General features: G+C 37.0%; 3 protein-coding genes and 1 long non-coding RNA gene across 7 annotated transcripts; 2 read left to right on the forward strand and 2 right to left on the reverse strand.

Moving 5' to 3' along the window:
- The first annotated feature begins 32,559 nt into the window (after window positions 1-32,559).
- Window positions 32,560-35,301, forward strand: LOC135086649 (uncharacterized). Of its 2 annotated transcripts, none has more exons than XR_010260558.1 (4): window positions 32,560-33,192; window positions 33,391-33,605; window positions 33,783-34,010; window positions 34,770-35,301. It is a non-coding gene; the product is annotated as an uncharacterized LOC135086649 (long non-coding RNA). The 2 variants fall into 2 exon arrangements; XR_010260557.1 differs by having other exon boundaries at window positions 32,560-32,843.
- Window positions 35,302-65,651: 30,350 nt separating this feature from the next.
- On the reverse strand, window positions 65,652-80,008 carry LOC135086976 (mitogen-activated protein kinase kinase kinase 13-like). Its single transcript, XM_063981830.1, has 7 exons — window positions 79,395-80,008; window positions 74,552-74,728; window positions 74,204-74,405; window positions 73,565-73,903; window positions 73,267-73,401; window positions 71,632-71,799; window positions 65,652-70,982 (listed from the first exon to the last, which is right to left on the reverse strand). The coding sequence occupies exons 1-7, from the start codon at window positions 79,660-79,662 to the stop codon at window positions 70,604-70,606; spliced, it is 1,668 nt and encodes a 555-aa protein (XP_063837900.1). The 5' UTR covers window positions 79,663-80,008; the 3' UTR covers window positions 65,652-70,603.
- A 1,104-nt stretch (window positions 80,009-81,112) lies between these two features.
- On the forward strand, window positions 81,113-84,960 carry LOC135086967 (peroxisomal membrane protein PEX16). Its single transcript, XM_063981814.1, has one exon. The coding sequence runs from the start codon at window positions 81,301-81,303 to the stop codon at window positions 82,288-82,290; it is 990 nt and encodes a 329-aa protein (XP_063837884.1). The 5' UTR covers window positions 81,113-81,300; the 3' UTR covers window positions 82,291-84,960.
- A 4,978-nt stretch (window positions 84,961-89,938) lies between these two features.
- On the reverse strand, window positions 89,939-216,600 carry LOC135086964 (ADP-ribosylation factor GTPase-activating protein 1). Of its 3 annotated transcripts, XM_063981811.1 has the most exons (9): window positions 216,422-216,600; window positions 216,180-216,347; window positions 209,934-210,047; window positions 199,560-199,714; window positions 199,220-199,294; window positions 179,967-180,087; window positions 103,114-103,236; window positions 92,532-92,665; window positions 89,939-90,127 (listed from the first exon to the last, which is right to left on the reverse strand). In XM_063981811.1, the coding sequence occupies exons 1-9, from the start codon at window positions 216,479-216,481 to the stop codon at window positions 89,965-89,967; spliced, it is 1,113 nt and encodes a 370-aa protein (XP_063837881.1). In that variant the 5' UTR covers window positions 216,482-216,600; the 3' UTR covers window positions 89,939-89,964. The 3 variants fall into 3 exon arrangements, with proteins under 3 accessions (XP_063837881.1, XP_063837883.1, XP_063837882.1); XM_063981813.1 differs by lacking the exon at window positions 199,220-199,294; XM_063981812.1 differs by lacking the exon at window positions 199,220-199,294 and having other exon boundaries at window positions 89,940-90,127; window positions 179,967-180,090.
- Between the last annotated feature and the right edge of the window lie 6,239 nt (window positions 216,601-222,839).

Raw genomic sequence — 222,839 nt, forward strand, 5'->3', positions numbered from 1 at the left:
AACAAGTAGTAATTAGGTACGTTTCATACAGCTAGTTACACAGTTGCGTTTTATGAAGGCAAGGTTTAATAAGAGTTGCATTGTGCATATTAATAGATTTTCGCAAAAACTTTGGTAGGCAATATCATTTTGTATTTTGACCTGCCACGAGTGACATTCAAACGATACAAAACCTTTTAATTTTCCATTCATTTAAACGTAGACTCCATGGTCGACGTGTAAAAAACAACGTGAGAACAGTTTTACGCATTCGTTTAAAAATAAGACATTCTTGTTTAAAAATAAAAATCTCATAACGCAATGATGTCATCTCGAATACTGATACAATAATATACTTATTTACGTTTGGTAATCTTACCTAACGGTTTAAAAATTTGTTAAGTAACCAGTATTTAACTTTGTTCTATTAAAATCTTAGGCTTGGTTGCACCATCTTACTTTAACTTTAACAAACGTGAAAAATCTGTCAAACTCCATACAAAAAGCACCGGTTTATCGTCGTAGTCACTGTCAAAGTAAGATGGTGCAACCCACCCTTAGTAAGAATAGGAGTTATTCTGTTAAAGTCATCCATAATCTATTACTCTTAGGCTAAAGAACTCCCTAAAGATTAACTTTCTTTCTTTACGTGTGCGATAGCTAATGTACGCTCAGCCTTACAAATCAGCAATTCCACTCAAACCGCAGTTGTGATTTGATATCGTATCTGATTATAACATGGTGTTCAATTATCGCTGACCGCAGAATGCCAACCCAACAGAACCTAACTACGGCACCCAACGCTTTGAGCTGCAATTAAGAACTAATGAAGTGTTTATTAGGAACCATTGTCGGGGCAGTTACGTGATTAGGGTATGTCAAAGGCCGCATGTCTGGGGAATTGACTGTCAACAACACATTTAGGTACCTAACTTTGACCGTAACTTTAACGATAACCGGTGTTTTTGGATGGAGTTTGACAGATTTTTGACATTCTTTAAAGTCAAAGTAAGATGATGCAACCCAGCCTTAAGGACGTAGCACATTTATCAATACGGAAACGGATCGTAACCGTATCAACTCGAGGCGGTCAGTATCTTTGTATAAAACTCCATACTGCAACGCACACTTATCCGCACCGTAACGTAAACGCCTCGCCTCGCGTTGACAGCTTGCGAAAGGCGAAACGATAAGTGATCTCACTCAAATATACAAGATATCGAAAAACTAACCAGTTTTTAGTTTCAATGACCACTGATCCTGAAAATGCTTCACTAGTTTTTTCAAACGGTATCAATGATAGGTTACAGAATAAACTAAAAAAAGTCCGATTGTTTCTTAGAGATGGAGACAAAGCGACCTCATTTATATTACTCATAACTTTTCTTAAGAAACCATTAAGTAAGTAATCTGATTAATTTTATAGCCTTCACCAAAAGAGCTTTTTCTCTTTCATCTTTATGTAATCAGAAAACTACAAAGTGTCCACCAAATTGCTTTTAAATACGAGGAATTATATCTACATTCATGAAAAGAAATTAAGAACGTCTAATTGGTATTTAATATTTCTGTAAAAAAATTAAGGTGTACAAAAGATGATGGAAAAAAATCCAATTAGGTAGATATTATGAATCATTTTATCTCCAAGTAAATGTCGCAACTTGTTGATAGGTATTATTAGTCATAATTTTCCATTCATAGCTGTGTAGGATGTGGAGCATTTATTAAAAAAAGGGCTTCACATTTAGAAACAAGTTTTAAAACCAATATTTCATCAATTACTAGTTAATACCTAAACATGATTTTTACATTTTTAGCGTTAATTTATAAAACAGCTACCTAAACATTTCTTAAGGTTAAAAGTTTCAGTTACAAAGCTTTTATATCACCGCTATAAGACCCCTGTAAGACTTATAGCTAAAATGCAAGTGCAGTCGCACACAGGTAACTTTAAGGCGCTTAGGGAGGCGGCCATGCTGCCAAAGTATTCTCTTTGTTTCCTATAATGAAAAGGAATAATTAAGCTTCTTCAGATAATAAGCGAGCCGTTAACGAAATAATTAGTTATAAGTACCTACCATTCAGAGGCTATTTTTACATTTTAATCCCTTAGAAAACAACAATATTATTGGAATCCAAAAATATGGAGGCTGTGTTAGAAAAACTTATTAAATAATTCGCTAGCATTAAAGATAAAATACGACGGTAAACATTCGAAGTCACTTCATTTAAATTGCCAGTTTCAAAACAATATAGCATTGTTGAATTAATTAAAACAGGGTTTAACGCTATACATACGCGAATAGGTAACCTGTTTAAATTAATTCAATTATGCAACGCGAAAGTTTAAAATAAAATATTGCATTGATTGGATCGCTTTATTAGGTCAAGTCAATATTTGCTATCCGGTAAATAATCTGCTCGAAGTTTGGAGCCTCTGATACTTTAGTACCTACCTACTAAAAATTTCCGTTTATGCAACATTTTTTCATATCAATTACATCACTTATGCAATTTTTGTAACTAAACCGAGTATGAGGATTTTTTTTATAGTAATTAGTAAGAGTTTGGTTTTACTTTAAAATGAAGTTCAAAGTTATCATTTCATTTGTTTAGTCAAGGAGAACCCAACCAAGGAGAGAATTTCCCAGAAAAATTACACCATTTGCATATGACGTTATTGTACCGTAATGTGCGAGAAAGCCTAAAGTCTTCCTCAATAAATGAGCTAATACAAAAGATTTTTTCAAATCGGACCAGTTTTATTTCCTGAGATTAGCGCGTTCAAACAAACACTGCAGCTTTATAATATCAAGATAAATCCACCGTAACAACTCCCACGATGCGAATACGATGATTTGCCTGCAGGTGACAGATCATTCAGGCGCGTGAACTAACGATGCATCGTATTTTAATGAAGTCTTGTTAGCATATCCTTGCGAGAAGGGTTGCCAGGTCCAAAAACACATGAGCCGGACTCTTGTGCTTCATTTGGCCGGACATCTTACCCTAAAAGCCGGACATAAAATAAAAGCCGGGGGGGGTGCAATTAGTGAGCTCACGAGTGAGTACTATCATCATCGGTTTTGTCCAAGGTCCTGATGCGTGCGCTTCATATTATTCTGTGGCTCGACTTTCGCCTGGCGCGGCAGTCTAAACGGCCGTGTGGCCGGACACGCAATCAAAAAGCCTGACTATGTCCGGCTTTATCCGGACGCCTGGCAACCCTGCTGAGCGAGTTACGATTGAATACCAGCTTGTTAGAGTTAGACTCGGTTTAGACTGTCTAACGAGTAAGGTTTGTTTGGCAGAACAAACAACTGGATTTTGCATGGAAAATATGAGTTTATTTGGCTAGTATTGGAGGGTACCCAAATTTTTCCCTTGTGGTACAAATGTGATAAAAGCACAACTTAGGCCCGGTTTTTTTATTTTTAGTTACAATAACTAATTGTTAAATTTTGCTACTAATGGTAACAAATAGTTAAAAAATGTACTAAAAGTTAAGCTAACCATTGTTCGAAAAAACATTTTTTCTGATATTTAACCACTTGTCATTTGACATCTGTCAAATTTGACCATCGGTTATTTTAACTAGGTACGAATCAAAAAACCGGACCTTAGTGCAGCATTTTGACTATTTTCTTACACTCTCACGTATAGCACAATCTAGTCCCAAACTAAAAAAAACTTGTGTAATTTACGAAGACGAAATATCAAATAAACACTTTTTATTAGTTTGGTATATCACATTTCAATAAACTACCAGGCAAAGGGTTAAATCATTTCATAGGCTCTGACAGCATTCGCTTGCGTCATGCCTGTCATTCCCGCTGAAAATCCAACGTGAAAAGCTCGGCAGGTTTTCAGAACTAGATTTGTAAATTCATTTATCATGACAGAAAATCTGGTTTTGAAATTGTTACCTAGGCTGTCTGGTTTTGAAATTGTTATCCGGAAAAATGAATTAACAATAACATTGGAAATGTATTTGAAAAAAGCACGACATTAGGTTATTCTTGCTTGTTTTATGATGGCGTTCTCTAAACGAGATTTACGTTCAATGGTGGACTGCTGAAATGATGATGAAATGAAAGTAATCAAATTTTATTAATACTTATAGACTCTACAAACGTGATGAAAGGTTCTCCCACCATATTATGAGTATATAGGTTGCATTAAAATGAAATAGATACAAATTACTAAATGGAACACCCTTTAACTCACTCCTAATAAGTTTGTCCCAATATTTTAGAAGCTTCTCTCTGGAGTTGTAAACTAAGTAAAAAAGTAAGTAATATTATCCTCTTTTCAATATTAAATATTACCCACATAGACGAGTAAGCACCACAAATAAAAACAAACAGAGCTACAAACTAGAGCAGTGCATGTGTAGATTTTCATCGCATCCTTTAATTAACGACTTTCAGCGCTTAAAGCTCAGTTCTGTGCAATTAGAGCTTTCGACGGAGAAGCCTTTGATACGAGTTCTATGAATTCGCGGAAAGTTTCAGTCAGATAGGGATGTTAGTTTTATTTACTGGAGACCAATACTAATCTGAGTTTGAAATGACTCATTTGGGGATCATACACTCGGCGTCAAATAAATCGCACCTCCCGCGACAAGCACTTTCAAAAGTATACAAAGAGGACACGTGAGAATAATAGTGATGAAAGATGAATAATTGACGAAGAAATGGTATCTCACCTGAATATAATAATGATAGATTTTAATTTAACTAGCGGTATATTAGGTACCGCGTGGTGGAATATGGCCTAGTTTACATCACAGTTGGACTTACATAGGAATTTATACAGGGTGAAATGAAATTTAAATCGTTGGCATAACCAAACATGGTTGGCACTGCCAAACCCAGGGTAATATACCATAAATACCATACTATAAACCAAAGTAAAATTTCCGTACTTTATCCAGAAATATGTAAACAAAATGTAGCTATCCCCAGGAAGAGGCAAGGCGGGCGGCCTCGCTCCAAGGGCGGGCGGCCTTCGCTCGGCTGAGGACGCGCCCTTGACTGCTTAGGGCTGTACACACACTGTTAACTATCCATTTCCGTTTCTCTCTCTCGCTCTCATCAAATGGTGATTCTTTGCGATAGAACGAGACGACATGACAGGCAATGGATAGTTAACACTGTTGCCGATGGTACCTACCTAGAATTTTAATTCAATGGATTTCTAGAAATTATTTTAGAGACCGTTTTTGATTGCCCGCAAAATGATTATCGTTAAAAGGCTTTATCTAAACTGGGACTTTGAATACTTGTATTACCTACATTATTTTATTATACTACGGCAAGGATGGACTAGAATGAGATGATATGCTATCTAGTTATCTAGCTCCACCCCATAGATTTTTTATTGCACTGGGAATCGTACTAGTTCGCGAATTCAATTGACTGACATTTAGTTAATTTAACATATTAAAATCAATTAGATTTTCAGAGCTAACATAAAGGTGTTAACGGTGTGTTAACTTAAAACTGGTGGTTAATGTATAAACCACCCTTTTCTAAACTTTAATCTTGATTATGCGGTTTAATAGTATGTGCCAGCCCTAGCCCCGTTTATCCCGAGGAAATGCAGCCGGAAATAACGAGTTATGTTGTTAGAGGTACGATGTTTATTTACCTTTGGTTAATCGCTAAAGTTTATTAAATTGAAATACAAATAATATTATAACTCCTATGTTTTGACGAATCCTTCAATACTACAGCTTATAAGTGCAACGATATAGTATAATACATAAGTTTAGTTTAATAAAATAAAATACATTATTTATTGATACAAGTGAATCGCAGAAGAAAGTAGTGAAAAGATATTTATTACTTAACTAGCTTTTGCCCGCGGCTTCACCCGCGTGAAATTTATTTTGTCACAGATCGTCAAAAATTATAGCCTATGTGTTATTCTGGGTTATAAACATTAAGACTGTAGTTTCATCAAAATCCGTTCAGTAGTTTTTGCGTGAAAGAGTAACAAACATGTTGACATCCAGACATCCATACAAACTTTTGCATTTATAATATTAGTAGGATAGTAGGTTGAATTCATATAGGTAAGTAAGTTGTACGTAAATTTTAAATCTGCTATCTATCCGTTCAATTAAGCTGTCTGACAAGCTTTTCTTATTACACGAATTCATTAGTAAATTGTTTGTTTACGGGACTATTCCCACCTCTCGTTCCCACCACTGCAACTCCTGTGTAGCCGGGATCTACAGCTTGACCGCCACAAAAACCCAACCAATGAAGGTCAAGTTTGTCCCGGGGGAAAGTTAAACTGTCATTGGACCCGCAACGAAATTAATCAGTAGAACATAGGAGGAGTTCGAAATTAAGGTTAAATTGTTTGTTTAGCAAGATGAAGTGAGGGGTAAGGCGCGCACTTATACTACTCGATATTTTTAGAAGCAGCATACCGAAGTATAATAATTGGCCGCCAAGAATAGAATGTTCCAGATCCCGTCTGAACGAAAATAAAGGAAGTGAAAGAACATCTTCTGATCTTATTATAAACTTTAGCCTTATATTCTCTTTGAAGAGGAAATATCCCATAAACATTGCGGAAGTTTTGATGTCTATACGTTTATGACGTGGACTGTACTGTCACAGTAAAAGAAAATAGTAGGTAGATATAATTTAAATCTTTGTTTTTCGTCCAATGTTTTAACTCTATGCTAATAAACTATAAAAATCGATTGAAACAGAGATTGAATTGTTGCAGTACTTCACATTGAAATTAAAAGGTTTAGGTACTTATAGATCGTTTCATCCACGAAGACGCGCCCCACCATTCTTCTACTAATGTTTGAGTATTATCAGTATACGCTAACAGTATGCAAAAATGAGAGGAGTCGAAGTTACACAGTAGATTATCTGATTTGTTTCAAAGATTCATGTTGATAAGCTTATGGCTGTAAAGCTTTGTATTCTGTTTTCTATACGAATTTCAGGCGGTAGCACGAAGTTTTCTTACTTTTTCTCTTCTACTGTGATAATGTTTTATATTCTGTGACATGGGCCAGCCTGGCGACTCGGGCTGACTTTGTCAAAACTCGGAATTGAATTCTGAATGACTCTACGCTCACATATCGCAAGTAACACCACAGAATGTGCCGCTGTGTTTGAAAGTAATTTCAGAGTGATGCAGAGAAACTAGGGGCATGCAATTCCATTTCAGTTTATGTTAAGCCGGGACTCCAGCTTGTGTTTTGCTGTACACAATCCACAAAAACATCTCAACATTCAACAAATTTTCCTACGAAAAATGTTGAAAGTTCAGACGTTTTTGTTGATTATGTAGACTAAAACATGTGATGGCCGATAGTTGTGCCCGATTTTAATTTGTATGAAGAATCGGCCAAATCGAATCGGCGTAGTGTGCGCACTCCCATACTTACTTGACAATACTGATCAACTGCCCGACTAAACTATCGGCCGACGAAAAATCAACGGTGTGCGCCTACTCTTATACGTACCGCACTTACCGCAATAAATTATATTCTTCGATGCCTACTACGGATTCCATGAAAGAAAATGAGCATATCACAACCTTTAAGTGTTTATCTTAACAAACAATCGTGGGTTGGCTCGGATCATACTCCAACGCGCGGTCCCAAGACAGATTGGGAGTTAAGTGGTCAACTTTAATGTCAGATGTTATCAAATCGCTCTAGACTATGGGCTTATTAATATTACGTGGGTTTTATATTAGTCATAGAACACCTTTCATCATAAGATACTGAAAGAATTACACAATAATTGTAAGTGCACTACTTAAATGGAAACTATTACGAGGACCTCTTTTAATGATACATGTTCGCATGCATTGTAGTTACGCAGAGCGTAGAAACTGACATTACCTACCATCTAAAAATCACATGAGAAGTTTACTTGATTGAAAATTAAGTTAGCGCTTTTGAAATCTAATATGCAAAAGTTTTCAAAATTCATTTTTGTTAATTGGCTTCATTAGGTATATCATTTTGCTCTTATCGGTGGAGGACTTCTCAAACATCCTTTTACCACCTTCAATTCTGTCTCATCATCATCATCATCATTTCAGCCATAGGACGTCCACTGCTGAACATAGGCCTCCCCAATGACTTCCACATCACACGGTTGGTAGCGGCCTGCATCCAGCGCCTTCCTGCTACCTTTATCAGATCGTCGGAGCTAAAACCAATTCTGTCTACGTTTCGACATTTAGATTTATTTCATCATAGTACGTTTTATTTCAATCGCTGTTACGTTTTCTCAGAGCCTTTAACTTTGACTTCTACCTTCATTAAATTGCCTTCCAAACTGTATTTTAGATGGCAAATTTCTATTTTGATGACGAAATTGTAGAAAATTAATAAATAGCTGGCTCAAGTTCTTTTAGAAAAAAACGTTTTTCTTTGCATACCTGGCGTCCATTACATGGAATTATAAATGATATGAAACCTAAAATAAAATACAGTGTAACATTATAATAAAAACAATTGAGAACAAAATAAAAGAAGGAAACATTCTTAGTAAATACTGAGGTACTGCAGCTCTGTGCAGCCAAGATCTAAAGCTTCACCGCAAATAATAAATCCCAACTACTGAAGGCTAAGCTAAGACCGAGGTAAAGTTCAACTGGCAACGGATGCACCAGGAATTTAATCACGAGAAAATGGAGGAGAAGCTAAGGAAGAAGTGTTTGTTATACAGATATAGTTAATTATTATCCGAGCTTCATGAAGCAAAGTTTCGACGGTTCCAATACCACTACGGTTGTGTCGTTAAGTGACGATTCCAAAAAATTGTTCTATACTCAATCATTTAGACTAAATAGTAATCAGTATAAAGTTTTAAAAAACTTTACTTCTTCAAAAACTAAAACTAAAAACAAAAAAACTTTAAAAAAAAAGACCACATCTAAGATAATAAAAGCTTGTAAGTAACAAAACGGACGCTAACGTAGTCTTGTATACAGTCTTACGTTATGTTAACCTTTAATGACCGTCGTTTGTGTAACGTTTGCTACAAAACACGGCGTGTCGTGAAAGGTAACGCGGCGCCATACATCTCTCCCGTTCTTCCACCCTGTTGCACAAGTATACAGGGTGTTGCTTTATAACAACTTTTATTAAGACTAATTAAATTATCACTAAGTCCAGGTTACATTCGAACTTATATGGATAGGTAGTTCCTAAGTAATTATTAATTTGGTATTCCGAAAATGGGTAGTTGATATTATAGACATAATTTTTATGAACTGTATAATCACGATTCCTTTTTGGCTTACTTGTTGAAAACTTTACATTTTACTGTTAAATCAAAGGATTGTTAAGTACTTTTTTCTTTGATATTGGTAAACAAACATAATGGTGTCAAGCCACTTTTATTTTTTTAAATTTAGGTTTACTTTTAGTTTAGTAGTTTAAAGTTAATATTTAGTTGGATCAAAGACATTCTTTTACCTGTACAAAAAACAAAAAAGGTCAACTCACCAATAGATTTATTCACGACTAGCTTTCGCCCGCGGTTTCACCTGTCTGTTTAGTCTGTCACAGATCGTTATAAATTATAGCCTATATTTTATTCTGGGTTATAAACAATCCGTTCAGTAGTTTTTGCGTGAAAGAGTAACAAACATCCGACATCCAAACTTTCGCATTTATTATATTATATTAAGTAAGATTCCAACTTCAACCCCACTATATTGAAATAATCTTTTAACATAGTTAGAGAATCCATTTTATCCTACACACGGTATACTCTATCCCGTTTTAAACTTTTTAAGTAATCCTCAAATATCACCAAAGCGCCTCTTAACAGATTAACGACAGAATGTCAACAGATGCCTAATTAATTACATATACTTACTAAAACAAATACATCCAAAGACAAATTGTCTAAAATTACTAATTAAAAGGTCGCCGACCCTCCCCAAATAACCTGTACAGTCGGCGTTAGAAACTTATCGCTACTGATTTTTTTTTACTAGGTATTTTCTACTTTGTCTGAAAACTATACTATTAAATTATAAATGCGAAAGTAACTCTGTCTGTCTGTATATCTTGCTTTCACGCCTAAACCACTGAACCGATTTTGATGAAATTTGGCATAGAGATAGTTTGAGTCCCGAGAAAGGACATAGGATAGTTTTTATCCCGGTTTTTTAACAGGGACGTGCGCGACAAAGTTTTTCTGTGACAGACAAAATTCCACGCGCGCAAAGCCGCGGGCGGAAAGCTATTAAATAATAAAAAAATAATGAAACAAACTTACGATATTTCCGTAATAGTTATTTATTTACCTAGGCCTTAATATTAAGTGTTATTTTTACTACATTATTAAAATAGTACACTTAATAAACTATCGTGTTTAAAAAAATGATACATTATTTATGTAGGTAATGGACTGATAACTGAAATAATTGTATTAAATAATTGCGTTTGTGATAATTTAAAGAAAATAATAAAAATTGTTAATAGTTAGTAGATAGCAGCCCATTCGTGGAAATGACGCGCGTAGTACGTATTACATACCTACTTATAGCTTGATATTTACTTATGGGATGCAGAACTGCGCCTGCGCTGGTACCTAATTGCTTATTCATGGTTTTGACGTCAATGTTGACGGCAAAATAGAATTTCAGTATTTAATTGACACCATTGACAATAATTCTAATAAAGTATAAATCCACTCTTGTTCTATTGTAGTCTTATGCCCGTTTTCACCATAAATCCCTAATTTTGAAGTGAAAACGGGCACTAGACTCACCGTCACACCCGTGATTAATCTATTTATCTACCTATGTAGATTTAATTAATCACAGCATTTAATGTACATTGGCGCTAGAATTGAGTCTTGAGCATTTTTTCTATCAGGTATGTATGAGCTTTGATTTATCGCTCCGTTTTCGGGAGTGACTGTACCCCTGAAATTTCTCGAGGCGACATGTTTATAGGCGTTTGAAAGATGGCGCTCCGCAACAAAAGAATATCTGACTCCGATTTTAGCCTACAAATGCTGATAATGTTTCCACTTTGGGTTAAATAACACACTATCAATTATTACGCCATTTAAAGAGAGAAACGGAGTGAAAAATCTATCGAAGTGAATAAAAAAGTTTCGTAACTGCGCGATTGCAAAATTGTAAACAATTTAACGAGATAAGTTAGAGTTTTAACACTTCATAAGTCAGCAAGAGCGCATTTGTTAGCGTATTCTGTAGAACTAGAATCTTTTATAGCTACGAAGTTTATTTAACTGTCAATGTGAATTATATCAATGAGGCAAATAGGATTGTTTTATACAGAGTGTCCCAGAATGGGTGAATCAAACTGATAGGGGAGGTAGCTCTACTAATGTACTATCCCTAAAAATATGAAAAGAAAAATTGAGTTGGGAATTTTTTTTGAAATAATTTGCTCTAAACTCGAAATCTAGTCATTATTTTCAAAAGTTTGTTTACAGATAAACGAAGCGATCACGTATAATTAATATTAATAAGAAAAAAGTACAAATAAACTCCAAACGCAGCAAATATAGCCAGATACTTAGGCAAAGCTGATTTATTTTCACTTTTTCAAATATTTTTTTTTGTCTCCTTATGCGCTTTATTTTTTTTTTTCATATTTTTAGGGATAGTACATTAGTAGAGCTACCTCCCCTATCAGTTTGATTCACCCATTCTGGGACACCCTGTATAGGTTGATAATTCATATTCATATCATATGAAGTTAAACGCAGCGAAATGTCAGGTTATAACGTTTACCAAGAACAAGCATCGGTACCTGTACAGGTACCAAATAGACGGAGAGGCCCTTGGCAGAGTTGATGTTGTCCGCGATCTTGGAGTTATGTTCGACTCAACCCTGTCATTCAGAGCACATTATGACATCATGGTGAATAAGGCCAATAGAATGCTGGGATTTATATCTCGTACGGCCAAACCTTTCAAGAATAGGCAATCATGGATACTGTATGGCTCATTAGTTCGGAGTATCTTAGAATATTGCTCATCAATCTGTTCAGCGTCGATTCTTGAGAGGTCTGTGCTGTAGACTGGGACTTAGACGCAAGTTACCTAGTTATGAGGATAGACTTCGGGAGTTTGGAATGAGCAGTTTGGAAGACCGTCGGGATGTGGTAGATCTTTGCACCTTGCATAAAGTAGTGAATGGTGCACTCGACTCTTCACTGCTTCAAAAGATACTGTTTAGGGTTCCGAAACGTTCAGTGCGTCGACCTCAGCTGTTTCATGTACCACTCGCTACAAATAATGTCTCAGTAAATCACCCTATTTACAGAATGTGCAGGGCCTACAATAGTCTTGACGTTGACAAGGATATTCCAGCATACATTTCGGGTTTTTAAAAATAAATTAAGAAATGCTGATTAGATTGTTGGATTAGTTGTTGTTGTAGCTAACATTAGTTTTTGTTGTTTTATCTAAGCACTTAAGTTATTAGGCATAGTTGTGTGCAGTTGTAATTGGTCCATAGATTTGTAAGTGATTTGTAGCTGTATTTTTTTACTAAATAAGTAGTATTCTATGTACTGTAACTGTACCTATTAATAAATAAATAAATAAATAAATTATTTGTCACCGTGATTAAGAAGTCTCTTACGTCAGAAATTGTGAGTTCGAGTCTTCCCACTATAAGCTAGGTATCTTTAAAAACGAGTTACTCATATCTTACGAGTACAATCCTTCTGAACCATAGATAATAATTATGTCTCATATAAATATCGCATGCAATTAATTATCATTTGACTGAAAAAATGGTCATTTGACATTTACAATTATTGTCAACTAACAAAAAAATATAGTACCTATTACTACATATTTATTAACGTGAAGTAAGAATTATTATACACCGTGTTACTTTGCATTCTTGCCATATTCACAGAGATAAAAGTAGGTAACAATACCTATTATTTAAGATAAACAAGAGACTCCCATAAAGAAAGTACACTAAAATTTTAGTAAATTTAGTTTTTCAGTACAAATTGGAATAAACCAATTTTGTCTCGCACGTTCTACAGGTGCAAGTGGAATAAACCTAGTGGGCGTGGCCTAGTTCTTAATTTTATGGCTTTGGGTACCAGCCTTTTTATCCAGTCATAATAACTATTTTAAAATACTCTTCAGTTGATTTCAGATTTTCCTTTCTACTTTACTGGCTTAGGACCGTCAAAAATACGTAATAATTAATAGGGTTTCAATTAATTTACAACATTGTACCCTATTTTTACAAATTAATAAATTAAGTATGAAATGAAATCACCTTATTCCTAATTAATTATTTATTCATAAGTTCCTACTTACAAAGTTTAAGTACTGCGAAGCAAGTGTTCAAAGTGTCCTCCGTTCTGATGAAGGCACAGTCTAGCACGGCGAAGCGTAGGTTTTTCGCTTTAGTTTTCGCAACACATAAACGTTTTGTATCACAGTATCACTAAAACAATCCTTTCATGTAACGCGTTTACACTGTTTATCTCTTCTGCGCATACCAGTCGTTTCAAGTCACTTCAAAAATCCATTGGTGTCAGGTCCGAGGATCGTGGTGGCCAAGCTACTGGACCCCTCGTCCAATCCACTGTTCACCAAACGTATTATTCGCGCACTTGACGTCCTTATTGTGGGGGAGCACCATCCTGCTGGTAGTAGAGCATTTGGTGTAATGCTAAGGGTACGTCATCAAGCATTTCGTCTAAGACGTCTTGCAGACACTCCAAGCACCATTTTGATTAAATTATTCGTTGTTTGAATACACTTCACTCATTTTTGTATTATTTATAACGTGATTTGTGTTTGATGGATTTCTCAGTTTTTTACAAGTGTCAAAAAGACATTTTAAAGACAATAGATTGCAATAGATATTTAAAAATACAATAAAAAGTAAAAAAGTCTCCATCGCCATCGCCAACAAGTGATGTGCATGCGTTACGATAATTAGTGGTGTGTTTAACAGATTGTCGATAAAATAAAATTCTCAAGATAAAAAAAAAATTTTTCGGGCATTATTTTTTTACGGATTTGTGTTCAGTATCAGTAATATAGTAACCTCTGTAAATATGGCAAGAATGCAAAGTAACACCCTGTATTGATTTTTATTAAAATAAAGACTTGATTTACATAATAACTACACGTAGTACCTAATTGGCGTAATTTGTCTTGGTTTAGCATACGTAATTAGCTATTAGTTTACTTCAAAATAAATAGAAAATATAGTGTGCCTACACCTAATATTTCATTTAGTTTCCGCGATGAAAAAATGTGTAAGTGCGAGTAATAAACAACTCGTATTTTTTTTAGAAACCAATTACATACTAAAGTAATAATTATTACTGATTTGACGTTACACTTTGTGTCAATGTCACCTCTTTAGTACTTTCCTATCACCTCAATAGCGAAGTGTTACGCTGAAAACCTGTTTCAGGACATCATCAAAATCAAAATTATCTTTATTTGTATAGACTAATGAAATTAGTACTTACAAGTCGTCAAATGCTCTTAAGGAGCCTATACATGTCTCATTATTTTTTGCCCTACCATCTAAATAGTGATATCCGACTCAGCTGGTACTGCCTTACTGTGTAGATTGTGTGTGTGTACTTATTGTGTGTGTGTCAATATTATATTATTATATTGTGTGAAAAACGAAACAGCCTGTATATGGAATATTTAGAGCTACCATGATTTTAGAAGTAGTGAAGTGAAAAGTCTGTCAATTCGTATTACGATACCTTTTAATATAATACGCTTAGGTGTTTCTCGAGACATAGAGGTCACCCTTAAAACACCTTGTTTGTGATGTGCCTAATGGATGAAATTGGGAATGTCACCGCCAATCAATTGACGTACTTTTAAGAGCTCTCAAACCGGTGGATGTCAGATTTTGAAATCAAATGTCATTTTTCTATAAAGTTAATGGATTTTTTTTTTAGTTTTAAGAACTTGTCTTTAAATAAGCTTCTACACACGTCTCACATTAGAACGATAGCACAGCATTAAATAACAAAATAAATTATAAGTGTAGCTTTGCCGTGGAATGAGAAACATGCATCTATCCTCATTATGTTAGTACGGATTGGCCCATTAACACGTTGTTACGCGCGACTCTATTTTGTAGTGTCTCCGCAGTTAACAACTTAAAATATTTTCATAAACCTTCGTCTATTCCATGTATAAATCACTTTTTCCTCATTGTTCGTTTTGTAATTAACACGTTGGACGCCACGCGGCTCTATTGTGCCTAGTGCCTCGGCAGTTAACGTATAAAAATATTTTCTTGAACTTTCGTCAATTAGTTTATAAATAACTTTTTCCTCAATCTTTATTTAAACTGGGAAAATTGTTAATGCTTCTTAAACCCTACTTTTTCTACTGCTTACGTCAAAATGTGACTTGCGAGTGACATTTTAGCTAATTTTTATTCAGGTATAACAAAACAGCGAAACTTAAAAGTATGTACTTATTAAGATCAAAACAAATACGTAATAAGTACCTAGGCGCATGAATATCGGAATCTCGGAATCTCGTAATATCGGAATCTCGGAATACTAGATCCGATATTACAATTCCGATATTGAGCGACCCAATATCGTAATATCGGAATCAGATAAAGGTTTTAATTGAGATTTTAAACAAAGCGTTTAAACGCGCCACAACCTGTATCAAAGCCTAAAGTACATGATTGGCAACGACCAATGATTTTCTCACGTCTCTCACCATCACTTTTTGTCCCACTGCAAATATTTATGGTTAATTTTACTTGTTCTAAAACAATTTTAGCACTTGCCGTACTTGGTCTTAGCAATAAAAAACGACATTTCAACTCCCTTCCAAACATTAATCGGACTATGGCCCGTCAGTTCTGCATACCTACTATGTGCCCTGCCCATTGCCACTTCAGCTTGCTAGTCCGTCGGGCTATGTCAGCGACTTTAGTTCGTTAACGGAGCTTCTCATATCTGATTAGATCTCGTAAAGAAACACCAAGCACGGCCCTCTTCATAGCATGCTATGCAACCTTGAGAGCCCACGTTTCCGAGCCGTATATCATCACTGGTTACACACACAGATTGAAGACTTTCGTCTTTAAGCACTGAGGTATTTTGGACAAAAAGACGTTGAGAAAGCCGAGTAAGATTCGACGATTTACCGCTTTCTCGAAATTTCATCTACCTAGCTGAATCGTTTGTCCGAGGCAGACATACTTGTCAACAATCTCGAGAATCGAGCTCCCAACCGAAAATAGGTAGGGCATAAGCTTCGTTTTGTCCATGTTCTTCCGAAGGCCTACCTGTTGGGAGACTCAATTAAGGTTTTGGAGCATTGTGCCGAGGTCTTCCAGCGATTCCGCCCTAGTACGCAAAACTGACGGCTGATGGGGCAGCAAGGTTCTGGAGTGGAGGCCACGTACCGGAAAGCGCAGAGTAGGACTGCCATCAACAAGGTGGACCGACGATCTCAGGCCGCCACCAACCAACCATTGTTAAAATTATTGGGGGAGGCCTATGTTCAGCAGTGGACGTCCTGTAGCTGAAATGATGATGATGATGATGGCCCGTGGTTTTGTGAGTTGTACATCGATAGTAAAAAAGGAACAAATTACAAGCATATTCAAGTTTTTTTACCACTACCAAAAATTTTTGTAACATGTGACTTAAATGACTCTACAAATCGTTCCGCCAGTATTGGTTGAAGAAGTAAAAGTTCGTTTGATACCTGTTTTACAAAAACACTTTAATTCTTTGCTAGTCTATATTGGCCCATTATCAGTAACCAAATGCAATGGATACCCATAACATACAAAAATGGTTTTAAATACTTCAATTTTATAATTTTAAGAAGTGCTGTTTTGTACCAAATTAAAAATTTTGATTAAAATCGTTATTTTATTGTATAAAACCAAGAAATGTTACGAATATAACCAAATATTCAATTTATTATAACACAAACTCAATTCCGATATTAATATCGGAATTCCGATATTGAGATCTAATATCGGAAACCAATATCGGAATTGAAAACCTTCCGATATTACATGCCCTACTAGGCACTGTTAATTGTAAAAAATCTAATACGTTAAAATAACGGTATTGTTGTGGCCAATGAGCTGTTGTCATAGTGACATTGACGTACTTAATGTCAATGTCACACTAGGATCAAACGGGTAAATAGGGGGACGCGCGGTGACGACTCCGCGCGCTTGTGTGCTAAGTGATGAATTGTATCTCTAAATTATGGCAATATAATGAGAAAGTTAATTATCGAGTGTTTTATTTATGAGAATAGATCTACCGGCCTCTAATAGTACTTATTTAGTTTTTATTTTATTTTTATTAAACCTAGAAATATGTATAACCTCTAGCATGTTAACCTAATAAGTATTGAGTTCTTATCAAATAGTTTCATTATTTTCTAGATAACTTTAGATATTTTGCTTTTATGCAACTTTGCTAATTATGGAAATGACAATGGAATCCCGGGTTCGATTCCCGCACAAAAGACATCGAAAAACTGGTTATTGATCCTGAAAATGCTTCACAAGCTCTTTCAAACGGCATTAATATAGGTATTGTGTGGCTTTTCAAAATGTATGGAAGTTGGAAACATTAATTTTCGGATAAATCCAGTTTATTCTGTAACCTATTATTGGTACCATTTGATAGAGATCGTGAAGCACTTTCAGGATCAGTAACCAGTTTTTCGATATCTTGTATAGTTTAGAAATAATCGAGTGAGATCACTTATCGTTTCCACCCTGTATAAAATATGTCGACACAGAGCTGGGGATTAAGATAATAGTATTCATTTTATGGTTTCAATACCAAAGTTAATCAATAACTTACAATTTGGTCGGTCCAGAGGTCACGCGTTTGATTCTCGGTCAAACCATTTCTCAAACAAACCTCACTCGAATCTAAATAAGAAATAAACCGCCCGATCAGCATATTATTTTATTTTATTTATTTTATTTTATTTTTCTTTATTCAGAAAACCACAGCTCTTTATAATAATAATACAAACAGGTATTTTTGTTCTTACAGCCAATAATGGATTCTATATATTATTACAAACTCATTGTCTAGCTAGCTCGATGGTTGACTTGCAGATACACAACATTAATTCTGCCTCTAGTTGATAAGGACTTATAAGGTATGCAATAGAGATTAAATACGTAATAACTATACTGATACTGCCCAAAAAATCGTTATCTGGGACTTACTTAAAAGTTCTGTAAGCATCGTGTACACGTAAAGCAAAATTTAAAACTTAATAAATCAATATAAGAGCGTTTACTTACCTCAAAACTAGTAATGAGGCGAAAGAAACACAAACATCTACCAAAAAAAGCACGTTCCAGCAGTTTTTTGTAAGCATCGAAAGGCATTTTAAATTCTTAATCACCAATTAACGTGCATAGGCACAACAAACAAAGTATTAGAACCTTTTCGATATTTAAAAAGAAAAAAACTCTATTTTCAAATATTTAAATTTAAAAAGAACACCGAATAAGCTGAAAACAGCCGGCGTCCCCCACTGACCGCAGACTAGTGCAAAAAAAAAGAAATAAATCGTGATAAAACGACGAGCGGGAACATCGCGTCGCGATTTCAAACGACTGAAGTCATGTAAGCTATTCGACAGTCAATACGAGTATTTCTAGAATTGACTGGGACTAAGCAATCGGCCTAACATTTACTGCGACTCGCACCACTGTAGCCCGTAGCTAGATCGATAGCTTACATATAAAATGCATCAGGAAGGCTTGCAATAGACCTTTATTAAGCTATCGTTCATTAATTGCACTTGAGGGGTGGAACTTTCCTGTGTATTTGTAGTTAGCACAAAACATCCTTCGAACAAACTCCATACTAATATAGGCATGTACTTACATACCCTTTAAGGAAAAGCATTTGTTTGACTCGTTTAGTTAGATTTTTGCATTTTATTTGGTTTTTTATTGTGTTAACAATGTCAGTTAATACCTTTAGCAAATATGTGTAGGATCTGTGAAACATTTTTTTTCCACAGATGACATACTGACACACATACAGACACATCAAAGGTTCCCAAGGCGAGTTAAAATGTATCTTTAAGATGCGCGTACAAAAGAAAATCGATAGGTCTACATCTGCAAGGGGCTCCCTAATCTATTAAGCGTATCAGTAGGACGACGCAGTAGTGAAAGAATGAAAATTATCTGAAAATTGTTTACTTAAACCCAACTCTACAGTATCAATAATAAGCGTTACTCTCGCACGAGCCAATTCTGAATTAGTACTTTGCGTTGTCAAGTTGTTTACGACTGCTCAGTGATTGAATAAAAAGGTGCATTGCATCGACAAATCGGGGAGTTACATAATTTTGAATGTAGGTAGGTATACTAATATTATAAAGCTAAAGAGTGTGTTTGTTTGGTTCAACGCGCTAATCTCAGGAACTACTGGTCTGATTTGAAAAAACATTTTGTGTTGGATAGTCCATTTATCGAGGAAGGCTTTAGGCTATATGTACTCGTATGTCATCACCATAAAGAAAAATGTTGCAAATACTTACGGGAAATATTGTTCAAAATATTCTAGTAATAAATAAAGATAACCTTAACCTTGAAGGAAAATGTAAAAATGTCCTGAGTTGTACAGAACTGGAAAACTGACACAAATATAAAAAAATACTAACCACTTAAAAGCTTTGTCAAATAGTGGGTAATGTGCAGTGCGACGCTTCAAATTTCCAACCATTTAACAGCCCTGACACGACAGATCGCCTGACACGACCTTTTCAGTGAAAACTTTTGTTAAAATTATCTTACTAATATTATAAATGCGAAAGTTTGGATGTCTGGATGTTTGTTACTCTTTCACGCATCTGGGGGCACGGCAGTGCCCCCGCCAAGTCGAGCGCGAAGCAAACACTGCCGTACCATCCTTTACTCGAACCATTTCGCCGCATTTTCAGGCCCCTATTTGAGAACCTCTGGATAAGACCAGAACGCAGAAATTTTCGTCATCTAGTAAGCTATAATCACATACCTTAAATCCAAAATTTCAAGTCTGTAGGTCATTTAGTTCCGAAGTTAAGCGAAAGCAAAGTTTCGCATTTACGACACTCACTCACTCACTCACTGATGATCATCAAAATAGAACTAGTACTTCCCATTAACTCAGAGAGCTGAAATTTGGTACAGAGTTAGGGTTTAATGGCCACATAAAGGGAAAACTATAAAAACTAGGAAAAACGTAGATCTGGAGTAACCACATTCATAATCAATACTACTCCGACGTGGTATTCGCCTGTATCGCTCACCGCTAGATGGCGCTAGCACTAGCAAGCGGTGTCCAGATTTTTATTCTTTCTAGAGAAAGTCGTCGATTAAGTTGAATGTTGTGTAATTTGCATTTCGTTGATTTCGTTTATTATACTATAAGGTTCGCTTAGGTTATGTTATTTCAAAACAATTCTGATTCGTTGTCCATTTTAAAGGTCGTTGAGTTTATTTGTGTTTAATATCGTAAAAAAATGTCGATAAAACGACGACGTTAAATAACTTTGCCACGTTCTACAAAAAGAAGTGAAATCCCACCAAAAACATTCTGTAAAAAACTAGCCAAGTCTCGATGGAGCTGCTTGTTTATCTCTAAAAAGTAATGAAATCTAGACAAAGTCGTGCCAAGTCTATGGTTCCTTACTGCGATTTCTTTATTATTATAGTTAATGTTGTGTGACTTGGCCGTTGAACAATCTTTATTAAGATAATCATACATTATAAATAGCAGCGTTTTACCTGAAATAAAACGCATATTAAAATACTTACCTCACTGGAAGCTTTATATTGAGATAGCATTTCCGTTTCCTGTCGAATTTCTATGAATTTCCGTAGTCAATATCCGGTCCAGTGGCGACACCTGGTGGATGGGCGCTCACTTTTTGTTATCTTTGGTTGAGCGCGCCATAATTTCCTCATTGGCTCAATTTCACCAGGCAGGAATTAAAGTGAAAGCTTCCAGTGAGGTAAGTATTTTAATATGCGTTTTATTTCAGGTAAAACGCTGCTATTAAATTACTTGACCGTCACTGGAAGCTTTATATTGAGACCTGTTTGTTATCGCCTGGTGATCGCCACTGATTTATTACAACAATAAATAAATTGTGTACCTACGCCAATGTGACTATGATTAGGGTAAAATAATAACACAGCGTTTTTTAAAAAAGAAAACATTTTTTAATCAATGTCATAATATTTTGATACAATATAATTATAGTGTTTAAATAAATAAACCTTTTTACTCCACTAATTTGTTTTATTACCTTATTATTACGTATAATAAGTACATTTATATTAAATACTCTAATCGATAGGATCAAATAATCGAGTAATATTTTTTGTATTAATATTTTTAATTACCTCACGTTTATAAAACTGTTTAAAGGTATTAGCTGATCGCCAATTTCCACGGGTCAAAATTTCGTCAAGTGGGTGATTCTCTAACCAGCTTTTAGAAGCTACAGCAGACCGGACACTTCCTGGTGTAGCTGTAATTTCGGCTTCTTTGAACAGGGATTTTACCCAGCCTGCTATTATTGTGCGCGAGGCGGGTTTAGCCTGACCTCTCAGTGTAACAAAAAGATTGAATGTTTTGGCAGTATCACGTCTTTCGTGTAACAATGTTATAGTCTTATTTAACCAAAATACTGGATCAAGCCTACGATTATTTTTATTAGAAAGAAGTTTCCAACCTGATTGTCTATAATTAGTACAGTCGGTTTTCGATCCGAATAGAGGCCAGAAGGTGATACTTTCGTCAGATCTGATGCAATGGTTAGGATCAATTTGAAGTAAAGTCAAATCGTGTATGCGACGACCTGAGCAAAGCAGTAGCAATATTGCGGCATGACGCGATATTTGGAAAGTATTATTTTCATTCAAATTATAGATTTTTAAGAAATTGATTAATTCATCGACATTCCAAATTGGTGGTTTAGTACATTTTGGTTTGACAAGAGCAATAGACTTTAATATATGTTTCACAAGAACATGTGAGCTTAAATGACTCGACTTTTCAGCATCACATAATGTGGAAACTACAGATTTGTGCAAAAGAATAGTATTATAAGATAAATTATAAACCAAATATAAATCTGACAAAAATTGCGCCAACTGAGAACCTGTGGGATTTTTCGGGTCAATCTTTTTGTTTTTGGACCAATTAAGCCAACGTTTCCAAGCCACTTCGTAGGTTTTTAAAGTAGATTTACGCCACGAATTTCTTAGTAATAGTAATTGGTCGTTGTTCCATGTTTTTGTGGCCTCGCTCCACCCCCACATTTCCAAACTTCGAGGACGATGTTCTCGACTTGTGGTGGTGGGAGACCCGTTGTCGTGTCCACTAGATATTTCTGCAGGTGTTTCAGGGTTAGTGGTGGTGCAAGTGCTCTGGTTTTCAGGTCTGCGCGCCAGAAAACCTTCTCCCACCGTGGAACTACCATTAGAAATATTCCTGTCGACTGATTCAAGTGCATCAGGACTTTGGGGATCAGGAATGGAGGTGGAAATACCCAAGCCAGAGGGTAGTGCCATAGATTGCTGAAGGCGTCGTGAAACAGGGCTTGAGGGTCTTTCAGGTCTCGGGACACATAATTGTGGACTACATGAGCCGTGGCTGACGCGAACAGGTCTATCATTGGAATCCCCCATTTGGAAAACACTCTTTCCAAGCAACCTGGGAGAAGATGCCACTCCGGTGGTTGTCGGTGACGTGACAGATGGTCTGCATGGCTGTTGTATTTGCCTGGGATATGATGTATATCGAAGTGTACTTGGTGTTTGTCTAATAAATTCAAAATTTTGTACGTTATTTCTAATAGTGCCACTGATTTCGTCCCGCCTTCCCTCCGTAGATGGGCTACTGCTGTTCTGTTGTCGCATTGAATGAGGATCGACGTGCAACTTAGTGAATGAATTTGACTCTGAAGTGCATATAATATGGCCAGCATCTCTTTTTGATTGGAATGGAGTATTAGTTCCTCTTGAGACCAATTTCCTGACAGGGCCACATTGTTTATCTGTGCTCCCCAAGCTAGATTCGATGCATCTGTGGCCAAAAACGTCGTTGGTGGAGGGTAATGCAGCGGTGTTGACGAGTGACAATTCTGAATCCACCAGGTTAACTCGTGTAAGGTACTTTCTGGTAGTTGATACTTGATCGATGGAAGATCTGGTAATGAGTTCATGAACATTAGAAGTTGACGATAGTGGAGTCGACCCCTTGGAATTACAAAGCTTGCAAAATTTAGTAATCCTATTAGGCTTTGTAGTTCTTTTAGAGACACCTCTCTTTGAGAGAGAATCTGATTCGATTTTTTGATTATGTTGGTGGTCTTTGTCTCTGGCAAGGATTTTAGATTGTCCCAGGTTTGCCACACAATTCCTAGATAAGTTATATTCTGTTGGGGACAAAGTACAGATTTCTCGAAGTTTACTTGCCATCCCAGATTTTGTAATGTTTGTACCACAAGTTTTACATGAGTGCGTAATGTATTTGCATTTTGATGTACTATTAGGAAGTCGTCTAAATAAACTACAATTCTTATATTCCAGCGGTCTCTTAGTACTTGGGCAATCCAATTGGTCAAAATGGAAAAGGTTTTGGGAGCTGTGCTTAAGCCGAATGGGAGACACGTCATTTCTAACAATTCTTGGTTGTATATGATGCGTAGGAACCGCCTGTGAGCTTTGGCTATTTTCAGATGGAAGTAAGCTTGAGATAAATCGACTTTGCACATCCAGTCCCTTGGCTGAAGAAGATTTGGAATGCGGTACATGTTTATCAACCGGAATGGTTCGGTTATCACATATTGATTTAGAGCTTTGAGATTGAAAATTGGCCGAGCAGATCCGTCTGGTTTCGGTACAAGGAAGAGAGGAGAAACAAAACTTGGTGTGCGATGCACTACTTTTAAAATGCCCTGTGTTTTCATTTTGTTTATGATGTCCGACATTTCTACTGACACAGGTGTTTCGAATGGACTTTTCGTCATACTTGGATAAACAAGCGGAGGCTTTTGAAGGAATGGTATGCGATACCCTTGAATTAATTTCAGAATTATTTTTGGTGCTCCCATTTTTATCCAATGTAACTGGTATTTGACTAACTGACCTGCTCGGAATTGGTTCAAGTCATTGTTTATATTTCTTTTGATTTCCTCTTGATGTGGCATTATTCGAGCGTCCTCCTCGATAATTTCCACGATAGGGCCGCGAGCCTCGGTTGTGAAACGTATTTTTGTTAGTAACATTGTGGTGTTCACATGGTACATTAGATGTGTGACCTCTACAGGTACTTAAATGTTGATAGCCACCCCGCGAGGGTGGGTTATTGCAAGTGTTCATGTTTGAGGGTAAGCCGTGAGAAGGCATATCATGATACACGCATTGAGTTCCACGCGATGGAACTGTTGAACTTCGTGTGCCTTGCCCCCGCGAGGGGCGGCTACTGTTATTTTGATAAGATCTTGATTGTACAGACCCTTCAGCTTTAGGTGGCCAAAAAACTTTACGGACCCCACCAGCTTTATCGAGACACGCCGTGAAAGGCTCACAATCAAATATGTGGGTTTGTGATGGCGGTATTCTATTTAATGAAGCTTTTACAAACGGATCGCGAACTTGTTTTGTAATGCTTTCACGACGCATCTCGATACTTTCAGCTCTGTGTCCACAGACCAATTGCAAAAGATCTGATGAAGTTTTGTGAAATTCGCCCTTAAGGAATAGTTCTTCTACTTTATCACTCAAGTTGTTAAAATTAACTTCAGTATTTTTAGCCCAAAAAAGAAGGTTACGAATGCCCTCCTGTAATGATTGTTTTTGTTTTAGAATGCAATATGTGATTGCTGCATAGGACTTGTCAGCATTAGCAAGATATCGTAAATTATCATATGATTTTACCTCATCATTCGCCTCCAGGTCTACAAAGCCCGGGCTATGATTATATAATTTCTGAGTGTCAGCATACCTTACATCTGACCAATTAGGACTACCAAAGCGTTGAACATCGTTTAACATTTTTAAAAAGTCATCAGATGTCTTTGGAACTGAAGGCTCCTTTAACTTGGTTTCGATCTCAAAAGTAAAATCTAAATTTGGAATATCCTGAATAGGAGTCTGATTTTCAGTATAATTTTGTTCATAAAGTTCATTACTAACTCCAGAAATAATTGATATATTGTCGTGCTGATCATTATGACAGCGGGCATCGACATTTGAATCAAAAACATGTTTACGAAGTTCACTTATTTCCTGAACTAATTTATCAATTGTGCGGCTGGAATGCCGAGTGCGCTTACTTTTCTTGTGCCGGCGATGCCGCTTGCGTTTGCTGCCCACAGAGGACGAGCTGGAGGAGCTGTCACTGCTGTCGCTGCTTGACGAGCTGCTCCGGTTGCGGCTGCTCCGAACCCGTTTATGAGCTTCGCCACTTGGCCCAGCCACAGCTTGTGGCTCGGTAGACGGCACAGTAGTATGATCCATCACTCTACACAAATAATTTTGTATTACTATATTTGCTTAAAATTTTTCACATCTGTTTACATCTACCCACAAAAATAAAAATTATCAAAACTACGGAAGCATGTAATTAAAAGTTGATCGTTTATTTCACAGTATGTAGGTACTGTATAAATAGATCAAACCTCATTAATTTCACGAACGGCAAAAACCGTTAAAAATGTAGAAATAAAGATTTTTCACTTACTTGTAAGTGTTGCTGTTTGTGCACTTTTATAATTTTTATCACTTTTTCGATATAATTTTCACAACGACTGCGGGGACTGATCGTTGTTTTAAGCACAAGTTACTTCGACGGGAATCAAAACGCCAATGAGGAAATTATGGCGCGCTCAACCAAAGATAACAAAAAGTGAGCGCCCATCCACCAGGTGTCGCCACTGGACCGGATATTGACTACGGAAATTCATAGAAATTCGACAGGAAACGGAAATGCTATCTCAATATAAAGCTTCCAGTGACGGTCAAGTAATTTAATACGCAGCTTTACTGAACCCACAATTGACTGGTTATTGTTGAATCAACGTTTTCCAAGTGGCAATTTTCCATCGTCAATGGGTAGCGGTTCTGGCGACAGATTGGTGCAATGGTGTCGCGTCTTTCCAATCTATACATAGCCAGAACGCAAGGGTGTGAAACTAATCGAGTATAGTTTGGAATATACTTTTTTTACTAAGCTCCTCCAAACTATACACTGCCAGTACGCAAAATCCCGTGTATAGTTTGTAGTGACGTAGGTAAATGATCGTATTCCGTAATATACATAGCCAGTACGCATACGGACTGATCATGCGTGACGTAAAATGTTGGAATGAGTGCGCTATTACAATATGTGAGTATGTAGTTGTATTATTCGACATTTTGATTTATTGACCTCTCTTTCTATTACATGGTAATTAATATCCGCGTATCTTCTTTAAACACTGAATCATCTTTCGGCACGTGCCGTTATTTTGATAGAGGGTTTTTAGTTAAAAATGCCGAAAGGCATTAAGTCCGCCTTATGTACACTGTTTTATGTGCATACAAGTTTAAAATAAATATAAGTAGGTAGTAATAAAATAAAATAAATGTAAAAAATAAATGAACATAATAAATTTATTGTTTTATTAAAATTAGTAAAGGAAGCACGACAAATAGTGTGTTACACACACGTTTAAAAAATAATCTTCTCTTAACTCACTAGAAATAGACTATCTTAAAAAATGTGATAAGCATGTAAATTTTTTTTACTTCTGCTTCGTTCGCTACGCTACTCAGCCAGGGATGTCCTAAAGTAGATCCCGTCAAATTATCGATAAAGTGATGTATTTTAATTATTATGGTGCAGTAGCAAAATGAGCGAGGAATAAGAATTCAGAATGTAACGACAGACTTAAAAGATAAATTTTCCTAGTTCAATTTTTGTGTCTTATAAATTTATATTCAAATCATTTCCTATTACGTTGAACTTTTTTATGTTAAGTTTTTTATTAATAGCTTTTATTTAACTTTCACTATTCGTTTGTACGTATAAATGTAAATTTTCAAAACTTGCAAACGATTTTTCGACCATACGTAGATCCAGACAATTAAATTGCAGTAATAATTTCAGGCCTATTATTTAACATAATTTTAAAGGAAATGGAAAACTCTTTTAGACAGAGCTCAATACTTATCTAAAATAGCAAACAAAATAGTATTTGTAAAATATCGATACTCCTTTTATAAAGTGTATTACCCCAACATTCATTCTATCGCCGAGATCATTGAATTATGAACCTTAAGTCATTTGTAATAGATAATCAATTTAATCTATTAAATTTTTAGTGACATCTACTGTAGAGTAGCGGAATTATTACTTCGGAATTTGTAATTTGCCCAGTGATTTTCAACTATGGTCCTTATTACTTTGCATTAGATGTTGTATATACTGAATCATGTGTTTAGTGTCACCTAGTGATGAGTAGCAGTACAATAATGTAAGTAAAACAAGATTTTAGCTTTAAATCATATTGCCTTTTGATAAGGTTGGATTTCAATTGATTTGTGACATGCGCTCTTTCGAAAGGCCAGACCAGTGCAACGAATGACAGACAATAATCTAAGTGTTCTTCTCTGCTGTGGTTTCTGCATAATTAATTTTATAAAAAGTGGTAAATATAAGTGAAGCTCATCAATATGAGATGATGATTTTCAGGACTTAAGATAAAACATGAAAAATGATATACGTGCCTATAAAATTTGAGGGTTGCCCTCGATTTCCCTAGGATCCCATTATCAGACCCTGACTTGGTGACAATGGGACCACCTCAAGAGTATACCCTATAGAACAAAAAAAAATTTTTGAAAGTCGGTTCATAATTGACGGAGTTCTGCGGTAACGTACATACAGAAAAATCGAATTGAAAACCTTTTTTTTAAGTTGGTTAAAAACTACTTACAAGTGTTAAAAAAATAGTTTCATATTGATTCAGTAAAATAATAATGTGTTACATGAAATACATTTCACTTTAAATAGAATTCCATATTTTAGGTACTACATCAAAATCAAACTAAATTCATAATATTATTTATGTCAAGTGTAAGTAGTGTAGTATAGTTTGGATCGAAGCCGCAAGCGTCCACAATGCGAACTATACACAGCCAGTACGCAAAATTCGTGTATAGTTTGTAGGAACAGATTTACAAAGGAGCACTCCAAAATATACACGAGCAGTTTCCTATGGGTGCGTTCTGGCCATGTATAGAACGGAAAGACGCAATGGTGTCATGGAGCACCTGGTTTTGTCACCCTTCAACGGCCAAGTCACACAACATTAACTATAACAATAAAGAAATCGCAGTAAGGAACCATAGATTTGGCACGACTTTGTCTAGATTTCATTACTTTTTAGAGATAAACAAGCAGCTCCATCGAGACTTGGCTAGTTTTTTACAGAATGTTTTTGGTGGGTAAACATTACAGTGTTATTGTTTATAACCCAGAATAACATATAAGCTATAATTTATAACGATCTGTGACAAACCAAATTTCACGCAGGTGAAGCCGCGGGCAAAGGCTAGTATTTCCATAAAAAAATGCCGGGCAGACTGGAGTCAGCACATTCGTATGAGCATTTTATTTATTTTATTAATAGGTAGGTACATGAAACGATTAGTAGACAAATAGTGACTGAGTTTCTGGCATTGCTTTTTCTCAGCACTGGCCCATTTATTGTCCCGAAGCAGTGGTAGGGTTAACACTGGGACGTAAAAAAGTTATTTTTAAAAGCCTACTTGCAAAAGTTTTTAAGTATGGATCTAGCTAGACTCAGTAATAGATTAAGACCTGGTAAATGCTGAAATATTAAAAACTAATGGAGTACTTGAATCCGTTTTTTGACTTCATTAACTTCATTTTCACTAAACGAGCTTAGATAATATTGTAGCAGCCAAAATTAGATCCTAAATGGGCTACTTAAAACAACGTTCGCAACTAATAATATCTAAGTACTCTTTGCTTCCAACTAGGGGCTTAGCGCCAGGTACGAGTAAAGTCGTTTTCCAATATTGTTTTCGTTTCACAAATTATATAAAGCCTCTGGCAGCGAGACCGTGGGTGTGCGGCTCGATATGAACAAATCTGAAACGTAACGTTCTCGTGCTATGACGCTCTCACGCCAAGCTACTGTCACGCTACGCCACGCACACCACGATACTCTCACGCCACGCCACGCACACTCTACGACGCAATGACGCCACACTACACTCACACCACGCCACTCACACGTCACGTGACACGCAAGCCACGTTGCTCTCACGCCACGCTACTGTCACGCTACGCTACTCTCACACTACGCCACGCACGCCACGATACTCTCACGCCACGCCACGCGCACTCTACGACGCAATGACGCCACGCTACACTCACACCACGCCACTCACACGTCACGTGACTCGCAAGCCACGTTGCTCTCACGCCACGCTGCTCTCAGGACGCGCCACGCTCACTCTACGACGCGACGAAGCCACGTTACACTCACGCCATGCGCACCCACGCCACGTGACACGCAAGACACGCTGCTCTCATGCCACGCTGCTGCTCTCACGCCACGCTGCTCTCAGAACACGCCACGCACACTACGACGCACCGAAGCCACGTTACACTTACGCCACGCGCACCCACGCCACGTGACACGCAAGCCACGCTGCTCTCATGCCACGCTGCTGCTCTCACGCCACGCTGCTCTCAGGACACGCCACGCGCACTCTACGATGCAACGACGCCACGCTACACTCACGCCAAGCACACTCACGCCACGTGACACGCAAGGCACGCTGCTCTCATGCCACGCTGCTGCTCTCACGCCACGCTGCTCTCAGGACACGCCACGCGCACTCTACGACGCAACGACGCCACGCTACACTCACACCACGCCACTTGACACGCAAGCCAGTAGGGTAATTCAAGTGCAATCTGTCATTTCAATCTATTCTATTTGTCATTTAGCTTGTTTAATCTGTGCTGAATAAAGTGCACAATATTTAAGCAGGATATGGTTACACGCGGATTTTTAGAGAGTTAAATCTTTTGGCCAATAGAAAACGTCATAATAGTTATTATATGAACTGGGATTGGTCAATGACTTTTGAAATTAAAATCCGATGGCCTGAAAAAATCGGTTTTCCAACAAACGTCAGTTACGCGCAAGGAGGTTTAGCTATTTATCCATCGAAGTTAATAAGGGAGAAGACATAAGACTAATTTTATTATTTGCCTGCCGCGACCCGGTTTTTACGAACAATGACGATGACGAACGATGAACCAGTAACGAGGAGCACACTTAGCAATGCTTCCAGGTTGCGCCTCGGTATCAATTAAGTAACATTTTCCGTTAAGTTTACTTTATGGCCAACTAAAGGACTTTTGCCGTCTCCATGGACAAACTCGAAGTATGATAACTACAGTCATTGTCAAAATTTTGCACTGCCATTGCCGCTGGATACCATATATCGCTACTATATTCATAGATAATAGACTTTCAGTTAATCGTCAAAATTGACATTGTTTTTTAAATAACAACAAATGGTATGAATTTTTAAATGTGATATTTTTATAAAGGTAAGTCCCCAAAACAACATTTGATAGCCTATTTTCTTTCGTTGGCATCTAAGTTCCTGTTTTCTACATATATGTTACTACTACCTATTGGATAAGTAACTAAGAACTTTGTCGTTTATTCCATGTGAACAAAATCCCTAAAAGCCCATTTGTAATAATATTCTTACTAAACACTGCTGAAAAAGGACTAAACTTCTGAGCTATGAACGTATAATCCAGTAGCATTAAGTAGGTAGGTACGTATAGCGACGTTGGAACTTGATATAGAAGTTAGCTGTTTTATATTTTTTTTCACAGCAGAAATCTTTATCTTTGATCTTAATATCTGATCGTACGTATTGTCTTTTAAAATATTACATTTGCCTAAATAAAAATAACCGACCTGCTGCTTATGTAAATTATAATTATTTATAACCCTACTTACAATGCATAACAATCATAATTAGGTATTATAACCCTACTTAACAATGCATAACAATCATAAGATAGTTTGGCGTATAAGTAGGTAGGTAGGTACTATCTAGGCCGAAGGTGGAAGCGATCGACCCGGAAATATTCTCAACCATCTCAACTATCATAATATGTATTTAGAACAGTCCCTCCTTACCAATGATATTATAGATAATACCATTGCTCCTTACCATCAATGCTAGAGATGAGACGTATTTACTAGAACAGATCCACACACTAGGTATTTTACAGTACTAGGCGGCACCTATTCCATTTCTTAAAATACTTGATCCACCTAGTATTTTATAAATTACACGATTTCCGACCCTACCCCGAAAGTAATAGAGGTTATTATTGCGTAATCCGTAGTCGTGTATTACGCGCACCTAGTATTTCTCGCTAAGCTTATGTGCGAACGTAGAGATTCACTCCGTCTCTGTCTGACCAAACAAATTTGAGCGCGACGAAGCAAACGCACACAAACGTAGTCAAACCATATTCATGTGAATAAGAAAAATATATGTAAATATTTTTATGAAATTGATATCTTTTAAATACGCCAACTTTTAAGTTGACAGTCCAAAGCCTGTTGAAGTATGAAGGGAGGAATTATTATTCAATTTCAAATTGCATTATTCATACTACGGTTGTATCTTTTCAAAGAAAATTGTATTTTAAAGTCATATTACTTGGATTAGTCCGCACTAGTCGCGTCAAGTATGCTAAATTACTACGTACTAGGTGGAACAGGTATTTGGATCGAGTATTAATAAATACTTGGAATAGGTGCACCTAGTATCAAATTTACCTAGTATAACCCATCTCTAATCAATGCAATCGAGCAGACAAAGGACATTGATAAAAATCGCCCTAAGATTTTCAAAGACTTAGTATGTACCATAATTTTATGTATATTTTATTTATTTACTTGCAAGTGTCCAAACCTATCGGACAAGTTGCAGTTCGAAAAAATATTTTAAAAGTATTTAAACGAAATCAAAGTCACCGACATATTGACAGAGCAGAGACAGAGATGCGCTTTTTTAATTCGATTTAAGTAAATAATGGTATGATCGATTAGACTAGAGTCTAATCATTAGACCTTTAGACGGGCGCAGATCCGCCGCGCCCGCAGCGCTTCAGTGGATTATTGCATTTTATGTATATTTAATCACATTTATTTACCTACATTTACATATTTACTCTTTTCTTTAAGTGTAGACACTGTTTATGTATAAGTCCACTATTGCATGCCGTGGCAACCTATAATTAAGGCAGCACTTAGATTAAGTTAAATACGTTGTAAATATTGATTGTCTTCCAGTGTATGTCTTGTTGGTTGTCCTATTAAATAAATAAAATAAATATTTATAGCAACACAATGTTTAAAAATAAATTTTTTCAAAAACGATCAATTTAATCGATTATGTCTATTCTAAATGGACATCCCTATTTGTTAGTCAAATTGTCATTCACTCGCATCACCTTTCTCTCTCACTCACTCTTGCTGTGTTGCTGTCTTGCTTGATCCTTCTTTGTGATTCGTTTGTGTTTTAGCTTTTATTTTCGGAACTTTATTAACTACAAACTTGGCTATTCAAACGGACTCTGATTGATTGCAATAACGACATACTCAGCCTGGGATTTACTGTTTTTGTGTGGCTCGGCCAAGGCTCGGCTGGTGGTTCTATGGTGTTAGAAAATGAGCAACTTAATTATACACAACAATGGGCAGCACCTCGATCGGTAAGTACCTACATTTTGCTCTGCAATCTTATGAATAAGTACTAGCCTTGCCAAACTTCTGAATTGCCATTCTCATGGCGGGTTGTCTTGAAATGAATGTTCCGCTATTATCTGTGGTTCAACCCTGGACAGTGTGGACAGCCAGGCCCGATTCGATTGTAAGAAACTAGTCGATGGTACAGCGCAATGGAGGCATGAGCGAAACAACAATTATGTTGACAATCCAGCTGGTTTTGGTGTAAATCTAAGGAATTATTTACTTTGACACTATCTCCCTGCTCTCAATGAAAGCTTGTTTTGTTTTGTTTTTTGGAACTAAGACTACTAGATTATTATTTTTTGTAACTAAGTTTGTAACACGTCATAATTAATTATTATAACAACAATGCTTATTTACTAAAGCTGTTTAACCCTACCCTCTGACCCAAAATTCTACTAACAGCACATAATATTGAATTATCATTTTTTTTATGGTTTGCGGCTCAATTTATTCAACGCACAGGAGTATGTGTGGCATGGCATGCAATGAATCTATTTATTTTTACAGGTTACAGCTCATGATCTTATATGCACAACATGTTGGACCCAAGCCCAAGATACAACACAAATGCATCTACTTCAAATCTTAGCAGAAAATGTGTGCTTTGCAGTAGAACACTAGAGCCTAGAACACGTTCACATCAGCTCATGTCCCTGAGAACTAACACTCAACATCATATTAACATCAGGAACATAATTGTGGAACGACTAACTCCATTAGAGGTAATGCACGCTAAAGTCCTTATTTAATAAAATGTTATTGGCTATACAATCAGTCTAATTCTTGTAAAGTTATTGGTTTCTGTAAATTAATACTAAAATAAAATAATTTAAGTGCGGGACATTAAAAAACTGATAATTTTTTTAAACTTATTTCTAATTATTATTATTTTTAAACAGGTTACTGCAAATGACTACATCTGTGGGGCTTGTCACTCATTATTGCAAAGAGATACCACACCTACTTCACAAGACTCTCCAGATATGCCAATCGGTGCCCCGGTAGGTCACCAACAAGTTTGTGTTGGATGTGGTTGTTCATTATTGCGAACTTGAAGTCATTGTTTGGATACAGAGAATAATCAAGATATATTAAACATTGTTCGAAATTGGATTCAACCCAGAGAGGTAAGAGCCCTGCCAGTTTTATAATACATAAAAATAATTATGCCGGTTTATTATAATAATTAAAAAGGTTTTTTCCGAATCAGCCTTCCCATCCTTCAACTCCTTCCATTGCTTTCAATCTGCCACTACTCTCATCCATACAGGTTATACAGGGTGGAAACGATAAGTGATCTCACTCGATTATTTCTAAACTACACAAGATATCGAAAAACTGGTTACTCATCCTGAAAGTGCTTCACGAGCTCTTTCTAACGGTATCAGTAAATAGTTACAGAATTAACTGGATCTATCCGAAAATTCAATGTTTTCAGCCTCCATACTAAATGTATGCCAGCCACACAATATTAAAAGTGTTATAGATCACTTATCGTTTCCACCCTGTATAATACAAATAGACTTATATTATTAAAATATTGCAATATTATTACTTACATAATATTAAACATAATTTTTACTATTATAAAGCCAGTTAAAAATTCCCTGAGCCAAATAAACTCAGTAAAGTTTTATTTATACTTCCTGCATAACAACAGACTACTCTTTTAAACTACCACTATTCTCACTCTCAATCCTCGTTCCTCATTCATCCCTTTCGTTTCCTCCATAGACCAATCATTCCTCATCATTCAGCGTTCAAATCATAAATTATCTTTCATCACTCATCTTACTATTCCGTTACACACAAAAGTCGTTAATCCTATATAAATATTGCTCTTCTTATTGTTGAACTGTGAATCTGATGTTTTATTTTATTTTCAGATTCGTCCTTCAGATCTTCTTTGCCATAGATACTATCAGAGAGCACGAATTACTACAGTTGGTGCTTATTTAATGAAGCTGAGGACCGGTGATTCAGATGACAGAATAGCTACATTACTTGGCATTTCAAGGAGTACTCTTACAAAATATGTAATGAAAGCACGCAGTATGATGGAGGAACATTTCGTACCAGCACATTTAGGGTTACAACATATTAGTAGAGAGGAAGTAGCCCAAAGAAACCTTTATGTTCCAGTCTCTTTTCGGGAAGCCAGGAAACGATTTACCACAAAGAAAGGCTATTGTCATCATGGATGGTACATACATACATTTATGTGCAAAAAAGTAGCAATTATGCATACCAAAAAAAAACTTATTCCCTATACAAATATCGGAATCTCGTTAAACCATTTATGGTACTTTGTTGTGATGGCGACATCATTGATGTATTGGGCCCATATTTAATAGAAAATGTAGAACATGACCATTAATAAATAATAAGTACCTACATACGTATTTTCATTTATACCTACATAACTGCCTACTTACCCTTGGGTCGGAATAAAGATATTTTTGGATTTAAATGTAAGTAAAATATATTAACTTCTTTTTAAAAAATGTTTGGCTTTTCCGTAGGCATTCCTATTTTTCCAATACGCAAAGTTCTATTTGCTGCTATTCATACGGTTTGACAAAGGGGTTCTTTATCGATCTACGATTTAAAGTGTAATTAAGACGTCTCTCCTACATATCTATACCTACTTATAATAAATCTGTAGAGAGGTCAATTCTGTACATGAAATATAATTTTCAAAATAACTATCAGGGGGTGATACTGATGCCAAAAATGCAATCAGTAAAATTTTTGTCTGTCTGTCTGTCCGTCTGTATGTTCCTTATAGAAACAAAAACTACTCGACGGATTTTAACGAAACTTGGTACAATTATTCTTCATACTCCTGGGCAGGTTATAGTATACTTAGGAATTCTCACGGGAACAGGAATTAGCGGGAAAATCCTTTTGTATGAAAAATCTAAACCGCTTAAGTTAGACGCTTTAAATTTCGCACGTAGGTACTTTAGTAAACTAATTCCCACGGGAACGGGAATTCGCATTATTATACATATAATTCTTGACAATAAATAGTTTTATTAGCAACTAGCGGCCGCCCGCGACTTCGTACGCGTGGATCCCGTTTTACCCCCTTCATCTATCTTACGCGGTTTAGATTTTTTCGTTCAAATGTTTTTTCCCGTTCACGTGGGAATTTTGCAATATCCTGTTGTAACTAAGCTTTAAGTTTATTAAGATACCTACATGTCAAATTTCAAGCGTCTAACTAAAGCGGTTTAGATTTTTCATACAAAGGGATTTTCCCACGAATTCCAGTTCCCGTGGGAATTAGTTTACTAAAGTACCTACGTGCGAAATTTAAAGCGTCTAACTTAAGCGGTTTAGATTTTTCATACAAAAGGATTTTCCCGCTAATTCCTGTTCCCGTGGGAATTCCTAAGTATACTATAACCTGCCCAGGAGTATGAAGAATAATTGTACCAAGTTTCGTTAAAATCCGTCGAGTAGTTTTTGTTTCTATAAGGAACATACAGACAGACAGACAGACAAAAATTTTACTGATTGCATTTTTGGCATCAGTATCACCCCCTGATAGTTATTTTGAAAATATATTTCATGTACAGAGTTGACCTCTCTACAGATTTATTATAAGTACCTATAGAAGATAGAAAATGGAAATGTACTTCTGTTATGCTAATAACCTCAAAATCTGAAGCATTTTTCCTATTGTAACGAATCTCCCGCTTATCCGTGCTTTAAGTATCTACACTAATATTATAAAGAGGAAAACTTTGTTTGTTTGGTTGTAATGAATAGACTCAAAAACTATTGGACCGTTTTTATTAAATTCTTTCACCATTCGAAAGCTACATTATCCACGAGTAACAGGCTAAATTTTATTTTGGAAAATAATAGGGTTCCGTAAAATATGTAGGTACCTAATGTAGGCCACGCGCGCGAAGCCGCGAGCGAAAAGCTAGTGGAGTATAAGGTGACAATCGTTAAGTAATTTCACATATAAAAATCATTATTTCATTGCTTGGGGGTCTTGGGGCGAACGATGTATGGACGCAGAACAATATCCTTTATTTTCAAATTTAAGCAAAAAGCATTCTGTGGTTATAAAATACCTATGCTTATTTGCACCTAGTTTATCAATCACCATGTTAATTCCATGCTTTCTATCCAGTCGACTGCTCTAACGACAAGGGTGGGCAGTCGTTGAGATGACAGCGCGAAAATCGTCGGCATCCACTAATTATGACCCTTATGTACCACTATATTGACAAAGTTCTCCGTCTTCGTACGCGATATTGGAAATTTGGCATCTACCATCGGCTGATCTGACATTAGGCGTAGTCTGGCTTTGATATTCAATTTTCAACTGTATTACCTTGACAATCAGTTCAAAATTGATTACTAGAAAATTATTTGACAGACGATTTCTACTCTCGACAAATGCATTTGAATTAGCCCACAGGCTACTCTCACGCCTAACGTGCTTCAGTGGCTTAAAGGTCAATTTTTAATCAGACTATCTTTATAACGTCGGCATTTTTATAAAATCAATGAAAATTTCAATTAAATTCTTCTGGTATTACGAGTAATTGAAAATCTGCCTTTAGAAAAAACGATGCTAAAAGAAAAAGCAAAGAAGTAGCAAAAAAAGTAGCATATTTTAGCTAATTTAGACAGTGCCAGCCAGGCACATGCATGTTTCATAAACGCAAGTTGTCATAACTTCTGCGCGTAACTTAACGAATCGTCATCTGAAATTCACACTCTATGCTAACGGGATACGGTTCTTTTCTCGGTGCTGAATGACTTTTCTGCTCTGTTCTGTGTCGTATACATCAAATGAAGAATGTTCACTAATTTTGTTTTTTAGCTTTCTGTATTCTCTGTTAAAAATAAAAAATACACGTGAAAGAATTATTTCGATACGTCAATTAGTTTCCAAGATATTGAATTTTAAAAGTGCGGGCGACGGCCGGCCCGCCATTTTATGCGCGTGACGTCATATTACAACGACTGGCTCATATTTGTATGGGTGGAATCTTGCAAACTGAATTAAGACCCACTTCCAGGCAACCGATTAAGCTGAAATTTCGCAAACACATGTGATTTGGATGACCATGCAATATTATGATGACATGGAGCTGATCTGATGATGGAGCTGGAAGGTGGCCATAGGAACTCTATAATAAAACGACTTAAATGCATCGAGTTTGGGCTCGTTCGTTTTGTATTGATGAGTATTTTAATTCTATATAGTAATCGGGGTCTAATGATGGAGCTGGAAGGTAATTCGCAATAAAACGACACAATCGCATCAAGTTTGGGTTTGGTTCAATTTTAATTTCTGTGATGGGTCTGGGTATTAATATGTATAATAAGTTTGTATTTACAAAAAAAAAATATTTAAGTATGTTTATATCCGTTTTCTAGTGAGCGGACGCTGTGAATGTACGTCACACGGGGTCACGTGACCGTCGGCGGGACTCAATATTTAAGCGAACTTTGAATGCCTATAAAATCATAACTACTGGGTATTTTTGAATGAAATAAAAACTAATGTATTTGTAAATGTAAAAGCTTAACTGTAACATAGGTTTCAAGTGATTTTGCATACCTAGTAACATTCTCAATTGCCTTAATGACATTGTTAGCCTTCAAAGAACCAGGCGTGTAGGCATTGTTTCTTTCTCTTGTACAAACTCTGCGTCTCAATTTGCCTGGTTTATTATTGAAGGGTCGTTAGGGGGCGTCCATAAATTACGTGAGACAATTTTGGCCATTTTTCAACCCCCCCGCCCCCCTTGGTGAGATTTGGTGAGATTTTGCCTGACCCCCTCCCCCACCCCCCTAATCTCACGTGATATTTAATAAAATGCCTATTTTGCCATGTCTATGCTTCGAGTCTATTAGATTTATATGAAAAAATCAGTAACCCAGTGTCGTGCTACGCGCAGTGCAGGGTTCCGTAGCTTCCCGTCGCTTAGTAAGACAAGCAATTGCTTCAACCTAGGACCAGTTTTTTGATTCATAGTTAAAATACCTAATTGTTAAATATTGCTACTAATGATTAAATATTAATAAAATGTAAACTAATACAGCGGCTTCGCCCGCGTGAAATCTTGTCCGTCACAGAAAAACTTTATCGCGCACGTCCCTGTTTCAAAAACCGTGTAGTTAAAAAATGTACTAAAAGTCAAGTTAAACATTGTTATAAAAACATTTTTTCCTGTTATTTAACCACTTGTCATTTGACATCTGTCAAATTTGGCTATTGGTGACTTTAACTACGAATACATAATATTTTCATACGTATGTAATGTCATTTTTTAGGGTTCCGTAGTCTTGACAAGGAACCCTTATAGTTTCGATATGTCTATCTGTCTGTACGAGGTTTCGCTTGGAAACTATTGGCACTGGGGAGCTGTAATTTTGTGAAGGTATATATATCAATCACGCCGACAAAACGGTAAAATAAAATTTTGAAAAAAAAAAATTTTTCTATGGTAGCTCCCCTGCATGTAAAGTGGGGATGAATTTTTTCAAGAAAATCTATAACGGTTAAGATACATTACTTAGTTTAAGAGTAATAGTCATTTGACTCATGTATTATACAATTTCTTAACCAGTAAAAATTCCTTAGAAGAAAATATGAAAAGTGACTTTAGATGAAGTAGGTACCTACCTAATTGCTTGCTTCTGAAATATATTGTGGTAACGACAGACAACTACGGAACCCTACACTGCGCGTGGCACGACACGCACTTGGCTAATTTTTTACGCAATAGCGATGCCGATTACGTTTTTTTTTAATTTCGAATTTTCTTAATTTCGACATTTATTCTGCATCTTTAGTGTTCACAAATGCAGATGGAGGCATTTTAGTTTAATTTGATTAGACGGTTTAGAATAAATTGTCATTATCATCATAAAAAAAATCATTTTTTTTTACTTCAATAACCCAGTTTTCTGGAAATTTTACTCTATTTCTTGCGGGAAAAATTACGTGATATTTTCCGAGACCCCCCCTCTCCCCTACGTGAGATTTAGTGAGGTTTTCGTTGACCCCCTCCCCCCCCTAAAAGTCTCACGTAATTTATGGACGCCCCCTTACGCCGTTTGACGTCACGTTCTGAAACGTCATTCATAGTTTTTCAGTTTGGAAGTCAACGCATGCCATACCATTGCATTGTTATTAACCATTTTAAAGTACAGGCAGAGAAAAATAATTAGTACTCGTACCTACTGGTACAGGTTAAGAAAATCCTTATGAAAAAACCTAAACGGTTATTTAAATCACAAGAGTGCGTGGACTTTACCTGCCTAGCTGGCACTTATTATGTGTCATGTAATTTATAAATTACTATAGGTATTTACAAATTACACTAGCCTATTATGTTGTCCCGAAGTGGTGGCTTGTAGGGCAAGCTACGAGTATATTTGGGACGTGTTATACTCGTAAGTGCCCTGGAAAGGGCCTATGTATTGAATAAACATTTTTAGGGGTCCGTAGCCAAATGACAAAAAACGGAACCCTTATAGATTCTTCAGTCAGTCTGTCCGTCCGTCCGTATGTCACAGCCACTTTTTACCGAAACTATAAGAGCTATACTGTTGAAACTTGGTATATGTAGATGTATTCTGTGAACCCCATTAAGATGGTATAGAGGTAGGTATTGAATATCTACAAACAATGAAGAACTAACCTTACATAATGTTTACATGAGAATAATTTTATCAATACAAAATATTATGCAATTTAATTTCGGCCCGAGCTACATCTGGGCTGAGCCATAGAATAAAATATTGTATTTGGGCACAGATAGGTACGTCACGTTTTATTTACCCACATTAATTGTAAATAAACATGTTCTGTAAATAACGGTTATTAAATAAATTATCTATGTCATTAGAGACTCTCGTAACAAAATTCAATTACACCCTATTCATAAACAGTTATTTACACAAAATAATTACCAAACTCCAAGGGACTACGCAGTACTGCCGCACAATTTATAAACGCAGTAAGTAACACGTGAACAGTTTCGAGAAAAACGCGATCAAAGTTGAAATTTTATTTTGGGGTGTCTACAATTAGTTACGCAAATATTTGTAAAAAAAAATATATGGGCTTATAGAGCTAAACTCAAAGTTTATTTTGATATGAGGTTTTTGTATTTTAATTAATATTTTGTATTTAAAATTATTAAAAAACTGTTTATGTTATGGATTAACTAAGATTTCGTTCGATACTTACTACCCATGAATGCAGTATGATTGTTCCTTACTGCGTTTATCAGTAGTTTTCGTTACTTACGGTACATGTGTTAAATGATTGATTTAAATTTTAGTTCTTACAACGTAATATATGCGCCGTATCTTTACAACTTACTGCATTTATGAGTGGGAGTGTGAATCAAAATAATTTATCAAAACTTTAAATGCGCAGTAATAATACAATTATACTGCGCTTATCATAAGCCAATAACGCTTACATGTTGAACTTTCCCAAATGACCAAGGGGTAAATGAAACAAGTATTACAAAATAATTGCTGAGATCGCTTGTTATTCAATCAAAAATTAAGATTTGGCACCCACTTTTAGATCTTAAATATACCAATCTAATAAAATAAAGACTCGGTCGTTCGTTTCAGCCGAAAGACGTCTACTGCTGGACAACGGCCTCCCCCAAGGATTTCCACAAAGACCGGTCCTATGCCGCTCGCATACAGGCACCTGACGCGACCTTCACCAGATTATCGGTCCACCTAGTGTGAGGCTTGCCCAAGCTGCGTCTTCCAGCTCATGGTCGCCACTCAATAACTTTCCTGCCCCAGCGGCCATCAGACAACTCATAGTGTCTCCAATCTTCAGAGGAGTGGGTACAGCACGGCATTTGACATGATTTTTGTCTTGTCCATTAAAGACCCATTTGTTGAGAGGCTCTATTGAGGCAATCGAGGATTGAGCTTAGATCCTCCACGTTCTCAGCCATGACTACGATATCGTCCGCGAATCAAAGATAGGTGATGTACTCGCTGATGATATTTATGCCCAATCCGCTCCAGTCCAGAAGCTTGAAAACATCTTCCAGGGTGGTAGTGAACAGTTTTAGAAATATGACATCTCCCTGTCTGACCCCTCGCTGCAACTGGAGTCCTGATCCCGGAGACGGACTGACATTGTGGCCTATTCGTACAAGCCATTCAACGATTATATCTATAGTAAATTTGGCACCGTTGGAGAGACTGTAGTTTGAAGAGAGAAGTCTTTCTCATAGACCACAAATGCCAGACAAAGTTGCTGATTATTCTCCTCAGTTTTCTGCCATAGATAAGTATGTGGTCTGTCGTACTAAAGCCTTATCGGAAACCGATTTGTTCGGGAGGCTAGATGTCGCGTGAAACCATTCATGATGACTCTCAAAAACAGAATCAGAAGTGAGATGGGTATAAAATAAATTCTTCAACAAGGTTTTGCTGCCTTTTTTGAAGAAGAGTATCACCACACTTCTGTGCCATGTCGTAGGCGTTTTTCCCTCAAGGATGACGGAATCGAATAGCTTCTAAAGAGCCTTTAGTACCGGCGTTCCGCCTGATTTCAGAAGCTCAGCCGTGATTCCATCATCGCCCGGTGCCTTGTTGTTTTTCAGCTGTTTGAGAGCCATTCTAATCTCTTACAGACACGTCCGGGATATCTTCGGTATAGTGACGGGTCAATCTAGCTCTTGGGTCTTCGGCTAGATTTGTCATTTGGACAGGTTTTCAACTTCTTCCAATAACGTAAGAGTCAGCCACTGCGTTCATAACATGTTAACACCTAGGCAGCACTCTGACAATCCTTAGTATGTACGCAGTATAATTGTAATTACTGCATTAATATTAAGTACAAGTCATCTGTTTTTCCTATGGAAACATAATATCAGTGTGTGTTTAAGTGGAATTACTGCACATATACTATGTGCAAGGTGAACTTAACAATTGTAGAAACTTAATAAGAATGATGTAATTGGCACATACTGCACTATTACTGTGTAGCAAATTAAGTAAGCGCGAGTATTCACGTAATATTAAGTTATTATATGCTCTTACTGCTAACATAGTATGTGAAGAAACCTACAATCTGCTCTTTACTGCGTTTATGATAATATATATCTTCCGTTCTAAGATAGATAGAAAAAAACGGGTCTTTGATTCTTATAGATCGCGATGTCAGGATTCAGAATATTCAAAACAATCATAAATGCAGTAAGTGGTACTTACTGCGTTTATAAATTGTGCGGCAGAGTACCACTCAATAGATTAGATTACAACTACTTACCTACAAGGGGGTTTCCTCTATAAATATACTCAAAACAAAAAAATCGGTTTCATTACATTAAATGCATCTAGAGGAGCATCTACCCACCGACCTACATTCATCTGTGCACCGGTCGACATTGATTTACATAAACTTCCACCATCCTGTTTCCAGGTATTCTGTTGAACTAGGCGAGTCCCGGTTGCCTAGGTGAAACCTGGTCCCCCTCACCCTGGGAGTATTGATTTCTGTATATACCCTGCCTTTGATGCACCACCGTTACAAGCGCCATTTTAAAATCCCCGGGAAAGATTCGTAGCACTCGGAGCAGCCGTAGCAATAGTTCGTAGCTTTCGTAACGAATTCATGTTTCATGCTTTTCATTTTGCAATCCTCAGCTCCATTTTAATTGAATATGCTTTGTATGGTTTCATTGTAAATTGAAAGAACTGTTTTTTCGAATCTTTATTTCTATTGTTAGGATACTTGGCGAGGAAAATTTTGTATGGCTTTTTCGGAAAGTCGAGTTTTGCAATTTAATTAACAATGGGGTCCGTCTACGTTGTTGCGTGTGCTATTTTAGTGCTTTTGATAATATTAGATACCTAACCTACCTACAATGTGATTTGAACTTTGGCTAAGGACATAAGGGGGAAAGCATGGGTTGAAGATAACAAGAATGATGATAGGTACCTTATAATGATGATAAAATAAAAGTGTTTTTTGTATCTTATGTCGCTTTTCAAGACATTTTAATGAATAAATGAAATAGGAGGGCTTTGTATTTTAATTGCAATTAAAAATAACATGTCAGTGCTCTTATTATAAGAACTTACCTTTTTTTACCCAAAGTAAAAATGGTTGGAATCATTTAAAAAAATATATTACTTCAGAGAATATATTTTAACGAAATGCTAACCGTTATTGATCACTTCTAATGATGGTTATTGAAATTATTTCTAAGAATTATTATCAAAGTAGTTTCTTTTGTAAACACAAACAATCGCGTGGTATCGAAAGTGAATCTCACCCAGGCTGACAACAGCAAGCTGTAAGCCGGCAATCACGTGACCCACATAAAATAGGGCAACACTTGTTGAGCAGTTCAAGTTGAGTTGCCACCTGTAGCTGACTCCCAAACAATTTTATATCAACAAACATTAAAAACATACAATTTCGCGTTTTCGCACTCTATTGGATATCAGAACATTAATAGTGATTTAGATCTAATCTATCGATAAATGAACAAGTTGTAACAAAACCAATACCTAATAATATTTTATATTGCGCATGAGTCACTTTGTAAAACTATGCAGTAGCGTTTAGGGCATATTCTACACCTTTTCCAGTCGCATAGTCGGATCGGATCGGATAGGATTTGGGAAAACCGCGAATTTTGACAATGAAAAGTCAACACAACAAGCGCAATGGCAGAAAAAATGTTACTAAAAAGGATAACAGGATACACAGATCAAAGACGATACGGGAGCTTGTGGTAATGTTATTGTTTGTGACGTCACGGGGAAAAGGACGCCTCTCCGCGCAGGCCATGACCTACATAAAGTGAAAAGCGGTGAATCGAACGAAGGTCACGCTCATACGTGCTGTAAGTAGGTAACAGATAAAACGACGAACGTAAGCGTTATCCTAATTCCTATCCTTCTACCAGTAATTATGTAAAAACCTGTTTGCTTAAGTAACCAGAACTGGCTGTACATACATTCTATATTTTGATAGCTATATTTGAATATGACTTTTGTACTGTTTATTTATATCTGTCACTTCTCTTCTCTCTCTGAAAATACACGGTCTATCTCTCATCACTCTCTTCTTTTTCTTTAAATCTTAATTCTATCAGCACTCCGCACTTCTACTAGTGTTTCTAGTTCCTAGAGTTCCTAGAAATTATAAACGAGAAAACTTGTGAGAATGACGGATGTTTGTTACTCATTCAGGCAAAAATTATAGAACAGATTGGAATGACACAGTACAGTAGGTATTATTCATTACTCACCACTATTGCTAGCATGTAGACTATAATTAATAACGATATTGGGTCTGTGACAAACTAAGGCGGGCAAACCCGCGGGAAAAAGCTACTCAACAAAGAAAACTAAATCATAAATGACAAATTATGTAGGAAGCTTATGAATGATTTTCCAAAATAAGCTCAATAGCTCTAGGGATTACCTTCATCCTAAAGTTATTTACTCACAAAACAACTCAGTCTCTTCTAAAGGTAAGCAGGTTAATCGAAAATTCTCAGAAATACGAATATACTTAGTCAAATAAAAGCCAGACAGTCTTCAATCGACTTCATGTAAGAAAAGTCACATCACATTGTATGGTAGAAAGCACATGTGGTGACTGAGTTTGATGCGGCGCTTCTTCTCAGCACTTGCCAAATGTTTGTCTCGAAGCGCTGGTAGGGCAAAAAAAGAATGAGACATGTATAGGCTCTTTAAGAGCATTTGACGATTTGTAAGTACTAATTTAATTAGTCTAAACAAACAAAGATAATTTTGATTTTGATTTCATCAGGACCCTTACCATGAGTTTACATTTAGGTGTGCTCGCTAACGACTGCGTAAAAAATGACTTTAAATGCATGATTGATTGAACAGCGTGTTGGTTACTTTCAAGAACTAAAATGCCCATAGATTTTTTTAAGTACCCGCTAAAGATGGACGTGTCAAACATGAACATGACCGAAGAAACTGCAGATTCTGCCATACAGAAGAAGAAACGGCTATTCATGTTCTCTGCTCATGCGGCCCGCTTATGAGCAAAAGAAGTATCCATCTCGGGCGACACATCATGCACCCGGATGAGATAGCAGATTCACGCTCCAAAGAATCTGGAAAATAGACTCAACGGGACTAAGCAGTGAACTCTAAACACAAGGGCTGCCACGATAGAACAAACCTGGTCGAGCTGGCGCAAATGAAGGCCCAAAAAAAGGGCCTTGAATACACAATTTTGTTGCAATATAGAATCGATTACAACTACATACATTAGATGCATTGATGCGTTGACGTTTTCAATCGCATCAGAGAACCCTTTTAAGTTTGAAAAAGATTACGAATAAAGAGACTTTGTTAGCATTTCCCCTTCCTTGAAAAAGAAACATTGTTTTTAATTACTTTTTTAGTTCTGAAGGCACGCAACTTTCTTGTGCAAACTCAATCAACTCGAATTCATTTACAAAATAAATATCGAAAATGAAATTTTGAGGTCAGACACTTTAATTCTAAATATTGGTTACATCATACCCAACGAACAAAACAAAATTCCTAAAATAATTTTGTTCTAATCATCAGTCATAATATCATCATCCATCATCAGAAATAAGAATCTATAAATACACTCATTTCATTTTATAACTCATACATTTTTAACTCAGGAATAGGTATAGCCATACAAAAACAACATTGACGAAATGCAACCAGTTACATTAGCTCTACATAATAAAATTCTGTGTAGGTAGAACTCAGCATTCTTATCAGATCTCATAAATAGCAACTAATGAATGTATATCAAAGTGTATAAAAATATTATATCCAACACACAGCTTAAGATTCATAGCGTTTCTCGACTATCGACTGATCTCCGCAAAGGCGCATCACTAGTCCCGACAGCTGTTCGATGCTTGTATAAATTTTTACGATTTGTTTTGAAGACCCGGCACTTATTGTGAGCTGGACGTGGCGGGCGTGATAACAAATCATGTTAAAACAAATAGTCGGAATAGTTGGTCCAGTATTTTTCATCTGGACACAGTTGTTTTGGATCAACTTGTTGATTGCTCACGTTGTAAAACTTTATGCGTCTTGTGAACTAACATTTTATAAAATTAACTTTGTGTGCTATCTTTTTTTTATTTGTAGAGTGAAAATCAGATTTTAAAATACAAAATAGCGACAGTTCGCTTTAAAATGCAAAAGATTTTGTGAAACCAACTTATTCCGCCTCTGTGGTCTAGTGGTAATACCACCTGCTTCAGATGCAGAGGTCCCGGGTTAAATTCCCAGATTTTTCTGTTCGGTTTGGTTGGTGGTAGTGCTTGTTCTAAGTCCGCCTCGCTAGCTACCACCATCTTACCTAAGTCTGTCGCCATAAAAACAATGTTAACAGCATTGTTGTGTTCCGGCAGTTAGAGGTAAGATAGCCAGTTCCTCTATGGTTGAGGATTCCGGGTGAAGCTCGCTTCCACCTTCGGCCTGATCATCACTTACCGTCAGGTGAGATACAAGCCAAGAGCTTCCTCGTTGTGGATTAAAAAAATCCATTAATCCCGTGCATTGAGATATTAAAAAAAAACAACTTACTCACTCTGGGCATCAATGGTAAGAAAACAAGAGCGTTGTTACTAAGAACCATTTCGTCGCTTAGGTCCACGTGACAGACAGAGCAGACAGAGCGTTCCACTTCACCTATAGAAAGGTGAAGTGGAACGCTCTGTCTTCAGAAGTGACGATAGAAGTTCGCTCGCAAAATGTGCAACAAGTATCTCACGCACCTGAAAACCTGACCCGTCACCTTTGACGTCAATTGCATCGATCGAGTACATCGCAGGTAAAATCTAGGTCGTAACACTGTTCCATATAATTTTAGGTCACAGGGATATTGGATTTATTTCGAGCCCCCACTACGGACCTGACCTGTCCTGTCCTGGATACTGGCCGGTGCTGCGACCAAACCATCAATACGCGTGCGCTTGACATTTGAATGACCTAATTCTAGATTTCCATGAAGAGGTTCTGCATATAAACAAAAACAGAGAGGCCTAGTAATGAGCCCTGCAAAGTTCTTGGGTCGGGATGAGCTGATAAGCCTTGAGAAATTCTTAGTTGCACCACCTAACTTTAACGGTAACTATGACGATAACCGGTGCTTTTTGTATGGAGTTTAACAGATTTTTGACGTTTGTCAAAGTTAAAGTAAGATGGTGCAACTCACCCTTAGGAGTGGAACGGAGTAACTATTACAATCCTGACTTCACTTTTTGATTGTTTTGTTTACCATCCAGTATGTAAACAGCGTTAGTGCATGCAACTCATAGCCTTACACAGTGCTCACGTTGGACGTTAAAAGACCTCTTGAGATTTTTGATCGCTGTTAATCTTCAAGACATCATTATGCTTATGATAGAGTAACATTAATTGCCGGCCGTTTGACCTGGTGGTTCAGATACTGGGTTTTAAAACCAGTGGCCGTTGCGGCTGCGATTACCGCCGGGGGCATTATTATTATAATGAGTTTAAGCATTATCACCTGGAGCCAAAAATGTTTTAATAGTGATGAAATAATTATTCATTAAAATTATGTAAGTACCTTTATTATAGTCCGATACTGACCTAATTTTACAATTAACCGTTAAAATTAACTTGGGCTCCCAATAAAGAGTCTGACAGCTTTTAGCCGCGCTTCCTCAACTATAATACTGCTTATTTTGGGATAGGGCTGCCATCACTGTCACGTTTTGCCACTTGTGTAGGGTAGCATAAATTTTACAGCTTTTATTAATAAGACAGAACTATTGCGACATGCACTGCACAAAAGAATGCACTGCAATTTGTTATGACGTCAATTTGATTAATTTTCTTAGCCCCCCTTTAAAATGTTTTAAAAATCCAGATGGTAATGTCGTACGCAACAGGAGATTGTGAATAATTGACATCTTCCTTTTCATTAAAATGATAATAAGCACCCATGAGACCAAAACAATATTTGATTCTTATTTTTACCGCTAAGCCAAAGTAAATTTTTTTTTATTTGTCTTGACTAAAATAGTGCTTACAATGGTGTTAGAAGAAGACAAGCTATTTCAAGAAAGTCCGTCCGGACCGGACGCTTAAACTAGACCAGAACCGGGTTGACCCGGACGGGTGGCAGCCCTACAAGAGCATCTGCCCCTAAAATAGGACGGGAAACTTGCAGCGGATGGGCATAATGCAATTATAGATTTTTATAGTCAGGTCGGAAAGTTGCGGATGGTGTTATGTAATATGCGACGCGGGAACAAAGGATGACCTAATTGCGGTGCCCTGATAGCTAGCGGAACGCGTTAAATATACAAACATTCATCTTCATGGAAAAAGGAGAGATTCATTGATATGCAGATTTTTTTATCCACAGCGAGGAAGCTCTTGGCCTGCATCTCACCTGATGGTAAGTGATGATCAGGCCGAAGGTGGAAGCGAGCTTCTCGGAATACTTAACCACGGAGGAACTGGCTATCTTACCTCTAACTGTATACTGCAGTTTCCCAAAAAGGGATTGGTTGCTTAGTAAGAAGAAGAGGATTGGGCTATCTTTACAGCTTAGTAGAAAGCTGGAGAAATACGACTTAGGAATAGGATCCAAGAGAGGCATAGGTAAGCCTAACAGGGGACGAGAACAAACTTAGAAGGTGAGAAAAGGATGGTGATGATGATGGCAAAAATAGTGCGTGATCAAAACTAGTTCGAGGATTTAAAAAAGAAGTTATTTTTTTAAATGAACTTTTGAGTTTGTAGCATGAAACTGCGGTAGTAAGGAAACAATTCGTAACAAACCCAAGACGCATCAAATAAAAGGGCCGTAAAAGCACCAAAACGGTGAGGTCTTATATACTTGTAATAGGTGCTATTTTCCAAAAAAATATAGTCAGTACATGCATGTATATTTTATTAACTCGAACAGTTACAGACTCGAATAAATACGCATGTAATATGAATGTAATCGCTCGCCGTCTCACGCCAAGGGAGCAGCGCGGTGCATCGGTTAGGGTCTGCGATATTTATTTACCCACCTGCAGGCTGTGTTCGACCTACATACTGAAATAACCACCCCTTGAAAAATCGTTACTACATGAATAATCGAGAACTCGGGTCAAAGTTCGCACATGACACAATTCTATGTGGTCAGCCTATTCTTACAGTTGAATGCAATTTTCTATCCGTGTCAGCAGATTATCAATAAATAATGGCGATCAATGCCGCAATTTGTTTATTTATTCATTTATTATTTATATTAATATCCGGCTCGAAGGACCATACAATATTTTTATTCAAGATAGAATTGATGTTATGAAAAATTACATTTTGTTCATTTTACTTTCATGTGACACTATAAAAAAATATCTTTAAGTACGTATCAAATTCATATTATGAGTTATTGATTGACATCGAAGATGCCGATGACAGTCACCGATCGATTCGGTTTATCGTTTAAAAATAAGGCGTTATTGCACCAGACGCGCATTGGCGGCCGCGCGCTTTGCGCAAGATGGCGGCGCGCCAGCCGCACGCGCAACATACACGATAGGCGGTGACGTGGCTGTCGATCTAGTTTTTATCGAACTAGTACAGCTGTTGTTGTAAACACAAACAATGAACTCAGTTATTGTAAAATTTAGAAGAGGCCAAAGGAAAAGCTGATGCATTTTCTTAAAAGTTTCCTTTCAAGAAAAGCACTTACTTTTCCTTAGCTTGGCTGAATTAAAATCTGGTCTTAGGAGTGGCAGATGTGATTTTGGGGTGTTTTTTTAATAACTATAATTACAGTGGTACACGGGTATTTCTCATCGCCACGGTTCTCATCGTCACCTTCGTGGCGAATTTTATTTCTAACTTATTTCAACTTTTTGTAAACAAAAATTGTAGCGCTTGATGTGAAGATTGTATTCTCAGTAAATCAGTAAAATTGTGAGTCTCGTTTGGAAGATTTAACGTTTTCAATTTTTTGATGCCACGAAAGTGATTCTGTACTTCACAGCAATAATTTTTTTAAACTTTACTACTGTAAATGACTCTTATAAAACATATATTTTGTCTTATTTTCATAGATAAATAGCAATAACATAATATAAATAGGTACCTACTTAAATACAAGATAAAATTTTACCGATTAGGTCACCTACTAAGTTACAAGATTCTACGCAATTGGTTTTAAGGGTGACACTGGTGGCATTCTGAAATGCTAAAGAAGCAAAAAACGGATTATCAGTACCTAAATAAAAAGAACTCTAACTGATTTATCAGTCCCTCAACAAAAATATATTTTTTATTTAGGCCAGATGGCCTCAAATTTTTGTTGTACAACTTTTAACTCAAACTTCAGATTAAATTTATCTTACAAACAGATACACAGTCACATATACAGACATACATACAGTCATACAGACAGACAACAAAAATACGAGGCCCTTATTTATTTATTGATGTACTGATCTCTACTTTACCACGTATAATTTATTAGTTATTAAAATATTGTAAAAACATAAACACCAGTCACTATATTTTAAAATAAACCAAAGCAAGAAATCACTTTCGTGGCCTAAAATCACCTTCGTGTAGGGGAGAGTGGGGCAAGACGGGGTCCTTAACGTTTGATGGTAAATAAAATTGACCGTAGAGAGTTTTATTAATTTGTTTTATTCTTATAATCTTCTTCGATAATCAGTCTTCATTGTTCACGTGTAATTTGGCAGTCTAATCAACATAATAAAATTTAAAAAAACAAAAAGTAGAAATACACCCTTATCCCCATCATGCCCCACCCCTAGGGTAAGATGGGGTACCCCCGTGGGTAAGATGGGGTACCAATAAGAAGGCAAGATGGGGTATGGCAGCAAACGACTATTTACTTTTCACAATGTTCACAAGTGAACACGGTATCTGCATCTTCGTCATCTAAACCTGCACAGCTGCAGTAAACCCATTTGCCGCATGCTGAACAAGCAACCCAACCTTCATTTGAGTCCAAATATAGGCCTTTACAATACAAAAAAGGTGTATTTTCAGTATTGCTGTCACTATTCTCGTGTAATGATCTATTCTTAGCCCCTTTTTTCTTCTTTGTTACTCTTTTCTCCTTAGTTGGAGGTTTTTTTTGAGATTTTTAAGTTCCCTCAACTCTTTTTTTTCGCTGTATATCCTCTTCCGCTTCTTTCTTTTTCTTAATCGTTTTTTTTAATAATTTCTCACCATTCTAGAATAAAATAAATAGTAAAATTAGACATTTCTATGTCGCTTGCCTTCATAACCCATCTTGCCCCTTAACACCTACCCCATCATGCCCCCGTATGCCAAATAAAATTTAAAAAATAACTGAATAAAACCAGTACGCAGCAATGAGGAAAACAAGTTCTTACCTGTTAGTGTTGTTATTTTCACATTTGGTAACATTTAAAACAATTGCGAGGTGTTATTATTTACGGAAAATACACGCCCAGTATAATATAGAAAAATCACTAGCTATTTAGCAAAAAACAGTTTTTTCCAGAAAACAAATCAAAGGCGTAGTGTCGTTGTCCGCTCACTTCAATAACTGATTGCCGTAATGGTGGTGCGGCGTCAGGTGCTAAAACGATCTTGATTGGCTAATTCGTTCGCACTCAGGATCGGTCGCCCCATCTTGCCCCCCACCCCGTCTTACCCCACTCTCCCCTATAAAACACCACGAAGGTGATGCCACGAAGGTGACGAAAATTTTAGTTTTTTATGAATTATCCTTAAATTTGAATTTAACGGTTCAAGTCGAATACTACACAAATAAGTCTAACATGTTAAGTTTTCAATGGCAAAGTTTCAATTAAATTGTTTAAATTTTAGAAGTAGAAAATATTGTTCAAGCAAGCGACGGTATGTCTATGGACAATCACAAAAAGCTACGTATTTTTTTCGCGGAGCGACGATCGACCTATCTCACCTCCCCAATGGTCGAAGCGTGACTGACGTTAACCGAATAGAACACTGTGATTGGTTCCTGGTATTCGGTTTAACGGCAATCTTGTATTATTACTCAAAATTTTAGGTACCTAAAATCGTGTGACCAACGTATTTCGCTTTCTCAATTCAAAATAATTATAAGAAGTCATTTTTTTGACTATTGTGTGGAAAGTATATTTAATTACGATGATTTTAGTATATGCTACACACAAATTGAATGAAAATTGTGAATACAGTAACCAAATGTTTCATTGCAAGCGAAGGTGTGACACGATGAGAACGCGAAAAATGACCCCGTTTTTTATCGTTTCATGTGATTTTTTCGTATTATTTTTGCTTCTATTACGATAAAATTTATTTTGTATGTAGCTAAATAGATATTTTATCATCTGATTTCAAAGGTATTGTTCTAACTTATACCGTTTATGAACTATTATTGTGTGACCATCAAATTTGAGTGTAAATGAGAAGTACCCACACATAATACAGTGTGAGTCACGTTAAAGTGTACATATGAAAATAGATGAAACTAGACCTATTTTTATCGACAAAAAAGAGGTCAAAAATTTTTTGAGATTTTTTTTTAATTTTTTATAGAATTTTTTTTCTTCCAATTACTTATTGTAAATAAAACGTAATAACTTTTAAACTAAGCGGTATATCCTGATAAAATAAAAACAGTAATAATGCTAAATAACAGGCGATACTAAAAAAATACATAAAATACACAAAAAAGGCCAACAAATAATAAAAATGATACTTTTTGAAAAAAAACTGCTTTAAAATTCGTGTTTTTTTTGGTTATTTGATAAATTTCTCCAAAAAATGCCCCTATAACAGGTAGTTTTTATTACTTTGCATTATTCTCTATCGTATTATCTTTGTAAAACCAATAATCGCATGTCTCTATCCCTATCACAACATTTGCTATGATCGTTTGAACAAAGGCCTGCCACAACATTATTCTCCGCTACAGATAGAGACAATTTTAATTTTAACTAAAATGCTTATTTTACTTCGAAATCTTTTGTTTTTATTTGAAATCTAACTTGTCTTTATCAAAATAACAAATCTAGAGCCATTTTCAGTTTCGTTGTTAACGAAGCGTTGAATGGCGCGCCCGGAGAGGCTTAGTTCAAACGATCATTGCAAACGTTGTGATAGGGATAGAGACATGCGATTTTTGGTTTTACGAAGGTAATACGATAGAAAATAATACAAAGTAATAAAAACCACCGGTTATAGGGGCATTTTTTGGAGAAATTTATCAAATAACCAAAAAAACACGAATTTTAAAGCAGATTTTTTTCAAAAAGTATCATTTTTTATTATTTGTTGGCCTTTTTTTATGTATTTTATGTATTTTTTTAGTATTGCCTGTTATTTAGCATTATTACTGTTTTTATTTTATCAGGATATACCGCTTAGTTTAAAAGTTATTACGTTTTCCTTACAATAAGTAATTGGAAGAAAAAAAATTCTACAAAAAATAAAAAAAAAAATTCAAAAAAAATTTGACCTCTTTTTTGTCGATAAAAATCGGTCTAGTTTCATCTATTTTCATATGTACACTTTAACGTGACTCACACTGTATAATGTAGAGGTACATACGCTCTGGGTTAATCTCAATTCGTTACTTTTAACGCTTTCTCAACATGTTGGCTCGAACGACAGTGAATCTTGTCATCGACTGTTCCTCACATAGCGTCGCGTCGTAGGCGTATTAAGTATTCATCCTTAGAAAAATCTCAAGCCAAAAAAATCTAGATGAAAAGCTTGTAGCTAATTAGCTAGAAAGACCTAATTACATAAATCAAAGGCTATTTACTACCTATTTCCATGTGAGATGTCAGTTAGTCATATAATAATTGGAACGTAAACAAACGCTGCATCCAGAATTGTATTAAACTAAGCCTGTATTCGCTTCGCCGTATCACTGAGCCGTCTGGATAATCCTACCCCACCGGGTGCCGTGTGGATGAGAGGCTAGCTGTCACATATCATCAACCACCCAAGTTTCTAAACTACACTCAACATCAAATAAATCGCATCTCCCGCAACAAGCACTTTCAAACGTATGCATCCCCACTTCCCACCAATATTGGCACCATTTAAAAGCCTAGTTCTAAGCTTCATTTCATTAAAGGAAAGGTTTTTACCCCAAAAATGTGTCTTTAGAAGGATCCAGAGTCACTTCTTCAAAAAATAGGCTATTACGCTTGAGCCAACTTTTATGGCTGTAAAACTGTTAAGTTGGGATTAATCGGTATACATCTGTTAAAGAGGTCACGTGTGACCATTATTTGGTTTTATAACCATACAATTTGGTCTAATTGATCCCAGAGGTGAGCCCAAAGTGAGGTCTCTTTTCAAGTCACATTTATGGTATATGATAATCATTTATTTATAAATTAAATGTGTTTTTCTTTAAGGATATTTATTGGGCTTTCAAATAACACCAATATTGTTGGGGCACCATGATTGTGTCAGAAGAAAATCTTTAAAGTTCGAGTCGCGGAAGGTGCGGTTTATTTTATGTTGAGTGTAGAATCGATTTAAACACTAATTAACAGCCTGGCCTGGTACTTGGCATGGTACAGGCAGCGTCAAATAGTTTATGACATTGGGACCAAAAAGTTCATAAAACAACCATATTTCATTGTTATAACAAAGACGTGTTGCAAACTTATTAGCAACTAGCGGCCGCCTGCGACTTCGTACGCGTGGATCCCATTTTACCCCCTTAAGGGTGGAGTTTCGTAAAATCCTTTCTTAGCGGATGCCTTCGTCATAACATCTACCTGCATGCTAAATTTCAGCCCGATCCGTCCAGTGGTTTGGGCTGTGCGTTGATAGATTACTAATGTCAGTCAGTCAGTCACCTTTGAGTTATATGTATATTTAGATTTTGGATTCGGTCGTGGGATTGACTCTCACTGATAGCAAATGTCAGGAAAAATGGGTACGAGCTTTTAATATCTGCTCAAGATGAAATATTACCTATATGTTTATTACTTAGGTTCTATGAAATTAAGATACAGGTTTTGTACTCAAATTAGGGCGTATAGTCCAGTCAATAAAACATTATAGATGGAAAACTGTAGAACACAATTTCTGACTTCAGGACTTTATTTAGACTAGTTAGGAGGTGAACATAGCAAAAGTCCCCGCCCTTAGCCCTTGAGCCGGCGGGGAGAGGGGGGTTTAAAGGTGCCACTTTTCGGTTTTTCGCTTAATCCTCGGAAACTATGCGTCCTAGTGACATGACTACTTTGAACCAAAAAAAGCATATTCAATTTGCTACAGGTGAGATGGACAAGTTTTTCTATAAATTGTATAGTTTTCGCGGCATCTGCTCTAGAAGGTCTGTAATATTTGAAATTTTATTTTTGTCTTACATGTTCCCATCAGGAGAAAATCGACTAAATCAACATTGAGCAATCATTCTAGACATGCGGGAGCATGTTAAGCCGAGTTCCTGCGAGGGGACTACACCGTGCGTATATTTAGACGAATCACTTTGAGCCACTTTTGACTCCTCATCACTCAAAAACTACTGTGCATTAACACTTCAAATTTGGCTCATGTGTTGAGACTTGCAAGATATACATCAGTTTCAAATTTCATAAATATGCCTCAAACGGTTCTTTAGATATTGACGTCCAAAAATTTACATGTCTGACCTATAGACCAAATTCTAACCACTTCCAGATGACCTCGAAGGTTCAAATTTGGCATCCAGAAAGGTAGTTATGTCAGTTACAAAGGAACAAATAAAAAAACCAGTAAATTTTAACATTTCACATGTGATAATAGATTTTAGTGCTCTAAATATCGATTTTTGAACGTCAATACCTAAATAACCGTTTGAGGTATATTTATGAAATTTGAAGCTGATGTATATCTTGCAAGTCTCAATACATGAGCCAAATTTGAAGTGTTAATGCACAGTAGTTTTTGAATGATGAGGAGTCAAAAGTGGCTCTAATTGGTTCGTCTAAATATACGCACGGTGCAGTCCCCTCCATGGAACTAGGCTTTACATGCTCCCGCATGTCTATAGTGTTTGCTCAATGTTGATTTAGTCGATTTTCTCCTGAAAGGAACATGTAAGACAACAATAAAATTTCCAATTTTACAGACCTTCTAGAGCAGATGCCGCAAAAACTATACAAGATATAGAAAAACTTGACGGTCTCACCTGTAGCAAATTGAATAAGCTTTTTTTGGTTCATAGTAGTCATGTCACTAGGACGCATAGTTTCCGAGGATTAAGCGAAAAACCGAAAAGTGGTACCTTTAAACCCCCCTCTCCCCGCCGGCTCAAGGGCTAAGGGCGGGGACTTTTGCTATGTTCACCACCTAACTAGGCTAAATAAAGTCCCGAGGTCAGAAATGGTGTTCCACGGATTTCTCTCTACACCGTCGTTAAGGCATTCATTGACTGGACTAGTAGGAAAATGTAGGTTTAATAACTCTTAATTGTCATAGAATCAGTACAGAATAATTCAGAATCATAAATGTACTATGTGTGAGATACTAAAATAAACGTAAAATTAAAGCGCGAAAAATTCAATTATCCCTGCGAATGTCTGTCATAAGCAATACCTTTATTACCCACACCCCCCACACCCACAGCTTATTCGGCTATGATGTTGGAATATTATGTTTCCCAACAAAAATATTATTTTAGGAATTCATGTTAAGCTTTACCAAAGGTTAGGTCCTTCCTGGAAAATAAAGGTTTTTCATGCCCGTTTTCACCATCAGTCCCTAATTTTTTAAGTGACCACTATGAAAACAAAATTCCTAGAGTTACCATAGGGATCACTTAAAATTAGGGATTGGTGGTTAAAACGGGCATAAGAATCCTTAATAGGGTGACGTCACAATTCAGGTTTAGACCTACGATAGATGGTGATTCCATGTCTTCAAACAAGATATCTAGCCTACACTGTCCCAACACTCCCAACGCTTCCTCTCCACGCAGGGGATATCCAGTTATCTACTCCCCTTCCTGCAAAACCTGTTAGCTGCAGCTCTATATGTATCTGTTGCAGTCAAAACTCATTATCGGTCAAAACCACTTTTGACTGCAAAAATCAGTCAAAAGTGGTTTTGACTGATGCCCTTGGTCAATGTCACTTTTGACTGATTTTTCCAGTCAAACGTGGTTTTGACCAAGCGCGATAGTCAATATCACTTTTGAGTGCAGTCAGTGATCTTTTAAAGAAAAATTTGTTTGAGATAAGGTACAGTCAGCGTCAAAATTAAATAGTTCGTGACACCCAAAATGGTAAAAAAGTTGAGCACACAACCTTATTTCAATTGTAACAAAGACGTATTGCGAACTTTTTGGCTACTTTGGGGGTCACGCTCACGCATTATTCGACGCTGACTCTACTTTGGGTACTTATTTGAAATGCAGTTGTTTGTTCTTGAATCCTAAATAACTATTCGATATAAATAGTGACAGACGAAAGAAATCCGTTGCTCGAGTAATAAATAACGTTAATGGAACGTCAACAGGAGGCACTTCATGCCTCGTCAATATTGAATCTTTTTACACCACACATTTACTACGACATTTTCATCTCCGCTAGCGCCCTATAAAAGTACTTAAATTCACCTCGCTGCTATGCAGGGTTACCACCCCTACTGCAAAATCATGGACTTTTCAGTTTTACTGAAAATTGTCTTCGATAAAATTAAACCTAATATCTGGACTAAGTGTTTAATGTGAAAAACTATTCATAAGGATATTTTCAAGATATATTCGAACATAATGGTTATGTGGCACAAAATATTTATTCAAGTCATATAATATACATTATCTACGATTCCAAGTAGCCATAATATGCCATCGACTTGTGATAGTGTGTTAATAGTCGGTCTGGCTCGTTCTGAATTAAATGATGAAACCCTTTTAAACGCTCAGAATATCGGAGGACTATGGAGGAGCAATGCTAGTTATTCATGGGGATTCAAAAAGCCTAAATCAAACATTTTGCCTGGTCCATCAATGCTGGTGCATTGATGGACCAGGCAAAATGTGGATAGTCTATGCCTATTAGTTCATCTGTCCAGAAAAATCCAGTCATATGGCCACCCTTTCCCTCGGGAAGCGCGCTGCAACAATGTTTGACGAGCGGAAATCGACGGGAGTAAAGCCTTCAGCGATTGCTAGACCCAAGTATATAAAATCTAGGCTACAAATATGTACACTCGTATTGATATTTTCCACTGCAAATTGCAAAGGAAGTGGTCTTGTTAGGAGAAAAGGAATTGCCAGGATGCAATCCGGAAAATGCTCGTTTAAACATTACTGGGATAGAGTAAAGAGTCGCAGAAACTATTTCTAAAATGAAAATATTACTTTTTAATAAAGAGATTTTTCAAGTTGTTAAGTACCAACTAGTATAAGTACAATAGCTAAAGAGTAATAGGATTTTGATTAAAAATAGGTAAAATAGACACACGTTCAGCATCACACTAAACGAGGAATTTTGTTATTTATGTTTTCCAGCCTTTTTTTTTTTATTTAATGTGCAGACCGCGACCCATTAGGTCACTTGCTGAAAACAAGTGTCATCTGTCACGACTTAATGCTAAGTTGGGAGCCTTCTTGGTACACAAGTTTTTTACTTTTCTTTTAAAAATCTTATTGAGTATTTTAATGGAGTGAAAATATCTGCCAGCATAATTTAAGGCTATCTAAAGCTTCCAAGGCAAAAGTGAATAGGCATCATCTTATCAAGATCGTTCTACCTAGATTGCAAGCGCCCCTCGGAGTAGCATTGTTAACAATAGCAAGCTTGGCCCATGAATGAAAAGTAATACGAGTTAGTTCTCCTGAACCAATTTGATTGAAAATGGCATAATAAAGTTAAAGTTAACATAGCTATTAACGGTTACGACTTTCTGCGAGCTTTGCTTTCAGCTTTCAGGAGAAAGCTGTGGTTTAAGATATTATGTAGAAAGCCAGTTCATAAATAATACATTATATCATAATTCCCATTATTTTATTGCATAATTTATGAAATCTGGTGATAAAAGGCGATCAATCTTCGCCGTCGATTGATTTTGACAACATAATAATGATTGAATATTGTGTGTCTACCCGCAAAGAATTTGAATAGATTCCAAATTATCCGACTCTCTCTCTCTCTTATGATTAGTCCCTGAAAGAGTGAGGGAGGTGGAGAGAGCCGAATGAAAACGTATTAAACGTAAAAGTTGATTAAAGTTGTACTTAGGTACGCAGACACACTTTCGCGAACTTCGTGGAATTTTACCACCGTTTTCTTTAATTTTGTCAAGTAAATGATATTGTTTCAAGGTTAATAGAACATTAGTAACTTTTAAAGATGAGTGATGAGTAGCTACTCTGTTATTTATTTTGTAATTAAGTAGATATACCTTGATTGAAATTTTGCATTTAGTTAATCTTGATTAATTTTAGTACGGGTCTGTCTGTTTAACTTTCCTTGTAACTTGATGAGTTGCACCACCCCTTACTTTTTGTATGGAGTTTGACACATTTTTGACGTTTGTCAAAGTTAAAGTAAGATGGTGCAACTGGTGAAACTCAGTTTTAGGCTGAGTTGCACCATCTAACTTTGACCGTAACTTTAACGATAACCGGTGTTTTTTGTATGGAGTTTGGCAGATTTTCGACGTTTGTAAAAGCTAAAGTAAGATGGTGCAACTCCGCCTTAGCTTTCATTGGTTGACTTTCATTAGCTATACGAGTATACACAACTTTACCGCTTATGAAACTGTTTGGTTACAGCGATGGGTATGAAAATTAGGAATAGCGCCGTTCCTAGTATTGTGTGAATGATATTATCAACAACGTTGCAAATAATCTAAAACTGCTTTCTTTGGAGCTCATGCGCACACGCATTATTCAGTTAAAAATCTATGTTTCATATTCATTTTAACCATAAAACTGAGGGTAACTTTGTCAGTGGTAACGAAAGACCACCTAGTTACTGAGAACACAAAAGACATTTGCGAAGTAAGTACTTGCTACACAATGTGTCGGATACGTTAGGTTCGTACTTAGCTCATTGTTTCGTAACACGATAGATACTACTGGAGGTAGCAAAACAGGATCAACTTACACCACTGTGGGTTTAAAGCACAAGTACACCACAAGTAATGGATTTACTGGTTCAGTATTTTTAAATGTAAGGGATATGTACCTACCTACAATGCTAGCATATTAATTTAACAGCTTTATTCATCCGTTCTTCACTATCACTACATACCTACTATAAATCAAAGTCGCCTTACGCTGTCTGTCCATACTTACTTATGTATGATTTTGATACGATTTTTTTAATAGATAGAGTGATTAAAGAGGCAGGTTTAAATGTATACTTAGCACCCGTGTGAAGTCAATGAAAAGAAAAATAATAATGTTCATAGTTAACTGAAGTTATAATCATGTAGAGTAGCCAAACAAAAAAATATCTGCTGCTCTGTACAAAATATGGTGGTGGTCATCGTAAATTATTATCTTAGCTCAATTTTCTTGAGATCTCTAGTTACATTAATTACAATATTTAATTCTAGTTATAAGTTTATAATCATCGTAAATTCTAATTTAAAATACCCACTATCATTCGATTGTTTCAACACTATCGCACACGATCTCTCTCGCGTAAACAGTTGCTTGGTATTTGCCAACGAGTTTTTAGTGCGTTGTTTATGTCTTACCACTTAAAATATTGATGAATCAAAAACGTTATCTTTTGAAATACACATGAAAGATCAAGAATGTTCAGTCGTAATAGTCGTAAGCACTCAGACCTTGAGATAGAAGATGAATAGTTCGAAGAATACACCACATAGCTTTGGCGACCCATTTTATGAAAAATCTTCAAGGCCACTACGAGGCAAGATTATAAAAAACCCATGACTTACGCCGTGTTTATTTTCGCTGCGGACTGTGAGATTTATCATATTAAATGAATGGACTTGACTCGCTTTCGGCTGTTGGCAAAGGTTGGGCCTCGGACATTCGCGACCGCATTATCGAGGACTATAGTTAATTACAAATGATGATGACGTTATCACATCGATACCACCAACATGCTGACAACTGACGACACCGCCATCGGATCAAAATTTACCGATTCGCCTACCACATTTTCTAACTTGATAAACAAGCGCCACTACACTATTATGTAACTAAACTACACCACACTTCACTTCACTGACACTACGTACGGACAGGGGGTGATTCGTAGGACCCAGGGTACGCCGTGGTACTCCTGGGCGATTGCGATGGCCAGGTTTAGGTACCTGCTGTAGATGGATGAACTGGACCTAATGGGCCTGGAGGCGTCTCCTTTACAGCAGTTACTGCCCATCGCGGGAGCTCATCTCGTGAGTTCGCAGGCAGCGATAGCTAGGCGCGGACTGCGCCAGCGCTTGGTGTATTTCGGTCAGCTACAGTGGCGCCGCCTGTTTATGTGCCGGACCCGCTTTTGCAATGTTTCTGTCGTCGATTCGCGAAGATTAAAGAGATACTTCGAAGTTTTCAGTTTGACCGGTAAATAAATAATGCGACTATCGTATTCGTACACAATTTTTTCTATTGATTTTGTAAGCTCATAAATAAGAACCAAGAACTTAGTCTTGCTCTACACTTGATGTGATATGGTGAAATAAATATATACGCTATTAACTATTTGGAAAGTTATTGAGACCACATCGTTAAGAGATAATATTGAGTATACTAATAGAAAAATAAGTGGTTGTAATAATAATAAGTTATAGGATACTTAACTTTTTTTAAGTCTTGTTATTTGATGAAATTCAGCTCATCAACAACATTTAAAACCGACTGTTTTAAATCCTCAATTAACGCTTAGGAATCTTAGGATCTAATGATCAAATAAATATTATTTTCAATAACATTTATATTTTATAATTTCCCATGAAAGTTGAATGGGGAATCTTTAGAATCATTACTGTTGTTATGTAAGTAGAGAAATAGTTAAAACTGCTTAAATATAGCACACTTTCAGTAATAAGTAATCAACCAAACCAAACCACCCGCAAAGAAAATTGGAACTTCTTTCCTTCCTGAAAGGATCAATGAAAAGGAAGCGAATAGTACGACTGCTATCCACCAGATGTCACCACATAAGTAGTACCGTAGATCATCCATAGGTGTCGCTAGTAGTCCACAGATAGAGGGCGTTGCTCGTTTAGCAATGAGAAAACATTCTTGATAACCTCATATTTATTTTTGGTAAGTAAATGGTAAACGTGTCTGGCATCGTTATGAAGTAGACAAAAAATTAAAAAAGCAATTTATAAATCTCCAATGAAGAAATCTGAGACAGCCAAATGTTTTCATTCCTCCATAACAATGTAGATACATGTTGTTGCAGTTAATATTAATGATAAATGACCTAGATTCATGATGGTTCCGATTTCCAGATCTTCGTAATAAGGATGCAATATTACGACCCGATAATAAATTTGACTTTCACCCATTTGAATTTAGATAGAAAGATAATTTATGGTGTATGAACATTAGCAAACGTTCAGGAGATTCAACTCTTACTCTAAAACGTTAAAACAAAGTAGGTAAGTACACCAACATTCACGACGAAATGCTATTTATTTTTGATCACGTATAAGAATGTATTTAAATGCGTATACGAACAGGTGCAGTCGTGGAGGTGACTCAATTATTTCAACAAATCTCTATCATTTTCACTTTAGTTACATAAATGCAAACTTTCATGAATTATTTTGATGATTATCCTGAAATCTCACTCCACTAAGTTAGATATCAAGAAAAGCAAATACGTAGTAGGAAGATTACTGAAAAAAAAAACTGAAACGTAGGTACACATTGCCACGCACGATTCTTTCACATGTGCACAAATTACAACTATCACCGGGCGCCGTGACTTGATCGGTTATTTTTAAATAAGCTTGATTAATACACAAAAACCTAGTGATGAGCACATGTCACATCACTGGTCCCACATTTACGATAAACCAACCGTTTGCCGTGGCATGATTGAAGTCATAAAAAATTTAATTAAATAATTACATTTGAAACACATGCCGTGTGTCTCACTGTCTAATGCACGACCAAGCCGCTTCCTGGTTCTGTATTTATACATCGACATGTGAAAAACAAACAACGCTTGCCGGTGAAGCGCACGCGCACCCACTCCCTATCTACACCTTAACTCGTCACTCTACGGTTGAAATTGGTTCGCGAAAGTTTAAGCGTAATGGAAAAAGTGTGTCCGAAAAATCTCAACAGCTGGAGGAACAGAAATAGCACGTACCATTCGTAGTGGATGGGTGGTGTTCCGGCTGGTAGCGGGAAGGCGAGGGTCGCGGTGGTTCCGGGCGCCGCCCTGTGGGTCTGGAGGGCACCAGGGCGGAACACTGGCGGCTCCATAAGATAAGCTCGGTGCTACCGGGCCGCGCGCGGCTTGCCGTGTGCGTAGCCACCAGCGCGCCGATGCTGTTTCTATAAATACTACGGAAAAATGTAACGCGCGCAGCGAATTTTGACGCGCGCGATTTTCGCCAATTCCAACGGCTGGATTTTTGCGAACAGCTGATCTGGGCGGCCTTCGCGCGGCGCCTGCGCTGCGCCCTCGTGGAAGGAAGGGCGCCTTGTCTTTTTGCCAGGTTGTTGACAGCTCGTAAGATGCTACCGTATTTGCCAAGTTGCACGAAGAAAATCACACTCTTCACTAGATTCTGAGCAGTAATATTTTAAGTACTAGTGTCAAAAAACACATTCCTAACCCTTCTTCTTGCATAGTTGGATAGTAAAAAGTTGTTTTCAATTTAATTGGCACTCCAAAAGAAAGGTCACCTTTCCATATCTGTCAGAGAGAAGACTGGAGCAAAGTTATCACTAAAGATAAAATATTTCACTTCATTTCACACAAGTTACGAGGTTAGTGCCGTGGCTTACTGTAGTACCTACACTTTTATATTCTTCCCTCTGTTTATGACACAACTCCAAGTGCAATAAAACTACCAATAAACGGCATCGTTGAGCATTCTGTGGTTTTTAGCAGAGTATAAAATCAGTACCAGCAACGTGATTATTGACAGACTTATTAATTTCCTTCTACCCTCAATAATTACTATACAAGTACCGAATTAAAGTAATGTCTTCTATCAACTATAGAAAAAGTGAACTATCATAGATCTTGTATTTACGATGAACCTGTTTTTGAAGATTTATAATTAACTAGCGGCCGCACGCGACTTCGTACGCGTGGATCCCTTTTTACCCCCTTAGGGATGAAGTTTCGTAAAATCCGTTCTTCACTAAGAACGGATTTTACACCTACGTTCTAAAAGGAACCCCCAATGCAAAGTTTGAGACTCCTAGCACTTGTAGTTTCTGAGATGTCGTGATGAGTGAGTGATTCAGTCAGTCAATCAGTGACCTTTCGCTTTTATAGATATAGATAGATGGAATGGAAAATATAATATTAAATAGAATGAAGCTTGTGTAGGTGCTATCAGCTTAAAGCCGTTAAGTAGGTAATTACTATTTTCAATTTCTTACGAGTAAAGGTAGCCTTTCGAACTAAGCGTCACAGACGCAGCGTCTTTAGCTTTGGTCTTGTGCCACCAACGCCGCGTCACTAACTCGCTTCGAAAGGCTACCTTTAAGACCAAAGCTAAAGACGCTGCGTCTGTGACGCTTAGTTCGAAAGGCTGTGAAAAAGGAAAGTATGTGAGGTAATTTGAGTTATGAAAAAAATGCATATTTTGGAATAATCTTTATTGATTCACATACGCTACATGTAATATGAGCTAAACTTACATGCTACAAACCCAGGGTCGAGATCGTTTCGTCGACAATTCAAAACACATAACACCCTGTAAATTAATTTAAAGACCCCGGGTGCATCAAACAGAAGATGACTGAATCTTAGCTACAACAGAACGCCTTCAGTTAACACTGGCGGTTGAGTGCAATCACTCGGTCGAATGATTGATACATTGGTGTGCTTTAGAATCAGTCTTAAAACTTAGTACACAGGGCAGTACAAACAAAATGACAACCACGATTCGCAAAAACACTTGTTCGAAAAGCCAGTTCTGAAAACTCTGGTAACGAATCCGATATTTCCAAAAAAAACTATTTAAAATTAATGGCCAGAAAGAAAGGGAGAGAAATTTTTGATTTGAATTTTATTATCTTTTTGTGCCAACGTGGTGAATTGTTGTCATTCTGGCTGCGTATGCGCAGGTGATCTGTCACTCAAGTTAAGCACCTTACGCAGTTGCGATAAGTGCTATATTAAAGTGCCTGCGACTGTACACCAGCGTATTGATGATGTTTTTTATTTGCAATCTAGGGGACTTTTAGCTGGTGTATAGTATTTGCGCAAAGGTGAGATGACAACTCACACTGTCTTAACTTTCCCATAGATTAATGTTTTTTTTTTAAATAACACAAATGGTTTCAAAATTACACCAATGAACTGTAAGTTTTGGAATCGATTTTTGCATACGTGGATTCCACGCAGCTTTTTCAGAATGTTAAAATATGTTCTTTTGTTTCAGTCACAGATTTTTGTTGTCGTTTTCTTTTCTTTTTTTACGGCTGCTACATAAATTGTCTACATTATAATATCTTTGCGAATCGCAGATGGCTAACATGATATCTAAATGCTAGAATAATGACTTATTAAGTACTTATATCTAGTCCAAATTTTCATAAAACCACAATAGGTCACTAAATTGTACCTAGAGAGTAATTGAACGGTAACTCAAACTTTATCTCATAACATAACTTAGTTAAAATAACATGCGCTGAAGTATAAATACGACTTATATAAACAATATGAACGAATCAAAAATCCTATTGTGTTTTCATTGAAATGGACTTAACTTAATTTTAAACACCGATTTCTAAGGCTCAGCACGTCACGGTTTTTCATTTAGGACGAAAAAAAATAAATAGAACTTAAAGCCTTACTCCAAGGCAGTAAGGTCCAAAATGAAATTGGCAACGTGCTTGAGCGAGAGTTGAAGAATACCCGTCAAGATACACGCCGGGCTTAGAAAGAAACTCAGGTGAGATCGACCTTAACCTTTAACTATAGTCGTGAAAAAATAATCACACTCCCATGGACGTCGGGTCTCACAGACCCCTATCTAAAATTCTACATAATTTCATATCTGAACCAATTTGAATTTATCAAAGAGTTGATATATATCTAATAACTATTAATAAAGGATCTAGTAGTAAATTAATCAATTTTTAATCATTATTTAATTATTTTTTGGCAAATTTAAAAAACATAGACGTTTTTCAGTGTGAATTGTCTTAGCATCACATATAGGCTCCTTAATTACAGTCGATTAATAATAAATAAAACTAATATTTTTTTCCTTGCTAATTAATAACCGTGTAACATAAAAACATAAACAGAATTTCAGAAAGACATAAAATAAAAATTTTGACAAGGGTTAAACTTACAAAAATTATAAACAGTGGCCTAGAACACTAAAGACAAATTATCTCTACAGGCATGTGTCATTTTTCTTTGAGAGCTTTGATAGGCAAAATATACACCTATCAGAATCGGAATCGGCAGCAATGGTACCTTCTAAGACATCTAAACTCAAAAGAAGGATCGTCTACAAGTAAAACCTTACTTCTGGAATGTTACTTAGATAGTTGGGCTAATAATATAGCTGATGTACTCAGATACTTTCTACCATTATGTATTCTTAAACTAAAACAATTTACAACATATTATGATATACTATAAAAAAATTATAGTTGACAAGTCACATCCATACAAGTATGTTTGTATGGAAATTATAGTCATCGGGTCTCCCAGACCACGATAAAATTTTGGATGGTTATTACTCACGTAATAAGTGCCGGAAGACGCGATTTTATGCCTCCTCGGTCCTTACACAGTTAAAACTGAAGCTACTGAGATGGTCGAGAGCAGCACGTGGCGGGAAGATATTTAAACCGAGAAATTGAAAAGGGGGGTGGGCCTCTGAGACCCGACGTCCATAGTTAAAGGTTAAACTTAACTGACATAAAGTTCAGAATAGTATAATTTGGTGGTTATCATTACCAGTTGTATTCAACGTGAGTTTTCTTAACGGGTATATATAATTGTAGAAATAGTAAAGTCGCATCAAAAATACTTGACTTGTAGCAGTCTTGTAACAAACTTATGTTAATAAAACAAACAAAATATTTGGAACTTAAATATAAGAGTAAATGGGCTGGCCTTTGGCTTTATATAGTAAACGTAATAGACGTGAGTTAATTTATTTATTAAAAGGACGAATTTAATGTATTGTTAAATAATGACTATACAAAAAATGAGATCTTACTTTTTGGAACCGTCATCAAATCCATGCATTTCGTACACCTTTATTTGACATCTTTGGTAAAGAATATTAAAAAATAGTCAGGCTAAAGTCACATTATTTTATAAAATTTAAATGCATTTCGTGTTAAAGGCCAACGTTAGAAAAAATAAACCTTTTAGTTTAAACACAAACCATACGTTTTTAATTTTGATATCCGAAAAAATATTTTAAGCTGAACCGAATGGTTATTTTAAGTATATTACAATTTTCACAACTACAGATCCTACAAACGATTTCCAAATACACATTCCATGCATCTCTTTCACACATAATAGCGAATAATAGTGGGAGCGAGAGAGATGAATAGAGTCGAATAAATAGAAATCGTTTCGTGATGTAAGGCCTATCACATAAAAGCCTGACCTAATGATAGGCTTTTATGTACATATGCGTGCGTTAATTTTTAAGTGAAAAAATACTATTGCGCATAAACGCGCACGCATGCGTCCCTACGCCTCCCGCGTCTCTGCCCATCACTAACATATACTTTGCTTTGGCGTGTCAAACAGGCCGATTCAACCTACGTTAAAATAGTACTTTTCAAGCCTATTCAAAGTGGTACGCGCAGCAAAAAATATGTTACAAAAATATCAATATCAACTACTATCAAGTCACTTCTCTTCTCCAATATAATTCATATTTGCCAAAACCATAAATGCGTGCACGACGCACTTACCAATCGCCGAAACTGATCAAAAATCATACAATATAGCTAAGAAATAACGTGCAAAAGCACCAAAATATACTTTATAACAAAAAAAATATGAGATTACATTTTCAGGCAAAATAAACAAAATAAAATCACAACCTATACAAAAAAAATGTGCAGATCTAAAGAAAATTCGATCATTATAACCAAAACTAGAAAAGTTTTAGGCCAGCTAAAACTAAATTAATATAACAAGAGTACTTAATAAAATTGTAAAGCTGATTTCGATAACCATTTTTACAAATAATAAATTAAATCTTAACAAACGATACTATGCGCCATCTTAATTTAAAATGTCAGTTGAATAAATCCAACAGGCATGTTAGTTCGAGATCTAAAATTTGCATTAAAATAATATTATGCCATTGTAAATAAGTATTTTAGACTAGTTCTTTTTGACTAGATAACCTGTAGGTCATACAGATACAGATATAGCGCAAGTTCGTGGAGTAAACACATGATCGAAGAATAGGTAACACTTATCAAGGAAGTACAGTTGTTTAACGCCTATCCAGATTACAAGGTAATCAAAAAGGAATAAATCATAATGGGCTAATTCTTCACAATATAAAAAAAATATATTTCAAGAGTCCATATTCATGTTTAAAGCCAAGATATCACTGTTATTAATCTCAAAAGAAATAAATCAGAATTGCCCTGAAAAAGGATTTCTTTAAAATTTCCTAGGAAAGAAATAAATCCCAGATTTCCTTAGAAGTAGTGTATAAGGGCACGAAAAGGGTCAGTGCCTCGGAATGTAGAGCGCTCACCTAGGGAGCTGAGCAATATGTTATTGTATTGAAACATCTATAAAGGATTTGCAGTCTTTTCGAATCCGTGTGACGAAAAAGATCATAAATCTGTACGTTTGTCGTTACTCATAAAATAACAAGAATGATGCCCAAGCGCAGGCGAGAGATGTCAAAGAATATAGTGGAGTAACTCAGGTCTTCTTTAGGCACAAAAAGACTGCAAATGTGCATCGAAAGGATAACTTACAGTCCATCATGCTACAGTAAAACGACAGATACGCCGTATATAATCGACACATACACCAACTTTTTTTTGTATTTTTTTGTTTATTTTTAACGACTTTAAAAAGGTCCCTCTATTTATAGGGTTGCCACCTTTTTGAGCAAATAAATTAAGTACATACCGGTTTGGTATAAAAAGCTTTTTATGGATGAGAGAGCAATCAGGTACGAGGGTTCATTTTAAACAAAATACTTTCGTGAGGTACGTAAATACGTAAGGTAATAGCAGAAGACATAACATGGTGACAACCCTCAAATTGCATTAAAGCATGACCCCAATTGTTAAGTTAAAAATAACAACCCTATAAATCTTTGAATAATACGGGAGGGGGGCGTGAGCTTCCACATATCTGCAACGACACAAAAGTGACCGTAATCTCTCGGGCCACGTAGTGAGAAGTTGGAATTGACGTAGTCAATCTGCACGAAATCTAAGTCACACGTATCAATGATTACACAGCTATAATAATTATAATAATGTCATGCGACTTCCCTAAGGGATCATTAACTAAACTTAGTTGCACGCCCTCCTCACCTCCCTGTAATATCTCAAGCCGAAAGGACTTCAGACTTGAGCCACGTTGGACATGTAGTTGTCCAACTTCTGGAACTTCTCGACGAAGTCTACGTTACCATTTTTCTCAACCACCGTATCTTTGATGGTGGCCATGTTGTTGTTCTCGAAGCGGTCATCGCAGCAGTCGCAGCAGGTGCTCTCCTGTTCCTCCTTCAAGACGACGGAGATCGGCTGGTCTGGGTTGTTCTCGTCGAAGCTTAGCAGCACTTGGGCAGGGATGCCCTCAGACTTCTTCTTGCAGCAGCCGCCAGCGTTGGCCGGAGGGCCGTAAGCCTTCTTCAAGCCGTCGGATGAGGAAGACAGCTGACGCTGGAAGAACTTCTTGCGGAGGCCGCATCGGCAAGCCTTGTTTAGCGCTTGCTCACGTCTGGAACAATGGGACCGGTCAGTCGGGGCTTCGAAGACCTGGGCACTTGGGGAAGACTGACACAAAGGTACAAAACCAGTGACGATTTACATGTTGACAGCACAAAATTTATTGAAAGCAAAAATAACTTGAATTTTATTAGTGTGATTGTATTATTTGAGTTGGTAAGAAGGAATTCTTGACTTCAATTGTATATTTTTTTATTCTTCTTTTATTATTCCAGTTAAGAGCTTGATATTAATTTACAAAATCACACACGTGAATGCCACTTATTGTTGAAGCTATTTTGGAGCATCTTATGGTTTTGTCTCGGGACGCTAATTTTACACCATCTGGCGCCGCTAGTGTGAAGTCCGAAGTTTGCACTGGGTTTCGCGAGCACTGTCATTTGTTTTCACAAATGGGATTAAACAAGAACCCCCAGTTTATTTTAGAGACGCGTGTCTCGTCGCCATATATTGTAGTGTTTTATTTGGCGAAAGATTCTCGAGTCGTTAGGTACAAATTGGGCAACTTGACTTCAGAACAATTTACCTAATCAGAAACCAGCAATGTTTGCTGTTCAGCATTTCTATTTCACTGAAAAGGTAACACAAATAAATAATAAACACGAAATCTTTTTTTGTGCTTTCAGTTTGTGAATACTCACTCCAACAGAGCCTGCTCGCGCTGTTCCAGCTGAAGCCTCACGGAGCATACCTCCATGTAGAGCTCGTTGGCGCGCGACAGCTGGGCCTCGTACACCTCGCGAGCGCACTGCGCCTTGTTCAGCTCCTCGCGGCGTTGCATAGCGTCCGACAGCGAAGGCTGCTCCGTCCTAGAGCACCAGGGCACTTTGTAGACTGGACCAGCTCAGGTACACGCGTACACAGGGCTCTAACAGGGGCAGTGGCGCAACTACAGGGTGGCAGTGCTAGCAAAATGCCACGGGCCTTTGACCCGAGGGAGCCCTGTGCTCAAGTGTTGAACTCGTTAACTTTTATCAAACCCTAGTGGTTTCTCAATGCTATCTAAATGTAATTGTCCCAACGTAACTTTCTTGTTTACTTGTTAAATAAATGAAAAAAAGATATAGGCAGCAGAGCTCATTTTTCAAATTCAAAATGTGATGTAACTAAAATGCCTCATCAAAAGTTACGATTTCGAAGATTGTAGTTGATAGTACACACTCATGAGCTATGATATACCAGGCCCCCTCAATGAATTTGCCACGGGCCTCAGATGGTATAGTTACGCCACTGCCCCCCCCCCCCCCCCTTCAGGAAATCGCTCGGAAGGAGCTAAGTCAAACGATTAAAAAATCTGACTTCCCCCCACCTAGGGCAGAAGAAAGCGATTTCAATATTAGCACTAGCCCAAACGTATAGCTTTGGTTTTTTTTTTGTTTCAAATTAAGTTCGGGTATGAATGCTCTTGCGCATCACTAACATGCGCCCTTGACGGGATATCGCAGACATAATACCTAGGTTTGTATCTCAGTTAGCAAACCATTCAGACAACCAGTAGGTCAAGCGCGACAATTTCGAAACAATATTAAACTATATGTGGTGCGCAAACGCAAATACAAGTTTATTGACCGAAGACCATATCGAATCAAGATTTTGTCGTTTCCAGCCTGCGTATCTATCGCTTTCAGATTACACGATTATGGGGTATTGTATGTGATTTCAAACTATCACACTATAGGTAGGTACGTCACTTTGTCTTTATAAATCGCATGTTTCAAGTCACAAGTCTTTTGGGATCAATATTATTGCTTTTCATTCTATTTTTATCCAATTCCAGATAGCACGCATAATTAAATTAAACATGAAAACAATCAACAACAAAAACTAGAACAATCTTAAGCACTTTGTTTATAGAAAGAACGGCTAACGCGCATATGAAATGTGTAAATACTCGATAGCAAAATCAAGCTGTAGACAGGTTATAAGTATATGCATTTTTACTCGTTTTTCTGTTTTTTTACGTAATGTTGAGTAACATGTGGCAAGGTATTGAATGATAAGTAATGGAACTCTTTTCTTTTTAGTATTTTATTTAATTTAATATTTATTTGTGGTTCAAATATAAATTGGTGTCATATTTTTACTAGGCGTCTTTTTACCATAATAAGTTCGTTTAATATTTGTTGTTACTAGATCTCAACTTCTCTTAATCGCTTTTGGACTCAATATGAAATTTTAATTTTCAAGAACCAAATACCTTTTTGTGAAATTGATAACGTTCAACAAGTTGTTCATGTTTAATGGTGAAAAACACCTAAAAAAATCCCTATACTTACTTCACATAGAGTCTTTCCATAGCATCTTGCACTTCCTCCCGCCAGACTCCTTGGGTAGCCACAAAGTCATCTTCCAAGGCTATGAAGTCATTAGCCGCGATATCCAGGTGAGCGGCAATGATCTTAAACGGAGGCCTATGGACAACCACATATTGGATAAATACTGATATTCATTTATGTAGTCACAAAGTAATATTATTTTGAGCCACCACACTATAAATTATGTAAGAGCATAATCCGGCTTAAAGGACCATGAAGGTAGTTCAAAAAGTAGGTAGTAAACCAGTGTTGAGCCTACCTGTTCCTGGGCGTACGGTTCCAGCACTGATTCAGCAGCAACTGGAAACTCCCTGGGATGGTCGCGGGGACATGAAGGCGCACGGTATCGGTACCCACACCCCACATTATGGCATGAGTCTCTACGTTCTTGTAAGGGATTTCTTGGGTCAACAGTTCCCACAGCACCACGCCATAAGACCACACATCCACCCGCTCAGAGCAGGGCTCGTGGCGAATCACTTCGGGAGCCATCCAGGCCACAGTGCCGGTGAAGCTCATGATCGTGCTAACATCATTCCATTCGCGGGACGTCCCAAAGTCGGAAACCTTGAGCACCAGGTTATCAGCGACCAGAATGCTGCAAAAGTTTGCTTGTTTAGACTCTTACCCCCTTACTAATAAAAAGTTGCACAGTTGTTGATCACTGTTTTAAAATGACATTTCCATACTAAACGTCACTTTAAAACACTGATCAACGATCATATAAGTTTTATTAGTAAGGGGGTTTGTGTCGCCGCACCGAATGCGCATCAAAAAGAGCAATGTGAATAAGCCATTTTTATTTAAAACAAAATAAATAAAACAAAAAGGGGTAGAATGAATCAACACACAACTTTTTTATTATAATCAATAATTGAATTAGTCTTTTTTAACTTACTTAGGGCTTTTCAAGTCCCGATGAATGATCTTGTGAGTATGCAAGTAGGCCAAACCCAGCGCTATCTCCTTGGCCCACTTCAGAAGCTGCTTCGGAGCGAACTGGTTGGATCCATGGATGTAATCGTACAGCGGCCCATACTGACAGTACTCCATAATCACACCAAAATTAGGTGACTTGGTGCAGATGCCACGGAATTGAACTAAAAAATTTTTTTCTAATTAGTATGTAATTAAACATGCTTATCCTTTAAAATGTAAGCCAGTTACTTTATAATAGTTGTAGTTTTTAATATTTCTATTATACTGTTTGACATAGTGATAGGTAAATTAAATCAGAGTTAATTACCAATGTTGTCATGGTTCAATTTCCTCAGATGTTTTATGTTTGTCTCAGAGTGAGACTTCACTTTTTTGAAGGCGACGATTTCACCACGCAGTAGGCCTTTAAAGACGGTGCCTTGGGCCCCCGAGCCGACATAAGACATTTCTGTGATCTCCTCATATGGCACGACCCAGCTTTCATCTGTTGACAAAATTAATTATAAGATAGATCATTATCTAACATACCAATCAATTGTGTAACATAAGTAACTCGACATTAGCAGTAACAAAACAGAATTAATGTAGCAAGTGCAAGCTACACTAAAAAAAACTTTAGCTCGCACTGACAAAATTATTGATTTTATTTGTAGCCCCTCCATATTTGTGTATATTTCTACACTTCCAATATATTTTCTTAATGCCAAATTATTCCATAAATGTTTGCAGACCTATGATCCTAAAGAGACAATAATCAATGAATTATTTACAACTCAACACCCTCACTTCTTTCTTTCAGCCATCGGATATTGCAGCTGCCTCCTATCCTGTCTCCCATTGTCAATCAATCAATCAATCAATGAACCTTTCTTCTTCCCTCTTGCCATCTCATGTTTTCAGTATCTTCTATGTGATCACTGAGATCAGTGCTAAGGCCCAATGCTAGGCCCAAAAGATAAGGAGACATGACACAGACAAACAAGAGCCCCATAAGAGCTACCTTTTCTTTTTTATTATTTACTCTATTTTGACTATTTTTGACGTTCATAAGTGCCACTTGTGGTCTAAACTGAATAAATATTTTTGATTTTTTTTTATCAATCAATAAAGTACTCCATTCCCTTCCCTACTTTCCTGTTGCCCTACGCTCCTGTTAAATCCTCAAGATCAATCAATAAGTACTATTCCTATTCCTCCCTCTATTGATATCTCATGTTGAAACTACCCTTCTTTTTGATCATCGAAATCAATCAATAAATCAATGGAGTACTACATCTGTTCCCTCCCTCCTTTCTTTTTGCCATCTTTATGTTATGAAATACGCTCCTGTTAAATCCTCGAGATCAATCAACAGATCAATGAGTACTATTCCTATCCCTCCCCCCTATTGCCATCTCATGTTGAAACTACCCTTCTTTTTGATCCTCGAAATCAATCAATAAATCACTGGAGTACCTACTCCATCTGTTCCCTCCCTCCTTTCTTCTTGCGATCTTTTGTTACATCCTCAAGATCAATCATTAAATCAATGAGTACTATTCTTATCCCTCCCCCCTATTGCTATCTCATGTTGAAACTACCCTCCTTTTTGATCCTCTAAAACAATCAATAAATCAATGGAGTACTCCGTCCGTTCCCTCCCTCCTCCCTTCTTGTTATCTTTATGTTTTATCAATAGATTAATGAGTACTATTCCTATCCCTCCCCCCTATTGCTATGTCATGTTGAAACTACCCTTCTTTTTGATCTTCGAAATCAATTAATAAATCAATGGAGTACTCCGTCCGTTCCCTCCCTCCTCCCTTCTTGTTATCTTTATGTTTTATCAATAGATCAATGAGTACTATTCCTATCCCTCCCCTCTATTGCCATCTCATGTTAAAACTACCCTTCTTTTTGATCATCGAAATCAATCAATAAATTAATGGAGTACTGTGCCTATTCCCTCCCTCTTTTCTTCTTGCCATCTATGAGTACTATTCTTATCCCTCCCCCCTATTCGGTCGGCCGTTTGGTGTAGTGGTTCGAAACGGACTACTATTCCGGAGGTAGCGGGTTCGATTCCCGCACAGTACAAACATTTGTGTGCATGAACATATTTCTTTGTATTGGACTGGGTGTTTTCTATGTATAATAAGTATGTATTTACAAAAAAAAAAGTATTTAAGTATGTTTATATCCGTTGTCTAGTACCCATAGTACAAGCTTTGCTTAGTTTGGGACTAGAAGCGCAGTGTAAAATGTCTAAGGATATTTATTTATTTATTATTATTATTTATTATTGCTATCTCATGTTGAAACTACCCTTTTTTTTGATCCTCGAAATCAATTAATAATAATAATAATAATATAATAATATAAGCCTTTATTCAGACATACAGAGTTTAAAATTGATTGAGTTTAATATTATTCTAATTGACACTTGTCTGTGTGCCTTTTTTGGCAAAGGCCTCCTCCAACTGTTTCCACTCTCCTCTATCTCCTGCAACTGTTGCCCATCCACCTCCAGCTGTGGCCTTTATTTCATCTACCCATCTTCTTGGTGGCCTTCCCCGTTTTCGCTTAAAATGCCTTGTGAACCAGTTCATTGTAGATTTAGACCATTTCTCTTTTCCTCTAATTGTGTGTCCTGTCCATCTCCATTTCAACTTTCTGATAGTTACTGTTACATCTTTTGTTCTTGTACAATTCTTTATGGTGGTGGTTCTTACTCTATCGGAAAGTCTTTTCCCCATCATGCTTCGTTCCATTGCGTTTTGGCATGTTTCAAGTTTATGGATATGAGTTTTATTCAGCGCCCAGGTTTGGCAGCCATATGTAAGGACAGGCAGTACGCAAGTATCGAAAAGTTTTCGTTTGACAGTCATGCTCATTACAGGGTTTTTCATCACTTCTTTTAAACTCCAGTATTGTTTCCATGCATTACCTATTCGCCTGTTGATTTCCTTAGATGTAAGATCCATTGGCGAGATTGTTTGACCGAGATAGATGTATTCGTCTACATAATCAATTATGTTGTTGTTCACGTTGATAGGTTCCTGGTTCCCGTTTGTCATGGCCTTAGTTTTTTCTGTATTCATGATTAGTCCAACTTTACGACTCTCTGTATCCAAATCATTTAGCATAGTCTGTAACCCTGCCCCTGATTGCGAGATGATAATCAAATCATCTGCAAATCTCAAGTGCGACAGGTATTCACCATTGATATTCAGTCCACATTTCTCCCAATCTAATTTTTGGAACACCTCTTCCAGAACAGCAGTGAACAGTTTAGGTGATACTGGGTCGCCCTGACGTACACCTCTTTCTATTCTTATTTCCTTACCTTGCTTTTCTAGCTTGATTTTGGCTTTGCTGTTTTCATAAATGTGTTTAAGAATTCTGATATATTTACATTCTACACCTTGGTTTTTAAGTGCTTGCCAAATCGCTTCGTGTTCCAATGAATCAAAGGCTTTGCTGTAATCTACAAAGCAGCAGTAGAATGTTAAGTTAAATTCTCTGCCCTTTTCAAATAATTGCTTTACTACATAGATGTGGTCCAGTGTCGAGTATCCACTCCTGAATCCGGCCTGCTCTCTCGGTTGGTTGTCATCTAATGTTCGGGTTATTCTATTGAGAAGTATCTTGGCGAATACCTTGTAGATATTCGACATTAGACTGATAGGTCTGTAGTTGTTTATGTTGTTTTTGTCTCCTTTTTTGTGTAGTAGTGTTATGGTTGATGTTGACCATTGCTCGGGTATAGTCTCACTGTGTAGAACTTCGTTGAAAATGTCCGTAAGGGATGGTACAAGGTGTTCTATATTTGCTATGAGGAATTCATTATTGATACCGTCTGACCCGGGAGCTTTGTCTTTCTTTTGAGACATAATAGCTTTTTTCACCTCTGCGTTTAATATGTCTGGTACTTCTTCTCCCCCTGCTAGTGTGTTTGGTTTATTATAGTTTTTCTTTGAGTATAAGTCTTGGAAAAAAAATTAATAAATCGAAATCAATTAATAAATATTAAATCAATGGAGTACTCCGTCTCTCCTTCACTCCTGCCATTTTTTGTTTGAATTACACTATTGATTTTGCTGGACTGGATCTCGCATTAGCTTGCTCAGCATCAGGATAAATAAATCGCATTTGAAAAACACAGCTTTGGCCAAATGCCTTAATTATAAATATCTATAGCTGATTTCATCATCATTTCAGCCACTGTTGTCTACTGCTGAAGATGTGCCTCCCCCAATTTATATTATTACTAGCTTTTGCTCGCGGCTTCACCCGCGTGAAATTTAGTGCCACAGATTTGCATAAATTGCCTATATGTTAATCTGGGTTACAAATAATAATACTTTAAAGTTTCAACCAAATCTGTTCAGTAGTTTTTGCATGAAAGGGTAACAAACATCCACACAAACTTTCACCTTTATAATATTAGTAGGATAGTAGGATTAATTACCTGATTCAATTATATTCATATAATTCACCCAAAAGAATAGAAAATTTGTTTTAAGTCAAATCAGCTTGTTTTGAATTATTACAGTACAGTAAATTATTATTTTGATTGATGAAAATTTTAATTAATGGAATACTATTTTTGTTTCCATTTTTTGACTGAAATTTTTATTCATTATCATCATCATTTCAGCCATAGGACGTCCACTGCTGAACATAGGCCTCCCCCAATGCTTTCCATGTTGCCCTATTGGTAGACACCTGCATGATGTTTTCAGTCCAGATTTTTATATTAAACCAAAGCTTTTATTAAATGCTTGGCTTTCATGAATAATAAATCTAAGATTGCTGTGTGTAATGATTGTATTTCAGTCAGTATTGACCATAATTTTAATCAACATGTCCCTGGGAGGAATTGTATTCAATTTAGCTCCCTTGTTTTGAACTATGTAACTTCAATTTTTATTACTTATGCCCAGAGAATAATAATTTTGCAAGCACACAAAAATTCTAATAAGAATCAACTTGATTTGACTCTGTCATAGACACTGCAGCACAAAAAATCATCAAAAATTTAGCAAAAAATTCGTAAATAACAAGCTAGCATCTCTAAAATCAATCAACTCTTCGAAAAGTTGCGTAGCAGGTCGACCTTGACAAATACAGTAGGAGATTATAAATTTTGTAAAAACAAAAACACTTACCCTTCGAAATCTTCAGATCAGCGCGCCCAAACAGTGACAGCACAGTTGTAAAACACTCCGCAACGCCGCCCATCCACAACAAATCCTTCTTATCCGTCTCGATGGTGCCTTGCTCAACAACTACTGCATCTTGAGGCTTTTCTTGTGGTGTCTCTTGTGGTGCCTCTTGTGGTGCCTCTTGTGGTGCCTCTTGTGGCGTCTTTTGTGGCCCTTGGTCAACCACTTCCTCCTCTTGGCTCACTACCTCAATGTTTCGTAAGTCGCCCATGTTTAAGTCACCACCATCATACAACAACACTTTAATTTAAAAACACTGTCTCTTCCAACAGGAGCACTCTTCAGTTCCCGACTACACTCGACGGTTGCCAGAGACTGAATGAATTATTTCACCTCCTCCCCTAACTTGACTCACGCACGACGCGAATGCACCCACGCTGCGCCGCAACCTTTTTAATTTTCATGGGGTGGAAATCCTAAACTGCCTTTTCGTACTAATAAAAACTTACCATGCGAGTTTATTTTATTAAAACTTAGGTACTACAGACATTAAATTATTTGTAAACATTGACTTATGTATTTAAAACATTAAAGACAGAAAATAAAAATTTGAAAAGGCAAAAAGTCAATCACAGTTTCTGAACGAATGTGTTCCAATTTACATGACTAGAATCTGGATTTTAGATATTAAAATCAAAGCATAAATAAAATGCGTGTACGGATACACCAAGTGCAAATTATTTGTATTTTTAATAAAAATGTAATGTGATTAAAATTCAATCAATAATTGCTTGTTAATTTGAGTAATGGCATAGGTAGATAAAATCGAAAACTGCGTGAAATGAATCACTTTCACGTAACTTTTTTTAGGATTATGGGCTTGGACATCGTGGGTTTTGCACATTTAATCAGTGTTTCAAGTCAAGTGTTTCTTGATTTTGAAATAAAATTGTATTGCTTACAACTATTTATGTAAGTAGATGACGATGGATGGATGATTGATATTAAATTCATTTCAAAATTCATTCATTTCAATTCAATAAATTAGGTGACTGATGCTGATTGATACTATGGATTGATACAATTAAACATTTAAATACTCAAACAACACCATGCATTAAACATTCAAGTCCAAGTAACGAATAGGTACTTCGCTCCTGTTAAATATCTGTAAGCGAGAAAAATGAGGAGATCCGTAGGACTGACATAGCCCGCAGAATCGCTAAAATCAAGTGGCAGTGGGTGGGGCAAGTAGCTCGTAAAGCTGATGGCCGCTGGGGCAGGAAAGTTCTTGGGGGTGACCACGAGCCGGAAGACGAAGTGTGGGCAGGCCTCCCACTAGGTGGACCGACGATCTGGTGAAGGTCGCGGGAGGTGCCTGGATGCGAGCGGCAGGGCCGGTCTTTGTGGAAATCCTTGGGGGAGGCCTTTGTCCAGCAGTGGACGTCTTTCGGCTGAAACGAACTGAACGAACAAAACGAGACAAAAAGCACTTGCCAGTACGACTGCCAGAGAAGTCAACGTAGACAGGAAACACAAATATTTGCTTGTGTTGATGGTCTCACTCAAGTTGAGTGACTCAACTCTTTTTGCGTGACCTATACTATTTATTTATTTAGATATTGGCTGAATGTGCAAACCACGCGAAGCCGTAATAAAAAAAAAACTAGTTCATGTCAGATTTGACAGCACGTTTTAATGACAGTGGTTGTCAATTTTTAATAGCTTTTTGTCTGTGGTGTTTGGTTTTTCGGTCATCATTTTGGTTCGACTGTTGAAAAATAATTTATTGATCGAGTCACGCTCTTATCACTAATGGGTTGTTGGTTATCTTAGTAAAAAATAATTACTGTTACTACATTGAGTACACGGTGATATTGTTTACGGGCTACGGCTAACATAATTCAAAATGAACAAGAAGTATTCTCCATCAGAACTGTACGAACTTTACAAGAAGTGGGTGATCAGCAACCCCAACGTTGTGACCGATGTTGAGACGGTGGCAACATGGTCGTCTTACTTCGTCGCCGGTAAGATAAACAAATCACCAATCGTATCCGAGTTCGTCTACGCGGTGTCCAAACTTCTTGCTCTATTCAACGATAGACTCATTAGAGAAGCCTACGGCAATGAAGTTCAGTATTACGGGCTGCGGGAACAGATAAAGATATGGCTGACCGTGATTCACTATTGTGAAGTGCTTGTTGAACTGGTGGTCAAGCACAAGTACAGCTCCCGAGCTAAATGGACAGTGGCTACTCTTCTACAGCTGTTCAAGTGCTCCTCGGCGCTCATTCTCCTGTACAAGTATAAAGAGATGCCGATATCGCACCCGCCCATCCCTATGCTGCAGAGGAAAAAATTCACAGAGGGCAAAGAGACAGACGAGAACTCCAATGCATTCTTCACTCTACGGAGGTCGGGCCGAGTGGTGCGCCGTGTCGAGGGCGCGCCGCCGGTGTCGTTCCGCGACTGGCAGCCCATTAAAATCAAAGAAGACCATCCCAACCCTAACATCAATCTCAAAGATCTAATGTACGCTGAGACTCTTCATTTGCTAAAACCCCTCATACATCTTGCTGCCATGAGAGTATTTGGCTCAAAGGCATGGAAGCAATGGTTCATTGCTCTCGGACTTGACTTGGCAAGTATGAAGCTATACAACAGACATGTAAACAATTTGCCATATGAACAAAGAATAGAAATAAGCCGTAGGAAGTTAGGAATGATTCTGTACTTGCTAAGGAGTCCCATGTACAACGGTTACTCGCAGAGAGTTATTGAGGGTTCTCTTACATCCCTTTCAAAGTCCATCCCACTGGCTTCATTCATTGTTAGTCCAATTATACAATATTTGAATCATTGGCAAGAAATCTACTTCTATATGTGGGCTTCATAAATCAATTTATCCGTTATTAGTGTTGTAAATGGTGGTTTTGTTAGTATTTAATCCAAGTTCAGGGGATACATTTTATAATCTATCATTTTCATAATTCCACTGCATATGTTTTGATAACATTCGCCAAATTCATATCTCTTCAAATGATGTTTGTATTACTTTGAAAGATTTTATGTATATAATTTCATTAAACAATTTTGTGTACCTGCAACATTTTTAGTTTGGTATCTTCTGTGTTAATACATATGTTTAGGGTTGTGTTGGTAGTTTATTTATACCAACCTTTGCTGTGCAAAAGTCTCCCTTCAACATAACATTCCTCTTTAAGTTATTATAAGCGAAAGTGATTCTACTAGTGTGAGAGCAGGAGGAATTTTTTTTCATTGAACCTTTGTTTTTGTGTAACCCTTGAAAATATACCTATGCCTGTCACCATTATGGTGATTATGGTGTTATTATAATTCTACTAATTTTCAATACAAAAACACATTTTATTTACCTATACAGTAGAATCTCGATTATCCGGACTTCGATTATCCGGATATCCGATTATCCGGACTCATTCTTCATGGTTTCTAATTACCGATTCAGGATCTGGACCCATAAAAACCGAAGGCGCCGCCAACGTAACATAGTACGGACGTCTTTTTGGTTCATTGTTAAAAGAAATGGATGTCCAAATTGTCCAATGGTCTAAAATTTAGATTTTTAGACTCTAAAATGATGTATTGAAAACCCTTTCTGTTGTGTGTAAAAAGTTAATTATTGTTTGATTTTACTTTGGAATCGATTATCCGGATTTTCGATTATCCGGACCACCCCTGGTTTTAATTGATCCGGATAATCGGGATTCTACTGTACATTATCTTATATGCTGAGCGATTAGACATTTGTAAAAATTGTGTATGTTATAAAATATTGATTCAATTAACTCCAACATTTATTATTTGAATCTGGAAGTGTGAGAAAGTGATATTTCAAATATTTTATCAATAACAACGTTGAATCTTTAAATTATATGTAACAATATTATTTAACCAGAGGTCAAAAACTTGCAATTTAACAAAAATATTGACAATTTTGACAAGGTTTGTTTGTATCCCTGTTATAATTAACTATGTAAAATATACATACATAATTTACACATGTTTATTTACATATTACATAAAATGTATTGGCACTGGCTATGCTATAACAAACAGCGAATGCAGGTACTATGTTACCATGTTTAGTATTGCAATGTTTATGTTTTGAATAGCGAAAATATTATTTTTGTAGAACTTTCAAGCTTTTTTGGCAAGTCAGAGACAAGACAAACAAACGGAGGTTAGGACGATAATTATGTTATTTTTTTATGGGTGATGGAATTGTGCTGGTATTGCGTAAGATTCATCGAGCTGTAGGCTAAGTTTATACAGATATGCATTGTAGACAATATTAATAAAGCCTTTGTTATTGAAAAATATTTCTTTTTTATAATTGAACAATACAAAATGTATGTTTAGGTATGTAGTACTTATTATTATTCTGTGGTTTAGGTTACCTACATTAAACTGCAATTTGATGATGACTGGACTGCTAAAGACCATTAGAGTATAATTACAATAAATGAAACCTGTATAAAAATCTTGTTTAAGTGACATTGAATACGAAAATATACAAGCTCCATTGCACATCTTGTACTCATTCATGTGATAGTTATGACATTTTTATATAGATTTTTACTTTTTTATGTTGTAAGTCAACTACACTCGGCATCAAATAAATCGCACCTCCCGCGACAAGCACTTATCAAACGTATGCATCCCCACTTCCCACCAACATTGGTACCATTTGAAAGCCTAGTTCTAAACTTCATTTCATTAAAGGAAAGGTTTTTACCCCAAAAATGTGTCTTTACAAGGATCCAGAGTCACTTCTTCAAAAAATAGGTAGTTACGCTATAGCCATTTTTTATGACTATAAAACTTAATTTGGGATTAATTGGGATTAATCGCTATCCATCTGTTAAAGAGGACACGTGAGATCTTTATTTGGTTTTATAACCATAAAAATTGGTCTAATTGATCCCAAAAGTGAGCCCAAAGTGAGGTCTATTTTCAAGTCACATTTATGGTATATGTTAATCATTTATTTAGAAATGAAATGTTTTTTCTTTAAGGATATTTATTGGGCTTTCAAATAACACCAATATTGTTGGGGTACCATGATTGTGTCAGAAGAAAATCTTTAAAGTTCGCGTCGCGGAAGGTGCGGTTTATTTGATGTTGAGTGTATTTCACATAGAATCCCATTCATTATTCGAATTTCTGTCTGTGTGTTGATACCATATCATAATGGTATAGTAATAGATAATGCGAGGGAATGATTTTTATTTTTACACAATAGTAACAAATGAATGTACGTACAGCAATAAATAAACTCATCAAATATTTACATAATTACAGAAGATTAAAATGTGATTAATTTGCATTTTCTGACATGTTTTTTTGTGATTATTGTTCAATTAGAATTATCATAATCATTACAGTCTGCATTCTGCAATCTATTTGTACGAACTTTGTTATTATTTAAGTACATACGACACCTACCTATGTAACCGTTAGTACTTTTTTACTTGTCATGTTATTCTAAGGGACAGTGGTATATAATAAAAACATTCTTAATTCAGTAACTAGTTTATTTATTTAATTGAATATGTATGTTTAAATAATGTTACATCATTAAAAAGTCCTAAAGACTATTTCCAAAAAAACAAAATACACTTATCTAAATACTCATAATACTATTACATTTTCAAATCTATAAAATCTCGCTGTAATACGAAGCCAGTGCAAAATCATTGATGATTAGCAATTTTAACACAATCAACACTTAATATTGTCACCCTCCTTATGCAGTCGAGTAATAAACGTAGTATACATGATTTGTACATAAAATTTACGTAAATAATTAATTAATAGTAAAGTAAAATTCGTTCAAGTTATATATATTCACCTATCTACTTGATTTAATAATATTAACCTGATAATATAACCTTATAATTTTTCCAACAAAGCTCCTATGACACAATTTAAAACAACTTTCCAGAGAAGTGTCTAAATATTATAAAATCTGTATACTTTAATATTGTGATAAAAAGATAATCTTACTGATACACACAAGGTGCGACATTGCAATAAGTATACAACAAATTTTTCATTCCTTTTAATCACTCTGGAAAGCCTTAGCGAATAAAAACATAATGATGAATTTGCCTTCTATTCCTTTTCCAACCTAATGTACTTAAAATAAGGAATAACATACTATATTAAAGTTGCATATGAAAATAAATGCTCAATCAAGCATCACAGCTCTCTAGGAGCGCAATTATATTAATTTAACTACAAAATTAAAATTAAAAAAACATTCAAACAGGTTTGTTATTCGAAACTGATCTTAAAATAAGGAATAGTTTTAAGATCTTGGAGTGATAGTCCATATTTTAACAGAAACAAACAACAAACTTGAGTTTTCGTGTTAAATAATATTAACTTTACCTTTGAAATTGCCGACTTAAAGAACTCAATTTCAGTATTTTTTTTTGGAATGTCTTTCTGAAATGGACAAACGAGCTATTTGTTGAAAATAAACAACTAATGTAAAAAATTTTAGAATTTCTCTTAATTTGAACAGGTGTGTAGGAACATTTCGGCATTTTCTATGGTAAAGAGCTAATATTTTTATAAGTAAATCCAGAAATCAACATGTTCCTTCATGCTTGTGGGACGACAGTGGTCACAGGTTGACATCTAAGCATGTTGCTGTAATTACAGTATTTACCTACTTATAAAAAAATTAAAGTAATTTAGGACCTAAAACTTAGGGCCGCAGAGTTTAATGTTCACTGCTCAGAAACGTTCGTGTTTCTCCCGAGAGTTGATTTAGCCCAGGCGCAGATCACCGATTTTTTGTCTGCCGATAGTTTAGTACTTTAGTCGACCAGTTAATCAGTATGGGCATGTATGGACGATATCATACAAATTAAAATCGGACCCAAAACATATTATTGGCAGGTAGTTGCTCATAAGATAGGCCCCTTTATTGATATTTATTGTCCGTGGTGCATAATCTTTTCTTAAATGTTTTAAACCTTTGTTTCCTGTCCTCCGCTTTGAAATGGAGGGAAGTCGAACCTTAATTTCGAACTCCTCCTATGTTCTTCTGATTAATTTCGTTGCGGGTCCAATGACAGTTTAACTTTCCCCCGGGACAAACTTGACCTTCATTGGTTGGGTTTTTGTGGCGGTCAAGCTGTGGATCCTGGCTACACAGGAGTTGCAGTGGTGGGAACGAGAGGTGGGCCCAACCCAACTTTAATTGGTGGTCTGCGCATAGTCTTACCGGACGACCTTTTGAGATTACTTACAAGTTACAACTCTTACAAGCGCTGCGCCCCAAATAATTATATTACCATATAATTAAATTGTAGAATTCGCGCATAAATAAACATATTTGATGCCTGTAGCTCCAGGCTAGCCATTCGATGTGTTTTAATTATTCAACATGCAATTGTGGCAAACTAATACCTTTTTTCTGAAGATGTTAGGGACAAGTTGGTATAAGTTTCTACTTTTCAACTGAATTCGAATCGCCATCACGAAACCGATATCAGTATAATATATCAGTCAATGCAGTCGACAGGGTTCGAATTAGCGACCTCTCGAACCGGCACTCACTTTGAGCTGTGTCGCATATTAAAATTTATAATACATAAAACTACTCCATATTTGTCAAATAATGTGGTTTTTAAATTTCGGGATGTTTATAGGAATCTTGATCGTGCACTACAAACTTTATTAACTTTCGAATAGTGGTTTTATGAATCCATTTTAGCTGAAAAACTAAAACAAGTAGCCTAGCGACAGATACGAGTCTTTAAATCAATTCTTGAACCTAATAAACTCCACAATTATCAACTCCTAATGTAAAATATACTATACTTTGAAAAAGCAGAATATAAATTAATTATAATTTGTCCAAAATAGAGTTTTATACTTAACGATCGATAGGTTACTTTTATCAACATATATCTCATAAAATAATGTTCTTTTTGATTACAATAATAATGAGCGCACCCCTAAAAAATGGACAGATTTTTACATACAAGTAAAACTGCTTTCTAGCTTACAATAGAGTGGGATAAACATTAAACTATTTAAAAATGGCCACCATGTAGCCCGTCATTGCAACTTAAGTTCAAATTAAAAAGAAAATGTATTTCATAACGCAATTTCTAAAATAGCCTGGCCGACCGTTACACACATCAGCTACTAATATTTACGGTGAGATAAAACTGTTATTATGCATCTACTGACATTAAACTTGCTGAATATTGGCTACTTGATATAACGTAAGCAGCATTGCGATACTACTTACTCGACAAATTGACTTATACGATACAAATCTTACTTTAAAACTGCTTATTATTAGATGAAAGAGAATATCGGCCAGGCTACGTGATCGTTAAATCTGCACGGTACTCAAAACCATATAAATGTTATGCAAGAAATATTGGTTCTAATAAAAATATCTCAATAAAATCGATTTTAGTAAGTCAGAATTAATTTTAAGAACAAAATGATTGAATTGCAAAATACATAATATGAATGTACCGTGCAGATTTGAAAATTAATACAAAGAATTAAACATTAATTGTCCGAAGCGTGTGAAGTCATTCCATGAAGTTTGATCGGTCACCGTAGTTCATCTGTAAGCAACATAATACTAATTTAGTGTTTGATAATTTATTAACTTAAACATAGCTCGTATATATGTTGGCCGTTAGGGCAGAAAAGTTTCGTAGAACTACGGATCGGAAATCGCAATAGGCCTCTCCACTCGGTTGACCAATCTAGTGAAGGTCGCGGGAAGCATCTGAAAGCGTGCAACACAGTACCGAGTGTTGTGAAAATCCTTGGGGCAGGCTTCTATCACGGAGAAGACTACCTTGGCTGAAACCACTTACACAGGTTTCTAAGTAGAACATGTTAAGCCTTATGTTTACTCAAAGATCACAGAAACTAAAGAGAGATGTGAAAAGGGGGCGGGGTCGGTGTCGCAGCAATATGCCCAAAAACAGAACACATTGCTCGCGACAGCAATGATAACAGCAGCGACGTCATAATGTAAACAGTTTACATTGCTTGCGTAGTACTAAAGATTATTCGAACGTTGAGTACTGATACCGCAGTGGATAATAATCACATTTTTTGATTACTTTGTGTGAATTTCTAATGCGACACTGAGTTTCGAACTCAGCGCATTAGTTGGCATCTCTCTATATCTCTATAGTTCTTTTATAGAGCATGATACATTCTAAGTGGTTGCTATTTTCGCGCGAGTCTAGGTTGTTGCAATAGGGGTGGCGAACCGGTCGATCGCGACTATTAGTTCAGTCGATCGTGGCAAGGCAAAAAATACTACATGATTGTGTACTAAACTACTAAGCTATGCTGTTTCATTTATTTAAGATTTCAAGAAGTATGTAAGTGGTAGGGTAGATCACCCAGGGTTTCATTAGTAAACAGTAGATCTTATGTCTAATCAAGTTGGCCACCCCTGGTCTAGATGGATAGACCTGCCTGCTCAGTTGTTCAGCCAGTCCCAGGAGTCGTCGTCGGGCTTCTTGATGGTGATGCTCTTGATGTCGGGCGGCGGCTGGAGATGCCAACTTGACATAGACCGCGCGAGTCTAGGTTGTTGCTATAGTCTAGATGGATAGACCTGCCTGCTCAGTTGTTCAGCCAGTCCCAGGAGTCGTCGTCGGGCTTCTTCTTGATGATGCTCTTGATGTCGGGCGGCGGCTGGAGATGCCAACTTGACATAGACCGCGCGAGTCTAGGTTGTTGCTATAGTCTAGATGGATAGACCTGCCTGCTCAGTTGTTCAGCCAGTCCCAGGAGTCGTCGTCGGGCTTCTTCTTGATGGTGATGCTCTTGATGTCGGGCGGCGGCTGGAGATGCCAACTTGACATAGACCGCGTGAGTCTAGGTTATTGCTAGTCTAGATGGATAGACCTGCCTGCTCAGTTGTTCAGCCAGTCCCAGGAGTCGTCGTCGGGCTTCTTCTTGATGGTGATGCTCTTGATGTCGGGCGGCGGCTGGAGATGCCAACTTGACATAGACCGCGCGAGTCTAGGTTATTGCTAAGTCTAGATGGATAGACCTGCCTGCTCAGTTGTTCAGCCAGTCCCAGGAGTCGTCGTCGGGCTTCTTCTTGATGGTGATGCTCTTGATGTCGGGCGGCGGCTGGAGATGCCAACTTGACATAGACCGCGCGAGTCTACGTTATTGCTATAGTCTAGAATCTAGATGGATAGACCTGCCTGCTCAGTTGTTCAGCCAGTCCCAGGAGTCGTCGTCGGGCTTCTTCTTGATGGTGATGCTCTTGATGTCGGGCGGCGGCTGGAGATGCCAACTTGACATAGACCGCGCGAGTCTAGGTTATTGCTAAGTCTAGATGGATAGACCTGCCTGCTCAGTTGTTCAGCCAGTCCCAGGAGTCGTCGTCGGGCTTCTTCTTGATGGTGATGCTCTTGATGTCGGGCGGCGGCTGGAGATGCCAACTTGACATAGACCGCGCGAGTCTACGTTATTGCTATAGTCTAGAATCTAGATGGATAGACCTGCCTGCTCAGTTGTTCAGCCAGTCCCAGGAGTCGTCGTCGGGCTTCTTCTTGACGGTGATGCTCTTGATGTCGGGCGGCGGGCTGGAGATGCCGACCTGGGACAGGTCGCGGGAATCCAGGTTGTTACGGGTGGTCACCGACTCCTTCCACGGCTGGCTCTGTTCGTTCCTGGAATTGAGAAGCATTTATATTAGAAAGTATTTGGGTTAGTATTACAACAGCATTTCTACTTCTTCGTCGCTAATCCGTCCGTGGTGCATAATCTTTTCTTAAAGGTTTTAAACCTTTTTTTTTGTCACCTGTCATCCGCTTTGCAATGGAGGGAAGTCGAACCTTAATTTCGAACTCCTCCTATGTTCTTCTGATTAATTTCGTTGCGGGTCCAATGACAGTTTAACTTTCCCCCGGGACAAACTTGACCTTCACTGGTTGGGTTTTTGTGGCGGTCAAGCTGTAGATCCTGGCTACACAGGAGTTGCAGTGGTGGGAACGAGAGGTGGGAATATCCCGTTCTTCGTCGCTACACCTTCATGTACACTCGTGTAGTGAACCTTTAGCAGAGTACTCATTTAGCCGTGTAGCATGTAATCTATCAGATACTGTATCAAGTGAGTATAGGGTCATTCCATCGTTTCGGGTGTTACGTTCGTACACACATATTCAACAATTTCATGTATTTTGAAATAGTATTTTAATAATGTTAGTGCCTTAATCTGTCCGTTTTTAGTTGTTTTATCTTAATAATAAAGTTTGTACAGCTTAGAATGTAGGATAACGAAAATATGAGTCGAAAAGTGTGCGTTTCGGGCGTTACGAGATTTTGCCTCAATGTTCTAACTGTTGCTGCATTTACTCGAAATTTAGCGAATTTTCTTAAGGAAGCATACCTAAAACTTACAGGACTTCTAAAGTATGACATTTGCAAACCATGTAACATACAATCACTGTTAAATAAAACGTTTTACTATTTTTTTATAAATTTTTTCTTTGTTTCGGGTGTTACAATGGTTCTGTTTCGGGTGTTACGAGTACGAAAATTCAACTCGTTTTATCGATAAAATCGGTGTTTTATTAGTCTCTAGGTACTACAAAATAAGGAGTACAACAAATAAACACAAATAGAGCGAATTCTGGTTTGAAATTACGAAGCAGCTTTTTTTTTAAAATATACAAAGTTTAAGTTTAATTTTTCCTCAGAAGATAGCTTTTTCTATTGTTTTAGGCTTGAAATATCATTACTTTAATTTCTAATTACGATATTTATTGGAAATGTCAAACATCTACACTTTTTAGCAATACCTTAATTTTAGTGTTAAGTCGACATTTCAAAAAAGTCTTAAATTGAGAAATATGACTCCTTTTCCGATGCCAGCGCTAGTGGGAGGTCAAAGGACCCTCACAGTAATACTTTTTCACTTCTCCAAGCAATATACACACATTATCGACATATAAATAAAAATGTAATACCCGAAACGTTTCGGGTGTTACAGTTTTTAATCAAGAAAGAAACATACTTAATTAATATCATGCTCAGATATTAGTTACTATTTGAAATCATTACTACCATGACCTTACTTTTACCAAATATTGTTACCCTAATCCATGTGTAAGGTACAATAATAAAACAAATACCTGTTTTTCTGTTTCGGGTGTTACATCGCCGAAGTAACAAGAAAACACACTTAAAACTTGATGATTATCCATTTTTTTGGGATTATGACGCTATCTACCAATACTATGATAAATACCCTCAAATCATATAGTGGCAAAACGGTTCACAGATTGATAGTTTTTTTAAAATAGTATTACCAGTAATTAGAGAGAAAATGATCATTCAGACAGTTGACTTGAGTATAGACTTTGAAGACTAATAACTTAAAAACTACATGTTTCCTTCAGATTTTTTTTGTTGCACATTATAATTTGGAATGTTTACTTTCAAAATTCATCAGATTTAATGCGAAAAGAACATATTTAGTTTTTCACCCTCGGTAACATTTGTCATGGAATGACCCTATAGGCACGAGTCCGCAGCGAGCTGCTCGCTGCGGACCCGCTGACTGGCGGTATCACTGCGAGCACAAAGGCGGCTCGCAGATACGCGATGACCGTGGACGAGCCGTACTCACTTGAAGGTTGGATACGTTACATGCTACGTTACTTGCTACATGGCAGGTGAGTACCCTGCCTTTGAGTCATGCCACTCGCTCTTACAAATTACAGACTTAGTGTAGAATCACCTGGATGCTGGCAGCGCAGGGCCGTTGTGGAAATCCTTGGAGGCTTTTCAATCTAGCAGTGGACATCACGTTTGGTTGAATGGGTGATAAGGAAGGTTGTAAGAAGAAAGAAACCCGATCGCGTGTCAGGTACCAATGCGCTGGACCGACCAAGTGAAATCAGCAGTGGGAGACGGCGTATGTGACTGCACCAGACAGTCTGCCAATAGAGAGAGATGGCGGGAGATCGTGCGGAGAGTTGTATCCGCCTCTACAACCGATGTGAACAACGCCTCAACGTGACCACGAGCGCTCTGCCAAGATCGTAAAGAAGAAGAAGAAAGTGAGGGTACCATTGAGAGTAGGGCTCCGAGGTGGAGCTCTTCATGGCTCCGTAGCTCTGCGGCTGGTGCTGTGCGCTCGAGTTGCTGGCACGGCGCAGCTCACTGGCACCTCCCAGGGAGCTCCAGCCTCCGCGGTTGTTCACCTGGAATTAGTAGTATTAAACGGCTTTAGGAATCACTAGTATACGACTTAAAGCGCTGGTAGGGCAAAAAAAGAATGAGACATGTATAGGCTCCTTAAGAGCATTAGAAGATTTGAAAGTACTGATTTAAGTAGTCTATACAAATAAAGATAATTTTGATTTTTAAAGAACTGATCATTTCCACAGACGTACGTTACGATCTGTAAGAAAACAATCACTGTCTTTGGTTACAGTGCAGGAATTTCTTTAAGTTTTGCATCAAGTCTGTATAATCAGGCTTTTATAATACTTTAAATGCCACAACGTGTTGCTTGGTATGCTGTGGTAAGATCTAAAAGATTTTTTCCAAACAGGGTCAGTTTTCGGGAGCTCGCAGTTACTCTTTGTTGGTTTCTTGTAAGCTATGGAAGGCACAGCGTTACTTGACCAAATGAGTACCTTGTTTGCGGGATCAATATCATATTGTAACTTCCTACTTTTTTATATTTTTAAACCGGCAGACAGTGGTGACTGAGTTTGTTGCGGCGCTTCTTCTCAGCACTTGCCAAATGTTTGTCTCGAAGCGCTGGTAGGGCAAAAAAAGAATGAGACATGTATAGGCTCCTTTGAGAAGTTCCTAAGAGCATTTGACGATTTGTAAGTACTAATTGAATTAGTCTAAACAAATAAAGATAATTTTGATTTTTGATTTTGATCTTCGTATGTACCTACCCCTAACGCTTGCTTTATCCTCCATGCTGGCTCCTTACTGCTGTAGTCCGGACCTTCTCTTCGAAGGTAAGTGGTGGTGAATTTGGGGCACAGAGGAAGCTTCGAATACTGAGGCTGTCATCCTAAGGAATCACTATTAGCCCTCACCGTGGCACTTGAATTATTAAGAACATAAAAGCCTCCGTCAGTCTGGAGGAGACTGTCCCATCACACCCTCCCTGAATTGCTCCATGAAAAAGCACAGTGTTTCCATTTTAATTATTATCAGTAACATATTTACAAAATCAATAATGCCTTTGCAATTTCACTGCAGCATTTTATCAGTGCAGTTTACGCGTGACTACTGAAAAGCATCGCTCTTGAAACTGAAACAGAACTGGAACAGCGCCATCTCATTGCATTCAACTGCACCAAAGCGCACAGGTGGTGCTTTAAATTTTGAAAGTTGCTATTAACAGCAAGTCCAGACGTATTTAGTACCAGTACAAAGCAAGTGAAGGCGCTAGGCTACCACTTTTAGTTGAAGCGCTCTGAATGTTTAATAGTTTTCGCAGTTTTCAATTAGTTAGAAACAACAACAAAAGGCGAAGTTGAAGTTTGCTGCAAGATTTAATATGATGAAAACGGTCTATGATTCAATTTGCCACCTTTCTATGAGCACGTATCTATTTGGGAATTTGGTTATCCGGTTTTTAACTTAAATTCTTTTCAATTGTCTACCTCTCATTTCTACCACTAATTATTCAGCAAAACTAAGTGCCTAACTAAAGGCTTAACAAACATTTATTTTGCTGACACTGTCATTGCATTAATGCTGATCTGAATTAGGGACAAAATGCTTATTGAAGTGATCAGCGCAGCGGCGTATTGATCACGGTCGTATTCACAAACATCACTATGGGGTCTCATAGTGCGCATGAACGCACAGGGTGGCATATGAACCAATAACAAAGCTCTATTCAACGCTGTGCGTTCGATTTTCTGCTTCACTTAGGCAAGGATTGTTGGTGAATACGGGTGTCAGTGTCATTCTATTAGAAGAAGTAGGTAATGTGAAATGAAGCACGAAAAAAGCAAGTTATTGACATAATATAATATTTTGAAAATTATAAATAACTTGAAAAAATCGAACTGCCTAAGGCGGGAATTGAACCCACGACCTTCCGCTTGCCGGGCGACTGCTCTTCCAACTGAGCTACTTAGACACTGGATGAACCCGTCGAAATTTTCAAGTGTAATACGCTGTTACGGCCAGCGTAGTAGCTCAGTTGGAAGAGCAGTCGCCCGGCAAGCGGAAGGTCGTGGGTTCAATTCCCGCCTTAGGCAGTTCGATTTTTTCAAGTTATTTATAATTTTCAAATTAGTTTGAGATGCGACTCTTAACGCTAAAAATTAAATAACTATAATATAATATGTCAATATATTATACTTATCACCTTTGATTACGAGATTCAGAATTCAATGAAAAAGAACTTTAAAAAACATTTTTCAATTAGTTATTCTTCCACTTCCACTCCATCATCGGACAGACAAGTTCCATCACAGATTCTATTGCATTGTCATCTGACTAACCATTATTATGCAAAATTTCAATCGGCTCCGAAAAGCGGGGAAATCCCACTTGAAAGATTTGATTTAGCCACAGGCTGACATCGGCACAAGAGGAGCTAAATTAAAGCTCAAAATGAATTGTAAGTCTTCGTTAAAAAGGTTTATAGATTTTATATTTATCTAAAAATCAAGTTCAAGTAACTAAACCAACTAGTGATTTTCGGTGTGACAAAGTTTAGCATTGATATCTTAAGATAATTATAATGCAGCAATAATCAGCAAAATACTGCATATTTATGCTAATAGGTACTAACATGAATGGCAAAATGTGTTGGTAAGCGCATAACTCAACAACGCCTGGAACAATTTTACCAATTTTTTTTAATGTTCGTTAAAGTCCAAGGATGGTTTTTACGGCGAGAAATATTCGAATAATATCCGGGAAAACTCCGGGCGAAGCCGCGGGAGGAAAGCTAGTATGTACTAAATAACGAAAACATATTCAATCGAGTTAAACGCACTAATGCGTACGGTATACATTACGAGTATACTTCTTGAGATTTTTCGTGTACTTATTTAAAATTGTGAATACCTAATCATTTCATATTAAATCCCTAAACGAGTACTACGTAAAGCAAAAAGCAAATAAATACAGTCTGCTAAAGTGCTCTATAATGTTAATAACAAGTTTGTTTAAGTTCCAACAGGAGTAAAACAGTTAACGAGGATCGAGCGGCTTACTTTGCTGTACAAGGGAAAAATACAGCGGAACTTTATTATGCACTAGTTAAATGTTAGCGATTTCCACTTATTGTAGTAGAAACGGAAAATATAACAAACTCAGCGGGAATTCTTTGAAGTTGCAACGCTGTTGATTACTCTGTTTTAAAACAGTTAACAGACTATTTAACTGTTTCGTTATTGTTTTGTTAGTGCAGCTGTTTGTTTAATTGTTTCGAATACTTAAATACATTTGTAATAGTGTTTAAGATTTTAGAACAAGAGGTCTGCAGAACAACATTGTCGTTCGCTGAATTAAATAGGGTCATGTCACCTGTTCGCATCCATCGCAATCTCCACATCCTAATGGATTATTCTTTTAAAAATTGTGAAAAATAACCATCCTTAGCGCCAGCGAAAGCCTTCTATGAATGTCTGGAACACACTGGTTATGACAGGATGCTAATAAGTAAATACAAAAATATATTGGAACATTTAAAAGTGTTTTTAAAGGTCTACTTACAGATAATAAATAAAATAGAAGCGCAGTGTAAAATGTCTAAGGATATTTATTTATTTATTATTTATTTATTTATTTAAATGATTATTATCAATTTATAAGTATGTATTTTCCACTCTTTAATTTATCGTTTGGATCTACTAGGTGGACACAAACAGGCGTCGTGACCCTAATACCTAAAGTCGGAGTGGTAAAACAGTCGGTTTTAATTCGCTAGCCTAACTTACGTTGAAGCACTACCCGCAGTTGGTAGTGAGCTCGTCGAACTTCACTAACACGATTTGAGAACTGACTGCGAACGTTTAACGCGAACCGCGGGTATTCTCAAATACTGACAGGGTTGTCACGCCGCAAATGACCTGACAGTAAAATATTTTCCACTTCATCATCATTTTAGCCACAGGACATTAGGGGAGGGTTATGTTCAGCTGGTCTGGCTGGCCTACAGGTTTCAAACAGGAATTTATATTGCGAATTGCGATTTTATGGATACCATATGACAACTTTTTATTGACGTTACGAAGTTAGCCGGGACAGCTCGTTTTTTTAATATTTTTAATACTCAGCATCATTTTCTGTCTTTAATATGCCTTTTCAAATGAAAAACGTCCACTGCTGGACAAAGGACTACTCTTTTCATCCTGCGGTGCCTACAGGCGTTTACCACAAACTTCACTCGTTTCTAAGCACGAAATACCAAGTTCTCATTTGCTGGGCTACGAGTACTTAAGTGTGGCGAAGACAGGAAAACTCTCATTTTTTATATCCGTTCGTTTCAGCCAAGTGCCATTCACAGCAGGACAAAGGCTTTTTTCATGAATTTCCACAACGATCGGTCCTGCACTGCCCGCATCCAGATGCATCTTGCTGCTGATCGTCGGTCCACCGAGTGGGAGGTCTGCTTATACTACGTTTCCCGTTTTTTTTTTTGTTTATTTTAGATTCATAATCTAAATATATATAACTCAAAGGAGACTGACTGACTGACATAGTGATCTATCAACGCACAGCTCAAACCACTGGACGGATCGGGCTGAAATTTGGCATGCAGGTAGATGTTATGACGTAGGCATCCGCTAAGAAAGGATTTTACGAAACTCCACCCCTAAGGGGGTAACACGGGATCCACCCGTACGAAGTCGCGGGCGGCCGCTAGTAATTCATAATATAAAAGCATTTCAATTCAACTGAGTGACAGCCCTAATAACAGATTCCGTGCCGTAATTTCATATGCGAGATTTTCGAGCGCATATTGTCAAAGCTAATGGCATTCTTGTTTTGGGAGCGTTCAAGTTACGAATGTGTGTTATCTAATTATGCAGCTCATATGAAATGCGCTGTAAGCTTGTGTTTTGTTAATAATGCAATGATTTTACATAAACACATTGTTTAGTACAGGGCAGGCATTCCAACTAAAATAACCTCCGGACCCCGGTGCTCCGTCATCGCCTTGGTGGAAAAAACTTTGGGAAAACATTCAAAGCATTCAAATACCCCAATAGGGGTGTTTTCTGGGTAAAAAAAGCAAGAATTTTAATTAGTCCGTCAGTTAACTTATCTTAAAATAATCGACACGTATTTTTCACTTTTTCAAACTAATGAAAATCAGAGATAAAGCGCCAAAGTTCAAAAGAAGAGACCCGTGATGTCAATGAGTGCTTAAAAGTGTAGGACTTGGTGACGTTGCGCGATACTTCAACGCACAATAAGTACAATAACATTGTAATTATTTGTTTGATTGACAATTAAAAATATACGTGTCTAATATTTTTTGTTATTATAATGGACGATCCAAAATTTTTTTTAGGAAACTAGCCTATTCATCCCGGAACCATTTTTGTACCTAGCCTATGTGGAATTCGCAAAAGTTTAGGTTCTTTGCAAAATCTCAAAGCAAATACTAAATTCCATCCCTGTTGTTAGATAGAAATTAGCGTCAATCAATTCACCACGCGTTCCAGTTCTATGACAATTACCGGCGTTCCAGTTTTGGTTATTCCACGTGGAATTCAATAAATGGAATGGAATTAGTATTTCATAACGGGACCAAGCATGTGGAGTTCTGAATCAATATGTGGAATTGCGGACGATGCGATGATGATAATAGGACAGTATGTGCGTTTGTGGTGGACGTGGCTTTTGATCGCGCTTCCTGTGTACATTTAAGGCATTTCAACCGTGCGTTCGTCAGCAATGAGGGTTTTCGCGATTGAAAAATCGCGTCTACGTATTGCCATCTGGCGGATTTTTCAATCGCGAAAACCCTCATTGATCATTAATTTAGCTCTAATATTATGTCTAGAATTCCAGGTCAAAAATATGCAAGATCTTTGTCCAGCACTCAGCAGTGCCCGTTTTCAGGTTCAATCAAGGATTAATTTAAGACTTTATTAATATTCTAAATGGGTGTTGTCAAAGTGCTGAAAATACAACCATACTGATATATTTTGAAATCAAATGCACATCGAGCGTCAAAGCTACTTGTTGATCGGTAACTCGATTTGAACCCGACGTCGCGACGTCTTTAAATCAGTTTATACCGCCAGATATATCGGTTCCACGAAAAAGTAAAAGCATAGAATAATTTTCATTATGCAATAATTGTTTATCAATATTATACGTGACAGCAGCATTTAATCTATAATATATCTAAAAAAGCGAAACTGACTGACTGACTCACTCACTCATCACGAAATCTCAGAAACTACAAATGCTAGGAGTCTCAAATGCATGGGGGTTCCTTTTAGAACGTAGGTGCTCACTAGACTGGATTTCGCAAAATTCAACCCCTAAGGGGTTAAAACGGGGATGGGAAGTTTCCACGCGTACGAAGTCGAGGGCGGCCGCTAGTCTCTTTATAGGTACATTTTATTTTAAATATATTAAAATAAATCTCTCATGGAGCTTTCTTTTAAAATAGTGAAAGGCTTTCCGTATCGCATATGAGCAAAATTTTAAATTAGGAGAATACGAAATAGAAAAGTATGTGAAATGGAATGGAATTTCATTAGGATATGAAGCAGCTATCGATTTTGTATTTACATATTTAATGAAAAGGTATGAGATTTACAGAATTTTGAGTTCCAAGTAATTAGGTTTTTCCGATCCTTTGGCAAGTTTCCCCTTTCACAAAGAACATTTTTGGTATTATTAAACAAACTTTTAGAATATAATAAAGAAATTCTTTTTAGTAAAGAAATAAAAAGTGGAAAAGTTTTGCGTGTACAAAATTGGAAAATGAGATTGACAAGACTTCTATAAATAGATTTTAGGTCAAATTAAATGATAAACCAAAGTAGTCCTGCTGTCTTTTTTTAGTAAGAATATAACAATCTATTACCATTACCAATATTATAAATGCGAAAGTAACTCTGTCTGTCTGTTTGTCTTGCTTTCACGCCTAACACTGAACCGATTTTGATGAAATTTGGCATAGAGATAGTTTGAGTCACGGGAAAGGACATAGGATAATTTTATCCCGGTTTTTGAAACAGGGACGCGCGCGATAGTTTTTCTGTGACAGACAAAATTCCACGCGGGCGAAACCGCGGGCGGATAGCTAGTAAGTTTGATATGCCAAAGCATATCAAAGAAAAAGGATCTTTCACGCGTCAACACAAATGTAATACATACATTTATGAGTGCTCAATAACATCACAATTTCGAATTTCACGCGATACATTTGAAAGTATTTGACACGTTAATAAATAATTATAATAAGTAGGTATTTATGATAAAAAGTGTATAGATAAGCGGTCGCGCGTGTCCTTAAGACATTTAATAACTAATAAGTAATGACACTAACGCGAACGCCCGTATTCACAAACATTACTATGACGTCTCACAGTGCGCGTGGACGCACAGGGTAACACACGAACCAATTACAGAGCTCTATTCAACGCTGTGCGTTCGATTTGCTGCTTCACTTAAGCAAGCATCGTTTGTGAACAGACGTAAATCAATGGCACGTCTTAAATATAATACAGGGTGGAATATTTCTTATCAAAAATAAAGGAATGTTTCTTTGAGTAAAATTTTCTATCTACAGTATAAAGAGTACTTTCCATTCAGGTGGCATTTCAAAATTCCACCCTGTATACCTTTAAGTTTATAATTCGTTCCAGTACTACCGATTGTGTGAAGCAGTTTCATTCACGATCCGTTGTTCGTGTTTCATCCCTTACTATACAAATAAAGATTAGAGATAATAAAAAGTTTAAGACACGGGTCACCCGTGTCTTACTCTCATGTGACCATTGAATCGAGGACCGGTCAGTCGTTATCTGGCCAAAAAACCTTTGCTGAATCAAAAAAACATTAAAAGACTTGTTGATATCGGTATCAGATTAAAACCTTTTGTAGCTATCGAGTTGGGTTGGTATTCACCCTTAGACACTCAGTGACCGTCTGTTGAAACTTGATTCATGGGAAAGTTCGGTGCTCAAGTTCGATCTTAAAGCTGGCTTTCTTGCAAAAACTAGCAGGGATGTTATGGATATCCGTAACCGTAACCGAAACTTTCGGATATCCGAAACCGTAACCAATTAAAAGTTTCGGATAGTTTCGGATGTAGGCAGTTTAAATTGTTTTTTGTATAGCATTATATGTAAAGGCATAACAGCCTGATTTACCTTTATAATGTCATCTAGTATCAATTTTTATTTTTTTACTACTTTTTATTCTATGTAAAGTGTGCGGCCATGAATGAACCGTGTTGGACAACTATTGCAAATTGCATTCTAAAGCACAGATATCCGTAACCGCAACCGAAACCGATATAATATTATTCCTATATCCGTAACCGAAACTACATAATACATTACATCCCTAAAACTAGTTAGGTCTCTGTGGGAAGAAAAGCCCGATCTTAATAATGAATCCGCTCTCCCTTCGGTTGTAAAGGTGCAAGGTACGGGTGCCAATCTCGCATCTCTGCGATTGTCGAAATTCGCACACGATACAGATGTGAACTTGCGAACACTTTATTTTTTTTTTTTTTATAATAATAAATCTTTATTTTACTCACACAAAAAATCGAACAGAATTACATAGTGAATGTATAAGATACGTTTGATGTTCATTCTTGTGTGAGTCTGATGCCTATGCTAGGTATTTAGTATACCTGTATTACAGGTCATCAGGCTCCACACTTTATTCAGGTAAGTTTTAAAATGCGATATCGAATGGACTTTTAATGTGTATTCTTGCTTTTGTCTCTTCAACAAAGTGACGATAGGTGATCGATATAGTAATTAGCCAATACATAGTTATTGGCCAACTTGCCTAAAATGAAAAGAAACAAGCCTAATGGAAGTTATTAAGAGAGGAAAAGAGACAAATATTTTTTCTGAGCAATACGCAGTATTACGCAGTCCAATGTAGTAAATATTTTTGTCTCTTACTTATTAACAATAACTATGTATAGGCTAATTACTATAGCAATCATCCAAATTTCGACATTAACTGTTGTAGGATTTCATGAAATATTTTTTACTCATTTAGTTTTAAGATAGTAAGTTACTATAATGTTTTATGTAATAAGTAAACTGGTAATACCATTAGCTACTAATTACATAATAATTTTAATTGGTATTGATTGTTCATAGCCGGATGAACGTTACTTGTTAAATTTAATAAAGCATTGTTTGAAAAAACAAATTACGAGCAAATTAATCTGCATCGGTCTTTATGACGTTTTAACCTCTTATCATAAACTAGTTTCTTTGTAACTTCACATTAACAAACTTATAAAGAGCGCAGAGATTAGTTCCATCGCGATATCGATCAAGCTATTAAAATTCAAATGTGCAAGGACACGAATTCTCAAAAAGGGCGTCTGCAAAATCGCACACGCTTTTGAAATTCAAAAATCGACCACCAGGATCTTGATTGCTTCCCTACAGGCACTCCATCGGCGTTAATTAACCCTCCACTATCGTCCCGTCCGCGCTTTGGAAACTTTGCGGGGCTTTTTCACCTTTTTAGGGTTCCGTAGTCCTGACAAGGAACCCTTATAGTATCGATATGTCTGTCTGTCTGTCCGAGGTTTTGCTTGGAAACTACTGGCACTAAAGAGCTGTAACCCTGTCCCCCCCTCTCTAAAAACTAAACTGTTGGATTGAAAAATCTGGAAAAATTCATGATATTAGTGCTTTTTATGAACTTTCAAGGAAAACTATAGCGGTTAAGATAGATCAGTTAGTTTAAGAGTAATAGTCGTTTTACTCATGTATTATAAAATTTCTTAACCAGTAAAAATTCCTAAGAAGAAAATGCTTGCTTGCTTCTTAAATATATTGTCGTAACGAAGACAACTACGGAACCCTACACTGCGCGTGGCACGACACGCACTTGGCCAATTTTTTGTGACGTAATATAAGCCTGATTCAGTCGTCAACTTGGTAGATCAGGCCCCGAACGCTGGGATTGTGTGCAGTCATGTGTTCCGCAGTTACGTCATAACTCGTGATTTGCTTTTGAGCTGGTGCAGTGGTTACAAACATTTTTGAATACTTTTTCCATGGAGGCAATTAACAGCTAATTTAAAGGCGTGACGTTAATATTTCTGTCTTAAGGCTTTCATATTGTGAATTTGTCAGTTAGAGAATACTTACAAATCCTTGAGAATTTCTCGTGATGTCGCGAACATTATCTCAAGGCTGAAGAAGGGCTAATCTATACTAATATTATAAATGCGAAAGTAACTCTGTCTGTCTGTCTCTCTTTCACGCCTAAACCACTGAACCGATTTTGATGTAATTTAGCATAGATATAGTTTTTAATCCGGTTTTTGAAACAGGGACGCGCGCGATAAAGTTTTTCTGAGACAGACAAAATTCCACGCGGGCGAAGCCGCGGGCGGAAAGCTAGTTAGCTATAAAGGAGACGTAACACTCCTTCATTGCCTTGGAAAATGAATGCCTGTAATGGAGAATAAGACACTTACCTTCTCAGTCACAGTGGATGCCATCTCCGATACTTTCTGAGTGGCGATCTCGCCGTAGCGCACTGCGTTCTCGGTGGCCGATTTAGCCACCTTGGTGACGGATGAGGTGAAAATGGACCAGCCCTGGAAAAAAGGGTTAAAGTTAGAATTATTTGGCTTCAATAACTATTGGGTTTATTCCAAAAAGTTAAGCCATGTATTCATTAGGCAATATTTCTTGATAAACTGTTCATGACTAGTGTGAAACAAGTTTACCATAAACACAGGTTTCTGAAACTTGGCCGTCCACACTTGCTCTCCACTCATAGCGGGGAGCACGGCAACATGTATCATAAACAATGTTTCATCACCTATGTTTATGAACTGTTTACAGAGATGATGAAACATTGTTTATGAACAGTTTAAAAACAGTGTTTATTAACAAATGTTGCCTAATGAATACATGGCTTTAAACACCCGATGAACACTTGTTTACATTGTCATTAAATGTGGCATTGTAAACCAATGTTTAACGTGTGATTAACTTTTTTTGTAATAAGGCCCTTTATGATCTTTAAAGAACTTTAAAAAGGAGGTTCTCAATTACGTTGTATTTTTTTAACAAGGTCTACTAAAATGCAAGAAATAAACGGATTTGAACAAAATAAAAAACGTAGATAAACGAAGTCACTTTTAATCAAATAACCTAAGATCAAAACCCTGTATGATTTATATTTAACACTTTTCTAAATCTAGAAATTAAATAAGTTCTAAGTAAAGACAAAAAATTTTCCTTTGCACAATGTCATTTCGATCGTCTAGGGATAATATCGGAAATCGAATCGGAAGTGTGTCGCCGCTCAGTCGACCTGAAAGACAGTCGGATGTTGTCGCTCGTTATTGCACCTTGCCTGCGTGTAAGCCTCAATACCATGTTATTGCAGCGTATATTGAAAATAGAGTAAAATTCTCCGTGCAAGTTTTCATAACCCGATATTGCATTGTTGCTGCGTCTCCTTGAACTCTCAGACCTTTTCTATGACAATATTGCTTTGTTATGTGATATGACAAAATTCTGCTCGGAGATTAAAGTGGATTTTAAAATTGCAATGACTTGTATTTCCATATATTCCTTGCCTCTTCAGCTAAGCTTAGATGTTTAATTAGCAAAAATTTAATCACAAATGTTAAAAAATGTTTTAATGTTAGAAAATGTTTAGTATCGTTAGTTAACAAATTATAACAAAATTAAACATGTGTCTGTGGCACTATATTTTCCTCTAGCTGTAAGCGTTTGGCGCATCCAATAAGAGCGCTTTTTCTTCTTTTTTAAACAAAAAATGAAAGCTATTCCAATGAGCAAATCCTCTTCCATTTTCGTGTAGACGCCCTCAGAACGCTAACCAAACTGCGAGCTAACACTAGATTTAAATGTTATAAAATGTTAGTTAACATTTTCTATTAGTGTAGGAGCACTTATAACATGTAACAGTTCCTAACAAAACGTAACAATTGACAACATTTGTTGGTAAATGTTTTTATGTTAGAAAATGTTTACAAACATACAAACAGCAATGTGGGAGCACCATTACACAAACGTAGTTGGCTAAATATACTTAGGTTTACTCGAGTTAGGATTCGGTTCACCACAATATTCCAGCGGTCGCCGGGGTTCAAACTAACCGCTTGAATTGGCAATCTGTCAACTACACCGGTAGCCTGTTATCGACTCGACTCCAACATTATTATACCTGGTAAGGTTGTATGTAGATAGTTTTACCCGACTACGCCAGTAAGAGGGTTATGTTTTTAAAATACATGTGTTTCTGAGACTGGACTGGTGAAGTTTGCTTAGCCACATTTGGCCCATCTTAGTGTGTAGAGCAAGATATCTCTAAAGTGTAAACGGAGCTATTTACATTTCCTGTGTAACCAACACCTAAGGGCTATATTTCACCGGGATATCATGGCGGCGCAACCAGTCGCCGCTACCAACAAAATGTATACTATGTTAATACAGTGTGAGTCACGTTAAAGTGTACATATGAAAATAGATAAAACTAGACCTGTTTTTATCGACAAAAAAGAGGTCAAAATTTTTTTGAGATTTTTTTTTAATTTTTTATAGAATTTTTTTCTTCCAATTACTTATTGTAAAAAAAACGTAATAACTTTTAAACTAAGCGGTATATCCTAATAAAATAAAAACAGTAATAATGCTAAATAACAGGCGATACTAAAAAAATACATAAAATACACAAAAAAGGCCAAAAAATAATAAAAAATTATACTTTTTGAAAAAAATATGCTTAAAAATTCGTGTTTTTTTGGTTATTTGATAAATTTCTCCAAAAAATGCCCCCATAACCGGTGGTTTTTATTACTTTTTATTGTTCTCTATCGTATTATCTTTGTAAAACCAAAAATCGCATGTCTCTATCCCTATCACAACATTTGCTATGATCGTTTGAACAAAGGCCTGCCAAAACATTATTCTCCGCTACAGGTAGAGACAATTTTAATTTTAACTAAAATGCTTATTTTACTTCGAAATCTTTTGTTTTTATTTGAAATCTAACTTGTCTTTATCAAAATTACAAATCTAGAGCCATTTTCAGTTTTGTTGTTAACGAAGCGTTGAATGGCGCGCCCGGAGAGGCTTAGTTCAAACGATCATTGCAAACGTTGTGATAGGGATAGAGACATGCGATTTTTGGTTTTACGAAGGTAATACAATAGAGAATAATACAAAGTAATAAAAACCACCAGTTATAGGGGCATTTTTTTGGAGAAATTTATCACATAACCAAAAAAACACGAATTTTTAAGCAGTTTTTTTTCAAAAATTATCATTTTTTATTATTTGTTGGCCTTTTTTGTGTATTTTATGTATTTTTTTTAGTATTGCCTGTTATTTAGCATTATTACTGTTTTTATTTTATCAGGATATACAGCTTAGTTTAAAAGTTATTACGTTTTCTTTACAATAAGTAATTGGAAGAAAAAAAATTCTATAAAAAATTAAAAAAAAATCTCAAAAAAATTTTGACCTCTTTTTTGTCGATAAAAATAGGTCTAGTTTCATCTATTTTCATATGTACACTTTAACGTGACTCACACTGTATAGCCCTAAAGCTCACCAATAAAATCCGCAACGGAGGCTAACTTTCTCCAAGTCAAACTCGTGGACCCGCGAGGAAATTAATCCGAAGAAAACAGAAGGAGTTCGAAGCTTATTTTAATTTTCATACAAATCGGATTTTATAAAATTTATTTTGTATGAAAATTAAAAAAGTTAAAATGGTGATATCAAATTTCTGATTTCACCATACCATTTATATGGTCATGTTAACATGGGCTACTGTCGGCTCATATACCCATTTACCTAACACCCTGTATAGCACTTTTTTTTGTTGGCCGGCACTTTTGATTTTGGACCAAAAATGTATGAATCGTGGATGATGTCCTTTCAATTATTTGTCCGTCAGACAGATAATTAGAAAATATTAGACTCATATTTTTTATTTTCTTTCATAATTAAATAATAACAGTGCTACATCGAGTTGAAATAGCGCGTTACGTCACGCTTGAGTAGATTTTTTACTTAAAATTGACGTCAGGCGACATTTCAACTCAATAATATAATAAAAAAATAAAAAATATGTGTCCAAAATTTTTTTATCTGTCTGACGGACTAAATAGAATTTCGATTTCATTACCCAGTCATCATCCTATTATGTAACACCGATTTGGTATCTGCCGATTCCTCACACAAATTCTAAGCCACTAAACTATCGGGCGATAAAAGTCTGCAGTCTGCGGGGAATCTAACTCGTTCAGAACAAAGCCCGAAAGTTTTCCACGCCCTCGCTTAGCTTCCATCAAGCGAAAACCTTTCATTGGCTATTCCTATTTATATTTACTACCAATAAAATAGTCAGCCACATCAAAAGCTCAGTAATAACGGCTTACATTTGCGCGGCTTCAAGTAAGGATGTGTTGGAACCAGCCTTGGATCAAATCTTGGCCGAATACATCTCCACAAGTGAAAACCTTGAGTACTTGTCATCCCAACTAATCCCAACTAATCCCAACTAATATTATAAATGCGAAAGTAACTCTGTCTGTCTGTCTGTCTGTTACGCTTTCCCGCTTAAACCTCGCAACCGATTTTGATGAAATTTGGCATAGAGATAGTTTGAGTCCCGGGAAAGAACATAGGATAGTTTTTATCCCGGTTTTTGAAACAGGGACGCGCGCGATAAAGTTTTTCTGTGACAGACAAAATTCCACGCGGGCGAAGCCGCGGGCGGAAAGCTAGTAATTAAATAAGACTTCAAACTTTTGGAAAATGTTTGATTTGTTTGGCTAACTAAAAATAGACTTGATATTACTTAGTGAGCTGCCACACTAGCGGATTGCAAGCGTTTTCTAAGCAATGTGTTCGCCGCGCAGCCGAGACACGTCTTGGCCGCTCCGCTTTGAAAACGCTTGTAATCCGCCAGTGTGGCAGGGCAGGGCCCTTCACAATCAAAATAATTAAATTTGTTGTACACATATTATACGTAAACATTTGTCATTAAGCAGTTCCTTCATATCAATAATAGAGATCAGATAACTCTAACTATAGTGGGCAGTCGCATATTAAATTATTGGATGAAATGTTCCAATAATATACACGTCTTCCAAGATTGGTGTGTTGGCTAGCACACATTGGCGTGGATACCACACTGTGTATCGTGACGATAAGGTCATGCCACTCTCATCGATTCGCGTTGAGCGAGCTCAATTATTTAATACTCTTGAGCCCGTTACATGACTGTAATTCATCTCAGCGTTTTCATAATAAATGAAAAGCATTCAGTATCGACCTGCACTAATGCACATCGCCCATGGAAACGAACGAATTTAGATTCTTTATTCAATTGCCTTTTATAATGGCAGGATCGTGGGCAATCGTGGGCAATTAAAAAAGTATTACCTACGGTTAATGAAATAATTGGATTTGATTTTGTCTTCATTTCCTTTTCTTTTAGCATAATTGTTGTATAATTTTCTTTGTTCTTTGTAGGTTGTTAATTGTTATTTTAAGTACAACATCAATTTTTGAGCATTAATTCATGTCAGTATAACAAAGTAAAAGCAAAATTGAAAAGCATTTTCATCTCACAATAATTATTTTTCATTGTTATTTGACGCAAAAATTAATTTACCATAACGATGGAGTATTAATTTGTAGTCCGCTCAAAATTCTCGGAATCCAATAAACTGTGGAAACAACAAGCACGTACGGTTCATTCCAGTAAAATTGTAAACGTGAATTTTAATTATAGTTTGTAAAAATAACAGTGTTAACTACCGTTATCTACTTCGAAGATACTACCTACTAAATTCTCGCCCTGAAAACTTAGTGAGTATTAATTTGCTGTACTTTTAATTACAAGAGTTTTAGTGGCTCGAAAATCTCACTACTCACCAATATTATTAGTCGTTATTAGTTGTCGAATTAGTTACGCCACAGGTTCGATTTGCCATAGGAGCATATATTTTATGGGAGAATCGTTTTTGACAACTCGTAAAAGTTGAAAAAATGTTTGGTTACTGCTTACACAATAAAGTGATATTGAGGATATTCCTCATTTGCATATTAGGAATAAAATGTTGTAGTGGCTTGGTTTGGTTATAGTTAACTCTTAGTTCGCCAGTCACTTTTTTGTGTAAGCAAGCAGTAACAATTTTTTTTCAGTATGTGACTTGAGTAACTCGAATGATAAGCGCAAGACGTAAGTACCTATGTGAAAGTTGACGCATTACAGATTTACAAGATTGAAGGGCCAAGAAACTTAGATCAAAGGCTGGATAAAAAGGTTAGGATATCAGATTGATGTCAAAGCTTTCGAGAGACCGGATGTCCTGTATCACCGCTCCGGATGTGAGCTGTGAGGAAAATAGGATAAAGGTCACCGGTAGGACAATTAATTTGATAGTCGGACTCGGACGGTACGTTGAAGGCAGGGCCGGATCTACAGTGTTACCACCTCGGATTTTATTAAAGCGCTTAGATCAAAAGCAAAATTCCACTATTGATGCCGTAAGTACGAGTACGTTAACCAGATATCGATGTTTACAAGAAAAAGTATTTATTACAAATTAAAAATTCCAACGACTTTCATGGGTCTTATATTCGGAGAAAATGTACAAACAATGTTTTATAAGCATAGAATACTATAAAACAAAAAACATTCTAAAAAAACCGCTAAAAACCACCAGAAATAATTAAAACTCTAGGCAATGAAAACATACCACCAAGAGCCTTGAAAAAGCGCCTTCTCTGATGGTAAAACCACCAAGGTGGCAACACTGCGGATCTACCATATGGCATTTTGAGCTTCAGCCCAGGGCCGCAGGGCCCCGAGGATTCAAGGGGCCCCTCAGCTAAGTCAAGTCAAAAATAGACCAGAATGCGAAAGAGTATACTCTTTAGGTGGTCCTCTAAGTAGTATTAGCCCAGGGCCCCCTAAACTCACGGTCCGGCCCTGGTTGAAGGTGTATCTTGTTATAAGGAACGACGAGTAGGTAAGCGATTAATTAACGACTATTTCTCGCTAGATCGAGTAAAGATGAAGATCTCGTGTAGGAATAAAATAAATGATATGTATCTACTAGGTTGTCGCTGTGAGAAGAGTTGTCCATTTTTAGGGTTCCGTAGCCAAATGGCAAAAAACGGAACCCTTATAGATTCGTCATGTCTGTCTGTCTGTCCGTCCGTCCGTCTGTCCGTCCGTATGTCACAGCCATTTTTTTCCAAAACTATAAGAGCTATACTGTTGAAACTTAGTAGGTAGATGTATTCTGTGAACCGCATTAAGATTTTGATGCAAAAATAAAATAATAATAATAAATATTGGGGGCTCCCCATACTTAGAACTGAAACTCAAAATTTTTTTTTTCATCAAACACATACGTGTGGGGTATCTATAGATAGGTCTTCAAAAATGATATCGAGGTTTCTAAAATACTTTTTTTCTAAACCGAATAGTTTGCGTGACAGACGCTTCCAAAGTGGAAAAAAGTTGCCCCCCCCCCCCCCCCCCCCCTCTAACTTCTAAAATAAGAAAATGAAAAATCTAAAAAAAACATATGATGTACGTACATTACTATAAAAACTACCAACGAAAATTGTTTTGAACGAGATTTAGTAAGTAGTTTTTTTTTAATACCTCGTAATTCGTTAACCGCTTATTACCGCATAATCATTCATACAAATAACTTAAATTAAAAAAAAATTAAATTAATAAATCAATGGTACGGAACCCTATGTGCGTGAGTCCGACACGCACTTTGCCGGTTTTTTTATCGTTGAGCGATACTCGCTGCGTCTATACTCTTGCCATTCTACTGTGTCTGTGTACGTCACCGAATCACCCGTCACACTTGCCAATAGTCCAGTGACGAAACTATCGGAACTTAACTAAAACGTTGTTAATACACAGAACCTGTGACAGAACGGACATATGTCAAATGTTTGCATTGTAAAGTCAAAAGATTAACAAGATTTTATGTTATCATAAGAAAAACAATCGATTTTGCCAGAGCTTTTATAATATTATATGCCCACAGGTAAAATTAACTATTTAGGTAGTTGTGTTAACTAATTTTCCTGACATTTCATATATGATGAGTTTTCGGTTAAATTAATTAGGCGAGAAAATTTTGTGAGCATTTCAAGCGGTTCACGGATTCGTGTTAAATGCAGATGATATTTTGATTGTTAGAATATTAAATTCATTGGAATTAATTTCGAACGAGCAAATGATTCGTAATTTCATAATACATTTTGCTTTTGTTCTATAATAGTGATTGTTTAACGAGATTATTAATGCGCATTTGAATACGTTAATGAACGTTAATACGTTATGGTTCTACTAGGTGGACCGACGATCTGGTGAAGGTCGCGTGAAGAGCCTGGATGCGGGCAGCGCAGGACCGTTCATTGTGGAAAACCTTGGGGGAGGCCTTTGTCCAGCAGTGGACGTCATTTGGCTGAAAACGAAAACGAAGCTGGTTTATGAAATTCGATGGATATTTTGACAAGCAAAGCTCACAGCTAAATCTGTATTAGTTCTGATAAATAAAACTGAGTACCTAGGTATTAATTTAGAATTAGCATAAAAATGTAGCATTTTTTCACCACTTTTTGCCAGTGTCCGCGCTAAACCAATCAGCGGCGCTCGAAAACCGATTCAGTAATCAGCTTCGTTTCAAGGGTTATGAATAAAAACTGCGTAGTTATTTTAGGTTCGCAAACATTTACACACACCTACAATTTTACACACATTTTGGTCAGTTCCCGATAATTCGATGACCACCGTGGAACCGAATTTAATAATCTTCAGCGTGCAGTCGCGCGGCTTTTGGATAAATTCATTTCAGCGTGTGTACAGCAGTCGATGTCGATTGTCCGTAAGCTTTCAGTGGGATTATTGTGCGGGCGAATTAACACATTCCCATTTGGAAACTTCAATGGGATTGCACAGTGCAGGCGATTAGCTGCGATCGCGGTCCATTTGGTTATATGGCTGGTGAATAATAGCTATCAAATGTGTCTCTAGACTTAATGTAAGAGGCAGGGCAATATATTTCGAATAATATTAGGTATGTATCTTTTAGTTTCGCTGAAACTGGTGTTTCAGTTTCCGGTAAAAGGGACGTTTTTGTTATTCTGACTTTATAGTTTAATAAATAAAGACTAAACATAGGCCATACATTTATTAACCGATTGAGTCCCAGACGGCATTAATTAATGTCATAACAATTGATTATCTATTGTGTCTAGATTCGCGGAGCTTGAAGGATTAATGCGGCGTTGTATAGAGATACGTATGTATTAATTTAAGTAGGTAACAGTATAATCTTTTTATTGTTTTAAACTTTCATGGTCACCTACTCCGTGACCATGACGATTGCAACATTGCCGAAATATCGGAAACTCAAAATTAAGGTACATAGTAGCAAACCCGTCAGTAATAATAAGCATAATCTTTTTTACGAAGTCTCCGATAAAATGTTCAAATATTATTCTGGTATCGCAACTTTCAAATACTCTTAGTTAATTTGTTTTTTTCAAGAATTTATGTTGCAAATATTCAGGCATGCTTATTATGTCGAAGCTCCTAAGTATAAACATGTCACATTACAGCTGTAGTACGAGTCTCCGAATTAACCCTCGGATAGATGTTCGGACTTGAGAAGTTTGTTGTTTTATTACAGAACTCCAAAGGCGTGGAAGGCACGAGTGAATTACTCATCATCAAGAGAAATGGCGTGTGCACCCACAACCTTGATGCACACATTCTATGGTCAAGGAAAAACCTTCTAGTTAGAAAAATCGATTTAATTCGATGGTGTTGTAAAAAATAGCGTATCCGTGTAACTGTTCACACATGTTTTTTCAGAGTGGAGTGCCGGTAGGCATGTGGCTCGCCCAATTTTCAATACTGTTGATATTTCATGGAAGTTCACGCATCAACGCGCGGCGTTCACGTCGTCTGTTTGCCAAACCTTTATTTAAAATCAACAAACGCTTCGTTTGCCGAAATAAAAACACAACAGACAAAGTAAACTTTCAAAACTCTTTGCTGCAACTACAATATGGGAGTAATCAAACTTGCGACGAAGTTGTAGAGTCGGTTACTTGTGTAGCGGTGTGCTAGGAGTTTTATAATGAACCAACTATAAAGTCTTTGTACCACGACTACTACTTCGTATGAAAGAATATCGCGAGCAACAAGACCTCTCGTCAAATAAAAATATTCTTAGTTTGAAAAGATCATGTTTTCTTTGAAATAAGTACGTAGTTATCTGCTTCGGAGAAATTTTGCATGTTTTTATATTACAGGATCGGAATTTTAAATAAGTTACTAAAACTTTTACGTATTTTTATACAGCTTCTCCTGAGTTTGGTTATCAAATTAAGTGGTAATTTTCATTTTCATTTTCAATGCAAAAGAAAACAAAATTAAAAAAATCACTATGACGAATCATTACAAAAATTGAACGCGATGATTTGGTGTCTACAGGTAAATGTCAATTTGTTATTAATTAGTTCGTAACGTCTCTATTCCGTTACAGTACACCTATCACGCAATGAACGAGTGCTTTTCCATTGTGATAAAATATTGGTGTGGAAAAAAAGTAACCTCACCACATGACCTATCATGTGGTGAGGTTACTTTTTTCCATGTGACCTATCACATGTCATGTTGTGACCTCTCTAAGATACAAAGATTTTGACATTATGACAGAAGAAACTATAGTCCAAATTCAATGTACTTTTGTAATTTATTTGGAAAAAACATTACATTTTTATACGGCTTATACGATACTTAATTGTACTCTTGATTATAAGGGTTAAGTAATAGTCGTGTTGACACCACCAATCAATAGTACTTTTTAAAACTGTCAAACGAGACTCTCCCATAGATTTTGTATGGCAATACAAGCGAGTGACGTCAGTATATTGTCAACTCAATTAAACTACTTTTTTCAATTAAAATGCGATCATAAATCTTAATTTACAGGTAAATTAAAATTAGTTACGTGTCTTTTTAAAATAGTTGTGATTTCGAATAATTGGGGAATGGTGTCAACAGTCTATTATGAACCCCCAGGATTTGTCCATTTAAACCGTCATTCAATGGCATAAAATACCACATTTACATAAAAATAAGTGTAAAAATGAGAGTTAATGAAATCTAGCACAAGAAATACTGATTTCGTCGACGTTCGATTCAAAGGCGTTCATCAAGGTTCGACTGAATAGGCTTCTCCTAGGCGAGCTCCGACATAGATCTGTCTATGAATACCCTTTGGGCGATATTGAAATAAATTAAATAGAAGCCCGTGTAATAAAGCATTTAGGCAAGATTTGTAATTTGTACATTTTTATTGTTTTTGATTAAGTAGGCACATTTTCGTAACGAAGCACTGGTAGGGTTATTATTTGGGACGCTAATAAGTTTTACTTGCAAAAATTAAATCGCTTTTATAACTTGGTTAATATGTTAATGAAAAAGTATCTAGTTTTTTCAAAAAAAATGTTAGTAATGTGTCCGGATAACCCCTCCCGCTAAGCTAATTGCAAGCTTGTGATAAAGTGGACTCACCACAAATTTTCCATGACACAGAATGCATTATTAGAGTGACATTAAAAGCAGTAAAGTACAGCAATCAGTTCCTTTTACGTATTCCGTTTTTACCATTCTTGTATTCCCTTTATTGTCATGGAATGTAATTACAGTCTTTGTCCAGTTTTATGGGCGCCTATTTATTGTCCGATCAGGAACCCTGCCCACGCCCACATCAGGTATTCAGCTAACATTAGAAAACGACACTAAGGCTGAATAGGCTAGTTTCCTAAAAAAATTTTTTCAGTCCTTCAATTTCAATATAAAAAATATTGGACACGTATATTTTTAATTGTCAATCAAACAAATAATTACAAAGTTATAGTGCGTTGAAGTTCCGCGCGACGTCACAAAGTGCTGCACTTTTACCCACTCACTGACGTCACGAGCCTTTTCTTTAGAACTTTGGCACGCTTTATCTCTTTAAATTTTCATTAGTTTTAAAACGCAAAAATACGCGTCGAGTAGTTTTTGATAAACTAACTGACGGATTAATTAAAACTCTTGCTTTTTTACCCAGGAAACATCCCTATTGCACCACATTTTAACGGTAACTATGACGATAACCAGTGCTTTTAGTATGGAATTTGACAGATTTCTGACGTTTGTCAAAGTTAAAGTAAGATGGTGCAACCCAGCCTAAGTAGAGCCTTTGGCGATTTTTATTTAAGTAGAAATAATTATTAGACTAAGAGCTAGTGAACGCCAGACCTACGTCATTTTATAAACGATGAAAGTTTGTCAGTGTATGCTCCCAATATAGGTAAGAATGTTGGTGCATCATGAAGTTTGGGTCATCGTGGCTTTGGCAGCTACCCCAAAAAACTGTCTGACAAGGAGTTGGGACGGTCAAAACTATCTGGATGATGAAAAACAACTTCTGATCATTGCCCAAATCCCAACTAATATTATAAATGCGAAAGTAACTCTGTCTGTCTGTCTGTCTGTCTGTCTGTTACGCTTTCCCGCTTAAACCTCGCAACCGATTTTGATGAAATTTGGCATAGAGATAGTTTGAGTCCCGGGAAAGAACATAGGATAGTTTTTATCCCGGTTTTTGAAACAGGGACGCGCGCGATAAAGTTTTTCTGTGACAGACAAAATTCCACGCGGGCGAAGCCGCGGGCGGAAAGCTAGTATTATACATAAAAATCAGGAGACTGGGTTGAAGGGAAATCAATCTTCAAACTCCTATTTTTTTCTGGATTTATTTCGTTGCTGGTCCAAGGACGGTTAACTTTCCCGACGGAACTTGGCTTTCAATTAGCAGTTAAGCTGTAGATTCTAGCTCCAGAGGAGTTGCGGCGGTGAGTACGAGAGGTATAAACGAAACTTAACGAACGAAATAAAAAAATGTTCATGAAGCATTCGCATAGAAAAGTAGGTATTTTGGAAAGTTAGTCTACCTTATTTAATTTTCATGGTTGCCATAGTTTCTAGGCCCGGTTTTCACTAAATACTTCATTACAAATGATATGAAATTGCAAACTTCATAGGGTAATAATTGGCATTTACTTCACAATAACAAAGGGTATTTTATTCTGTTGAATTTTGCTGAAAAATTTAAAGCTTAAAACGTAAATCAAATTAAATTCAATCAGAAAAGCATCTACGTGAGAACCGTAAAGTATTGTTTGCAAAGAAAAGTGATGCAATGTACCTATAACAAAAATCACACCCGCTGCTTCCCAAAATAACTATTTCATGCAAATACTTCATAATGAGAAAGGGTTCTCGCCATCAATCAAGCGAAATACTTTTATAAGCTCCGCGAGCGTTGTTTCTGAAAATACAACACGAGTATTTGTACGGAAATAAGGTCAGATCAGCACCTGGGCTCTACCATGAGTTACATTTTCAAGGCGAGAGTGAAAAGGCACCTTATACAGGGCAGATACGTACCATCCTAGACTGCATCTCACTTAACACCAGGTGTGATTGCGGTCAAATACCTGCCTTGTTATGTATAAAAAATCCTTAAACGTCATCACTAGTCGAAAAATTTATGAAGATTTTAGTTCTTGAAAGTAACTTCTAAGGGCGCTATAATCTGTCATGCATTTCATGTCATTTTTTACGCAGTCCCTAGCGAGCACACCTAATGTTAATTCGTGGTAAGGGCCCTGAAATTGATTGTGAATGGTGTCAGGTACCCAATTATATTCGGAAACAAATCACCGACGGTCTAAATTTGGAGCGGGATAATTAAAATTCAACAACCGTTTACAATGAATTCGTATTAATAACATATCATAACTCTAAAGGTTAATAGTTTCTAAAGCGATAAGCGTATTATGAGTTAATTAACGTAAACCTCTCATGTTATTAATAATAAATGTGTTAGTTTCAGCCAGTGAAGTACAAAATGGGATGAAATTGTGTAGAAAAACAATAATCTTCCTACAACGCGAAGGGGATATGAAATAAAACAAATGCCTATCTATGATTACGAGCAGTAGGTATCAAGTTTCGTTCTATTCTTTTCGAGCTTATTGTTTTTTCCGAAGGCGCGTTGTAGACAGATACCAACCAGTGGCGGCGTAGCATGGGTTGGCACCCGGGGCGATCCCCCTCCCCCACCCGTCACAAGTCCTATGGCACCCCCTGGTACCCCCCAGGATTTTGGGGTTACCTACCGATTCGAAGATTGAAAGACAACACACCCCCCCGTATCATGACATAGACCGCAGATTTGCCATGCAGATGCGCCAGTGAGTACTAATCTATGCGACTTGTGTCACCCCCTGATGCTTGGCACCCGGGGCGGACCGCCCCCACTGCCCCCGCCTTACGCCGCTACTGAAGCTACAGCAGAATATCGTGGTTGGCTGGCAGATCAAATTTTTCTTTCACTTTTTTATCTATACTAATATTATAAAGCTGAAGAGTTGGTTTGTTTGTTTGTTTGAACACGCTAAACGCAGGAACTACCAGTACGATTTGAAAAATTATTTCAGTGTTAGATAGCCCATTTATCGAGGGTCCATTATCACGCTAAGAAAGTAACTAGGTATTTCACGCGGACGAAGTCGCAGGGAGAAGCTAGTCTACTAATAAAATATCCAAGTAATGAAATAGTGAAGAAACTGAAGGCTCTTTTTAAGGCATAATGTAAGTGGTCGTCTCAAGTGGCAGTATAACAGTACTTATTATTATTCTGTGGTATAACATCAGAACTATTAATTCCACCGAGTTTAACAGGTAAACAGTAACAGTAACAGTAGGCTGAGATGCACCACCTAACTTTGACCGTAACTATGACGATAACCGGTGTCTTTTGCATACAAAAGACACCGGTCACCAAATCGGTAGGAAATCTGTCAAACTCCATAGAGTTTGACAGATTTTTGACGTTTGTCAAAGTTAAAGTAAGATGGTGCACCCAGCCTTAATATGCGCGGAGTCAAAGCAGATTTACACTACTCTGCCTAAGCGAGATGCAGTTAGTCTGAGCACTTGATTGAATAATGATGTTAGTAAACTGAGCCAAGTTCTAATAGGAGATCGCAAGCCCTAGTTTATAGGGTTATGGCGTTCGTCTAAGTAATTAGGTTCGTGACTTAATTACGGCAACGAGATGAGGATAAGGATATTTATTTGCACTAGTTACATTTAGCTGTAAGTTTTCCTAAAAATTGTAAAATAAAAAAAAATAGTGTGAAAACCATAAAGTTAACATACCTAGCGGAATAAAGCAACAAAGGACTGAGCGAGCGAGATGTCACTAACAGCAACACTGTGTGATAAAAAGAAATGCGAGATGCGTCGTAACAGAACCGTTTTATCCAACTATTTGAAAGCTCGTTAGCACTTGTTAGTTAGATCAGAAACGTGGTGACTAGTTCAGTAATTGATTTATTGTACAAAACAGTGAAATAATCCTTACACTGACACACAAATGACATCCAGTGACATCCTAAAATCGGTTTCGTTTGACAGCTTGTGGTTGCTGCTGTTGCTGCTCTATTCCGAAGAAATATTAATTTTATGGTGAAAACACAAGAAAAATACGAGTTTAATGTCACGATTTAATACGTATTATCATCTCTAGGTAATATAAGATAAGAAGCGTTTATTTGCCAGAATACAGGTTATGATAGGATATTTTTTCTTCTAAATGGAGAGTGTGCGGTACATAGCCTTTTGGTAATATTTCGTGAAACGTAAGACCGACGACTTTTATGTCACAAAGGAATTTTTGGAATTACTAAATCTATTTTCGGATAAATCTTTTGGATAACTTTCCGCGGCTAAAATATTCAAACTTCTCAGGATTAGGATCTTCTTAGATCTCTCAAAGTTCCAAATGTTTACTCATCCGACACGATTAAGCCTCTGTCACACAGACGGTGTTGGGTTTTCCATATTTTAAATTGTCTTTGATAGATAATTGAATTGCATCATGTCTTAAGGTTTTATTATTTGTTCATAAACTTTAGTTGCAACGCATTTTCCGTAAACTATCGGACATTAAAAACTATGTGTTCGGAAAAGTGCCTTCATTTTATTTATTAAAACCAACAATATACACTATTGTAGACAATATAATACATGCTTTATAATTTGATGATCAGTTTGTTTAGTTTTTTTCTATATTTTGGGACAACAAACAATGAAGTACAAAGGGTCGTGAGTTCACCACTACATCTTCACTAATATTATAAAGAGGTAAAGTTTGTGTTTATATATTTGTTAAATTGTAAGGGGTAATCTCGGGATCTGCTGAACCGATTTTAAAAATTCTTTCACCAATAGAAAGCCACATTATTGCTGAGTGTCATAGTGGTTATATAAAAAACCGAAAAATTCCACGCGGGCGAAGCCGCGGGCGGAAAGCTTAGTATTCAATATACGAGTAGGCAGACAATCATTCAAGTCAATCTTTGAACTGAAGGTATAAGAAAATACCGATCAAGGCTTATGTATCAAACAAATTATCTTATTACAAACAGTACTATTGTCTACAAATCGGCCAAAAGTTTCAAAGCGGGGCTTAAATTATATGTATTTAGGACGTTGTGTTCATTGACTAATACCCGTCCTTCAATCTTAATACGACTAATACAGAAAACCAGGTTAATAACATGGACGTATAAATATTAGTGCAACTACCTACTGTGTGTTAGAAAATAAAATATTTTGAAAAATACTTGTGATTATTGACTGGGAGAATACTAATTTTTTAGTCGAAACTAAAAGTAGTTGTTATAAATGTGCTTTTACAGTAAAAAACTTAGTCACTGTACATCCATTGACACTGCCTTTGTAAGCACATTACATCGGAGGGCACGGTGAGCCGACAGCCAAGGCTTATTGAGTCTGACAGAGCCAGGAAAGCTCGTAAAACCGGACGCTATGGTTGCACTTTAAGAGCAACTCAGTTGCTAAAGCCCACACGATAAAAAAGTCTCGGATAGTTTCTCATTTTTAATATTTATTGCAAATGCAAACATAGTGTACATTATAAGTACAATAGAGGAAACTTATTATTGAACTAGCTGCCGCCCGCGACTTCGTACGCGTGGATCCCGTTTTACCCCCTTAGGGGAGGAGCTTCGTAAAATCCTTTCTTAGCGGATGCCTACGTCATAACAAACTGGAATACATTAATCGTTTAAATTGTATTAGTATGCCGAGTAGTAATTTCCTCACTCTACTGCTATTGCATCTATACCGATTTACTCTAAAATTAAACAACTACTCTAGAATTAAGTATACAAGCCTTGCTTGTCTCGTGCAAAATAAAGATTTTATTATTATTATTAATAACTACCATCAAAATGATATCGACCGGGGCCCACTTCCAAACGTGCTATAAGCACGGAGATGCCTCATGCCCGTTTTCACCATCAATCCCTAATTTTTAAGTGACCTCTATGGTAACAAATAACAGGAATTTTGTTTACATAGAGGTCACTTAAAAATTAGGGATTGATGGTGAAAACGGGCATCAGTCTTCTGATAATGGCACTATGCTTACAATAATGGCCCCACCCGCTCACAACCGCTGCATATAATGCATAACTTTCATCGACTTACGGGTACAAAGCTTTGCCTTCGCAAAGCTCAAGCAAGCTTATAAAGTTACATTTGAAAGTTTTTAAACTTTAACTTACATTCTTTATTATAAAAAGTAATGAACATTCAAGTAATATTTTTAAACGAAAGCATTTTATACGTTTTTCATTAATTTTCAGAGTAGAAAGAAGTAATTAATTCACGATATTTCCCTTTTGTCTCGGAACTGGGGCGCGTTCTTTGCAAGCGGCCGAGCCCGCTCGTGGTCGCAAATATCTATACAGGATGTTCATAGTGTTTGAGTTGTGTATTATTACAACCTACCTACTAGAAACGAAATGCTATAATTATGACGTTTCAAACTACACTCGACAGCAAATAAATCGCACCACCCGCGACGCGAACTTTAAAGATTTTCTATTGACACAATAATGGTGCCCCAACAATATTGGTGTTATTTGAAAGCCCAATAAAATATCCTTAAAGAAAAACACATTTAATTTCTTAATAAATGATTAACATATACCATAAATGTGACTTGAAAAAAGACCTCACTTTGGACTCACCTCTGGGATCAATTAGACCACATTTTATGGTTATAAAACCAAATAATGATCACACGTGTCCTCTTTAACAGATGGATAGCGATTATCCCAACTTATCAGTTTTATAGCCATAAAAGTTGGCTCAAGCGTAACTATCTATTTTTTGAAGAAGTGACTCTGGATCCTTCTAAAGAAACATTTTTGGGGTAAAAACCTTTCCTATAATGAAATTAAGTTTAGAACTAGGCTTTTGAATGGTACCAATATTGGTGTGAAGTGGGGATGCATACGTTTAAAAGTGCTTGTCGCGGGTGGTGCGATTTATTTGCTGTCGAGTGTATATTACTATCCTTAAGATTGCTATTTGCTACCTACCAATGTCTATCGCCAATTCTTAACAAAAAACAGATTTTTTTTTTTAAACTAAGGCAAACTTAACTCTAAACAAAATAAAAATATAAAAAAAAATTCTGTTTTTTGTAAATAAAGTTGCATTCTTAACTTAATATACCCTTTTTATTTACTTGGCCCTGCTTATAGATATAGCTGCTAATTTGCTAAGACTAATTGAAAACATTTGAACACGTATTACGAGTATAACTAAAATTACACGTCCAAATATATTTCCTGAACTAAAGTTCTTAGCTTTTCATCAAAACCATTCCACCGAGTTTACCGAATGTCTATGTAAGTTGGTGTATTCTTGAAGCGTGCGAATTCCATATCGCATTTAAATTAAAGGGGTTTTTAGTGGTATGAATGAACGAATAAAGGTACCTTCTTACTTAGCTTCAATGACTTCAGTGTTCTCAATTCTCATAAAATAATTACTCGACAATAATGCTGTCTGCTGCATGTCTGATGAGTTGAAACCAATTGATTTCAAATGACCAATTAACAATTTCTGTTTCATACGGTCAAAGCAAATTCGTATACAGGGTGTGGTTTTGTAAAAAACGCCCATCTCATGGGCTTGTTTCTTGTTTTACAAAACCTCACCCTGTATAAGCTTCAAGAATTCGAATGTATCAAGAATATAGCTATTAGGTTATTTTGAGGAGGTTTCGCCGATAATGTTTGCTTAGGGCCGCCTTCATGCCAGACATAACGTATGGCCCGTAAGTCAGGCTACAGGAGTCACCGTATTTTTTCTATTAAAAGTCCTTTGATTATTAGCATAATCTGATGATAGTAGTCGTAAGAGCGTCGGATAAAGAGTTAACGATTAGTTTTCTTTGCTCGTGCCTGCACAGTCAGATCGCATCAATACAAAATGTAAAGACACCTATAATATTGATCATTGTATAATGGGCTGAGTTCACTTTGATCTGACCGCTGACCGCAGAAAACATCCAGTGTGGCTAATCCTTTAGTCCTTGAAAGTCAATTTCACGTCCTGCTTAGCTAGGTTGGCGCAAAGTTCCTGATCTGAACTTAACCTTAGACACGTAGGCAAGTCAATCTTCTCACAACATAGACTAAATGAAGTTAGTTTGCAATCTACTTAATGCTGCGAACTTACAAAGGACTGTTACAGACGCTCTACGCTGAGATAAATTGGATTTTTCCTGCAGTTTAATATTTGATTTGAAAGAATCTTGAATAAGAATTTGCGATCTTATAAAATTCACAAAGCGATCTTAATTTCATTCTACATATTTTATATAGCTGTGCCCGCGACTTCGTACGCGTGAAAACCCGTTTTCGCAACATTTTTCATTATTGCTCTGCTCCTATTGATCGTAGCGTGATGTTGTATAGCCTATAGCCTTCCTCGATAGATGGGCTATCTAACACTGAAAGAATTTTTCAAATCGGACCAGTAGTTCCGGAGATTAGCGCGTTCAAGTAAACAAACAAACAAACTCTTCAGCTTTATAATATTAGTATAGATTAATTTTTAGAGACAATACCTCAATTAACGACAGAAGTTAATAAATATTCATCACATGGTGTGATAAACAATGTAATAACTATCGAGTTAACCTTACAATTTAGCATAAAAGGTAATTTCCAACTTGGCCAAAAATAAAGGCGCGTAGGCTGATAATACTGAAAGTAATTTCCACAATCCCATACTACTCGTATTAACTAAAAAAGGGATAATTATTTGGGTCGATTCCTAATGACCCCCACATAGGAGTAATTTCAGCTAGCTGACCTTCATCCAAAGTACGCAAGTATTTCAGGAATCATATAAAAATAATCTCCCGAACAAGCCGGATTCCGAAAAGGTTATAGTACCATAGACCACATCCATACGCTGCGACAGGTTATACAGAAGACTGAGGAGTATAACTTGCCACTATGCTTGGCGTTCGTGGACTATGAGAAGGCCTTCGATTCGATTGAGACTTGGGCAGTGTTACAATCTCTCCAGCGGTGCCGTATTGACTATCGGTATATCGAGGTGCTGAAGTGCTTGTACAAAAACGCCACCATGTCGGTCCGAGTACAGGAGCAGAGCACGAAGGCGATTCCACTGCAGCGAGGCGTTAGGCAGGGAGATGTTATATCTCCGAAACTGTTCACCGCTGCATTGGAGGACGCTTTCAAGCTCCTGGAATGGAAAGGATTCGGCATAAACATTAATGGCGAGTACATCACTCACCTTCGGTTTGCCGACGATATTGTGGTCATGGCAGAATCATTGGAAGATCTTGGCACAATGCTCGAAGACCTTAATCGAGTTTCCCAACAGGTAGGCCTGAGGATGAACATGGACAAAACGAAGCTTATGTCGAATACCCATGTTGCGCCCTACCCAGTTTCAGTTGGGAGCTCAATTCTCGAGATTGTTGACAAGTATGTGTACCTCGGACAAACGATCCAGCTAGGTAGGTCCAATTTCGAGAAGGAGGTCAATCGTCGAATCCAACTCGGCTGGGCAGCGTTCGGGAAACTACGTAACATCTTTTCGTCCAAAATACCCCAATGCCTGAAGACGAAAGTCTACAATCAATGTGTGTTACCAGTGATAACTTATGGCTCGGAAACGTGGCCTCTCACTATAGGCCTTATACAGAAGCTCAAAGTTGCACAGCGTGCTATGGAGAGGGCTATGCTTGGTGTTTCTTTGCGAGATCGAATCAGAAATGAGGAAATCCGTAAACGAACTAAAGTCGCTGACATAGCCCGACGGATTAGCAAGCTGAAGTGGCAATGGGCAGGGCACATAGTGCGCAGAACTGACGGCCGATGGGGCAGCAAGGTTCTGGAATGGAGGCCGCGTACCGGAAGGCGCAGCGTGGGACGTCCACCTACAAGGTGGACCGACGACATCGTAAAGGTAGCAGGGAAGCGCTGGATGCAGGCCGCTACCAATCGATTAACGTGGAAAGCATTAGGGGAGGCCTATGTTCAGCAGTGGACGTCCTATGGCTGACATGATGATGATGATGATAAAAATAATCCCTCGTCTTACAACATAAAATAATCTTTACATCAATTCATTTGCACTGCTTATTATGACGGGTATTTCTTTCTCATACGTTTCTCTTAAATATGTAAGAAATCGGATTTTAATTAATTATGAACCCCCCAATTCATAGCACTCTTAAAATGAATTTTATAATTGAAAAACGGTTTCCCATATTTCTTGTTTGATATTATTATGAATACTGTACAAAAATATGAACCTTAATGAGTTTTTTGGATATTTTAAAACATTTTGCAGCTATTGGCAGCAATTCAATGAAAATGATGGACGAATGTAGCAATGAGTTTGTAATATTTTAAAACCTAAGTAAGACCTTAAAAATGACTGAGTGGATTATTATTTTACTAACAATTTTTTAAACTTAAAAACATGGTTGAATGGTTTAAGTGCATCTTATTTTGAATAATAATATAGATCCTGATAATGTCACCTCAAGAAAAATACAAGATTACTAAAAAGCATTCAGTTTTTCCCTTCGGGAACATTAACATGTGTCAATCTTTTTGCCGTATCAGCGAGACTATTTCGAGACCAACATTTGGTAAGTGCTGAGAAAAGGCGCCTCACAAACATAGTAACAATATTATAAAGATTCGAGACCAACATTTGGCAAATGCTGAGACTGAGAAGAAGCGCCGCAACGCAACGGACACAACAAGTAACAATAAGAGACTAAAGGACGTCGCACATTTATCAACCTGAAAATCCTAACCTGATCCTAACCGTATCAACTCGAGGCGGTCAGTGTTCTTTGAATGAAACTCCATACTGCAACGCACACTTATCCGCACCGTAACGTAAACGCCTCGCCTCGCGATTGAGAGCGCGCTAAAGGCGAGGACAGCTCGCGAAAGGCGATTCATACGATGTTGATCCCTTTCCGAGTTGAAAAGTCTGCTATGACCTTAAACCCCCTCAAAAGGACAAAAGTGCGACAACGTAAGACAAGGTGAGACTGCGGGCGTGTGTCGCGCCCGTCTTGCACCTGTCATCTCCGGTTACTGTTGCTTTAAGAGCGTTGTCACATTTTTCATGCAGAAATCGAGAATTTGGCAGATTTCGAAATGATTTTAGTCATATAATTTATTGTTATAGCTTCTTTTGACTTATATCATCGTAATTATCATACGTTTTTACGGAATGTCTATTGACAAAATCTCGTTCAAATTGGATTTTTGCCTACGATAACAGCGAATTTCGAAAGCCCGATTTCCAGGTAACTCGCGAAGGCACAACTTTGAACTAATATTACAACAAATTTATTTGTAAGTAAGAATATAGAATGTATTCATTAGAATAAACATACCCTGAAGAAGGAAGTGTATTGAGAAAAGGACAATGGGCAAAATGGTACCCGGCTCCAATAGATATGCTTCTAGTGTCGTTTGAAAGGTCTTACCAAGACGAACAACTTTTACTATGGCCACCAGCCTCAGATCTGGTTGTGGACGAAGATAAACATACTTTTTTGCAGAATGGTACATGGCTTCAATAGTTATGTTTGTAGTGTCATTTGAAAGATCTTACCAAGACGAACAACATTTACTATGGCCATCAGCCTCAGATCTGGTTGCGTTCGAAGATAAACATACTTTTTGTGTAACCTAAGTATCACACGTGTCCATCGTATGGTATTTAGGTTATGCGAGGCATGAAGTGTTTACTGCTCCAGCATCCTTCCTTAACTCTATAATTATTGATAGGGATAATTGTGAAATAAATATTTTTATTTGAAGAACTACTACCCCCTTATTAATAAAAAGTTACACCTAGGATGAACCTTGGACTAAAATGACATTTCCATACCAAATGACAATTTAAGCCAGAGTTCAAGTAGGGTGTAACTTTTATTAATAAAGGGGTTAGAGTTTTATTACTTCTTAAGGGTTTTATTATGGGTTGCTAAAGCGAATAAACCCACAAGACAAAATAAGTCCACCCACAAGATGGACCGACGACCTCATAAAGGTAGCGGGAAGGCGCTGGATGCAGGCCGCCACCAACCGGCCATTGTGGAAATCATTGGGTGAGGCCTACGTTCAACTAGACGTCCTATGGTTAAAATGATCATGATGATGATGATGTAAGCGAATAAAGGGCTAATAGCTTAGGTAGTTCATCGTAGGAATAATCCTTTCCTTTTCAATGTTTCTTTTAGTCATATTAATAGATTCTAGTCATAGTACGTACTCGTATACATAGATGATTGTGTTATACTTTCATTTATAATACTTAGTGGAATTACTGCTTTCAAAACGTGAATTAGAACTGGCCCCATAGCAGACATTTTCCTACATCTAAAGGCCTTTTGAAATATATATTGGTCATGACTATTGGAGCGGGTACCACTTTCCATACATTTGTGCCCATCATCCTTTTGATGTTTAATTCATTAAAATGCATTTTTATCATGTCTAAGATAGTCAAAATTCGAGAAAATTACTGCAAGAAAACAGGTCACATCTCATAATCTAAAAGTCATTTGGCAACATAAACTACTTCATACTTAAGAAGAAAGATAGTACTATTAATGTGTGAAAAAGAAAAAATATCTATCTTCAATCTTCAAATGAAAAAATAATTTGAAAATACTATAAAATCGGGTGCATCAAATGGCATAAATAAGTCGTGCTTTGGCACTCGTAGACGCCGGGTCTATGTCAGTTGACTGCCCACTGACGTTTAAGCGGCACGCGTGATTTTTTCGTAAATTGTAGTATGATTGAGTACTTTTGATCCGCAAGTATTTTTAATTTATTTGTTTAGGTAAATCGGACTTGTAATTTCTTTCTTTTCAAACTTTTTATTATTTTACTTACAGTATATGGGTAGAATAGACAAAAGATATTATTATGGTATCTGTTTGGTCAGGAAAAAATAAATGACTTTAACAGGGTGTCAAAACATTAGTCTATGCTATTGAGTTTCTACCAACATAAAATATACTCTTCCTTACTAATAAAAGTTGAATAGCGTCTGTATGGTCACACAACGCTTCGTCATGTTTTTCCGAAAGTCCAATTACTGACGACTGAATGAAAGAAATTGGTGCGTAACTATTCATCTGATATTAAACGTTTAGTAATAAAGGGGTAGGTCACGTAAATGGCAAATCCACCAGCGGTCACTCGATGACACTTAGACAAATAGTTTTATAAAACGTCAACTAAGTTGGTTAGGTATTTGTATTGTAGATACTTATACAAATGAATATAAAATGAGTTTATTTTTAAAAGTATAGGTACAGGGTGGAAACGATAAGTGATTTCACTTGATTCTTAATTATACAAGATATCGAAAAACTGTTTACTGTTCTTGTAAGTGCTTCACGAGCTCTTTAAACAATAACAATAAATAGGTTAAAGAATAAACTGGATCTATGCGAAAATTCAATGTTTCCGAATTTCATACTAAATGTATGCCGCCAGTCATACCTACCATATTAGAAGTGTTAATTTTTTTAATTTAAATTTTTAATTGAATAATATAATCAAACAACAAACTCGTAAATTGCATTTTTATTTAAATTATTTATGGAAAACATGATTTTAGGTTTTACTTGCTACAATATCATCAAGAGATACTAATTAATAAATCTATACTTATAATAAATCTGTAGAGAGGTCAATTCTGTACATTAAATATATTTTCAAAATAACTATCAGGGGGTGATTAGTGATCGATACTGATGCCAAAAATGCAATCAGTAAAATTTTTGTCTGTCTGTCTGTCTGTCTGTCTGTCTGTCTGTCTGTCTGTCTGTCTGTATGTTCCTTATAGAAACAAAAACTACTCGACGGATTTTAACGAAACTTGGTACAATTATTCTTCATACTCCTGGGCAGGTTATAGGATACCTAGGAATTCCCACGGGAATGGGAATTAGCGGGAAAATCGTTTTGTATGAAAAATCTGAACCGCTTAAGTTAGACGCTTGAAATTCGGCATGCAGGTACCTTAGTAAACTTAAAGCTTGGTTACAACAGGATATTGCAAAATTCCCACGGGAACGGGAGTTAGCGGGAAAAAACATTTGTATGAAAAATCTAAACCGCTTAAGTTAGACGCTTGAAATTTGGCATGCAGGTACCTTAGTAAACTTGAAGCTTAGTTACAACAGGATATTGCAAAATTCCCACGGGAACGGGAGTTAGCGGAAAAAAACATTTGTATGAAAAAATCTAAACCGCGTAAGATAGATGAAGGGGGTAAAACGGGATCCACGCGTACGAAGTCGCGGGCGGCCGCTAGTACTAAATAAACAGATAAAGGGGACGGCATTAAGGCACTCAGAATTCTCAGAAACCAATGATTTCGTGTTTGTTTGTAACTGTATGAAAGCTGGAAATATGGTTTTTTTTTAATAGATTCAGTTCGTTCTTTTAAACATATTATTGATGCCGTTTGCTAGGTCTCATGAAGCACTTTTTCAGTAAGTAACCATTTGTTCGACATCTTGTATACCTACTATAAGAAATATTCGAGTGAGATCACTTATCGATTATTTTCGTCATCCTTATTTGTATTAAATTTAATTAAAGTACACTAAGGCTGAGATGCACTACCTAACTTTGACCCTAACTGACCTAAATAATAATAGTGTTTTACGTTTGACAGATTTTTGACATCAAACATTTTGATGTCAATGTTAAAGTAAGACGGTGCAACACGGCCTAACAAATGTATCGTAGACATACTTTTTATTTTCTTCATAAATTTTATTTTCTTCGCAAAGCTATCTACAAGCTTTTATTTTCTTTGACATCTGGAGTCGTAAAATCTTGCAACTTAAAATTTACTTACTTCCCGTTTTCCCATTGAGCTGAAATTTTGCATGTCTACACAGGAATGCAAAATTTCGTTTCGTACTAAATAATTTAATTTACACGTGTTTTCATGCGATGGCCAAGTCAATATATTTATGTAAAACGTTAAAGATTTCCTGGACTGGACTTGGTATTACATGGATCTCACAACTTTTTACCGTAGAACAACTGAGTAGTGAGACTTGGTTTTTTGACAAGAATTGTTTTTGATGGGTTTGTATTACAGAACGTATGTGTAACTAATGGGATAACTGTTTAAAAACACGATTAGATAAACTTTGCTCTATGGATAAAAATCTTAAAGTTACCTCTGATTTTTTTATAAAAGCATTATACGACCGTGTTTTATAATAATAAATTCTATAAAATCACAACGATATCAGCATTTACCTCTTTGATTTCCTGACTTGTTTAGATTTACAAAAACTAAATATTTATTATTAACTTTTTGATAATAATGTGAATGGCGCTTACGATGTTTAGTTACGAGCTCTTTGATGGACACAGATATTATAGATAACGTTTAAAAAATGGCACGCTCGTTTTCATACATTTCATTCTATTTATTTAACCTATCCATATTTATGTGCGGAAACGTCACAAAATCAGAATACTTTTTAATTTTTCCATCCCGCATCATTAAAACTAAAAAGTCAAAAGTAAAATTTAAATAGTAAATATTTTTCATAAACAAGCTTTTTATGCTCTAAAAAGAATAAAATAAAACATAAATTCTTTCAAACCCATCAACTTATTACTTTACTCAATTTAAAGATTAAAAACTTGTCGCGGGATTTACTTGTGTAAAAAATACATTAATTACGTAACTTGATTTTGCTAAAAGTCTGATCTGAGAAAAAATCAAATAGGTAAATTATACATTATTTCTGTATTATTATGTATGACGTACTGTCTTAGGTACGATACAACTACGGATTAAGATCGTTTAGTCGACGCAGCGTTGAAATTGTAAAGATAAATGCAGTTTGCGCACTCACTACGCGACGTCGAGCAATAAAAACCTAAAATTCGAACGCCAACTTTTTGCTACAACGCTCTTAAGAGACACGCGTATCTCTTAGCCAGCTTGAAAATATACAGACTTTTCTCACACTTTTGTATTATCCAATTATTTGACATGCAATATTTTTTTCATTAATCACATTATAAAATCTTACGCCGACAATAATTAGGACTCCAATGATATTACAGAACTATAGATATGTTACGTTCATAGAAATTACGATTTTAATCCGTGCCGAGCTATTCCAAATTGCACACATTGACAAATGTAACTGATAAGTGAAACAAAAGATACGAAATAGCACGCAAATGAAAGAGATAGCTATAGTTTTAACGATTCTGCACTAACTAATCTATGTCCGCAGCGCACGCATCCTTATCGCTCTAACGTCAAAACAAGATCGCTTTCTCTTTCTTAACTTGAACATGGCGCATGGCGTCTTGATTGTTTGCATAAATAATTGAAAATATAAATACTAAATAATTTTGCATAATCACATGTGGTAAGAGATCCCTTGTATTTTGTTTACTTTAGAGTCATAATTGGTACACTTTCGAAACACACACGATGGCATTTTTTATTTATTTTGGTAAGAACACAGGAACTTACGGTGTGGTACGCACGCGATTGCGCACGACGCAGACCACACGAAGACTAAACACAAGACGTCCCAATTGGGACGTATTTGAGTATTCACAGCGCGAGCGCTTATAACATATCTGCTTTTGTTTTTATATAATATCATTGTAGGACTCCCATTATTTGTAATTAAAAAAAATATTTTTGTTTTTAATTTCTTTGAGTATGAAAGTTTAATTTCCACTAGTAGTAGTAATATCAGGCCTGTTCATCTCCACGAGTATGCATCGAAAACAAAACACGCACGGCGTACTCTCCTGGGATATTTAATCCACAAGGCATTCACGAGTGAGTGACGAATAAGCGCGCGTAAATTACGACATTTGAGTAGACATTTTATAAATATCATCCCGAAGAAAACTTTCTGAACGCAGTACTTATTATTATTCTGTGCTAATATGACTTAATATGGCTTTAATTTGATGTTGTTGTGAAACATTTTGCTATCTATACCAACTTAGCAGTAAAAATGTTCGTTCGTTCGTTCGTTTCAGCCAAATGACGTCCACTGCTGGACAAAGGCCTCCTCCAAGGTTTTCCACAATGAACGGTCCTGAGCTGCCCGCATCCAGGCTCTTCCCGCGACCTTCACCAGATCGTCGGTCCACCTAGTAGGAGGCCTGCCCACGCTACGTCTTCCAGCCCAAGGTCGCCACTCGAGAACTTTTCTGCCCCAACGGCCATCGTCTCTACGAGATATGCCCACTGCTCTGCACAGTAAAAATGTTACCCGTTATTCATAGATTGCGTCTTGGTAAAAGCCGCTCAAGTAGGTAATGTGTAGTTTGATAAACCTTTGCTAATCCAATAAACAACACTTGCACGATTGGAATTTGTTATCCAGATTATCTCCTAAGGTCTTAATTCCAGACCATTACAGTAATGCTAGGTGCATTAAAATTTATCTGGATCAGAGCAAGCATTCGATCGGTGGTTAATCCACTTAGGCTCTCGTTTCTGCGGTTTTCATGCAGGGTTAAAAGCTTTCAGCATCGAAGGGTTAACGAAAGTCAACAACATCGGGCTATACTTTTTTGTTGCGAAATAGCCTCTGTTATAACCATAGCCATGTCATTAGGCAACATTTGTTGACAAACACTGTTTATAAACTGTTCATAAACAATGTTTCATAATGTTTAATCATCTCTGTAAACAGTTTATAAACAGTCCATAAACATAGGTGATGAAACATTGTTTATGATACATGTTGCCGTGCTCCCCGCTATGAGTGGAGAGCAAGTATAGACGGCGAAGTTTCAGAAACCTGTGTTTATGGTAAACTTGTTTTACACTAGTCATAAACAGTTTATCAACAAATGTTGCCTAATGAATACATGATTTAAGATTATAACAGATTTCAAAGTGTTTAATGGTCTGCCATACTTTCGTTTATTAGTATACGAATAATTGAATTGTTTCTACGTTTGATGATACAAGTATAACAAACGATAAATTAACCCTTCAACAGGTATAACAAATTCAAAATTTTCTATGTTTTTGGACCTTGAGACAAGCGAATTAGGGTAAGCCTAGGCGCAGACCACCGATTATTCCCATAGTTTAGTGCGCACATTACACCAATTTGGTATCGGCCGATTTGAAATCGGGCCCAACTATCGGCCAACAGTACGGTGCAAGAGGAACTGTATTCCCAGTGTCTTACAAATGGTTACTCAAAGCCTCAAAGGTGACTGACTGACTGACTGACATACATAGTTATCTATCAACGCACAGCCCAAACCACTGGACGGATCGGGCTGAAATTTGGCATGCAGGTAGATGTTATGACGTAGGCATCCGCTAAGAAAGGATTTTACGAAACTCCACCCCTAAGGGGGTAAAACGGGATTCACGCGTACGAAGTCGCGGGCAGCCGCTTGTCGAAAATAAATTCAGATTAGCTCTAACACACCACAAAATAGCAATGTTATCCGAGGAGCTGAAGCAAGTTCTTGAGCTAAATCGAATTCCGAGAAATGGGTCAAATTCAACTTGTAAGATTTGATTATCCACCGACATCGGATCAGGAAAAGCTGAATAAAATCTTGCAATAAAACAATTTGATTTCGGTGTGCCGTGAAAAAAAATGGCGCCACAACTCATAAATTCACCTATTTTACTCGAATATTTTATGTATATTTCGCGATTAATATGTTACAAAAAAAATAAATAACAATAATGCAAGTCACCAATCAACGTATTAATTTCATTCCATGTAAATACGATATTTATAACGGCACAGCTGCAGCGCAATTCAGTATGTGGGCTACCGAACTTGTTCCTATAAGCCCTTTGATATCAAATGAAAAATATGTCGAACTACCTACAATCCTAGTCAAAAAAAAAAGTCAAAAAAAGTCAAAATTTCTTTATTTGTTTGGACTAATAAATAGTTCTTACAAATCGTCATTTTGCTCTTAAGGAGCCTCTACATGTCTCATAATCTTTTTACCCTACCAGCGCTTCGAGACCAACATTTGGCAAGTGCTGAGAAGAAGCGCCGCAACAAACTCAGTCACCACTGTCTGCCGGTTAATATAAATAAATAGAAATAGTAGTAGTAGGTACATTCGATTCAGGAGCAGTTCACTGAATTTACCATGCATTCTTGTATGGTGTTATCTTATAAGAATGGGTATACAAGATTGCGTGGTATATTAAACAAGGTAGTGACGTGCTAATATCTAGACTTACATATTAAGATACTAGTAGAAATGACTCGCATACATAAATTTGAATAACTTGGATTGACCAGTCCCCGAAAGCAGCGCCTGTTCACAGACATGACGAGTGAACCAGCCATCGCTTCACTCGACCATATTAGAGGGAATGTAACGACCCGCCTCACTACGCCACCACCCCAGAGACATTTTAGTGAGAATGACAATTCCAAGTTATCTCTTTAAAAAAAAACTAATAATAAAGCTAAGTAACAGTCCAGATTGAGAAGCATGACACTATAACATTTGAGAAATTATTATTAGTTTATACATTACTTTTCATTTTAATTTCTTTTTAGTGCGAGCATGAGAGGACCATAATCCTACTCCCAGGATGACTTATCATTAAGAAAATCTCGAGCTGTATAATAGACTTTTTTAAGCATGTGATCTTTAACTATATCTTTAAATTTATTATACGGTAGCTCTTTATATTTATCAGGGACTTTGTTATAAAAATGGATACCTTGTCCCATAAAAGTAGCAAACACTTTATTAAGTCTAAAAACGGGTATAGCCAATTTATTTATATTTCTAGTGTTAATTTGGTGAATATCACTTTTCTTTTTGAATTCAGTAATATTTTTTTGAATAAATAGAATACAGTTTAAGATGTATTGTGAAGCGGCCGTGAGAATGCCAATTTCTTTAAACAATTCTCTAAGGGATGCTCTTGCTTTCATTTTATACAAGTATCTTATCGCACGTTTTTGCAAAATAAATATTGTTTCAAAATCTGCAGCTTTGCCCCACAGCATGATTCCATATGACATTAGGCTATGAAAGTAGCTAAAGTAGACTAAGCGAGCTGTTGAAACATCGGTTAATGACCGTATCCTTTTTATTGCAAAAGCCGCTGAGCTGAGCTTTCCCGCCAGAGTTTCTATATGGGGGCCCCACTGGAGTTTTGAATCCAGGGTAATTCCCAGAAATACAGTAGAGTCTACCAGATCGATTGCATTATTATTAAGTTCTATTTGTGTACTAACTGTTTTTACGTTAGGCAAAGAGAATTTTATACATTTTGTTTTCTTTGCATTGAGTTGTAAATTATTTGTAGTGAACCAACTTAAAACTCTTGTTAGTGCATTATTAATTCATAATTCATAATACTTTATTGCTTCATTTGGTGAGAAGGTCTTAAGCTAATACATACGTATACATCCTCAAATGAACCCTGACAGGGTATTACAATATTCGGTTATTAATAAAATTATCACTAAAATTTAAAAAGAAATACTAAAAATAAATTATGCATGCTTAACAATTTCATAATCCAATTCATAACATTTAAATTCCAGTTCATTATTTAATGTCAATACTAATAATCATGTTAAAATTAATAATAAGTTCAAAATAATAATATTAATAGAAATAGTATTACACTAATAGTCAATGGTTACAATTTGTCGTCATAATACTCCTTTAAGCAATAATATGCCTTACTTAATAACAATTTTTTTAATCTTTGTTCGAAGTTTTTACCTTGGAGGGCTTTGATTGAGTTGGGCAAGTGGTTATAAATTTTAATTGCCATAAATAGTGGACCATTGTTGTACAGTGTCAAACGGGATGGAGGCAGTACTAAATTATTTTCTCGTCGAGAGTTTTGTTTTCCAGGTAGGTCACCAATTTTTTTAAAATAGTGGGGATATTTTTTCACTAGTCGCCCTAACTCAAAGATATACATACACGTCACAGTGAGAACCTTTAAGTGCACAAATATCTGCCTGCATGATTGTCTCGGAGCTGTGTGTGTTATGATCCTAAGGCAGCGTTTCTGCAGGATTAGTACGGTTTGTACGTTAGTAGCGTTGCCCCACAGTACCACTCCGTACCTAATCCAGGCTGCGGCATGACTATGATACGCGGTAAGTGCACACTCTACGTTTGTACCCTTTCTGAGTTCGCGCAGTGAGTTAAATTAAAGGATATTCCCGATCTTTGATATGGCCGGAACTGCATCAATTTGGTTTTCTCAATATTTAGTGTTAAGCCTATATCTTTTAAATGTGATTTAATTTCATGAAGTGCTTCTGTTAATGTGTTATTCAGACTGCTCAAATTATCGTAACTGCAAGAGACCAAGAGTGTTGCATCGTCTGCAAATAGGACCACTTTGTGGCGTACCGCAGAGGGAAGGTTATTGATGTAAATTAAGAAAAGTAAACATCCGAGCACGCTTCCTTGTGGTATAGACCCTGATACTAGCTCTGCAGGAGAGCGAACCTGACTAATAACGCGCGTTGTTTCGTGATAATGTTGCACTTCAACAAGTTGCTTTCTTTGGCTTAAATATGAGGCGAGCCATTCTTTTGCTACCCCACGAATTCCGACGGATTGTAACTTTTGTAAGAGTACACTGTGAAGGACCCTGTCATAAGCTTTGGACAAATCCATAAAAATTGCTACGGCGCACATATTTTTATTTAGAATTTCGAGTACTTCTACAACAATATCAAATACAGCCGAAGTCGTCGAGCGGTTCTTGCGAAATCCATGTTGGTTTTTGTTGAAAACGTCATTTTTTTCTAAGAAGTGATACATTCTTTGGCATATAATTTTCTCAAATAACTTTGATATTACTGACAGGAGTGCGATGGGGCGGTAATTTGAAGGATCTGACTTATCGGCCTTTTTGAATATAGGTTTGATAACAGCTAGTTTAAGAGATTCTGGAAATTTACCCTCACTATAAGATTGGTTAATTAGCAATGTTAGGGGTTTTACAAATTCGTCAATACAGTGCACTAGGAGCGTAGCCGGAATCTCATCGTGGCCAAAAGTGTTATTTCGTTTTAAGCCTAGGATAGCTTTTTTTACCTCTATATTAGATACGCTGCCCAAGTAAAATGAGTTGAGCAAAGAGTTTGCACTGTAGTAGTGTGTTTGATTGTCAACAGGGTTTATAGATCTATAGTAGGTATTAAATATATTTGCAATCTCAGTTGGGCAGGTAGTAATGTTATTATTGACATTCAAAGTAATGTTTTCGTGTTTTTGTTTATTTAATTTTAATTTTTCGTTGATCATACTCCACATTGTTTTATATTTATTCTTAGAGGATTTTATTCTATGTATATTCGATTTTCTTTTTTCTGTACATATAATTTTCTTTAGTATTTTACAATATAATTTTGAGTATGTTTTTAAAGACTCGTTTTCGAATTTAGTTAAGAGGTAGCGTAGGATTCGCTTATGATAGCAACTCATTCTTATACCTTTAGTAATCCATTTTGTTTTTCGTGTACTTTTTATTATAATTGTTTTGTGCGGTATGTATTTGTCTAATAATGCTTTTATTTTGGTATGAAATACATTATAATTTATATTAATATCATTTTTTGGAATTAATAAGTTATGCCAAGGAATTGTTTGCAATTCGGATTTGAAATGAGACATGTAATTATTGCTAAATATCCGTTTTTTTATTTTGTGTCCAATTTTATTATCACATATTTTGCGGTCTAGAGAGATTTTTCCAATCAATGAGTTATGATCTGATAACTGGAATTTTTTAACCTCTGACTGTATACTTACATTTCTACTAACTATAATCTGATCAATGCACGTTGAGCTATTTGGTGTTTCACGTGTAGGTGTATCAATTAAACATTTCAGACCAAACGAATTCAATATATTAATGAATCGGCACGCGATAGGGGAGTTTTTTGTTATGTCTATATTAATGTCTCCAGCTATGATTATTTGTTTTGTAATTGAATGTTTTGTGATGTGGTTTAGCAAAGACTGTATTTGTGTAAAGAAGTTTTCTATCTCTCTATCTGTGCGGTAGATGGATATTATTAGAAAATTATATTCCACTAATTCAATGGCACATAATTCTACGACAAATTCTTCCGTAAACGCTTGTATGTCTAATCTTTCTTTAGTTTTAATATTATGGCGTGTAAATATTGCAACTCCACCGTGTATATGGTTTTGTCGCAAGTATTTAGCTCGTAAATCATAACCCTCCAATGTATATAATTGATAATTTACAGGTTTCAGCCAATGTTCACTTAGCATAATTATATCAATGTCATCATATTCGTTCAAAAATATATTTAAATAATCAATTTTATTAGTAAGGCATTGGATGTTTTGGCATAAAATTGTACAATGTTTAGGCACGAAAGGAATGATTTTTTATATTATCTATAATTTTCTGATCTGTGGTTGCTGAACAGTCAGAAGTGTCACTTAAGTTACAGTCATCTTTTAATGCAGTATCATAATATGATATTGTCAGAATTTGTTCATAAAGGTCATCTACAATTACTTTAATACCCCTGTTATTGATTTTACCATATTTTCTTGTGAACATGTCGAATGTATATTCTATATTTTTGTTAGAATCTAGAATAAAACAGTAATGATAAATTAAATTGTCCTGATATAAAAGACTATTGAATCTTTCAATTCGCATGTTGAACATATTTGAATGGTAGTTAAGTTTGAATGTTGGCAAGCAAATTATTATATTTGTCTGCTGAACAGTTAAGAGTTTTTGCCTAATTTCATTAACTAAATGTACATAATTTTTTGTAATATTAAAATCTTTTTCTCCTAACATAATAACACAAAAATCGTTTAAGGTAAAATGTTTTAGTTTTTGTTGTAGTCCATTGAGTACCTGACTTATGTCAGCTCCGGGCATACGATAGTGACACATATCCAGGTGTTCTAAACGGCTTCTAACTATTCTTGCGGGTTTGCTGTGGTTAATAGTACTTATCACGCACATTTTACTCTTTCTGGAGTCGAGGTTGTTTGGATCCTTCTTGCATATAATGGATTTGGTGATCATGTTCATGGGGTGTGGTGATGTTCTGATTGGGTGAGTTTTCGCAGGCAGTTCCTCAAATTTTGCCATTTGAAGAGCTTTTTAAACAGTCTTTGTTGACGCTTTTCCTCTTATTTAGCTTGGTGAGTCTTGTGATGGGTGTTGATGCATTAGAAATATTATTTCTAGTGCTATTATTGAGATCATCTATACCAAAAGTCTTGTATAGTTTTATGATTTTGTCTCGTTCTTCAATTTTCCTAATTAGTGCCATATTTGTTGTATTCAAGTTGTCAATTTCATTATTTGCTATTATTAATTCAGCTTGCAATCTTTTTATTTCGTCCTTTAAATCAGTGATTTCATTTCTTTCAGCTGTCGCGTCTGGTAGGCTATGCGAAGTTTTGTTAAAGCTTAACGCAGAGGCATCGTTGGTAGATAAATACGACGTTGATAAATCAGACAAAGAAGCCTGTTTTCTTGGTTTTCGTAATGTGATAAAGCTTCTTTCAGGGTCTGTATTTTCGTCCGATGATAAAGCCTCAAAAGAGTTTTCGGTGGAGATATTTATCTGTTCAGTTGAAATTTGTTGAGGATTTTTTTGATAACTGCAGGCATCGCACTGGCATTTTTTCCTACTTTCAGATGTCATTAGATAAAATAGTTTTTGACTTATACTAGTGCAGTCCAAATGTATATAGTTTTGGCACTTAGCACATATAATAAAGTCTCTTCTTACTATTTTCTGTGAACATTTTTTGCATATGTTTGCCATTGTAGTTTATGTCCACACTGCTGCCGTGTAGTTATGTCCGGTTTACTCACGCGTCAAAGGTCCGTGCGCGCGCTCAGTGACTGTGCGCGTGCGTGACTCACGCTGCTGCCGGCCGCCGTTACACCGGGGCGAGCGCGATGAGTAATGTAAATAGACCGTTCCGTTGAGAATTTAAGTTTTTGAAATGTTTTTGCTTGTAGATTGAGAACCGTTTCACATTTTGATACACTTTTTGCACCACTGTATAGCTTGCTTAATTGTCTACACAACTGTATATAGTGTCACTTAAAACTTTATTTTTTTCACTATGAAATTTGATGAGAAGTGCAGAGCAAGTAGTAACGTGCCTGCTTTCAACGACCGCCGCGAGCGTATCATGTCATATGAATTAAAAATAAAAAAAAAATAAATAAAAAGATATTTACATCGTCAAAGTTATTTTTACTTCTATCGATATTAAAAATCAAAGATGTGTCATCAGCAAATAACACGATTTCGCAAGAGTCCTTAACAAAATATGGTAGATCATTAATGTATATAAGAAACAAGAATGGACCCAGAATGGACCCCTGCGGAACTCCCATTTTCACAGGTGACCCAGAAGACAAAACACCATTTATGTCAACTTTTTGAACTCTAAAGTTTAAATAGGATTGTATTAAATCCAAAGCCGAGTCCTTTACCCCATAATAGTGCAGTTTGCGAATTAGCGTTTGATGTTCTACGCAGTCAAAAGCTTTTGAGAGATCACAGAAGACCCCTAGTGCATTTTGAGAATTCTCCCAAGCCTCGAAGATATGTTTAAGTAGTGCAACCCCTGCATCGGTGGTGGAACGACCCTTGGTGAAACCATATTGTTCACTATGAAATAGTTTATTAGAGCCAAAGTGAATCATAAGTTGCTCCTGTATGATTTTTTCAAAAATCTTGCTCAGAGCGGGCAAGATAGAAATGGGTCTATAATTGCCAGGGTCGGTTTTGCTACCAGACTTAAATAATGGCATAAGTCTACTATGTTTCATGAGGTCGGGGAAGATTCCCTTCTCTATGCAATTATTGAATATTATCGCTAACTGTGGGGAAATTATATCAATAATGTGTTTGACTATCTTGACAGAGATGCCCCAGATATCAGTTGTACTCTTTACGTTTAAAAGATTAAAAGTTTTAGTGATATCTAATGGAGTAATATGTTTAAAAGAGAAGTGCGAGTCACAGGGTGTCACGTGGGTTTTCAATATTTCTTCGGCCTCGGAGGGAGATGACTTTAAGTTGGCAGTTGTTGCTGAAGCTATATTCCCAAAAAAATTGTCAAAAGCTTCCGCTACATCTTTATCTGCAGATATCAAATTATCGTGAACTTTGAGAGAAAAGTCATTATCTCTTGGTTTTAGTTTACCAGTCTCTCGGTTGATAACATTCCAAGTTTCTTTTATTTTATTACTGGCGTTCCCTATCTTGTCCCGAATATAAAAAGACTTAGCCATTAAGCAAACTTTCTTAAAAATTTTTGAATACTTTTTTACATGCTCAAGAAAAGATATACTATTATTATACTTTTTCATGCCATAAAGTTCATATAACGTATTTCGACTTTTGTATATTCCCTTAGTAGCCCAGTCACTAAACTTTGATTTGGTATTTGGTTTTAATGGCTTTACCGTAAAAACTTTGTCATGTTCGGTTTTAATACATTCGAAAAGGTTATTGTAAAGAGCATCTGGGTCTCCCTGAACATACGGGACTAAATGCAATTTATTTTCAAGATTATTTTTAAAACGTTCTAGACGACTAATGGTTACAGGTCTACATACGGCATTTTTTTTACTTTTATTATTCAAATTATTACAAATAAATTCTACTTTAATACCACAGTGATCTGACGTAAGATTGTGTATGACAGCTTTATTGTCAGGGACACAGCTAGAGAAAATATTATCTAGACAAGTAGCTGTGGTTTCCGTAATTCTAGTTGCTTCCTTAAATTGACTAAACAAGTTAAATGACTGAAAAAGGGAAAGTAGTCTTACAGAATATGATGATGAGCTATCTAGTAAATTGACGTTAAAATCTCCACAAACTAAGACCTTTTTGTTGCTGTTACAAGTTTTATTAAGAGCATCCTCAATAGCCGCTTCAAAAATACCAAAGTCCCCAGAAGGGGGTCTATACACACATACAATGATGTAACTCTCAAGCTCGACACAGGAAATTTCGACAACACGCTCAACTGATAGCCCTACTACATCTTTGCGTTCTTTATATTTAATATTATTATTCACAAATATTAAGGAGCCTCCGTGAATGGCAGACTTCCTGAAAAACGCGCTACTTAACTGATAATTATCTATATGAAAAGAGCTTTCATATTTCTTTAGCCAGTGTTCAGTAATACATATTACATTAATATCAAAACTTTTTAAGAATAGCTCTATTTCTAAGACTTTGCTGGCCAAGCCTTGAATATTTTGATGAACAATCTTGAATGTTCCGGGCTTGGCCTTTGTCGAGTGCCTCAGTTTAAACAACTAGTAGTAGGTACAGTCATAATATTGTTACTATTTACATACTGAGATATCAAATTATTAGTACCCTCACTATGATCAGTTTTATGAATATAATTACATTTAATATTGTATGCAAACAATGAGGCTAATTTATTCTTCAATTTTTTAGAGAGATACATTGTATCTACAGTCAACTTAAAGCTAGAAATAAATTTATTTACGTCAAAAAGTAAAAGTGCGTCGCTATGACGATAAGTCAAGTTATACATAAGTATATTTAAATCAAATATGTTCTTGTTTATCTTATTTAGATTATACCCTGAATTTACATAGGGTAAAGTACACAAAATTATATTAAATTTTAACCTATTTTGCAAATTTAATAGTTGGTCAATATTTTGAATTATACTCTTTTTATCTACAGAGTAACTATTACCATACATTATAATTACATTGGAGTTCTCATCTAATTCTTGGTTTTTACCAATTTCGTAAATTATCTCTGTCAGAAACCTGCCTGGATAGCAATAATTCAAGACCTGTGTATTCAAGTGCTCCCTGAGCATAGAACCTAACCCCTGACCAAGCTGATCAGAATAAATAAAGGTTTTCCCTCCATTACCGGTATCACTAATTTTTTTAGACAAGGCAGTTTCATTAGTTTGGGATTCAATTAATAATATGTCCTGCGCCGGCTCAGTTTGAATAGACTTTGGTATTATAGTGGGCTGAAGGCCATTAATACAGTTACAAGACTGTTTTTTTGATAAGGACTCAAAACGCTCAGTGTTGTAATTGCATAGGTCAACAAGTTTGGAAGTGGCCAGTACATGTTCATTGATTTGTTTCTGTGCAATTTCATATCGAGATTTGAACTGTTTAAGATAAAGTTCCAAGTCATCTATTTTCTCATGTAAGATCAAAGTATTATCATCATACAACTTTTTGTTTTGTTCTATTTTTAAGTTGTATGATTTAAGCTTTTCTTTTAAAAGATTTTTTTCTTTCATTAGAATTGACTGTTTAGGTAAACTACGTTGAAATTTAATTAATTTTTTGCATTTTTTGATAAATTTCTTGATTTTAATATATTTTTTAAGTTTATTATTACTATTAAATTGATAATTTACTGCTGGACCGGAACAGGACACATCACAGGTCAAGTCTATTATGGGTATAGTTGGATTCTTCGATTCATGATCATTGTTCATCAATTCATTATACAGGCTAACGGTTGAGTTGAATTCTTGAGCCTGTTTTTCTTCCTCCATAGATTTTATGGTTTTATGTGACTCACATAGGCTCTTTTCGAGGTCATGGATGCGATCCAAAGCCTGCTCATGAGTGTTGTTGCATTCACTGAAGGAATTCACCGTTTGTTGCAATTTCAAACATTGTTCCGCGAGGTCCAGATATTTGCCATGAAGCTCGGCAAGCTCATTCTTCAGTTGTGAGTTCCTGTTTACAACTTTTTGAATCTCCTGTTCACTGTCTTCACGTTCCCGGAGAAGCTGGTCGCTGACCTCTCGTGAAGCTTTGAGGTCCAGGAGAGCCTGCCTCAACTTAACTTCCATGTCCTTCATGGTGGCCTTACGGGTCAACATCCTTGAAGCTTGTTGCAGTGAAGTTTACCAATGCAAATAGGATTTTGTGTAGCGAGCCCGATCGAAGAACCAAGAAAAAAAATACAAAAAAAAAGGGTTTTAGTGATCTTGGCAATAACAGTAGGTGATAGACTATTAGGGATCTGTATTTGAATACTATCTTATTATCATTTAAGTCTTATTACAGAAAATAACCAATTTATAAAGTAAAGCTAAATTGTGTGGGTAGGATTTTTTGTTAGGTTAAATAATTCTTCTACTTATTTCCACTAAAATGAAATATATTTTACACGAATTGTGTTATTTTACAAATTAAAGTTTTTAAACTGAGTAATTAAAAGGCAAAATATGAATATTTACATGAAAATATAACCTCAACGTTGTGAATTGTAATGTTTTATTTTCAGTGTATAATGCAAAATACATGTAATTTACCTATAGATATTAGTTAATTAATGAATAAAAACAATACTCCCCTGTTAATTTGTTCCGTAAATTTGAATTTATGAAGATTTTTCGTTGACAGCTGACGAAATTTTGTCTTCACTTTTTTGTCTTAAATATTAAATATTTTCGTCGGATAACACTCGTATACATTATTTATACGATAAACAATTGATTTCAGTATATTTTATCACAAAATTACACGAAATTATAGTAAATTAACATTAAAAATTTGACCCGTTAAAATTACGCGTCTGACAGCTAGGGATGCCAGCGCAAAAAAAAAAAGTACCTATATCAAGTACGTATTGTCTAACGCTTGACCTTTTTGATTCAGGTGCAGGTTTGTTAAGAATTGTCGAGTTTCTAATTCTTAATAAGTTTTAAAATGTTCTTTTGTTCTGGTTTTAAAGATGAAAGTTGGTTGTTACTTGAGAATACATAAGATTCATGACTTATGAAATATAATTGTATTTTGGTTGAAGGGTCATACAATTATAGCCTTTGTTGTGCCTGCCTTATGAGACAAAGGAAACTCAGCCTCAAGGTCTAGGATATCTGGAGCACGCTCTATAATTTACTGCGCAAATCAGCAACAAGCACTAAGTGTTTGGGTAGGTACTGAATGAATTATGGACTGAATAATTTGTATCACCTGATTGCCTTTGTGAAATCCAGTGCTACATGATTAATATGAAAACATTTTCCATTATAAATTCATAATTTAGTATGTAACTATCAAAATATTACCTACTCATAATATTAAATACATGATGAGTAAACAATATGATTAAAGATACATAATATTAAAGTTACGAACGACGTGTTAATATTATTTAGATTTTTCACAGATCGTTACAATATAGCCTACATGTTACTCGGAGTTATAAACAATAATACTGTGAAGTTTTATCAAAATGCGTTCAGTAGTTTTTGCGTGAAATATTAACAAACATACATAAATGTACATCCAGACATCCATACAAACTTTCGCATTTATAATATTAGTAGGATTTTACAGCCGTAACCATAATATCTTTGTGTATGCCTCAAAAGATATGAAGACATGTAAAGACCTTTTTTTACTGTATTTGACGTTCATAAGTGCCACCAGTGGTCAAAATTGAATAAAATATTTTTGATTTTGATTCATTAAGACTGTGTGACTAAAATGTTCGTGCAGATAGAAGTCGTTACGCTGACCTTTAAAACACTTGAACACCTGAAGATCGGGCAAATATTCAATCAATAGTCAATACGATGTAGAGAGGTGCCAAATGTGACTTTGAAACACCTGAGAAAGTGGAGGGTTAAGATGTAATCAATACTGTTTAGAGCTGTGACATTTGATAGCATCGATAAATATACATAACTAGCGGCCGCCCGCGACTTCGTACGCGTGGATCCCGTTTTACCCCCTTGGGGTGGAGTTTCGTAAAATTCTTTCTTAGCGGATGCCTACGTCAGAACATCTACCTACATGCTAAATTTAAGCCCGATCCATCCATCCGGTGGTTTGGGCTGTGCGTTGATAGATCACTATGTCAGTCAGTCAGTCACTTTTGAGTTATACCTATATATTTAACAAAACTATAACAATAACGAAATATATTAATATTTAATATTCATTTACTTTCGCCACTCTCACCTAAGTTGGCGTTGTTACTTGATATCAAAATATCGATAAAATCAAATCACAATAACAACACTAGACCGATATTAATTAAGAGCTGGATCAAAGGATTGCTCCAGTTGTGTCGCGAGAACCAATGTTTTGCACTTACCAGCTATTCATAATTAATGTTAGCCAATTTAGCTACGCAATAGACACGTACTAATATAAACTGACAATGCACTAAAATTAGACGTTTCTTTGAAAATTAGGCCGGTTTCACATCAGGGCGTGATAAGCGCGGTAGCGGCGTTTTTATAATGTGAAGGCAGGCATCCGCTGTCATATAGTATGAAATTATCGGCAGCGCGTCTGTTGCGCGTTTGTCGCGCTGCTAAAGTCGCCTAAATATGAAAGCGCTCTTAATTTACTTGTATAATTTATGTCTTAAGAGCGGTCTCACCTAGGGTTGCCAGGTGTCCGGCATTAGCTTTAGCCGGCTTTTTACGGACTTGTCCGGCCTGTCCGGATTTTGTTAAACTTTTTATGTGGCTGCCACGCCAGTCTAAAAACGAGCCACAGATTGGGCTACCGATTCGAAGATGATAGTACTCTCGTGAGCTTGTCACTAATTGCAAATGTCTGGTCCGGCTTTTGTGTTTTTGGACCTGACAACCCTACCTCACCAATGATTCGTCTAATAAGGTTCTCGAAAACAAGCCAATTAGATGACGGATATCGGATATAGTACCAATTTCCCGGATACGGATCACTCTTAGGCTTGTATTTGAATAGATTTGTAACAAATGAGAGCACATCATAAGCTACCATAATGTTAATTGATTAATATTTTAAGTGTTTACTAAAAGCACTGATTTATTGTAATCTAGCTGCCGCCCGCGACTTCGTACGCGTTGATCCCGTTTTACCCCCTTACCTTACCTTGGGTGGAGTTTCGTAAAATCCTTTCTTAGCGGATGCCTACGTCTAAACATCTACCTGCATGCCAAATTTCAGCCCGATCCGTCCAGTGGTTTGGGCTGTGCGTTGATAGATCACTATGTCAGGCAGTCAGTCAGTCAGTCACCTTTGAGTTATAAATAGTTAGATTATCTTACATTAACTAAAAGCTACCGCAAACCGCAGGCTTTTAGTGGCATGAAACTCACAGGTCAGAACTGAAAACCGCTGAACAAAACTCCATTTTATTCATATTACCTTAATGCACCACAAAATCTGGGGGCACGGCAGTGCCCCCACCAAGTCGAGCAAAAAAGCGGCACGGCCGTACCATCCTTTTCTCGAAGCAATTCAGGCCATTTTCGACCACCTGTAACTTCGTTGTGGATAAAACTAGAAGGCTGAATTTTCATTAGCTATGCAGGCATTGTAAAGACACGGTATATTTAAAATTTCATTCAATTTGAACCAGTAGTTTAAGAATTATAACGGGTCAAAGTTACTTAATTTTGTCACTCACTGACTCACTGACTGACTCACCGATCATCAAAATTCTAAGGCACTTCTAGCAGACCTAGAAGCTTCAAATTTGGAATATAAGTAGTGTTTGGTGTATGAATCAAGGAAAAACTAAAATATTTGGGGGCACGGTAGTGCAACCGCCAAGTCGAGTAAAATTTTTCAATTTCGGTTCAGTTTTCTAGATACATAACTGCTGTCTACAAAATACAAAAAGAAATGAGATTTGGGGGCACGGTAGTGCAACCGCCAAGTCGAGTAAAATTTTTCAATTACGGTCCAGTTTTCTAGATACATAACTGCTGTCTACAAAATACAAAAAGAAATGAGATCCCATCAAAAACAATACTTGTCAAAAAAACCAAGTCTCGCAACTCAGTTGTTCTACGGTAAAAAGTTGTGAGATCCATGTAATACCAAGTCCAGGCCAGGAAATCTTGCCATCGCATGAAAACACGTGTAAATTAAATTATTTAGTGCGATGGCCAAGTCAATATATTTATGTAAAACGTTAAAGATTTCCTGGCCTGGACTTGGTATTACATGGATCTCACAACATTTTACCGTAGAACAACTGAGTTGCGAGACTTGGTTTTTTTGACAAGTATTGTTTTTGATGGGATCACTATTTTTGGACGTAATATATTTCTGAAGAGCGATTAGAATTACAACAACGCGCGAAAATTGTTCATAAAATTAATTGGGACTTTCGCACTTCATGAAGAACAAGATTGAGAAAAATTACCCATCTAATTCAAGGCTGTAAATATTTTCAAGTAAACAGTATCTTGTAAATAGTAAATAAACTAATTTATATAAAAAAGCATCTTTTTTAACCATAATTAATGCTCTAATACACAGTCTTTTCGTTGTGTTAAAAAAATATCGGTTTCATCCACCTCCCGTCTTTATTTTTGTAAAATGTTCAGCCAGCATTTAATTTTCTCTGAGCTGGGACTTAAGGCCGGGTAGCAGAGAAAATGGCGAAAATGAGGTTTTCATTTTTCATTTTTGAGGTACTAAACAGTAAAATTAAAGGCTAAGATTTTTATTGGGCATAGTTGAGGATATTTTCTAGGGCTATTAACGGATGGAAACACGATTTGATGAAGTTGACTCGATAGAATAAATTCCCAAAGTTACCTCTATTCGTTTTCTAATTATGGTTTTATTTTTAAAAAAAGCGATTTGAGATTCTAAATCTTTTACTAAACTAAAGTTCAGAAATAACTTGAGGGCTTTTAACGGATGGAATTTTTATATTGCGTCTTATTTAGTTACTATGTTAAAAAATGTGGAAAAAATCGTCCATGACGGCTTGGACAATCTCAATCAGTCGCGCGGTGGCGCTTACGGAGGACGGACGCGTGTCAGTTTTTTGGACGTGACAGTTCGCGATTTGTCAATATTTTTGACAATGATGACTTTGATGAGTCACAGTATAATAATATCAGTGTTACTGGAGAAAGCTAAAATATTTGATAATTAAGAATTATCAATTTTGTCTACCTATTGAAATTTAAATCGTTCGCATCCTTTTAAACGAAGACTCTACTCATGATACATAGTAAATTCCTTAAATATGAGACAAAACCAATGAGTTAAAATTACATATTAATAGTACCTACATACAATCGTCTTACACTTATTAGAAGAGCACACTGATACAAATAAATAATAAAAAATTAGGTCAGAGGGTCAAATATAGGGGCAGCTGCACGTCACTGAAAGACGATTCTGTTTACTCGGCATCTGGGCTGGAGAACATGAACCCTTGTTTACAGATGCAGATGTAAATGGAGTTATAACTGGACAAATTTTACATGAAATGTTTAACAGAAATCAGTTAAAAGACACATACATGGAATACCAATAAGGTTGCGGAGGGAAAGCTACCTATTATAAACTAGCGGCCGCCCGCGACTTCGTTCGCGTGGACCTCGTTTTACCCCCGTTAGATATCATGTTGATAGATGGCGTTTCACGGCTTCCCCCGAATGAATATTTACGAACGTCATACAGTAGTTTGTCCAGCGCTGTAGATTTTAACCAATGACGATAGGTAGAGTTCGCTTTTTAGACACGTCTTATTTATTTATTGAAATTTATTTGTCACATATCGTCATAAGTTAGCCTATATGTTAATCTGGGTTATAAACAATAATACTATAAAGTTTCAACAAAATCCGTACAGTAATTTTTGCGTGAAAGAGTAACAAACATCCAGACATCATGACATCCAGACATCCGAACTTTCGCCTTTATAATATTATAGTAGGATAGGATATTCACAATCCAAACTAATATTTACTATTTAGCATTTACTTACAGTAAATATATTAGTTTGGTTTTCACAATCGAACGGGTGCGAATCGACCCCTTTGAGAACTAGTAATCGCATACTACTAGTTCAAAAAAGAGTCGATTCGCACGCGATTTTAATACTTCTAATACATCCGGGCGAAACGCCTACTAAAAAAAAATTATTATTGAAAGGGGACGTTTCGCATATTCGTGCAAAGGAAAATCGTGCGAAACTACTACTAACCCAATAGGGGGTAATAGGATGTGTTGGTAAAATATGATCAGTTAAAAAAATAACACCTTATATAAAAACCGAAAAATTCTTATTCTTATATTATTCTAATTATGTAAGAGCATAATTATTAAAGTCGAAGTCAAACATTATTTGTGTGGACCTATATTAACGAGAGATTACAAGGCGTCAAATATTTCAAGAAAAAAATTAAAAACTATTATAAAGCTAAATTTTGCTCTCATGGAGCCTTTACCTACTCTGACAAATCAAGACTTAAAGAAGAAACTAATAATAAAACTATTTAACTGTCCTGCAATGAAAAGCTTGATCGGGTACAACACCTCAAGTTATTTTAGAACTTGATTTCATTAAGGGACTCTGAATATCAAATCGCTTAGGTATCTAAAGTCAAACGATTCTGAAATGTCAAGTGGTATAAAGTTGGGACTAATAAATAACCCATTAAGATAGTAGCGCCCTCCTGTCAATGACATACCTGGAACGATAGAGTATTGGACAACTAATAAAAATGCTTAGTCCTAAATGACTGACGGATATCGTAGAGACCTGAAAGTTGGAAGGTGTGTTCTTTGTATGACGTAGGCATCCGATTTTCCGAAATGGGGTCAAGAAATGAAGGGGGTGAAATAAGGGGGCAAAGTTTGTATGGGACAGTGATTCTTTGGTTCAATCTACTTGAAATTTTGCTTAACAATTCCTTTATATTATAATTTATGACAAACGTGTAAAAGGGGTAGAAAGTTATTTTGGGAGTCTTACTGCTTTTGATTTAATTACTTTTTATTTTTACAAGTGTTTGAAAACTCCATGTCAGATTGCAATCAATGTCAAGTGAAATCTCAAATTGAAATGTCTCAATTTCAATGAGGAGGCTCTGCATTTATTCCTAGAATTCCCCTAACACCGTCAAATTACCCTTTCGAATTCAAGACAGTGCAGTTTCCCATCAAAATCTGCTTCGTAATGACTATAAACAAAGCTCAAAGTCAAACTCTAGCGACCTCTGCATAAACTCCCATGAGTGCTCAGAGCGGGTGCTTGCGGCAGGTAACCGCGTGTGATGCTCATAGTGATTTTCAATACAGAGCCCCGTACATACGTTATACATAAATTATGGAAAGAAAACACCCAGACCAATACAAAAAAATATGTATGCAATTTTAGTATGATATTTTTATTTATTAATAAACAAAAAAGACTGAACAAAATTGATGCGTGTACTGATTAATGTAATTAACCACATGCAAAGTTTCGTGAATTGCAACAACTATAATTTATTATCCAAGCTCTAAATAATCGCTACTAATTGTAACTGATCATAAAATGTTTTTCCGATCGCTCAAGCTCCCGAGGACCTAACGATAGGTCGGGTGACGTAATCTTGAAAATTCCGGAAGGTCGGGTGACGCCACGCTTCTTTGAACCGTGTTTACTTTGGCAGTTATATTTTATATTTATTCGATTCTAAAATATATTCCCAAAAATTCTGAAAGTTGTTTTAATTTGTATCACTTGGATATGATTTGTATTAGAAAGTGCTGTGAGTGTGACGCTTGAACGGAAGGAAGTCAACCTAACCTAACCAACTGGTATTTCTATACTGTGTAGCCGCGAGAGCTCTTTGGCGCGCTGTCTTCGGCGAAGTATTGCGCGCGCAGATTTTGACAGCGCGAAATACCTACTTTAGCAGAAATACCAAGCCTTAACGAGAAGTCTGTTGTTGGAATAGATTTTTATTTTCGAAAATTCCGTCTTCGTTTGTTTTGATTGGATAAATCGAGCACCAATACTCTTCAGTTAAACGAATGAAGTTATTGTTTGTATTTCCATTTGTACTTCATTCGTCCACAAAGATTATTAGTCCAGTCAATGAATGCTTTAACGACGGTGTAGAGAGAAATCCGTGGAACACAATTTCTGACCTCGGGACTTTATTTAGACTAGTTAGGAGGTGAACATAGCAAAAGTCCCCGCTCTTAGCCCTTGAGCCGGCGGGGAGAGGAGGATTTAAAGGTACCACTTTTCGGTTTTTCGCTTAATCCTCGGAAACTATGCGTCCTAGTGACATGGCTACTATGAACCAAAAATAGCTTATTCAATTTGCTACAGGTCAGATAGTCAAGTTTTTCTATATGTTGTATAATTTTCGCGGCATCTGCTCTAGAAGATCTGTAATATTGGAAATTTTATTTTTGTCTCACATGTTCCCATCAGGAGAAAATTGACTAAATCAACATTAAGCAAACATTATAGACATGCGGGAGCATGTTAAGCCTAGTTCCAGGGAGGGGATTGCACCGTGAGTAATATTTAGAGGAATCACTTGGAGCCACTTTTGACTCCTCATCACTCTAAAACGACTGTGCATTAACACTTCAAATTTGTCTCATGTGGAGACTTGCAAGATAAATATCAGCTTCAAATTTCATAAATACACCTCAAACGGTTATTTAGGTATTGACGTTAAAAAAATATTGACTAGACTATATGAATATCAGGCCGGCCACAGGCTTTGTGATTCGAGAAGCTTGACGTGCTAATTACAGAACATAATACTTATAGGTGGGTACGTCACCGCGGTTTAAATGTTGAGCTTGGACCCCGTTTGATATGGAGGATCGATTGGTATAGAGAGTGCAGAGAAGATATTATGTGATGCCCATTTTGATTAGAAGTATCAAGTGGAGTAAAGTTGGGCCTACCTGAAAAAGTTTCATACTACCCTCAACTTACGTAATAGACACACGAGTATAAGAACAAATGACGACTGAGAACTGTCAAAGTTCAGGTTCACAAGTTCTTCTCAAAATAGCATTTCAATTAATAAAAAGAATCATAAAAAGTGCGGCTCAATATCAATTTACTATCGAATGAAAAAACTCAGTACAGACCATTTTCATCAAGATCTTTATAAGTAAAAAAATTCAATTACCTATGGCTTAAAATTTCAATCAAGTAGAAAATAAATTAAGACTGTCAAAGCTTATTAGCCTTCAAAGATTCATTAGTAACTACACTTTGCTGGATTCCTTTCCTGAATGCCCTTTGAGACCATTCGTATTTCATTATCGTATACATTTTAAAATCAAATACCATTTATTAGGATTCCACTATCATTTAATAGGATTCCAATATCCTTTCAAACTGTTTGTGTTTAAGAGCAGTATTTACAAAGTTTGATGTTAATTAAAGCATCAGTACACATGTCCGGTACGTTTGCACACAACACTGCTAAAATAAACATGTGCGGCTACACTACACATACTACACACTACGTCCAGTGGCGGCTAGTTGCCGTGGCTGTTACAAACCACTTCAAATTAGACGCAAGACCGCACACTAACTATTGGTAATTGTCAATTTTATTCCGACGCAGTTGTCATACAATTTACCGCGTGCGGTCTGCCAACGCACGGCAAGCGCGCGGCAAACGTCCGGCACGAAACGTCTAAATTGAAAGCGCCCTTAAAATCATGAGGGCAAAAGTAATAGACTTTTTTCTGAGCTCATTCACTCAAAAGATGACCTGTAGGTATCAAAGACATTTTAATCATAAGGCGTATATAATAAAAATAATCTGCCTAACATATATCGCTAATGCTTCAAATACACGCCATCTAAAAATCAAAGGTCTCAAAACTCAAGGACTGACTGACTGACTGGCTGACATAGTGATATATCAACGCACAGCCCAAACCACTGGACGGATCGGGCTGAAATTTGGCATGCTGGTAGATGTTATGACGTAGGCATCCGCTAAGAAAGGATTTTACGAAGATCCACCCCTAAGGGGGTAAAACGGGATCCACGCGTACAAAGTCGCGGGCAGCCGCTAGTTATGCATATTTCTGTTAGACTTTTCACGTGAGTAACCTGTCAGTAATACGCGTGTCAGAACCCTCCGAAAGTCAACAGGTGGCTAGACATGTTCTACCCAATTTGAAGGCTACTCCGATATAAATAACAAACTTTTGAATTGGCAACTTCAGCTGGGGAGCTAAATGCTTTCAATTTATCCACCCTAATAGCTTCTAGGTACAGCTACGAGTATACCAAAACTGTTTGCAGTGGTTGGTTGGTAAATTGTAGCCACGTAAAGGCTAGTTTCACACTGTATTACAGTTTTAGATGAACGAAAAAGTAACAAGCGATGCATAGTTATAAATTGAACCAATCTAACGTCGTTTTCCAACGTCAAATCCGATATCTGTTATCAGCTTTATGCAAACTACCCATACGCGATGTGGCATGTGTAAACGCAAACGGACAGCCCTCTCACGCACGTTGAATGGAAGTGGAATGGAATTTAAAAGCTCAAAAACTGTTTGCGTTCTCGAAATGGATTGTCAGAACTTCCGCTTTCCGGATGCTTTTAAAAAATAAAATCCGCCCCATAACCGGAAGGAAATGGCATATCAAATAATGTGTATGATTGAAAACTGTATGTAAATACTGGTGTAAAAACAAGAAATGCTTTATTTACTGTTAATATTATTTTCCAGTGTGACCTTTAACAATGTGGAGAAGGGACGATAAAAATAAGTAAAATAAAATGCTGGGAGATATGGCTCGAGCGCTGTCGTCACGATTGCGTGCAATGTGAGACACCTAGCTATTTCTAGCCGAGAACTTATGATACCTATGGTACCGATGTGTGATAAAATTGTAACTGGAACCGAGTTTATAATAATAATTATCCAAAAAGAACACGATATTTCCTCCATATTATGTTGTTTGAAAAAAAATTTACTAATTTTGGAGATATTTGTGAAATGGTGGACTTAAGTTTGTAAAAGGAACTATTTTTTCTCAAGATCAACGATAGTGCATAGACTTCTTGTAAAGACCGACGCAGAAACTAAGTAAGTACCTACCAATAAAAATCCAAAACTTCAGTAAGTCGCGAGCGAGGCGAAACTACAAAATATAGTCTTCCAGTTTTTAAAGGACTGTTACAGTTACAACGTGCTGTTAGTAAAATAAATCTGCATTTTCTACTCAACCAAACAGAATGTTGGAGCTATTCCGTTCCGTTTCGCACAATAAATTTTATTTTCAGTATTGGTCTTTGAAAATACACCTTCAACATGTAGGAAAAATTTAACAAGGCGACGCATGAGGGCGACTCTCTCGCTAAGGCTTCATTTTCTAGAATAATTTACGCGGTTGCAGTTCGAGGCAGATTCATTTGAATACAATTATAGTGAAAATAAACAGATGGAGCCCCAATGGAAGGCATTGAGGCTAATTTAACCATTACATTTGAAAACGTACAAATTAAGTCAAACACAAAAACTACTTCATAGAACCTTAAATTCTTTTCTTGCCTAAGTGCTATAGAAAACGACAAAACTTATTTGGACTTTTTAATAATAACTTTCATGAAGTTGAAGGTATTAAAAAATAGCAATTCAATTATTTTTGTATTCGCTGATCCTATTTGAAAAACTTTTCGACAAATGCATTGCATAAAAATATTTGTTCAACAGTGCAAGTTTTGATATTTACAAAGCTTTTAGGCATATTGTGTTCAGCCCTAGATTTGTTTTCAATCTGCTTAAAGGCGTGGCGATTTGTTTAAAATGTTTCACAATTAGCAAATGAAAAATTGTTTTCCAGTAAAATGAGTTCGTTCGTTTCAAAGATTTCCATAACGACCGTTCTAGCGCAGCCTGCATCCCGGTTCTTCCCGCGACCTTTACCAGATCGTCGGTCCACCTAGTAGGAGGCCTGCCCACGCTACGTCTTCCAGCCCGTGGTCGCCACTCGAGAACTTTTTTGCCCCAACGGCCATCGTCTCTACTAGCTATGTGCCCCGCCCACTGCCACTTGATTTTAGCAATTCTGCGAGCTATGTCGGTCACTTACAAAATAAGCTATGTAGAAACAATACGGTTTGTTTGGCCACAAGTCAAGATCTCTGTGCATGGTCAAGCGTGAACTAATTAAGTTGAACTCATATACTGCATTGCTAATCGAGTAGAATGTCAAAGGTCAATTTCATTACGAACATGATGCGTCTATGGACTACGTGAAGGTCAAATGTATTTTATGTGGAGACGCTACAGTTACTTTCACATTAAAATTCAATAAAATTAATTTTACAGAATCAAAGAATACCTAGAATATTCGGCTAGAGCTAAAGCTACGCTTGTAATGTCAGGAATTTCTAACTACAGAGATAAGTATTTTAAAATAAGATATTTTTTTTGGGGTTGGTGTAAAATGTAGGTGATAAGCAGTGTTATGTTTTAAAGAAATTATAAAGGACAAAAACGAGCCTAAATACAGGGTGTAACAGGGGGGGGTGGATCATCGTAAGTCAAACGATGGGGGACTTCAATACCTATCGATATAACCCCCATTTATGTTCCGCGATTTTCAATGGTTCCAAATTTATTGAGATTTTTGTGAAATTCAAGTTGTGACGTGCCCCGCGACGCATCGACAGCCCTAGCACCCAGCGCAGAGATTTTGACAACCCTACGGTTGCGCGGCCGCACGCCGCACGGACCGAGCTAATATAAGAGACGGCGGCGACCGCGGGCGCCTACCCCTATCCGTCCCCCGGACACGGCCTCCCCTATCCGTCCCCCGGACACGGCCTGAGCCGAGGTCCGAGCCTACCGTGGCGCCCTCAGGCCGCGTCCGTAGTCCCCTCGATCGGGCCCACTTAGAGTGAGCCCGCCGTAGGCTGGACTTTGGTCCAACACCGCGGTGGGCAACCCTCTAATTGGGTTCGCCACTGATCGGACGCCTTATGCGCTCGATACGGCCCGATCGCGAACGTCGGTCTGCGACCGACGCGGACGAGGCTGGGCTTCGCTTCGCGAAGCCCACACTCGGCCTCGTCGGCACGCGCACCGACGATCGCCAAACGGCTAGAGTACCTTTTGTACTCGCCACTCTGCCCGGTGAAGCTGGAAAAGCTCCTCAAGCTACGCGGGCGCGTAGCGTAAAAAAAGCGGGCGCCTAGCATTCGCTCGGGAGCCATTGCAACAACCAGACGTTCGCGCGCGCGTCTATTGTTCCCTCGGTTGCATTGCACAGAGTCCCTAGCGAATTGCTACCCACACGGTTCCCACTAACTTGGCTTGACTCGATACCTCGTTTACCTCCGCGGAGCCATAAAGCTTCGTGTTGCTGTTGAAACGTTCTATCGTTGATAGCTACCTACTCTCATCCCTACCGAGTAGTGCATGCGATACTCATCCCGAACCCGCGGTAGCAATCCTGCTACCACCCATCCTAAACTTCATACCCCCTCGCCACGTAGGTCCGACGCCTTTCCCTAACGGTTTCAGCTCCCCGACGACTTAGGTCTCTGGTTGTAGCGTATGAAAACACGTCCTACCCCCCTAGTTATAAGTATCCACTAATACTCGCTAAACCTCGCACAGGGCGCCGCCCCTCTCGCGGATACGTAAACTAGTTTCGGGACGCGAACCGGGCGCGTCGCTATACCTCTCATTGCCATTGATTTATAATTGTTGAATAACCTGTAAAGTACTTGCTCGTAGTAATAATAAATTTAGAGTCAGTGAAGTTAGAATAAGGAACCATTGTGGAACTAGAAATACAAGTGTCATTGTGTTATTGATTGTGCGTTTCCTTGGTCAATATCCCTGTAGGCATCCTGGATAGGTACACATCCCTCATCGCAGGAAGCGAACTGGGACTTAGTACTAAACAACGGGGTGTCAGACTGAGCTAGCTAAGACGCCCCGTTGCAAAGTAAAAAGCCGGAATTCGTATAAAAGTCTTCACTGTAGCTTAACTACTGGACCTGCTTGCATGATTTTTTTTTCTAGAAGTAGTTCAATAGTGGGTTTTAATAATCACGATACCGATTCGTAAAAAAATAATTAAAAATAAAATAAAATTTTCTTTGTTTGAAAAATTAAAGTACTTTTTTTCACTAGAGGCCTTGAGAGTTATTCGTCATCTCGCACCTCTAAAGATGCTAGTTGGCACCTTCTGTTTTTTATGTCATCAACTCGCACCTTTTTGAAATCTGACGTGTTTATGTATAGTCATCTACAAAAATGTTTTAATAAATGACTTAAAGGAATGTGTAAGCCACTTGCAATGAGTTGAGTTTAATAATAAAACAAAATGTACTTTTCAGATAGGTTTATATTCTAAATCAACATGCTAATAAATATAAATCGGGAAGAAACAAATTATCAACAACTAGCGGCCGCGTGGACCTCGTTTAATTAGTAATGATGATGATAGATGGAGTTTCACGGTTTCCCCCGCATGAATAATTTACGAACGTCAAATTTTTTGTCCAGCGCTGTAGATTTTAACCAGTGACGATAGATGGCGCTTTTTACCCACGTCTTATTTATTTATTAAAATTTAGTTGGTCACATATCGTCATAAATTATAGCTTATATGTTAATCTGGGTTATAAACAATAATACTGTAAATTTTGAACAAAATCCGTTCAGTAGTTTTTGCATGAAAGAGTAACAAACATTCAGACATCATAATATCATCCAAACTTTCGCATTTATAATATTAGTAGGAAGTAGGATATCACAATGTCCTGAGGATACCTAATACCTAGTATGTAAACTGTCTACTAATATTTAAGTAGGTACATTTAAAAACAAAGCTAGATTTCTAGCTATTTAGTAGGTAATGGCGAATTATAATAAGTCAAGCCGCAGATAAATTTTTTTGCCACGGCATCTAACCTCAGATTTTATAACTAAGCCACGGGATATTAAAAGGCTTCAAATATATTAATTCGCGTTCTTTTAAATGCCACCTAAATATCCCAAAGAAAGTGTCAAATGAAGAACAACAATTATTATTACCAATTTTACAATTAACTAACAATTTACATTGTACAGCTTTAACAAACAATCCTAAAAAAAATAGTTCAAGCTTGAACTAGAGAACATCAAATCTTATAAATTTAGCTTCTGAAATAATACGTTCGTATTCTTTTAACATGAAAAATGGCCAGGCAATGAAAATGTACAGAGGGAAATGCTTGGAACATAATTTTTAACATTGTAACTTTGTTTGGATTAGCTAGTTAGGGGATGAACATTATCAAAAGTTCTCCACCGCAGCCTTTGAAGGTCCCATTTTTGGGATTTTCGCTTATATGTCAAAAACTATCTAAATAAAAAACCAAGCATCCTAGCGATATGAATACTTCTAGAGAATTAAAATTAATTTAATTTGTAAGTCAAGTTTTTGTATATCTTGTATAGTTTTCGAGATATCTGCTCTTCAAAGTTTTGTAAAACATAAACATTTTTGCCTTACATTTTCAAACTATGAGGAAATAGTTGCCATAATTTATTATTAGATGACAAGTTTGGGTTAGGGTTAGGACAATGTTGTTTTAATCTACCCACAAAAATTAATAAAATTTGAATTTGTGGTTCCTTAAAAATTCACAAAAAATGTTAGTATGGAAATAATCAATTATCGTAAAATTCTTCTTACAAAACGCTAATTTAATAAGTAAGGAACTAGTATAAATAATTCCTAATAAAAGGCTATTTATTGCAAACAAATAATTTGAATTTGAATAGGTAAATAAAATTATCTCTTGGTAGAAGAGAAAAGAGACACGAGTTTCATACATTTCATACAAAAAAAATATGTTTAAATATCCGTTGTTTTTTTTTACTTTGCTTAGTTTGGGACTAGAAGCGTAGCGTAAAATGTTTAAGGATATTTATTTATTTATTTCATTTTAAAGGAGTAAGAATGGATTTAAGTAGAAAAAATATGCCATTTTCACTTCTTTTCAGTTATTTTACAACGTAAGAAAAACCAGATATTCTACAAAACGAATGTACATTTATAAGTCTAGGTCTTTTAGTTTCGACGTCATTGTTGAACAAGGATACCCCTTCCCAGTGGTTTCATAGCGCGGTTAACATGCGAAAATGCACTGATTCAAAGAATCCCTTAAAGTTTGATCACTACATGCCCGACACACTGAAAGTTTTTAGTTTCAATTCGTTTTTATTTGACTGTACTTTTGAAAAGGTGCGAGTTGACGAACAAAATAATAGGTAAAATCGGAATTTCCCAACTCGCGCCTGCTAGCGAGTTTGACAGGTGCGAGATGACGAACAACCCGGCCTTGAAAGTTGTTAGAAATAATTCGATTTGTAAAACTTTTATTAAGAATTATTTTTTTATTTCAATATGATAGGGTTATACTACTCGAATCGGTATCGTGATTATTAAGACCCACTATTGAACTACTTCTAGAAAAAAAATCATGCAAGCAGGTCCAGTAGTTAAGCTACAGTGAAGTCTTTTATACTGAATTCCGGCTTTTTACTTAAATTTTACAAAAATCTCAATAACTTTGGAACCATTGAAAATCGCGGAACATACATGAGGGTTATATCGATAGGTATTGAAGTCCCCCATCGTTTGACTTACGATGATCCACCCCCCCTGTTACACCCTGTATATTCTGATAGACTTTAGACTGAAATTAAGTTACTAGACTGTTTTTCTGTTCCGTTCATACTTTAAACCGATTATGAACTCTCCTTTTGCAAAAACAATACAATTTGTTGAATCAGCTTATTGTTATCATTTTCAATAGAATTTAAAATTATTTAATCGATTACCGCATGTTCAACCACCGCCAATATATTATTGAGCTTAATACTGTGACAAAGTATGTATTTAGTAAAAAACAAACCTATAAGTATTCGCAGTCTGATGTGCTATTTACAGACAATATAAACACAGCAGCATCTTATGCCGTTGAAATAAGTGCTATTTTGGAACAAAAACGTACAGTCCGATGCGCAATTCACTGCACATTACTAGTCGTATGATTGCAAATTTAACGGCTCCAGTCAGCACAGAGATTGATGCGAAAACCGACTGTGGAGTAGGGATGTTATGGATATGTAGTTTCGGTTATGGATAAGGTTACGGATATAGGAATAATATTATACCGGTTTCGGTTACGGATATTTTTTTAATGATATTTTATTTCAGACTAGCGGCCGCCCGCGACTTCGTACGCGTGGATCTCGTTTTACCCCCTTCATCTATCTTACGCGGTTTAGATTTTTTCATACAAATGTTTTTTCCCGCTTACTCCCGTCCCCGTGGGACTTTTGAAATATCCTGTTGTAACTAAGCTTTAAGTTTACTAAGATACCTGCACGCCTTTCAAGCGTCTAACTTAAGCGGTTTAGATTTTTTCATACAAATGTTTTTTCCCGCTACCTCCCGTTCCCGTGGGAATTTTGCAATATCCTGTTGTAACTAAGCTTTAAGTTTACTAAGATACCTGCACGCCAAATTTCAAGCGTCTAACTTAAGCGGTTTAGATTTTTTCATACAAATGTTTTTTTCCGCTAACTCCCGTTCCTGTGGGAATTTTGCAATATCCTGTTGTAATTAAGCTTTAAGTTTACTAAGATACGTGCGTGCCAAATTTCAAGTGTCTAAGTTAAGCGGTTTAGATTTTTCATACAAAAGGATTTTCCCGCTAATTCCCGTTCCCGTGGGAATTCCTAAGTATACTATAACCTGCCCAGGAGTATGAAGAATAATTGTACCAAGTTTCGTTAAATTCCGTCGAGTAGTTTTTGTTTCTATAAGGAACATACAGACAGACAGACAGACAGACAGACAAAAATTTTACTGACTGCACTTTTGGCATCAGTATCGATCACTAATCACCCTCTGATAGTTATTTTGAAAATATATTTCATGTACAGAATTGACCTCTCTACAGATTTATTATAAGTATAGATATATAGATATCCGAAAGTTTCGGTTACGGTTACGGATATCTGTGCTCTAAAATGCAATTTGCAATAGTTGTCCAACACGGTTCATTCATGGCCGCATACTTTACATCGAATAAAAAATAAAAAGTAATAAAAAAATAAAAATTGATACTTGATGGCATTATAAAAGTAAATCAGGCTGTTATGCCTTTACATATAATGCTATACAAAAAAACAATTTAAAATACCTACATCCGAAACTATCCGAAACTTTTGAATCGGTTACGGTTACGGTTTCGGATCTTTTTTTATTTCGGATATCCGAAAGTTTCGGTTATGGTTACGGATATCCATAACATCCCTGCTGTGGAGCTCGTTCCGTTTGTATTTCGCGTTGGCGCAGTCCCCGGTGTGACTGGTAATAGAGGATGCGATGGACACTGCTTCATTATGACGGCTGTTTAGCTGTGTACCCATCGGACTAGTGGATTAAAGGTCGCAGTAGAGATGTGAATTGACTGAATCTGACCGGTCACAATGGTCAAAAACCATAAATGACCGGACATTTATGTCAAATTTAGTCAATTTCACTCAAATATTACTGTTCTACCACCGAATAATTTATTTATTTAAGTACAAAATTTATATGCAATTTTAAATAAAGGAACTTTTTTTGTATAATATTTTATTTTGAGAGAATAAAACGTCATCAAAGATGACGTGCGCGGCGATGCGACATTGCCATTAATGCACGTGAGCGGATTTTTATCAATTATCAGATATGTACCATCCTAGACTGCATTGTTGGAATGTAAAATATGGAAGAATGTTTTAGTTTAGTTTTATGACGTTGATGCAATCTACTCGTATTTATGACAACGTTAAAAATAAGAAAATCATGGAATCCTTTTTGATAACGGCCTGCAAAGTAATGAAATAAAACACAGCTTCAACGCTACATTTTTAATTACTTAGTAATTTTGAGAGTTGACTGTATTTTGACCAAATTAGTTTGGGACTAGACGTATAATATGTCTAAAAAATGTTGTTCGGTAACATGTTTGGTAATAAATAAATAACACACTGAAAATCAGTGTCTTGGCAGTCACACTGTCAAGATGTTAGGTGCTGAGTAAGTGACCTTTTTTGGCAACTTAGTAAATTTTTTTTTGTGTATGTCTTTGTTGCCTGAATTTGTTGTTGTCAAAATAAAGTTATTTTCTTTCTTCTTTCTTTCTTTCTTCTTTCTTTCTTTCTTAAATTAATTTCTTATTTAGGTAGGCACTTAAACAAAATGACAGGTAATAAATAGGGACACAAGGGCTATCCGTCACAAGTGAATAAAGTATGAAGTAATTACACCTGCAGAGCCGTTTTGCGGCGTGGAATTAGAACTTAAAGGCAAAGTACACATCTATTCCGGTTACCATCCTGGCATACAATTAGCTAAGGGAAAGTATCGGGAAACAGCTTTCAAATCACACCCCTTCGCTGTAAACTGAAGGAAATTTAATTTGAGGCGATTAGTTCGCTGACGCGTTGATAGTCGCATGGAATATTAAAAGTCGCATGGAATATTAGTTCGCCGACGCGTTGATAGTCGCATGGAATATTAAAAGAAGTTTACTGCAACGGAAAGCTTTTGCTATCTGTGCCGGTATGCACAATACTTAATCTCTTCATATCTTATCTTGATCACGTTCACAGTGTCAGCACATTTATCACGTATAGTGCTGATGCTGTGACGTCATTTACCTTTGATCTATATCGTATAAATAGTCACGCAGTTCACACTAATAAACAGATTAATATCAGAGACTAACTACAACCCGTGTCTCATTCATACGGTCCCCCAACATGGCACAAATTGGTGACCCCGACGAAGAAGATGAACCTGACGGAGATGGCACAAATTGGTGACCCCGACGAAGAAGACGAACCTGACGAAGTTGGCACTAATTGGTGACTCCGAAGACGAACCGGACGAAAAAGACGATCCCGACGAAGTTGGCACAAATTGCTGACCCCAACGAAGTCGAAGAAGCAGACGAAGCCGACGTACGACGACGAAGATAAACGTACTAAACCAACGTAATGTGAGACGTAACCTCCATCACCCACCACCATCTTCAGCATCAGCCTCCGCCAGCTTTCATCTGACATGGAATCAAATTGGCTACCCCGATTGAGCAGAGCAAATCCGTGACGTCACTTCAACATCAATCATCGTCATCATGTCAACTCCGTGCAAGTCGTGCAACACAACACTACGAGAAGTCGCTGCCAGTACCCCTGTCACATCCGTATTCCCGATTTCTGGAAGGACCAACCTCGTCTGTGCAGCTGGAATCAATCTTGAAACTTCAAAAGAATCAAATCGCTCATAATGAAATAAGAATGCAAAAATAATGAAGTCTCAGCAGTTCAACAGTCAACTACAACATCAGCAAAATTCAAGACCAAACAATGGAAAATATGCTAACACAGCTATAACATGTGCAATTGAAATAATGATTGTGCCATGACCGTGAAAATTTGCGACACAGCAGTTACAGGCCAAGGTCGCCTAGTCAAGTAAGAAGATTTTGTTATTATAATATGTATCAACGTATGCAGAAAAATGTGAAAAATCATGTGATTGGAAACAAACGAACCAAGGAAACTAAAAATCGCACAGCCAGCATGGCCTTTGTGCTATCTACCCGTCTAACCGCCTTATTGTTACCGACTGAAAAAGTGGTATGAGGTTTTTTATCGACGCGGGAGTAACATTATCAGGAGCAAATCCTACAGTAAAGCAACATGGCACACTATCCAAGAACGTTTTAACTTTTAATCTACCATGGTAGCTTGATTCTTATTTAGTTTAGTTTTTTCCCTAGACTTTAATGTAAAGTTTAGAATGTTCATTGGGATCGCGACTTATATTATTATCCCTTCAAATTAATATTACTACACTCGGCATCAAATAAATCGCACCTCCCGCGACAAGCACTTATCAAAGACCGAGAGACTTATACAACAACGCATATTGGAAGAATGCTCTAACCTCATTCCCGACCACCAACACGGGTTTGTCAAATATCGAGGCACCCACACGCAGATCCTTCGCACTGCAAAGATCACCGACTCGCTTGAGAAAGGCCAGAGTGTAGCCATGATATCAACGGACTTGTCGAAAGCCTTCGACTCCATCAACCATAAAGGACTCGTGAAGAAACTGCAAAACGCCGGAACGCCAAAGAATATAATAAAGATTATCGAAAACTACCTAGATGGGCGCACTACCCAGGGTAGCTTCAGAACAACGCGAGGCACCGCTAAAGAAATACCGCACGGCGTGCCACAGGGATCCATATTGGGCCCCCTAATCTTTAACTTATATGTTTCAGATATACCTCGCAGTGGATACCGCGGGCAACTTCTCTCGCAGTATGCCGACGACCTGTGCATCCTAAATGCTGCCCACAAACCAGACGACGCCACCATCCGCGCTGAATGGATGGCCACCGAAGTGGTGGATTACTACCATTTAACACACATGGCACATAGCTCGAAGAGCTGATGGCCGCTGGGGCAGGAAAGTTCTAGAGTGGCGACCGCGAGCCGGAAGACGTAGCGTGGGCAGGCCTCCCACTATGTGGACCGACGATCTGGTGAAGGTCGCGGGAGGTGCCAGGATGCGAGCGGCGCAGGACCGGTCTTTGTGGAAATCCTTGGGGACAGCATTTGTCCAGCAGTGGACATTTTTCGGCTGAAACGAACGAACGAACGAACACTCATTTAACAATAGCTTATACTCGTGAGAACGAAAAATTTCTACATTATTTGTTAATTGTGCCCGCAACTAAAACACACATTTAATGCAAATAAATGATTTGATTTGATTTCTACCTTTCTACTTTGTATGAGTGAAAATTGTCCAGTCCATCAACTAGAATTCCCATTCATGACGGAGTGTTTCAGTAAATTCAGTAAAATATAATTGAAATAAAAATATGGTTTATTGTCACAAATTATGTCCTAAATCAAATGACCATTAATATTTTGCGTAAAATGTGTTTTAAACACAAAGTGTTACAATTCGTTCTCCATTTTATAAATAAAACTGCCAGCAAAGAGAAAATATTGTTCGAACGTTTCAGTATTAAAATATTCATTTGACTTATATTTCCTTACATTGCGCAGACTTGAAGTGGCGAAAAGAAAATACAATGATTCCTTTTCTCTCCTCGCTAAAGCTTTTCCATACATTTCCAAGCTGATCATTAGGAAATGCATTTTATTAAACTCAGTATCAGAGAAGAAAAAAATTAACTGTGCGAGTGTAAATTTGAAATTTATGCGGGTGTGTTCATAAAGTCTATTTTTTATGCAAGCGTTGCCTTGCAAAGTCGTTACGTGGACGATAACCCTAAGACGCCTTATTATTATCACCTGCACTGTCTGGAGACAGCCCTATTCATACTACATATTGTACCCTGTTTTGCTGACTCTTTAATTTTCTTTAAGATCGAAGGTAGTATGAGGATTTATCTTCGTAAATGTTAAAAGCAACACCTGTCCAAACACTTCGAAGAAACCGAATATATTTTGTCATATTCATTAATAAAATTTTCCCGAAAATAATGTTAACAGTTAACATGTTCATATGGGTAAACGGAACTTAAAATATTTCAGTTTTTAGTTTTTTACTATACGACCAATCACTGGATAGTAGGTACTGTTACTGTTGTTATTTGTCAGTTTATTGATTATAACCATTATAACGGTTGAGAGTTGAGTTTTGTTTTTAACACAGCTCATGAACATTTAATTTATTTTTTTCATACGAAAAATTGTGACAACGTGCTGTGATTGACGAGAGACCTTCAAATTAATTTTTTTTCATACGAAAAATTGTGACAAGCAACGTGCTGTGATTGACGAGAGATCTTCAAATTATCTGGAACTAACGACGCGCTTCTAAGAAATTCAATTTCTCGGAACTATTCCAGAAACCTATCGTAGATGAGACCATCCAAATTGCATACAGACGTTCTCACATCATTCACGCCCGTATTCACAAACATTAATATGAGGTCTCACAGTGCGCGTGGACGCACAGGGTGACACACGAACCAATCACAGAGCTCTATCCAACACTGCGTTCGATTTGGTGCTTCACATAAGCAAGCATCGTTTGTGAATACGAGCTTCTCAGTCCAAATTGGATGCATTCGCTGGAAACACGATGCATGTTCTGTACACTCTACGTTCGTTATCACCGAGCGCTTGTGTACGTCACATTTAAGTACGGCCCACTGAACTATGTGGTACATGCCATTGTTTGCTAGTGTCCCGGTTGTGACTGAGAACTTGTTGGTGAAGTGTGTATCAGAGATATGGTGGTCGTGTATAGAATGGACCGTATCTATATAGAATAAAAGCTAAGGGCCCAGAATTTGTGCGCTGCTCTTTTTAGGGCTGGTCTTATTATTGTCCCGAAGCAGTGGTAAGCTCAAAGTTCATTAACACATGTTCGGACTTGTGTATAATATGTTCTTCCATAACTGAGAAATTATATTTTTATTCAGTTGTTATGCACAAAATGTCTATAAACGTAAAATGGGGCGAAATCCAACCACTAGAACATCGAGATTTTTCATATTATTTTCATTTTGTGGTTTGCGTTAATGTTATCTTGGCAAGTCACGAGAGCTACCGTACCCAGCAAGTACTAACAACATAGTATGTTACGTATTGATTCCTAGAATACAGGTAACTGCGTAACACAAACCTAGTGGTTGGCTGCTCTTCAAATTACACTTGATCAAAACCGAAACTGTACGGTGAAGCTAAAATTAGAAGTATCAGGTTAAACGTATTGCATATTGGAAAGCTATTTTGCTAACTCAATTATAAATAACTAGCTTGCCGCCCGCGGCTTCGCCCGCGTGGAATTTTGTCTGTCACAGAAAAACTTTGTCACGCGCGTTCCTGTTCCAAAAACCGGGACAAGAGCTATCCTACGAGTATGTCCTTTCCCGGGACTCAAACTATGCCAAAAATCGAAATCGGTTCAGTGGTTTAGGCGTGAAAGCAAGACAGACAGAGTTACTTTCGCATTTATAATATTAGTATGGATAGTATAGAAGTATAGATTATTTATAAATAATTATATTTTTTCTTGTACTAGCTCACAAAATTAGAATCAATCGCGCAAAGTGATTGGTCAATCAACAATTTTCCAACTAAGGGACACACCCATAATCTCCGTTATAATTATTATTGACGGGATTGCTACCATGTACCTTAATTTTGAGTTTCCGATATTCGGCACAATTGAAAGCTTAATCTTCCATAATCTTCAGTTGGAAAAAATCATTAAACCTTTTTGAGGCGACAAAAATTACAATTACTATGTCTTCTCATCAAACTTTTTTGCTAATGGGTACGTATAAAATCTGCAATTTAATCTAAAATCGAGTAATTATAAAATACAAGCTAACTTATAAAAAAGTCAAGTAGGTACTAGCTGTCTAAGTTTATTTATTTTATCTAGGTACCTAAAAAGGTTGTTTATTTCATGTAATACTCCGTAAATCACATAACATTTCACGCGTCTTTCCTCTTTGATCGCAAGCCCAGTCACCTGTATTTCCTGTCAGATATAAATCCCATTTCTGATAAATATTGCTGGAAAATCTCCAGTTGGTTTAAGTTTTCTTATTTTCCTAACACTTTACCGTCGAGTTTTCTTCGTAAGCCTCCAGTCAGAGGAAGAAATTATTTTCCAAGACAGCTTTCTTATAAAATTCTAAAGCATTGTGTGTTCGTGTTAAATGGTCTCGAAAATAAGAAGAATTTAACGGTATCCCTTTAGTTATTAATTATTTTTATTGGAACTTAGGACGTAATTTCTAAGAACCGTTAGTGTGTATGGTAAAACTAACTAATTAGGAATATAGCTACATGAAAAGAAGACCTTAAGTTCTACATAAAAAATAATATTAAAACATTAATTTATTTATGTACAGTCGACAGCAGGTCGAGCTACACATCTCTAGCATAAGCTGAACTACGTCAATAAGACGTTTGATTCAAAACAGGGTTCGACTAATATTGGAAATGGATAGCGTGATGCGCTGTTGTCTGTACATAATAATAAATTCACACTTAAAATCAAAATAGCAGTTATGTAAATTTCAGTGGCAAACCGGAAACTATTCCACAAACGCTGTGCACATTCGTCCTAGGTGCTGAAGCGTCCTGAAGTGGCTAGATATTCACACTATTCCCTCAGGAATCACTCGAGTAACAGCTGCACATTCCTTTCGTATCACAGGCTGAGAGCTCCAATTGGACACTCAGTTCCTTATAGGTGCCAATTTCTAGTGTATCTATTCGCTACGAACATTTACTACATGACACAAGCGAAATTCATACAGGGTGTACTATAAAAGTAACAATCTTTTGTACTAGTCATGGATATTGAATACAATTTTAGGTAATTCACTATTATTTTTGCTACATAGACTAGACTTATGAATCGTTTAGAGATACTTAAGGATACGTTATTTTTGGCCTAAACATAACTAGTGTTTGGCCAATAGTTTTTAGATGAAAACCAGTTTCAAATTCAAATTCAAATTGTGTTTATGTGAAATCACAGGTACATAAGTCAGGTCATAAAAATTGTATAATAGATCAGCTGTGTTCCGCCGCATGGCCATATAATAATGGAAAGATACAGGATTGATCAAATTACATCTTAAGAAATTGATAGGTGGTAAAATCTATAACGCAATAAATGATACAATTCTTAGTCAATGATTAATAAGAAAAGTTTGCCTACCTAAAAATAAATAGCCTGCTATACGCTTAAGCTTTTGAATTCCACGATTTAGATATTTCTTGTGAAGAAACAGTTGCTGTGTACAATGAGATTACGCAGCCTCAAGGCCAGCTCCGTTTTCTCGCGCAACCTGTATCTATAAGATTAAGGTCCTGTCCAAGGTCAGAGATAAGTCCTATCACAATACACCCTTTTGTTGCTGTTCCATTTCCGACGGCGACTATATCAGCATCAGGGATGTTATGGATATCCGTAACCGTAACCGAAACTTTCGGATATCCGAAATAAAAATATATCCGAAACCGTAACGTAACCGATTCAAAAGTTTCGGATAGTTTCGGATGTAGCAACGGATATGTAAAGGCATAACAGCCTGATTTACCTTTATAATGCCATCTAGTATAGTTTTTTATTATTTTATTACTTATTATTCTATGTAAACTGTGCATAGAATAAAAAGTAATGCATCCATAACCGAAACATCATATCTATAACATCAGTAAATTCAGCATTATAAATCTCGCCAATCTCGGTACCTACTCAAAGGAATCGATAAACACCACTTTAGTCAAGATCTCAGGCGTAAGCTAGATTATACGGCTCAGCAGCTCTGGTGTTTAAAAACTGTAAAATGTTAATATAAAAACATTTGGGACTTACGACTCGAAGCGACAATTTTGGGTATAAGACCATCTGTATCAGTAACAATTTCTACAAATGCAGAATGCTTTATAGCACCAACTCAAACTTGTCGCTATTCAATGTAAAGCTACGTATTTACTCAAATGAAGTGTCCAACGATGAAACAATACGGATATATTACCTGTCGTTAAGTAATTAATTTTACAATAGGCCGCGTAGGCGAGCGGATATTCGAGCGCCTACACTATAATAATGACGTCACAACTGTATATCGGAAGCCTACTCGTACGTACAGCTTTTAACTGGGAAGTCAGTCACATTCATCGGCTGAGTCTTCAAATAAAATTATAAAATCAGGTTTTTCTATTCGTATCGTAATGGACAGCTAACCTAGCGACTTAACGTGATCTGCCTACGAGTATTTTGAAAAGGAGATACGAGTACGCACGTAGTATAAGAACAACCGTAAAATGCTACACTTTAAAAACTATACCGTTGAAGTAAAACCTATTTTGCAACAACTCTACATTATTCAACAGTATTCACGTGGGAAAATTAATACAAAAATGTTTTGTAAATATTTTCTACGTTCATCCTTGTTCAAATAATCTCACAATGCACTGCACTTTACTCAAAGATCAACATTGCAGAAACAGTAAAAGCGTTTAGGGATCAACTCTGCAATACTGTCGATATTATTTTAAATCCCATCTCTTTCATTTAGCATAGCGGTATAAAAAGAACGAATATGTCGAAAATATCGGATTGTTTCGCAGGGTAGGGTCAGACTTAATCCCTGGCAGGCATAAGCTGGTATTTTCCTCTTATGTTTCGAATGGACAGCGTAAATACCTCTTCAGACACACTTCGGAATGGACTGCCGGCATTATGTTGAACTACCCGCATTACCAGTGTTCGGAGTTTTTAGAGAAATGTGTGTGTATCTTAAGTCAGGACAAATATTTGTTGAATTAAAAACTTTCTTTTTGATTATCGCGTTTAGACACTAAAGAGAATTGTGGAAAACCTTGGGGGAGGCCTTTGTCCAGCTCTGGACGTCATTTGGCTGAAACGAACTTTAAGGAGAAATACATTAGGTAGGTACATTTTGGTCACGAAATAGCGTCTATTATAACCAAAAGGTTGTTCGGCTTGACGTGCCGTCATCCGTATATTACTAGTTCTAGCCAATCCACTCACATCCCTGTATCGATATCGATTATGATGAGTTTATACAGGGTGTTAGGTAAATGGGTATATGAGCCGACACTAGCCCATGTTAACATGGTCATATAAATGGTATGGTGAAGTCAGAAAATTGATATCTTCATTTTAATTATTTTAATTTTCATACAAATCGGATTTTATAAAATTTACTTTGTATGAAAATTTAAAAAAATAAAATGATGATATCAAATTTCTGACTTCACCATACCATTTATATGCCCATGTTAACATGGGCTAGTGTCGGCTCATATACCCATTTACCTAACACCCTGTATAATAAACTAGCGGCCGCCCGCGACTTCGTACGCGTGGACCTCGTTTAATTGCTAATGATGTTGATAGATGGCGTTTAACGGCTTCCCCCACATGAACATTTACGAACGTCAAAATTTTTTGGCTGTAGATTTTAACCAATGACGGTAGATGGCGCTTTTTATTTATTGAAATGGCAATGCCAGATTTTGTATGGAAGGTGGCGTCTTTTTTTTTTCGCGCGGCCATCGACCAAACTTTGTTTTTTGATTACAAAATAGTGTAATAAACCAAACTTACTATGGCATGTATACCTCTAAACTCAGTCTGAACTGAGTTACGAGCATTAGAAGTTTGATGATTTTCATACTAGATTTGCTTTTTCCGCGCAAGTTTTGTAAGAAATTGCAACAAAATTTTGCGCTATTTTTTTATTGCGCTGATTCTGCTGCATACTGATGTCTGGAGCCTTTAATGGATGGTATTGTTTGTTTTCACATACAATGTCACTATTTTGTTGCAATTTCTTACAAAACTTGCGGGCAAAAAGAAAATCTAGTATAGCCTGACCAGGAACATAAAAACCCTCGCCATGTTGCGGAAAATTAATGGTACTAATTTCTTTTAATGGCAACAGTAACTGAAAACTTCATTGAAATGTCACCTTGCATGTCAGTCTATTGTTGTCAAAGTGTAAAAAAACTTTATTTTAAATGTGCGCAATTGATTTTGTGAATTAAATTGCTAAAATCTTTTTATAGTCGTGAAAGAAAAGTGGTTCACAATGTGTTAAAGTATTTGTCGAAGAGAAATACTAAGGGTTCGGAACTATGAAAATTAGCTGTGGTTTGTTTCAACTACCTATTTTAAAGTTTTTTGTCACTTTGTAAGTGTTGAATTTTATGGAATTGGGAAAGAAGTACCGAGTTTGAAGCGTTCATGAGCAGACATTGTAGTTGAATATTCAAGTTCAGAATTTGATTATTGATGAATAATAATAAAATCCTACTTGCTCGATTGATGGTTTCATTTAATGTATTGAAACCAGTTGACCTATAATATAATATTTTTTTGTTAATTTATGAAAATATTAAATTAGCCCATAATCCTGAATCCTGATACATAAAGTTAGCCTATTAATTTAATACAGGTACGACTGTACCCAGTGTTGCACTATCAAATGCAATTGACGCGCCTCTATGCCAGGGTTTTTATGTTCCTGGTCAGGCTATATGTAAAATCATCAAACTTCTAATGCTCGTAACTCAGTTCAGACTGAGTTTAGGGGTATACATGTCATAGTAAGTTTGGTTTATTACACTATTTTGTAATCAAAAAACAAGGTTTGGTCGATGGCCGCGCGAAAAAAAAAAGACGCCAATTTCCGGCATTGTCTTTTAGTTGGTCACATATCGTCATAAATTATAGCCTATATGTTAATCTGGGTTATAAACAATAATACTGTAAAGTTTCAAGAAAATCCGTTAAGTAGTTTTTGCGTGAAAGAGTAACAAACATCCATCCAGACATCCAAACTTTCGCATTTATAATATTAGTAGGATAGAGTCACTCATATAAGCTTGCACAATTGAGTAAATATTTAACCGCGCAAATTGGCGCGACTCAATAACCGTCCTTGTAGCCCACTTGTATTTTTGCCACATATTTATTTCTTAAGTGGCGACTTCGATTTTGCGTGGGAGACGTTTTTAATGCTCCACGTTAAGGGCCTCATTAGGAACGGTAAACCAATGGACCACGACCCCGTATTTATATGGGACTTCGTCCAATAAGGAGGTCACGACGTTACACATCTACATTAAAAAAAAACTCGTTATACTAACTTATTTAACAATTTGGGATAATTTTTGTAATCAGTAAATAATACTGCGTAGGTTTAAGACATGAAGTTATGAAGAAATGACTTTACATTCGTTCGTTCGTTCGTTTCAGCCAAATGACGTCCACCCTGGACAAAGGCCTCCCCCAAAGCTTTCCACAATGAACGGTCCTGCGCTGGACGCATCCAGGCTCTTCCCGCGACCTTTACCAGATCGTCGGTCCACCTAGTATGCCACGTAGTCACCTGCGTGATCGAATCAAAAATGAGGAGATCCACAGGAGAACCAAAGTGAACGACATAGCTCGCAGAATTGCTAAGATGCCGTTGAGGATGGCCGTAGGGGCAGAAAGTTCTCGAGTGGCGATCACGGGCTGGAAGACGTAGCGTGGGCGGGCCTCCTACTTCGCATTATTAATTCTTTAATAAATCAAACTTTACAATTAAATAAAGATATGAAAAGCAATACTCTAACTCCGATCTATTACGCATATATCCGTACTTAAAAACTAAAAAAGCTTACTGAAAAAAAGGACCCAGATTTATCAACGACCTAATTTTTATCTCTTAGGTTATTATCATTGATTCTCGGGAAAGGTTTCAAACTACTACGGGAATACCAGTTTTACCGGCAAAATAGTTGCCTACCTGCGAGAGAAACATTCATTGTAAGCTCTGTGGATATCTGCGAGTGGAATAGACACGGCAATCCACTCCAGGGATTCCCCGGGGGAGCACATTGTGTCTCTTGCACATAATGATCACGGCCCGCAATAAGAGTTAATGATGGATGGCGTTCCTCTATATGAACTAGCTACTTGCCCTGTGCATGTTAGGTAGATACAGGGCATTTTAAGTGATTACATGAAAGAATATTCATGTGAAGTAGAATATTCATTTTATTGAAATTATTCAACGCGCCCAAGAGAGAATATACAAATTAAAGACGCAGAGGGCCCGGGTTCGATTCCCAGTGGGGGTAGATTTTTCTGTTCGGTTTGGTCGGTGGTAGGGCTTGTTCTAAGTCCGCCTGGCGTCAGTTAAAGTAAGATAGCCAGTTCCTCCGTAGTTGAGGATTCCGGGTTTCCACCTTCGGCCTGATCATCACTTACCATCAGGTGAGGTACAGGCCAAGAGCTTCCTCGTTGTGTAAAAAAAATATTACCAGTTTTGCAAGTAATTTATACACGAGCAACCCCTACCAACAAGCAATACGTCCATTTTCTATAATATTGTCAGAAAGTTTATAATAAGCCTAGCATTTAATAATATTCGGAACGGACCACAAACCACATAACATGTCACGCTTATACGGGTTTGAAACAAGTTGACAAACAACTTCCAAATCACGATACGAATTGATATTCCGTAATTTACTCACTGTGCCTTGTGGTAATGACAAACAAGCACATTAAATATTAATTTATGTTGATTTAATTAGAAAGATAATTAAAATGTCATAAGCACAATCAATGGGCAAATGTTATGGTAAGCTCAAACTATACTTACGAGCAAAAGTATGGAATCACTCCATTGTTTGGTTCCGAGTGATCTTAAGAACTGAATGACTATGCATGTTTCTATGGTATCAATTTAAAGTATATAATAATTACCTTTAAAATGGTACCATTTTTATCAACCGACTTCAAAAAAGGAGGAGGTTCTCAATTCGACCCGTATGTTTTTTTTTTTTTTCTATGTTTGTTACGCGATAACTCCGCCAATTATGAACCGATTTGAACAAATCTTTTTTCGGCGTATAGGTAATACCTCAAGGGTGGTCCCATTTACATTTAATAATGGAAAAAACAACCCCCAAGGGTGGAAAATTTGGGATGAACTTTTTTATACGCAATATCTCCGCCGATTATAAATCAATTTGAACGATTATTTTTTTGTTGAATAGGTATTATCAAAAGGGTGGTTTCATGCGAATTTGAAGAAAATATTTCACCCCCAAGGGTGGAAAATTGGGGATGAACTTTCTTATACGCAATATCTCCGCCGATTATGAACCAATTTTTTTTGGTCTCAATGTACTGCCTACCTTCAGTGGTAACATCAAGGTAATAATTAGTTAACTAAAAAGCAAGAAATAAGTAAAATTTTATAAAAAAAAATAAAACCGACTCCAAAAAACCTACACTAAAACGTAGAAAAATAATTACTAATTACCTACTTATTTATTAGGACGAATTATTAATATTTATGTAGGTATACCATGATTGATACTTTTGGAGTCGGTGCAGGCAAACTTTACATGTTTCATAATCTTGGCACCGACTCCAGAAGTATCAATCATGGTATACCTACATAAATATTAATAATTCGTCCTAATAAATAAGTAGGTAATTAGTAATTATTTTTCTACGTTTTAGTGTAGGTTTTTTGGAGTCGGTTTTATTTTTTTTTTGTATTTTCTATTAGCCATTTAGTTCTTACGATCGCTCGAAACGCATAGGGTGATTCTATACTTGCTCGCGAGTGTATATGGAACGTTCGTAGCAAAACCGTAGTTCTGTAGCTACGAGCATTCCGCTTCGCTGGCCTGTCGGCGTAGTTGTTCGTAGCAATTGCCCCGTAGCGATGCGATTTTGCCACATCCACAGAGTACAGAGTAGCATATTCGTAGAAGGCGATTTGTTACACTGTCTACGCCGTAGCGTTCTCTCAGTGAAACGTAGATGGTACTTTTAACTGTAGTTCCATCAATTTGTAACATGAAATTGAACTACGTTCGGTTCGATTACATTTCGCAAAGGGATTACAAATAGAAAATTATTTATTCGCGAAATAACGAAATCTTTTCGCGAGGATAAGCGTGAACATTTTATCCTGATATTACGCGCGACAATTGATTCAAATTATGTACAGTTCAGATATAGTATCATACTAAGGTAATCATGACAACAGTGTAATAATTTACCTTTGTAGTCATGTAATAGAATAATGGAGCTTAAAGTTACTCTGTTGGCATAACAAAGTTATTTCGTGACGCCTAACTTAGTTTGGTGGAGCACCGTTATGTTGTAAAATTTGGACAATATTTTGCCTAATTTTCTTATTAACTTGGTTAATATACAATTTTTAGGACACATGTAAGCAAAAATCTAGAGATTAATCGGTAATTATGCACTTCCAGTGAGTGAATTTTCTTTTTTCACTGCTATTGTTTATTTAGGCCATTTTTAGGGTTCTATATCTTAAAAGGAAAAAACGGAACCCTTATAGGATCACTTTGTTGTCCGTCAGTCTGTCAAGAAGACCCTATTTCTCAGGAACTCGTGAAGGTATCAAGCTAAAATTTATACCAAATACTCAGGTCTATAATACCTTTAAGCTGTAACAAAATCAAAGTCATATACCTACAGGTTTCTACGGAACCCTCGGTGCGCGAGTCCGACTCGCACTCGGCTGGTTTTACTTAGTACCAAATACCAATGTTATTTTCACTTATCCAACCGAACAATAACAACAACTAATATCATGTTTTTGCTTATGATTTCATTATGTTTCATACATTTCATTTTGCTAATAAATATTTCATTATTTGGCTACACATTGCGTGATATTCCTAAATGTATTTTTCAAATAAAAACGATGGGAAAAACCTACCTCCAATAGAGAAACGCATGAAAAAATATTTTGTATTCGCTTGTATTGTTACGCCCGTATTCACAAACGATGCTTGCTCAAGTGAAGCAGCAAATCGAACGCACAGCGTCGAAAGAGCTCTGTTGTTGGTTCGTGTGTCACCGTGTCCACGATCACTGTGAGACCTCATAGTAATGTTTGTGAATACGGACGTTAATCTCGTTAATGGGATCGTTCGTAATAATATACGCATATCAAAGTCCTTATCAGAGCATGCTGAAGTCTTATCAATGCCATAACAAATGACGATATTGATAAGAGAGCGCTGCCGTTATGTAATGCGGCTCGTGGATAACTGGAGGCGCAGTGCACGCTAAAGCTTAAAGCTGAGCTTAAAGCTTTCACGCGTTCGTCATAATTATTTTGTACTCTAAGAAACGTCTTGTTATTTAGGCCCGATTCGACCAAACTTTTACCCGAGAATAACTCCTGGTTTAACTGGCACAATAAAAGTTTCAGTATGGGAAATATGTCAAAACTGACAATTTATTCTGATATTAATATTTACTCTTGTTTGGTCAAATCCACTCTTACCGGTTTAAACTTTTCATAGGTTAATTTTGTCGGTTAAAAGGTAAACGCAACAAAGACATTCACAACTGATGGCAATTACCTAAAATCTGTTATACTCGTATTCCTCAAGAATTTGTTTATGTTACTGAAAAGTGTAATAGGGCGACGTATTTTGGAAACATTAGAAGTCAATCTTCAAATGTAATCGTATGCGAAATTGATTTAAATTGCGCCATTCATTTAAACTGCTCGCAATTAACACTATCGAATCATTTAAATCCAAATGTTTTAACTAAAATTCCGCCAGAATACCACGCAAGAGGTCCCAGGTTGAATTCCCGGCCGGGCAGAAATTGAAACAATGAATTTTCATTTCTGTTGACAGGTCTGGATCTGGGTGTTACCACAGAATAATAATAAGTACTACGTACAGAAGTTTTACTTCGCGAAGGTATTTAAAAAAAATTATGCTCAATGGCATTAACAATATGGTATAATTTAGCCTGTCTCAAAAGTCAAGCACCATTTTGTTGAAAAACGTCAGTGATCGGCACTGCGCCGAAGCTATAGGGCTGACTTCGGTAAAATGATGTGACATGAGGTGCCAAACTGCGGAAAATGGCGGAGGAAATACATGATTTAGCATGAATTATCATGAATAATATTAACTACTTATTTACCTCTCAGTGTCTTGAGGCAACTTAAAAAAGTACATTCTGTGTTTTTATTATTATTTAGGCAGTTAAATACTGCACAGTATTTAGTACACCATTTTCTTCCATCATACACAAGAATACGCGTGCGTGAGTCAATGTTCGCTCGTATGTGAGGCCTTGTCGAATCGTATCCTGTAAGTGGGCCATCGTGCGTGTTTTGTTTTCGATGTAAACTCGCGGAGATGAACAGGCCTGGTGTTACTACGTATGTATGTATATTTAGCTTGTATTTAAAAAGTATATAAGTAATATATCCGTTAAGCTAGCACCCATAACACAAGCATATTAGTTACTTTGAGGCTAGATGGCACTGTGTGTTATTTAATTAGTTACACTATGATTGCGAGAAACAGAAATGTGAATTAAAGTTTCCCTTTGTTTCTTTTTGTCTATTACTTTTTCATTTTTTTTTCTCGAATACTTTTTTCATTTCATAATGTCATTCTGCAATTGAGAATGTTACTAGGTATGCAAAATCACTTGAAACCTATGTTACAGTTAGGCTTTTACATTTACAAATACATTAGTTTTTATTTCATTAAAAAATACCCAGTAGTTATGATTTTATAGGCATTCAAAGTTCGCTTAAATATTGAGTCCCGCCGACGGTCACGTGACCCCGCGTGACGTACATTCACAGTGGCCGCTCACTAGAAAACGGATATAAACATACTTAAATACATTTTTTTTTGTAAATACAAACTTATTATACATATTAACACCCAGACCCATCACAGAAATTAAAATTGAACCAAACCCAAACTTGATGCGATTGTGTCGTTTTATTGCGAATTACCTTCCAGCTCCATCATTAGACCCTGATTACTATAGAATTAAAGTACTCATCAATACAAAACGAACGAGCCCAAACTCGATGGATTTAAGTCGTTTTATTATAGAGTTCCTATGGCCACCTTCCAGCTCCATCATCAGATCAGCTCCATGTCATCATAATATTGCATGGTCATCCAAATCACATGTGTTTGCGAAATTTCAGCTTAATCGGTTGCCTGGAAGTGGGTCTTAATTCAGCTTGCAAGATTCCACCCATACAAATATGAGCCAGTCACTGTAATATGACGTCACGCGCATATAATGGCAGGCCGGCCGCCGCCCGCACTTTTAAAATTCAATATCTTGGAAACTAATTGACGTATCGAAATAATTCTTTCACGTGTATTTTTTATTTTTAACAGAGAATACAGAAAGCTAAAAAACAAAATTAGTGAACATTCTTCATTCAAAAACTTCATTAATCTTATTTTATATTTTTGTAATTTCGTATGCGAGTTGGAATCTTTAATTTATCAATCTTTAATTTATTTTTCGTACCAGCTTTCAGCTTCCCATGGGTCTCCTGAAAATCTTTCAGCCTGTCTTATGCTATCACTTACCTTAGCCCACGAAGCGAAAGTGTGGCTACCTAAATAAACTCCGACAAACATTACTTCGACATTACGTTACTCCGAAGGCGTAATATCCTTTGTCTGAGTAGTGTAGTGTCGAAGTAGTCATGTCGATATTCAGTAATGTCGAAGTTACGTTTGTCGGAATTTATTTAAGTAGCCCGAAAGTGTAGTTGATCTCCATCCCATCGGCTCTCAATCTTCCGCTGGTCTACTCGATATCTATAAACCTATTTAACTAAGAGCGGCGGGACACCATTGCCATATGCAGTAGGTACCTACACGAGTACTTCAAGAATCGGCTATGTTGTAAAAGCCGTGGTTACAAGTAGAGATAGCTAAAAATGATGCATTCGAGTACAGTTGCTCTCAATTTTAAATGTGAAATGGAACGCGGAAAAAAAACGCAGTACTATAGAATATTCTATCCTAAAGAAAGTAATAAATTATTATGTTACCACTTTTTAGTGAACTTTTTTGGAATCGATTTTTGTAGTTTATTAATTTTCTAGTAGACCTTGTTGTTACCACTGAAGGTTGGTAGTTTATTACGATTATTGAGAAACCTTTCCTTTTTTGAAATTCATAAAAAATCGAAATCTATAAGGTAAAATATCGTAATCTATCTACATATACCAGCGTCGTGGCCTTCCCCACCGTGGGCCATGGCATATGCTGAGTGGAGTCCCATTGCGTTGGGCATCACTGTTGCGACAGGTTAGCACTGCTCAGTTCACTTTTTATTTCCTTGTAATATTATGTATGTTAAGGACAAAGAAGGTATATTTCTGTATGCCTTCTTTGTCCTTAACTAAGTGATGTTCATCGTAATAAATGTTTCTTTCTTTCTTTCTATACCAGTCTTAAACTATCACTTACCGAAGCAAGCGAAGCGAGCGTGTTGTCAACCATTTCGTTGCCGCTGTGCATCGGTGACATCGGCGTCGAGGCGGGCTTAGTGGTGTTCCCAAAACCGGTGTAACGCCCGCTTCCATACTCACTGCTGAGGAAAGGGATTCGTTAGACATTTGACAATCAGCATTTGGAATCGCCAGTACAAAATCAAGCCTCGTATTCACTAGGTTTTTTATTCAAATTCTTTATTAGTATGTTGGATCTAGTCAGGGCACATACACGTCTCTAATGGCTATAAAATGCATGACGTTACTTCGACACTACACTACTCAGACAAAGGATATTTGCCTTTACTTCGACACTACAATACTCAGACAAAGGATATTTGCCTTTGTCTAAGTAGTGTAGTGTCGAAGTAAAGTCATGTCGATATTCAGTAGTGTCGGAGTAACGTAATGTCGAAGTAACGTTTGTCGGAGTAGCATTTTACAGCCGTCCCTAACATAACTTGTCCTACCACCATTTCGGTACTACCGGGTGATGCTGAGAAGTTGTTGAATAAACAGTCACCTTAGCCTTTTATTGAATACAGGAAATATTTGACGGCTAAATTCTTTGAAGTACTTACAGCTCATTTTCAATAGGTATGAGAATGAGTTTTACTTTTTTAACATTGATAAAACAAATCGTTTGTATGTGAACTAGGCGCTAAGGGACAACGTTTAATTTGATCCTTTTAAACTAGAATCAATGAAATCTTCATTCAACTGGCAAATCGATATTACCATATTTTTGATTCTCTGCCCGTAAAAGACGGTTCAAAACTAATGGAAATATTATATGTGTGGTAAACTTATCGACATATCGGGCAAATATGTATTGCTATTATGTTCTCAACACATAATAATAACGCGAAAACATGTCAAGTGAATATGAGGCTTAATTTACTTATATGCTTTCTGACAGCATCAGTTTTTATAAAACTGTTTTGTTTACATTTTAAGGCGCGTAATTTAAGAAATCTATGGCCAATTAGCAGCGTTTCCATTCAACTTTTTCAATTATTAAGGTTGTCGTTTTTATGGGATACATACATAGGTAATACCTTTAATTTACCATAATTCCGGTCGTAGGTACACACTAAAAGATGTGTTTACCTACAAATCCATTTAAAAAACACCAATCGCTGCTGGAATAATAAATTTTGAAAACAGTAAAACGCGTCAAGTACTTACGTACAGAGGTTTGAAGACGATCGCTTGGCAGTTCAACAAAAACTAGAATATTTATCGTTATAATCGTATCTACACGAATGAACTATAAAGGCAGCTGTCAGTAACTGTATGCACTAGAAAGGCAGCTGTCAGTAACTGTGAAGTTATATGTCTGGTGAAGCCAGTCATCAATAAATAAATTGCAAACTCGACTGTCTGACGATTTCTTAAACCCGCCTCCAATCGGGTTGTCTTTATTTTTAAAATGATTAAAGTAGCAAAAACTGTTCTGAGTAGGAGAGTAGGTACATATAAATGTTAATTTAAATCTTGCAAAAGCAGAATAAATATTTTTATTGATACAAGAATAAATCATAAATAGCTACTCTATTTGAGAGCTTTTATGAATAAAAATATTTACTTTGTAATGTCTACTCGTATGTTATTCAAATAAACGAGTCCAATTTTAATGTAATTAAAACAGGCACGTTAAATAGTGTGGGAGTAATATTACTTACATAAATCCATGTGGGCGTAAAACATAAAATATCCAATACTTCAATATAAATTAATATTACGATAACAAAAACATAACCGCTCAGCACGCCTACGTCTCTTCGCGATTCGTTCGTAATCAAGGAAATTATTACACGATGCAAACCAGAAGAGAATAATAACAAAACAATACAAAAAGTACGTAACGGATTAACAAAATGGTCACCGCATTTCGAACTGTGCTCTATTCATTGAAATATCTCGACAAATCACGAAGTTTATTCCGAACTGAGGAAAAAGAAAAATAAATTGTGAATCTAGTCATTAAAAATAATATGCCAGTTTTTGTGAGCAATTCGAATTTAGTTAGCATGGAGCTTAAAAATAGTACGCTCCTGCAGATATTTCTTTAATGAAATCAATATCATATGATATTGAAAAAACTGAATAGATATTTATTTTAAGGACACATCGTACAAAATCCATTATAAGATCACTAGCTTTCCGCCCGCGGCTTCGCCCGCGTGGAATTTTGTCTGTCACAGAAAAACTTTATCGCGCGCGTCCCTGTTTCAAAAACCGGGATAAAAACTATCCTATGTTCTTTCCCGGGACTCAAACTATCTCTATGCCAAATTTCATCAAAATCGGTTGCGAGGTTTAAGCGGGAAAGCGTAACAGACAGACAGACAGACAGACAGACAGACAGACAGACAGACAGACAGAGTTACTTTCGCATTTATAATATTAGTTGGGATGTGACAGGTATTCACAATATTCTCAAAAAGCAAACACAAAAAGGTGAGACTTTCGCGCTGAAGGATGTCTGAAGTGCCTTAAAGGTTCGATAATTACCCTCAGCTTTAGGCTAACGTCAGAATTTTCCACAATGAATCATTTTGGCTTTCAAGTATTGTTTTGGGATTACCTGTGGAAACTAAGATTAAAATACGCAATTTTAGGAAATGTTTTATGTTCAGATTTGGCAATCAATGTTGTTATAATTAAATTAAAAAAAATGTATATTGATGACTGGACATTGCGATACTGTATAGCTGAGCTTTATTTTATTTTCATTTAATTGTAATGTAACTAAAACTACGAGTATACTCATTGTTTGCATCTGGTTTGTAAGTTCAATGACAAATTTAATTGTAGGAACCTTCCAAGCACAGGTGGAGCTTTCACACTCGACTTTGGTAAGTTCTTTTGACACGCGTAGTGGTTTCCGAGTTCCGTTTACGCGAGTCAAATCAAGTTCTGAAATTCTTTGACGCGAAGCGAAACTTGCTCGAACTATCAAACTTACAGGACCATGAATATCATGTTTTGTAACGGATTTGTCGGAGCATATCCAAAACTTTTCTGTATATGCTCTGAAAAAAGGCAACATGAAAAATAACTGTTTCCTAACTTACATTATACCCGTCAAACGCTATATAAGTATACAGGGTGTCCCGTAATGTAACGTCAAGCCGGAACTGGGTGTTGAGGCAAGTTATGCTGGTTATCAGAAAAATATTAAAAAAAATCTATGTGGCATATTTTCAAAATAATGGGCATTTAAAAAAAATCAAAAATTTTTACTCCAGGTGACGGTCTTTTTACTCGGGTTGCCACAAATCTTCACTTTTTCCAAATTTTTTTTTGTTATGTAACCCTGAATAATGCTTCTCTAAATTGTTATCAAAATTACAAAACCAGCTGCTATAACTTGGATGAAAAAAATACATTATTCCCAAAAAAATTTTCAAAATAAAAATTTTTCCTAGTTTAAACTGACTGTACTGAAAAAAAATGTACTACGCGAGTGTGGCAAGTGACGTCATAATTTGGCGCATTTAGTAAGGATTCCAAAATGGTATAACACTTGGTAAATTCTTGCTGCAATCTACCTTGGTTAAAAATTATTATTCTAATGTGCCCAAAATTCAAGTTTCTGGCTTAAATGAGGTGGAGAAGCCATTTTAAAAGGTATGAGCGAAACGGAGAGGGCCATCTTACCAAGCAGGGATGTTATGGATATCCGTAACCGTAACCGAAACTATCGGATATCCGAAATAAAAAAATATCCATAACCGTAACCGAAACTGATTCAAAAGTTACGGATAGTTTCGGAGAAAGGCGGAGTCTAAGGGTACAATTATTCCAAACTGCAAAACTCTATGAAATCTGCAGTATACACGCCGCAGCAGCAATGCCGCGCTGCCGATTTCATAGAGTTTTGCAGTTTGCGGTCTGCGGCCCGTCTTGGAATTGTACCTTAAATCTTAATATTTGTTACCAACTTGTCTGGCATTCCCTGGCACCATCTAATATGCCAGCCTGTTTAACCTTTATCATACATAGGTGTCCTCTTAGTTGGTACATAAAGTAGCTATGTGGGTCACGCAGCATCTTGCTATTTGAATTATACCTACATTTTTGAAATTCTAATAATTCCGTAACCGAAATTATCCGAAACTTTCGGATAATCTGAAATGATTTCATATCCGTGACCGTAACCGAAACCGGTATAATATTATTGTAATATCCGTAACCGTATTCATAACCGAAACTTCATATCCTTATTATCCCTGTTACCAAGTACAAGTGCAGGCAGAGCAGGTAGTAACGGCGCGCACGCACGGGTGCCTTTTGTCACAGTATGTCAACTACTAATTACTGTCATTGTGACAAAAGTTTCTGTGACTGACTGTACGGTAGTCAGTCACAGAAACTTGAATTTTGGGCACATTAGAATAATAATTTTTAACCAAGGTAGATAAAGTTAAAAACGGGATTATTTCCAAAAAAAACAAAAATTGTCGACAATTACAGCAAGAATTTACCAAGTGTTATACCATTTTGGAATCCTTACTAAATGCGCCAAATTATGACGTCACATGCCACACTTGCGTAGTACTTTTTTTTTTCAGTACAGTCAGTTTAAACTAGACAAAATTTTTATTTTGAAATTTTTTTTGGGAATAATGTATTTTTTTTATCCAAGCTGGAGCAGCTGGTTTTGTAATTTTGATAACAATTTAGAGAAGCATTATTCAGGGTTACATAACAAAAAAAAAATTTGGAAAAAGTGAAGATTTGTGGCAACACGAGTAAAAAGACCGTCACCTGGAGTAGAAATTTTTGATTTTTTTTAAATGCCCATTATTTTGAAAATATGCCACATAGATTTTTTTTTATATTTTTCTGATAACCAGCACAACTTGCCTCAACACCCAGTTCCGGCTTGACGTTACATTACGGGACACCCTGTATACATTTTATACGCTGGAGTGTCCTTAAGTAAAACTTTAACTGAGGTTCTTACAAAATCATATTGCAGACAGCAGCACTGAAGGTGTACACGTCTTTGTACAACACAGTTCCCTTCTGTGTGTACACGAAGGAGCACTTAGCGTAGTCGACTGTACATTCGTTTGCAACTGTACACCGTTACAGCGTCTGTAGATCATAGGCAATTACCGACAGACGCAGGCGCACTTGTTGATTCACGCGCTGACGCGGAAAATGGAGCTTTTGAGCTTCGCAGTAGCACCAACATTATAAATTCTTACTGCATTTTAATTTGAAAGATCTAAACATAGCACCCAGTTATAACGGCGAACAAATATTGAAGCACTAGCGGTTGAAATGCAAACACTCGGTTGTCTAAAGTTTAAAGTAGAGAACTATGCACTTACTTCTGACATCATAAATTCTATTTCTAGGCGGTGCAAAGGTTCTTTGTTTGATTAATAATCCGTGTGGGCGTCCCTTGACGTCAACTTCATCAGTCAGAAATGTAGTTGTCTGTCACATTACCTATGGCGGCTCATAGTCTGACACCAGGTCCACCAGCCAGAAATTCATAAACATTTTTAACAAACCTAAAACCGGACGACTTTATTTATATTATCTGCAAAACAGGAATACAGTTCCAATTTAAATGTGTACAAACATTTAAAACTGTGTATACTCCAATTAAAATTTCATCAGGATTGAAATGAAAGCGAATATTTATTCAAAAAATTCCAGGTACATTTTGTTTGTGGCCATCATCAAAGGCCCTTTTAGCAAAGGGGCGAACTATTTTTGCGATGAATATATCCCAATAATGGGGCACACTGAAAACCAGCGCCGTGGCCTTCGTCACCGTGGGCCACGGCATATGCTGAGTGGGGTCCCGTTGCAGTGGGCATCTTGTTGGTGGATGGGTGGCACTGCTCAGTTTGCTCTTGTTTTTATTTTTTCTTCTTTTATTATTATGTGCCACTGTCATGTCTATGTAATTGCCTGTATTTGTGTGATGTCCGTTGTAATAAATGTATCTTTCTTTCTTTCTTTCAATAAGAGGGCACTATTTTCTCGCGAAAATCCAGACGAATGCAAGCGATCCAATTAAAAGTGAGCTGTGGACGTAACCTAACCGTCGAGCTTTATTTGGACTTTTATAGGGCGTGTTCCATAAAAGCCTGTCCAATCAACGATATGCCGAATCGGGAATATCCATTTTAGTAAGCAAATCTCGGTCTAAACGACGAACTTTCATGGATGGACGTTCACTAATGTGTATATTTTCAGCGAACATTTTTGTTACATCACCGATACGAAATGTTTAATGAAATGGCGGAACGGAAACGTCCATTTTGTAACCAAAAGTCGTTCTCTTCGGTGAATATTAATGAGTGTCCATATTTATTAGTCTGTATTTTTCACCTTTAGTGCCCATTTCGATATTTTTGGGTTAGTTCACTGAAATGTTTAATGCAGCCGGGGCTCGGAGGTGTCCGTTTTTGTAACACAAAGTAGCTCTCATTGGTGAATATTAATGGACGTGTCCATATTCATTAACGTGTGGTATTTTTCGTCCACCTTTGTGCCAATTTCGATATTTTTGGGTTACTTGCTGTCGTAGGCATTTTTTGCTTTTAGCCTTAAATGTAGTCATTCTGAATAGCCTAATGGATGCCTTGTGATTAATTTAGGGTTAGATAGTGCTTTTAAAAATCATGTCTTTCATCTTTATTTATTGATTTCGAAATATTTCGGCACAGAAATAATATTTATACGACGCGATTTAAAAAAAAAGTGCTTTTAGGTGCGCATCCATTCACCTATTAAAGTTTAATTTCCATTTGATTTAAATAAAAATCACTGCTTTAGAAGAAATCTGCTTATAGTCGTCTGCCTTCCGTCGTATTAAGCGAAAAATCTAAATTTTTTCGTAAAACTCGCAAAAAATTCTTACAGAGTTGCTATTTCTGTAGAACAATAACGCCTCGAGCATTAAGACATCTAAAGTAATGTAATATTTAACGTCGCGTTGTTTGAAACAACAACAACGGTACCAAGATTAGTAACTTTTTAATTTATATCGCCAAAATAATTTAAATCAACGATTTACTCGTAAGTACTAAAACATGTTGTGCAGGACGACTACAAATCGGCCGAGCGGAACCCTAAAAATATCAAAAGAAACCGCAGCAAATACCTATACGTACCTATAGGTATGTAATAAATCATCGGCGCTCGGCAAGTACTTAAAAAGACAGAGACAGCGCGAGCGTGCAAAGGACAGCGATAGCACGCGCGCCTGCGATAACCACCCGTAGCGCATACGCAATAAGGCTCATATCCGGACGCCTTATAGTTTGTTTACGACTCCCGCGAGTTCGAGTAAGTACTTGCGTATTCCCGAATACGGGCGGACCGCGTATGTTTCTAGAAAATAGGCGGGATTTAGCGGTATTTAAACAGGCTGCCGGGCCGCACCTAGTACAGTCTTCTGAAATCAACCGAAGAGAATAGTCTCTCACAGTACAGTCAAGAGTCGACTCAACAGTGAAGAATAGTCTACCCAAGAGTCTCAACAGCGCATAGTGAAGATAGTGAATAGTATAACGACTACAGCATAGACCTCGGACACCGTATAGCATCGCGACTTCGGATACCGTATAGACCGGACTCCTACAGCGTGTGACATCGACCGCACCGTGTTCACCGTTTATAGCGTCACACCGCACATAGTATAGAAGCCACGAGGTACGAAGACGTGGCAACGATCCACCACCGATTATAGTAGTGCAGCGATTGGAGACACCGTCAGCGGAGCTTCTACAGTCTACAGTCCACCGCTCTCCGTTTCACCGCATCCGTACAGCCCACTCCGCTCATTCACTCCAGTCATCGATTATCTGGCCTCCGACAGTTCCGTACAGTTTTTAGCCGGATAATAAACAGTCCTGCACATTTTTCTGGTCCTTCGAGCCGGATCGTTGTCTACCGATCCCGAAGTTATAGAAACTTCGAGAACACCGAAGCGGCCTTCGTGAAGTGGCATTATTAGAACCGATAGAAAATGCCTGTGACACGATCCAAGAAAGGCAAGGCGAAAACATCGCAGCCCGCTACGCCGCCCATGACGCCATCACCAGAAGACATGACGTCATCACAGTCTGCCGTAACCGCACAGGAGGAACTGATGCATTTGGAGCCTCCATCTGTAACAGACGTCACAGGAGAAGAACAGCACTCGACGGCTTCATCGCGAGAACCGCTCACGCATACCGACTGCGCCCGTCGACTAGCCGAGGCGGAGGCTGAAATAGCCCGCCTAAAGTTGGAGCTTGCCATCGCCCGCCGCAAGCTTGTAGAAATGGAGTCCGACGAAAGTGAAGACGACTCGGCATCTGTGAAAGGAGATGGCGACTTACAACCGCCATCGCCCGTAACCGTACCGCAGCCGACGTCATCGAAGATAGACCTCACTGAACTCGCAACAGCCATCGCAACCGCAGCGCGCACCGGACAGCAACTACAGTATGTGGCAGAATTGCCGAACTTCAGTGGCGCGCACTACGATTGGCTTGCCTTCAAGGCAGCCTACACCGAGACCGCGAGTTTCTTCAGTGAAATGGATAACATCGCACGACTCCGGCGGTCACTTACAGGAAGAGCTAAAGAAGCCGTGACCTCTTTGCTCATAGTGAATGCGAAGGCGCAAGACATCATGCGCATATTGGAAATGCGCTTTGGCCGGCCGGACTCGATAGCACTGTCCGAGATAGAAAATCTAAGAAATCTACAGAGACTTACCGACTCTCCGCAAGAAGTTTGTGTGTTCGCAAGTAAAATTCAAAACAGCGTAGCAACTCTCCGTGTACTTGGGCGAACACACTACCTCTACAACCCCGAGATAGTCTACAGTTTGACTGACAAGTTAACACCGGCGCTTCGCTACCGCTGGTATGACTTCGCCTGGGAGCATACAGAAGAGGAACCGGACCTCATCAAGTTCAGCCGCTTCATCGAGCGAGAGGCCGAGAAGTGTGCCAAGTTCGCCGCTCCCGAACCGATCTACAGAGAACACAGCTACCCACATCGGGAAATACAGAATGCCCAGCGTGTCTTCCACATGGAAGAGAAGAAAACATTACAGAGATCGTCGTGCCCAGTGTGCGACGGCAACCACTCCGTATCCGACTGCGGCAAGATGAAGAAAGCCGATGTCGGCGACCGCTGGGACATCGCGAAACAGAATCGCCTATGCTTCCGCTGTCTTCGACCCTGGAACAGAGCACATAGGTGCCCAGGGATTCTGTGCAAAGTAAATGGGTGCAGAAAGACACACCACAAGTTGTTGCACCACGAAACCGTTACGCCTACCGAAAAAGTGAATGCAACAGTTTCACTAACGCAAAATGAAGAGATTGCATATAGTAATCGATCAGGCGCTAATAGAAATCGAAGATCACCGCATAACCGGCGGGAGTCGTCGCAAAATAGAAATCGGCAGGAGTCATCGCAGCTTCCATACCGGCGGGAGGCTTCGTGGCGTGAAAATAAAATAGAGGAAAAGCGTAGAAACTTCGACAATCGCCCATTGTCCGTACCACGCCAAACTTCGAAAGGAAAACAGCGTTCAACAGAAGACATCCATAGACAGCGCCGACCTATAGAAGAGACAAATTGGAGATTGAAGACTCCAGTACCGGCGGGAGCAACAGAACAACCGCAAGATAGAAGCCGCAACAGTTATCTCCGTCACCGTTTCACCGGGCAAAGACAGCAGCCGTCCTGCTAGCTGTTTTTCTGCATCGACGAGTCCGTCGCTGCACGGCGGGAGTATGTGCAGGACGACTACAAATCGGCCGAGCGGAACCCTAAAAATATCAAAAGAAACCGCAGCAAATACCTATACGTACCTATAGGTATGTAATAAATCATCGGCGCTCGGCAAGTACTTAAAAAGACAGAGACAGCGCGAGCGTGCAAAGGACAGCGATAGCACGCGCGCCTGCGATAACCACCCGTAGCGCATACGCAATAAGGCTCATATCCGGACGCCTTATAGTTTGTTTACGACTCCCGCGAGTTCGAGTAAGTACTTGCGTATTCCCGAATACGGGCGGACCGCGTATGTTTCTAGAAAATAGGCGGGATTTAGCGGTATTTAAACAGGCTGCCGGGCCGCACCTAGTACAGTCTTCTGAAATCAACCGAAGAGAATAGTCTCTCACAGTACAGTCAAGAGTCGACTCAACAGTGAAGAATAGTCTACCCAAGAGTCTCAACAGCGCATAGTGAAGATAGTGAATAGTACAACGACTACAGCATAGACCTCGGACACCGTATAGCATCGCGACTTCGGATACCGTATAGACCGGACTCCTACAGCGTGTGACATCGACCGCACCGTGTTCACCGTTTATAGCGTCACACCGCACATAGTATAGAAGCCACGAGGTACGAAGACGTGGCAACGATCCACCACCGATTATAGTAGTGCAGCGATTGGAGACACCGTCAGCGGAGCTTCTACAGTCTACAGTCCACCGCTCTCCGTTTCACCGCATCCGTACAGCCCACTCCGCTCATTCACTCCAGTCATCGATTATCTGGCCTCCGACAGTTCCGTACAGTTTTTAGCCGGATAATAAACAGTCCTGCACACATGTATTTAGTTTTAGTATAATAGCTTCATATTGGAGTCTACATCATTAGTTTGAAATTAGTCCGGGGCTTGACGCATCGGTGATCCGACGATTGATTAATATGGACTGGTCTACAGGCACTCATTACTGGGTAAAGCATAATATGATGCAGTAAGTCTAAGATAGATGAAAATGCCATCATAATGGTTTAATAATAAAGGGCTTGATCTAAGTCCGCCTGGCTAGCTCCCACCATCTTACCTAAGTCTGTCGCCATAACAACAATGTTAACAACAGCATTATTGTGTTCCGGCAGTTAGAGGTAAGATAGCCAGTTCCTCCGTGGTTGAGGATTCCGGGTGAAGCTCGCTTCCACCTTCGGCCTGATCGTCACTTACCATCAGGTGTGAGATACAGGCCAAGAGCTTCCTCGTTGTGGATAAAAAAAAATACACTCGGCATCGAATAAATCGCACCTCCCGCGACAATTACTTGAAAGATTTTCTTCTGACACAATCATGGTGACAATACCGGCCGAGCAGTTTGTTCATATTATCAACTTGACCAACCAGAGCTTTTGTAACTGCTCGTGTATTCCAATCAATCGTACTCGTATGTTTTGTATTTTTTCTTACAACGTTTCGCGCTTGAAGCATATTCTGATGAATTAGTCTGTGTGTCAGTTTTTATTTGTCACACATCAAGCAGCATTATTGTCTTTAATGTTTACTATGGCCAAAACTTCATCTCGTCTAGTCTAGGTTATTCAATAATTTTACTTTATGGAATGTTAATGCTTTTGAGTATTGAAGTCCAAACTAATATTGAACTAAAGGTGGTCTGGTCTGGCAGACTGGATTCACAATATGAATTGTTATAAACTATTTAATATGACTTATTGAACATATGCCCGCGATTTCAACCGCATAGTTTTTGGTATTCTATCTATAATTAATTCCCTTTGAAAAGACGCTTTACTTCTGATTCAAACTGTAATTCCAATAGGTAGTTGTTATTTTACACACTATCATTTAATGTTTCGGTTAAATTATTTGTAAACGCAAAGCAATTTGATATTGCATTTTGATGATTGAACTCATTAAGGTCCTGCCAGAATTCAACATTAGCACTAAAATGTTTGATGTCTCAATGTCCCACCGCATTTGAACTAACGAAGGTAAAATATTTTGCGTTAATTGTGGATTGGATTTCGTTGTTTCAAACGAATAGTTTCCATTGTTCTGGTTGTTTTCATTAGGATAAGGGTGCTTGTTCTGTTTTAGCTCCTATTTCAATGCAGGTGCATTGGTTTTAGTTTGGCAGTTAGACTAAATAATTCGATAGTTAAACCGAGCTTGATCTTTGTTCGGTATGAATAGTTAATTTCACACTGCGATTGTATATATAACTGTTTTATAGCTCGTATTTAAATGTAAACAAAGGTGATATTTGGTTGCGCGCCAAAACCGAGCCCAGTTGTGGCAAAGACACAAGAAATTTACCTTAATTTGTGTAGTGCGATTCCAATTAAGGCGCATCTCAGAAACAGTATTAATTAGTAAACGATACGACAAAGCGCTTTCGGCCATTTTGTTTACCGAAGTGAAATAAAGGCCCGAACATAACATTACCAAAAACATTAAGCTGCAGACACAACTGAGTGTTCTGCTGTAACATTCGCAAGCGGCTTACGTTCGGAATCGGAACATAGGGGTTTGTTGAAATTGTTAAGTCTTTTCTACTCGTATGAAGTTTGCCATGATTTTAGTTCATATTTGGGAGACTATTAACAAATGCTTCATAGAGAACCACCAACTTATTCAAACAATTTTCGACTGCAATCTCATACCACCCTTTTAAAAGAAACTGCCTTGTCTTGTTTTCAACATTTAATTAAGATTCGATAGACCTCTAGATAGAATTACGTCTTCTGTAAGTCAATATCATCGTGGCGCCAGTCTATTATTTATTCCAATCACATTAACTTGTAAATAATACTTTAATTCAAACAAAAAAGGCGAAGCCGAACCTTTTTGATTATTTACTCAATTGTTTTGTATTCCTGATACCGATATGAATTAATTAACTGCACATGACAAAGCGCATACATGCAGTAATACAATTATGTGAAATCATCCTAGTGTATTTCAAAGCTCTATAATAAAATTATGTATTTGATCTGACATTCTGACCAATACAAAACAGAATTGAAAATCCGATAACTGAAATAAAATGTTTGCCGAACGAACTTCGCAGGGCAACCTTAAAAATGAGAACACATTATTCGAACAAAATCATTGGAACTTTTCTCGGATTAAGCCGAAGCTCCGCGCATTGGTTCCAGTTCGTAGTGCGAGAGCTTATTACCTATCCTAATACCGAAAACTTAAAATAAAATTCTGGAACAACATTATTGAAAGTTTCTAAGACTTCAACTGATGCTCTGTGCCTTTTCAAAGGATATTACAAAATCTTTATACAGGGTGAAAGATACGACTCTACAAAATGTGAAATTCAATTTCAGTGTCAGTATTTTCTATAAGAAATCAGGGAACGCTGTCTATTCATGTCTTTTATATTTAGCGTAATCAGGCCAGTAGCTTTTACCTTAGATTAAGCACTAACCATCGCACGTATGCTCGTGAGGCGGAACGCAGCCGATCTATTTTCAATTAATATTTTACAACTTACGCACTAATATGTTTAATTCATTAATTTTGCACTTCTATTATTTTTATCTTACACCCTGTATAACATCTATCTGGTAATCATAGAAGTTCTAATATTGGTTTCGGAGTTAGTGCGAAATGAATGGAGATTATCAGATTGGCTCGATAGCGAACATTCTGGAACTCGATGACTTAATTTAAATATTCCACGAATAAGTACTTTTTTGCTGATATTGGCTTAGTTTTGGAATATCATTCGAATATTTTGTGTTTGATTTTCTCGCTCATGCTCGTGAATGCAGTCTCACATCCTATCATAGAGATAGAGCGATTGTTTAGAAGCTAGAAGTCAATATAATTTTCATACTTTTGCGTGGGGCAAAGGAAAAGTTGTTACAAGGCACCAAACTACTATTTTAAACCATATTTTATTTACTTTAATATTTAGCAAAAATAGCTAAAAAATTAGTCCAACATAAAAAAATAAAATAAACTCCGACATCTCGGTACCCGTAATTGAACTCCATTTGATACACACAGACTTAAGCAAATACTTAAGTAAATAACCTCTCATGAAAATCCGCTTTTTGATTCAGAAAATTACTTGAGGCTATTTGACGATTCTACGGAGATTAAATTCAGTATTCAGCTAAATAGCTATCTATTACCTCTCATTATACGAACATCTATACTAATATTATAAATGCGAAAGTAACTCTGTCTGTCTCGCTTTCACGCCTAAACTACTGAAACGATTTTGATGAAATTTGGCATAGAGATAGTTTGAGTCCCGGGAAAGGACATAGGATAGTTTTAATCCCGGCTTTTGAAACAGGGACGCGCGCGATAAAGTTTTTCTGTGACAGACAAAATACCACGCGGGCGAAGCCGCGGGCGGAAAGCTAGTAATGTATAACAAAATTACAAAAAGACCAGGAGATTTATTTTAGAAGCCTTCGAATCTCATTCGCTTGAGAATGTACACGAATCGATTAAGGTTTGTGAACTTTCGCATACGAATCAAAATTAGAATGTTTCAAAAATACGTCTCCGAACTTGATCGTGATAATAACTAGATATTTATGAGCAATGTCAACATGAATTAGTACATCTTTTATAAAAGCATTTGTGCAAACTGCCCTTCCCGTCCTTCTAGTCTATGTATATTCAAGTTTTCTCAAAACATAACAACGTCACAATGCCTCACAACTATTATTACTGGTGTCCGACCAAAATTATATCTTTGGCCGAAGCCGAAACTTAAACCGATTAATTGGCTATTACCACATTTTCGGCTATAGGAACTTACAAAACTGCCGCGCGTTCGCGCTCATTTTTGACAGTTCAGCACTTTTTTAGAAACCATCGGCCTGAGCCGAAACTGCGGGTTGTTTCGGCCGAAGCCGAAGGCTCCCACGTAGGTCGGACACCAATGATCACTAAAGAGACGAAAGTGCTTGCGAGAAACGTGTAAAATCAATCGTTGTGTAAATCAACATGCTCACAAAGCAAAGTATTATTTGGGATAAGAATCTTCTTGACAATATACCTAAATACTCGCATAATATCGACGGCCTCAGGTGGGTCTCGAATATCGTGGATTCTATTCCACCTGAGATAGTCGATCAATAAAGCTCTCTTATTAGGGACCAGGGTTTGATTCCCAGGTGGTGCAGATACTTCGAGAAATCACTGAGGTTGATCCCAGTTTCCTTAAGGATATAGCAGGATTGAAAAGAAAAAGGTTTCCATGCTTCAGAGGCGTTGGTTCGAAGAGCCATGTCAGAAGTCTATAGCGGTTCATAATGTCTGACACCATGGTGGGAACTTGTGACCTCAGTGGTTCCATCAAACACAATACCTACTTAAAACTTAATCGAGTAGATTAGCTCTATACGAGTACTAGCGGTTATTGCTGAAGCAGCGAAAACCGCGAGATATGTCAGTACAAGCAAGTACAAGTCCACACTTGTGGCCAGCTGATGTATGTTCAGATCGTGTGCCGCAAGTACTATTATGTACCTAATCCATGTCTGGAGTCTAGGCACGGATTAGGTACATAATATTTCTGGTCTAGGTTTGAAATTCTAGACTCTATTTCGCTGATTCAAATCTACGTTTTTAGGTCTGTCATAGGAAAAGTTTTCGGAAACTACACTCGTCGTCAAATAAATCGCACCTCCCGCGACATGCACTTTGAAACGTATGCATGCCCACTTCCCACCAATATTGGCACCATTTAAAAGCCTAGTTCTAAACTTCATTTCATTAAAGGAAAGGTTTTTACCCTAAAAATGTGTCTTTAGAAGGATCCAGAGTCACTTCTTCAAAAAATAGGTAGTTACGTTTAAGCCAACTTTTATGGCCATAAAACTGTTAAGTTGGGATTAATCGCTATCCATCTGTTAAAGAGGACACGTGTAATCATTATTTGGTTTTATAACCATAAAATTTGGTTTAATTGATCCCAGAGGTGAGCCCAAAGTGAGGTCTTCTTTCAAGTCACATTTATGGTATATGTTAATCTTTCATTATTAAGAAATTAAATGTGTTTTTCTTTAAGGATATTTATTGGGCTTTCAAATAACACCAATATTGTCGGGGTACCATGATTGTGTCAGAAGAAAATCTTTAAAGTTCGCGTCGCGGAAGGTGCGGTTTATTTGATGTTGAGTGTATTTCGAATTTGAAATAATTCGAAATAACTAAACCTTCTAATGAAATATGAATTTTAACTATGATATTTAATGGCAAGAATACGCCAACTATTAATTTAATATTTGAATACTGATTCAAAAGCGTATGATTTTCGGGGCAAATTATTCAATAGTCAGGTTTTAAAGTGAAGTATTAAATGACGTTTTGACGTTATATCCCACACAGGAGCTGTCGATGTGTCAAACTCATCCTACAGATAAGTTACTGGAAAATGGAAAATCTGCCAGTAACGGTCGGTGCTCCGACATTTTTGCTGGCGGATATTCGATGTAATTTTTATTAACCACAATCCAATTCGGAAAATAACATTTTGTAAGTATAAAATATACTCGTAGATCACCATTAGCACTTAATTAGATGCATCTTTTGACAGAATAAGGAGCAATCAATCTATACTAATATTATAAATGCGAAAGTAACTCTTGTCTGTCTGTCTTGCTTTCACGCCTAAACCACTGAAATGATTTTGATAAAATTTGGCATAGAGATAGTTTGAGTCCCGGGAAAGGACATAGGATAGTTTTTGTCCCGGTTTTTGAAATAGGGTCGCGCGCGATATAGTTTTTCTGTGACAGACAAAATTCCACGCGGGCGAAGCCGCGGGCGGAAAGCAAGTAATCTATAAAATAAAAAATGAAACGCAAAATGTGATGGTAAGCGCATAACTCAACAAAGCCTGGGCCAATTTTACCAATTCTATTTTTTATGTTCGTTGAAGTCTAAGGATGGTTTTTAAGGGGAGAATTGCAAAATTCAACCCCTAAGGGAGTAAAACGGGGTCCACGCGTAAGAAGTCGCGGGCGGCCGCTAGTTTACCATAAAGTATGATAAATCTTGGATACGTCTTTGAAGTAAATAAATAATTACATATTTTGCAAGCATCTGTCATGGCTTCGCATATAACCAACAAACCAACCAGCTGTTGGTTTAACTCTGAAGCATGGAATAAGAAGGGTTATGGCATGTAGCCATTGTTTACAGCAGTGCTATTCAACCTTTTTCATGACACGACCCCCTTAGTATGAAAAAACATTTGGCGACCCCCCCGACTGTTCGAATGTTATAAAGATGTTTGTAGGGACCGAATACTTCAATCCATACAACATTTTAATGCATTTGCATAATTAGATTTCGGATTTTGTCTTTATAACTAATGTTTTTTTTTACTGAGGTAGTTTTTACGACCTCTCGCAACAATCCGCAACCTCTTCGGCGCCGCAATGGACACTGCACTAGTACTACTTCAGAATATCGCCCTTAACCGGCAATACCGAAGGACCATGTACAAGTCCCAAAAAGCCCACAGGTAGTAACTTGAATAAAACCAAGATTCCAGTGGCAAGTCTCATTTATTCCGAACCAAATTTGAGTATAAAATATGTAGGGGCCGTCTAAAACTTACATTCCGCGATTCAACCTACAGACAGCGCCATCTATCGGTAACTCAATGCACTACATATATGAAGCTTAACATTGAACACGACCCAAAGGTTGAAAAACACTGGTGTACAGTAATTGAAGATATAAAGGAGGATTTTTTCAGCTAAAGTAGGCCACGTTCAGATGATGAACGTTCAATGCGCGTTACAATTACATGTATATTATTCTCGGAGTATTCAACTCATGCTAACGCGTATTCTACATGTAGCTGTAAAAGCACGAGTGTTGAGCGCTCATCATCTGAACGTGGTCTAAATCTTCAGTGTCAGCACCATTATTTTATTTATTAAGCTTGAATATCTCAACTCAATAATGTATGAATAATAATATAGGTAAGTACCCTTTTCAAGATAATATGGAATAGATTTTTAAAATGCAATCGCTTCTTTGTATTTGTACCATCCATTAGTTTAAAATGTTTCATGCATTGTATTAGTTATCTGGTCAACAATCTAAAGTAAATTATGTACTACGTACTGTAACATCAATTTTTAGCTTAATTAAAGGGCCATCTTTGGTTTTAGTATTTGATTTTTATTGTTACTAATAACCATAAATCAGAAAACCTATAAAAATTTAAAGCGCTCGCTTTTAATTGTTATTTTTATAATATCAGCGAGCTAAATAGTAGGTATTTCAATACACCAACCTGAACTTTATAATCCATAATTCAGACCTTTATCATTTAATTTTATTGCCAAGTTTTTTTACCCACAAAAACATCATAATTGTATCAAAGTTTAAATATTTATCAGATGTTGTGAACACAACATCAATCAGATCTCATTTTATTCCATATTCTATCAACCACACTGAATGTGTAACAAATTACAGCCAATGCGCATAGCGTTCTTTTTAGAAATACACATACAGATGAGAAAGAGACCACAGAAATTTCTATCTTGACCATAGTTCTTTTACCAACTCTCCCCATCCAGGGGCTTGATGAAAACGCCTTAGTACGCACCAATAAACCATAATAACGCCACAAAATATCTTCTAGACATAAAATTCTAAGTCCACAGCCGCCACTAAAGCACATCAATGCGATATAATAATAACCAGTTTAAAACTAGAGACATAAAATACTACGAGTATTTAAAGCGACAGAAAAATTGAAGACGAAAGCAGCATTCCTTAAAAAGTGCAACACATGAAGTATGCGGAACGCTACAACTACGAATGGTACGTACCAACCCTGCAACACCGTCTGCTGCTGCACATTCCGCTAACATTCTCCCAGCTGAGAGAGCTAGAGAAGTTGCAATATTTGACTTACTGGTAGCTGCTGTTACAACCGCTGTGCTGGAAGCACCAACTGCCTAAGATGTCTCCAAACTGGCAGAACTCTGTTCGAGAAACGAGAGTGCAAATTGCCCAGTAACACATAAAAGCATATTCTATCACACCGAACGGTTCGTGACAACCTCATAGTAGTTTGAATCCGACGTTTACTTGAGCATATTTCTGTATATTTAATGCTGTCTCAGTAGTCTCTGAAGATATCACCCCTGTTCATTCTGGAACTTAATCTAGACTCGAGACGTCTTTCGACTAACGTCATTCTGTTAAGTCTCATTACAGCTCTTGTCATTATCTGACACTCGCATGTGTTTGGTTTTATGAACTCCTTTCCTCGAGTCCTAAGATTCATTGTAGTGCGTCAGACCCATCATGTGTTCAATTTGTTTGTGGCGTTTGCAGATCATCAACAGGCAGACTTACTGCCGTTTCATTCATACATCGACCACTCAAATTTCCAAGAACGACATGAACTACTAATACAAGAGCTAACTACTACAGTAACACATTAGTTGACTCACTGATAGATAATGTTGTCCTCGGAGATGCTGGTGTTGAAGGTCTGATAGCTTCGCGGGAATAGCTTCTTCTTCCGACTGTAGAAGATGAGTTTAAACTAGCTACAATACTCGTCCTGTACAGTTAAGATTAATATCGTAGCAGATACCTAGCCAGTTTAGCTATCGTCCAGGATGTGTCAACCTTCTTTTCGTACCAACATTCGCCTTGGAGACCCCGGATACTGTTTGACCCTGCTTGGTATTGTACCGTGATATAATCAAACGTTATAGCAACACGACAATTACCTACCTACCACAAGATACTGAAGCTAAAAAGGGAAGAAGCAAAAGTTTCACTTACTGGTAGCTGATATTGTTATCAGATCCACTAGTGTGGAAAGTGTTGTCTCCAGAAGAATAGGAGTTCTGTGATGCGGCGTATTCCGCAGGCCGCTCGGTCACCTCCGGTTTATAGTCCTCAGGGCTCCAAGGTCGGCCCTCAGCCAGTGCCGCGACCTATTGAAGACAACAAACACATACATTACATAAATTTTTTACAGAATTAGTTACTGAATGGGAAAAACGTCAGTCATGAACAGTATGCCCATCATATCTTTGTGGGAGTGTGATCTTTGGAAACATGAACGTGACAATGATTAACTCAATACAACATACATCTCTTTCTGCATTTATTACACCGATCTTGTCGCGAGAAGATCGGTGTAATTTTATTTTAAGCGATTTGGTGAAAATATTATTGGCAGGTAGCTAAGATAGGTTAATTGATGTTTATTGTCCGTGGTACATAAATCTTTTCATAAAGGTTACTAAACCTTTGTTTGTCACCTGTCATCCCCTTTGCAATGGAGGGAAGTCGAACCTCAACTTCGTGTTCATATGTTCTTCTGAGTAATTTCGTTGCGCATCCAATGACAGTTTAGGTTTCCCCCGGGACAACTTGACCTTCACTGGTTGGGTTTTTATTGGCGGTCAAGCTGTAGATCCTGGCTACACAGGAGTTGCAGCGGTGGGAACGAGAGGTGGGAATAGTCCCGTATAATTTTTTTCAGAACGTATTTTCATGCGACGGGTAAAATGTTGGTTTGGCCCCAGATCGTGTGTGAGAGAGCATTTCAGTTCAGTACGTTTATAAGCCTTACTTAGTTTGAAACGAGATGTCACCGTGTGCACGGCGCGATCTCGATTCGGCGAACAAATCGCTGGTATGAAAGGAAAATGTGGTCGCAGCGCCATTTACAATATATTGGAACGTGTAAGTGCCTTGAAAAGGACTTAAACACGAACAGGAATTTGAATATCAACCGCTCCCCATTAGTAAACCAGTCGTAATCGGACCGCGTTGGTGTTCAGTTTGAAAATCTATTCAGGAGGTATCCTGAATGGTCAGATTTCAACGTTTGCCATCTAGTTGATATACTAGGGTTGTTCAAAAAGTAATGAGAATGGGATATTTATAGCCAACACAAAAATTAGAAGCCAGGGATAAATTGTGACGTCCACCCGAGGGGTATGGACTTTTCGTGACGTCAAGCAGGGAAACCTTATAGTCATCACTTTTTTAACATTTAATTAGCTTGTATATGATATCAGACAATATCTCTATCTCTTGTTTAAAGATATTTGGATATTTCCTTTATCCATTTCTTGATCTTGAATTGAAAGACGATTGAATTTGTCATAGTCAAGTTTAATCTATAGGTACCTACTAATATTATAAAGCTGAAGAGTTTGTTTGTTTGTTTACTTGAACGCGCTAATCTCAGGAACTACCGGTCCGATTTGAAAAATTCTTTCAGTGTTAGATAGCCCATTTATCGAGGAAGGCTATAAACTACACTCGACATCAAATAAATCGCACCTCCCTCGACAAGCATTTTCAAACGTATGCATCCCCACTTCCCACCAATATTGGCACCATTTAAAAGCCTAGTTCTAACCTTCATTTCATTAAATGAAAGGTTTTTACCCCAAAAATGTGTCTAGGGAAGGATCCAGAGTCACTTCTTCAAAAAATAGGTAGTTACGCTAAAGCCAACTTTTATGGGTATAAAACTGTTAAGTTGGGATTAATCGCTATCAATCTGTTAAAGAGGACACGTGAGATCATTATTTGGTTTTATAACCATAAAAATTGGTCTAATTGATCCCATAGGTGGGCCCAAAGTGAGGTATTTTTTCAAGTCACATTTATGGTATATGTTAATCATTTATAAAGAAATTAAATGTGTTTTTCTTTAAGGATATTTACTTTCAAATAACACCAATATTGTTGGGGCACCATGATTGTGTCAGAAGAAAATCGTTAAAGTTCGCGTCGCGGAAGGTGCGGTTTATTTGATGTTGAGTATATATACCATCACCCTACGAGTAATGGGTGCAGAGCAAAAATGAAAAATGTTACGAAAACGGGTTTTTACGCGTACGAAGTCGCGGGCACAGCTAGTGTTTAAATAATTATATGTTCAATGTCCCTAAACCCAAGTAATGGGGAAACTTGAGGTCGGGGTTAGCTAAGTAGGTTATCTCGCTGACCAAATGATATACTTACATACAACGCCTAATATCTGAGACAAAATCTTATAATATGTAGTTTCGAAACACCTAAACTAAGGCGGGAATAATTTACTTAAACAAGTTTAATTTAATATTCACAAGTTACCTTGGAGTAGTCCAGTGTTCAGCGAGATCGAAAATCTTTTGTCTGTGTCTAATTCGGTAATCCTGAACACTCAAACAACTTCAAAGAGAGAAAAACATTAATAAATCTTATGTTGAGGAAAACTACCGTTACCTAAACCTGATCCATAATTATACATACTCAGAATATCAAGTTTAAGGCTGGTTTTAGAGTCACGCTGCCCGTCAGCGCTGACAGCCGAAATGTATGAAGCGTCGGCGCCGAGCGATCAGCGTCACTGAGGAACGTTCCCTTCAATTACATACATATTGATCTGTCAGCGCCGACGATCAGCGAGCGGTCAGCGCGATTCTAAAACCCGCCTTAAGAGCCGATAACGTGTACGACACTACGAATACAAATCCCAATTCTACTACGCAGTCCGTGAGTACACCGAGATGCACTTATTCCTATTATTCTTTCTTCTTCTTTTTACTCTGTCTTATTGACGCTGGTATCGCCATATTCTATTAAAATTATCGCCACTTCAGCGGATATGATTTATACACGCGTGTCATAAAAGCGCTAATACTAAGTACCAGCTGATGTACATTTTTGACGTTATTTAAAAAAAATACGTCACTCTTAATACTGGCATAGAATCCAACGCAAACGAACGTTATTAAATTTTCACCGGGCGGATAAACGAATTATCGCCCCAGAAAAAAAATGCTGTGAATATGTCAGTGTAAAATCCTATATCGTGTAAAGCTGGATGGAGAGGATTAAGCGCACGGGTGGAAAGATAATGGACTAGTGTCAGATATTATCGATACCCCGTCACCGCCGTTTACTGGCTCGAAAAGAATCCGTTAAATTGGTTAAAAGCTGGTGCAGGACGTTTAATGGACCAATATTTTTCCAGCAAATATCTGTGCGTGAAACTTCGACGTGCTGAATGAAAAAGCTGTTTTGAAATGTTTCCAATGATATTCGATTCTCTGGAGCTCGCGGATAAATCTTTATTTTCAGCAATATTTCTCTATTATTTTGTTGGAAAGAACGCTGATACGAAGTGATTCATTCCTTTTGCAGCAGCTTATTTTCACTATTATTCCTAATAATTCCTAATTCCTAATAATATCCTTGGACATTTTACACTGCGCTTCTATTCCCAAACAAAGCAAAGCTTGTACTTTGGGTACTGGACAACGGATATAAACATATTTACATACTTTTTTTTGTAAATACATACTTATTACACATAGAAAACACCCAGTCCGATACAAACATATATGTTCATACACACAAATGTTTGTACTGTGCGGGAATCGAACCCGCTACCTCCGGAATAGTAGTCCGTTTCGAACCACTAAGTACACCAAACGGCCGACAAATTATTACCTTTTTATCTTAATCTCTCTGACACAGAGAAATTTTATTTACGACAAAGTGATACTTCACTTTCATTGTATTGTATTTAGACACGGCCGATCCTTTATATATCACTAGCTTTCCGCCCGCGGCTTCGCCCGCGTGGAATTTTGTCTGTCACAGAAAAACGTAATCGCGCGCGTCCCTGTTTCAAAAACCGGGATAAAAACTATCCTATGTCCTTTCCCGGGACTCAACCTATCTCTACACCAAATTTCATTAAAATCGGTTCAGTGGTTTATGCGTGATAAACAGACAGACAGACAGAGTTACTTTCGCATTTATAATATTAGCATAGAAGTGTAGATGACATTTGCTTTTAGTTTAGCCTTTTATATCACACGAAAGGTCCTTATTTACACGTTGTAACTGCAAGCTCAAAGATATCGCTTATCGAACAAATTGGATGTTTCGCCCCGAGTGCATCAAAGAAAAATAACTGGCATTCCGACCTTGCCCTTGAATATCCTTGGAATATCACTACAAAGTTTCCAACTAGAAAGCAAACATCCATCCATATTGCTCGACGTCAAAGGAATATTCCCCGGTACTTTGTGTGTAGACTGTAGTTGTGGTCGGACCAGCGAAAAGGGAGTGGAAAATTGCTACATTTTCACTGAATAATAATCTTTCAGATGTGATATGGCACGTGCGTGAGAGATATATCTGACAGATACTTAATTAACCGTATTCTATAAAAGGAACGGGCTTTTGCCTTTTAGATGGCGAAACATAATATTTTCTTCATATTTACAGATTATGTGAAGAGTGCTTAATTTGATTATAACTACAAAAACCTATAAAGGTAATCCATTTAGAGATGTTACAGAAGATTTTGTTTCTCTGCGAGTTGCTTTTAGATATCCATAGGCGCTTTAAAGGAAAATTGTCTGCCTATAAATCAATGGTAGTGCTTGATTGCTATTGGGCGTAGCGAGGCAGATTTCAGAGCCGGTATCCATTAGTCAGCCTTTACAAGCGTGCACGTAATCTGAAATGGCAACGACCGCAGCCACCCTGCCCTGCACACGATGATTATGTCATCCCGAGATGAATATTGATTTTTGGCTATTGGGCAGTAAGCTGAACAAATTAGAAGATAATGTGATCTTCTGCCTAAGATAGGAATTAAAGCCACGACCATTACTAACGAGACAGCTGTTTAGCATTGACAGAGAACATCTCACAGTAAAGATTAGAAGTAAAAAATCATACTATTCAAGATATTATTGATCTATGCCAGGGTTTCCCAAACTATGGGTTGCGACCCAATGGCGGGTCGCGAGCGAACATTGAGTGGGCCCTGCCTGTAGAACGACACACCACCCTACCCTAATTTGGGAACTTGTATTAGATGAGTCGTAGCCCAGACAACTTTGGGAACCACTGATCTATGACATACGAGATGCCACAAATCGCTCTTTCAGATTCTTTTTTGCGCTCGCGCACCTTTATTTGATAGCCCGCGAACAACAAAGTTTACACTTCATGTTGTGTCGAAAAACGACTATGATAACACATTTCCGTTGTGTGATTGCAGTATCGAACAGCATTGCGAGGTCTTCGGGATTTAGCAAAGTATCTGGTAATTTTAGATTTTTAAATCTTGTTTTTTTTTCTACATTATGTGGGCACGGCTTGAGACCCTCTTTGGGAAAATCTCAAGACCTCTTTGGGAAGATCTGGGTTTACTTGGTCCCTCAGCTGATTTGAGGAGGTCTACTACTTTGGTAACGGCTACGTATTAATCCTTGTCTGAACAAATACATCTTGGATGATATAGCAATTCTGGAAATGACTGTTTTTCGAGTTTCCCTGTAGAAGGTGGAACTTTAACTGCCGCGATTGAGTTCGAGTACAGTTTATCAAGTCCCATGGCCTTTGGACACGGTAATAGTGCTTTGGACATGCTTTATAGTCTATCCAATATAGCTTGATTAGAATGACAGCTATCAAACGAATGTGACTAGTGCTGGGTATGTTTCGTACGGTTCACATAGATGTATCGATAAGTTTTCGAAAAAATGATATAAAAAAATGCACCCAATTTTTCTTCATATCTTTATTCATAAAAATGACAATTATAATTTAAATTCAAAGACAGTGAAATTTAAAATTCATATCAAGGATGTACAACCTAAGTCGTAGTCATTATCATCAGTGTTCTTCAGTGGTTTTTTCCTCTCGCTAGAGGGCGGTGGGCATCTCTTCTAGAGCAACGGTGCTATGAATACCCAAAAAAATACCGGTGATTGATTTCCAATGTTTGATTATTTAAGAATGAAATGTTTTTTGGTTTTTAATAGTGAACATTTAGAAAAACGTATAACTTGACTTAAATATGTTAAAAAATTAGTTAGAAAAAAAATTAGTTAAATATGTTAAAAAATTAGTTTTAATTTAATATGACATTTGTCGATATGTCCCATTACTAACATTTTTGTAACTCGAGATAACCTTGTAGAGACGTCGTTAATACTCTAGCTTGATTTTTATAATTTCGAATTACTACTTATTGGTGTAATTTAACGCTGCATTTACACGAAATTAACATATTTATTGGAAGCACTGTCGTCGAAAATATTGTTTGTAGGTCAGACGTGAATTATTTCTTGTCCGCCAATATTTAGCTCTCATTGATCGCTACTACAAAGTTATGTCGTTACTTTTGATGGCAGCTGTCATTCTAATCAAGCTATATTGGATAGACTATAGTTATTCGTATTCTGTAGGAAATCCACAATAACATTTCCTTACTGTCTGAGAGAAAATAATATCGGTATAAGGGCTTAGTGTGAGTTTACATCAAACGTCGTCACTAGCGAGCGGGTCAAAAAATCTATGAAGATTTTAGTTCTTGAAAGTATCCACTAGGGCAGCGGTTCCCGAATGGTGGTCCGCGGAACCCTGGGGTTCCGTGGAAAGGCCGCAAGGGTTCCGTAAAAAATATTATCCCACGTTTCGTGACCGACGTTGTTCGCTCGCACCGACTTGTTTACGCACAAGGGAGGGGCAGGCCGTGCGGGCGGAGTAGTACGGGGGTTCCGCTAAGAAAAGTATAATAAATTAGGGTTCCTTGGCAAAAAATATTGGGAAACCTTGCACTAGGGACTCTATACAATCCGTCATAAGCAATTTTTTTACGCAATCACTAGCGAAAACGTTTGATGTAAACTCACACTAAGGCTGTTAGCCCTTAGGTTAGCCCCTTTTAAGTTGACCACAATAGGCTAGTTTCCTAAAAAAATTTTTTTCGTCCGTCATGTTCAATATCAAATAATATTGGACACATATATTTTTATTTGTCAATCTAACAAATAATTACATAGTTATGGTATATTGAAGTTCCGCGCGACGTCACAAAGTGCGGCACTTTTATGCACTCATTGACGTCACGGGCCTCTTCTTATGAACTTTGGCGCGCTTTATCTCTTTAAATTTTCATTAGTTTGAAAAAGTGAAAAATACGTGTAGAGTATTTTTTGATAAGTTAACTGACGGACTAATTAAAACTCTTGCTTTTTGACCCAGGAAACATGCCTACTACCCGCATGTTTATTCACTTCAATTTGTCGACATTTACCTGCATTGTATAGGTACTTTTTTTTTATTCATATTATAACAATATAATCCAGCTTATATCATCATCCCTCTGACAAAGCCTTCAAATTGCTTTCCACCAAATTAGGTCTAATATAGATCTTTAGCAAAATTGTCCCATTTGAATACTCAACATTGTTGCAAAGCTACATTTTTCGACGCAATTCTTTTTGCTTGCATAACTCTTAAAAGGGTCCACGTGAACTCTTTACACAAGTTTGACGTTGACTTATGGATCGAATATTGTTAGGCTGTTACATAACTATTGATCCTAAGATACATTACAAAACTTTCATTTACATTTTACCTAGAATAGAAACACCTCTAAAACTAGTTCTTTGCTTTTTTAGACATCTATTCCAAAGTTTTATTGCTTTTGTTGGAAAAATACTGAAGATTTACTCGGATCGCCGATGCTAGTCTAGTAGCATGTCTGCTGTGGTCTGTATTCAAATTCAAATCAAAAATAGATTAAAACCCGGTCAAGTTAACTGCACACCTCGCTGGAATGCGACTCTCCCTTGCACTCACCCGCACACCTCCCCGCGTTCGCCCCGTTCGTATTAGAGCGTCGATGTGACGTCACGGCGCCACCAGGTGCGTAGTTAACAGGGTTGTAATTTTTTTTTATTATATAAAATAAAGCAATCTGTCTCCTTCATGGACATTTAGCAATATGTGTAATAAATAGTCATCTTTTGTGGTCCAGGTCCAGTGACAAGGCCACGTCAATATAAAAGGACAAATTCGCACATGTCCCTGTCTTGCTTGAACTTTGCCGTATTTGGTATTATTGACACAAATCTAGAGGCGTTCTTCTTTTCAGTCTTGAGAATACCTCTCTCGGTTTCATCAGCTCCACTGCAAGCTCGTTTACGTGGTTAAGAATACGGTCTCTGTATTTAGGCATTACTTTTACTATCTCTTCCTTTACTGTGGGAATTCCTAAGTCATGGTGTAACCTCTCATTGGTTATGTACCAGGGCGAGCCTAGGCTAGATGACAAAATTTCAATTATTTGTCCGTCAGACATATCAGACTCATATTTATTATTTTCTTTCATAATTAAATAATAAAAGTGCTACATCGAGTTGAAATGGCGTGTTACGTCACGCTTGAGTAGATTTTTTACCCAAAAGTGACGCCACGCGACATTTCAACTCAATATAATACTGTAATTATTCGATTATGAAAAAAATAAAAAAAATTGTGTCCAAATTTTTTTTATTATCTGTTTGACGGACTAAATAGAATTTCGATTTCATTACCCAGTCACCGTACCTATTCTCAGTAGCTTCGATTGAAATCTTTGCAATATCTCTAGGTTGGAATTTGCTGCAGTGCCCCACAGCTGGATACCATAGGTCCAAGTCTGCTTCGTAAAACAGGGTTGTAATTAAAAATGAAAAGGTTTATTCAGCGACACAAAACAACATCAAGAAAAAAAAAACTAAAACTAAGTAAAATAATGTGCGTCACCGAAACGGTATCCACTTAGCATCATGGCGGGGTGTCGTAAGTGACACCACGACGCTGGTCTTCCGTGGATACCCAGGTAAATTGTTGCAATTGTATTAAAAGGGGCGAAAGAAATATCTGATATGTATCACATCTATATTAATATTATAAATGCGAAAGTAACTCTGTCTGTCTCGCTTTCACGCCTAAACCACTAAACCAATTTTGATTAAATTTGGCATAGAGATAGTTTGAGTCCCGGGAAAGGACATAGGATAGTTTTTATCCCGGTTTTTGAAACAGGGACGCGCGCGATAACTCGGTGATCGTATTTTGGCAGCAGCGTTGGGAGCAGGAGACCAAAGGTCGTGAGCTCTATCAGTTCTTCCCGGAGGTGGCTGGTAGGCTCAGCATGCGCTGGGTCCAACCGGACTATGTGACCTCGCAGATACTCACTGGACACGGGTGCTTCAATAAAAGGCTGAGCGACATGAAGCTGCGAGAGGGGAGTATGTGTGAGTGCGGCGAGAGTGAGGAGGACAGGCACCACGTTCTGTGGTACTGTCCTCTGTATGAAGACCTGCGGTGGGAGATGCTGAGTGGAATAGCGCTCTCGGAGGGGTACGGTCCTGCGTGGTACCCCGATCTTGTCAGCTCGGAGGCGAACTTCGCGCGGCTGCGAGGTTTCGCGCACGCGTGGCATAGGAGGCGGAACGGACAGACGCCTAGCGGCCAGGCACCGGATGGTGCCAACGTGCCAGTAGAGTCCATGCCCCAGAAGGGGGAGAGTGGCAAGGGACAAATGGACAAAGATTAAAGAACTTGTAGAGAGTCAAGAATTGCGCGCGGTGGAGTGCAATCTGCCGTAGGCAGCCGCAATTCCGCGCGCATCTCTCAAGATTCGGCCACAATAACCGCGAGGTTGGTATGGCCATGGGTGGTGGTGGGATTTGTACGTAGTACGTAGTAGTAGTGTATGTAGAAGTGATGACATTTATCAACGATAGCAGCCCGACGCGAAGTACCGTATTTGTGGTGTCAAGCCCCAAAAGGGGGAGAATTGACTATGAGAAGGGACATGGATCAGATAAATTTGTAGGGAGTCAAGCAAAGCGCCCGGAGAACAGAGCCCAGAGCAAGTACCCGCGCGCTCTCCCGAGATTCGGTTCGTACGCCGTGAGGCAGGAAGAACCATGGGTGGTGGTGTACGTAGTATGTAGTAACCCTGGTGCAAAAGCTCACTAATTTGTTTAAATTGCTTTTTACCTGTGGGACCTATAAGTGGTTTACTTGTTGCCTAACTTCTCATTATTATACACTGTAAAACCCTGGTTTTCCTAAATCTATACTATATAATATTAAAAAGCTGAAGAGTTTGTTTGTTTGTTTACTTGAACGCGCTAATCTCCGGAACTACTGGTCCGATTTGAAAAATTCTTTCAGTGTTAGATAGCCCATTTATCGAGGAAGGCTATAGGCTATACAACATCACGCTACGATCAATAAGAGCAGTGCAACAATGAAAAATGTTGCGAAAACGGGTTTTCACGCGTACGAGGTCGCGGGCACAGCTAGTAAATAAATAAATATGTAGATGCAACTTACCTTGGTCCGGTACATGGCCGCGGCTCTGGTGTTGTATTTCTGAGGAATGGTCATGTTCTGCTTAACGTCGGATTGGCTCTCGAAGAACTCACGCGCTTTGAGGTTCCCTCCGACCTGTACGAGAAACACTAATATTAGGGACTACGTTCTTCTGATTAATTTTGTTGCGGGTCCAATGACTTTGACTTTGACTTTGACTTTAGCTATTAATTACCACTTAGCACTACGTTAATGCTATTAAGTTACCCAGAATTATTTATTTTATTCGTAACCAAAACCTTTAAGATTACTTTGAAGGGAATTCTAAAAATATCCAAAATATTTTTTTTTACTAGTCAAACAGTCATGCTCTCGCGCATTCCTCCTTTTGAACAACTTCTTTTAACAAGAAGTAACTACTGTTCTTTTTCGGACAATGAAAAATACGTAAAATATTGTGAATTTAGAATTTACAAAAATGTTGAGGATAGTTTTATTAATAACAAGTCGTAGTAAGTACGCAATTATATTCTTGCATGAACATTTCTAATGAGAACGCCCAAACCGTGCAAGCGAAGTTTTCATCTTTAAACCTTTACGTTGTTAAGGTTCTACCAAACCAAAGCGTGCAGCTTGCGTGCGCGATTGCGATGGCAACCAGTATAAATCAGTAGGATCGCCATTGCCAACGCGCACGCAGGCTGCACGCGTTGGTTTGGCCGAATCTTTACAGTGATATAGTTTTACAGAATCACGTGTCATTTTCCTGAAGGGGTGCGTATTTTTCAAACCTACTTTCATCAAACTTTCGTCGACCAGATACGTCGATGTAAACTATATGCGGTCCGCGTGGCGACATGAATAACGAATCCCGCGCGCAAACGCGTTTTCAGTGTGTTGTGTCGCGCGTGTTTTCTATACAAACTGAGGTACTTGCATATAATGATTAAATCTGTCGTCCCGCGTACCGCGGCGGAGCGCGGTGCAGTGTGATAATCGCCTTAATACACTATCGCAATTGTTACTATGTAATCGTCCAAGTGAACAATAGGGGCGAGGTGCTTATAAAAATAAAACGCACGACTGCATGTCATTTCTTAATGTTTTAATACTTTGTTGATTTGTTTGAATATTATCATCATTCCTTACTCTTGATTTAGAATTTAAATCTAACATTAATGAAGCAGTAATACAAATTAAAAATCTAATAAACAGATATCGATAAATCAAGGCATTACGAGTAGGACTATGTGAACTAAGATCGAGTAAGATATAACTTTTTTAAATTACAATAATGTTTTTCCAATATTATTTTGCTTTCTTTTGCTGGTAGTCGTAAGTTACTTCCAGTTAAGACTTTCAGTGCAAACTGCAGTCCACTGTTGGACGTGATCCCCACTGAGAGCTACGCAGCACGAACTTCCGTTGTTTCATGTTGTTGCTTAGCTTAGAATAAATCCGAAACCGGAAAGTTCGGAACTTTGTGCATGCTGCTGAATAACTTCCCTATCAGACTAGATGGACGGCATCTCAAATTCTCAATATGGTGTCCGTAGACTCCATGTTTTGCACTGCAGGCTATACTGGTAGCGTCATTTCGATTAGGCCATTTAAATTGCCAAGTACTATCAAACACATCCTGTAGCCTTATTCACGTAACATAACTTCAACGACAACAAAGCACTGATTTGCGATCCTACCGAGTAATCGTTCTATCAAAATGACCCTTGTGAATACGGATTTCGAACTGTCAAAATACGTGAATTTGGCCACTGGTCTTCTACTTTAAGAGACAAGGATTAAAGAATCATAAATCAGCCGCTGGTACTTTTCTGGCACTGGAAGAGTTTTGGGCCATTCTTATAATCCGAACATGTTTCCAGTGCCACCTTCAGATGCTACTTCTCTTCTGTGATTCAAATTCTATTTCAGATCATCCCCGAAGGTTCAAACTTGGTAAATTCTACTATCGGATCGTTCGTTCGTTCGTTCGTTTCAGCCAAATGACGTCCACTGCTGGACAAAGGCCTCCTCCAAGGTTTTCCACAATGCACGGTCCTGCGCTGCCCGCATCCAGGCTCTTCCCGCGACCTTTACCAGATCGTCGGTCCACCTAGTAGGAGGCCTGCCCACGCTACGTCTTCCAGCCCGGATACTGATACTATCGGATACTGATTCTTATTTGACACTCAAAGGATGACAAGAACCAGTCTTTCTTTTGTTTTTTTTTTCATTCAAAAAATTTTTTTTCTTTGCCTCAACTGTAGACTTCTTCATTTACTTCCAGCATGAAAGCTCTATGTGGCTCTACGTTTCTAATATCACTATAATGTTAATCAGCAGATCATCATAGTGTCAGTCACGTCAACTTGCCTAGCGCTGGTAGGGCCCAAAATATAAGGAGACAATGTAAAGTGCCCCATAAGGGCTACCTTTTTTTTATTTACTATATTTTGACGTTCATAAATGCCACCAGTGGTCTAAATTTAATAAAATATTTTTGATTTGATTTGAAAGCTTCTCTCTATTCCTTCCTTGTACATTTTTATAATTTCTTTACAAATTGCACGGTTTCTATTCCTTTCTTTTTCCTTTTTAGATATTTCTTCCATCGCAGACACTATTATCAGACGCATGGTCCTCTTTGAAGGATACGATTCTCTATGGGTAAACTTTTCGAACGACGCATACTCGAAATTATGATTTTCAAAGGTGATTTTTCGTACTAAAAAGGTTGCAATAGCATCTTTTTGGTAACTTTTTTTCAACAATATCATGAAGAACTCCAGGTTTAACAAAGCGGTTTGTTTAACATTTTACTCAATCTGATAAGATAACAGCATCGTTTTCAGGAGTATTTAGTTTAGGACCGTGTATTCTTTATACAGTGTGAGTCACGTTAAAGTGTACATATGAAAATAGATGAAACTAGACCTATTTTTATCGACAATAAATAGGTCAAAAAAATTTTGAGATTTTTTTTTAATTTTTTATAGAATTTTTTTTCTTCCAATTACTTATTGTAAAGAAAACGTAATAACTTTTAAACTAAGCGGTATATCCTGATAAAATAAAAACAGTAATAATGCTAAATAACAGGCGATACTAAAAAAATACATAAAATACACAAAAAAGGCCAACAAATAATAAAAAATGATACTTTTTGAAAAAAATCGGCTTTTAAATTCGTGTTTTTTTGGTTATTTGATAAATTTCTCCAAAAAATGCCCCTATAACAGGTGGTTTTTATTACTTTATATTATTCTCTATCGTATTATCTTTGTAAAACCAAAAATCGCATGTCTCTATCCCTATCATAACATTTGCTATGAGCGTTTGAACAAGGGCCTGCCACAACATTATTCTCCGCTGCAGGTAGAGAAAATTTTAATTTTAACTAAAATGCTTATTTTCCTTCGAAATCTTTTGTTTTTATTTGAAATTTAACTTTTCTTTATCTAAATTACAAATCTAGAGCCATTTTCAGTTTCGTTGTTAACGAAGCGTTGAATAGCGCGCCCGGAGAGGCTTAGTTCAAACGATCATTGCAAATGTTGTGATAGGGATAGAGACATGCGATTTTTGGTTTTACGAAGGTAATACGATAGAGAATAATACAAAGTAGTAAAAACCACCGGTTATAGGGGCATTTTTTGGAGAAATTTATCAAATAACCATAAAACACGAATTTAAAAGCAGATTTTTTTAAAAAAAGTATCATTTTTTATTATTTGTTGGCCTTTTTTTGTGTATTTTATGTATTTTTTTAGTATCGCCTGTTATTTAGCATTATTACTGTTTTTATTTTATCAGGATATACCACTTAGTTTAAAAGTTATTACGTTTTCTTTACAATAAGTAATTGGAAGAAAAAAAATTCTATAATTTTTTTTAAAAAAATCTCAAAAAATTTTTGACCTCTTTTTTGTCGATAAAATAGATTTAGTTTCATCTATTTTCATATGTACACTTTAACGTGACTCACACTGTATTTGACTTCTTTTTCCTATGTTGAAGAGTTACTTCATCAAAAAGATCTTATTCATCACGTAATTAGAAGTTTTCTATTTAGGAGTTTTTTAAAGATATTTTATCATTAAAAATCTTTTTATCAGCTTTTTTTTCTTGTTTTGCACGGATAAACGTGTAGAACATAAGTTGGAAACGAATTTTCATCTGAACACTAACAAGCTAATTTATGTGTGCAATATTAACTTAATTTAAATGAAGTAACGGCATTATATTCGCAATAACGTAACGTTATTTATTAAAGTATGATGTTTCCGCAGGTACGTTCCGCAAATATTGTTAAAATTAGTAATATTGAATAAACGTGGTAATTTGAACGGAATAAAACGATTATTTTCAGACATATTGCTTTATTCAACGAGGGGAAATGGTTAGAGAAAATAAAACGATTCAAATTTTTTTTTATTGCTTTTAATTGATAGTATAAACATTCTGCTCAAAAAAGCAAAAAATAAAATTATTACAGACCAACAACATAACATTATACACATACAATACAAATCACACATTCATATTATAACATTTTGTACATTTCATTGAAGTTGAATCCAGTGCCACTTTTGCAGCTTTTTTATTCTTCAAGGTGTCGTAAAACTTGGTGTCCATTGTCTGCAGTTTTCAGGTTTCCTATTTAATTTCACTTCTCATTGTTGCAAGAAGTGAAAGTATTGCGGCTTCATCTGCGCAGGCGCCGTCAAACTCATGGAATCTTTTTAAGCAATCTTTTTACCGTGCTTCGTAGGGTATCTTTTGAAATGATCTTTATTCAATTTTGGTTTTGATTTTGATTGCAGCCTCGTCTGTAGATCCGATTAAGTTGTATTTCGAGCTTTCTCTACAATGTCGAGTTACTCTAGCATTTGATTATGCACTGTATTTCTAAAGCAGTATTGTTCGTTATCAAATAGCCTTTTCGGCGCTCGCGCTGCCTGACATAGTATCATGTCAATGATGATGACCTATTGCTTCACAATTTCTTCACATTTGTAAAAGTAGACATCTTGTAGGCTTGGATTCTTTCAAGACTGTCGGTTTTCGTAAACTCAAAGCAAACACTGAATTTTATTCAATTTGTTGTGCATAAAAACTTTTTTTTAAGATTTACGTTTTAGAATGATAATGCATATTTCGCCAAAAAATTCGCGTAAACTATGCGTTGTTGCCTGTTTGCACCGCACAGCGCCCACGCATTTCGCATTAGCGAATGATAAGTGTGGCAACGTCGCACAATTAAAGTTATTTTCCCTTGATTTGAAATTTCGTAACGTTACTATCAATACCGTTATTTATCTTGTTAATTGCTTTCAATTAATGGTTAAGGAGATCTTAAGGAGGAAGGAAATTGAATAAGGCAATTTTATTCAGAGTTAAGAAAAACTGGCAAAGGCCAGTAGTTTAGGACCAAGTAAGCTCTTTTTAAATAAAATTTTAATATTATTATCAGGATGTTTTTTTTTTCAAATAAGGCAGCAAAAAATGCTGCTAAGTTTTTTTGATATTTTTTGGTTCTTTTTTATTTTTTTAGTGATTTTATTAATTTATACATTGTGTCTTAATTGTATTGATATAATGTGTTAGTAAATTAGTCTTAAACCTGATTTTGCTATTGCTCAAATAGATAATGGGGAAAATAATGAGCAATTACCAAATTTCATTATTTATTTCAAAGAGTCAAACCGAGTGTCTACTGCCTTTTTGTTTGCTTGTTGTACATAGTATTCATAATTTTTAGAAATTGTATTTTATTATTTCAATTAAATTGAAGTAATTTTTTGCTACTACAAAATAAGTCAAGCCTTAAAGGCAGAGAAAATTTTATTTTAATGGATATCTTATTTTTATGGTCTAAAATGACCTAATCCCAATAATAATGTTTTGAAAAATTGAAAAAAAAAATGGCCATAATTTTCTTCCAATGGTCATAATAATTGCTGGATGATTAAAAATCATGGCTTATTAAAACTTAATAATAAAAATGGTGTTTCAAACTAAATCCATCGCTTAGCATTGGAGTGATATCAATTATGGAAGGATATGGGTAAAGCATAGCATGGGACAGCACACACAATCAACATAGATAAGGATCTAGCGACAAAAGAAAAAAATCCTGATTTTTAGGCTGTGGTAGGAGAGGGTAGGAGCCACACAAGAAGCAAAATTTGGCTTCTTCAAGGAATTGACCTAATAGTCGCCAGCTTCTAACGAACAGAGCGTGCAAAGTAAACAGTAAGAACTTACCATCATCTTTTCTAGTTCTATGTCTTTCCATTTATCCATAGTAACCGATCTAACGAAGGATAGATGAACCCCAAGGCTGCGGTGCACCCCTGAGCATTCCAGGCAAATCCAAATGCCATACGTCACTGACGCCCATTGCGGGTTCAGAGTGCCGCATTCGAAACATTTCTACAAAGACAAATAAATTGTTAAAACCATATAAATCACCATAAGGACCAAAATACCACCACGAAACAACTTACATGGTTTTCGTCTATAGTTCGTATAGAGTTAAGTTTTCTTCTGGTACGCGGTGATGCCATTTTTAAGAGTTGTGAAAGTTACAAACTCCCAGTGTAGTGGATTCTTTTGATTACGGGATCAAGTGAAAAACGCTGGCAGCACGTCCTGCCAGCTGGGAGCCCGGATGTCGTATATGTCAAAAATGATGTTCCGACTTGAAATGTCCACTTGGCATTCATAGACAATGTCCTATTTTTTTTTCTAACCATAGAGAAAGCTTATAATGAAAATCTACCAAAGTAGTAGAAAAAAATAATCTTGTCTGTAATTATGAATTTCGTTCAGAAATGAGAACGAAATAGTTTTGTACTTATTTTTTACAGTAAAATCCGATCTAACTGGATTAAATTAAAGCCTATTATGTAAGAAAATTAAAGGACATCATCCACGTTTCATATATTTTTGGTCCAAAATCAAAAGTGCCGGCCAACAAAAAAAAGTGCTGTTTTCTGACAGAATACGTCTGCCTTAGCATTTGTTACTATGGCACCAAAGCCGTAGATCCACTGTGCGTCGAGTATTTGAGATCTAAAATTCATCAACGATTCATACATTTTTTGTTCAAAATCAAAAGTGTCGGCCAATAAAAAAAAGTGCTGTATTCTGACAGAATACGTCCGCCTTAGCATTTGTTACTATGACACCAAAGCTGTAGCACCACTGTGCGTCATAGTATTTGAGATCAAAGTCAGTCGTTTCATATATTTTTAGAACTCAAATACTACGATGCACAGTGGTGCTACAGCTTTGGTGCCATAGTAATAAATGCTAAGGCGGACGTATTCTATCAGAATACAGCACTTTTATTTTTTGGCCGGCACTTTTGATTTTGGACCAAAATGGATGATGTCCTTTCTTGTCAGACTAATGTTATGAATTTTCTTTCATAGAAGACTTCGCGGCTTAATTACGTAAAAAATATTATGTGAAATAAATAAATAATAAGCATTTCTCATAAAAAATATTTACCATCAAAAAATGGTTCATGTTTTTATATTTTCAAGATCATTTTTGTTACTAAATTGCCTGCAAAAATATTTAAAGTTGATTATGTTTTTGTCGATTGTGTAGGGTAAAACATGCGCCGCGGACTCCGCGGAGAGATCAGTGGGTATCCATGCCATACAAAGAAAGACCTTTTTTTGTATGGAATTTTGACTTATTTGATTTGTTGTGCCCCGATTGCGCTAAATATTTTATTTATTTATTTATTTTATTGGGCTATCAACATGAGAAACAGTATTAAACACAATTAAAAAATTAAGCCAAAGGTCTCTAGCTAACTGCTCCCACACAAATGATAACCACAGCATGCATAATATTATAATGTAAGCAACCCGTGAACTTTAAACAATACAATATGTAAACGAAAAGTGAAACAACGCCTTCACTGAACTAAATATATTTAACTTTAAAATAATTTACAAAAGTTACACTCAAAATATGATCAAAATAACTCCGTCCGACTATTCAAGTTTACACTTCGAGGTACGAAAACGTAGTGGCGCTCCGTCGACTGCGTAGCTTCTTTTATTAACTCGCCCGAGCGCCGCAGTGGCGCCATCTACGACGAGTCACGCCATCTACGCCGGGTGGCGCCATCTACAGCGAGTTACGACAACTTCCGGCTGCATCTTGATTTTTCGGCGGCAATGACGTCACTTCCCACCGGATATCGCAATAAATAATTGCGATTGCCAACACGGCCATTCTGCGCGGTGCCTGCCCCAGGCACTTCAGGTCTAGATAAAATGCTGAAGCAAAATTGAATATTAGAATATATTATTTTAATTACATTAAGGTTATGCGGTCAACTTGTCAATTATTGCTGACTTACACATTACCAATACCATGCACATGCGTTTATTTAGACTGCTCGCACTTAAAGGGGACTTTACCACATTTAAGAGACCAAGTCAGTCTTTTCCCGCTAATCACAGAGCTACTTGCACTCAAAGGGACATATGCCACACTTGAGCGTACCAAGTTCGCTCCAGATCTTATTTGTGAATCTCGCATGTGAAAAATTACCAACAATGTGTAAGTCACCAATCTAAAGCATTTTATCTTGACCCGCAACCTTAATTTATATTGTGAATACGAATCAATCATGTTACAAAATGTAAATAATTTCATTATTATGTAAATAATAATAATGTATTATGTAAAACCTTCTTTCAAATAAATAAATGTGTATATAAACTGTTTTTTTTTTAAATAATACTTTACGATATATAATTTCATACAAGAAAATTTGTTATTACCTTGCCAACACGGGTTATTATTAATAGATAAGTAGTGTTAATCACTCCAATTATTGATTTTTATCCATGGTTTCATGTTTTCGACGGCTGTTATGCCAGTGTACTTTTTAAGGCTTCTTTCAGTACCTTTTATATCCGTCACCTCATATCGATCGTTTCCCATGACCTTTTTTACTGTAAACGGTAGCCAAAAAACACTTCACTTGGCACGGCCTTTGTAGTTTTATGGATAGTACTATTTAGACCTTGTTGTAAAACGTTTATGTATTGATCCCAATTATGCTCAGTCGTATTAGATCCGATGGCTTTTAAGGCTTCTAAAATAGTTTTATTAAAGCGCTCTACTTGGCCATTGGAACGAGGCATACCCGTAGCCACAGTATGCAAGCGAATATTTTTATCAGTGCAATAACGAACGAATTCGTTGGAAGTAAACCCAGATCCTGCATCAGTGATAATTCTTTTGGGGTTACCAAATATTTTCGTGATAATTTATCCAACTGTTTCATAATGCATGCACTTTTAGTAGATCGTACAGCAGAAATAAATACGAATTTTGTAAAGGCATCCACAGTAACAAGCAAATACTTATTTTTGCTTTTAGTTTCAACAAATGGGCCCAAATGGTCCAAATGGAGTGTATGAAAGGGCTGTGCATACTTTGGTAGCGGGTGTAATTCTCCTTCCTTAGGGCCGCCTTTGTTTTTATAATATATACAATTAAGGCAGTTTGCAATGTATTTTTTTACAATACGTCGCATACGAGGGAACCAATATTGATGACTAATTCGTTCAACAGTTTTATCTATTGAAAAGTGGCCTAAATCGTCATGGTTGCATTTTATAATTTGCCAAATACACTTTTTGGGTACCACCCAGCGTCGACCTTGAGCCGTTCTCCTATAAACCTTACTACCCAATAGCTCATATTTGTTAAAAACATCTCTGTCACTATCAATATCACCTGACTCTAAAATTATTGTTTTGATTCGTTCTATCTGGGGATCTTGTAATTGTACAGTAAGCAACCAGTCTGCCTCAGTTATTGACATAATGATTTCGGTTTCAGATTTTTCTCCGGATGGCACGGGGTTTCGACTCAATGCGTCTACATGTTGCATTCGCGACCCTTGTCGGTGAATAATTTCAAATGAGTACTCTTGTGTTGACAAGACCCACCGTGCTATTCGGGGAATAATCTCTTTTTTAGTTAAGGCATATCTCACTGCATTGCAGTCGGTAATAACTTTGAAGGGCGATCCCAACAAATACAGTCGGAACTTCTGCAAGGAACAGACGATGGCTAATAATTCTAACTCAAAAGAATGATATTTTTTTTCATCTTCTGTTGTCTGCCTACTATAATAATGTATGGGTTTCTCACCTTCGTCTGTTACTTGCATAAGTATTCCGGCTATACCGTCTCTACTAGCATCCGTATATAGAATAGTCGGTCTGCTTGGATCGAAAATTGATAAAACACTCTCTGAAGTCAATTTGGATTTTAAATTTTGAAAAGCCTGCTCCTCATTTGTACCCCAAACAAATTTAGCATCTTTTTTAAGTAGTTTCGTCAAGGGAGCAGATATCATGGCACAGTTTTTAATAAATTTTCGAAAATAGCTTATTAGACCAAGAAATTGACGGAGTTGGTGTACTGTTTTGGGAGTGGGAAAGTCGTTTACGGCTTGCAATTTCGTTTCATTTGGCATCACACAGTCCTGTCTTATTTTCTACCCTAAAAATTCAATTTCAGTTTTAAAGAAATGACATTTTTTTAGGTTCAGTGTCAAACCATTGTCTCTAAAGATTTTCAAAACCTTTTCTAGTAATTTAATATTTTCTTCCACTGTTTCAGTAACTAAGTAAACGTCATCTAAATACAAAATTACATTGTCAAATCTTAAATTTCCCAACACCTTATTCATCATTTGTTGAAAACAGGACGGTGCGTTTGCCAAACCAAACGGTAACCTTAGAAACTCATAGTGCCCATCCTCAGTAATAAATGCAGTTTTTTCTATAGATTTTTCGCTCTCGCTCATCCTAATCTGGTAATAGCCACTTTTAAGGTCTAGACATGTAAAGCATTTACGGCCCTGTAGCCTATCGATCAAATCCTCAATTCGAGGCATGGGGAATTTATCTTTAATTGTGATTTTATTCAACTGCCTATAATCTACGCAGAGCCTTTTTTCGCCATTTTTTTTACCAACAAGAAGCGCGGGGCTAGCATAGGGCGAGTTGCTTTCTCGTATAATATTGTTTTCCAAGAGTTCATCAACCATTTCGCGTATAATTTTCCTATCAGTAGGTGAGGCTCTATATGGTCTGCATTGAATTGGTTGAGAGGTGGTCAAATTAATAATCATTTCGTGGTCTTTTACTTTACCTAACTCTTTGACATTTTTAGCAATGCAATCACTATATTTCCTTAAAAGAGTTACCAATTCATTTTGGTACTCAGCAGAACAATGTACCTCAAGTTCGGTCAATACATTAGAAAATTCAGTAAATGCATTAGCATAATCAAATTTAAGTATACTTCCTACACGAGAGTACATCAAGTCAGGGCGCTCCGTTACATTTCTCCCTATCAAAATTTCACAATCCGCCAAATCATCAATAATATAAAAATCTATGTTCGTTTGTTGCACAGAATCGATTTTTAGATTGACTGTTACTTTGTGGTCAACTTGTTTTACGTTTTGTTTAGAAAATCCTTGCAAATACACAGGAGAGGGTAATCGTATATAATTAAGAGACTTTGATTTCGCTAAAAAATCTGACATTATTGAGCAGCTGCTGCCTGTATCAATAAATGCTTCATGAGTAAAGTCGTTTAATAATATAGATTTAACAAATTTATTTCGTGAGTCTGCCGATGAAACGGTTTTTGTTTCTTGTTTTTCCGTTTTCAAGGCATTCTGTTTATGGTAACATACATTTTCTAAATGGCCTCGCTTACCACAATAAGCGCATTTATTGAGCTCACATTGATTCCTCCTATGATTGCCACCGCATAAGTAACATTTAATAGGTTTACGATTCTGCATTTGACCCGAATCCTGTTTACTAGGGGGCATAAAATATTATTATTATGCGCAGGCTGACCCGATATACTCGCGGAAGGCAAAGAAGGTGATGTAGGAATGGGTGTTTGTGTCGTAGGTAAGTGACTATTTATTTTATTAGAGCTATCGCGTGCATTTACACTCGTTTGTTTTGGTGTTTTACTTTTATAAGTGCGCCCATGTAAAAAGCTAGCTAGACTGTCGCAAGTAACGAAATTACTCGCTTCAATCGACGCTCCTATATTACTATCACCTATATTTCCAATAATTATGGAAATTATGTCCTGTTCCGAGAATTCTAATGAGAGGCGATCAATCTTGCACTTTTGGTCAAAATAAAATTCATAAAGAGATTGATTTTCGGTTGGTTTTTTATCTATTATCTCTTTCAATAGTTCAAACATGTTACGACGGATTTGGAAACTTGAGGCTAATTTCCTTTTCCAATCCTTCCATTTCCATGAAGGCCACTGATTTTCAGTCCGTAATAATGAATCATACCAAACTTTTGAAGAGCCTTTCAATTTATTCAAAGCCTGATAACGGATCATCTCGTCAGACCACGCAAACGTTTGAGAGTAAGAATGTATAATACCAAGCCAAGCATTAATATCATCTTTTAAAGGGTCAAATTCGGGAATTATGTTGTTCAAAGTAAAATTATTCGAGCTTACTTTTAAGGCATCAGGTTTATGTGATAACCTTTTCCTTTGTTTTGGTGGAGGTGACGGCGTCCTGGCGCTGCTCGAACTGCTCCGACTTGAACTCGAAGTGCTCAAACTCGAACTTGAACTCGAGCGAGCCCTTTTTCTTGACGGCCGTTTTTTCTCCTTACTTCGTTTCCCCATGATGCGCGGGTTACTGGTCTCACTTCGGATGTAAACGAAAAGTGAAACAACGCCTTCACTGAACTAAATATATTTAACTTTAAAATAATTACAAAAGTTACACTCAAAATATGATCAAAATAACTCCGTCCGACTATTCAAGTTTACACTTCGAGGTACGAAAACGTAGTGGCGCTCCGACGACTGCGTAGC

The sequence above is a fragment of the Ostrinia nubilalis genome, chromosome Z (assembly GCF_963855985.1).
Source record: "Ostrinia nubilalis chromosome Z, ilOstNubi1.1, whole genome shotgun sequence".
NCBI classification, from domain to species: Eukaryota; Metazoa; Arthropoda; class Insecta; order Lepidoptera; family Crambidae; genus Ostrinia; species Ostrinia nubilalis.

Coding starts and splice junctions, on each gene's coding strand:
- LOC135086964 (XM_063981811.1), bottom strand. CDS start 216,481: ATGGCATCACCGCGTACCAGAAGAAAACTTAACTCTATACGAACTATA. Junction 216,348..216,421: donor GAACTATAGACGAAAACCAT/GTAAGTTGTTTC, acceptor TTGTCTTTGTAG/AAATGTTTCGAATGCGGCAC. Junction 180,088..199,219: donor GAGGACAACATTATCTATCA/GTGAGTCAACTA, acceptor TTTCCTCAGCAG/TGAGTATGGAAGCGGGCGTT.
- LOC135086976 (XM_063981830.1), bottom strand. CDS start 79,662: ATGGGCGACTTACGAAACATTGAGGTAGTGAGCCAAGAGGAGGAAGTG. Junction 74,406..74,551: donor ATTGAACCATGACAACATTG/GTAATTAACTCT, acceptor AAAATTTTTTAG/TTCAATTCCGTGGCATCTGC. Junction 70,983..71,631: donor CGCGAGCAGGCTCTGTTGGA/GTGAGTATTCAC, acceptor CCATTGTTCCAG/ACGTGAGCAAGCGCTAAACA.
- LOC135086967 (XM_063981814.1), top strand. CDS start 81,301: ATGAACAAGAAGTATTCTCCATCAGAACTGTACGAACTTTACAAGAAG.